The sequence below is a fragment of the Carassius auratus genome, unplaced genomic scaffold (assembly GCF_003368295.1).
Source record: "Carassius auratus strain Wakin unplaced genomic scaffold, ASM336829v1 scaf_tig00002576, whole genome shotgun sequence".
Classification (NCBI taxonomy): domain Eukaryota; kingdom Metazoa; phylum Chordata; class Actinopteri; order Cypriniformes; family Cyprinidae; genus Carassius; species Carassius auratus.
In genome coordinates, this window is record NW_020523459.1 from 1,503,415 (window position 1) to 1,758,427 (window position 255,013).

Consider the following 255,013-nt stretch of genomic DNA (forward strand, 5'->3'; position numbering starts at 1 on the left):
GGGAAGGCGACAGACGGATGGTTGTTCACCTTCTGTGAGACTGTGATGGAATTTCTTACAGATCGAATCTGAAAGTATTGTTGCTTCCAAGGAATATTTGAAACTCTGGATGGAATTGTTTAACTTTGTTTATATATTGGAAAAGGCTTAACTGGCTTGTTAGTGTATGTATGTAGAAGAGAGAGTGGAAAGAAGAGCATTTATGTGCACATTTCATAACCTCAGAAGACACTGAACAATCACATCAAAGAGCTCGCACACAAAGGCTTCCCGTAATGCAACAGTGCCTTTCGTTTTAGATTAGAGATTATATATGTAATTGCGTGAGGATCTGTGGGGGACCCCTGCTATGGCTTCATCTGTTACTGGGGTCTCTCAATGTTACAGTCTGAATAGACTCAGTAAAGTCATCTATTCATGATGCAACTGTACAAAGAGCTCCATAATTACTACTGGTTAAAGATTGTGGTGGTTTAATATAGTGCGACATGGAAGTCTGGATTTGAACAAAAGAAATCATAATATTATGGAAATAACATCCAGGGCATCATTGTCAGGCAGAAGTTCATTCACTTTCACCGCAAATCAGCTTATCTTTGTCCAAGAGATGCTAGTGGCAACAGGAATCAAGAATTTCCCACAGGGACAGTGGTACTCCATACTGAAGCCGGTGTAAATCACATATTCTCCGACCATGTAATTATAGTGTTTTCAAGAGCACTTAATCTGACCAAAGCAGGCAAACATTTATTGTCACAAATTTGCCAGTCCCAATGTACTGACACACCGTTAGATAAAGTGTATCATCTTCTCTTTAAAATGTACTTGTGTTTGTGTGTGTGTGTGTGTGTGTGTGTGTGTGTGTGCGTGTGTGTGTGTGTGCGTGTGTGTGCATGAGACAGAAATGGGTGTGGGGTGGCCAGAGAGCTGCCTAAAAAAATACAGAGAGGCCTGTTTCCTGGCTGCAGCGTACTGTGTGGGGTTTTATGAGTGGTGAAATCTTAACCATGTTTATCTAGCATTTTTTCCAGTATTCTTAAAGAACATCAGTTACTTGACCTGGATTGCTTGTCAGATTTTGAAATGTTTTGGTATTGGTGTGTGTGTGTACTTGGTTTACAAGGAAGCCTAGTCTTTATTTATTATTACATTTTATTGTTATTATTATTATTATTATTATTATTAATCCAGGTAATTACTTACAGAACATCATCTTTTCTGCAAAGTTTTGTACCATGTAATAGAAGCAAGAATTCTTTGTTTTACAACGTTTTATTTAAAAGTGTATATGTATACAAATATAATTAAAATAAAACAAGAGTTATTATAATAATTAACATATTCACATATGTTAACATTTTTATCATATAAATTTTTTCGTAAAATATTTGAATTATTTGTGTAAAATATAATTTTGAAAACATGAAAGGGGTAAAAATTAACTTTCAGTTCCATCTATTACTTTTAAACGTTTCAAATGGTATTAAATTATCAAATCCATCTTTTTTGACATTTTACAAAATATTTTCTTTAGATATGCTGATATGAAGACATCTCTGAAGTCCTGCAAAACTAGATGTTTAGCTGATTGTTAGCTCTCTCATGTTGGCCTTTTTAAATGTTTGTGTAAATGCTGTGATTTGAGATTGTGCTGATTAATTTTGTCTCAGAAATCATAGATAAATCACAGCTGGCCAGCAGGAAAGATGGGAGAGAGAGATGTGGACTACTTCCCCAATCTGTCCAGTGGACTTAATCAATGCCATTTTTATAAAAATAAAAAAAACTCTCAGAAGTGCATACTGTCAAATTACATTGATTTCTTGTCTTGACCTGTCTTTGTGTATTTTGCACAAGAGATTATGTCCTTCATGAAGGAGCCTACTTCACTGGATAAATAAAAGACAAATTAATATATTGTCCAGCATTTTATGTCTTAAATAAATGACCGGAATGATAGACAAAGACAAATTCAGTGACCTAAAGCTCTACAGGGATGCTATAAGTGCAAGTAATTTTCTCAGGAGAGAAACAAAGAAGGTTGAAGTAAAAATGAAAAAATGATCTGCTTTTGGTTTCCATGACAGACTCTGCACTCCCTGACACCACAATTGTGCTACTTTCCTCTACAGTTTGTTTTCATCCAGTGCTGTCAGTAAACAGCACAATCAGATCCTTTTTTTTTTCTCGTTCTGATACATGTTTTCAATTTCAGCACACAAACAGTTGTTGCTCTCTGGCTCAGCAAAGAAGCAAAGAGAAGCTGTCAGTAGAGACATGATGAAACCAAGAAACATCCCACCCATCCATTCCTTCAACGATCCTACAACTCCTGTTCCCAATAAATGGCACCAAACCAGAAAAAAACAGTGAGTGTGAGTGTAGGCGCTTCCAGGAAAAGCTCAGCTCTCATTTTTTGCTTCTCCTGCTGATTCTGAGCATGTGTCTGAGCTTTTACTGTAATCTAAAGGAAGTGTAGGAAAAGGAAACACGCGTTATGCTGTTTTCATTTTGTGATTTGTTTATTATCCTGCCAGCAGCCGTGGCCTGATGTGCCACATGTTTGTGCAGATGCATTTCACGCACAATTTGTATGCAAGAAATTCTGCAAGTATGTGTATTTCTGTGTGAGACTTGAATGAATCATTCATGTTACTTTTCCTGGCACGAAGAATAGTGTTGAAATCATTATCATATTACGAATAAAATCATATTAATCAATTACTTTGATGATGAGGTGGTCATAAGAAGTGAAGAAATTAACTTGTATTAAATGTGCACGTGTAGTGTATAAATCTTATATAAAGAATATAAAAAATACATCCAAAAAATACATAGTTAAGCTAACTGAATTTAAAATAAATCTAAAGTATAATATATTTTCATTTTCATTTCATTACATTCATTTTTGCACTATGTTCTTTTAAATTGTATTATTTATATAATGCATACTTTTGTGGAACAAATTCTAAAGTGCACTTGTTTTTTTTCAAAGGGTTTGCATTTGAGAAGCTTCAGCTAGACTCAGTTACACAGGGCTGGACCCCCGAGTAAAGTCTGTAGGGGTTTGTTTTAAATGCGTGGGCAAAGGTGTAGGACTCTTGTTTGGCTAAAACACACACCACTCAACAGGAGGTTAAACACACAGCAAGGCCCATAAGCAGACAGGTCTCAGTCCAGCCAGATTTGTGTGGTATCAGAGGTGAGATGCTATTGTCTCTTAAGATAGCTGAGTCATGTCATATCTTAGATGCTGCGTGTGATAGCACTGTTTCCCTCAATTTGATTTAAATGAGATGAGTGCCTTATGCTCAGCCATAATAAAAACCAGTCATTCTGTGTGATGCAGTTCATAGAATTTCTATTTCTTCTGTCAAACACAAATTCCATACACACTGAGACATGTTATGAAACTTTTATTTGTTTCTGTTTTCTCCAGAGCCGATCAGAGCATCATAATGTTCTCTTATCATGATGTGTCGGGTCAAAGGCGTTTCAGTACTGCAATCTGACTCTCTTGTTCACTCTCTTGTTCAGAATGAGATCACAGCGTAAATAATAAATGTTTCCTTTTTTAAAGAATGAACAGAATTCTAAGAAAGTTTTTCTGAACTCTCCTGTTTAAAATTATTTGAGAGGATGAAGTTTATCCATATTACATTTTTATAATTCCCATAAAACTACAAGATAATTAAATGTAGCATGTTATTTAATTTTAAAACTCAAATAGTTTTAAAAGTGCATATGAAACACTTTGATCAAACTGTTTTATTTCCATAATTTGATGTATTTCCAAGTGAAAGAAGATATTCAATGAGAAAATGTAGTAAGGCACTTGATTATTTACATTATGAATTGATTGGCTTGTAAAAAAGTGGGCGTTATATTATGTTTCTCCAAATAAATAAATGGTTTCTTAAAATAAAAATATTTAATTGCTAAAATATATAAATGTGTGTGTATGTGTATGTGTGTGTGTGTGTGTGTGTGTATACAGTATATATACAGTATATACAGTATGTAATATAATGGTCCAGATTGTATTAATCTCTTGTTTGTTTGTTTTTTGATCAGATACCCAGTGCTTTATTGTTTCCACCTCTCATCTAGTCATCATATACTGCTTGGAGACACAACTTCTGTTTTGAAGATGCAGGACAGTAAATGAGCCACAGTGTAGGTAATTGGGGAAATAACCTCTTGATCTGCAACATAGTTTTTATTTTTATTTTTTATTATCAAGTGGAAACTTAATAAAATTCATAGCATGACCATATACCATCCAAAGAGGAGAAAACAAGGAGATGAAAAAATGCAATAAACCCTTCTTTCCTGTTTATCCTGGCTCAGTTTGATGGAAAGTGACACACTGATGAAGCAACAAACCAATGTTTGATGCAGAGTAAAAGGGTTTCTAATATCAGATGGACCCTCAGAAGTTGTAAATTAAAGTGGTGAAAACTGTTTTCTTGCACGAATGAAATGTGGTGTTAACTTAAAACAGCACTATAATTTGTTTGGGGACTTAGAGCTAAAAATCAGAGCACTTTAATCAACGTTTTGCTAAAAAACACAAAAGTTAATTTGTCTTGCGAAACTTGTGAAAAGTTGAAAGATTCCATCCATGCATACTCATGCAGTTAATATAAATGGATTAATTAGATCTAACTATGAGAAATCACAGAGGTTCCTGTTCTTTTCCAGTTGTGTTTGATGATCACCAAACAGCTATGAAAGCAAAAGAGCAGACCTGCTCTTCAATCAGTGCTCGGAGTCTGCTGAGGCTTTGTTCAGGGGATTTTGCACATGGTTAATTAGATTAGATTAGCACAGATTCCTCTGCTATTCACATTTATAAGCTGGTCTGTGTGGGTGTTTATAAATGTGTGTGTGTGTGTGTGTGAGAGAGAGAGAGAGAGAGAGAGAGAGAGAGGGGGACTCTCAGTGTTTTCCATGACAGGGGCCAGACAGACCCCCAGTCCCAAGTCTCTCCCGACAGAGCCTGTGATTTATGATCTAGTAAGCCCCTTGTTTCCAATCTACACACACAGACTGATCAATTATGTTCTCATGTGGTTAACCACTCTTCAAAGAGACAAATCTCTCAATAAAGTCTGAACTTCCTTACGTAGTGTGAAAGGCACTGTCCCTCTAAAAAATGCAGTTTGAGCAAAACCATAATTCCACTGCAAGCAGGAGAGTCATAAACCTATTTTTAATATTTCTTTTAAAGGGGTACCAGTGGAGGTTCAAGGATACTAGGTTAATTTAAAACAACTTTTAACAACTTTTAACAAGTTCTTTCTAGTATTATTCAACTGGGTTGTCTAATAGTGATTTGATAGAATTATTTAAAATATAAATATTTTGTAATATTATAAATGTCTTTACTGTCACTTTTAAGTAAGTGAATGCATCCTTACTGAATAAAAGTATCAATTTCCTTTCAATAAATAAATAAAATACTGTTCCCAAACTTTTAAATAGTAATAAAAAATCTGTTTTTGCACACATAAAAAAAAATCCTCAATCCATTTTGGCATCCAAGTACTTATTCGCATAGTTTTATTGTGTAATTTAGGTTGTTTTTAGCTTATATTCTATTTTTAATAAACCAAATAAAAAACACAGTTTGAAAGCTATTTATCTTATATTATGTATTTTTGCCTTTAAATGCCTGACTGTAAGAAGTTTTGACTTCAGGAAGCAAATTTACATTTGGAGACTATTATTTTACACAACAAACCATCAAATTTATAGTGCATGAGACTTTGGGGAATCAGGTCCTGTAGATGTCAACATTTGTTTTCCCATCAGCGCTTAGGCATGTATCACCCAAGAGAGCTCTCTTTCACAGCCTTCACACTTCCTCAGCTCTCTGGGGGTCAGCAGAGCGTGGAACTGACCACCCTCAGCAGCCTCTGAACGACACTAAATCAGGCCTTCATGAAGCTGGCGCTGCACTTTTCAGGAGGAGGAGTATCAGATGAGAGAAGAGATGAGAGAGGAGGATTTAGTGTGTGGGAGGATTGCGGTCTGAGGTTGATTTGAAGCTCTCCCAGGTTGCCTCCAGTCGCTGCTGTCTGCATAGTTACTTCTCAGTTTTTTTTTTTGCAGTTTTGTTTTTCCTTTCGAGTTCTGTTGGTGACTTACTACACAAATGAGTCACATTTCAGAAGGCCCACAATTGGTAAAGACATATATTTCTTTAAAGGGATAGTCCACTCAAACAAAAGAAAGTGTTTTGAAGAATGTCGTTAACCAAATAGTTATAGCTTGCAAAGTATTTTTGTTCATACAATGGAAGCCAATGTACATTCTTCAAAATACATTCTTTTGAAAAAATACATTCTGAGTCCCACAGAAAAGAAAAAAAAAGTGGCATGCAGTTTTAGATCGATATGATGGGTAAGTAAATGATGACAGAATTTTCCTTTTTAGGTGGGCTATCCCTTTAATAAAAAAGCATCAAATCTAAAATTATACACCTTCCAGACTTATCTTAAATTTAAAGTGTGTAAAACATTTTCTCCTGAGCATCCTGGAAATGTTGACTCTTCAAATCAATGGAGCACCTGTTTGAAAACAGTCATTATTTCTCATTACCAGCTGGTGTCACTCATGAGCTGAAATTACAGAAGCAAAAAAAGAGAATGCAACAAAACAACTGCATTCTCATTTAAACCATGAGTCCTTACTTCAGCGAAGGAATTAAAGGCCACAACTCAGAAGCTGAAGGAAAGAGAGCGTGAAACCACAGATCTAATGATAAAGAGAGAGAAAAAAGTCGCCTCAGCTAAGTTCTACAGGAAGTCCTCTGTACAGAGAAGCTAGTCATTAATCTGATGTGATACCTGCACTAGGTTGGCTGTGGGCCAAACCAAATACAGGTAAAGGCAGAGGAAATGCAGCCCTTTTCCTCCAGTTTTGAATGAGCTTGTCTAATTAATATATGCACTCTGTGTCACCAGGAAGCAATTAGCGGGTGTTGAAGTTGTCACTTCTTATCTTCATTTAAATACCACTCTTTAGAGGGCAGTTTCTTACACAGACAAGTGACTTAAACTTTGTGCACTGTAAAGCTTAGCTTAAACCTTTTAGCTAAAAACTTCATTAAATATTAAGTATTATTCATTATATTTTTGGAGATGGTTCTTCAGTATTTGCCATGGAAATGGAAAAAAAATAATTATTTTCCAGGTCACAAATTTTGTCAGGGGTCAATAATTCTCACCACATTTTTCCTGTATGAGAAGAAAATATATGTAATTTTTCATTATTCATTGTTTTATTTATATATTATGCTGTCATGTTATTTTATATTAGGTTTTTATACAGATTGTTTTGAATATATATGTATTAAAATAAAATAAAAAAGACTAAAAACAGCATTTGGTTTAATTTTAATTATTGTGTCTACACATTTTTTTAAATTCGGACCTTTTTTCCACCCATATAACACAAAATGTCAAAACTCTTTTGCATATTACAAAAATGTATAAACAAACATAACAGACAATTTCCTATCAGTTGCAATTTTACTGTTATTTATTTATGCATTATGTCAGACTCTTTTAAATAGTTCTAGAAACTAGAGAAAACATGGAATTATTTCTGGAGAATTTTCTAATGAATTCAAATAAAAAATATAAAAAGTAATTTTTTTTATTATTGCAGTCCGTCGCTGCCTTGCATATTTCTAAATTCAGTATTTCTATGGTTTCTCTGACATCTGACTTTGCACTGGCAGCCATCTGGATTGAATAAGAATAAATGTTACGACATGTCTCCATATTGGTGATGACAAATTAATCAATAAAACACTGCTTTGCTGACACTCCCACATTTCACGTTTTCTCCATACATAGATCGAGTTACATTTGACTTCATTGGTTTTATTAAGTATCACATACAGTCAATCATTTTGGCATCCAGCGAGCCACATTCATCTTTCCAGTCCTTTATATAAGGAGCCTGAGACAACTGAATGTGGTTTTGTTCGTGGGTTTACACACTCACTGACTTGACCGGCAGTGACATACTGGACACTTATTGGCTTCATTGTTTATTATGGGAATGGGGTCTCAGGGTTGCCAGATTGGGCAGTATTTATGGTGCTTTGTGACCCAGAACATGGCTTTGTGAATTGGTGGGGTGACAGAGTGGTCAAGGTCTGGTTCAGGTAAGGCTTTCAGAACAACTCTCCTTTATTTACCCACCAAATAGGATTCACGGGCCAATTCACCCACCATCCTCCGTCAGCAACACAGCTAAATGTCACCTGACTCCTGCTACGCCAACACTTACTGACAGGCCTTTTATTTCTGCCACTTTAATGAGGCTGAGCACTCCTGCTTCATTCCCTATGGCCTTAGAATTGCTAAACATTATTGCTCCCAATAATTCTCTCATATTATTGAAGCAAGCTGGATGATTATTGCTTTAAATAATAGCAAGAGGTTAATATTAAGTCATTTAAATTTTATATGCAAAATTGCCTGGGTTTTTTGTCTGATTTGGCTCTGCCAATGCAAATATTTCCCAAACTGTGCAGAGCAAGTGGTGTTTTGTTCCTAAATGAATTATATTTTGAACAAATAGGTTGAGTGAATGAATCAATTTATAAAAACATTAACTTGTTTCATTTCTGAATCAATCAGCATTTTTGAATGAATTGTTTGAAAAAATGATTTGATAGCATAAGGCACACTACACAACATTTGCCCAGATTTTTGCCCCAGTTTACAATCTGGAGAAGCTGACTCTAGTTGCCAAAAGTACATAATGTATGATGATTTAGCTTCAGACTACGAATCCTTCCATTTGGATAATATCAAACGTGTTTTATATTTTGAGCCAATTTTAGAACACATTGTTTTCACTTGTCATCTGTCTCCTAGCAACAAGACACACATTTCTGTGCAAGTCTGCTGTGATCTGAATGACTTTAAAGACAGGTAGTGTACGATCCTCAGTTGTTTAGTATTTGATTGTAAAGTGATTTGGGTGTACAGCAATACACAATAAAGCACTATTTAAATGCCTCATTCATTCATTCATGATATTTCCTCATGTAGTGCATTTCTGTATTCACTCACAAAGAAATCGAGACCTGTTCTGAGCTCTGTATATTTTCAATGAATCAGATTATCAAAACACATCAAATGAATTTTTGGTGAGTTTTGGTGAACGCTATAATAAATGCAAAAGTTTGAATTACATTTTTTAAAATTGGCTAAAATTAAAAACAAACTTTGTAAAACGTCTAATTAGTACAACTTAAAACTTTATGCATTTTAATGAAATTAATACAAAATCAGTATATATTTGAGGAAGGTGTTCTCATTGGGGATTGTTAAATTTGGGGATCCCTAGCATTAAAACAGTTTTTAAGGAGTGTTTCCTTGTATGTCAGTAATAGCATAATAGTATAGTCATAGTAAAAGCATTATGACAGAATTTGTCATTTATGGTTATCAAACATTAGATTAAGCCACTGCATTAAAATCTTAAATTCACCACATACTGTATGAGTGTTTTTGTCCACTCACTGTGGGAGGTTCTTGTGCTTCATGATTGTTATGGTGTGATAAACATCTTTGACCCATCCTCCCAGAAAGCAGCTGTCATGCATTCTTTGAAGATGAGAAGGCTCGTCCTTAACTTACTGCCAGACTGAACCCTGAGTAACAGTGCAGTGAACTGACAAGTCAAGGGATCTTGAGCAATGCCTCAGGCACACACCAAAATTTACCGGCTTCTGTAGAGATCATGTACATTCAAGCTAGAAAATGATGGTCAGTGTTACTCTAATCCTTTCTGAATGTTTACAGAAAATGTCTGCGTGATGTCACTGTTATGCATGGACTATGAAAACACATAGGGTATTAAGTTTATTAGGATCTTGAGTCTTCTTAGTCATTGAAACCTTAAAGAAATAACACATCAATAGCATTTACAAGACCCAGAATTTCCTCAAAGGACTGCGGATATATGTTTGTTTTGTTATGTTATGAGTGCAAAATGTAATTCATGTCATAATCTAATTGAATAAAAGACAGTGAATCCAGTGAATCCCTTCAATTTTATGAACATTTATTAGAGCATCTTCATTGAAGCGATGTGAAAATCATAATTAAATAATGACATGAAACAAGTTGCTATAGTTATTATAGTTATAGTTATTTATAACAATATTTTTGGTGTGCAGTTTACAGTTTTCTACATTTGGTTTGCATTCTCTAAAAAGTTTTTTTTCTCAAACAAAATTGAAAAAATGGTGTATGTATCACTCCTTCCTTCTAGCTTTTTCTTTCTAAAACATTGGTTCTCAATCAGGGAGCTGGGGCCAACTGGGGGGCCTCTGCAAACTTCCAGAGGGCCACAGAGTGGCTTAATATATATATATATATATAAATTACTAATATTTGAAAATAATCTTAAATGAAATCTGAAATGAAAAATATCATGATGTAAGATGAAGTCCCTAACTAATTTTTACACTTCTGGAATCATCTTACAGTACTTCTTTCAAACAAAGAGTTTCTCGTGACATACTGAACAGTACGGCTTCCCTCCCTGCTCCTTAAACACACCCTGACTCAGCTGACGAAGGCAGAACGCACACACAAAGTGATCAGGGTGAAACTTGCGGTCCATAGCAGCGATGCAGCGCCCCGAGATGGGCTCTCCACAGGTCCCACACAGAGTGCCCTGTCTAGAGTGGTAGTGCAGGGAACAGAGGGGCCGGCCATTCAACTCAAGGAAGCAACCGTCTGTAAAAGGCTTCAGACAGTCCTGGAGAGATGCAGAAACATTTAATGAAAAAGAATGTTCTGTGACAGGTTGAGCAGGTGAAGAATTCACCTTTGAAGCTCACCACAATGGTACAGACTGACTGACTCCATATTCCTTATTTATAAGGACTGAGTCACATGACTGTATTGCATTCAAGCCTTCAATGCCACTAATTCACTCACCGCACATACAAAGCAGTCAGGGTGCCAGGTTCCATTGGCTGCAGTCAGATAGTTCTCCTTCACTGGCTCTCCGCAGCCAGAGCATTTGGGTGCAAAGAGGCGGTAGAAATCCCTAGAGCAATATGGTTTACCATCTCTCTCCAGAAAACCTTGAAAAGACAGATTCATTCAGTACAAAACGTGATTTCTCAAATAATGATGGAATATGCGCTTGTCTCACCATCAGGTCCAAACAGATCTCCACAGTGGGAGCAGAAAAAATGTTCTGGGTGCCATGTTTGATCCATCGCTGTTAGAATGTTCTGTGGAAAACACAATAAACGACCACCTGCTTCATTGGCTTGAAAAATTCATTTGTTTGTGAAGTGAAAGATTTAAAATTATATTTATCTATTTGCTTGCTTTATTTTAAGTAATTTTATTGCGTTGTATTGCTATTTACTGAAGTTAGTTTACTAGATGGGTCTAGAGCGGTAGTTCTCAACTGTTGGGTTAAGACCCAAAAATAAGTCATATACCTGTACAGCAGTGAGAAAAATAAATATATATGTAGGGGAGAGCAGGGGCGAAAGTACCATTTTTCAGAAAAACATCATTTTAAAAGATAACGTTGTAGACAGAGATATATTTCTGCTGTGGCCAGTAGCTCAGAAGTGTGGTCTAACAATACCATGTGGTATTTTGTAGAAATGTAGAAAGACTTCAGTATAATTTCACTTTGAACATACGTTGCACATTGTTACTTTCGACCCCATCGGTTGGGACGAAAGTAACACACAGGTGGATCAAAAGTAACACAACAATATAAGCTAGATTGTTTTCTGTTACTCTCATTTTTCTTAAGTATACCTGATTGTGACCTTGTTAATAAGTAACTGCAAACATATTTTGTCCTTTATCTTTGCAAAAAAATTATTAAATTACATTTTCATATTTTCATTTTAAATTTAAGTTTCATCAGATGTCTCAAAACCTGACTGTATTTTTTTATTGTCAATTTCAATGTATTTTTATATAAAAAAAATTTAACAGAATGCACAATATAAAAATGTAATCACATTAGCATAATAAAAAAACTCTAAACATAATGTAACAGTAGGCGTATTTATGTTTCCATCCAGTTGTTTTCATGCATGAATTGAAAATGTGCATTAAAACATCTGGAAACACTGCAAATTCACAGTTGGAGGTGTAAAGGCTAAGATACGGCTAAAACCTAAATATAGATGTGATGTAGCAGCTGCCCAGAGAGAGATGTTCCTCTATGTCCAGAAACGCCCTCTCAAAAACATCTGGATAAAACCAGACCTCTGTCTGTCTTTCTGACCCTCACTAAGACATTTGGTATGATATGACATAAACATTTGAATAAATAATGCAAGACACAGAAATTTACAATATAGCATGCACTGGAACAAAATAAATACTTTTTGTGACTGTAGCGGGACAAAAGTAACAACTGTTACTTTCGTCCCTACAGGAACTCCTGACATTTAAACTCGATTTACTTTTATACTAAAAAACTTTGATAATGCAAACTTTAGGATGTGTTAAAGCACTAAATAACCTGTAGATTGATCATTACTGTGACACATGAAACAAGAAAAACAACACAACTAATTTGAAAAAATTACCGCTTCAATAATTTACTTTTTGTTGTCGAAAACAGTTTTATAGACCTAATTTCGGGAAACGATGAGGAAATCACATGATATTTCTCAGCTCCGTCAAGGATTGCATGCTGAACGTGATGTCATAGCTGGGAATGCAAATGCAGAAAGAGGCTCGGAGAAAATCACTTTGTTACTTTCGTCCCACGTTACTTTCGACCCCGCTCTCCCCTATATATTCAATAAAAACTATATTTTTGTTTTAAACTTGTAATTCTAATTTTCCCTTAACATGCCCAAGGAAATTCTAATAAGGAGCTTTCAGAGGGTAAATAGAGACATATGTGGTCACCAGAATAATAGGACCCTTGCAGTAAGCGCAGCGAGGGGAGAAGAGGTTCTGGTAGTCTTTCTCGCAGTACGGCTTGCCGTCTCTCTCAAAGAAACCACAAGTGCTGAGTTCTTCCCTGCATGCCGTACACACAAAGTGTTCTGGGTGCCACACCTGACCCAGAGCTGTGATCATCTGCAGTTTGGGAAATAGGATTACATTTATTTGTTCAATCAGAAAACTGACAGTAATTTGCATTTTGCCTGTACCTTTCCAGCTATACACTTGCCACAAGAAGCACAATGGCCTTTGGCAGCTGTGTGGACCCCCATTTTCTCCATGTCCGTGCTGAGAGAGCCCAGCAGGTCGTCTATAGCATCCACATTCTTGGATACTTTCACTGACAGAGGAGGATGCTGTGGTTTCTTAGTCTCTTTTTGGCTTCCACTACTTTCTTTAGTTTCCTCAGGTTTTTTGTCTTTTAATGACTTGCAAGCCAATGGAGGTGGGTTTGATGTGGGAACTGATTCTGAAACCTAGAAAATAAAGCATTTTTAGAACATTTTAATGACTTTTCTTTAAATAAATGACTTAAGGGGGGTATAAATGAGGAGCCTTAATATGCTTATACTGCCCTCTTCAGGTGATACTCATAATCTGCAATAGAGATTCAACTTGGCTGCTGCATGAACTGGTAAACTGATGTCCACCTCGTGTTTCTCTCACCTCCAGGCCTAGCCCTAGCAGCTCATTCATGATGGAGTCAAGCTCCCGTGTAGCTGTGCCGGGACTCATCACTCCTGCCTTCACAGGGACTGGAACCACACTAAAAAAAGATTCCTCTTATTGAACAGCTGGAACTCAAGAGGACACCATGCATGCCAAAACGTTTTTTAACAATACTTTATAAATATTATACATCATCGGATTTTTCTTCTACAAATTTTGGAAAGAGGTGGATATACGTACCTGTAGGGATTATGTTTATTTCCTGGACCAGCAACAAATCCAGAAGATTCAGTCTGTAACGGCAGGAAAAATACATTAGAATGGCTCCGTTTGGGCCTAAATATTGTAGACATTTAAATAGTTCAAAGTTTGGGGACAGTAATTTTTTTTTTTTTTTTCAAGAAATTCAAACTTTTATTCTGCAGGGATGTATTTGTCCAAAATGAAAGCAAAAATAATGTTAAACAAATATTTTATTCACATCATATGAATGAACTTTATATTCTTTAAAGAATACTGAAAAATATATCATGGTTTCCACAACAATGGAACACCTGTTTTCAACATTGATAATAGTAAGAATTGTTTAGTGAGCACCAAATCAGCATATTAGAGTGATTTCTAAAGGATCATGTGACACTCAAGACTTGAGTAATAATGCTGAAGATTCAGAATAACTTACACTTCAAAATATATTAAAATAGAAAACGCTTATATAAAATTGTAATAATATATGCATAAGAGACAAATATCACCAACTCCAAACAGCTTATGAAACCTTTTTCAAATTCTTGTTTAAATTCAATTTGAAAATGAAATGTAATTACTTGTTCAGGCTGTGTTGTTTTGTTACTTTTATCCAAGGCTCCCAGCTGGAGAGTTTTGGGTGGAATGAGTGCAGGAACATTTGAAGTCTGGGTGGAGCTCTGAGCCAACTCCTCCAAAAGCATGTCTGCAATATTATATTCACACATGTGAAACACCTTGACTGAAATGAGTGACACTGAACACACAAACTTTGACACATGCACTGACAAAAAAAGAAAAGAAAAAAAAGTGAGCATGGTTATGATTGAACTAAAGGTAAAGCCACTGTGCGTTATTTCCTGAGGAAGTGAAAAGGCACGTTGCTGTCATCACAACGGAAGCAGAACAGTAAATAACAAACAAATTAATTTGAAACCTTTGCCACTCTTTTACTGCTCCCTTTTTGCTGACATAGATAAATCACTTAATATAGAAACGGGTGATCTGACTCACTTCTGTCAAAATACCAAGTAAACTGGGAGTTTTACTTCACAAAAAAATAAATAAAAAAATAATAATAATTCCTTCACAAGCATGTCAATTCATTTTTAAGAGTGACAGGAGTCATTCCTTCTCACAGGGAAGAAAAATAAAAACTTAGAATACCAGTAAATAATATGCCAATATTTATATATTTCTTCCTCTTCCTCTTCTCCTACTTAATCTTCTTTTTTTATTTTTGGATTGCATTCTTTTAGAATGGCCTGGGTACACAAACGTGTTACATCTTCAGGGATTCTACACTGATGCTGCTGTCTGTTTTTTTTTTTGTTTTTTTTTAATGCTTCATGCTCTATTTTCAAAAGTATCACAGATTTTCACTTATAAAAATGCACATGGTCACCCTGAAATGCGTGACACACCAATGCATGTTTAAATGTAATCTGAGCAAACCAATGAAAATGTCCCAGAAAAAATTATCATACCACAAATACCTGCTTACATTTATAGGTCACAGCCTAAAATGAGACTAATATACATTAAACGTAGAATAAAAAATCATCACAGTCTTTGGATTATAAATCTGCTACATCTTTAGAGATTCTACACGGTTTAAGTCTTTAGTGTTAGAATGACATATAAAGCTCACCAAGTTCATCCATGGTGGTCTGGGGTGTGAGATGAGAGTTAAGCAGTGTGTGTTGTGTTGTGTGTTTCTAGTGAGCATGTGTGGTAGGGTGATCTGATACATGCAGCTGTGTGGGTTGAGCCCAATCTCACATGTGAAACTGATGTTGCTTCCTTTTTGTATTCTCAGTGTATCACTCCTTTGCAATGCAGTCTTTCAACCTGTTGCATTTTGCTACTGTTTGCTAACGGCACTTTGAATATGTTGAGTGGCTGTGTGGGCTCTATTATAGAAATCAGATGAGCTTCTGTACCCATTTAATCAAATACTTTCATTTTATTGCTATTAATTATTGTAGTATTAAAAAATAATAGTATTACAAAACCAAGTGTATGTAGTCTATGTGTCAGCACATTATTAAAAATGTTCTTACCAATATGATAAAAATATTATGGGAAATTTGTAAATTATAGTGTTTTAAAATCATGACACATAGTCATATATTTAAGATGTTTTGCTTATGAAATGTAAACAAAAATATGCATATTAATACATTCTGTTATTTTGTTTGCGCAGTTATACTTTCTAGAAATGACTTAGATCAAGTCTTTAACGCTAAAAACACTTGCCTGATGATGATATAAAATGATAATAAGGCGCAGATATTTGTTTTAGGACAACGTTTTCCATAAAGCCTAGCTGTGCCACGAAGGCTTCTGGGAGGCTAGACTGAGTTGATTGACTGAGCGGGTCTTCCTTAAAAGGGCAACAGTTTGAACTAGTGGCCTCCGCAAACACTGTCAGTGGTTTCCCGTATGTAGCCTACTTAATTTTTTTTGTTGTTTGTTTGTTTTTTTGTTTTAGACATATTATGTCTAACACACCTGTCAGTGTGATGTCATCCTCTAAAGACACTGCCCACAGTAGTAAGTCTCGTGTGCGTCTGGGCTCGTGTCTGCAGAGCTGGGGTGAGCACAAAGAAATAATAGGCTTCTCTATTCATTCAGAGCTCGCTCAGCATCTGCTTGAGAGGAACAAAATAGTCATCCTGTTCTGAAGAGAGATACAGTTACCCTTACACCCGCAAGATGACAGTTCGTTGGATGTGCACTCTAGAATTCCTGTTGAATAACATCTGCACTTATTGATTCTGGCTTCGAAGATGAGATACAATTTTTTTCCAGTTGTTCTGATCCAGTTCCAAATCATACAGGGAAAAGACAGGAATTATGAGTGGGCTTAAAAGAAAGTATAGGCAGAAAAGCAAAGATGAACTTGTGGGGTTCTAAACATATTTAGGTTTGGCTGACAGCCAGGTTTTTTTGGTGGTGCATAAAGCATTGCGGATAAAATGTGGTCTAACTGACAATGAAATTTGCTTTATGTTTTGCAGCTATGTTTAAAGAGTTTGTATCAAGGCTTCAGGTAAACCATATTCCTTCCTTAAAGGCATTTACAGACCAAATGAAAATTCAGACATAATTTACTCTTGATATATCTTAAGACATCTTTTGTATAGATATCTTAACCTCTATTCATATCTCTCAACATATTTTGTATTGTGAAACATGCAAAAAATTAAAAAAAAAAAAAAAGCATAAACCTGCTTAATTTTGATAACTTTTTTTTCAGAAAACAAGACTTGGTATCTTAAGTAATTTTGGTTCTCAAGTACTGAAAATATATCTTGATTTAAGATTGTTCCTTTTGTTCATTTTAGAAAGACAAAAATACTGAATAAAGACCTGATGACACCATAAATGATTACTATATAGATAACTATAATGATATATACATTAGTGTCCACACCAATGGTCAATGATGTTCTGTTTAACCATCTTCTTTGGGTGACGGGAAAGGAGAGACAAGCACTTTGTCAACTACAAAGGAATCTTTGCAGGAATTCATCCTGTTGGTCCACAACCATGGACAGATGTGCCCTTTTCCCCCGGTCCTGCATTCTGGGACCATCACATAAATAAGAGAACGAGGTCGGAGCGCACATGCAGCAGAGACAAGAGAAGTTGAAACTGACTCCAAAGCCTCACCTGAGGTGGACATGTGTCTGAAATGCACCTGTGAAAACGGACATCTTTTTCTGTGGTCTCCTATCAAGATCAAGGTGATAGAACTGCATTTAGCCCAAAGAGACTCAAACAACAAGGCAGGAGATAAAACAACAAGTAGTGCTGACTAGATTAAAAACCAGACAACAACAACAAGAAAATGCTGTTGTTATCGTAAATGACACAGAACTGATATATGAGACAAGGTCTGAAACGTTTGGGAAAAACAAAAATGCAGGTGACTTTGTTTTTAATGATTTATCTTAAAGAAATATGCTGTTTTGGTTATTCAAGGACTAACTTTGTGTTAAGGTGTTACAATGACACCTGAGACACAGCAAGGATATGATATGATGTGCCAGCTGTCCTTTTTCATTCAGAGCATGGGTATATATATTTGCATCTTTGGTTGATAAGCTTTATTTACAATATTTTGTTTCATTCTCATGTCTTTTCAATCTTTTTCTGATTGTCAGATCTCCAGCAGACAGTGAGATGACTTGAGACGGTCCAAAACCAAAGCCGCCCTGAAAAGTTCGTGCTCGTATTGATCTATACTGAAACACATAATGACTGAAAAAGACACAACACACAATGTCTTCTAGCAATGAGGAAGTTGCAGTTCTGAATTTACCCTACAGAGGGACCCAGAGTAGAGCAGATCCTCCAGAGTGTCCAGAGACACATAATGCTAGCATTTTTTTTCCACTCCACAGTTATTGAAAAATGACGTGTCCCAGATTGGTGGCAAGAGAAAAGGTTTGTTATTAATTATACAAAGATAAATATATTAGTTGTTTGTTAGTTAAATGATCTATATTTTTAGAAAAAAATTTATATATTGTTTTATATTTATACAGTTTTTTTATGTGTATTTATGTATGTTTTATATATAAGAACTGCCATTTATTTCTATAATTGTTTATATTTGCATGTTTTTTTTTAGAATGTCCTGTTTAACGTCATAATTATCTCTGTGTTTACAGAAAATCAGCATTGAAACTAATTTTGCCTTGCGAGTTTGAAGTCTGAGATAAGATTTTCTCCAGTCGGCAATATCTAAATCTGAGTGCTGAGTCAGTATTGACATGACACATTCATTAGTCATGCCTAAAGAGAAAATAACTTTTCCATTCACGGATCCATGAGAAATTAAGCTTTATTTAAACTGGAAATACGTTGACTAGAAGGTTTTATGGAAAAGCATGAACACTGTGCACAAGATGGCAAAGAATCTCTCAATCTGTTCTTCTCCACTGCATCATGTCAAGTACCAACATCTCCAGCAGAAGACCTTCATCTGCTCGCACACCACCTGCAGCAAGTCATTCAATTTTAAGAAGCATCTGAAGGAGCATGAAAAGTTGCATTGTAGTAGGTTTTTAGTCAATATGAATGATGTATGTGATAAATGTCATCCAGTGTACTTCTGGACAGGCACTATATGTATATGTATACTGTATACTCATACATGTATTCAAGTAAAAAAAATAATAATAATAATGTAGTTATATTCTTCTAATCCAGTGGTTGTCAGCTTGTGGGATGCAGGTCTGTTTTGCAGGTAGACAACAATGGGAAATGCAATACTAAATTAAAAAATAGGTTTATTAACATGTAAAAGGGAGAAAAAATTCTTCCAGTATCTTTTGTTGTTGATGGCTAGGTATTTAATCAAACTCTGCTGTATTATGACACAAAGTCATCTATATTTCAGATAATTTGGTAGAAGATTAAACTGCTATTGAAGTGAAATATGAGTAAGGTTAGGGACAGGTTTGGTGGTGTGGTTAGATTTAAGGGTTTGTTAAGTAGTTGTAGGGTCAACAGTGTACTTAGATGTAATTACAGAAATTAATTACAGATGTTATTAGCTTAAAGTATTTTTAAATGCAAGTCAAATATATAAACATCTATACATATATATTAAAAAAGTGCATTGTATCAAATGATTATTTTAAATGTTAGCACATTGTGGTTAAAGACACTTAATATACAAACACAAGTTGTTCCAAAAAATCTCCTTGAAAATGAACAAATATAGATAGTAAAAAAAATATAATAATGTAATGATATTTTTTATTTTAAATTTTGTTAATGTTAATTTTGTTGTCCAGTGTAAGATCTGTATCCAGAAGTAAAACCACTGGACAAGTATGTGCCTGGGCGTTCCGAACCAGCAGTAACCTGATCATCCACTGCAGGATACACATCGGAGAGAAACCGCTGCAGTATGAGTTTCACCACACACTTGCATTAGGCCCTGCATTTATACCAAAGCTTGCATAACTCCCAAACTAAGTTTTACAGCAACACTCCATCAATAATAAACACAACACCTATATTGCTCAAGGCTTTGCTACTAGTTTTCAGCTCCAGATCTAACCCACTCCATCTCTCTTTCTAAGGTGTGAGGTGTGTGGTTTTACCTGTTGACAGAAAGCCTCTTTAAATTGGCACATGCAACAGCTAAATGCTGAGAAAACCTACCAGTTCCCTTGTGAGATTTGCGGTCGCCGCTTTGAAAAGAGAGACAATGTCACGGCTCACTGTAGCAAGAGCCACCCAGACCATAATACACCCTCGAATACACCCGGAACTGACTCTTACCCTTCATACCTCTGACCCAGTCCCACATCCCTTCTGCTTCCAGCAATCACACTGCTGTAGAATAACTTCTGTTATGTAGTGTTTTAAATAAACATGTAAAAACTTGCATCCTTGACCTTGAGCAAACTGTACAGTGTGGCTTTTTGGTTTTAATAAAAAAAGCATAGAAATTGCCATGTGAAGTATCTTCTATGGTATTATCTTTTTTAGGTGGTTTTTAAAATATAAATACATTTGTTTTCATGCAGAAGCTGAATTTATATTAAATGACCAAATTCAGCATACTCAGGTCAGTGTATTAATTATTAATCATTTTGTTTATTATTTTAAAATGTGTCATATTTTGTAACTTATATCACACACTGTTCAATGGGACAACATTATGAGACTTCAGTAATATGGTCAATAGCATTAATTGGCAGTTCAATTGAATTGACAATTGAAACTGCTTTTTATTATTATTATTGTGTCATTTCATTTTTTTATCTGAACTTGAAATTTTGTAGTGGAATTCTGTGTTGCTATTATAAATTATCAACACAATATATTTTTTGCGCTTCTTGTAGTATTGTATTTTTTTTCTGTCAAAATGCTTAAATCGCAGTTGTTAGAAAGATTTGATGCGCCATATTTTGCATTTGCGCCGAGTACTTCTTTTTCTGGCCATTTGGACATCGGTCTGTCTTTTGAATTTTGGTAAAGAAATGAATTTGCATACATTACAATAATCGAACTCAAGGGTTCCCGCCTTTAGAACGGGATTACTTTGATTGACAAAGACTTTATCCAAAGACTCTTGTCCATGGGAGGTGGGCGTTGCCTCTTGAAATCGAACCATTACTCTATTGGCTAGGAGAAGCGGCACTGGAATCGCAGTTGCCATGCCTACACACTTTTGCTCCTTTGACGCTTGAGTGACGGGAAACTTGAACCAATAGAAGCACGGGTGGGCGGGGCTTTTTGAACACTGTCAACTGTTCGCTCAAACCTTCTTAACTCTCCGTAACACATTGAAGCGGCACGGTCAGAACAGCTGCCTGCGATGAAAATGAGCTATATTGTTTTTACTGAAACCACAAACAGGTAACATACTTTTATACGTTTCTATGCACAGTATGAAGTCATTGCTTATGCTGTTGAAACATTTTACCTGGAATGCAACATAATAGGCGTCCAACACTGGGCAGCTCCTCGTGTGTCACTGACAGTCAGGCTTTCCCCAGCGCAGCATCTCTGTTTCAGTGTGTCTGTGTAAGCATTGTGGAGCTAAAGTTTGATCATATGCAACAAGGTCAGTTTCAGTTTGGGCTGGCAAGCGCACAGCATGTGTATAAGTGCATTTCCTCTGTCTAGAACAAAGACTTTAGACACTGTGCTTTCTGGAAGTTGCTGCGACAGAATAATGTTGAGGAAAGGAGTGGATTTTTTTTGTCTCTTAAATGTAATTTAAATGTTGGATATATTAATTTGTTTGCTTATTATATGTATTTTAAAAATTGATGCTATATATTTTATATATTGCTTCAGGGCATTCGGTAACTGTACGTAATATGGCATGCCAACTAACAAACTATAAGAGCTGGGTAGATTACTTGAAAACTGTAATCCGTTACTGATTCCAAATTACATGATTTGCCTTGCCTTGCCTAATATAATCAGATTACTTTTAGATAACTTTTGACCTTACTCACTTATCACATAATACACATAATATATTTCATCCGTTGAAGTTAACAACGTAAAAAAATAAATAAATAAAATAAATAATTTTAAAATAACATCAAATAAAACACTTCCTAAAAAAAGTTGTTTAATTGTTTACCTGCATCCCATTTAAACATTTACCAATGTCAAAGAACCTTGAACATGCAAATGTGATACTTAGTTATTAAATATTTATCTTAAAATCTCAGGGCTACTTTAAGTAATTATAGTAGATGAAAGATGTTCAGATGACAAAAAAAAAAGGTTTGGGAATGTCTGCATTAAGAAATAATGTGAATTTGTGCATTTTAATATGTTTCTTCTTAAGACATTGAAATAGATGGTTAAATAACCTACTGAGTGATAATTCAGATATCAATGTGTTCATCAGTAGGCTACATGATGCAACATTGAAAGACTTGAAATGATTTTTGTAAATCCAGTGGTATAAAGCTGTGTAGCCACCAGACTAATGACTGGTCTTTGTGTGAATGTCCACAAAACTGGAAGATTTTCTGACTCTATATAAGCAGTAGAATATTTTAGAAAAGAACAGTTAAAGGATGTAAAGGAGGAATTAGGAGAATTTATAAATTATTAATAATTTATTTATATTGTATGAATAATATGTAATCATGTAATCCATAAAAAGTAACTTTAGACTGATTACAAGTATTTTAAGATTGTAATTTCATCTAATTACAAGTACTTCATTATTGGAATCTGATTACATAATCCAGATCACATGAAATCAGTTACTACCCATCTGCTAACTAGTAACTTAATTTGTTACTAATGCTTATTTTAAACTATCAGTAAATAATCCACTGACGACTTGTATGTTTTGAGTTTAAAGGTACAGTTTGTAGGACCTGCCACTAGAGGGCGAACTACCAAAACAATAACAATCGCGTGGTTTGATGATGCTAAGAAGGACCCAACTGCTGACGGCCATCAATCAGACGATATGAAAACGATTACCACTTGTTCAACAAATATATACACTCGTGTACATTCAAACACAATAATTGGGCATACATAGCAAACGCGAGTTCAACGATTTGCACGAGTAGATTACATACAAAGTCAATGCAAAGACGCGATCAGACTATGGAGCAGACATGTCCTCGCGTGGGTCTAGAGATGTGATGCCCTGCGTTTGCCGTGTATGCCCCAAAATACTAATCTTGTTGATCATTATAATAGCATACTTTTTCTGTAAACATACAAATCAAAACAACTCACCTGTCGAGTAAAACACAAGCGAGATCGGCATCTCTTTCTAGTTGAAGTTTGTCGCAAAGCTCTCTCCATCTAGAAAATGTAACACCGATATTGATCCTCGCTCTTTCTATCTTCTTGTCCCAAACTCTTCTTGGGTCGTTTGGTTGGCCCGTACACTCACGTTTACGGGAGCTGTCCTTGTTGACGGAACCAGCGGCAGATGGTAAACACAATCCACCATAAAACGTGCAAGAAGAAGTAAATAAGGAACTGCTTGAAGCAAGCCAGTGGTTTGCTGGACGCTAAACACTACTTCCGCATTTGTCTACGACACTGTTGTGATATGTGGTTTCTATGTCAGTAAAGGCGGTCACAAAGAGTAACTAACGTCATTGACAGGCGACTGCACTGCCCCGTGTCACTGTTTAGAATGGAAATTTTCTCATGATTTACAAGTAGTTGAAAACATTAGAGATATTGTTAGTAATCAGCTGGACAAAATAGATAACACTAGCCTAGTGGTTTTTGGATATTTTACTGCAAATATCTTACAAATTGTACCTTTAACTAGCAACTATAGATTTAGATGAATCTATTAATTGATTGAGTTTGAATTGATTCACTTATTCATTACATACAGGTACTTATTTCTTGGCTATTTTTCATTATCCATTTATTTTTCATTATTTGTTGAATACAACTATAGTAACAAATTGCATGAATTCTGTCTTTGGTTCACTTTTCATTTCCGATCAGTAGCTTTTCCAGTTGTTACTGGTACCTATTCTAATTTTACTAGTAACTATTCATTTGGCACTAATTTTTGCTATCTGTCCCAGATTTGTTTTCATTTATATTTTAGATTCTAGTACCCATTTATGAAACACTGCTGTCTGTTCCAGTTGAATCTCTAGAATATTTAGTAAACCTGGAATAGGAAACAGCAAATCATCAACAACAATTTGAAGTGAACAGATAATTTATGGACTAAAAATCTCCATTCAGGGACTGAATATGTTCAAATTGTAAATAGTAACAATAGAACAGTTAACCTACTTGTCATTGATGGGTTAGAGAATAGAAGAAATAAGAAATAGTCCTACTAGTTTGTAATAAATAAGTAGTGACTGAACTAATCACTAATAATAAGTTATTGTAAAATATTTTTACTGGTTAGTTTTAAGGAATACATTTTAGAAAAACTTTGCTTTAAATACGTTTAGATTTCACTAAGGTTCTAATTGCACCTCTATTTAGACAATTGTCAAATTTCATTAAAGATCGCATCGTTTGTTCTGCAAATTGTGTGAATGAATAATGTCCCTGTCATTCTAGAAGAAGTGGATCAGGAGAAATATCTCTAGAATTGGCCAATCACCTGTTTGGAAGTGTGGCAAGTTATTTCTAGAAACACTTGGTGCACAGTGTCACATCCTGAGCTAGTGCCATGTGATTGTAGATTTGTGGAGAATGGCTGCAGGTTAGTTTATATTCCCAAGTCAAATGAGTTTGCAAAGCTGAGTTGTTGTGCAACACAGGTCCTGAGGCCCATATACACTGTACTCCTGTAACTTTGCTGTGTGATCTCTTGCAGTGTGTTTTGTAAATGCATGGCATGGTATTCCCACTTCATGATAAGAGTCTTGTGATGCACATGCAGATTGTCCTTTGAGTGTGTCTTGACTTGCTCTCTTTTAGTCTACCCTTAGTCTACATAGATTCACAAAATTATAATCTATAATTACAGTACACAAACATAACATAAAATTGTTATGACAATTTTGAGATGCACCTGAGAGCATTGAGATGTGGCTAAGATGGGAAAGAATTTAACAAACCATTCAACCGTCTGATTCTAATACTGTAATGCAGATTCTTGTCAAATTGTGGTCCATGAAAAATTCCAAAAGGTTCTTGAGTTGAGTGGCTAGTTAAAAAAATAAAATAATAATAATTCTACAAATTGAAACATTGAATTAATAGACTGATTAACACACTATGAATTAAACTGATGGACTTAACACAATTTTTTGTGTTATGTTTAGTTATGTAACTTTAATTTTACACTATTTACTAGTGAATCCTCGCCTCATTTTAAGTTTATTATGAAAAGATAACAGTGTACTTACAGTACTTCAACCTTTTGAGAAATTGGCAAAAAAAAACAACAACAGAAGTTATGGATTGGTAAAAATTAGGTCACTTCAAATCAAACATATGACTTTTTTATGATCATCAGTGTAAAGACTTATTACTAGTCATATTGTATGTTTAGACTGTACTGATGAATGCTAATGATGTCTACCATCATAGTTTCCTTGATTTCCAAAATTGTTGGCTTTTAACACTTCTAGCATTGCACTTACCTCAAAATAAAAGCTAACAACTTTTAAAGCCTGTTAGAAATTCAAATATCAATATTTGGTTATCAGCGTTGACTTGACTCCATTGCAAGAGATAAAATGCATTTAAGAGAAGTAGATACAAAATTGATCTACCTTATAATCTGTAGTGTAGAGTCTGAATCTTGCAAACAGTTTATTTTTTAGGACTGAAAACTGACATTGCTGCATTTCCTCTGTGCTCGAGAGATATCATCCAGTGCTGCACGGCTCACCAATGTGAGCATGCATGCAGAATGCATTGTTTTTTGTTTTGTAGAGTAAGCTTTCTCTCTTAAAAGTTTCATGCCGCATTTTGGTTTTGGAAGCTATTTAAGGTTCTTATCCTGTCTCACTTCATATAAAAGACTGATTAGAGCTAAGTCTTTTATATGAATAAGGCATCTGGATAATTCTGTTTTACTCAAGTGAAGAGCTTTGAAAGGGCTGCACATCCTATCTCTAGCTTTCAGTTTCTTATACTTGAGGTCATGCAGAAGTTAACAGATACTTTGACCCCACACTGGGCCTGCTAAAATATAGTAAGTCTGGCATTTTTTAAGTCAAGTTAGATCCATTATCAGGTCTGAAAGAGTTGAGACACATGAAAGCCAGTGCAGTTTGGGATTAGAGGGATCATTCAGGAACACCCCTGACTCAGAGGACATGCAGAGAAGGAGGTGGGGGATGCACAGTACTTTGCATTTAAATTTGAATTGGCTTGAATTGGTCCTGTTGATTAGACTTCATGCTGCATTAGCATGGACTCCCTTATTAACAGTCGAGAAACATCGAATTACTTTAACAGAGTAAAAACCTGAAATCTGGTCCAATTCTCCTGTCATTTGTTTTATTATCCGCTCATAACTGATGGTCGATAGCATCAGCATTGAAAGATTTGTGGTTGTGTGTCAGTGCTGCTGGCTCACCTACATCCCTGCCAAGCAGGACAGCGCCTGTGAGCAAAGCTTGGCAGCTGGTGGCAGATGGAGGATTTCTGTCTGTTGGGCTGTCTGGAGGCACACAGAAGCCTGGAGAAGGGAACGTGGCTCCAAGCCTAGCCTGATTGTGGGTCATTGTTACACGAATTGGATGTTGGACTTTTCCATAAGTATCGATTTGTGTCATCTTGTTTATAATTAAATGTTTTAATAGAATAATTCACCCAAAAATGAAAATGTTGTCACTTAATCATTAGGGATGTAACAATTCACCCCGAGCCTGTTGAAAATCGATGCAAATATGCAATGATTCGAATCGGTTGAGATGGTAAATGAATCGCGATACAATTGTGGGTAGGAGTTTATAACATTCGGTGAATGGTGAATTATGGTCATATGCAAAGGCAGAGGATGCTGGGAAACAAAAAATAATAATAAAAAAAAACATTAAACTGCTTTGAGTATAAATAGTCAGTCGTCATTTTCAAGGTTTTAACAGTATTTCAGTGAAATCATCAGGAGAGTACAGAGTACAGACATCATGCTGTGTGGCATGATAATAAAACCTAGTTTATCTCATTGGCGTTTAATTGTGCCTTTCACATGCAACTGTCCCCGAATTCAAGGCCCTAATCAAATTTGCTATCTAGGTCATTTATGAGGTGCATGCTGACCCATAAAACTGGGAAAGCAACAGAAAGTAATGCCAGAGAATAGGATTATGTTTATCATTTGTGTTGCTTACCTCTGTCAGAGTCTTCTAAACGTGTTCTGTCATTTAAATATGCTGTTGGGCTGTACAAACATGGTTTAATGATCTGAATTAATTAATGCATTGTGTACAATTGTTGATTCTGTATGCAGCTGGGTGATGTACCCGGGTGGAGGTGAGCTCTGGCCTGCTGTCATAGACAGTGCTCGAGCGCTACTTCAAATTAAAATTTAATTAAAATTAAATTTATGCATTTAGCAGATGCTTTTATCCAAAGCGACTTACAGTGCATTCAGGCTATCAATTTTTAGCTATCATGTGTTCCCAGGGAATCGAACCCCCAACCTTGCGCTTGATAATGCACGCTCTACCAATTGAGCTACAGGAACACTACTTACAACAACAACAACAACAGCATTCAGCACAAAAGCCAGTAGAGACTGTAGATTCATTCTGCTCTCTCTGAACAGAGAAACAAGCTGAACTCTGTTGGTGTGGAAGGATACATTTCTGTTGTCCACATGGTGCCATTCGCCATACTGTTGAGAGATCAGTGACAATGTTGTCTTAATTGGTAATTAGTATACACAGCAGATAACTTATTATCTAAAGCAGCTGACACTTTAGAAAGAGGAAATCTGGGGTTTAAGACCTTGTTCGTATCACCTTGGTTTATTGGTCATCACCCCTTTGAGAATTTAAACCTTTAACCTTTAACCTTTAGCCCAGACATTTATTCATGATGCATTTTAAACTGGGAGTTAACAACTTCATTTTACAATAGTTATTTTTGGTCTTTAAAGTATTCCAACAGCAGTGGGACTTTTTTGACTGTTTGGATCAGTCTTCTTGTATGTGTTTGCCCATTTCAGTCAATTTGTGCATATTGTGTCTAAATGTAGGTTACTGAATATTAACCCCTTCAGTGAACTGTTCTACATAAGCAATATATTGCATAATATATCACAATTGTGCTGTTGTTAATAATAATGCTGCTATTTAGAGCAAAAGCACTCTTGCTCATATAATATTGCCTAATTGCCATTTTTCTTGGACATGTACAGTACCATGGTATTTCCATGGAATTTTAATACATTGGTAAATGAATATGGTAATAATTAAGAACATGATCTTGGGTTTTCTGTGTTAACTGAATACACATAACATTTTGTAAGGGCTTTTTGTTTTTGTGGAAACAGCAGACAGGGCTTCTACAGCATAAGCCTCAGAATTTCCAGTAAAAATAAATAAATAATAATAATTAAATAAAAAAACTCCCAAATGTATTCATAATCACACCAAATCAAGTTCTGGGCATCTTGCTGAAGCTCTAATGCCTTGGTGGTTGGGGGATTTGGCAAGCGCAGCTGAAGATGCTGCAAAAACCCCTCTGATAGGAAAAAAATTCTGCTCATTTACTTTGCCAGAGCAGGTGAGGAAGGACACAGAAACACTTTTTTGATTCACATTAACCCACACGGTAATAAGTATTAGAGGCTGAATTCACCAGATAGCCATGGCGCATCTTTTTCCTCAAAAGGGATGTTCATCTGAGATTTCGGTTTCAATCTAAGGACTGTAATTTCTTATAAACATCTTTTAGGCCATTGTTGGTTGGTTTGCTCCCTCAATTTCTTTTTTCTAATGCAGCCCTGAAATGATTATACACATTAAAAATCATTCTTCCTCATTTAGAGTTTCACTCCCCTTACACACACTCTGACTTTGACAGATGGGGCTCTATGGAGTGAGTTTTGGTTCTTTATTACATGCGAGAAAATAAAAGATCTGAGAGAAAAAAAAAGTTTGAGAGAAAAAGTTATCACACTGATAGCAAAAAAACATTTCATGAGAGAAAAAAGAATATTTGAGAGAAAAAGTTTTCATGCCAATAGCAAAAAATTATTATATTTGAGACTAAAAAAAGGTTTGAGAGAAAGTATTTTTTCATAAAACATAAAAAAATATACATTTGAAATTTTTTTTAATTATTTCTGAGAAAAAAAATCTCTCTCAAAATACTTTGAAAAAAACTCTCAAATATATATTTTTTGCTATCAGTGTGAAAATATTTTCTCTAAAAAAAAAAAGTGTTTCTCTCGAAACGCTTTTCTTTGCTCTTGATGCATTTTCTTGCTCTCGTGTCAGGATTTTGCTTTCACTGTGAGAATTGTGTCATGGGCGGGGCCACGTTCCTATTGGCCAGTCGGGTGAGCATCGTCTTGTCTTGGGAGTCGAACTGAATCATTACACCATTGTTCGGTTCACCTGCATAGATGCAACCTCTGCCTTATGGCTAGTTAAGTTGAGCAGTGAGCACGGACACTCCAATGTTTGGGTAAGATGATGACACACAGCTGGCTGAGCAAGTTCAGTATCACTGAAGATTAAACATTAAAAAATAGCACTCATATTCATGAATGAATGTGTATTATATTATTTGCTTGCTAATCGCTAGTAAAGCTAACCAGCCATCATGCTAGGTAAACTTGCAAACTCACCTGGTTTATACTATGTTTAAATCAAATGCCAAATTAATGTTTTGATTTAGATAGTTTCACGCCTTATTTAGTGAGTAGTGAGCAGTGATTGATATACCGTTTGAAAGTGTCCCACCTAGTTTTGTTAAAAATAGTCTTTGTATGGTTGTTGCACTACATGTTTAGCTACACTGCATGTATAGCTCACAAACTCAGCTACACGGGCTTATTCTAAATATTTTTTACCATCTAGCCGAGGTCTAGAGCTGACAAGGTAAATTGCAGGTCTAGGACTAACTCTTACATTAGCAACCCACAAATATGTTTGTGCCTGTACTTTCATGGTAATTATTTTTTTATTTTAAATCTTTCAAACGGTATATCAATCACTGTCTAACGTTAGCTAGTTGTAGGGTTGCCACCTTCCATGCATACTAACGTTAGTTGAAAGTTGTGCGGGAGGTTGTAAGAACAAGCAGTTACTCTTCAGGTGCTTTGAGGCTAGCAAGTGCAAAGGTAGAAACTAGCTCACTACTCACTAAATAAGGCGTGAAACTATCTAAATCAAAACATTAATTTGGCATTTGATTTAAACATAGTATAGACCAGGTGAGTTTGCAAGTTTACCTAGCATGATGGCTGGTTAGCTTTACTAGCGATTAGCAAGCAAATAATATAATACACATTCATTCATGAATATGAGTGCTATTTTTTAATGTTTAAATTTCAGTGATACTGAACTTGCTCAGCCAGCTGTGTGTCATCATCTTACCCAAACATTGGAGTGTCCGTGCTCACTGCTCAACTTAACTAGTCATAAGGCAGAGGCGGCCTCTATGCAGGTGAACCGAACAATGGTGTAATGATTCAGTTCGACTCCCAAGACAAGACGATGCTCACCCGACTGGCCAATAGGAACGTGGCCCCGCCCATGACACAATTCTCACAGTGAAAGCAAAATCCTGACAAGAGAGCAAGAAATTGCATCAAGAGCAAAGAAAAGCGTTTCGAGAGAAACACTTTTTTTTTAGAGAAAATATTTTCACACTGATAGCAAAAAATATATATTTGAGAGTTTTTTTCAAAGTATTTTGAGAGAGATTTTTTTTCTCAGAAATAATTTTAAAAATTTCAAATGTATATTTTTTTTATGTTCTATGAGAAAATACTTTCTCTCAAAACATTTTTTAATCTCAAATATTATTATTTTTTGCTATTGGCATGAAAACTTTTTCTCTCAAATATTCTTTTTTCTCTCATGAAATGTTTTTTTGCTATCAGTGTGATAACTTTTTCTCTCAAACTTTTTTTTTTCTCTCAGATCTTTTATTTTCTCGCATGTAATAAAGAACCAAAACTCACTCCATAGGGCTCTAGTAGTCAAGCAGACTGTCTAACTGTCGATTCTTGGCTCTGTAGCCATGCTTCACTCCTGTGAATGTGGTTGATACACTGCTTCTGTTTAGATACAGCTCCATGTGAAGCTTCAGCTTCAAAAGAGAGAGAAAGGAGATCAGCGTCTCCCCTTTGAGTTGCCTCTGCATCTGCATCTGCCAATAGTTATCTAACAATCCTCTCAGTCACAGCAAATTGAGAAAGAGGGAGAATGAAAGGATGAAAAGAGCTGAACGTTGCCAATTAAATTCTGCTTGAGAGGGGTGAGGGTCACTGCATGGCTGTGTGCTTTACTTTTGGTAAAATGTCATGCTATCAATCAGTATACTTGCTGTGAACATGCTTTTGTTATATTTATGCATATCTTTAAATTAATACATCATTTTTGGAATATGTGGTTTAAATTTCCTTGTCAGCTAAAATATTGTTTTTGTCACAAAAATCTTCAGTCGAACTGGATAAAATGAATGACTATGACATGACTACATTTTATTTAGTTTCAATATTAGAATTTTAACATAAATTAGAATTATTTTGAGATAATTACAAATATATATATTCAAATTTGTCCATATTTGTCTTGGGTTTCCTGTGCCGGTGCTAATGCTAATCGATTTTTTGGGGGTATTACATAGACCTTCCTGGTAAAGATGCCTCTAGAGAAATTGACTACCAACAATTTATTTTTATTTTTTTGGCAAGAAAACATAAATTTCCATTAACAGTACACTGGTCCTGACAGACTCGCTGAGCACCAGATGGATCCTCCAGGACTCACTCCACACCGACCACAGAATCAGCTCTAGGAGACTTTTAGTCTTCAATGGAAAATTGAGCTGCCAGGGTCACTGTGTTTTGGTGCCAAAAAGGGCAGGTTTGCCATGATCCCAAATGGCTGTAATCTGCTAGCTTGTTATTTAACTGAAACATTTTTTTTTTTTGCCTTTTATCATGCCATTGGTTTGATATTAACAAGCGCCTGTGTTAAATAAATATTTTAGCGATAATAAGATGTTATCGATTAAAATCGTATTAAACATCTTAAACTTAGTATTGCTATTGTCATGTCCACCGACAAATAACATGGTTGACATATAAACTGTGAAGCCAATATTAAAAAATTCCTTCTTGTCCCAGTTGGATTGTATTCCGTGTCCTCCACGTTACGCCCTGATGTCTGTTTGAAACACTCTGAACTGATGACTGAGTCTTATTTATGGAACAGGCCACACTGCCAAACTTGTGTCGTCCGTAGGGGTGTAAGGTTGGCCGGGTTGAGTTAATTAAAGGGGTGTGAAAGAAGGAGAGAGGGAGCAAGGCGTAAGCATGAGTATTTCCCTGTCCATGAGAGGTCATGCTGTGCACCGGCTGATGGCCGTCAATGGTGCCAGAGAAAAGCCCTGTGGTCAGCACTTCATGAGCTGTAGATCCTGCCAGCATCCAGCTCTCAGAATCATAACAGGAATCACACCTCCAACCGCTCTCTGCTGAGCCCACGCCTGGCTCCCACAAACACATCTACTCAAGGACAGCGCTGTTATTTTGGCAATTTCCTCAATGTTAATCTCCATAAACATCCATCATTTTTCTACAAATTGCGGTCTATTAGATTTTAAAATAACAGTTGTATAATGTATTCTTTTGATAGTAAAGCTGAAATAATTCTAATACATATAATAATATATATAATAGTAATATAGTTAAATAATGTCCTTCTTTATAAAAATGTCTTTATACATAATATATAGCTGGTTTTGCCTTTATATTTTAAGAAAAGGTGGTCCTTCCATTTAGTTTGTTTCTACTAATTTCGTTTCGATGTCTGTGGCATTATCCTAATATCAGTAAGTGTGTCAGAGCTGTGGCCCATTGTGTAATGCTCATCACACACACTTAAAGAACAGTTGTGCTCATGGAGAGGGGTTTCAGTCTGTATCCTGATCCCGTTCGCTTCTCCATCTACATTCCTGTCTACCTCCACTGTCCTGTCAGGCACAAAAGATGTTTCTGAAGGATTCTAAACTGGCTGATGTCAGGATCCTCATAATGAACCCTTGGTGTTGAGCTGTAACCGGCCAATAAACACTGAACTGAAAATACGGTCAACGGTCACTGCCAGGATGTGTTTACAAAAGAGAGCGAGGAAAGATGAGGAGAGAGTAGGAAAGAGGATGACTTTTTTATGTGTGTGTGTATTACAGAAGAAAGCTCTGTAGTGACTCAGCTCCTTGCACCTCTCCTCAGAGAGACATTTAGCCATCATATACGCAGCTGCAGAATAGACGCATTATGAAACATAACTGATCTGATATCGAAATTTTCAAAAGCATTTTCGTGTTTCATTTAGCCCCAGACCTTAAGAACAAATATTACTGAATAGACTCAACCAAAAAAAAGGAATTCAGTGGGCTGCTCATGCAGGCTGTTAGCTGAGGTGATGGTTATATATTTTTGAGTTGGCTGACATTTACTTTCACAAAGAGACACTTTCACAGTGTCATCTGCTCTGCCAGAACATTTAAACAAAGTGAGTATGTTTGTGTGTGCACTTTAGTGTGGGTTTGGTCTTATTAAAATTGAGTCCTTGGCACTAGCACCTGCATTAGCCTGCTTACATCAGCATTATATGTCAGTCTGCTCTCCTGGTTAACCTTGTTTTGATTGTGTTCCGTGTTTCTTCACTGTACGATGATATGAAATGCATCCAGGTTCAAAAAAGGTGTATCTAGTAGATTATGCACAGAGAAAGTCAGCCCATCTTGTTTTTAAAGATACTCAATTAATTATAATGATAGCTCATGATACAATAAGTTGATGTTAAATATGGATATTAGATATTTTAATTTATTGGTATTAAATGTTTTATTTGTCTTTCTGTCTCTGTTTGTTGATCTATCTATCTACAATATGTTTTTTTCATACTGTGCATTATAACATTGATGTTAATTTACTTAAAAACAATTTGTGTAAAATAAAATAAAGATTAGTTATAGTCTATGAACATCAAACATTTTACTATTTTAAAATGAATTTAATTACAATTCTTATGATATTTTCCTGGAAGAAGTTTGGTCAAAACAACTCTAAATATTATATCTGGGCCATAACCCTCTTTTTCTTTTTTTCAGAACCCTCTAGAAACCCTCTAAATGGAGATGCCATATTTCAAGAATAATTTTTGGGTAAGTCTGTCACATTTCTTATGCCATGGTTTGTTTTTTAATGTTTCAGCTTTGTAGCATTACAGTAAAAGCAAATGTTTACTCAGCGAATGTTTGGTACAGTTGCCTTGTAAGCAGTTTGGGATTCATATGCTGACTGTTTCAGTCTCATCATTGAAAGAATGAAGGAGGGATGGAGTGAGGATAGAACAAAGAGAGTTAAAAGTGAGAGAACAAAAGCAGGGGGCTGCTCTTTGTCAGCTTTCCCATGAGGACTACCCTGCTCTGCTCTTTCAGCAAACCTGGCAGGGCTATTTCAGGTGCGTTCTACTTTAATACCCAGCCTGCTGCTCTCAAAGAACGAGGGAGAAATCAATGAGGACCACTGTTACTGAATACAGGCCACATTATAACAGTACAGAAACCTTCCAACCAGACAAAGTCATCCCTATGTTAAAGGAATTTACAACATGTGCCATCAGATTAGTTAGTATTTTTTTATTTGATGGATGGAGGCAGGGGGCGTGAGTGCTGAATGGTTTAAACACTGGCCTGACTTGGTCATTCACTCATGCTGTTTGTGAAATCACGTCTCATAGAAAGTTGTCAATTGTCAATTGTACCTCACCTCAAGGATTATATTTTTTTTTACCCATGATGGACAGAGATTGAGATGGCGCCACTGATGTCATTCCAAACCTCTTACGACAGGCACATTGCCGGTTTGAGATCGTTTTATGAGATCGGCCTTTATAGAGACTGCCAATCAAACTTCCCAAAATTGATTATCAGCTAATAGCGATCGGTAGCTGATTAATCGGAGAACCCTGTTTAATCTGAACAGCCCTTCTTGTATTTGTAGGCTTGACTAAGGTTTTAGTTTTGACAGTAGTTCCTCTACTGTGTTCTTCTGTGTGGCTGCAGCCTTTGGTCTGCTGTCCGGTTTCAACAAGGTCATTTAGTTGTCTGCTTTTGTGCCGCAGGACTGTGGTAGACGCAGTACCTCCACTATTGTGTTCTTACACAAAGCTGGTGTAAACCCCCTGCCCTCCGCCACCCCACTCCCCCCCCCCAAAACATCCATGCAGAACTATGATTCACTCTGGTCCCCCTCATCGCTCATGCAGATGTATGCAGACGTTCTGGCCTTCACTCTTTTCTGTTACTCTGAAAGCAGTTTTTAAAATCAGTATGAAATCAAAGTGATTCAATTTACTTTAATATACGTTTTGGTACAAAAAATTCAGATAAAGAAATATTTCTAAATATTCCTTTTAAATGCCTTTAATCGTTCTTTTATATATATATATATATATATATATATATATATATATATATATATATATATATATATATAAAAGTTTATATATATGTGACCCACAGCCAGACACAGATAAGTTGATGCATTTTTAAATATAATTGTAATAATATTTTGAATAATAGTTTAATGCTAATATATATATATATAAATATATATTAGCATTAAATTAAATTAGCATTTTATATATATATATATATATATATATATATATATATATATATATATATATATTTTTTTTTTTTTTTTTTATTATTATTATTTTTTAATGATGTTTCTAGGTAGTTATTCTGGTGGGCTGTTAGGGTGATCATGAAGTTACAGAAATAAAATGCATTGAAAACACTAACTCATGTTGGCTGTAAAGAAATTAATTGTCATTCTAATATGTGTCTGTGTGTTTGCATATAATGTCATAATTGTGTGTGTTCGTCTGTTGTGTGTGTTCGTCCTTCTGACGGTTTCTACAGCAATGAATAAAAAACACCTGAGTGAAATGACTGAGACGACACATTTGGGTAATTACTGAAAATGCATGATTAATTAAGTCTCTGAGAGGGAATTCGCAATCGCAGTGATTAAGCACATTCCTTTTTTAGCTTGTGCGTCTTCATCCTTACAACTGTCTTCCATCTGTTTCCTCCTCAGATGGAAAACAGGGCATTCAGCAGGCCGTCAGATGTTTGTCGCACAACAGAGAGCTCATTTAACAGCCTAATCAGTTCATTTTGTTTCATTCTGTTTCAGTTTTGTGAGGTCGGATGTGGATTTTCTCAGTCTCACATTAAAGTGTTTGTGGCTTTGGAGCTTTGGAAGAAGAGAGATTGATCTAGAAAATTGTTTAAAGCATGACCATAGCTCAGGACTCTACAGAGCGTGTATTTTCTTACCTTTGCATGTGAAAATGACTTTGACCACCACACCAGTGTGAGTGAAATGTGCCGCCCAATCAGACCTCATGAACTTATATACTGTAGTACCATCAGCAATCAAACATTAGACACAAATTAAATTTCATACTGCGAAACTGTGTTCTGTTTGATATATATTTTTAAATATTCATTTATGCATTGCCCACATTTTTATAATTAGGGTTTGATGTAAAATCGATGTATAGTGTATGAATATTAATTGAGTCATTAATTTGGTCATCACATTGCTTAGTAACCTTCCAGGAGTGTTCAGTCAAGAAACTTAATAGAATTAAGTATTTGAAAATAAGGTTCAAGAATATTATTCAAAATTATTCATTATAAATATTCATGAGCCATTCTTTTACAATAGTATTCTAATAGAAGGATCTGTTACTTAATTAATACACACTTAACAGTGTCTTTCTTTCAAGCCTTTATTGCTACTGAATGATTTGTAATTTGTCCCCATTCATTTGTGTTTTAGGTCATGATCCATCAGTTTCCACGGTCATATTGTGACTGCTGGGGGGCTTTGCTTGTGCATGAAAGCTATCATCTATGTAGCAAGCATTAAATAATCTATTTTTCGGTCTCAGGAGAGAATTCCTCAAGTCAGTGTCTAGTCCTGTCTCCATCTCTATCTCCAATTCAAGAGAAACGTCACTGTTACAATATATCTGTATGTCCTATTGTCCCACTTATTTGATTTAATCAAGACTGGTCGAGATAAAGGTAGAAGAGAGGAGAATGATGTACTTTAAGTCATTCAATGATTTCCCTCTTTCTCACCTAGGAGCTAATGCAGTTATTCATCATCCGTGACAGGACTGGGCCGTGTGTGTGTGTGTGTGTGTGTGTGTTTAATGTGCAGTCAGCAGTAGAAGTATTTTAACACTACAGCACTTCTGCAAGGAGTTCTGGGAAATGAGCAAATAATCAAACATAATCAAGTAACATACTGAAATTCTTAAAATGATGCAAATGATGATGACAGAAAAGGAAAAAGTATTCACTGAGAATTAATTTGATTCAGTATTGAAAAGTTTGATTTGATTCAGTTCAGATTCATTTCATCATATTGCAGTTGTAATATATATATATTTTTTTTACATGTTCTTAGATAGAGAAAGAAATGTTCTCTCTGGTAATGTGTTAACTTCTACATGGCGGTATTTCAGACTGACCGCTTCAAACCTCTAATCAGTTTTAAATATTAATTCATTAAATATCCTGCTCTTAAGAGTAATTTGTGTCAGGAATTGGATGGAGAGTGCTGTACATACAAGTTTTCACACAGCCAAAATAGGCATGGAGTACTGTAAAAGAACAAGAACAATGTTTTAGGGCATTTAGTATTAAGTTAAACTTGATTGTGAGTACCGAACAAGACTGTCTGTGTTTCTTATAGTTTAAACTCAATTGAAAGATTCAGTTAAATTGGAACTGTAGTGACAGTAGTATGTGAAAAAGGTTTTTGGAGGGACTGCAGTGAAAATGGTGTTTAGTGGGTCTCACATGATTGCCTCACTTTACTGAGCAGCATGGCACTGGAACGCCCTGCAGTCATCCACTTACAGCTTCCATGAGACATGGCTCACTCATCAAACTCCACATTAGTGCTCCTTTCATGCTGCTAAAGTCATCATCCCTGCTTGTGTGTTTACTGCACGGGGTAATTCAAATCAAGTGAGACTGGTTATGTTTTACAGACTAACACATGTTGTCATTGTGAGGTGATTCTTAGAAGAAGCTACTGTTGGAAGTTCAGCCTCGTGCTCAGACTGACTTTTAACAGAGAAACCCATTGACAAGGCATCATGGGAAAGACAGAAGTTAAAATAATTGCTGGAAAAATAAAACTTTTTAGAATAGCCCTCGACATTTGGTGACATTTTGTGTCGTAACATTTTTATACATTTCACAATTAATTAAAAAGAAATGACAAGTAATACATTGAATTAAGCATGACATTTTTAAGCAGAACGACTGAAATATTATAATATTTTTTCCATAAAATGTATACCAATACTCTTTGTTTTATTTCCAACTTTGAAAAATAATTTTCATATTGCACATTTACCAGTAGATATTAGAGAAATCAACTTGCAAAATATTTAAATAGAAAGCTAAACAGTTTTACTGCTTTACATAGTTTTACTTTAGATTTTAGCTAGCAAATGACTTTTCTGAAATATTTTATGCATTCTTTTATTATTTATTAGTTGTAATTTCTAGATTTTGTTATGCATTTTATGTATGCTCATTTTGTCTTTTTTTTACCATTATAAACTGGGTTCCATCTTTAATCATGTAACATAAAAAAAAATTTCATGTGAAGAACTTTTTGTTTACCATAATGCTTTTTATTGTAAACTACTTAATTCTTGTCTAAAAGGAGTTATAAGAATAAAGTTTATTATTATTCTCCCATCTCCCATTATTAGACTCCCATCAAGTCACAGATTAGTTAATATGGTTTTTTTAATCATATCAATATTATTTTTTATGTAAATCAAATGTAGAATTTGAATGTTTGTGCACTTGCTGAAGAAAACGTAAGTTTTGCCAGGGGGGCTGGGTGGTGTTTTTGGGTTGATAGAGTTTTCTGGATGGTTGCTAATGTAATCTGGGGGGATCAGTTGTGATCAGATGATTATGTTACTGAGATGCTGAAAAAACAACACAGGACGAAACACAATAACCAAAGATATCCAGCTTTTCAGCCTTCACAAGTGCCACTTCCTTAGAGCAGAGGTCAAACTGAATTTTCTAACAACCTTGGGTCTTGTTTTAAACAAGAAGGAATACTTCAGCTCCGATGCACACAGACGCCTGTCACTTTATGGAATGAGTCGGCATGTGTCTCCCACTCTCTTCTGGTTACCAGGGGAACCCTGTCGCTCTAGCAACCGCTATCTTGGTAGTACACACGTTAATACCGAGTGTATTGGAGTTTCTCTTTAAACACCTGCAGCCCTGTTTAATGTCTTTGCATTCGTTCTGTTTCTCGCTCCTCGTCTGTCATGCTCTCTTCAAACACAAAGTGTCCTCTGTGGCAGCATCACATTAGATAAGGTCAATGGCAGATACTGTACTGCTGTATACTTTGCAAATGAACTTCAGGAGGGGAATGAAGCTATAAAGAACAGAAATACTCTGGGTTAGATGGCCTATCATTCCTTCTGCTTTCAGCACCGAATTCTGACTGAAGTGTCAGGGGAAAAGATTGTTGGTTTACTTGCCAGATACTGGTTTACCATCACATGCATATAAAAAGAGAGAGATGTGAGAGAAAGGAGTAGAGGAGAGCGAGAGAAGGAGAGAGACAGCTTTAAAAGTGGTGCTGTTGTACCTGTGCTGTGTGGGCAGAGCAGAGAGAATCATGGGAGATCAACTTTCCAAAGGGGTCAGGTTTCAACAAGCATACTGGCCACAACAAACATCAGCTGTTGTTTTTCTATTTTTTTTAAAGATTGTATTTACAGGTTGGATGCAACTGGTTCACTTAGTTTTTGTTGTTTTGTTAGCTCAGTTCTTCAAACAGAACATTTCTGTAATCGTGTACAAAATAAAGGACTGAAATTGAACACCAGAAGTGCTTATGGGTAAATGATATCTAGATCTGACTTTAGTGCCACAGGAACATTATAGAGTGCAGGATTGAACCCACTTTTTCAGTTGCCTGATTATCTTATGTATTTTCCTAATAGGGATTTTAAATAATTGTTTAATAAATTCTTAAACCAAACCATGCACAACACTGCAACATTTGATTCAAATCAAAAGTATTTGATTACTTGATTTGGTTCAGTTGTTTTTTGGTACTTCACCACACCATAGAATTGTAGCATCTCTGCCATTGGCTAAATTCGCTCCTGATAACCTCTACATTCCCCTGTGGAACACAGAAGCTTGACCTTTGACCTAGTTTTATGAATGATCTGAATTTTGTAATCTGAATATTTACAGCTAATTTCACCTCAGAACATAATAAAAATCTGCTGTTTAAAATATGAGTGATGAGTCAGTGACCAGTAACGTTATATGGATACGAGAACAGATATAGGCGATGTTATTTGGGTTACTAACAATAGAAATTAGGACAGATGTGTGTTGAACTAGATGTGACCATTAAGAATCATAACCAGCAAGTCAAATCAATTTTGTTTGACCAAATTGCAGATTTGAGTTAAAACGTCAGATGAAGTCAGATTTGAGTCTGGATGAAGGACCATCACCTTAAACTCAACCTTGCCAAGCCCTTGCTACGTGTACTGTGTTTAAACTAACTGAGACTTGTTATAGCACTTACATGTTATTGTTCTCTTGTTTTTTATTGCTTCCATTGTGCTTATTCGTAAGTCACTTTGGATGTTCTGGCTCTTCCAGTTTCTATCCTTGGATAGTAGGAATTTTGTCCATTTATCTTTTCTGTGGTGAGGAGGAATTTATGGACAGTGACTGCCCTGGTTCTGTCATCTCTTTCTGTCTCTTCTTTGTTGACATTTTTCTGTTTGCTCGAAGAAAGGGGGGTATTTTTATACTCGCTAACTTTTACCACAGGATGTGCTGTTGCTTTGTTTCAAAGGTTATCATCTGAGGATCTCCCTACTGGGCGTAACTGGCCTTTGAAGGAAATCTGTGTGTGTTGTGCTCCCTGCTCACGTGGCATGTCTTGCACACACTTCTGTGCTATTGTTTTGTAGTTATTTTCACTATACTGCACTGTGATTTTGAAACATCTTCAAGGAGAAGTGAAGGTAGCGATGTTACAAAGAATTAGTGTGAAAATGATAACGTTTGAATCATGACAAATGCTGATATTCTGTACAGGCACATACTGTTCTGTATGTTTTTGCCTGCTGTAGTCAACGGCCCACAGTCATCAGTCCAATCTTGCTATTTTCATTTGAACACTTATTTGTTTCTGATGATGATTCATTTTTACACACACTGCAGGAATGTACAGTATTGTTCAAAATAATAGCAGTACAATGTGAATAACCAGAATAATCAAGGTTTTTCGTATATTTTTTTATTGCTACGTGGCAAACAAGTTACCAGTAGGTTCAGTAGATTCTCAGAAAACAAATGAGACCCAGCATTCATGATATGCACGCTCTTAAGGCTGTGCAATTGGGCAATTAGTTGAATTAGTTGAAAGGGGTGTGTTCAAAAAAATAGCAGTGTGGCATTCAATCACTGAGGTCATCAATTTTGTGAAGAAACAGGTGTGAATCAGGTGGCCCCTATTTAAGGATGAAGCCAACACTTGTTGAACATGCATTTGAAAGCTGAGGAAAATGGGTCGTTCAAGACATTGTTCAGAAGAACAGCGTACTTTGATTAAAAAGTTGATTAGAGAGGGGAAAACCTATAAAGAGGTGCAAAAAATGATAGGCTGTTCAGCTAAAATGATCTCCAATGCCTTAAAATGGAGAGCAAAACCAGAGAGACGTGGAAGAAAACGGAAGACAACCATCAAAATGGATAGAAGAATAACCAGAATGGCAAAGGCTCAGCCAATGATCACCTCCAGGATGATCAAAGACAGTCTGGAGTTACCTGTAAGTACTGTGACAGTTAGAAGACGTCTGTGTGAAGCTAATCTATTTTCAAGAATCCCCCGCAAAGTCCCTCTGTTAAAAAAAAGGCATGTGCAGAAGAGGTTACAATTTGCCAAAGAACACATCAACTGGCCTAAAGAGAAATGGAGGAACATTTTGTGGACTGATGAGAGTAAAATTGTTCTTTTTGGGTCCAAGGGCCACAGGCAGTTTGTGAGACGACCCCCAAACTCTGAATTCAAGCCACAGTACACAGTGAAGACAGTGAAGCATGGAGGTGCAAGCATCATGATATGGGCATGTTTCTCCTACTATGGTGTTGGGCCTATTTATCGCATACCAGGGATCATGGATCAGTTTGCATATGTTAAAATACTTGAAGAGGTCATGTTGCCCTATGCTGAAGAGGACATGCCCTTGAAATGGTTGTTTCAACAAGACAATGACCCAAAACACACTAGTAAACGGGCAAAGTCTTGGTTCCAAACCAACAAAATTAATGTTATGGAGTGGCCAGCCCAATCTCCAGACCTTAATCCAATTGAGAACTTGTGGGGTGATATCAAAAATGCTGTTTCTGAAGCAAAACCAAGAAATGTGAATGAATTGTGGAATGTTGTTAAAGAATCATGGAGTGGAATAACAGCTGAGAGGTGCCACAAGTTGGTTGACTCCATGCCACACAGATGTCAAGCAGTTTTAAAAAACTGTGGTCATACAACTAAATATTAGTTTAGTGATTCACAGGATTGCTAAATCCCAGAAAAAAAAATGTTTGTACAAAATAGTTTTGAGTTTGTACAGTCAAAGGTAGACACTGCTATTTTTTTGAACACACCCCTTTCAACTAATTGCCCAATTGCACAGCCTTAAGAGCGTGCATATCATGAATGCTGGGTCTTGTTTGTTTTCTGACAATCTACTGAACCTACTGGTAACTTGTTTGCCACGTAGCAATAAAAAATATACTAAAAACCTTGATTATTCTGGTTAGTCACATTGTACTGCTATTATTTTGAACAAGACTGTATCTTATGTTGGTGTTTTTGTTTGTTCACAGGGAGAGAAGAATGCAGGTTTCGACATTCTCTACCACAACATGAAGCATGGACAGATCGCCACCAAAGAGTTGGCAGAGTTTGTGCGTGAGAGGTGAGGTGTTGTTTTGGGAGGAATCATGGGGTGAGATGGTGTTACTGGTACTGTCAGGAATGTGACGTAAAAAAAAAACCATTCTGCTCCTTTTCTACTCTTCACTTCTTGTGTTTCTAACTCAGCAGTAGCAGTTGTGTTTTTAAAGTGAAATGTTCGTGAATGTTCGTCTTTTGATGTTTCAATAATGTTATGCTGCATTACACTGTACCTTGTTATTGTAGCGTTAAAGCTGTAGTAGGTAACTTTTGACGCTCTAGCGGTTAATAAACAGAACTGCTTGCGTCTTGCGGAAGAACATCGTAGCCAGAACTACTTCTCTCTGTTTATGTCTATGAAGAATCACAAAGGGACTGGGTTACTCCGCCGCGGTACCCCCGAAGCAATCTAAAATAGTCCGAATATAAACACTTATTATAGGTGTACCCTAGTGATTCAGGACAAGCTAAAAACACGGTTTGGAAAATGGATTCATGGTGTACTCATGATCTTCATCTTATCGTTAATGTTTCATGACATTCTGTACTTTGTTGTTACTATAATATGTCTTATCAACGTTATTATTATCATACATTACGGTTTTGTGATGTTTTGTCTTATTTAATCTTACTATATGATGTAATATTTATTTTCCTAAAGTGCCTACAGTACGTTGTAAGTGTAATGTTTTTTCGTATTATATTATTGTGAGGTTTTTTCTTATTTGCTTATATCTTATTTTTTTAATTGCTCTTATTGCATTGTATCATATTATTTTATAGTACCAACGAAACATTGCATAGTGTAATGCAATGTGATATCTTAACTGATATCATTGATTCTTATCGTATAGCATATCTTTTTTTTTTATCAGATTTTTGATAAATTTCTCCACACCACAGTTCGGTTTTTCAGCACACAGCACTGAAGTGTCAAAACACACAAACCTAAGAGCAGCAGAGCGGTCAACAAAGTGTTCACTGTCCACTCATGCACATCGTCTACAAATGCAAGGCAGCTCAGCAGTCAGAAAATACAACCAGATGAAGATAGCTTGATCTTCATTTCACCGTTCCAGTCAAAGCATATGTGGGATGTGTGAGCACTCCTTTTGCTCTGTAGTAGACATTTGATTTGGAGCTAATTGCAATAATTATAATGAAATCTCCAAAATGATTATCTTGTTCTGCAGAGAGAACACAGACTATTTAGAGCTCTGCCAAGCCTCCTGCCAACTTACATAGTCTCTTCAATCCGTTATAATAGAGCTGGATGCAGGCACTCTCAGTCATGGACTGGAGGATTACATTTTCTATTTTTTTTTTATGTAAGAAATCTGTTCAGGAAAGCTGAGAAATTGACAGAGACTTATAAGTCCCTTATAAAAGCATGTCTTGTGCATTAAATTACATAAATCATTTTTCATCCACTCAGGACATTGTGTCTTAAAGTGGCTTTGCTCTTTGAAGATTCGGAGTTAACTTTCCATTGCACTGTCCCAGCATAAAGTAAAATTTCACTTATAAGAATCAAATAAGATGTTTTCTAAGAGATAAGGCCAACAATATAGTTTGTATTATAGAAACAATATAGAAATATTTGGTCTTTTCAGCTTCGGTCGTTACACTTTGGAAAACTACTGTGTGTTTTCTCACTCTTTTTGAGGGTTTTTCATCCTGATAGTTGCTTTTAAAGTCACTCATGGCTTCCCTTACAAAAACACACCATGTTTGAAACCATATGTGTGCATCATTACAAATATATACACCTAGCAACTTTCATCAAAGAACTGTTTGTGACCTTTAAGACATTAACGTTGGTGCTAAATCACTTTAATGTGAAAGTATATTTGCTTTTGTGTTTGTAAGCGAATCTATTACCTGCTGGCTCTCTCTGTGTGTGTTTGTGTGTGTGTGTGTGTGTGTGTGTGTGTGTGTGTGTTTGCATATAAGGGCGGCCATCGAGGAGACATACTCGAAATCCATGAGCAAGCTGGCCAAGATTGCTAGCAATGGAAGCCCTCTCGGGTGAGTAACATTATTCCTGTAATTATGAGATTAGGATTTAGAAATTTTACATGCACTATTTACCAGAGTAGGTAACAGTATTGGACTTTAAGGTCTCATGTGTAGAAAATCACTATTACCATCTGTTTTAGTCATCTGGAGAGGAACAGAACATTAAAAAGTTCGCTCTTTAAACGTTTGCACTACTGCAGCCATACAGATACTCATCAGCGAGGAGATTCATGGGGGATGCATGTGTGTATTTTTGTGCACGAGTGTGTGCGGTTGTGTGTAATTAGTCAAAAAGTCGTTGCTATGGTTAGCTCTTTCCTCTGCTCTCTTCACCTCACTTCCTGTCTGCACGAGCATGTGCAAGTTCTCACCCAACAATCACACAGTGGTTTAACACTGTAAAAACAGACTTTGAAGTGATACAAAGTGGGTACAGAGCCAAACTGGATAAAGAATTAAAAGCACAAATACAAAGCTAATAGAAATGTAATTTTCTTTTTGATACAAACTTTGTTTTTTGGTGTCGTGGGGAGACAGGAGAAGTAGTCTTACAAGGGCGAGGAAGCCTGTTGTTTTTCTAATACTGCTGTGCTTTAAGAGATCCGATCGGCTTACGCACTTCCATACATCAGCTTCAAAACCATCTGCTTTGCTCCCCAGCACGTTCGCCCCGATGTGGGACGTGTTTCGCGTGTCCTCGGACAAACTGGCCCTCTGCCACCTGGAGCTCATGAGGAAGATGAATGACCTTATCCGTGACATCAACAAGTACAACGAGGAGCAGGTCAAGATTCACCGCAGGGTAAATGAAGGGCTTTTAGCCTGATGGAATTTCTGTTTATGTCTCTGATCATTTCCAATCCCCTACAGTATTTCGGAAGGAGTGCATAGGGTTCTAAATGTGTGCTTAATATGGGTTGTTTCATATATATATTGTGTCTTATATAGACGAAAGAGGAAGTGATCGGGACTTTGGAGTCAGTGCAGTCTCTTCAGGTGCAGAACACCCACCTGCAGAAGGCCAGAGAAAGCTATCACAGCAAGTGTGTAGAGCTGGAGAGACTGCGCAAAGAAGGAGTGCCTCAGAAAGAGCTGGAAAAGGTGTTTGTGTTTGAGAGAGAAGACATTAAAGGCCAAAAATGGCGATTCTGTCATCATTTACATACCCTCATGTCATTGTAAACCTCAAAAAAGACACAAAAGCACCATAGAATAACGTGATAACATTAGCAGTTTGAGTCTGATGTGTGAATCACATCAACTGATTCATTCAAACTGATTCAAATGAGCAGTTTGTTAACGAAGCAGCTGTCACTTCCTTTCTCTTGAATGCACCATAGACGTAGGCCGATGTTTTTTCGGAATAATGATTCTCAAAAGCATAGAAAAAGTGACCAGCACAGTTCTTCAATAAGTATTCTTTTATGTTCCACTATGGAAAGAAAGTCATATTGGAATAACATGAGGGCAGCTTTTTTGGTTGAATTACAGTTATCCTCGTTCATCCTGTTTTTGTGAACTTAAAAAAATAAATGCTTAATTTTTATATATTTATACACACACACACACACACACATATTGATCTGTCTCTTTCTCTTTTCTCAGGCTGAGCTGAAATCTAAGAAGGCAGCTGAGTCTTTTGCAGGGTCTATTGAGAAGTTTAACCGAGCCGGAAGGGACTTTGAACAGAAAATGAGTGAATCAGCACAGGTTTGGGATTTTTCTGAGCAAATTTTACAGTATTTCAGTGAGCTCAATTAAGGAATGTAAAGTTACCATGGCTACGAGGGCCATTAAAGCAGTCTGTCTGACAAAATGATTACATGCCTAGTCTATTTCTGCCTGGTGTCGACCTGCATGTATGAATAATTTGAGAGCAAAGAAAGGATGAATCAGTAAAATGTAAGAGTCCTGACATCACTCTGAGAGCAACGGAGTCGTGGTATCCCTCAATTAGGGCTTCAGCAATAATCTGTAAATTATAGAGGCTGACCACTATTAAATACTGGGGCCAGTTCTATTTAAACTCAGCAAGTTTAAATATAAGGTCCTGATTTACAGAGAAACCAAATAAAAGTTGCAAATATGCTTGTGTAGCCTAATAAAATACTTTTCAGCCCCATCTGTTGAAATGCCATCAATGTTAGACAAAAAAAAATCTTTATTTTGCATATTCCCACATGTACTCTTTTAGATACATACTGTAAGACATATTTATGTATATCTTTTTATTTCTTGAAAGCAATAAGAAGGTTGAGGTCATGCCATATTTTAAATATTCACATTATACACTACTGTTCAAATGTTAAAAGAAAATTATACTTTTATTAAGCAAGAATGCAATCAAATTGAGGGAAAAAATAAATACTTTTACATTGTTACCAAAAATGTTTGGTAAATATGTATATACATTTTTTTTTTATTATTATTAAAATTATTTTACTGGGTTTTTTTATTAAACAAATGCATCCTTGGTGAGCGTAAGAAAAAAAAAACATTTTAAATGTCTTCCCAACACCAAACTTTTAAACAGAAGTGTAAGTCAGCAGAGGTCAGTAGCTTCTCTTTACATTTGTCCTTCTACATCTGCAGAAATTTCAGGACATTGAGGAGGCTCATTTACGTCAGATGAAACTGCTGATCAAAGCGTTTTCACACTCAATTGAAGACACACACGTACAGGTTGGACAGGTACGGTTCACTCTGGAGATTTTACCTACTCTTATATTCTGTTTGCATAGTTGTGCTTAAAATTGTTCAGATGAATTACTCCTGTGGTTCAGGGTTGTTCTGGTCAGTGTGGTCTCGATTAGATGTGCTTGATAAAAACCTTTGTTCGGTCTCCTTCAGGTCCATGAGGAATTTAAGCAGAACGTGGAGAACATTGGCATTGAGAACCTCATTCAGAAGTTTACAGACCAGAAGGGAACAGGGAAGGAGAGACCCGGTGAGTCACAGAAAGATAAAACAATTTCCACAGAAATTGCATTTCTGTTTTATTGGATAGCAATGCATTGAAAAGCATTCTTCTGCAGAATACAGGTTTTATAATATGTCATGTAGTGAATTACATATGTATTGCTCATCTCCAAACTTTCCTTAAACTACCGTGTGTGTGTTTGTGTGTGGATAAGGTCCAGTAGGGTTTGAGGAATATCTGTCCCCTCTTGTATCTGAGAACAGTAAAAAAAGTCGTGCTAAAGCCTTCAGGATCCCTGGACTGGGAAAGAAAGACAAGGAACCGGATTCAATGTGAGTCACGCATTCATATGAAACACAACACATTTAATGTTCTAGATCAGGCCTGTAATAGACTTTGAGAGCAATCATAGTTCATTTTTCAGTGACCAATTCTTTTTATTTGCTGTGTGGCTTTTCATACTTCTTCTGTTTTTGTCCTCTAGAGATTCAGCTGTGGCAGATGCGCTTGTGAGTTCCCATAACACACACACTTTGCTGAATTGTTTTACATAGAGAACAGGTGATTGTGTGTGTGTGTGTGTGTGTGTGTGTGTGTGTGTGTGTGTGTGGTTACTGGTCTTGTATCATCAGCTGTTCTTTTTTAGAGTCTCATCTCAAACCAGTTGTTAGTTTACTAACACACACATATATACATAGACCATAGATGCTATATTAGTGACAACATCTCAAAGACAGATGTATCCCAAAATTACATGTTTTCTTATGAACTATTTGAAGACATTTGAAGAAAGTTTCAGCAATTCAGTGAGTGATCCAGATGTTGACCAATTGCTCTGATTCAGTAATTGATTCAGTGAAGGATTCATTAGACCTGTAACCCCTAAACCTGTGAGTCTTTTTGAATGATTCATTGACAGAACTGGCTTTTTAAGAAAACCATCAGAACTTCTGGGGACAAATTTATCCTTTAAAATAGCTAAGTAAACCCTAGAGAGAGTGTCATGTTTATCGAGGTCTGGTTACCTCATTAAGCTATATTCAACCTTGGCAGTAATCGGGGTGTTTAATGAATGTCTGATAGCTCACTGACTGCCAAAATCCTTTATAAACACACACGTGTTACGGGCTGTTATGTAAGACGTCAGACCGCTACTAACTATCCTGAAACATCGGCACTGTTTTCATATGAGCTTTGGCAACAGCATTAGCCTGTTTATGAGTGAAAGACAGACCACATCCATGTTACAGACCTCTAAAGATTCATCACTCTGTCAGCTTATGTCCTGTGCCTTTAAATGTTGTTTCTTATTGTGAGCTTGTGCTGTCTGTTTGTGCTTGTGTGTAGAACTCACCCCTCGAAGTGGACGACGAGGGCTTTATAATACGTGCAGATGTCAACCAGAATGATATCCTTCAGAATAAACCATCAGGAGTGGATGTAGATAGAGTATACAGTGTGTGTGTGTGTGTGTGTGTGTGTGTGTGCGTGTACAACTCTAATGGGGCTCATAAGTCTGATATTACTAGTAAACATGCTTCAGTTCATTTCATAACAGTTTGACTTCTGCTGACAGAAGAAATCATGTGATCATGCTGGGTCACATGATTTGAGAATCATCCAAAAGCATCTGTACAAAAGTCACTTGTCTACTTATTTGGTTAATGACCTAGAAATCTAATCTTGAATATTTTTCATTTATGCCATAACATTTTATTTTAAACAAAAAGTTAAAAAGCTTTCTGTACTCCTGAAGTTTAATTTCAGGTTTAAATTAGATAGTGGTCAACTTGGCCTCAGGCTTTTGGACCCTGTTGTAGGTATTTGAGGATTGGGAAGTATATCCTCAGTATTACAACATATCATTCTGCCACAACTTCTTTTCACTCTCAGACCTCATCCATGTGGTGTAAAACAGAGGGAGAGGAGAGGGATTTTGTTGCCTTCTTTGTTTGTTTGTTTGTTTGTTTTTTACTGTTATTTTCTGTGATACTGTCTTCACACACTATCAGAAGTAGTATATCAGAAGATAGAAAGGAAGTTATTGCAGGAAGTGTGGTTTGATAAGGCAGGATACACTTGTATTGTCTGATAATGGACAGTGATGGATTTGCCCAATAAAGGATTTGAAACTCAGGAGTGTCCCTAAATAGGATGGTTACTTTCACACCTCACCACAGTTTGTAGACTATTCAAAACAGCTGTGTTTGTGTGAGTGTGTGCACTGCCCTCATTTCTATTTGTGTCCGTGTGTGTTTTCTCTGTACCTGTGTGCGAGTACATATGCATCCTGCATCGTGTCTGGATTTGTTCCTTAACTGCATTGCTCTCTACGTTGTGCTGCTGAGGAGAAGGAGGGAAATTTTTACTCCAGCGACTCGGATTTCGATGATGATGAACCCAAGAAGTTTCACATCCAGATCCGACCGGTTGCCAGCAGTAACCGTAGCAACTCAGCAGCCAATGAACAGGAGTTGAAGGCCACAGTGGGGGCGCTGACCCTGCCCCCTAACAGAGCGGTAAGATTAAAAGCTCTTGAATCTTTAATAGCTTACCTTAAGACTGATGCAGGCGGTTTAAAGAAATTTATTTTACAGCTATATATATATGTGTGTATATATAAATCTGTTTTATTCTACAAGATGAGAGATCAAAAGACGAATCAAATAACAGGCCATAAGTCAGGTTGCACAGGATTTTACTAGTTCACGTGCAAACAAAGTCATGTTTACAAGGTACCAGACTGTTAAAATTAGCTAAACAAAAAAAACAGACAAAAGTTGTGGTATTTAGTGTAATCAAATCTTTGAAAAATCTTTGATTTTTGTCTAGTGTATCTATGTCTAGTTAATTCAGAAAATCCACACATAGTACATTAAAACAAAACGATTACTCAGTGGGCAAGAAAAATAAACTCCATGACTGCTGTCATATTGGTTACTTATGAAAAAGAAGATACAGCAAAACGTGTACATTTTACTCTCTCGTTTTAAAGATGTCATTTAAAAATATTGTGCACAACATTGATTACATTTGTACTTGTACCTCCTCTCATTCATCCCATTGTGAAGGTATCAGTAAAGAAGCAGCTCTCACGTAAGTTAACTTGTATTCCCCTCTATATCTGAGATTATATAGTATTTTTTAATGTGTGTAAGCGTGAATATTTTTCATGCGTCCCATTTCTCCGTTACAGGGAACTCCAGTTCAGCAGGTCGATCTGAAGGGGAAGGGGAAAGTGTTCCCCAGAGAGGTCTGTCACACTCCACACTTCTGTCCTCATTCAGATAGAGTTACATCATAGATCATTCATTTTTCAGTGCTCATGCATTGCACCTGCGACTAATTTCGACAAGCCCTCTCAAATGGCCACAGTCACACACACACAGAATGTCCCACCTCCTCCTCTGTCCACATTAATAGATGTCATTATAACACAAACACAGCTCCATTTGACACCTTAATCACAGCAATCTGCCATCTAGCTGACCTGGGATCAGTGTCATAACTGCACTGTCATTATTGCCTTATACTGACAGCCTGATCGCAGTCTCAGAATGAGCTCAGAATGAGTGGATTTTGACAATAATAGCAAAAGTGTCTTGCAAAAATTCCTTCCTCTCAGGCTCACTATTAATCAAACCTACTTAATTGCATTATTATATCAATTATATGTTATATGTTATGTATTATGGGTGTGTTATAATGGTTACACGTCTAGGCTGGTAACCATCACTGTCACTATTGTGGGCATGACAAATGGCATTTAACCTAATGTTTCTTCAGGGAGAATCTCTATAATAAGTGTACTGTAAGTTACTTTGGATAAAAGCACCTGCTAAATGACCCCTTATTTCATTATTGTATAGTATTGTCATAGTGCACAAGTAGAGTAATGTTTTGTTGTTTTACAGATGGAGAACAGGAGGTTCTGCGCAGATCCACATCCAGCCCAGATCACAGCAGGTACAAAAAGATTTTCCATACAGCATAATCACTTTATGGAAACAGTATAATTGCTTTATATAACGTATAAACACTTCAACATCCAAAAATGCAGAAAGTGTGTCATTTTTGTGGCACTAAATGCATAAATGCTGACTTTGGTCTTGCCCCAAACCCACACCATTGGTTGAGCCAGAAGTTAACATGTGACATGTGTTAACGTGCCAGAAGCTACACTGACTTCTTCACCCATTCAGTTTCCTTTCTCTCATCTGTGCAGGCTGAGTTCCACAGCATCCGGTTCGGACGCTCTGTTTGGACCTCCTCTGGAGTCGGCCTTTAAATCTCACAGCTTTGCTGGCAGAGAGCAGCTCCAGAAGGCCTTTGCTGCGTCTGAATGTAAATGTCCAGCAGCGCACCACCCCCAACTATATTACCGTGATAAATGAGAATCAACTAGATGAGTTATTCTCTTAGAGCATTTTAGAAAACTGAGAATTAAAAGCTTTAAACTAGCCAAATGTGTGCCAAAGTGTGCATTACCATATTTTAAGAATGAATTGACTCGCTTGATCAGAACTGCTTGTGTAGGCATTAAAGCATGAATCATTACGGACCAAAGTGGAAAATTAATTATATTTCTGCAGTCAGCCTTTTCCTCATCAATCTGTTGCTTTTTAAAGAAATTTCTATTCTGATCAGTAATAGACGACGACTTCTTCATGTTTAACAGATGCAGCGTTCTCTTCTGATTCATCCTCTCCTGAGAATGTGGAGGATTCCGGACTGGATTCGCCTTCCCATCAGCCCCTTGGGGCTTCCCCAGAGCCTACCGGTTGGGCAGCATGGCCATCCACTCAGTCTCAATCTAAAGACTCTGTAAACTTGAGCCGATCCTCTGACCCCTTCCTCGCTGCGTTCCGTGACCCCTCACCCGGTCGATCTCCTCTTCCACAGGATGACCCCACAAAAGCCTGGCCTTCCAATCTACGTTCTCCACATGCCCCACCTGGTATCGAGCCCACCACCTTCAGCTTCCCGGCCTTCTCCCACAGCCTGGCGTCTTCAGAGCTGGAGCCCTCTGTGTGGAGCTGTAAACACATTCCTCCAGAAGACCCCTTCCTGGATGCTTTTGAACGCTCTGCCCTCAAAGGCAACCTTCCTCCACCGGATGCCTGGGCCCCGCCTCCCCCTCGGCCCACCAGGGACAGCAGGGGCATGGAAGACCACACCGATCCCTTTTCTGTCTCTATGAATGACACTAAAAGCCTCCCTCACCCATCCTCCTCCCGCAAAGACCGAGACAGAAAGAGAGAACAAAAAAAAGAAAAAGTCCCACCTCCAGAGTCCCCAGATGATCCTTTCGCTATTACTATGATCGGTAGTCCAACTCACCAATCATCGCTGGCAGCGCAGACGGCTGCACAAGGCAGAGCCAGTAGTAATAAGCCGACGCCCAGTCCTAACCCCGCCTCTAGTTCTCAGCCGAAGAAAGAGCTGGTGCACTGGAACTCAGTGCATAACCCTTTTAGTGAGGGCACTACAAAAAACACTGTCACACAAGAGTCCACCAGAAAACAGAGATCTTTTCACGACGAGCCTCGCAGGAATGGACCACCACTCACACGGCATTCTGGGCCACAGGAGGATCTCTGCTTCTCTACAGACAAGGACCAGAATTTCCTGGATATTAACACACAACCAGGTATTACAGACTCGTGTATGACTAATAAGATGTTTTAATGGCCGATGCAGATACTGATATTTAGAGAGCAGAGTGCATGATATAATGCCAATACACAATGGACCAATTAACCCGCACTTAAAAAATGGCATTCACTGTAAAGAAATGCAGCAGTAGCACATCTTTCAAGCAAAACAATTTTCAAAAAGAAGCTTCAAGAAGGTAAATAATAAATATCTTACTCAAAATAGAGTAAACACATAATCTAGATCCATTTGATGCATGGACAAACCATTCAGAGCAATCGAATGATTTGTTTCCATCTCAGAAGTACAAGTATTTATAAATCAGACACTTCTGCTTTTCTCATAAATCAGGCAAATGTCAAGAATTTCAGAGCATTTTTAAAGTCTTGGAAAATAGTTTACAAGTCATATAGACCACTTTTTTGGTGCTCTTCCACATTTATTATATTGAAAAAATTGGCCAAAAATTGTTCAAATTGTTTTGTTCCATGGAATAAAGTCAAATGTGTTTGGAATGACATGAGGGTCAAGAAATGATGACAAAATGTTCACATTTGGGTTCTTTATTTTTCTTCTTGTCTCTCTCTCTCTCAGTATCCCAGCATGGATTCAGGCAGGACAGCACTGAGCGTCTGGCCCTGGCTCCCCCTCGGTCGGTTCGGCCCAAGCGCTCCTCAGGCAGACTCAGTGGCTGTGAGCGGGTAAATGTTCCACAGACCTTTATTACACCAACTATCTAACCAGCACACTTAAGCTTCTTTAAAACCATATAAACAAATCCCTTAATCGGGCTCAGCTGCAGCCTCTTTCATTCTTCTCCGGTTTTATGAGATGCAGTTTCTCTCATGTGGTCATTCAAATTCAGCTCTAAATGAACACCACTTAACACCAAAGATTCCACTTCAAGCTTTTAATTGCTTCATACTGTAAGGTAACTAATAATATTACAGGACAATGTTTGTTTTCAATCCACACACAGTAGAAAGGAGAAAATAATTTGAAAATAGAAAGTGAACAGATAACATGGACATTACCCCCCCCCCCCCAAATAAAATAACATCAATGTTGTATTAGTTTAAAATGTATGTATAAGGGAAAGTGTATAATTTTCATTTAAATATCTGGTCTTCATTTTTTTTCACCATCTGAGATTTTAGTATAACATTGTACACTGTAGCACACTGCAGAAAGTGCCGTAAATCCAGTTCAGAATTCGATTTTGGTCCTTTTTCTGTGGTGTGTCTCAGTCTAGGTCCCTGTGCTCGTCTCCGTTGCCTGAGCCCAGTCCTCCCCTCACCTCTTCATCCTCCTCCAGTCCCAGCGAATGGGGGGTGCAGAACCGTGTTCCCAGCCCAGCCCGAGGTGACCCCAGGCACCTCTATTTCCCTAAACACCCACATTACCACAGAACTTAATCATATATCACATTGAGAAACAGCCTCAGGAGCTTTGCTGCAATTGTATTATGCTAATCTAATATAGACATATGCACATATATGGAGGGGACTGTCAGGAAATGTATCAAATATAGAGGAAAGTGTTCAATTTCTGATTCATTTATATATCCACCAATCCCAAAACTGACAAGTTATGAAATTAAATATGTCACAAGTTCATTAAGCCACTTGAGTTTGCCTAAATCAGCAGTTTTATGTTCTGTTGAAAATCATTCTTTGAAATGTTTGTGGACATTTCTAAACATTATGTTGAATTGTGATCCTGCAGGTTTGTCTCGAGGGCCCAGTCCAATTTCTCTGAGCACTCAGGAGTCTTGGCCTGTAGCTGCAGCAATCACGGAGTACATCAACGCCTACTTTAAAGGAGGAGAGCACAACTGGTCCGTCTGAGCGTCTTTCACCCCATCTGGAGGACAAAACCTTTTATCACACTGTAGCTCCAACTTAAAGTGATTTGCTGTCCAACCTTTTGTGTGTTTTGGGTTTTCAGCTGTCTGGTTAAGATCACCGGTGACCTCACTATGTCCTTTCCTGCTGGCATCATCCGCATTTTCACCGCCAACCCCAACGCACCAGTATTAAGCTTCAGATTGGTGAAGATCTCTCGACTGGACCAATTGTTACCCAACAAGAAGTTACTCTACAGGTATGACGCCCTTAAACACTAAAACTGACCCGGACTGGGATTAATACAAGTTCTCTTTGCACCTGCAGCGACCCATCACAGAGTGACCCGGACACCAAGGATTTCTGGTTCAACATGCCGGCCTTGACGCTCCACCTGCAGAGAGAGGCAGAGCTCAACCCACAGGCCTCCTATTACAATGTGGCTCTGCTAAAATACCAGGTCAGTCAAAAAACAGAAAAACCTATGAGTGCTTCAACCTCTTGATTAATACCTAAAGGAATATTCCACATTCGGTCCAAGTTAAGCTTAATTGTCTTAGTTGCTGTGATTATTTAAACAGCTTTAAAGCTGAAATAATATAGATGTTTTAACAGAAAAATTAATGTACTCTGCCATTCCGAAGAGTGGGTTTAGATTAGTAAAAAGAAATTAATTCATGCTACGTAATAGATTAATACTAATAGTGACAAAGATTCATCCAAGAAACGTATCATGATTTCCACAAAAACATTAAGCAGTACAACAGTTTTCAAAATATTTCTTGAGCAGTGAATGGGCATATTAGAAAGATTTCTGAAGGATCATGTGACACTGAAGACTAGAGTAATGATGCTGAAAGTCCAGCTTTGACATCAAAAGAACATTTTAAAATATTTCAGTTTGGAAAGAAAATGAGAAAGTCAAATATTTTTGTGTTAATCAACTTTATGCAACAAATTCTGTCGACTGAACTTAACTTGCATGGAGCTCAGAATATTCCTTTTATGGCTGACATAGATATAAGAAAAAAGTTCTTCAACTATTTGAAGTGTTAATCTGAGCTTTTCTGAATGAACTCTGCCCTAGGCGTCCTCTCAGGATCCGGGCCGTGCACCCCTGCTGTTGTCCGCCGAGTGTCAGCGCAGTGGAACAGTGACCCGTGTGTCTCTGGACTACCACTGCTGTCCCGCTACCGCCCCTGCCACCCAGCTGACCTCTGTACAAGTGCTGCTGCCCCTCGATCACACGGCCACCGACCTGCAGTGCCAGCCGCCCGCATCCTGGTGAGAACCAGTGTGTCACCGACTTACATTAATAATACAGTATCGGGAGTTGCAGAGAAAAAAAAAAAAATGATGTTTAGGTGGTTGCTTATTAGAGATGGAAACAAAAGAGAAAATGAAATGAATATATTATAGACGAAGAGAAACTTTGTTTGTTTCACAGGAACGCAGAGGAAAGACGACTTCTGTGGAAATTGTCCAACCTTTCTCCGACAAATCACAGCAAAGGTCACTGCTGCCACCCACTGTTCATCCTCGCCTTTCTTTTTATCACTTATTTATGATTCATGTTTAAGGGAAGAAAATTGTGTTCCCACCCTCACTTCATTCCAATTATGAACTGCATGATTTTTCCACAAAAGGAGAATTTTCATGTAATTCTGTTAATAGTAACCAATCACTGCCAAGCTCTAAAGAGGACAAAAGAGTCATGCTCTATACAGCTTATGCACTGTAGACTAAGCATTCTGATGTATTATAATTGTGTATATACTCATATAGTATTTATTAATATTGATATAAGTTCAACATTTTATCTGCTTGTCATTTTTATAAGTCTTGTTTTTTAATATTTCTATATAGTTCATTTAAACCCACTCCGAAGAAAAATAATGAATGCACATCTATAAAAACAAACACCTTCTTCTTTTGTCATAAAGTCCAACCTGTGCCTTATTTAATTTCTTTTGCAGCATACAGAGTTGTAATCTGATTTTAGAGAAAATGATGACAGATTTTTCATTTTAAAAGTTTCATTTTAGAACTTTTCAAACAACTGATAGAAAATGGAAGAGCTAAAGAATATCTAACAAATATTGATTTTCTTGAGAGAGAGAGAAAAAAGCATTGCACTATATATAGTTTAGCGTTGGTACATCTGAGTTTAGATCACTGTAATGACACGATGTTTTCAGTGGAAGTGGGAGGAAGAGAGGCTGCTCGGAGCAAGAGGCCAAGAAACAAACTTATGAATACATGATCTGACAGAGCATCATGGGAGTGCTGTATACAGAAAATATGGGCACCATTAGGATCTTCTAAGATGCTCTTTTATCTCAGAAGGCTCTTGCACATATGTGAGGTGACCCGTGAGCTGCTGACTCTGAATGTGTGTGTGTTTCTGGGTCTCAGGGTCTGGCACATTGTGTGCCAGCTGGCAGTGCCTGGAGGTGCCCCGTGGTCCTCCGCCGAGCCTGGCTGTGCAGTTTGTGGGATCGGGGGCTTCTCTCGCAGGCCTGGACGTGGAGCTGGTGGGCAGCCGCTACCGCATGTCCCTGGTGAAGAAGAGGTTTGCCACAGGTGAATTCTTTATTCTGTCGGATATCTTGTTAACAGGTGGTTGCTAGGATGTCCTCCAGATGGTTGCTTGCTGGTCTAATTCAAAAAAAGTATCTTTGATTTTCTAGGAAATATATAGCTTCAGTCCTCCTGCACTTATAGGTTTGTTGTTTTGTTTGTCCATGTTAGTGTTATCATTGTGCAACCTCCATTCATCTTCGGAACACAGTTTAAGATATTTTAGATTTAGTCCGAGAGCTCTCAGTCCCTCTTACGGGTCTGGAACGACATGAGGGTGAGTTATTAATGACATAATTTAGATTTTTGGGTGAACTATTCCTTTAAACTAGTTAAATTAAAATAAGTAATGTTGCTACTAGATGAAATGTGTGTGTGCGTGTGTGTGTGTGTGTGTGTGTGTGTGGGACATCCCATAGGCGTAATGGTTTTTATACTGTACAAACTGTATATTCTGTGGCCCTACACCAACCCTACACCTTACCCTAACCCTCACAGGAAACTTTGTGCATTTTTACTTTCTCAAAAATACTCATTCTGTATGATTTATAAGCATTTTGAAAAATGGGAACATGGGTTATGTCCTCATAAGTCACCCTCTCCTTGTAATACCTGTGTCATACCCATGTCATTATACAGAGTTGTGTCCTGATATGTCACAAAAACATGCCCACACACACACACATTTCAGCTAGTATCAACATAATACATGTATTACATTTTAGCTTTTTAACATTTTATTTCAAACAACAATTTTTTTTATTTATTATTATTTTGGTTTTAGTCAACTATAATGACACTTCTTATCATAACCATCACTGCTAAATGATGATAAGTGAGTTTGATATGAATGGTATGATTTAAAAAATGTTCTATTTTTGCTGTTTTCTTGAAATAGCAACTCAACTCAAGACAGACATAATGATAACAGCATGATGTCACTCACAGATCTGATATCATCTGAATTGTTTTCCAGGAAAATACATGGCTGGCTGTTCTTTGTGAGCGGTGATGGTGACTGCTTCATTTCCACAGAGGCACAAAGTTTGCACTTTTTAACCCCCCTGGGCTGCTGGAACTTTTTCCTCATGTTGTATTTACAGTGTGATGTGTGGGAAACCACTAATACCCATGATGCATTACTCTAGGACAAGAATGCACTGGAATTAGGGACCCCAATCAGCCTCTACTTTTATCTCTATCAAGTTTGAAGAACTGGATGTATACTTCGTTTCATTTTTAGTGCATATTTGTGAATGTAGATGTACAATGGATATAAAGTTCTGATATTTACAGAATGTATGTATGTTGAATATTCAAGAAAGGTTTAATATGAAAAATATGTCTACTTGTGTCAATTATAACACAGCAAGCATCAGAGACCAAAGTGGTTTTCACAAATTTATTACACTTTTTACCAGTACAAAATACAGTCGAACTAAGCGGTTGAGGCTTTATTTAATAAAGATTTTTTTTAAAGACACAAAAATAAGGTTTCATATAGTGAGAAGAATTGCATTTACCTCCATAAAAATAATCCTTAGCCAGAAGCTTTAAAACAGCATAAAAAAAATAAAAATAAAAAATACACTGAGCAAATTCCCTTCCCAATAGCACACAACAGGCAAAGAACCATGACAGGCTTAAAGTACAGAGCCTGACACTCACAACCAACCACAGTGAGAAAACATCTGCCAATCACTTCTCAGAAACAAACACAGAGCTAGTAGAAATGAAGTTTATCTTTGTAAATAGCAGAGAGGGACATGTAGGGTGCTCATTACGGGCCGCTACCAGGCACCAGTAAAGATCCCAACCGGGTTCAGCACAACATCGTCCAAAACAATTACAGACATATCCTGAAAACGACATATCTCCTGAAAATATTTCCAGCTTTATGTCAGCCAAGTGGGCACACGGTTTCCATTACAAGCGTGAAAACTAAAACATCAGATGTACAGCACCAGGTGATGAGACGTATCTGTAAGAATCTGCATATTCTGTCATATATCTATTTTGGGTTTTCTACATCTTCTAAAAAAAGCTTTTAGCAATTACGTAGCTTTTAATTTTTTCTCTTTTTTTTTTGCAATTACATTTACACAATATCTACTTAAATATGTGTAGGAAGTTATTTTAATCAATAATTTTTTAAAAAGCTTGTATGTTTTTAATAAAACCGACAAAAACTATTCACATGACCTGTTGAGTGCACACTCAGTTCCAGTTACTTCAGAAGGCCTCACACACAGGTACGTTCAATATATCAACTAGGCTCTTTTTAACAACTAAGAATTCATCAAAGAACTACAAAACTAGACCAAAAAGTGTCACATACCAGGTTTCATAGGACCTGCTCTGTCTGGGTTCATCTAAAACAGAACAATATCCATCAACACAGTAGGTGTATGTACATCCCGAAGCTTTCGAACGAGAACGGGGCGCTTTCAGAGCAACCGATCAGACCAAACCAGGTCAAATAATCTCTTTATAGTGATTTTTATCAAATTTAATAAAAGTTAGACATTAATTCATAAGAACTAAAAACTGTTGAGGTATAGACTATAGACATCTCATATGGCCGGGGTTTATCTACAAAACGGTTCTCCCTCCATTTCGGCATTGATAAGGCTTTGCATGTGCGTCAGGTTCGGGTCGACTGACAAGCAGCTCTGGGGTCAGCAGGTTGCATCTACGCCTGAGGAACCGCGAAGGAACGGCCGAGGCAGAAAGTCTAAAAATGTGACCATCTTTAAAAGGTGCTTCAGACATCTGAGGTTCTGAGACGATACATTCATTCTGTGGTTAGAGGCACAGCAGAGAGAACGACAGAACGAGAGAAATCAAAGAGAAAGACAGTTCTGCTCTAGTGTTTCTTTTCTCATCTAAGGCACTGAAAGAAGACTATGGCACATGAAAAAAAAACATATCACAAAACCAGCACGTTCTTGTTTCACAGTCTCGGAAAACCTAAAGGCGCGCGAGAGAGAGAGAGAGAGAGACACACTGACCCTAAACAGACCTATGTACCCTCAAGATAAAGAACAACCTCACAGATGAGCTATCTGTGCCACGTCAGCCTTTGGAGGTGGGTCTGCGGTGGTCTGGGGTGAGGCTGATACTGCTCTTAGATCTCCTGCAGGGAGGGACTGATCTCGATTCGCTCTCTCTTCACCGCCGGTTCGCTCATGCTCCTCTCGCTCGTCCTCGACATGTCTCCATCACTGGCCAGATCGTCTGAGAACGAGGCATCTGGGAGAGGAAAAGAGAGGGAGGTTGGATACAGAGCAAAGGAACGTTCAAAATGAGACAGAAACGTAAGTTTGGGTTGGCATCAAAATCCTTACCTTTCTCCATAAGTGACGGCATCATGGAGCTGAGGTCACTGAACTGAAAATGTCAAGACGACATTAAAAATTTAAAACCAAACCTCATATTTGAACCTCATCATTTTAAATCAACATTTTTTTTTAATTATTATTCTTGTTTACACAAATCAAAAGTTTACCAAAAGTTAGTGTACCTCATAACCAGGAAGAAAAAAGTGTAAGGTAAATATCACTTTTTTTTTATTAATTATATAGCAATCATTAATATTAGTAATGCTTAATTATATAGAGTAACAGAATTATTAATATACGTGTGTGTGTGTGTGTGTGTGTGTGTGGTTATATATATATATATATATATATATATTACAATGTTAAATTATTAATATAATTATTAGGATGGGTGGATATAATAAAAATAATAATTATTATTATTTATGTTAGGTATTATTAATAATTATAATTGATTATGTATACTTATTAAGATTCATTGTAGAGACTGATGGATGGATAGATAGCCAATAATAAATAGAATTATTATTTTAAACACTGTATGTATATAGTGAAAATATATATTGTAAATATGTAATTCTTTGCATTTAGTATTATGTTAAATGCTAGCTGAGAAATTAGCCTCAGCAAAAGTATTTAGTCATTTTATCCCAAAAAAGTCTGAAATGTAACTTCGACACCATGCTATTAAACAATACATAATTTGGGCAGGTGATTTCAGAAAAACACTCTGCTGACACATGTATATATATGCTCTTGGATATTATTTAAATAAAGTCCCTGAGAACACACTTTTCAGGCCAGCAATATTTTATTTTCGAAACCCGAGCGTGAAGCGTCAGATTCATGTGTGAAGGTCTGAAACACAAAACTGTAAAAGCAGCCAGATCTCCTCACCTCCCCCATGACCGCGATGGGCGTTTCTCCGGTCGCCATGGCAACACGGTGCTCTACCAAATAGAACATGTATTCATCATAAAGCAGACGGATGAGGTGGAAGGAGCCGAAGCTGGCGGCCGAGCGCAGAGTCAGATCTCTGATCACCATGGAGCTGAAACCAGGGCAACAGAGAGTTTCATTACAAACCAGCACAACAAAACCACAACCACATTAACAGAAGACAGATCTCTTCAGAAGATCAGTGAAGAGGCCTAATCAAACTGAACGGAAATAAATGCACTGGAAATACCGCATTATTCTAAAGAGCCTTGTACCTGTAGAAGGACCACTTGAGCAGGAACTGGCGTGCGGCGCGGGGGAAGCTAGTACTGCCCTCATAGGGTTTCAGCACTTGGTTTACAACGTTATCCAGCCAGACGGCCCACTGATCCAGAGAGCTCTGCTGCTGGAGGGTCACCTTAAAGTCTTGCTCCAAACGCTGGACCACACTCTCGTCACACTGGCACACCCAGGACGCCTGCTCCTGTGACAAACACACACACGCGGAGTGAGCTGAGCAGCACACACAACTTACACCTAACATCCATGAACCTGAGACAGGAGGTCGAAGTAGAGAGAGAGAGAGACCTGCACGTTAGCAAAGTCCACTCTGTTGAGGTCGCTGAGCATCTGGTTGATCTGGGACGTGTTCTGCAGGACGGCCCGCGCTGCCTGGGCCAGGTGATTCAGGGATGTGTAGCGGCGCAGGGTCTGAGCGAACGCACTCACTACTGCAGCCTGAGCAGATGACAGATATTATGAGCATTAACACACAAACATATCTAATCCTCACAATCCTGTAGGGTAAGAGTCACCAAGGTTACACTTAAACATACACTTTCATATTGTTACAGGCATAATCCACAAGCATACATGTTAACCTAACAGCATATTTAATATACACTACCATTCAGAAGTTTGAAAGAAATTATTCGTTTTTATTTTTGCAAAGATGCATTTGATCAAAAGTGATAGTTAAGACATAGCGTAACAAGAGGTCTGTTAGAAAAAAAGCAGTGCTTTTGAATTTTCTATACATGAAAAAAATCCTAAAGAAAAAAAACAACAGCACAGCTTCCACAAAATATGAAATAGCACAATTGTTTTCAACATTTGTGCTCAAGTAACATTATTTATTATTATGAAATTAGCATGGTAGAATAATTTCTGAAGGATCATATGACTCGGAAGATTCAGCCTTGCAATAACAGGAATAAAGGTCATTTTAGATTTTTATTATTTAATATTTTAATAGATTTTAACAACAGTTTTAACCGTACTGCTTAATTCACATTTGAAAAAAAAAAAGCATGTATGGAATATAATTAAAATAGAATTTTGGAAATGCATTTAAAAATAGAATTTCTAATTTCTTTCACAAAAACAAGATATTCGAGAAAAATATACATTTTTCATTCTTTTCAATTTAAATTTTTGGGGGGTTTTAGAACTGCCGCTTTCTTAGAATTGTGTCTGTTGTGTTTGTTTATACACTTATTTATTTGCCAATTTGTAATGCTCTTTTTTTTTTTTTTGTCTGTGTGTTGTTGTTTCTGTGTACTGGAAGCTTATGTCACTACAAGCATACTTGCCAATAAAGCTCTTTCTGATTCTGATTCTGATTTGGAGAACGCTTTTCGGCAGATTGTATGCTCTCAGAAACGCACACATACCTTAGTGCGGACAATCTCCTGAGGGAAGTCACTCATGGCTGAGGTCAGCCACCCCTCCAGACTCTTTGCGAAGTTTCTGATAGCTTGAGTGAGGGTGCCTGCACGATCACATTTCCCATCAGTCATGGACGCAAACATTCTGCTTACAGTCCAGCAACAACACTGACCCAGGAACAGGTCACAGTAAGTGTGTGTATAAGAATAAATACTAACTGGGAACAGGCCGCAGTACATCAGGGATGAGGATCTCTACCAGTGCCTGATACAGGATGTGATCACAGCTCCTCATCCACTGCTTGATTGGTTCATATTTACACAGAGCGATCAGCTTCTCTCTGGGGAATGCTCTGATGTCCTCCACATCCTCTTCACTGCACAATACACAATCACATACATTTATTCAGACAGCAATCCAGAGAGATCGGAGTCTCAAATGTACATAAACAGCGACACTTACGTTATTTAATTACAAATAAAAATACATAAACGGGTCCAATTTTTCCAATCAATCTTTTAAAATAATAGGATTATCATTATTAAAGTATAGACATTTAAAATACATTTATAAGACATCTATAGACAAAGAATACATTTATAATGTTACAAAAGATTTCTATTTCAAAGATAGGCTCTTATTCTGAACTTTCTATTCATCAAAGAGTCCTAAATCAAATTGTTTAGGTTTCCAGAAAAATATTCAGCTGCATGACTGTTTTCAACTGTGATAAAAGAAAAAGTGTTACTTGACATCAGCATAACATTAGAATTAATTTTGAAGGATCATGTAACACTGGAGTAATAGCTGCTTAAAATAAATAAGGAATAAATTCCATTTTAAAATATATTATACAAAACAGCTATTATAAATTGTAACAATCTCACAATACTAATGTTTTACTGTTATATTGATCCAAGAAATGTATCATAAGAGAATTTCTCAACAACAACAAAAAAAAAACATTTAATCGAACTTTTGAACGATAGTGTAGCTTAGGAAATAATTCAGAGCAGATTAAAAAAAAAATGCTAATGTAACAGAGATATCTAAGGATTTTTAAAATTGTACTTATTTATATCCAGATATATATCCAGGCCTGAAAAATTACAAATATAAAACTTCTAAAAATGTTTAGGTTTTCCATGAACGTGAAGTATGAAGGCACCTGTTAGGAATTGTAGTGACTCCGTCACAAGATGGCGCTGTTGAATACCAAAACGTCTGCCACAGCTTCTCTATGAGATGGAACTGCAAGTTCATCACTACGTCCAGAGTAGCCTGACGGAAAGAAATCAGGTTTAAATACAACATTTGAACATACTTCCATGCATAAACACATTCAACCAGGAAAACAGATCCTCGAGATACTGCAAATGCATGTCTGACAAAACAAATAATGTCAGAACAAAAACACTGATGTGTGATGTCAGCTTCTCTGTCAGCTTCTTGTATGTTTTATAGTTTCTATCTTGAGAAGCTCCTATATAAGTTATGGGAACATTAGTGAGATGAGTGTGCTCCTTCATTCCGAGTGTCTTTCTAGATGATCTCAAGTACGGCCCACTCATGACATCACCGCCCCTCTCACAGTTTAAATGATGAAAACAGCCAGTACTTAATCAGAAGCACCCATCTTAAAGGCAATCCACATTCTTATATAAACAGTTTAATTGTTACACAACACAGTCCTCATGCATAAACTACATCTTATATTGGGTTTTATGTCCAAAAAAGGAAATTCAGTCTGCGTGGTGAGCAAGGTATTTTAGCAAACTGTGACACGCAAGAAACAAAAGTAGGTGCTGGAGCTTCATTGAAGAGCAGAAGTGAGAGTGTGGTGAGTTCAGATGGTGTTTGTCTCAGTGATTCACACTCGATGAGGACACACACTCTTGTATCCAGTTACACAGCCCCCCCCACTCATCCTCCACTCGCCGGTCACATGCTATGTTTTGGCTTTCTCAGCCAGGTCACCATGGCAACCTTGTTTACCGTTGCCCTGGCAACAGTTCAAACACAGCACTCCAAAACAAAAAGAGAAAACTCTCTTTCCCGGACAAACAAGCTTTCTTACCTTAGTCGAAAGAGGGGAAATCATTACAGTCCTGCTTCTAGAGGACAAGTCGATGATTTTTAAAGTGTATTGCATATGGGAACTTTGAATCATTAGCTAGCTCCACACTAGACAGCTGCTTTACAGAAGAAAATCAAGTTAGAATTCGAACTGAATGCGAGACTGACATTTTGAGACTGTTATTTTCTTGTTTAATACTGTAAAGCAGTGTGCTATAAATCAATCTATTGTATAAAGCGTTGTATAAATAAACGTGATGTGACTGGAAGAGCTGGTGCAAACTCATGCTCGTGCGCTATGATCAAATGCTTTCTTAATCGCTGTTTTCTCAACTCGGTCATTTTTGTTGTGCATTTATTTAGTTGTTGAGAGGAAAGCGCACAGCACATAATTACATATTAATTTAAACTAGAATTTAGAGAAAGCAGAATTACAGTCTCGCGTTGCATAATTACAGGCTATTACAGTAGGTCATGTGAGATCAAACAACTATTTAAAGCAAAAATATTTGAAGACAATTTTTTATTGCCGATAATGTCAACTAATCATTTCCGCCTTAACCATGAAATCTCATTGGTTCAAAATCTCACTGCACATACTGTAAATGTGTATTAAACATCAAATGTTTAATGTTTAAAAGAAATGAAGCATACAGAATGCAGAAACACTTGTATTTGAAAGATAACTTCATGAGTTCATGATTTGTGTGGCAGAAATAACACTCTTTCCTTATATGTTTTACCAGTAACAAATTAGCTTATTTGTCAGAAGCGAGGAACATACAAAAACCCACAGCCGGACGGTAAAGATCCTGCTGGATAAAAGGTTAATTGGGAAGACTGAAAACTTCTAGTCTGAGGGATGAAAGAAGCCAAGGAACAAAAAGGTGTGCAGTGGACGGGGAGAGACAGAAACAGAGATGGAGAAAGAAAATAAGAGCTCTAATATGGCAGAAATGACATTAAAAGTGAGAGCTATGAAATGAAGATGGGTTGAGTCCATGTGTCAAAACACCGAGAGCAGTGCTACAATCTGACTGTAATGAGACCAGCCGCATTCTAAAAGTAAAACTCAAGAACATGTCAAACTAGAAACTCCTTCAGCAAAAAGTAAGAGTGGGGGGTGGAATACTAAGAATGAGGCCATCAACAGCAGAGACAGGGATTTTTCTTTTTGCACAGTTCTTCATTGTCTGCAGCTGAACTGCTGCAAGCACAAATGAAGGGCCAATTATTCTTCCATTAAAACCCACTGAAACTGAAAGTAAAACTTAGAGAAAGAGGATGGTGCAATTGAAATTGTTTTATACAGGATTTAGTACTATGAATTGATTATAATATTTACTTTCCTTTCTGGAGTGTGATGAAACAAAATTTTTTTATTATGATAGATCACAGGGCAGAAATCTTATTTTACAACTCAAAATAACTATTATAAAATATATAATTCTATTTTTCTGTTTTACAATATTTAAAAATGTAATTTATTCCTGTCCCATGATCCTTCAGAAATCATTCAAATATGCAGATTTAGTACTCAATATACAATTGTTATTATCGTCAGTGTAAATAACATTTGTGCTTAACACTGTTTGTGGAAACCGTGATACAATTTTCCAGGACTGTTTAATAATTAGGAAGTTCAAATGAACAGCATTTATTTAAAATAAAAAATCTTTTGTAACCTTCTAAATGTCTTTACTGTCACTCTTGATCAATGAAATGCATCCTTGGTAAAGTATTAATTTCTTAAAAAAAAAAAAAAAAAATCCTACTCACCCTAAACTTTTTAACAAATAATAATACAATTTTGCAATTAAATTATAATTTTATAAAAATAGTATATACATAAATTACCTGTGTGTATTAAACACAGACAGTCCTGCTAACTTTCAGATTTAATTAGTTTTAATAAGGTGTTATAAATAAAATGCATCATTATTATTATTATTACTATTCTTCTAGCTGCCTGAAATAAAAAGGCTCACATTCATGGTGGAAAACATGATGTGACAAATTTTTGCAAGAAAACTGGCTTGGATAGATTAGTGTTAGTAGTGCTGTGGATATTTAATTCATTTTTGTACTTCTTTAACATTTTTATTATTCAGTAATCATACAGTATATTATTGTGTACTTGACACTGTGGATTCATTCATTTATACATTTACATCAATTTTATTTTTAATTCCATACTAATTTCAAATAATTATTATTTTCTAAAGGTAGCTGTTTAGGAGTTGCTACCTTTCCATGAAAACTGAAGATCTTCCTTCCATTGGGTGATCTGCATCATCACACTTCTTTTGTCTTTGACTTAAAAAAAAAAAAAAAAAAAATTCCACACCAGTGTGCAGTACCTCACAGTGAATCCTGTAGTTGCTCTGTAGTTTCTTCACATCGCTTATGCTGATTGGCTCAGGCAGAGGACAGGAGCCCAGATCAGGAGAAGGGAAGGGGGGCAGGACGTGAGACACATCTGCCAAAAACACACACACAGCAGGCACACTTAGAGTTGGTTGTGCATTTGATGTTTTTGTTGTGATATACATGTAAATTAAAAATCAAATCTATTAAATCTTTTGGAGAAAGTTTACCAATGTACTGCTGGTGATGCTGGCTCTGTGCCGCCACGCTCTGCTCAGGGGTGCTGGACGGATGCAGGGAGCCGCTGTTCAGACTGTCCCCCATCCCATCCATCTTGTGAAAGGGCTTAAACCTGGTTACAGGAAATAGCAACAGGAGGAATAAATGTAGAATTCACAACTGGGGATTGTAGAGCATATGACTAAGAGAGACTGAAAAAAGCATTTTCCATCAGGGTGCAGAGCCAGTGTCCAAGATGAAGCTGTTCTGTGCATTTCTAAATGCAAAAAAAATAAAATAAAAGTGGTTTTGACACTTAAATCTGAGGGCATCCCGGATGTGAACATGATGTTTGCAAAAGAACAACAACAACTCAGTATCTCTCTCTCTCTCTCTCTATCCATCTCTCTATCACTTTTAGTTTTGGTTATTTTAGTATATCACATTTAAATTAAAATGAGAAATGTTGATTTGGCAGTTAACTGAATTAAAATAAGTCTGAATTTTAAAAGTGACAAAGGTTTTTTTATTTTTATTTTTACTTGTTTTTATTATTATTAATAGTAGTATAGTTTTAATGAACTTTAAAGAACCCTAGTCTGAATGGAGAGAAAACTGGGCCCTCTATTCAGCCAGTGTGGCAATCAATTACATACTGATTTAATAAATCAAGAAAAAAACAAAGCAAAAACAGACTTCTAGCAGGGTCTTAACAACAGAGTGAGCCACAAACACACACACACACACACACACAAACATATGCAGATGGGGATGGCAAAGAAGAAGTGGCTGGGATACGAGATTAAAGATTGAATGCAAGTGAGAAGAGAGAGAGGGATGCTTATTTCACCTCTGTTTCTGATGGACAGGCTGTTGTCTCATTGCCATGTACTGCGTGTCCTCCTGCAAGCGGTTAAGAGGTGAATCCGGCTTCAGACGAATACCGTAATAATGATATTTTGAGTTCCCCCTGAGACAAACACATACACACAAAATAAGCCATCACATTTTTTTATTCCAGCAACAACACACCACAGTTCGAGACTGTACGTCATTTATTTCAGTCCATCAGTAAATCCACTCAATGTTCCTCTCTGTGCTGCTGTGGTTTTGAGACAGGATTGTGCTTTTCTTTTGAGAGTGGATCAGCTGTTAATGTAGTTTATAGATTAGCTATAATTTGGGGGCGCAGTCTGACCTGGTGCCAAGTCGGCGTGTGCGAAGGCCCATGAAGACAGATCGGATGAGTTTGCCAAAAGAGGCAGCATTAACCGGATCCAGTTTTTGCTCCTGACAGTGTCTCAGATAGTGGTTATACAGAGAGCTCCGCGGCAGACTCACACCCTCAGCCGTCTCATAATTATCCAGCAGCCACTGCAACTGTACACACACAGCCAATGAATAAAACCTATCTAATCAAGCAAGCTTCAGTTCTTCAGTTTCCCCCCACAAAATAAAACCAGAAACGAAACCACACAGAAATGAACACTTCTTCATACATACTGAATATTCATATTAATTTGATAACATCTTCATATGATCAAAATTTTAAGTGAATAAATAAAAGTTTATGTTCCTCAAACAAAGCTAATGTATTGTATACTGTTCAAAATTTCTCATTTTCTTTTCTACAGAAGAAAATGAGTCACAAAAGATAGGAAGTGATGTTTTAGCATTATATACATAAAATAGTATTTATTCATATTTTTTAATTTGCCTTTTAATTATTCTTATTATTCAAGTTTAAGTTTTTATTTAAGTGGAATTGTGTTTTTCTTTATTCTTATTTTTATAGTGTTTATGTTGTTTTTTTAAATACTTCTTTTATTCTTATTCTAGTTTTATGGTAATTTTACTAATAGTAATTGTCATTTCAGCAACATTTCTAATGTTCATTTAGAACATTCACAGAATATTAATAGAATGTCCGTAATATTTATATTTTATTTTAGCCTTATATCAATTAACAAAATCAATTTAGTTTCAGTTAAAACTAACATATAAATAACATATAAAATCTGTAGATATAAGTTTGAGTCTTTGATATTCAGGGGTAGATCTCACACAAATAAATAAACATGGTGATCCCTGGGATGTTGACTGAATCAGTGGTGTCATGTAAATGCAGGGGGGTCTGAGGAGACCCAAAATACACAGAGCGAGGGGCTGTTCTGGAAAAAGCATGCTCACAGCAGCATTGAAAAGCAAAGTGAAGAGGCAGGCAGGATGAACTAAGCCTTTTTTTTTCAGGATTTGTTCCAGTTTCAATAAAGTTTTTTTCCCAGTTTGACTTACATGGCTGTTGAGCAGGCTGCTTTTGTGAGGGGCAATCCCTTCTGACTTTTGGAGGTTTTCAATCGCCACTTCAAGCTGAGGAAAAGTAGGAGCATGCAAGACATAAAACGGGAAGAGAAGGGAAAAAACGGAGGGGGTGGAATGTTGGGGGGGGGGGGCAAGAGGGAGGGAAAAAAGACACAAAAAAAAGAAAAGGAAATCGGTCTGTTAGCTGAGGCCAGACTCTGAGCATTACCATTACAGTCTGTCAGTGTTTGCAGCCACATTCATTATGGGTGGACAAAAGCATGCAAATGTGAGGAACTCGGAGGGTTACAGCACTCTTCCTGTCTCGGCCTCATATATGCTAATGATCCGCACACACAGGGTGTGAGGTCAGGCGACTCAAACACATGAGACGAACTCTCTAGCCACTTCTGAAATCATACATTTAGCGGGGTTGTGCCCCCTGCAAACACACGCTCACATTTAACACGTGATGCTAAAAAAGCAGATTAAATTTGACTCTAATAAACATGTTTTTCTGCAGGTATTAGCTTGAAAGGAGGATATAAGTTTCTGCTGTTGCATTCATTAACCAGCATTGATATTTGTTCAATAGTGGGCAGGAAAAAAACAACACATTTCAAAAGTTAGAATAAAGAAGCCAGAAAAGAGATTGAGGGGAAAATGTTAAAGGAGAAGAGAAAGATAAAGAGGCAGAGGGAGAAAGTTTTGGCGGAGTGGGAAAACTTATTAAGAGAAAGAGGGAGACATTGAGAAAGAAAAAAACAACAGGCATCCTTCCAAGACTTTAAAATGCTCCCGAGGGCCCTTTGCCAAATGGTAATGAGCCCCAGGGTTCGCTTTGTTTCTGCGGCCACTCAAGATGCTTGAAAACTGCTGAAACAAGGCAGTCGCCTCCTTAAACCCTGTCCCTGCTTCCAGCCCACCTCATAAACTAGCAAACTAGAAAAAAAGCTGCACTCTGATGACAGTGTGTGTCATCTCTTCTCTCCTGAGTATTGGTAAGGGAAAAAATGTGTTTGCATGATAAATCTGTGACGTTACGGTTTGACAAATGCACATAATAGCAAAACACTTTGGTCTTAAGCAATGCACTGTAAGTTGAGCTCTGTCAACATCCTCTGTGACATGTTGCGGATTTCCACAGAAAGTCATTTTGACTCATCCTTCAGTTTGTAAAAGAAAGAAGCAATTCTAGAGGAGATCCAGAAATGTACTCTGCTGCAATGCAGTGCCCCAGACTTTCTTAGCTACTATAATTATTGTAAACACAATTTTGATTGGATTTTATAAACTGATGGATGGGTTAAATGTTTTTTTCTATGTTAAAAGACATGAAAAGTACATTCCTGTTACACATCATCTAAACAATAAAACAGTGTTATTAGTCTATGATTACATTTCCAAAACCACAGCTTTCTAAGTCTAAAAACGCCCCCCCATGTCATTAGTGGACCAGTCTTGAAGGATTTCAACACAGCGAACCATACCATTGCGGATGAAGAGCGTGAGGAGTGAGAGGTGTGATGGCGGCCGCTCTCCATCCCGCCATGGATCAAGTAGGCACTGCCGCTGGACATGATCTGACCGCTGCCCACGTCCATGGCGATTCCCACCATGCTGTGAGTGGGCACTCCGCCAGCAGAGGAGACGACAGTGGTGACCTGAGTACCACCGGCTTGAGAGTCGAAATAGGTGCTTCCACTGCCCTGTCCGTACAGCTGGGAGTCTGGGTTGTACGAGTATGCAGTACGACTGAAGGAAGAGATAAAGACAGTACGGTTTAGTTTCATGTCATTTTCATTTTCTTTTGATTTTCAACAGTCTTTAACAGAAGTTGGATTTGATCTGGACTAAACAGGCATCTTTCATGACCAGTTAAAGAGGCCATATTATTTACAATTTTGAAGCATTAATATTAGCTTATTTGTTAATATTTAATTAACTTTGACAACAGTGGGGCATCCTCAGCTGTCTGCACAAAGTGAACAACTGAAAACATGTTTGACAGATTGTTTTAACTGACTGACAGGTGCTTACATTGTGCCATTGGGGTAGACGGCCTCTCCCCCCTCCACGTACTGCACCTGGGACTGGTACACGTGCTGAACCTGTTGGACCTTCAAACACATATGAATCAGACTGGAGCTAAATAACCACCGCATGAGATCTGAGATGTACTAATGCAGATTCTGCAAGAGAAATGAGATGAACAGCTGTATGCAGGCTGCAGGCAGTAGGGGGCAGTGAGCACAAAGCTGCACCTCAACAATCAGAGGTGCCCTGTCAATCCAGGAAACTACTTATTAACGTATTAGTCTCAACAGCCCAAGTGTAACGTGCGTAAAAGTAAAGCATGTCTGCGTTTCTCGCTTCTGACAGTATGCTGGGAGAGAGAGCGTGATGGAAAGACAAACAGCGTCACGAGAGAGCGAAAGAGATATGTAGAGAAGCCAAAGATAAGACAGAGGGGTTATGGGTCCTCAGGATGTGCAGTGAGTGTGCACGGCTTGATTGACTGTCCTGTGTGTGTCTGTGTGTGTGTGTGTACCTGCTGAGGAACCTGTTGTACTCTAGGCACTGGCAACTGCTGCACCTGAGCTCCCTTCTGGGAAGAGCCGGTGGCCTGAACTAACACACGCTGCAGGTGAGGGACACACACACACACACAAATGTACAAATTTGGTCAGGTGTGTCATTTTTTCGATGTGAGAATACCATTATCTCAGTTTAAAATGGAAAGAGAACTGAAGTAAACGCTTTTTGTGGCAATTTCTGTCTAAAACCAAAGGTGTGAACTTGGGGTGGGACTACCTGTTTGTCCAAATAATGGAAGATGGGTGACAGGGTATTTCTTTGTTGCTTTAAAATTCACACAATTACACTCAAAAATGAAGAGAAACCGCTGCGAAAGATCTTAATATCTTGAGAAAGGTCACTGGAAAGTTTTGTTTCTAAAAGTGTCGTCTTTGATCCAAACTCGATTGTTACATACAAGGCGTCTATATTTCATTCTGTGCTGGTGTTTGTCAAATCCTCTACAGCTATCCAGGGAAATGTGATGCTCTCCTCAAAATATTAATTACATAAAGACCGGTTTCTTTGGATGTGTGGTTGATCCAAACCCAACATCTCCCTCAAGGAGCATCACGCAAAGTCACTGCTAATAATTTCAAGTGACTTTGACAGAAGAAGGGTGTGGGTGAGGAAAAAAGATGTCATCGCTTCAGATGGATCCAGTGCTTAATGATAAGCATCGTTAAAGAACAAATCACAGAAGAGCTAAAAGCAGCTCAGATTTGAATATTAAACAGATCATGTGGGAGGAGCTTCCTTAATTTTTATTATGCTACTTGTGTGCAGCAGAATTATGATAGATCATGCCGAGCCTGCTTACCTGTTGGGAGGCGGGAACGGGCTGAACCACTGGCGCCTGGGCTGAAGTGGACGTTCTCAGTGCCACAGTGGATGCCGTCTCTGAGCCGCCCTCTGACCGCTGCATGGTTTCTCCTGAGAGTGCGGGAGACACAGAGAGAGGAAGTGAAAAATATGAAAGGGAAAAAGAGTTGTTGCTTCCCAATTTGCGTACCATCTATACTAAACACTCTGCACGCGAGATTAGAATTAGCGTGTCAAAATCATTGTACCTAGCAAAAAGTATGCCAAAAGTTTTTCTTTTGCAGAGTGTGCATTTGTGCATGAATATTCTGGTAATGTTGACCATACAACTTTCTGTAACAAAAAAGTAGAGTGTGCCTGTGTTTCAGCTAATGCTAACAAAGGCTAATAACAGTTTCTTAAAATCAAAAGTATGAACCAAATAAAATTTTAAACAATGAATTTAGCTTGGTGCAAAGTATGCAAAATGGTTTATCAAGATGCAAGTTTATGACTTATAATGGTAGTTTTGCTGTTAGTTTACATAGTTTTAGTAAGCAGTTGTTAATTATTAGGCTACATTCACACTGTCATTTTTTGGGATTGACAACCACATTTACTTAACTGTTACAGGTGTGAGTCTTAAAATGTCCCGCTCACAAAGACAATTTACAGTAGCGTCTCGAATACTGTCTGAATGAATGTGCAGCGGGAGTCAAGACCATATTCCTTAGCAGTAACCATAGCAACAGTGGCCAAAGTAAAACCAAAGATGGCGACATCCACAAAACTTACAGTCTGATCACTTACTGACATGACAAGAGTTTAATCGAGCTGCAAGTTCATATCCCTGAACTAAGTACATTTCTGCAGCTGTTATTATGTTTAAATGAAAACAAAAGGCAGTGGTATTTGAAATATCGTATTTCGTTTTATTGTAAATATACAGTGAGGAAAATTGCAGTAGCTGGTCAGCTGACTGATGTTATCAAGTACACTGCTGTTTGCAGAATTACCGGGTTTGTGTCATCGAGGACATCACACTCCCGAGTCGAATGCGCAAAGTCTGAACTACCAAGGATGCAAGTCCAAAATCAGCGTACTTTGTATTGAGAAACGCACGCAGACCTACGTCACCAGACTATTTGTCTAATCTTCACGGTACTTTAGACCGCGGTGGAAACACAGAAAGCAACTGGTCTGGGGGGAAAAAATTCCTGGGGAAAAATGTTCCTGGTACAATTGTTCTGAGTAATTTCGGTGAAAACGTGGTAATAGAGACAAATAGAAACCAAACAGGCTCCAAAAAAAATTAAAATGTTCAATTAATAAATAAAAAGGTTTGGAGGTAAGTGCAGGGGAACTTTGGAAAGAGGAGTGGAAAAACAACATACCCCCAGTCATGAAAAGAAAAAGCAGGGGGAAAAACTAAAATAGTTCAGCAGTACACTGATGATCTCCAGCGGCTGTTAGGAACGAGAGTCCGTCTCTAGGAGCTCCAATAATACAGCTGATATGAGGAAATTCCACAATGCTTTGTAAACGTTTGTCTGTTGCTATGGTGAGGGATCCATGGCAACTATCCCTAACTCTACCACCCCTTCCCCTTGTGCTATTCTTTTTTAAGCTCACACACAGGAACTTTCAGAGTGCTAGAGAGACAGGAGAGACAGACGGGTTCAGAGACGGGGAACGATAGCTATGGGGGGGGGGGGGGGTTGGTCTACGTCGATCGCGGTACATCAAAAAAAAGCTCTTCACCAGTCTGACGGTGCTTTTACCAGCACCAGTGTGCTCAACAGGTCCAAGATCAGCATTTATGATGAATGTCTGCACTGATTGTGATTGACAAACAGCAGCACAGGCTGATCTGAGAGCTCAAGCGCTTCAAGAGACTGACAGTTTGTTGTTAAAGTTTAAAATAGAGCGAAAGACAAGCAACGCTTTACACGCATGATTTCATCTTCAGGAAAAAGGGATGCTTTTTACAGGCACTTAAAGTTTTCCTCTGGTAATAGAAGAATAAAGAATAAAAGCTAATTGTGTTTTCTGAGATTAGATATATTGATATATAGTGTGAAGCTCTATTCAATAGTAAATTAATTGGAGAAAAATCTAACTATGCCCATTTTCAGAAAATAAAACGATTGTAACTCAGTCCAGTAAAAGCATGAACTGAGATGCCCTCTGGGTATCTCTGGGGTCTTTTTTTTCAACACATTTGTGGTCTTCTTTTTACAAAAAGACTATACTATGAAATTCAATTTAAAAACGTTCATTTAAAATCCATTAAAAATCCATGATTTTAAACAAGCATTATGCAAATTAAAAATGGGGATTGTATAGCACTGGATATGTTCACACACCTTAAGTTTTCAAGATTTCCATTATATTTTCTTGTTGACTGTGAAGACATCGTAAGATTTTTGTAATTCTATAGAGAATTAAATGTTTTAGAGCACCATACAACTATAAAAAAATTTAACCGAATTTGAAAATATTCGTCCAAAAATGTATTTGAAATAGTGACATTTAACTAGCACTTCCTAATTAAGCTACATAAACATTACAATCCAATAATCACAATATGTGTTGTGCTCTTTAACCTTTGATATGAAAAAGTTATAGCTGTCAAATTTTGTACATTTTATTACGCAAATCAAATAATAAGCTTAAATGTTTATTTTTCAAGTAAACAAGTAGAAACATTAGGCTGTCTGTTGTTTATAAAATACATTTTATTAATTTATTAATTCAACAAATAAACTTTTTTAACTAATAGAAAACTATAATATAAATAATTTAAATACACACACACACACACACACACACACAAAGAACCTTTTTTCAGTATAAAAATCAGCTTGGTGCATTATTAATTTTCATGACTTTTCTATGACCATAGAGACCTTGTGCTTGTAGACATGGAGATTCAGTGTTTAAATCATCAGTAGTGCCAGATGGAATTGGCAGACACTTTTTCCATAAATTTTTTGATTGAAATTTTACTAAACAGATTTAAAAAAAACACTATGAAACTACGACAACTCTCAAATATTTTTGCTTATCTGATTACGCCTGTTAATGATACATCAACAAAAACTCAAAGGGTGGTGTCTGGTAGAATTTTATGAATGGCATGGATTCCAGTTCTGTGGAAATCTGTGGACTAGCGAGAACAGATTATGTGCGGGTCTAATCATCCAGTCATCACCAGGCTGGAAGTCTTCCAGTTTGTTTACACCAGTTAGAAGCATGTACATAGTTACAGTCATGCTTTCCAACTAGGCTTGTTGTATCATTCAACAGAAGTTATTTGGTTGAAATCCCACAGACTTTGTCCAACTCTCAGTCTCACCTAAATCAGACAGGTAAGGTAAAACGCAAGTTGTAATGTCAAAAAGCTTTATCAGAACTTTCAAGAGTAAATAGTATGAGTGTGCTTAGATCTTTTAAAAGATAGGATTTCACTTGAGGGATGTTGCATTGGTTATAAATATGTCGTGAGCTGGCCCAGCCACAGTTATCTTTGGAGCTGAATCTGCCTCCTGCTATTATTCCCAGAGAACGGAAGAGATCGCTCAATGTGTGCCTTCAGGTGTTCAGCGAGAAACCTACTTCAGTCTGGGTACTGAGCAGCACTTCCCAACTAGCTATGTTTCAAGACCCAAATTTTACATTGGCCATCAAGAGGTGACCCAACTAAGTTTGAAAAAAAACAGAACTGAAATGTATTATAGCACATCAACTGCATAAACCATCTACTAGGGATGCAACGGTTGACCGGCCATAAATTCGGAACTGGCCGGTTTTTACTTAAAATACGCAATAGGCTTTTTGGTTTTTATGGTCTTTTTTCGGCCGATATTTCCAGAAGTGTGTCTGCGTGCACAGACTACATTGTAATCATTTGCTATAACGTAATTTGTGTGGAAGTATTTCGAAATCTGTTCACAAGAAACGGGCAGCCGCTCAGCACTGGAAGTGCAGAGCTTCATGTCTGAGGCACAAATAAGAGCTTTTCCCTGCGCGAGCCTACCGTACGTGTCCGTGCCTATGTAATTCCATACGCGCCCTGCACAAGCAGAGACAGTGAAGGGATGTTAAGCTCAACTTCTCGACTAAACTATGACAAACTGAAATGCTTTTTTTTTTTTTTGTAAAGAATAACTTGCAAACACGTTTGAAAAGCAAGAAGTAAACATCAGTTCTGTGTAGGATTATTTTTCTTTTACCTTAAAAATACATTGACTTAATTTGATTTAAAAATCACCTGCTGTAGCACATTGAAAAAAAGTGTTTCATTCATCCAATGAAAAAATGTTAGGGTAATGATTCACATCTATATTTTTTAACTTAAGCAAATAGTTATTTACTTTTCATTGGCTCAAGTTAAAAAATATAGATGTGAATCATTACCCTATTTTTTTTAATTGAACGAATGAAACACTTCTTTATTCGCACCAACATTATTTGATTTTAACATTTTGTAATAATTTATTTATATAGCATACTTTTTATATTCTCACTAGTAAAGCTTTTTTTTTTTATTTAAAAACAAATTTAAAAACAAATACAAATACTCAATGCTGATTAAGAAACCTCTTCTTGAATGTGTGTTGTTTGGATTGTAAACTATGCAGTTGTTGCCTTTAATTTCACATGGTTACAGTTAATCTTTTAATTTAAGGCCAGTTCTATTTAGTTTCAAGACAATTCAAAAACAAAAGCTAAATGCTGATGTCTGTACCATCTATGTTTGTATTGAATGTAGGCTGCTTACTGTGCAGTTACTGCCGTTAATTTCAGTTACCATTATTGTTTTCAATAGTCAAAAGCCAGTTTGGCCTATTAAATACCAAATAAACATCTTGTTTATGCATACTTTCCTTCTTTCTTGTTTGTCGCTTAAAAAAAAATCGGAAATTGGTATCGGAATCATCCAGTTTGCTTGTAAAAAATCGGTATCGGAATCCGCCATGCAAAAATCATGATCATGCAACCCTACCATCTTCAACCTTGTTTATTGTTTAAGGACGAGAACCAGTCCATGCAGGCATCTGCTGAATTCGATCTTCTTCTTTGTTCAAAATCCCCAAAGTAGCCACGACCTTTGAGTCAATAAACAACATGGGAAGCATTTTCTCCTCCCTTTGAAAAGCTGATATTTATTTAGCTATCTTAAATAGGCATGGATATAGGGTTAGTTTTTTTTAGTTTTTTTAAGAATTTGTTTCTTTGTTGTCCATGACCCAGTCATTTTTGCATCACAACTTACCAGAACCTCTTATCTAGAAGAGCTTTTTTTTCAATAACATTGAGAAAGAGTAAAGTGGGCTAGTTAGTCGTGCACGTCAATCTCGTCTAAGCTCCGAGAGAAGGTTAAAAGCCACACAAATTCCCCACCAGCAGCTATGGGCCGCACAAAAGCAGAAAACAGCAGGAGCACCCCGGCACTTTGGTGTGAAGGGTGAGAGAGGCCTGTACTCAGTAGGTTTCTGGTTTATTACAGTAGAGCAGAGACTCCCTGCTAGACGATACAAACGCTCACCTCAGCCCAACTCAAATGAGCTATTAAAGACCACCACAACATCACAGCCTTTCCTTTCCTTCTGTTCTCATTAACCTGAGTGCAAAGAGACGGGAAACAAAATCCTCTCCTGGAAGTATGCTGGCAATAAACCAGGCCTAAATGACAAGGAAAACATAAAGTAATACCTGTGATTGAGGTTAGTGTTGAGAAGAGGGTTAAGACACATCTGTCACAGACAGATTGAACTTAAATCACGCTCGATCAGGGCAAAGCACATGCAGATGTTCAATTAAAAACAGGAGCCCACAGTCTTGGCTCTTGTTTGCACTGGCCCACATTGTTTGCAGAGCAACAACGGTTGCTAGTGGCAACACCGTCCACTCCCGTTTCTAGGAGCCTGTTGCTATGCAACCAACAGAATACTTCCCAAAGCAAACAATGCCATCCCCCAAGTGATCCTTCTATCTCACATTAACCAGAAACTTAAAACAATAAATACATGAGCTATTACTCTGACCCACTGGAGCGGAGGCAGGAAAAAAATAAAGAAGTGCTGTTATAGCGAAAAATCTACTGAAAGACATACTTTAGGACTTACAAGAACTTTGTCTGGTATGGCATGCTGACAGGGAATGTTAAAGCCATCAGAAAGACAAAAAAAGTTAAGAGAAGAAAAGAAAAGAAAAGAAAAGCCGCCACAAGTCATCCTTGCACTTACACACTCCAAATACAACAATCGCTTTGTAAACGAAGCCTCAAATTACTTTTCCCACTAAATAATCCAGACGTTTCTGACAGATTTGCGGCTTGGAAATACACTCGGATTGCTTTATTGATCCGCCGGAAGCTTCGAACAGCCATGCAATAAAGCAGAGACACTTGTTGCCATTAAAGGAGCGTCTATACTGGACATGTGTGTCCTACAAGCTGGGTTGATGTTCCACAGATACACAGCTTTCAAAACACACACATAATGCTCCTCCTACCACTTATGTTATAGATCATCCATCCAAACTAACTAAAAATCTAATGTTTGAACCTGGATGTTGTAAAGAAAGCATGGTGTATATGTACTGTATGTGACTAGATCCACTGAGGTTGAGGTTTGCAGATGACAAGGTTGGGCTGAGGAAGTGGACAGTGCAAGTGGTCAGCTGGGTCTTCATTTGAGCCCCTCAGAAACAAACAAAAAACCTACAGCTTTTATGCTTCTTAATTACCCCCCCCCCCCCCCCCAAAAAAAAAAAAAAACAGGCACATATGCCAAACCCTCAATCTTCAATTGCCATCACAACCCTAGTCCATCCGTCGCCAGCACACCAAAAGCAAAGAACTCTGCAGCCGGGGAGAATAGAGCATTGCCATGGAGACTGTTTGTTCACACTTACAACTCTACAACCCTCCTCCTCCTCCTCCTCCTCCTCCTCCTCCTCCTCCCCCGGTAACCCTTTCCAGATATCCGCACCACCCCCAACCCAGAGCTGAGGATGTTTCCAAAGTGGGGTGGGGGGGGGATGGCTGTGTTATAAAAGAGAAAGCTTACCTTTGAAACAAAGACTGTGAGAAGGTGAAGGAGAAGACTGTTAAATGTGTCTGGTTCCATAGTGATAATTGCCCTTTCTTTCTGTTTTTTATAATAGTGATGACAAAATTGTGTAATTCCATTTTTTTTGTCACACCACCTTGTTGCCCATAGCTATACAAAAACAGAGGATCGTGCTGCTAAAAGGAGCCTCTAACAGCAGGTGTCTGTTTGGGGTGCAGAAATATACATCCTGGTGACACCACCCAGTGACACATGCAGGAAAGCTGTTTGGGGATGAGTTTTTTCAGAAATGTAAGAGTAAAACAACATACTGCCATTTTCTCTTTGAAAAATCTCTTTGGAAGACAGTGACAGGAGGATTACCAAACTACCAATACTAAGTGCCAAATGGCATCAGGTCAACAGTAGACAATATATTTAAGAGGGAAGGAAGACAGAAACTTCCTAAAGTGATTCTGTCATACCACATTGCCTCCACATTACGTCTGCACCAAAACACTCAGATTTCAGAGTCATGAAGACTGAGGAATCATTCTTTTAATAATCTGCAAGAACAACATTGCCTTCCTGTGAATGGAGCGATGCATTTGTGTAAGAAAAATATTTATATCCATATTTACAAATGTATAAATCTTAATCTCTAGCTTCCACATACTGCTGTACACGCGTTCACGAGAGAGGCGTCCAGCTGATGACGTAGCCAACACAGTGACAAAGGTGGAAATGCAGAGGAGAGAGCAAAACAAAACAAATGTGACGAATAAGTAGTGCAAAACAAGGATTTGTAAAAAAAAAAATAATAATAATTTTTAGATATAAGCCAAGAGGACACAGGTCTTCCTTTGCTGTAAACAAATCTTGGAAACTAGCATATTCTTTCTGCGGCTTATGCTAGGCCTACGTTCTACATCATCCGCTGGATGTCACTCTTTGAACGTGTGTACGAGTTAGCGGAAGCTAGATATTAAGGTTTATAAAGTAGTAAATATGGATGTTATTCTTACACAAACGCATCACTTCAGAAGGCCTTTATTAACCCCCCAGAGACGCGTGGACTTATTTTATAATGGGTGCAATTTTTTGGACTTTAAATTTTGTGTTACCATCCACTTCCATAATAAAGCATGCATTAGCCTGGACTACTATTTAATGTAACTTCGATTGTATTCATCTGAGAGATGAATTATTCGAGGCCATTTCTGTTAAAAATTCACTTGCCAAAAAGGTCAATGCAAGTTGCGAATCTGAAACTGTGGAATGAAATCCACACACGGAACTCCTGATTGCGTGGATTTCTATTTAAATGACCCACGAAATTTCTGCATACATTGGTAAGTGTGACCGCACCTTTAAATCAGCAATTGATTCCTTAAAATCAGTCCAACAGATAATGTCAAAATTTTGTTTCAAATGTTCAGAAACATTACATTTTTATCATTGTTAATTTGTTCATTAACATAAATTTATATTACATAAAAAAAATGTTTTAACGTTTTATTATTGTAGTCTAATAATAACCTCATAAAATATGTAAATCAAGTATAAATTTTGGTCATCAGTTAATCTCTAATATGTTACATACTATTGCTTATCTACAATTTTATACACCCATTTTTAAGATTGATATCTGAGTGTTTACAAGCATCTATCTGATCTACACTGGGTCACGAAACAATGATAGGTGTGTTCTGTTTATGTAAAAGTGATAATCAAGTAAAAATTGATAGTCAAGATATCACATAATGGAGTCATCTGAATAATTCAGTCGTCCCACTACTGGTCAGATGATGGTTATAATAAACATTAGGAGAACAAAATAAATTCTGCTGCATGGAAAACTGTTTATTGTAGTCCTATAAACAATTGCTGCATGATTTGTCATTTACGAGAATCTTCGAATCGTTGGACGCGGTGTACATTTTTTAATTTTTTTTATTTCAAAGTGTTTTTATTGTTTTAAATGTACATAACACAAACCGACATATATTCTCTTATGTCCTACAAGGCATCCCCATCCACAAACCTCATACTTTATACATTATCTCACATATCCCCTTTCGTCGCAGATTGGCATCCAAGGTTTGCACAAATATTGAGAATGCACACAGAACACCCAAAAACAAAACAAAACAAACAAAAAGAAAATAAATAATAATAATAAAAAAATAAAAATAAATAATAAATAAATAAATAAAATAAAATAAAAAATAAAAAAATCAGGAGAGGGGAAAAGAGGAGATGACAACATACCTTTTTTTTTTTTTTAATCTAAAGAATTAGCATCAAATGCAGTTTCGTAATAATCGAAGAAAGGTTGCCATACATTCTGAAACCTTTCTGCTGAGTTTTGGACTATAGTTCTTAACTTTTCAAGCTGGAGGAAGGACATAGTTTCGCGCACCCAACGTGAGTGTTTTGGGGGTGAGGAAGATTTCCAATTTGTAAGAATTAGTCGACGAGCTAACAGTGTAGAAAATGCTATTAATTGAGATTGGTCTCTTGATACCCCAAATTTACCATGTACCACCCCAAATATTGCAATTATAGGATCTGGATCCATATTCTTTTTACAGATGTAGGTGAATGTATTAAATATCTCAGACCAGAATGTGCCTATGCTTGGGCATGACCAAAACATGTGAGCCAGAGAGGCAGGGGCTTGGTGACAGCGCGTACAGTTGGGATCCACATTAGTATATATTTTGGCCAATTTGGTCCTAGAGAGATGCAGGCGATTAAATACTTTGAATTGTATCAACCTGTGCCTAGTGTACATTTTTTAATAAACAAAAAGGAACAACCAGGTTCTGTTGGAGTTTATTCGATCCTCTACAAGAGACCCTGGCCTGGGCTGAGCGGTGGGGGTGGGGGGTGGGCGGTCTAGTGGGCAGAACGACTGTTTGACAAGTTCTGCATACAATAGACTGATAACACAGAGGGCAATGGAGGAGTCATACAGGGTTCAGCCCTCACAGAATCAACAAGCTCTTCCTCTGCATCTATTCAGGTGCATAGAGGGGCATGAATGGGTAAGCTGAAGTGCATATCCACACACAGGCATGGCTTGAGCAGTGCATGATAACTACAGAGATGTTAACCTTGGTGGAGGAAAAGTCCTGAAAAAATGAAGGTCTGACTTTACCAGCGTGAACTTCTACAGGATGAATGAGAAGATGAATGGAGTCTAACACTAAAGTGTGCCAAACCTCGCAGTGATGAATATTAAACAAAACAGAAGACGGAGTCCATTCTAAAGCAAGACTTTTTCTACTTTAAATAAATTAAATATTTAGTTTTAAGACGTTTTCCTAAATTATGGACACTGTGAAAAGAACGTCAAGGGCTAACAATAAGAAAACTGGAAAGTGGACAGGAAAACACCAGTCATATAATATGCAACAGTAAAAAGAGGGGACATTAGAGGGACTGTCCATGTCTCCAGACTATGAGAGAAGGCAAGAGAGAGGAGGCCATTGTGATGTAAATGTCATAGCCTAGTGTGCTGTTTGTGGCAGGAAATTTAATTAGCAGTCGTGGAGCTACGATACAAAGCAGGTGGAATGTGAAGAACGACGAGGAGCAGTTTGAGACGAATGGGTGGGGGGGTCGAATGCTGAAGGAGAGGCTCTTATGAGCAACACATTTTAGTCTCTGACAAGTCTCAGCCTGCTGCTCAGACATCTCACAGCCAATGTAACCCATCTCCTTTTCTTTTTTCCCCCCAAAGAAAACAAATGGGATCAGAGAACTACGATTGCCCTTACGTATCTGATCATCAAATGGAGTGGCTGGATGTAATAGTCCTAAGAGCTATGTGAACTATTCAAGTCAAATATAATTTTGAGTGGTGTTAAAGTCGCCACCACTGTTGTGAGTGGCTTCCAAATTGAGCCCCTTTCACACTGTACGTTGGACCCAGAAAATTGCCGGAACATTGCCGGGTCGCCTTCTGTTCGAACGCAAACATGTCCCGGGACTGAGTCCAGGATTGATCCCGGGTCGAGACCTAGTAACATTGCCGGGGTTCAGTCCCGTAACGAGCGCTGTGTGAACAAAAGCCAGAACTAATGCCATAAAGGGTATGTCGTAGTGCTGACGCACGTTATCACGCGACTCTTGTACCGGCTGTTTTGAAGACAGATCAGTGTTCGCGACGAAAGTAATATGTACAAACTGTAATTAAGCAGAGATCAGCTAGTTCCTCACTTTCTGCGCTGAAGCTGAGAGATCGATTGCCAACTTTAGTGAAAATTAACGTGTTTAGCTTTTTTCGACTCGTGCATTACACGTCACATCTTGATGTCACGTGTCTTTACGGGACCTTTAAGGGTTGTGTGTTACCCATATGTTTCCAAAGACAGTTTTTGAAACCAAAAGCTAGCGCCTAGCGCGACAGTGGTGACAGCAGCGGCATTCCACCTGTCACTCCAGTGGCCACGCCCTTAATTATGCAGAACTTTAAGGCTTAATATAATTTAAACGGATGAGTTAAAAAAAAAAAATCATCCCCCTCACAGTTGTCATGAAGGGCAAAATCAGCTATATAGACCAAAATAATTTTTTGCACCAGGCTGTAAACATGTTTTTTTTCTGCTGTAAAGTTGAGCTTTTTAACATGGGGAGTCTATGGGACTGACTCTTTTTTGCAGCCAGCCTCAAGCGCCCAGTTGAGGAATTAGTTTAAGTCGCTTCACGAGAGAGAGCAGGAGGTTGCTGCTGGGAACGCACACACATATTCTGGGTAATCACTGGCAGTGTGCAAAAGTGCAAAATCTAGCAACCCGGGAACAATTGCCGGGACACATTACCCGTGTATTTTCTGTGTGTTTACTAAGGTGTTCTGAGTGACTTTTAGCATGTTCCTAGGTGGTCAGGGCTTTCTGGATCATTACCTACTGGCCCGAATCAAAAGAGACTTTATGAATCTTTATGATATTGAGATTACTGTATTTCTGGATGCCAAATGCTGATATCTTAGAATGCTGGGTGGCTGATGGCCAATATAATGCCAATTTAAATGATATCAAACAACAATATAGGCTAATTGCACAGTTGAGCTGTGTGAGGTTTTGTGGAATTAAATGTCAAATAGACATTCAAAGACTTGTTTAAATTATTTAAATGTATATTTTCTTAATGTCAACAGTATATTAAAAAGAATGATAGAATTAGCCTTTTTTTGTTAGACAGAACTGTTAAAGGCAAGGCTCTTGTCAAAAAAAGTCCCATTTCTAACACTTTTTGGCTCTTGTCAAAATAATAGTCCCATTTCTAACACTTGTTAGCCAGTGCAGATATATATTTATATATATGTTTGTATGTATGTATGTACGTATGTATGTATAGCACAATTAGGCAGGTTCTATTTTACCTTATGAATTACCCACAGTTCAAGCCAGGGTTGCCAATAAAACAGCTTGTGTACAATGTTACTTAACACTGCATTTACAACAGGAAAGTTATCCAGTGCTCCTCTAGACAGAGAAAATTGAAAGTCTGATTGATTAAATAATTGCATGCATAGTAATAGAACAAATCTCCTCAACATGGGGCATGATTTGAGCCATCATTCATGTTTTTAGCACAAAGGATATGGCTTGAGTTGTGAATCAAAGTTTAATACTAAGAGTTACTAAGCTTGTTCAAATCCCTAAGCCGATTTATGGCAATAACAATAGAGCTAAAATAACTATTTGTACACAATTATCGAACTGAATCTTCTTGGCTCCATGTCAACCTGTCAGTTTTGTGTAGTTACAGGAGGAAGCTATTTCTGCTATGTTAAAGTGAGAGATAAGATGAAGAGGTAATTACAGCCATAAACACAATATCAAAACATGATAAAAAAATCTGAAGACGTGAAAGTTTTCAGTCATCAACAGTGCTGCTGATGTTGACAGGACGGAATAAATCTTGATTTCTAAATACACTTTTGACAGTGCCAAAACAGCTTGTGCACATTTCAACTCAGATAAACTTATTCAGCGCATTTTGTATAAATATATGATTGCTTTTGATCCAAGTGTTATGACTCCTTACAGCACAAGGGCAGCTGCTGGGTGGGTACATCAGCAAGCTGCTCCGGGCCAAGCTTCTTCCACATGGGCTAAATACAGCACAGCTTAATCATGTGCACATACACACACACAGAGGAGCTGTATCTGGTCATTTGCCACCCCTACAACACCCTTCCCCCCTTGGTGCATTGGTGCACACGCACAAATACCTTTCGCAGGGTACCACTGCAGCTGTCTGCTTGAGAGCTGCGCTCTTCTATAGTCCATTAAAAAGCTCAGTGTGGTTTAAGGTTACAGTAGATGCTGCTACAACAATCAGAAAGTCTCCATGATGGCAGATGACTGGAGGTGAACTCTGACCCGGGCACAGGACACAAACATGGGCACTGAAAGATGAACACGATTTGACGAGGTTATTCATCAGACATGCAATTCTGTGTGCACAGATAGAAGTACATAATATCACACATATCACTTCCTGGTGTGTTAAATGCAGCCACTGGGGTCCTGCATTTCTTGAATTATGTAAAATGACAGTTAACAATGTACATTTTGTCACCAATTATGTTGTTCTAAACCTATACAACTTTTGTTGTTTCTTTTGTGGAGGATATAAGACGATATTTTTAAGAATAGTTTAACTGTTTTTGTCTACTCTGTTTTGAGGGAAGTCGTTGGCTAGTGGTTAGAGAGTTTGACTCCTAACTCTAAGGTTGTAGGTGCATGATTAGGTGCCCTTGAGCAAGGCAATGAACCCCCAACTCCCTGGGTGCCACAGCATAAATGGCTGCCAACTGCCTGTGTGTGCACTTTGGATGGGTTAAATGCAGGGCACAAATTCTGAGTATGGGTCACCATACTTGGCTACATGTCACGTCACAATTAAAGTCAGTAGGTTTCACAATAGCATTGAACTTCACTGACTTCCACTGTATGGCCAAAAAATATTTTTCTGTGATCCACAGAATAGATTTCGATAGATTTGTCACCTGATTGAGTTGGGGTTCCTTGCTTACAACATTTTGACTAACTGGAGCTGAATAACAGCACTATTGTCTTCTATAGAGCTGCTTAAAGTTGATGATTTCAGAATTGATTCACTTTACAGTTATTGAACTGAATCAACACTGAAGTGACTTGAGCTGAAGTTTACAAACACCTGCCGGTACTGATGTTTCACCAGTAAGTGGAAGAGAAAATCAGAGTCATATCTTGAGTAAAACCATGGCGTTTTGGTGAGTCACTTGGCTAAAAGTACTGTCATACCTGCATTTCCTCTCTGATCTCCTTTGGCCCTTCACCTGCTTCGCAAGCTGAGACTGTGCACGTCCATCACCACAAACATGGATTGAAGGGAGCTGATTAAAAACCACAGACTTTTGAAAGAATAACACAGCACCCCCGGCCCAGCCCCTCTCTTTCCATAACCCAGGCTGTATTTGTGTATCAAGTTGCCATGTAAACATAACAGCTGCTTGGATCTGGGTTGCACGGAATTCCATTCCCATTCCTTTATTTTTCTTTGCGGTGGGTGTGTAAGCAAATTAAAAGCTTGATTTGGACTATGTTGCATTACAGGGCTTTGTCAAAACAAGTGAACAAATGGTTTTGAATTTGCCCACAGGTTTAGAGCTAATCTGTTCCTCACATGCGCATTACAAGACTAGCGATATATGATTACTTACACATCTGTGGTATAGTGAGGAACTGTTTTGTTGTGAAACTTTGCCAAATATTAATTTCAGCATAATATTTAGATTTTGTGAAGATAAGCCTCCTTGTGACCTGGAGCTAATGTTTGGCGCGTTAATATTAATTAGACCACCTGACTGAGAGCACACCGAAGATTAAGCAGCATCAAGATTAACTAATTAATATCCATGAGCTATTCTTTTTACATTTGTCTACCTGTTCAGCATGTAAACCCCAGTCACCATGATGAAAGAGCCGGCAAAAGGAACAACAAACTCACAAATAAAAAAAATGCCTTTTTTGTACTTGAAAGTACATTATATAGGCTACACACAGCAAGGATGCATTCAAACATAGCTCACTTCACTAAGGTTAAATGTATCATGCATTCACTCTACAACCATAGAAACAGTTAAGCAGTTAAATGTCACTCAGCACTATCAAAAGCCCTCTTCCTGCTCTTCTCAAAAGCAAATATCTTAAATAATAATTACAAAGAAGCCTTCTAACAGTCATTTGCATTAACCGAAGCTTTGATAAGGACAACTAACACTAAACTTTAAAAGTCTGTGTTGAGTACAAATTTTCAGTGATTTTGATAGAGGTCTCTTATGCTCACCAAAACTGAAATTATTTTTTTTTACACAATAAAATTGTCGAATATTATTACCATTTATTTATTATTAAAATATTTGATTACAATTAAAAAGATATATTTTAACATTTTAAAATGTAATGTGTTGTATTATCACTGTTCAAAACCGCTGTGATGCTTAATATCTTTGTCGAAGCTGTGATACGTTTTTTAGGATTCTTTGAAGAGAAAGTTGAAAAGAACAGTATTTATTTCAGACTGAAGTATTTAGGGTTATATTTTCATTACAGATGTCTTTAATGTGACTTTTGATCAATCTGAAATGTAATACATCCCTGCTGGAAATAAATTAATCTTAAGGCCTAGATATACTTCACTTTCCGCGTTCTGTTCCATCTCGCGCACAGCCGTATCCACTTTCAAAATATACTCAACCATGGATGATTGTGGACAGACGAGCTCGACACGTGCGCAGTACCACCTACTTGACTTGCGCTCTGTCTCAGCATTCACCTCGCGCAAGTGCTGCTGTACGTGCACCATCTGCAAGGTCTCAAAAAATTGCCTGCAAATGGACGGAGTGCACTGCTGTCCGCGAGACCTCCTGATGACGAAAATGACTCAATGCGGACGGTGCGCGGTCACGAACAGCCCAAGTATTCTTTGGCCTTTACTGACCCCAAACTTTTGTGTGTGGCTGAACCAATGGTGTTAGTTTGGGACAGGATTATCTACCCAAACAATAACAGATGGGCAGCAGAAGGAGTGTTTGGGAAACCTGTTTGGAAACATTCTTTTTGCATTCCATGTGAAGGCACAGAAAACTCCTGTTGCGGGGCCCTGGGTTGGATCAAAATTTACCAAATGGGTTAAAGTGGCAATTTATATTTAAACATAGAAATTCCTTTATTCTACTTTGTGGAGTCAGTCATGTCAAAAACAAGGTGTAGTCTACCATCCCACACTCAGATAAGGGCAGGTCTGGGCTATAGGAGCATAGAATGGAAACTGCAAACCAAACCCCACAAAAACAAGCTTACTGGACATCACACAGCCCAGGAAGCAGCGAATGGCCCCATCAATAATTGACTTCAATTACATGAATCATTCATTTCTCCTCCAGTCTGGACATGCACCTGTAACAACATATTTCATTACAGACTTGGATCTTAGAGCCTTGGAGATGTCGCATCGCGAAGATGTGTTTGGGGAAGATTTCAGAGCTCAGTGAAGCACCTGACAGACACGTCGGCAGCTGATGTGAGCTCTGCTGCTCAACCCCTTCAGCTGAGCTCAGAAGGGACCCGTAACACACAGCGACAAACACACTTCCACTCTGACAAGCGAAAACGCCTCATTTCAAATATCCTCGAACTCCTACTGCAGAAACAGAAAGGGTGTAAAAAATCTAAACCACACATGCATGATGTTAGCTTGTGAGGAATGGGCCAGCCGACATGATCAATGTGTTGCATCAGGATCTGCCTCTCTCTATGCCAATTACCCTCAGTGGCATGGACACTCTCGGCTAAAGAGAGATCAATAGAGAAGCACAGCCCAATGAGGGGCGACACCTGGACCGTATGCTATTGTCATAAAGAGAGCTCATTACCAAGCTCTCTGCTGAGCAGGTGTAACATTGCCACAGCAACACGATGCAACTCGAGAAAAATTACAGCAGCTTTGGATAAGCACAGTCAAGCTGTTAGCAAACAGCCATCCCAAAAATATGAGGGTAATGCCATCCTCTCAATATGAGAATAATGCAAATACATATCTCATTTGCTCACAATTAGCAGTACAGTGTTTCACATCACTTACACTCAGCTCTTTCTTACTTACAACATTGTTTAAAAAGGTGTAAAAAATACACACATGTATTTTTCATAAAAGTTTTCACAAAAAAGTTTTGGAACATTAATCCTGAATAATGGAGACAACAAAACAATCAAAACTTTAATGTTTCAGAGTAATTTAGATTATATCTGAAAATGGCATGTAAACAGTGACATTTTATATTTTTATATATAAATATCACAGTGTGGGATAATGAATCATAGGAAATATAATATAACCAAATATAAACTGTACTGAATATTTGTTTTCTGCTGTTTAATGATGCAATCTGCATTAATATGATCTGCAGATTGCTTTTTGGGGTCAATGACAAATAAGAATGCCCAAAATTATTAAAAGAAAAATGTAAAACTTAGTTGCATGTATTTTAGTTCTGCATGCATATTGGTAAAATAAATAAACTTAAAACTGCATTTTCTAAAAAAAAAAATATTTAAAATGCAATAAAATTACTTCATATTTTCAAAAAAAAATTATGGTAAAAATACACATTTTTAACATACATAAGGATACAAATACAATAAAAGGTCATGAATATTAAGAGGTTTTCAGAGGGCTACCGGACATACATGATATATTTATTTTATTAATACAAAATATTTATTTTTTTATGACTTACAAAGAGTTACAGAGATTAGGGTCTAAAGGGGTCCTCTCTGAATTATGGTTTTCTTGTCACATAACAACACAATGAAACGAAATGACTTCCTGCAGGTTGACAACCCTAACCACACCGACTTGATGTTCAAAAGTGGGTAGATTTAAAAAAAAAAAAAAAAAAAAATATATATATATATATATATATATATATATATATATATATATACACATACATACATACATATACATATATATATACATAATCACAGGTGACACACTTTTCCAAAATTGTCATCTTTTTCATAATTTTTTTCTCCAGGCAGAGACAGCATCTACTCTATCAAAATGACTTGTTCAATTTCGAAAGGTGTACTGAGGTCGGTTTTGTTTAAAATGGCATTTTATTGTATTTGTGAATTACTAAATAATAGATTGCGGACAAAAACGAGATCCACGTCATTGACCATTTCACAACAGCCTGCAAAACATGTTAGTGCAGATAAGAGAATCCGATTTGAACCGGATGACAAGAAGCTAAATTCAATTTCCTTCAAAATTGGGGAAATACACTTGCATCTAATAAGTTACACGAACGTCTAAATACTTTGTAAAGTCAGTACTGCCGATGTCGATCGTATAATCCGAAATGCATCACTTTTATCGGGGACCGCTCTTCAGACTGACTTCAGCAACCTGTTGATGCACCAACCCTGAAGCTTCCAGACCAAAAGCAACATGACTGGACTAACTTAAACACGACATTCATCACACATATTTCTATTACAATTAAACACATTTAAATGAGCTCGCCATTCAAACCGAACAGGCGGTTCACACCAGTATCTCTGAACAGCTCGCGCACTTACACGAGAATTAAAGTGATTCGTGAAGCAAAGCAACGGCGGAACAAAGCGGTTAAGTTAACGTTACTCCTAAACAACATCTCGCTCTTATTCAAACAGTTACAGCTTTTAAAGAAAGTTTACCTAGTTAAGGCAACTGGTTAGCTCGTAATTTAACCCGTTTTATAAACATATTCATCTTACAGACGCAATAACCAACATGTATGGCATTCAGTGTACATGACATGACAGCACTTGGATTTCTCCGCTGACGTTAATTAGTTTAACCGATGTCAAACAAACTGACTGAAGTTAGCGAACCAGATGAGCTAACGTTAACCAACTAGCGTGCAAGTGTGACGGAGAGCAGGGCGTGAGAGCACGTCAGGATGTACATTACTCAACCTCCGAGGCCCGTTAAATGTAGATTCAAATCATTTTGATCTCTCTAAGCAGTAAAAAGATATTCACCTCAGCCTTCTGCTTAGTTCTGCCCTGGCTTTACTGTTCTTTTCCCTCTCTCTCTCCTCCAGTTGCTGCTGCTGCTGTTGCTGAGTGTTGCTCCCGTTGGTAAGTAACTGTCTCCACGGCTACAGTCACTATGGCGAGCGGGGGTCTCGAGGCAACTGTTGCTACCGTCCTCTTCATACGTCAAGTGCTAAAAAGCGAAAGGGGAGGAGCAAGTGTCGAGCCCCTCCCAACGCGTTCTAAACTGAGCTCAATGGTGTTCGATTCCCGCGGGGAGAGGTGCACAAACGCGCCTCGATTCTGCTCTGCTCCGCCAAAACGTTGCAATTTTACCGCGCTAACTGCCAGATAAAGGTGGAAAAACGACCGAGAAGTTCTTTAGTTACATTTCCTTCCGCATGGCTTTCCAATTTAGAGAAGGACAAAAAAATAAAAAAAACACAGCTAGGCTAGACCAAGCATAGTAGACGTTATACATTTACAAAGTAATATTTGAACTACGTAACCATATAAATGGTAGTACAATATATTCACTTTCAAACATAAAGGCTTGCTAAGTTTATTCGTTAGAAACTGTCCATGATGTCATGGGTAGTTCCCAACAATGACCGCTTGGTGGCGGTATATGAACACACTTATGCTCATCAGGAGAGGATTGCTGTTTCAAAAGGAATACAAGCGTAGTGCATACAGTATATGGCCAACTATTTTAAAACTATTTATGCTATGTAGTTTAAACCTTATGGTGATAAACCTCAAATTTCTAACCGCACTATGTTGCACTGTTGTTATATCCTCCTGAAAACAAGGGGGGAAAATGTTTTGTAATTTTTTTTTGTCATTACAATGGTTGGAGGATCCGAAAAAAATTATAATTTTTTTTTTTTTTTGAGGAAGATATTTCATTCTATGTTCTTTGTAGAGGACGTCAGGACTAAGTTGTTCAAAAAATTTAAACCCCATACATTTTTTTTCTGAGATGTTTATTTATGACAAACAACTAGAAAATTACCCAGATTTAAATTCGAATCACAAAGCATTATCATATCTCCCTAATAAGAGTGCTAAATGTGATATCAGTCATATTTTGTGAAAACAATTCATGATCAAACATGCAATATCTCTAAAAAGCCCTAACTGTGTTTTGTACAGGACATCCAGACTTAAAACTGTAGAATGTATGCCCTCAGAGAAATTCACTAAAATACAATGTCCTCTACAGAAGACAAAAGTCTATGTCTTGGTCCCAGGAGGGTGTCACCTCACTACATACATGTATTTTTTAGTAAATGGTGTCCAGTTATCATCTTGGAATAAAAATAAATAAATACAAAATAAATACAAAGTTTTAAAAATCTAATTTAAAATGCCTCTTGGCATTCTACTGCAAATTGTTGGCAAAATTAAAATTCGGCAAAATATGCTTTTTTAAGTTTGAGTACTGTGTCAAGTTTTATTATTTAATTATTACAATGCCTTCGATTGTTCTGTACAGTATTTCGATTACGAATTTTTGCATGCTCAAAAATATAATGATCTAAACAAAGAGTAAAATGCAATATACTGTGTGAAACATTTCTCATTCTTGGCCATATTTACAATATAATGAGCAATTTCGCCCCTAATAAAGTTGTTTTAGTTAGTGTACCTGGTTACCACGGTGACACCAATGTCAGAGAAGAGCATGTTTGCGTTATTTTAGTTAGTGTACCTGGTTACCAAGGAGATACCACTGTCAGAGAAGAGCATGCTTGCGTTGTTTGGGAGCCTATAAGTGAACGGCAGGTGGCGCGTGAGAGCTTTGGGTAAGTGCTGGGTGGCGTGCGCGCGCGCTTTTATCATGAGCACGCGTGAGCCTCCTGTGGTCAACCGGTGTGGGTTTTTGTGTGCAGTCTCACGCAAACAGAAAGACACATCTGCGTGCGTTATCTCTCTCTCTCATCACAACTGACTTCAACTATATCTTTGAATCTGAAAACTGCAAAAAAATTGCAGTGACAACTTTAACACCTGGCCATCTAGATAATATAAACTAATAACGGTGAGTACAGCTTTATAGATCTCAATGAGAATGTATTTGTAACTTAGGTGTTATATTAGTGAAGCAGTTAAATGCGTGTGTGATTGCTTGTGTTTACATGAGCGACCGAACAAGACACTCCTGTTGCTCAAGTTCCAAAGTATGAAATGAAACTTGTGCACGTCTGTCATAGGCATTTCATATACTTTAGTCTTTTTCAAGTCAAAAATATATTTATATTTATTTTATTTTATTTTTCAGAAAAGAACGTTTTTTCAACCAAATAAGATATGGAACGAAAGGAAAAAGTAAAAGTTTCATCCAACTCTCCTTTTTTTTTCCCCTTTTTTCTTTTTGCCTGCTTACCCTTGCAGCACTATCCTCGCGATATTTGTAATATAGTCTGACACGAGCAAGCTTGTACTCCGTGCACTGATGATTAATGTCAGTGACCGCGCGTAACCTTCCTCCCGTGCTGCTCGCGCCGCGCCAGATGCTTCTCTGCCACGGCAGCAGCGCTCGAGGGTCAGATATTTGGTCAGAGGTCCCGTGATCGCATGGTTATCCAGAGCCAAGCCGTCATTGGCTGATATAAGGTCTGACTATGGTGGAGAGGAACATCATCATCATTACTGCAGAGCCATTTCAAATGACCGAGATTTATATCAGGAGATCAGTACTGACTGAACGCCAGGTAGTTTCCTTGAGGTTTGAGGGTCTGACTCAGACTCTCTCGGTTCAGTGCCCAGTAATGCTGGGGATTTTGATTGTTGCCATTGACAAAGCCGCTGAGCTGTGGAATCTCGTTTCCGCCACACAATAAATAAATAAAGTAATTGCAGCTTTCTGTTTCACAGTTATGACTCTTTCTTGCATTTTACATGTCCAAATTGTGAGAGAAACAGTTGGTTAACTTTTTTATTTATTTATTTTTATAATTTTGTAGTGGAAACAAAAGCAGAACTGCTAGATGTAAACTCTTCAAAAAAAAAAAAAAAAGGTGAGATGTAAAGAATTCTGGAGGGATAAAGTCAGAATTGTGAGATGTGAAAGGTGAATTTGTTAAGTAGATCCAACCAATAACATTGTTTTAGGTGAAAAAATATAAATGATTGAAAATGAAATAGAATGATGAATTGGTGTAAAAGATTTGTTTAAAAACACTGATTTAAAGCCCAGATATTTTCCAAGAATCCAGAATTCTACAAATGGAGGTTGTTAATGAGTCAACAGGTGTATTGTCATGTGTTCTGCATTAGTAAACACTGGATACTAAACCATATGGCGGGTAGTGTTATCAGTGTCTGACACCACACCTTTGGTAAATGTGTAAATAATACATTCAAACGGTGACAGCTGCTTCAGATTTAATGGCAAAATTTAAATAATCTTTAGTAAGCCAATTTCTTAGTGACCTTGAGGGAGGAAATATATATGTATATATATATATATATATATATATATATATATATATATATATATATATATATATATATATATATTGCATTAAATAATATTCAAGGCTACATTGTTTTATCAAAAAATACATTAAAAATTGTAGTTGATTGTGAGATTTTAGTACAATTTAAAATAACTGTCTTCTGGATTAATATATTTTAAAACTTAATTTATTCTTGTAATGGTAATCTGAGTCTTCAGCATCATTACTCCAGTCTTCAGTGTCACATGATCCCTCAGAAATCATTCTAATATGCTGATTCGGTGCTCAAGAAACATTTCTTTTTATAATATTCTCGATGTTGAAAACAGTTGTGCTACTTACATTTTGTGAAAGCCATGAAACTTCAAAGAACAACATTTATTTGAACAGAAATCTTTGCTGTGGCTTTCGATCAGTTTAATGCATCTTTGATGAAGAAGACTGTCAATTGCTTTTAGAAAACACAAACACAGGAAGCTTTTTACTGCTAGTACGACAAATGAAGAGCAAAGGATCTGCAATTTGCACAGCAGCGATACATTTTACTAAAGCAGATAATCTTTAAAATTACACCAAACGTTCCCCACAACAATAATTTCTTTGTGTATACGTCAAACCTGAAAAATGTCTTCCTTCCTAGAACCTCCCCCCATTAGCTTTGTGAAAGAAACAAACAAGAAATACAGGACCGAGCTGTCAGTCACATGCATTCTTCAAGTATTCAGTCATTTTTCAACTACGATTAGGCCATCCAAGGCAGTTTCAGGTGTATTCTGACCTAATTCTGTTCCTGTTTCAACCCCTACTAACCTTACACAGCATACTGTATACACATTCATGTAGTTCTTTAATATTTCCCTAACAGCTTATTTTAACAGACTTTTGTTTGCACATCTCTTTTCATATTTGGGGTTTGGTTTCTTTAAATGAGGTGAACTGCAGGTCACTTGTTGGAGCAGAAAGCTCAAGTAGATCCATGTATGTAAATGCAAGCAGCACAATATCAGCATTATTATGGCAGTGTTTAAATGGGACAGATGTGTGTGGTGGGTTATGTGTCTATAGACTGATGTCAGTGCAGCTGTGCTGTCTTCTGTAAGCCAATGTTTCACTTAAAGTTGCACTGTAGTAACCTCACAGCATCTGCTGCACTGGTTTGTATGTATGAGAGTGGCGCTGTTTTAAAGCTCCTCCCCCCCTCCTTGCCTTCAGATGACTCTTGTGGTGTGAGAGATTTCAGCCAATCAGAGCACTAGGGAGTGTTTTTGGGGGCGGGTAGGGTAGAGGATACTGTAGGGGTGCTGGTGCTGGTGGAGGGTGTGGTTACTGGTTACGGAGGAGGGGAAGCCCGGTGTTTGAAAATGAATGTGCTACATGCACATTTGTAGACAGAAAGCGGCCATCATTTTGGAGTCAGACATTAAGGAAACCGAAGAAACAGGGATTTCAGCTTCTGAAACGGAAGAGACAGATACAGAGCATCGTTTTCCAGCCTGTAGAGATGCACTGTAAGTCCATTTTTGTTTTTAATATGTTAAATCATGGTTTTATATGGAGTTGGTAAGGAGACTGAATGAATGAATCACAGCCATAAACACTTGGAGTTAGTTTCTTAAGCAACAGATCTGTGTTTGTGATGAATGCATGATTATTGGTATTTAATGTGTTTAGATCCGAACGGATGTGAATTGTGATATGAATTTAGAGGCGTGGCCTCTCATGCCGGGTGAGATGATCTTTGCATATGAGCGATTTGGTTTCATTGGAAATAAACATGCATATATTTGTCCAACACAAGTTATATAACTGAGAAAAGGCAATTGTTATTGCTATTTCGAGCAAGATCACAGTCTGTGTGTCGGCATACAGGTGGTAATTTTTTGGGTGGAAAATCCCTCCCTGTCCTGTCCTCCTGTTGAGTCCTGTATGTTAATGCCAGTCTGGACAGGCAGTAAATTGTAGGATGTTTGTGGTGTTCAAGGTGTGGCCGACGTGTTTTGGAAAGTCCTTGTATACACAAGTTGCTGCAGTCATATTCTTCCATCATTCTGCTGGGCAGATGCAACGTGTCATCATAACAGCTGTGACTGTGTCTGAAAGACCGGGGGGTGGCAATCTGGAAAATGTTAACCGAGCTTGTCAAATTGTGAGGTGTTTATGATTGGACAATAAATTTCATTATTATGAATTATTATAAATGTTCTTAAATAATCAATTTAAATCAAGAACTCCTCATCAAGCCATCATGCTTGAATGAGTCATTCACTGTTTTGCTGGTGAATCATATTATTTAAATGTCTAGTTCTTTGACAGAGGTCTTTTATGTTTATCAAGGCTGCATTTATTTCACAACTAACAGTAAAACAGTAATATTGTGAAATAATAAAACTGTTTTATTATTATTTTAGCAGTCATCAGTCATGTGATCTTTTATAAATCATTCTAATATATTTGTCACTCAGGAAACATTTACTATAATTATGTTGGCTTGGCAACAAGCCAACATACTGTTATGCTATTTAAACTTCTTCTTCTTCTTTTTCTTATTATTATTTTTCTGACAGAAATTCTGAACGCTACTCCTCCTAGGGCTTTAAAGCCACAAGCCCCAAACTCGGCAGACACCTGCGGGATAGAGCGGTGGTGTGTGCTATATCTTTTCAGACTGATCAGACTTAAAGTTTTTTTTTTATTAATTTTTAAATGTCAAAATTCATTACCCATAGACTTACATTGTCTGAGAAAAATTGCGCCCCTACAGTTGCAATGACATTTAGGGGAGGGGAGCAGTCAGACGAGAGAAGAATCACTGCTGCTCAGCTCAGGCTGTCTACACGGAGCCGACAACAAGCGAATTCATTCCTATTTAAGACATTTTAAAAACGCTATTGCACGCAATCCACACGTTAGAACACACCAAGAGCTAAATTGAGATGTTTCTGAACTGTTTAAAGTAATAACATGATAGATTCGCGGCAGCCAACTGCTCGCGAGCTGGCAATGTATTTCTCTGAACACTTGAAGTCCACAGAGAATTTACAGCCTTTCACATTAAAACACTGCAGCGAAACGGCACAAAACAATTAGAATAATATATTAAATGGTTTTAAAGTAGTTTTGGCCACTGTCACGCTGGTCTTAGCTGGTTTCTAACTGAATCATCAGGCTGAACATCACAGCGAGCTCGCGACGTATTCCTCTGAACACTTGAAGTACACATTTACAGCCTTTCACATTAAAACACTGCAGCGAAACGGCACAAAACAATTAGAATAATATATTAAATGGTTTTAAAGTAGTTTTGGCCACTGTCACGCTGGTCTTAGCTGGTTTCTAACTGAATCATCAGGCTGAACATCACAGCGAGCTCGCGACGTATTCCTCTGAACACTTGAAGTACACATTTACAGCCTTTCACATTAAAACACTGCAGCGAAACGGCACAAAACAATTTGAATAATATATTAAATGGTTTTAAAGCAGTTTTGGCCACTGTCACGCTGGTCTTAGCTGGTTTCTAACTGAATCATCAGGCGGAACGTCACAGTAAACTCGCGCTTCAGCCCCGCACTGCGGGAAACTGGACTGAGCAGCTGATGGCGCGTGTGCACGAGAGAGAGCCGCGCGTCAACACTGAACCGAGCTCTCGTTCAGGACGTTCACTTCCTCCTGGACCTGAACGAACAAATTCAAATCGCAGTTTAAATAAACAGAAAAAAGAGCGAAAAGCGAAAGATCTCAATTCAGCAGCGCGGTGTTGTTCAGGGCAAGCAGAGACGCGTCTCAAAGTCTTCTTGCTTTTGTACCGACAACAAATACATACAAAATATGTCGAAATACCCGTGTTGGAAAGTGTGTTCGAATAAGTATGTGGTTATGTCTTAAGTGAAAGTAAAGAGTTGCAAAAAAAAATCGGATGTGTATCATCATAATGGATGCGTTTGTCTCTTAAAGGGACCGCGCCTAATTTACTAGCTCTGCTGTCAGAGTCTTTAATGTATGAAAATGAAAGTAAATCACTCACTGCTCTTGACTGATTTACCTTGTAGTACAAGAATTTATCCAAAGTCAATCCAAAAATCAGATAGAATTGTTTTACTAGTGGGTGCAGGCCACTAGTTCATTTATGTAAGTGAGTATGGCAAAATAGTGATCTGTGAAATATTATACCCACAAATTCTTCATACAGTAGGCTACCAGTGAAATTGATTAAAAAAATAATAAGTAAGGACCTGCCCATGTTTTGCTTAAGTGTTTCTTTCTTTAATTGTTAATGCAACCTTTTCACACCACAGACTGAACCAAATTAAGCATTTCTTGCTTGGTAACTGTTCAACAAAGTATTGATAGTTGTGTAAATATTGTCATACTGACAGCTGTCTGAAGTTTTGGTTGATTCCATTACATATCTTTTTATCAAAGTTATCCGAAATTATCAATATGAATTTGTTCTGAGTTATTGTCATATATTATTACCAGTTTCTAAACTACAGCAAATAAACTGTGATTATGTGAGAAATGTTGAAGGTGTCTGAATACATTTTGGTTTGATTGTGTATTTTATCTTACAGTGAAGACTATGCAGTGCTATTTTAAATTAACATAAACAAACTTAAAAAAATGTAAACATTATGTAAATAGCACAAATAAATAAATAGAATGAACATACAGTACAAATTAAACAATTTTAAACAGTGTGTAACTGCATCATCTATACAAACCATTGTGCTTGGACCCCTTATGATCTCCTTGATTTAAAATGCATTGTTTCAGTTATCTTGTGTGTCGTTGCCCACAACGTGACGGTGGCAGGACTGTGAAATACATACACGAGAAAAATAGGCATGACTTATTTCACATCCAGCTAGACAACCCTGTCATAGCTGTTATCATAGCCCAGGCTTTTTATTAAAAAAAGAAAACAGCAAGGGAGCATGGAAAAAGACTGTTGCAGGTGTATTTTTTTTTATGGCATTATTATTTGTATTAATTTTGCAGCGGGGCAACTCAATGTTGGGCACACAAGTACTTTGGCTCTTTTGCTCCATGGCCAAGATGGCCAAGCCAACATCAAAGTTAGTTCACTAACTTTTAATTCTAGTTATTCTTATAATCATAATCAATAATATATATTTTTATTTATTTATTTTTTAATTTTATTTTACTTTTTTTTTGGAAACTGTGATATGTTTGTCAGGGTTTAAAAGAACAGCATTTGTTTGAAATCCAAATCTTTTGCATTATATTAAATGTCTTTAATATGACCGTTAATCAATTTAATGCATCCTTTCTGGAATAAATAATTAATTATTATACTCCAGGAGTGTTGTCAGAAAGTCCTTGAGTGGAAAATACAAGACTACAGGATCCCACAAGCACCAAAGATGTTATTGTTGGACACCACATGAGTCTTGTATGTGTATATAGATAGAGAGAGACGTTTTGAGATATGATGTTAAGTGAAGGATGACATTTCAGCCAGTTGAAAATCAGATTAAAACATCAGGATATACTGGAATGTAGATAAGTATTTCTAGATAATGAAATGCCTGGTAGTATTCAAGAATTTGGAGATACAGGTTTTTAACAAAAAGGTTGCTTGAGTTGTAAAAAGCCAGATAAATGTCAAACCAGCTTACAGTGTAACGTGGGAATCTTTTGAATGTTCCAAAATGCTGATCGCTTCCATCCTCACCCACCAGCTACAAGACACACAAGGGAACATCAGTCAAGTCAAGTCACCTTTATTTATATAGCGCTTTAAACAAAATAGATTGTGTCAAAGCAGCTGAACAACATAAATTAGGAAAACAGTGTTTCAATAACGCAAAATGACAGTTAAAAGCATGTTCATCATTGAATTCAGTGATTTGCAGTTCAGTTTAAATAGTATCTGTGCAATCATTTGCAGTCAAGTCAACGATATTGCTGTAAATGAAGTATCCCCAACTAAGCAAGCCAGAGGAACAGCGGCAAGGAACCAAAACTCCATCGATGATAGAATGGAGAAAATACCTTGGGAAAAACCAGGCTCAGTCAGGGGCCAGTTCTCCTCTGACCAGACGAAACCAGCAGTTCAGTCTTTGGGGGGAAGTCATGGCCTAGTGGTTAGAGAGTTTGACTCCTAACCCTAGGGTTGTGGATTTGAATCTTGGGCCGGCAATACCACGACTAAGGTGCCCTTGAGCAAGGCATCGAACCCCCAACTGCTCCTCGTGCACCGCAGCATGAATGGCTGCCCACTGCTCCGGGTGTGTTCACAGTGTGTGTGTGTGTTCACTGCTCTCTGTGTGTGCACTTTGGATGGGTTAAAAGCAGAGCACGAATTCTGAGTATGGGTCACCATACCTGGCTGAATGTCACGTCACTTTCACTTTCAGGACTGTAGAGGTCCTTTCTAGATGCTGATCCACTGTCTGGTCTGGATACGTAGTCAATCAATCAAACCAGCAACGAGATCCAAGGTCACATGGGTTCATAAATCTCAAATGAACCCCTCCAAATTGTACTACAGTGCCTTGAGTTTTCAACAAGGGAGTCTGTTTAAGAGGATGTTATCAGGTGAGCTGACGTCAGCCCAGACCAGGATTTGCATCTGGCTCATTGTTGAGTGCATGCTGAGAGTCGGTTGGGGCTGGAAGAGATTAGAATGTGTCTGTAAGGATCTCTTGCCGTGGCACCAGCTGAGGGCAGATGAAGATGGCTCTGCTGGGAGGAAAGTTGCCAAGGTGAATTGATTGAAAGAGAGGGAAGAGAAGAGGCTAAAGCATTCTATTAACAGAGTATAAGACAAACAGGCATTTTTCACTATCACTAACAATTTCTTTTTTGGACATGTTAATCCAGTGGTGTTCTTTAAAGAAACATGGAATGCCGTCTAAATGGGTTAAAGAGGAAAAGGGGGTTTCAAGCATCAAAACAACAGACATCCACTATAATGTCATTCAGTGTAACAATTGTTTATATGCCAGTCTTGTTTATAGTTTATAGATACAGTCTTGTCAGCACTACACAGTTACTCATAACTATAAGAAACCACCATATTCATCATTTCATCCATGAAAGCACCTAAAACTAAAACCTGAGAGAACATGAAGCACGAGGCTGATGAATAGCACCCGGTTTGTTTTTCATGCCCTGGGTTTATTTCAGACTCTCTTTCACTTTGGTCGGCCATTTCTGATTGTTCTCATCATGTGAGCCCTGCTGCCAGAGCTCATTACAGAAGGCCGGTAGCATCGCTGGCATGTGTTTTCATGGCTGCGGTGTGTAAAAACAACATGTCGTTCTTAAGGTCCCGAGGTCAGGCTTTTGAATGGAGAGGACAGACGATAATAAAAGGGTGGGCGTTTCCTTTTTTTCGGGAAATTATACACATATTTTGTGGAATAATATGGTCATCTGCCAGAGTAACTGACCTTTTTTATAGTTTACAATAAGACTATTTATTTGTAGGGGAGTAGGGGTGGTTAATATATAAAATGAAGTGAAGGGAGACTAATTTAATTTTGGACAACTTGTTCCCAAAGTTTTATATAATAGTGAATGATCTTTGATTGAAGGGGGGGGGGGGGGGGGGGTTTAGATTCTGTGTTCATTGGCATTAACTGGTGACAATGCTTACTTGAGAGCATGTATTTTCAAATTTCATGAATACATATTATGTAAACTAAACATTCATTTCATTATTTGTTTCATATATTTCTCACTCATTAAATTGTATATATTTAATAAAAGGCCACCCTTCTTTCTAGATATTGACATTAGGCATTGAAAAACAAAATCGGTTGAGTGCTACCTCTAACACTCTATGTCTGTTTGCATTAGTGACCGCGTGTGAACCTACGTCCATGTCCACTGCTGTAGTGACGGAGCATCCAGGGGATGCAAGCCTCCTTCAGTCCTGTGGAACAGCAGACAGTCTCGCCTCCCTGGAGGACGCCACCGCCGAGTCTACAGCAAAGTCAGTCCCTTTTCATTTCTTGTTTTATGTTCGAATACACTTTACATCAATGCATACTAGGTCAGGTCTGCAACAAAATTCCAATGGTTATTTATACATACAAGCTTGATTAGCCACTTTTGTGTTTGTAAACATGAGAATGAAGGCATGTGAGACGAGAGCATTGTCATTGGATTAAAAACTGGTTGTATTACCTCTGGATGTTTGTCTCATTAAAAATAAAGATACATTTTACATAATGAATAATATCAATGTCAAATTAAGATTCATTACATCACCACTTTTTATGTTGTTTACAGCTCTTTTGTGAAGGAAGTAAAATAAAACAGTATGAAGGAAAACTATTTTCTATTATACTATTTCAAAAAATAATCTATGCCTGTGATGGTAAAGCTGAATTTTAAACAGTCATTACTCCAGTCTTCAGTGTCATGTTATCCTTCAGAAATCATTATCAGTGCTGAAAACTGTTGTGCTGCTAAATATGTTTGTGGAAACTGTAATAAAGTTTTTATAATCCAGTATTTTAATATTGTCACATTTTGAATGTCTTTACTGTCACTTTCGAATAAAAAACAAAACAAATTCTTGTTAAATAAAAGAATCTTAAGACTTCATTTTAAAAGCTCTGACAACACTGACATTGAATTTCACATAGACAAAAAAAACTGTGTCTTTTGACTTCGTCTAAGGCTAAAATTCACTGCAAAGCTATTGTAATCAACCCTTACAAGCATAGAAGGCCACAAGTTTTGCACTACGGTGAAATATATTAACACTCACAGAACAATGAATGTAATGTAATGTGAAACTCATCGGTGTCTGAGAGAAAAATGAAACTATTTAAACTCCAGAATGCTGCTTGTCTGGAAGTTTCTTTAACTGACGTCCTTATTTCCTCACAGTGAGTCATCGGAGGAGGACTCGGCATGTGCCAGAGAAGAGCAATCCACTGCCAAAGTCGAACATAGCATACACCCAGAATCAGGTGAGCTCACACTCTCTCGCTGCTTTACAAACACTCGCAAATCACTTTAAACTCCCAAACACATGTTCTCACTATCTTGCATACAAACTTACTCACTTACTCTTGCTCATGCACACACATGTGACCATAACCGCCATTTTGAGCACAAGCCATATATGTCTTTATGAGGCCCCAAAACCGCCATGTGTGCATTCACTTCTGCATAACACAGCTATAGAGCAGAGCAATGGAAAGCTGGTCAGAGCACTAACCCACAACTTGCACTTCAATGCTCCTCAGTCTTTTCACCACGAAAACTCTTATGTAACTTTACCTCTACGAGAACTTGACACATCAGTAGGGCCTTTAAGTCCTCGGTAGAGGAAGTGTTTGAAAAGGAAGCTGCTGTCCCTATGCAAACTAACTTCCCTCTCCTTTAGACACACAGCAGGATCACAGTGTTTTTAGTAGCCTTTTACAGTCGCATATGACTTGTAAATAAAAGTTACACGGTTGTCAGAGCAGTTTAGAAACAACCCATGTGTGAATTTCCAGAATTTCCACCGCACTGCTGTGGTCTGTTGTGTTCACATAAGTTAACAGAGCTCTGAACGAGGTCATCAAGTCACATGAACTCGGGTTACAGGTTAAGCTGCTGTGATGGCTTTGCTTTTCCATTTCAAACAGTTTTGAAGAACTCAGCATTTAGTAAGGGGTTTATCAGGCTGATATCACACAGGACGTTGCTTGGGTTGGCTTTCTTCCCCTTTCATGCACGGCTGCAAAATCAGTCAAGAAAATTAGTAAAATTATTAAATGTTAATGTTATTAATATGAATCTGATTTAAATCCTGTTAATATTAACTGTTTTGATCATTTTTTTTAGGTGCAGTGTGTAATTTGGGCACAATTGGCCGCCTAAGAAGGAATTGTTTTCTAGCAAGTAGCCCGGTCGTAAACCCTTGCCATTGGTGCAATGAATAGATTTCATTTTAGTTTTGAAGTGGAAAAAAATGCAACACTGCACCTTGCACCAAATTTGAGCTGTTCACAAAAGAGTTTTGCAGTTATCATGAAAATGGGGTGTGACACTTTCTGAAAGACTTTGCATACTGATATGAGCTCTGCTATTGAAGCCTCGTCAGAAACTGTGTGCTAGTGTGTGGATGAGATACTAGTGATGAATGGGAGGAAAGTGTGTGTGAGGAAATGTCCTGATAGGGTGTCACTGAAACATTTGATTTAAAACAGCTGTTCCCTTTATAGGTGCCACCGCGCGTCCCAACTCCCTCTCTCTGCCCGTTAAGGGCACAGAGCTCTGGACTACAAAAAGGGATGGAGAGGTGAAGCTCAGGATGGGTGAGTCCGGCCCTGAGGCTAAACCCCCCTTGACAGTGAACCAGATGTTCACTTCTACGGTCCAACGCTTTGGCAACTACAATGCGCTGGGCTGGAAAGAGGGAGAGCAGTGGAAGACCATGACTTACAATGAATACTACAAGACTTGCCGCATTGCTGCCAAGAGCTTCCTCAAGGTGAGGACTGTTAAATCAAGATTTTAATACTACAACTACTATCTATGCTAATGCTACATTTTTTTGTTTTTAATATAACAACTATAAATTCATAACATTTTTGCTTTTCTAAAAAACTGAAAACATTATCTAAACAGCTTTTCTAAAGCTGCTTAACAAATTGTTGTAACCTGTTAGACTTGTATGTAAGTCAGTTCAAAACATCATACAAAACCAAATGTGACAGACTAGCCTGAAACTCTTTCACGCTGACTCCGGGCCATTAGGTAATATTATTCAGTCCCAATTGTTATACAGTCGGCCAAGATAAGGTGAGAAGCATTAACAGTCTTGAGTTTTGAGTCTAGCACCTAGGTTACACAACAGATTTGACCCATGGCTTTCTATTGTTTAGCAATCGAGTAACTAGTAATTTTCATGATATTCTTGCCATTCCTGTTGAGATTATTGCTGTTGAGCATTACAGTCTTATCTAAAATCACACTGTAATGTCCCTGATAAAAGGAATGGTTTTTGTGTCGAAGGTTCCTGATAACAAACACTTAAAGACGTATAAACACATTAAACTGATGTAACTGTTATTGATTTCATGGACCGACCTCATGCAATTACTGTTGTAAAGTAAAGCATTTGATCTCAGGTTACCTCAGGGAGAAAGTGACAGCCATCAGTGCTGTGTGATAAGGTGTCCGGGACGAGTCCTGCTCCTATTTCACCACAATTTCAAAAGACAAAATTGATTTGTGTGTTGAATTTTGCACAACCCAGTCAGAGACCGTCAGTTTTTCCACGCTCTAGTCTTGCGATGAGGTTTAACTCTGAACTGGTCACGTTCTCCCTGCCTGGTGAGCTGATTTCCATGGTTTTGTTTATGGTGAAAGTTACTAAAAGGAGTGTAACTTGTCAGACTCAAACCCTGTGGGAGCGATTCAGACTGAGTTGTGTATACCTTAGGCAGCATAAACTCAAAATAGAGGTGTTCGATGACAAGACATGCGTATTTTGCCTAAACATTAATTTAACTGCAAAAGGGAATATGTAAATTGCCATATGGGACTTCTGGGAAACCTTATGAGTGATGTCTCAAAGACAGGCTTCTTCATATTTTACATGTAAACAATACATTACGCTTCAAAATAAATGGGGCCTGCGAATTGAAATTTTGGTTTGAAATCTTAATGTACTTGTGCTAACTGTGTCTATCTGTTCTCAGCTCGGTCTGGAGAAGTACCACGGTGTTGGTATCCTCGGGTTTAACTCAGTCGAGTGGTTTATTGCTGACATCGGGGCTATTTTAGCTGGGTAAGTGTTTATTTTTAGGATGTTTAACACTTTATGAGTCTTCAAATCAATCATAAATATGCATTAATTCGGCTGTCATAACTCATCATGGCCCGTGTTTGTCTCAAACAAAACTTTAATCATTTCATTAGTTAAATAGTGGCTCTGCTGTGCCATAAACTGTCAAGCTGTCTTTATGACTTGAGTGAAAGGCACAGCCTGCACTTGTTAAAGAGCATCACCTGAACCTTGTCTGGGTCAGTAAACATATAGGTGGAGTCAGAATGGTGGGAATGTTGTTAATTAATGTTTCCTGTAGATCTGCTTGCCTTTTGGTTACAGCAATAACAGACTTGAGGATGTTTGTTGAGGGATTCTGTATGTCGTTGGCAGGGGGTTTGCTGTGGGCATCTACACCACCAACTCTCCCGAGGCATGCCAGTATGTGGCGGAGAACTGCCAGGCCAACATCCTTGTGGTGGAAAACCACAAACAGCTGCAGAAGATCTTGCAGGTAATGAGAGGGAAAGACCTATTTCCACATGAACCTATCGAGAACCTTTTCTAGATAAACTCAGATCAGAACTTTTCTCTACAGAAGTTTGGGGTCAGTAAGATTTTAGGCTGTAACATTATTTTTATGGCATTTAGAATCATAAGCTTTTTTGCCAAGTATGCTTGCACATACAAGGAATTTGTTTTAGTGACAAGCTTCCAGTACACTGAAACAACAACATCAAACAAACCAAAAAAAAAAAAAGATAAAAAAAGATTTACATAAATACATAAAATACCATATAATTCTTACATTGCATTAATGAAAATGATTTCATAAGTGTTAAATGCCCTGCCTTTAGGTGATGTCAGTATGATTTTATGAAGTATATAGATATTTATAAATACAAAAATGCAATACTAGTCAGTTAAGTGGCAATTCCTGGTGCAAGACTGATCCTCTGATTCTCTAGTTTAATCAGACATGTTGATTAAACGCATCCTGATGATCTTTTACTCTTCGTGTGTGTTATTAATTTCAGATCCAGGACAAATTACCGCACCTAAAAGCCATTATCCAGTACAAAGATGAGCTGAAAGAGAAAAAGCCCAATCTCTACACGGTACATTTGATTAGTCAAATATTTTCAATTCAGTTCTCAGACCTTAGTCTGTCTGTTTTAATGCCCCTCAAATTGAACAAACTGAAATCTGACATTTGCTATATAAATATCCATTACACACAGTGGGCAGAGTTTATGGACCTGGGCCGCGATGAGCCTGATGCTCAGCTGGATGATATCATCAGCTCCCAGAAACCCAATCAGTGCTGTACACTGATCTACACATCCGGAACCACGGGCCAACCAAAGGGAGTCATGCTTAGTCACGACAATGTGAGTTGAACGCAAAACCCACAACATCCACAATAAAGTGTTCCAAAACCTTTGAGCAAACTGTAACAAAAAACAACTCCGAAATGAGGGTTTACCCAGTCATTCAGTCATTCTCAGCACTAAAATGTTCTCTCTCCTCCTGTAGCTCACATGGACAGCGTTTGTGACTGGCCAAGATGTGAGCCTGACAGATGCGGATAAGCTACAGGAAGTGATCGTGAGCTACCTGCCACTCAGTCATATTGCTGCACAGATGATTGACATCTGGCTTCCCATGAAAGCAGGAGGAGTCACGTACTTTGCAGAACCTGATGCGCTAAAGGTATTCTTATATAACCCTTATATATTACTTACTCTCCTGAAAGAAAAATGCCCAATTTCCAGAAAAATATAACGCATCTTAGAATTGGTCATATTTAATTTTGTTTCTTGAGCACCAAAGCAACAATTTAGAATGATTTCTATACAACACTGAAGACTCGAGTAATGGCTGCTGAAAATTCAGCGTTGCCATCACAGAAAAAAAAACAGCATGTTTAAATATATTAAAATAGAAAACGTTTTCAATAATATTCCAAACTATTAGTATTTTTACTGTTTTTGATCAAATAATGAGCATAAGAGACTTCTTTCAAAAAACTTTTAAAAAATCTAGCGTGCATGTTAGTGAAGGCACTTCCTGTTTTCCTCCCCAATCACTGTGTTTTGTGTATGTAAATGAAGATCGTTCCAAAGACAATCTTGTTAGTTTAAACCAACTGATTTTAAAGAGATTTCTAATGATGAAACATAAGCCTTAGTCATGCAGCTCTCTCACACAGAAAGGCTTTTGTGATGTTCAGAAAACAAAGCTGTATGCAGATCTGCTGATATTTCATTAAAACGGGTGTATGATGTGTCTCCTGTGATCTGTGGAAGCTGAGCATGTGATACTGTAGTGCCTCAAACATCGGATATCAATGAAGCACCACAGTGTTGTTTTGGGTCATTGATTTAGGATCACAGGGGCAGAAATTGTCAAGGCATACCTGCACGTGTTACCTGACACAACCCTGGGTGTATCTGTAGCTGATGTTGGCATGTAGACTTGAACATGAACCCTATGGCAAACCATGCTGAGACTGCTTGGATGCGTTTTAATAGAAGTCACTGTATGTTCCAGGGTTCTTTGGCTAACACTCTACGTGAGATACGCCCTACCGCATTCATGGGTGTGCCACGGGTGTGGGAGAAGATGCAGGAGAAGATGAAGTCGATTGGTGCCAAATCGTCCACTGTGCGTCGGAAGGTGGCATCCTGGGCCAAAGACGTGGGCCTGCAGACCAACCTCAACAAACTGGAGCTGTATGTAAATACACACACACGCACACACACACACACACACACACACAAAACAAGGTAGAAACATTTAGACACAGACATGACTATCAGTCATTAACACATGACAACCATGTGTTATTGGATCCAGAAGTCTGAGACCTCGTTGGAAATCTGGAATTCAAAACCTATTTTAAACCTGTTTTTAGGAAACAGGAATGAGATAAAACATATATTTACTTATATTAAGAATTTTTGTGATGTCAGATTTCCTTATAATAATAATAATAAAAACATTTCAAATCACCTTTTCACCCAGACTGTTATTCTGCTAATATAATTGAATTAGAAACTATTTGTATTAAATTAGAAAAATTCAAATTAGTGGTGGTCTCCTTTTAAGTCAGCCAAGTCATCTTAAGTGGAAAAAATTAAATGCTATAAAAAGTCAAATATGGCTTCTTTATTGAAAATCTGGTTTTAGGAATTTAAAAAACATAAAAAAAAAAAAAATGATAAATTTAATTTTGTATTTTAATAAAACATTTAATTTAACATTATAGCACAATTAATACTCCTTAATAAATGTTTATTAAATATTAAGAATATTTGTGATGTCAGGTTTCTTTCCTAAATAATACAATATTAATAAATGAAATACATTTTCAACTTTTCAGTCAGTTAAATTATTCTTCTTATATTGATCTGAATTGAAAATGGTATTATATTAGAAAAAAGTGCTCTCAGCTACATAAGATGGCCTCTTTTACCAGTTTGGTTATGAATCTTGATACATCAGGGAATTTTTTTTTAACATGATATAATATTAGCATAAATTCTAGGCTATATATTAATGGAGAGGAATGGTCTTGTGTCCTCAGTAATGGCAACCTGTCCAGAAAGCCATTAAACTATCGATTGGCAAAGCGTCTGGTGTTCCGGAAGGTTCGGAAGGCGCTGGGACTGGATCGCTGTACGAGGTGCTACACCGGAGCAGCTCCCATAACCAAAGACACACTGGAGTTTTTCCTCAGTCTGGACATTCCTCTGTTTGAGCTCTATGGCATGAGCGAGAGCTCTGGACCGCACACCATCTCACTGCCAGACGCCTTCAGACTCGCCAGGTACTGAAACCTTCATTTGTGGAAAGCTAGTTTAATCATATCAGCTTTAACATTTTGTTTATTTCTCACCTGTATCTCTTTCTCAGCTGTGGAAAGGTAATTCCAGGCTGTAAGACGAAGATCTTCAGCTCTGACGATCATGGTATCGGAGAGATTTGTTTCTGGGGTCGTCATGTGTTCATGGGCTACTTGAACATGCCCGATAAAACCGAAGAGGCTCTGGATGCAGATGGCTGGCTGCACTCGGGTGACCTCGGCAAACACGACCAGGACGACTTCCTGTTCATCACCGGACGCATTAAAGGTAATGACCGTCAATCGAAAACAGATTAAGTGCTTCCTCTTACTCACACTGGAACTGAAACCACTGAGCAGTTGCATTCAGTACGATTTTTAATTCTAAAGTGGCCACAGTTTTAATGGGATTTAGTCTGTTACATGTAATGAAGTTTGTTTGCATCCCAGAACTGATCATCACAGCCGGAGGTGAAAATATTCCCCCGGTGCCCATTGAGGATGCTGTTAAAGAGGCCATTCCGCTCATCAGCAATGCCATGCTTATCGGAGACAAAAGAAAGTTCCTCTCCATGCTGCTCACCATTAAGGTATCAGTACAGGGCAGATGACTACGTGTTCCGTGCTTTTCTTGGGATCACTGCCCCATGGTGGCAACCAACAGTCCTAACAGACTTTTTCGTTTATAAATGGAAAATCTTTACTAATTAGAGGTGTTTGCTAATGAAACTTAGCACTTGTATTATAATATATACAATATTGTTGGTCACAGTAAACAATGAGTAATAAACTTAGGGGTGTAATTTGACTTGTCCCGCCCCATTGTGTTACTGATAAGAATAATGATTTAAAATCACGTAGTTTGTTAGGACATGTGTGATATTAGTTCTCAAAGACATTGGATTTACAGTTTTTACCTGGTGGACAATAAAAAACTACAATGGGGGGACAGCATCATTTCTAGAGACCAAATTAGAAAAAACCTAGCAACGGCATAGCAAGCATCTTTGTAAACGACATGATTAAAAGCCGTCGGAGCACATTAGTAACCACATATTTGGCCTCTGGCAACCACCAAAAACACTTAAGCATCATGCAGGAATGTTTTGCACACGCGAGCACAATTTAGTCTTAATTAACTAAATATTGATGGGTATACTTTTTTATAAAAGACATATTTAACCTAATATACATAACTTACTGGTAGAAAATGCTAATGTCTCCTCTTTTCTTTTTTCTTTTTTGCTCTCAGTGTCAGGTTAACACTGAAACGGGTGCTCCTGAAGACGAACTGACTCCTGAGGCGGTGGAGCTGTGTCGTAACCTCGGCAGCACCTCCACGCGAGTCAGCGAGATCTCCGGTGGCCGCGACCGTGTCGTACACGCAGCCATTCAAGAAGGCATCAACCGCGTCAATGAGAAAGCCACCTCAAACGCCCAGCGCATCCAGAAATGGACCGTTTTGGAGAAGGATTTTTCCATCCCTGGCGGAGAGCTGGGTAAGTTCCCTAGTCATGAACTTTCTGTCTGTTATTTATGGCTTTTGTGGATAATTATGTTGATTAAAGTCTATAAAGACTGTTTGTTTAGCTGTTTTATACTCTCTCTCCCAGGGCCCACAATGAAGCTCATAAGGCCAGTGGTCATGAAGGTGTACAAAGACCAGATTGAGAACTTTTACAAAGAAGTCTTGACCCCAACCACCCCAGACAACCCTCTGCCTTCTAAATAGGCGTCCAACAAAAGGCCTTGTCATCCACTTAAAAGGAGACAAATGGGCTGACATGGTCTAAAACACACACACACACAGGAACACCATTCATACCTTGTGACTAGCTTGTGTCCATTTTTGAGTTCATTTTTGTTGTGGGTTTTATTTTTATTTTATTTCATACTGTTTACATTTTTCTGTTTTATAGCAAGAAGGAAAACATGTTTATGAAACAAAAAGCCATTTGTGAATTTAAGTTTTTTTATGTGTGTGTGTATGTGGTGATTTACTATTTATTTTCTTGCCTAATTATAATGAAGTCTATTGAGCCATGTTCTTGATTTATATGTGAGTGTAGGTGATTGGAATGTCTGCGTTCAAAGATACGAATTAATTTATGGATAAATTTATCAACAAAGATTGAAAAATCTTAATAGCTAACAAGCAGACTTACGCCTCAGGCATGACTGAATTCTTTGAGAAAAGCATTTGATGGTTGTGCTTGTTTGTCAACGGCACTGCTGCGTACTACTGCAACCAAAACACACTGTTTAATGGAAACTAGATGTTTGCAGAGGAATATCCTCAAGACCTCGTTCTGTGAAGATCAATTAGCTAGAATCCTGTTCCATAAAAGCCATTAAATGTTTGTTGCTTTTGTAATCAAAATGCATTACATTTGTTTGCATGTTTGTTTCGCTTATGCAGATGGTTAATTTAGTCGTGAATGTTTTTTTTTTTTATTGGACCTGTTATATAGTGTAAATACGTTATTGCATTTGCTCTTCCTCTGTGGTCTTATTTGATGCTTTGCTGCATCACTCTGACAATCCTTAAAGTAGCAAGAGGTTGGATGTCATGCAGTCTAGTGTCAGCATGAGTGTTTTGAAAAAAAATATATATATATATTCTGGACAGCGGTTAATATTTATCTCATGAAAAAAGATAAAAGATCTATTTAGAGGTCAAAATTTGATCCACCAAGATATGTTGAGTTAATTGTTTTGCATGTGCAATAAGGACATTTTGACCAAAAATGTAACCGACTATATTTATATTGTATACTGCATAGTAAAATGATTCAAATGCAATTTGGAAAAACATATGGGTTGATCAAAGCGGTTAAATTATCAAACTTTGGAAAGTTTTTGAATTGGGAAGTGCTATTTAATCAGTGCATGAATATATATATATATGGAAATCACTTGCAAATGCAAATCCAAAGATATGATTTTTTCCTGTGTGAATAGATTAGTTTTGTCTCACTAAAGAGCTTTCCTTAAATACTGGACCTGTTACTCCAAAGTGTGTATACTCTCTGACTGCATGACCACAGCGAGGCCTTTTTGTAAATAGGAAGACTTCAAGTAATTTGTGATTGAAATGGGCAAATTGTTTACGCGATCAGAATTGGTGAGAATGAAGGTAGAACTTGTGGGTGATTTCCTTTCTTCTATCGGGGATTTCTATTATGGTTTCAACTAAATTACTCTTTATTCTTTTTCAAAATCCACTTGCATTTTGTTAAAAAAAGTTTCTTTTTAGAAAAAATACTGTGATGGTTTTAATGCATGTCTGATCTAGATCTTGACTAGCATGAAGGGCACTCAATTTGGAAATGTGCAAACATGAATTTGAGGTGAAGTCTCAGATTGTGAAAGGTTTGCCCAGTTTTATCTGACTCTGAAAACTCTTGAACTGGGTGAAAATTTGTTGTGTGTAGTGTGATGTTAAGGGTTTCTGAAACATGCATGTCATTGTTGAAACTGGACTACAGAACATAGATAATGTTGGGAGATGGAACTCCAGGTTTCTTCTGTATGTGTGAATTATCCCTTTACTGGACAATAAATGTGATATAACCATGATCAAGTCTTAAAAGTTCTTGTCCTTTGATTTGAATATTAATTGGTCACCAATATCAGAAATAGCTTTTAGGCATATGCTGTGTATAGTGCTGTTTCAATGTAATACAGCTAGGAAATACTTTGAATCGGTTTAAAAAGAAAACTAAATCAGATGATCAGCTTGTAATAAGAATTTCATCCCTGTCAACATGATATTAAGTTATAATTTGGAACCACAATGTTGAACAGGGCTTCGTATACGTTTTTTTTTTACAAATTAATATTATCAAACTAATTAAAAGTGACAACACATATTATAGATTTAGATTTCAGATAAATGTTTTTTTCTAACTCCTAACTAAATTTAATCTACAAAAAAAAAAATGTAAGAAGCCGATCGTAAATTGTTTTTCTTGAGCATAAAATCAGTAAATTAGAATGATTTCTGAAGGATCATGTGACGCTGAAGACTGAAGTAATGAAAATATATATATATATTTTAAAATGCAATGCGTCACGATATCACGGTTAAGTATTTTCATCAAATAAATAATTTTAAATATTCATCAAATAAAACGTAATAAATGTACCTGTAAAACAACGCTCAACCTGAGACTTCTAAAAATGGTTGAGCAGCTAAGATGGCCCCTAAAAATGAAATTAGTAATAAAAGCCGCTGTGAACAGTACTCAAATGACTTTATTCATAATATGATTTTGCAATAAAAACATAAAAAGTAACATCTTTTGCCCTTATTACAACTTGCATCAAATGACCACATGGTGGCATTGTGTCCCAAGTTTAACACGTCATACCAAAGTTTACTCTTCTGTTCAGATCTCGGAAGGTTTTCTACCACGTTATCAGAACATATGTAATAAACCCAGACCTCCCCAAACCCCACGGATAAATACAGCAAGTTCTTCCGCGCTCACAAACACAAATAAAAACACCACTGACTGACAAAAGACAGCTCTCTGAACCTGCAAGCGAAGTATGTGAAAATGATGCAGTATTAACCGTTGATTAATGTTTCCTCAGACTCCTGTAGAAAATGCTCCCGCTGTCTACTATACATGTGTCTCTATGTAATATGATTGAAATATTTGCCCCTCCATTAGTGTTATTTTGCTGCATCCCATGTACAAAACAGGTTCTCCACTTTCTTGCTGAAAAAAAAAAAAAAAACTTCAAGCTGGTTTAACCGAGTGACAAGTGGCCAAAACCACTCTATTACAAGCAAACAAGCTTTTCGGCATGGTTTAAATCAAATACATTAACAAATACTTGTTCGTTTCTCAAATCTGCAGTCCTCCCCTTGTAGTGGATAATAATGAGGCTACAACAAAAAAGATGCTAGACGCCAAGTTGTAGAAATTCAGCTCTGCTATACAAACACACCCTGCCATGAACTCATAAATTGGCCTGAAGTAACATTTTCAAGTTCTGATGGTCATGTTTACAGTCTATGAAGAAATAATGTACTGATACAGAGAGAGCGAGAAAAACAAAAGAAGAAAATAACTAAAATTCTTTAAAAACTGGCATTTCTTGACACAGAAATCGACAAATTAATATCATATTGCATGTAAATATTGTATAAAACTATTAAAAATACAATTTAGACAATTAAGTACTTGAGTCAACAAAGCCAAAAGTGCAGAGGTACATAAATAAAAAATAACTCCCTCAAATAAAGTAAAAAAAAAAAAAAAAAAAACAATAACAGGGTGTTTATTTTTTCAGAGCTGCCACTCAAGTTCACTGAAACTCCACCTCCTTTTGCCTCTTGCCCCACCCCTTTATGACAGTGTGACCTGAACTAGTATCCGGTCAAAGGTTAAAGTTCACACACCAAGTACTGGGAGTTTAAAGTTCACACACATAAAACTAAATCATTCTCTTGCTGAAAACACACACAAATATGCTAAATCAGAATGACGATATAAACGTTTTTTTGTTCTCTAAGATCCAGACGAATCAGTTGGAGATTTCAAAACCCGTGCAAACAACACTCCCAGACTCTCGCAGGGTGAAGTTAAGGGCATGTGGTCTGCAACTCAGGCCACGGAGCCTCTTAAAGCTATTAGCATAACAATGAGCACAGGGGTGAAGTCAGTGAAGTCGAGATATAGTCGCTCTGAGAGAGTCAGAGTCAGAAGCACAGTGAATCTACAGACTGCTGTTTCAGGGGTCACATGAGAGGAAAACAGCTCGTCTCGTCCTTTCCTTTTGTCTCTCCCGCTTAGTCTCATGAATAAACCATAAGTGATGACAAAAAACACAGATCAACACAGAGTTTCAAATACTTTTCACAAGCTGCACTAGCAATGCACGACATTTAAGTTCTAAGGCCCGTTTGGCGAACACATAAATGAGGATTGATGCATATTGGCATACAAATTTGGAATCTCCCTGGGACGATATCCAGGGATCCCACATATAGAGAAGGATTGACTAAAGTCGGAGTGAAAGATAACACTGCTGTAATTCCTAAGAGCACAAATGAGATGGTGTGAAAAAAGGCACTAAGACTAGCCCTAGAGGATAGAAAGGCGATACATTCACGGCGTGCGGGGCTTCCTTTTCCGACCACAATCAAAAATACCTTGAAAAAACATCGGTACAAAAATAAAATATAAAAGGTTGCAACCCTTGATGCATCAGTGCGTATGGCTACAGGGAGACATTTTTGTTTTCTTTCCGGTTATTTTGAATATGAGCTTCAAGCAATTCTGGCCCCATTAAGAAGAGAAGTTTCTGTCCAACAGGATACTGAGGAGGAGAGAAGAAGTGTTGTAGTGTTGGAACATAGCTGCACTTCCTCCTCAAAATACTGTATGTTTCACTCCTTTTCAAGATTTCCCCACGGTCTTCATTTCCTGTGAACACATTTTCACCTTTTGCAGCCCTCTCTCAGGACAAAAGAAGTGACAAAGGGCAGCCCTCCTCCCCTCCCCCAGTCTCGATGGACTTCCTGTCATGTGGCGGTGGCTTCCAGGTAGCTCTGTAGTTTACGGACAGTTGACTCATCCAATGAGAAAAGGTCAAAGTCAAAAGTTGTGTTGGTGACATTAAAGTGGCCGGTCTCCTCGATGAGGTTCACGATCTGGAGACAGGATACGGCTCAGTGGTATCGGTTCAAAGCTTATACACAAACGCAAGCTATTTTAATTCACACGCAAACACCCACCTGCTGCAGAACGTTACGCTCTCTTAACGCCATCAGCCTGCGATGAAGGTCTACCAGCTCTTCAGTGTACGCCTGAAAATAGGAAAAGATGATCAGAAGGTCAGTTTTAACTCTGAAAAGCCATATAAACACATACAAGCTTGTATTAGCACTAACAGTTTTTAAAAAGGCACCCATATTTACTTAAGTTAGTTGGAAAGAGCAGTTTTACAAACTACTTTTAGAATCTTTTAGAAGCTGGGTCGACTTGATCAAATAGAAGTAACTTATGGGAATGAGAAAAAAAAATTGATTTACCCTTCCTACCTTGTCGTATCCCTTCTTCAGGACCTTTTCTTGTCGTAAACAAGGGTCTGGACTCTTTCTGCCTGACACCTTTATGACAGAAAGACAAAAGGAAACAGAGAGGAAAGGAACAAGAAAGAATCATATGGATGGACTGAAACAGAGATTGAGTAATCAAGACATTGATCTATTTTCCAGTAAGAGTGCACCAGTGCCTGGAGCGCTGCTCTGAATCCCAGTGACCTGACTGGCAGCACCCAGTTAAGCAGCATTCCACAGTCATTGGATCAAAAGCTGTGTGTCGGCACACCTCATTTCAACACTGGGCGCAGCATAATCCAAGAACTAATGCGAATCGTCCATCATCCGACAGTCAACGAAACAGTGTGTGCTCCAAACTGAGCGATCGGCATGACTGAATGATTAAACACACCAACTGGATGACTGTCAGGGATTAACAAGAGGCCGCCACAGTCCTGAGTATCACTTCACCTTGTTGTTGGTGGTGCTGTGTTTCTGTGGCTGAGGTGGTGGGTCTCGACTGGGACGCTGCAGGCCGTCACTGCAGTCACTCTCGCTGTCTAAGCTCAGTCTGTGAAGGGAGAAAAGCAAACAGTTCAACTCTGTGAAAATGATTGACTTTTCCTGAAATAATAGTTTTTAATTGTGTTCCAGTCACTGTTTTCAATGCAATGAAGGGCGAGTGGAGCTTTCAAGCTTTGAGAAACACAAAAAGCTTGTTCTGAAGGCATACAAGAGACTTGTGTGAGGAACAGACTTAAATTCCAGTTGTTATTTACTGGGGATCCTCCAGTGAGCTGTTAACAGCTACAAATGGACCTGTGAATTGCTCAGCTTGAACTCGAGAACTGCATCTGTCAGATTTCTAAACGAATCATCTAGACCAGTTTTGCGAACTGGATCAACAGATTCATTGAAAAGATCAGACGCAAAATAATGATTATTGATTAATTCACTAATCAGATTTGACAAATTTTTTGATCTAAAGCTAGACGAATTATGTGATTTTCAATGAAAGATTTTCATTTTAAACAAATCTTTAACGGTTTCAGAAGACATGGAATATAATGCATGAGTCACATGGACCACTTTTACAGTGTTTTTACACCAGATCGTTCATTATATTAAAAACACACATACATATATATACATACATATACACACACACACACACACACATGTCAAAAGAAGAACAACAACTATTTTTTCTTTTCTTTTTTGGATAAGCGCCATAAAACTTGCAGCCTATTTTTCATTCAATCTGAATGAATACATTTCGTTTTAAAGAATAGTTCAAATAAACAATAAACACTGAAAGAAAATCCCATTCTACCATTAATCTCACACTTCTAGCCTCACGAAAATAAGTCTTTCAAAGCAGCTCAGCAACACTTGAGTGAGATGAAGAATAGAGAGAGGCGCATGAAGTCGAGTGTTTACTCTGAGCAAACAAATCCGTTCTCCGCCTCTGCTAACATTGATTACAGGGACTTAAAGCATTTGAAAGACCTGCTTAAACAGACATTGACAGGAAAGAGGGAGAATGACCTGGAGTCTCGACTGGGCAGGTTGTTCTTGACTGGCGTCTCTCCGTCTGAGCTGCTATCGTCATCATCGGACTCCTCCGACTGGAGGTTCGCCACCATAGAGCGCAGCGGGCCTACGGACCAAAATCCACAATGAGCTTCTGCAACATTTATGCTGGTTTGATTGAATTTTCAAGCTTGCCCTTTAAAAGGTGAAGTATGTCATTTCTGTGCCACTAGCTCGACCACATTGAATTGGAAAAATAATGATGGTTTTCAAACGGATTTCCTTACAACTCCTCCCACCCGCCATTGGTTAGACAAACAAAAGTCATTTTATTAGTTAAGCCTATGTTTTGTGTTGTACTGGATGTTACAAAATAAATGAGAAAGGAACAAGGATTTGTAACATCGACAATGACAAATTACACAAATCACCTTTTTAAAAAAAATTCTCATTATAAGGAAGTGCCTAGATCTGACACGTCCTTAACCCTCTCCACGGTAATCGATCAAAGCTGCAGACTGTTAACCTTGAGTTAAAGTGTAGTAGGGAAATCTATTTATGGATCTGACTGCTTCTTATCAGACACTCCCTGCAGTAAAAGAGCAGGTCCTACCTTGGCCTTGTTTCTGCTGTGGCTCAAAGTCTGAGTCGGAGCTGGACTCGGAGCTGGAGCTGGAATTAGACGGGCTGGAAGGTGCTGACTGCTGTGGGATGGAGTAGATAGGACACAAAATAAAGATTTTGTTTAACACAGACGTCACCTTTAGGTCTGGAGGTGTTAACCTTTTTTAAAATATTGTTCAAGTTGATTCATAGATTTTTCTACGAATTAGTTTGTCTTAATTTGCAGATGTATTTATTAATTAATATATTTAAAATAAAATAAAATAAAAGTAACTGTCATGCCCTGACATCAATTTAAATAAATAAATACTGTGAAAGAAATCAATAATTAAATTTAACACTTTTATAAAAAGGCTGAAAACCCTAACTTATTTAAAATAAAATTAATAAACTAATTTTATATAAAAAATAAAAAAAGAGAAAAAAATAAATAAATATAAATATATCAAACACTTTTAAAATATTTACCAACCCATACACACTGTGATTAAAAAAAAAAAAGTTTACATTTTTTTTTCCAACCTCTAACTTGTAAAAAAAAAAAAGAAAGAAAAAGAAAGAAAGAAAAAGTGGTTTAAAATCCTTGTAAACAAATCTTTTATCTCTTGATTCTAACCTCAGACTTAGACGAGGCCTCATCATCTGAATTGGAGTCATCGGATTCCGGAGGTTTCTTGGACTCCTTGACCTCTTGGCCCTCTGACTTGCCCTTGGCCCAGCGGCCCTTCTCTTTAGAGGCCTTCTTATCCACATATCCCGAGGAGGCCGTGGAGGAAGACGCTGTTCGGGGGGAGGTGCCGGTGAACCCCCCACTGCTGGAGACTTTTGACCCCTCTGAACCGCCCTTCTTTGGCTTCTTGACACTAGGTTTGGGTGACTCCGCATTGGAAGGTCGTTTGCTGGGTGCTTTTCCATCGGCCGCTCCCCCTCCCCCACCACCGCCTGCTGACCCCACTCCCCCTCCTTTAGGAGACATGCCTTCCATTTTGGACTCCTTCGACATGAGTTTTGGCTCCTTGAAAGCAGCTTTGGGCAGGACTTTATTCTCGTCTTTTGCTTTGATCTCGGTTTTCTTGGTTGATGACGATGAAGATGAGGAAGGGTCGCGGTTACTTTTGCTGCTGCCGTCCCTTTCAACTTCTCCTTTGGATGTGGCCTTGCTCTCAGAGTCTTTTCGTGGCCGCTCTCGATGCTCCTTGGCCATTTTATGGGATTTGGACACTTTGCTTCCTTCTTTACTAGGTTCCTACAGAAAAGACACAGTGTTAACAATTAAAAATATAATCTCTATCCACCAAGTTAAATTTGTCAGTTATCCAAAAAAAAAAAAAAACTGCTGCAAAACTACATATAAAGTACTGCATTCCTAATCACTCAGCTGCATCATAATTTCAAAAAAGAAAAAAAATATATACAATTCAGTTAAAAAAAATGTGGTTTTATTTACCAAGGATGCATCAAAGTGATCAAATGTGACAGAAAATATATTTACAATTGTTTATTTAAAATATATATATTAATTTAAAAAAAGTTCTGCTCTTTTGAACTTTCTATTCAAATCCTGAAACGTATCAAGCAGAACAATATTAGGCAGTTTTTTTTTTACATTGATAAGAAGAAATGTTTTTGAGCACCAAATCAGCATATTAGAATGATTTTTGAACGATCATGTGACACTAAAAAATAAATTTCTATTTTAAAATAATCATATAATAAATTGTAATTTTATAAAATTTGTAAAGTTGTAAAGTTATTTTAAATTGTAATATGACAGTATTACTGTTTTACTGTAGTGTTGAGTAAATAAATAAAGCTTACCACAGCCTTGGTAAGCTTCAGAAATTTCTTTCAAAAATATTTACAAAAATCTGACCAATTTCAAACTTTTCAAAGGTAGTGCACACTTACAAAAAAATTATAATACAAAAGAACTATATTTTAGTTCATGATACACACTGTTGTATTTATTTCATTCATGGAAGTATGGAAATGCATAATAATAATTATCCAAATAGTCATTTTAAATAACCCCAATATTAAAATAAGAAACATTCAGTACCATATTGCTATCGTCTGTCACCATTTACAATGGTTCACATTGTCAAATACAACCACACGACAGAACCCCTATTAGGATTAAGCATAGAGTTTGACACTTCTAATAATAAAAGAATCACAAAAGACCATTAAAGCATGTCTTAACTGTGATCATATAACTCGCCTGTGACCTTGACACAAAGGTCATGTGCTGTATTAATGAGGCTGCGCTGAGATTAGGACTGTTAAGGATAATGGGGATGCTGGAAGATGTCCAGCTGTGGATGATCACAGTAAATCAGCAGCGAGCGACTGACCCTCTTTACTGCACTAATGAAAGATGCCGCAGAGTGACCCAGACAAAGCACCAGCGCTCACATACGATAAAGCAAAGGTCATTTAATAGAGAGATGACACATGTCCTATATAATGGACTCTTAATTCTTACTGAAACGATCTAATCTGCTGCTTAGAAGGCAACAAAAGGAAGAATCGAGGAAGCTGTGATCCCTTAATATCTCTCTTTTATCTAATCTGTTATCAGATATTAATTTTTTATTACAAATGATTTTTCAGAATAACATGATTTGAGTGAAAGAAGTTTGGGGTTAGTAGGACAGAGCTATTCAAATCTTGCCCTGGAGGGCCAGTGCACTGCAGAGTTTAACTCCAACCCTGATTAAACCCACCTACCTGTGATTTTCTAATGATCACAAAGACATTGATTAACAGACTCAGTGTGTGTTTGATCAGGGTTGGAGCTAAACTCTGCAGTGCACTGGCCCTCCAGGGCAAGATTTGAATAACCCTGTTGTAGGATCTTTTCATGTTATTGAAGAAGTCCTTTATGCTCACCAAGGCTCCATTCATTTGTTTGAGAAATAAAATAAATAAATAATAATAATCTGAAATATTGTAACAAAAAAAAAAAAAGATTTTAAAATGTATTCCTGTGATGCCAAAGCTGAATTTTCAGCAGCCATTACTATAGCCTTCAATTTCACATAATCAAAATTTCATATTATTAATGTTAAAAACAATTAGCTTAATATTTTGCAAAATGCAAAATTTTTTAGGATTTATTGATGAATAGAAAGTTCAAAGGAACAATATTTTAATTTTTTTTAAACATTATAAATGTCTTTGCTCTCACTTTTGATCAAATTAATTCTTCCTTGCTAAACAGAAGTATTCATTTATTTCCAAAAAAGAACAAAAAATACTGACCCTGAATTATATCTTCTTCATTTTAAATCATAACTTTGTCTGTTTTCTCAGAGAAAAATAAAAAAATTAAATCCTAAAACAGCCCCCCCCCCCCCCACCCCACAGGTTTAAATGAAAAAAATACAGATTTTCTATGTGATCTCTGAATTTTGGGCCCCAATGTATAAAAAGGAAAGGAAACAGCACAGTCATTCAGCATGTCATATGGCAAATTTTAAAATGATTTTTCAGACCTTTGATCCTTGTGAGGTCTTGCTCTTCTTAGGGTCAGAAAAAGCAGAGAGAGGGATGGTTGGAAGCATGGGGTAATCTGGGCTGGGTTTCGGGACCACCTCTGCCCCCTCTGGGACCACCATGATCTGATATGTACAGAATTAATGAAAGACAAGAGCACATTCACCAAAATTGTACAATATTCCTGAATTAACTAAGCAACAAACAATTCAATTTCCCATAATGCAGCACTCACCCCTCCAGCCTTGACCAGCTTGCGGCGGAAGTCTCGAGTGGGGTTATTAAAGGTTAGTTTCTCACAGCGCAGGTGATTGACAGGTGGGTTTCCCTCCAGGTTAAGAAAGAGGTCATAATTGAAGCACACCTTCTTTGGCTCCTCCTGTATTAAAATAACATTATTAAGTGATTCCATTAAATCATCTCATATTACAGAGCAGCATCTGCAGTGATTCTAGGACTACTTTCATGGGCGGCACAGCCAGAGGATCATTCAAGATTTAAGGGCAAAACACCCCCAAAGATCAGACTTCCAAATCAAACCCCCAGATGCACATTCTCCACCTCTATATCTTTTTATCTCTGTCTCTCAGCATGCTGAAATCTGTGATATACTGAAAACAACTCGGGAAAACGAGACTCACTGAAGGCTGGAGATGTTTTTCAGACCAGAAATGACAGATACAGATACATATCACAAGCCTGTGAGTCAGTGGGTGAGTTTGAAGAAGAGAACGTAATGGTTTCGCATTATACTAATCTGATCACAATGCAAATCATTCTCCTCTGCATACTGTACTCTCATTGCCTGTTTAATGTCAATGGGGGGAGGTTCACGGATGACAAGACAGAGGAAGAGAAGCCGATACTCAGATGAGTCACAGAGGAAAAAAAAAAGGGGGGGGGGGTGGAGGAGAATGAAAATGTGAAAAATTGAAACTATTACAGAACAAGAGAGAACAGTAACAGAAGACAGAAGAGCTGCAGGAACAGGCTTGGAGACTTCACCTTGTTTTTGAAGTAGACCTCTATGGGCATCAGAAAACCAGCGTATCCCGACTCCTCAACCTTGTATGGTGGCTCCTTACACACTGCAAATAAAATAAAAGATTAATTATTTCACTAAAAATGTTGGCATGCAACAATAAAATGCAAAAATATTTGAATGTAATCATTTATACTTGTTTACACTAATCCAAAAGTTTGGGATTGGTAAGATGTTTCATGTTTTTGAAAGAAGGCTCTTATTCTCACCCAAGATGCATTCATTTGATAAGAAAAAAAAACTGTAAACAGCAATATGTGAAATATTTTAGATGAATGTTTTTTTAATATATTTAAAAATGCAATTTATTTCTGCGATGGTCAGTTTTCAGCGGACCGTGATCCTTCAGAAATCATCTTAATATGCTGATTTGGTATTCATATAACATTTCTTATTACTATCAGTGTTGAACAAAAAGTTGCTGCTTAACATTTTTGTGAAACAAAAGATTCTTTGATAAATAGAAAGTTCAAAAAGAAGAGTGTTTATTTAAAATAGAACTTTTTTGTAACATTAACAAATGTATTTAACATCACTTTTGATCAATTCGATGTTGAATAAAAGCAATCTTTTCTTTCCAACAGAATATTACTCACCCCTGAACTTTTGAACAGTATGTTTTCATATATAGATCATTAAGTATTATTTCATGTTTCATAATGTTATTAATAAGAGTGATTTCACATTTTCATTAGAGCTTTCATTTACAAACAAGAAAATGAAGGCTTTGCTCATGAATATTAATTATGTTTACTCAGTAGGCTTAACTGATTGGTTGAAAGGCACATGCGGTTAGGTTTGCACTGATCAGCTGCCAATTCGAGAATATGACTATGGTGAAGACACGGTTCATGAATTTTTATTAAAATTACTTGACTGGACATTTCTGCATGACCCAATTGATATTCACAAACTATAAATTGATTTTGCAAACAAATCTTGGAATCAGCGTTTTGAACTGATTCACTGAAACACAGTGTGAAAGAACGGATTGTATATTGCCAACAAAATAATATAAAATATATTGCACGTATTCAAAATATCCCTCCATCCATGTCATCATAAAGGAATGTGAATAAAAAACGCGAACTTCGTTCTAAGACTAGCACTGTTAATTCAAGACAAGTGAAATGGGTTGATGTTTAATCTGCTGACAGTAGTTTCATTTCACCAGTCATTTGAGGCTCTTTATCTGTAGCCTAAAGTATTGATTGGGTATCGATGCCAAAGTACTAGAAGCTAGTGTGCTACCAAAGCCAAAAACTTTGATAGTAAGCCAACCCTAACTATAAATATTAAAAGAAAGCAGCAAGCTGCTCTTTATGATATGCAACATGCCGTGTGGATCTCACACATGTTGCTTTTTGAAGACTGAACTGTCAGTGGTGCAATTTCTCAATTGTGAAGGTGTGAAATTTACCCCTCTTGGGTTTAGGAAAGCTCTCGTGCAGCCGGAAGACGACTTTATCTACAAAGTGCTGAATGTCGCTGTTCTCAGGGCCTCGCACAAACACCATCCAGTCATGGGTGAAGCCCTCTGACGTCACCTTCTTCCTCAGCTGGGCCCTGTGACCCAGCTCAAGCTTTACCTGAACCGTGCACTGCAAACAGAGAAACACATCTTAATCAAACGCGGAGCTGAAGTTCAGGAGAGGAGACCAGTGGACACTTTCCATCACATGTAATTCATGATCAGAGACTACTACAATCATTCAGTGTAAAGTAGGATTTAAAAAAATTAAAATTACATATATAATAAAAGATTTTCAGAAAAATTATGGTTTTGTTATAAAATTTTACAAAAGATTTCTGTTTAAAAATGCTTTGAACTTTTTACTCAAAGAATCCTGAAATCCTAAAAATATTAAGCAGCTGTCACAGTTATTAATCGCAGTAAGTGATAAAAATGTGTTTTGAGCATGAGGTATTTTTATATTTGAAAGATCGCTGAATAAACGTGACATTGAAGACTAGAGTAATGTCTGCTGAAAATTCAGCTTTACCATCACAGGAACAAACTACATTAAATTACAACAAAATGCATATGATAAAATAGAAACCAGTTTTAAATTTTAATAATATTTTATTCTTTAATATTATGTCAATGTTATTACTGTATTTTCATGAAAAAAAACTGCCTTTGTGAATATAAGAATATAATTAGATTTTTTTTTTTTTTTTTTTTTGTCTACCTGACCCCAAATTTATTTATTACACTATGGTAACGGTTAAAAAAAGAAAAACGAAAGAAAAAAAAAATTATATTAATATTTGTAATCATTTTATATACCATATGTTTTTACTTTAAAATATGTATTGCTAACTATTTATATGTAACGTAGCTTTTTAGGAATTAGATTTTTTGTGCACTCCTAAAACAAAAGACAAATAAAATGACCTTGAGGATTAGATCACATTGGTAAATCATCAAGCAATCATCAAAATTGAGTGAATTCATATAGCTGAAAACTGTTATTGATGTAGCAGGGAAGATAGAGCTGCACAATTATTCAAAATCAAATCACGATTAAGCAGAAGCAATGATTGTCAGTGTGTATCTTTCAGTGAAGCACGATTCTGTGATCAGCAGTAAATCTCCATTCAAAAGCCAGAGGGCGCTCTCGCGCTGAAAATCCAAATATGCCCCGAAGATGAAATCCAGGAAATCCCTATTGTTGCAGCTGAATAAACAGAAGATTTAACTGCTTTCATTAATTCAAAGTGACTAATACACACACACCTAAGGCAATATATGTTCTTCTTATTATAATTTTGATCATAATAAGTATATCTATTAGGGATGGCACGGTTCAACTTTTTCACGGTTCGGTTTGTTTCACGGTTTTAGAGTCACGGTTTCAGTACAGTTCGGTATGTGCTATGTTTATGGAAAAACAATACTTTTTAAGAAAAGGTGCCACACCCTAATATCTATAATGAAATGTTAATCGACATAGCCTTTATCACTGCTTAGAATACAATGAAATATTGTGTGCCCTAATTATTCTGTTTAAGAAGCCACATCATCTCACAGAAGGATTTATTTCAAACACTCGACTGACATTATGAAAAAACATCTCATTAAATGTGGTATTTTAACATGCTTTCAGATGGAGCAGCATTTACTACACAGAGCCGTGGTTCACTGAGAAGATACGCAAACAGCTGCCATTACCGCAAACGATACAGTCGATTAAATAACCCTACGATTATATCGTCGGCGATTATGAATGCAATTTTGCATAGCTTGTCCAGAGAACTACGGATCTGTGTAGTAAATAAAACCAAGTGATGGAAGATTTACTGCTAATCACAGAACCAGCTTTACGGACTAAATGTGCATGACAATCGTGCAGCCCTAAGAGAAGAGTTACTAAAAAAAGGGCCTCTAGTCACCAAAATCTGAATAGGAATACCTTTCATACACATGCTCAAGCTAATCATCTGTATCATTGACTGGTTCTGCCAAATGGCCAGAAAAAGCCATCAAGGGAATTCCTTGAAAAGCAGCCAGGAAAACTGAACAGTGCCCACATAGGGTGGAGACGGGCCAGACTGGGTTCAGGTGCCCAGAGATGCTCAGCTGCTGTTGACTCGAGTCCTTGAACTAGTGGACACTGAAGAAGCAGAATAAAGAACAAGACTGAGATGTGCTTTTTTTTTTTTACTTTTCTGAAAGACTGTAAGCAGAAGAACGAGTGGAAGGAAAATCTTATTGGCTGGCCGTCCAGTCACCATAATACACTTTAATTCGCTGCGTTGGCCGACACTTCCACTTCTCTAATGCCAAACCTGCCAGCCAGACCCCGACGCTGCCAGGCATCAGAATAACCCCCAAGTCCATCTTTCATTCACTCACCCACAAGCCCCAGCCGAGTCACATATAGACAGACAGTGAGACAAATCTGGCTACCCTCAACAGCGAGAACAGCACAGCTTTAATCCACTCTTTTTCCAGAATTTGCCATTTGTAATTTGTCACAGCAACAGCAGCTTGCCTTGAGGTAACTAACTATTACAAGCGCTACAGACATAAAGCTGTTCCACTCCGTCTGAGAGGAACATGACCACCCGAATATGAAGACGACATGGGACAGACAGGAGACGTGCACAATAAGAGGTTCAACACATGACCACATTAATCCCGGTGAAGGGGGGTAAAAAGATCAAAAGGCCTTTTTGAAAAGGAGTAGATTAAACCGAAGGACAGGCGAACTCTACTGGCTCCTGGTCTCACAAGACACACTCGGGTCACATCACGTTTTGTTAGAAAACTCAAAAGTGGCAGACTGGATTTCTCTCAGGTCACTTCTATGAATCAGATTATCAGTCAAGCATGGTAAAAATACAAGCAGGTCACGTGGAAGCCAACAGGGAAACGACAAAACAACAAGTCTCTGAAGAGCTGCTGCAATGCTGTTGTCAAAGATCCAGCTTGGAAAACATGGATGAATGAAACAAACACATCAACTAAATTGCTATAAAATCTGTAATTACTTGAGAAGTGGAAGGATGAAACAGAATTTTACAACTTCCCTTTCTAAAATCACATTAAATAAAAAGGTTTATAATAAAATATATATTATTTTATTTTTAGATTTGCTGTCATGCATAACTATCTTGCTAAATTACTAGTCTAAAGCCGGATCAAGCAAGTTAAAAGGACAAAACAATACAAAAGGACCAGTAAAAGGAAGTAATAGTTAGATAAACAGCTCATTAAAATTAAGCAGTAAAAACTTTTTTTAAACATTGGGCTAGTTCGTTTTATAAATGTTAAGACAAACAAAACAGTAAACGTGATAAAATACATCCACATTGGCAGCCATATTTCATGTCAAAATACCACTGCAATTTTATTGCTGTTGCATTAAAACTGCTAAACACCAAATACATTTTATGAAGAAAGACTCCATATTTTATGAATATTTTAAACTTTGTAACTGTGGATACCATGTAGATTAAATTTGGAAATGGTCCCATAATATTGTTTAATAATTTTCACAGTATTGCAAATAACAGTAGTGGACAAAAAAAATTCCTAATTTAGGGATATTTTTGCAATGGGACACATTCCGTAATAATAACAATACAAATAATATTTTTTATAATAATAAAGGTTTACTAATGAAACATTTTATTCAGTAGCAGAAAATGCAATTATCCTACTGCAGACCACAGACAAGGCAGAATGTGTAAAAATAGCCAGCATGTTAATGCAATGCTATTCGTCTACAGCATATGATCACTACTGCTGCTCATAAATCATATTGCATAAAAGGGCAATTAATTAGCCTTTGAAGAAGACAGATTCCCGCTTCAGGAGCCCATCAGGAACCCCCCACCCTCAGAGCAGACCTGTGCAATGCCCTCAGCCTTCAGTCTGCATGCTCTGTCAGGAACACTAGTGCATGAAAATGCATGTTCCTCATTTCCTCTAATAAAAGCCGCAGACTGTAGTGACTCCCGGGCCAGAGAATCACAGGACAAAAACACTCTCCTTTGTGTTTCTGCTGGTGCACGCACGACTTGCCTACAGCAAAAGCTGGCGCACGCATCCAGCCCTTTAGGCTGAGCTGATGTCGCCAAATACCGATGTAGCTTTAATATGTGTGGCCAGCTCGAGTCAGATAGCTGAGAGGAGGGAGGAGGGAGGGGGTTTATATGGGTCCGATCCGCTGGTTTCACGAGCCCTAAGTGTCCACATTCAGTTGCAATGGTGGATTTCTCTAAGCGCGCGCTTAAAAAAGTTGACTTCACTCCATGCAACAGCAAAAGCGTTTCATACTCTACCTGATTCTCCATAGTTCGCCGGCCTGATGAAGGTCCTGTTAATTTACAGAAGGCTTTTGAGCGGCTGCTCCCGACTCCTCATTGTGTGTCAATTCCAGCCCAAAACCGGAAACTAGACGGTTCCCCTCCCCTCTCCGGACCGCTGGCATGCGCCCAAAACAGAAAGCGCTTGTGACCAATCAGATGCCGCCTATGATGCGCTTTGCGCCGGCCAGCCAATCGCGTAATGCGGTGGGCGGGACTTCCCACGGGCTGCCTGTACTGGTAGGTAATAATTAGAGATTAGACGAACCTATCGGATGTTTTTGTTTTTGCAGTCTAGTAGCGCTACTTAGGATTGTTATTTTTTTATCTGAATCATATTCAATTTCGTATTTGAAAACAAAGCATGTTGCTCACAGCTGTGTTGTGATTGGTTGGTTGAGGGCATGCCTCTGTTTTCTGTTTAATTAGTGGGATTAGATTACAATAAATAATTAATAATAGTAAATGATTTTAATTGATATTAGAAGGGACTAACTTAATGCATGGCAGACTGGGGCTAGTTGTCACACTTTTTAACTACAGTATATAGAGCCTTAATTTCTGTAAAGGTACTGATAATGTCTAGGCTAAAATAAAGTTAGCCTATTCACATTCCCACTGTTATTACTAGGGAAAACAGAGATGATTTAACACGTTAAACCAATAACGGGGCATGTTGTCACACTATATGGGGTAAGTTGTCACAATGGAGTCTGTCTTTGAATAGCCTATTAGAGGCTTTTTAGCAAAATATACACAGTAAAACAAGTTATAGTAAACCTTTCTTATTGTAAACCTTTCTTGAGAAAGAAACAATAGGTCAAATTGTTGTCAAGAAAGGCTTTTTTTGTAGTTATCCTACATCGCTTACACTAATATACCACGAAAACTAAAATTATTATTATTATTGGTTTAAATCATATGTCTAACCACTTGTCAAATGTCAAATATCAAATGAAAGCAGCTCAACAGCATCCACTACACTTGTATGTACACTTGAAGTTGTATCAATAACCTGGAGTTGGACAAGTTTTCTTTGTTTTCTACATAAACATTTCATCTTTTTATAGTTTTTATAGTTTTATTTTGGTGTGTATCTCATGGTGTATATAAATATATGTAATTTTTAATGTCAACATTTCAAACCCTTAAATAAATAACACCAAATAAATATCCCAGAAATCATAATTTATATAAAAATAACACAAATCATCATTAACAGTACACCATTATCAATAAACATAATTTCATACACTGTGGTGAAGCTTAGAAGTTAAAACACCATTAATGGTTTGCACCATTTGATGTGAGAAAATCATTTCAGAAAGTGACATCTCACATCGAACAAGCAGCATGATTTTCTTCATTGGAACAGACCATTAATCTAACATTTTTACATTTACATATTCGAGTTCACCCCTGAATCAAGTAGTTGCTTATGACAATTTTCATTCAATTGTCATAAAAAGCCTCCGATTCGTATTAAGTAAATCAAGTAAAATGGAGAATTCTTGCTTTGTACATACATTCAATCTTGTCACAACAGTGCAAATATTAATTTTTACATAACAACAGCATGTTGTTTGTAAAGATGAGAGATTGAACAGTCACTTGCATAGAAACATTCACTCACACACACACACACACACACACTTCAGTTTCAGGTTCTGTGAGAAATGTGGAGAAAGTTCCAGAAACTGCAACAATTTCAGCACAACATTTGGTTCATCTAACAAGTTTCTCTTCAGTGTTCACATAACATACAGTGGCTCAGAAGACTGATCTAGGAGCAGCTCCTTCCTGTCCATATCAATATATTCACCATTTCGGAAATATAAAGGCTTGCCCTAAATCAGTGTTAAATTAAGGTTTAATATTTTTATCAAATTAATTTTGGTTTGTTCATCTTGTTTCTGTTCATCTTGTTGTGCCTGCTAGCATCTCTTCCGTGTCTTTGTTGTGTCTTTGAGGACAATGTAAGGAAGCCTGATGGACCATTTATTCCGTGGCCAGTACTACAGGTCAGGTAGGGAATAAGGGATCTCCAGACTGGCGTCCAGGTAAGCGATCAAAGTGCTATCATAAGCGGTGGCCACCACAATCAGAATGTGCCTGAACAGAGGAAAAACAGTATCTGGATAAACATGACAGTCCAAAAGTCTGAACAATGTGGTTTAACCATGTAAAATCTGATATAAAAATAACAATCCATATAAAATAATAGTCAGAATAAAGTTGTTCAATTAAATTTTTTAATGAACCTTTAAACGAAACACACACACACACACAAATCTAAACATGTTTGCATATGTGTTTTTTATGACTCATTTAGTATGATACAGAGAATATAGAGCTCAACATAAGCAAAGGAGAAAAAAAACCTCAGTTTTCTTCCGAGGTCCAAAAATATGCAATTTGGTGCAATTGCTAAGATTTACGTGGCCAAAAATTATTATTACATCTTTATAAATATATAACAGACTAAGCCTACTTAAATGCATTTAAATATCAGTTGACACTCCAAATCTCCCAATAATATGTCTTAGTAAGATATTTAAATGCTTAGTTGTATGATAAGCTCTGCCGTTTTTATTGTGGGGGCAAAACATAATGCAATGCAATGCTGACTGAGAGTTAAGGCCTGTGGTATAATATGATACATTTTAACATGATTTTATATACTCTATGTATGTATGTGTGTGTGTGTGTGTGTATAGATACAGTAGATAGGTAGATAGGTAGGTAAATATAATTATACTAAAAGGCCTTTTAATTGCTAAAAACGTATAAACTATCAATCAGCCAACAGAGGGCATATAGGACATTAAGTACAACAGTTTTTCAGCAAAGTAATGATCATGCAGATAATTTAGAGGTCTTAGAACTTTGCTCATCACAAATGATTTTGTAGGCTTCAGGGTGCTCAGCATACAGTACAGTGGGATATCATGGCTCACTCACCAGATACCGTGCAGATAACAGAAGTCCAGTTTCTGCCAGAAGATCACTAATCCAGCAGGAGATAGCCAGAACCCACTGGCCAATGGACGCCCAGGCCAGACACAGCACACTCTCATCTGTGCAACTGATGAGAAATAGCTCAGTATTGAATGAGAGTGAAAACAAGAAAAACAGCTAAATGAAATACAAACAGATCTTGTATAGTAGCATTAATAGCTTTAAAGTGGATAAGTAGTGACTAAAACAACATCTGAAAAAGCCTGAAGCGACAAATATAGATCCTTTACCTCCTTAATTCCACAAACAGACAGTAGAGGATATGGATGGCGAAGCAGTTGAGAGCGTAGGCATTGGCTGTAGGTTTGACAAAAGAGGACAGAGTGCTTATAACAGTGATGATCAGGACCATATGAGAGGACATTCTCCTGAAAAAGAACAAAACAGAGGAAGAGAGACCATACTTTAGACTGGGGACAGTCTAGAAAATGAATCCTTCTTCATTGACAGCCATTAAAATGCTCACCAAGACTGCATTTATTTAATCAAAAGCAAGTAATTATTGTGAAATATTATTACAATTTAAAATTTTAAAATATTAATATAAGGCTGGTTGGACCCCACTGAGAAAGCTGTGGAAATCAATCATCTCTCCCACAGTGAGATCAGAATATCATGCTGCAAGTTAAACAGGGCTGCTGTTAAACTAAAGACTGTAAATGGATCCTTTATTTGCTCCTATTTTTAGAACTGAAGACACAGCGTTTTAGAGGAGGAAGACAAGTTCATGCCATCACACTGAAACTGAAACTGAAAATGGTATGAAAAATATGAATTTGTTACCTGTCCTTAATATAAAAGGGAAAGTGTCTGCGTGGGAACCACAGAGAGTAGCCAATAGCCAAAACCCATACGGGTGTAGCAGGTAAAGCATTATGGGTGAGATCACAAAGAATATGAATCTGCTCATCTGAAATGAGGAAAAATGCATGTTGGTGAATCAGACACACTCAAACTCAAATAAATTCACATGATGCCTCTAAACAGGGGTTTTGTAGAAGTCACAGTACTAGCGTAGGACCATAAATAAAAACTGAATGGGCTGTACTGTGTTGCATTCGAACTCTGTTGAGCACATGGATAGGTGTAACATTGTGCCTGAGACTGTTTTATAAATCACTGTACTGACACATCAAAAATTCTGTGGCTTACATCTGTGTTAAAGAACTAAACACTTACATTGTAAGTCTTTACATTGGGAAAGAATGGAGCTACGGAACAAAAGGTAGATCTCTGCCTTTCTGGAGGCTCTAGAAGATTGATTTGTAGCATGCAAATTTTATTAAAGGGGACATATCAAGAAAATCAGATTAGCTATAATCAGGTCCCTGTGCATCGAACTTTGTTTTGGTAAGCCTTTCTCTGCAAGCATGTGAAAAACGAGCTGCTCAGATTTCGCTCGCCTATGATGTAGGAAAGGGATCATATTATAATAAACCTCACGTTTCCACCTACAGTGCAGTTGTTACTTAATATACAGATCTAATATAAACATTTATTTCCCAGCTGTTTACCTTCACAGACATAACAGACTGCGTTTTTGTAACTTATGTGTGTTTTTAACATAAACCTGTGTGTATTTGACAGTTTAAGTGCAATAAGACATGAAATAGAACTTAGTTTTATACTCACATGCTGTGTGACAGGCGCTTCCTGTGCGCGTGCTTCAGATGCGGGCGCTCAGAAAACCATGTATCAGAAGTTCAAACTGATATGGCTTTAAACGCATGATTTTAGTGCATGATAATCAAAACCAAACAGTTTTTGGCAGAGTATTTGAGGTATGAGCTGTAAATCCACAGCCCTATTCTGGAAGAGGGGGCGGGAAGCAGAAACTCATTTGCATTTAAAGATACAGACAAGAAAACAGCTGTTTCTGCTTCCACTCAAAATAGTCATTTTCAAAATGATATAATGCATTATCTGTTGGGTATTTTGAGCTGAAACGTAACACATTCTGAGGACACCTGAGACATAAATTACATTTTGTAGAAAGAGGCATATTAAGCGGCATTAAAAGGATGAGGGAACATTTATTTTTATTTTTTTTAATTTTGCCATAAGTCTCAAGTTCTATAATGCAAAAATTTAGAGTGAACTGGTCCTATGTTGAACTGTTGAACTGGGTCGAAACTGTTTTTAATGATTCAATGACTTGTTCATATCATAGAAAAAATGAATATTTTAGTGAACAGATCAAAAGATTCGATTCAGTGGGATAATTCAAAATCTGTGCCATTCTAAAATAAACTGAAAATGACAGGTTTCTCTTGCATAAGTGTTGCAAAATTATTTCCTGTGACACTATACAAACCACAGTTATTGTTGCCATTTTAAACAACAGGTGACCTTTTCTGAGCTCACAAGGTTTTCATCATTTAACCAATATGTCATACTGTATACTATAGTCATTTATTATCATACAACCACATTTCACCACTGTGCTGCAGCTCGCGAGGTCTTGTACGTATCATTATTACCTCACAGAGCACGGATCATTCACCCGGGAAAAGTCAATTCTCTGGAGATTAAATGATTTGGCAGGGGAGTGCAGCGCATAATTACAGAGAAAGCAAACAAAAACTACAATAACCGAAACGCTTATGATTAGACTAACATGCGTATCTTATATTAACTATATGAAGTAGGCCTACCAAACAATCTTAGAACTAAAAAAAAAAGAAGAAGAAGACGTAATAAATGGCCTATCGCTTACAGCGCACCCACAGTCGCGCGCTCCATGTGTCAGGTAGAAGGGGTGAGATGTCCCAGATCCTGTTACTCGGGTCTCGCGTTGTGACATTACCTGGATACTTCAGGTGAAACCGAAGGAACAGTAGCATTCCTCACTGTGCCATTGTACACTGAAGCTGTCAGCTCGCTACGCGGAAAGAACTGAAACGCACCGTTTTCCACTAAAGAACGGCATCCACGCGCCGCGCACGAGCTGCAGCACAAGTTTAACGAACTGAGGTCAAGTTAACCTGCACCTCACCTGTCGAATATTTGACGCCCATTCAACTCATTCACCTCACAAATATTTACAGTTTCAATATTGAATGCCTTCACAAAAATGTAACTTCTTTAAAAAGAAAAAGGTGGCCTCATACCGCACCCCCCTTAGAGAACCTTACCATGGTCTAACCGTGGTTTACGGAACATTTGCTCTCAGGTTACCCTCCTTGTTACTTAATTTATTTATTTGCTTTCGTGCAAATTTGAAGTATTGTGTTTAAGTACCCTTATTTCGCCTTTTTAGAGGTATTTTTTTTGTACTCTTTTTTTTTTTCCACGTTTTTTTTTTCTCCACACTTCACCCCACCATGTGGCAATATATACATATTCAGCTCTATAAAAGTTGGATTACACTGTCTATTGGCAATTGTGTGTTAATAAATATAACTATAGTTTTGTAAGTATTATAGTTAAACACGTGCCAACCAGGGCTATACAAATTAATTAAATTAAATCAAATCAAACTGACAACAAGATTTGATAATGTGATTAAAAACAAGCATACAAATGTTATTTTTTCTACTGTCATCTGATGTTAAAAAATAAAAGAAACAACATGACTTGTGTAGGCCCAAGCTGTTCAAGTAGATTCATTATCCATATTTTAAAGCAGTATTAGGTATTACTTACTAATACTGGTTACTATAGTAAAATATGTTGTCATCTACTTGTACAAATTTCCTAAAAGAAACTATAGGTACATTTACAGTAGATGAAACTGCTGCAGTTAGCCCTCATAAACATTTGCAAGACACTTGCAAATGTGCAGGCTTAAATCTGTATTTGTTTTCACTCTCAGCAACATGCTGATTTTTGCATAAATGTTTAGCATGGAAAATGAGGCCTGAGTTTCTTATCCTTCTTGTTGTAACATCCCTTTGCACCTGTGAAGGAGAGGACTTTAAATCTGAATTCACCTGCTCAACCACTCTTCCCATCCATCCAAAGAACAAGTTTTTTTTTCTGTCATTCACCTTTCTGTCAGACACCTTTTGTGCCAGGGGCTTATACTCTCTATTCAATTGCAAATCCAATCCAAATATCACATCAAATGCAGTTACCACATAAATTAGACAAGAGGGAAAGGAAAGAAGGAAAAACAAGTTTCAATGGTGAAGTTATTTAGGCTTGGCTCTAATTTTCTGGAACATGTTTACTGGCCAAGACAAGTTAAGTTTTAAGTTTTTAAGTAATAATTAGCCTACTTCCAGATGCAAACTTTATCAGATTCTCCATTCAACAAAGCTTGATCAGAGTGAACCGAACCAGAGAGGAAATCTTTTCATCATAATCATCACATTGTAATGGACATATTCCTTATTTTTTGAGAGTATAATCACATTTGTGGCTAAAACATTAGGACATATTAGGAATATAAATATAAATATTTCTTAGATTTTTCATTTAAAATTTAATATAGTGCAGCACTGAACATGTAAAACAAAGCTTTCTTTAATACTGCTAATATCAGACATCAATTTATACTTTCTATAAAGATTTGAATGGAGATTTTACACAGATGACGAGAAATAAAATGGAATAAAAAAAATGATCCATAGAAAATATTTTTACATATTACAGAAAATTTCAGGAAATCGGACATAAAAATTGAGGAAAAGGCTTTGATTGTTGTTCTTCCCTTTGAAAAAAAGAAACCATTCTCAAAAATCTTTCAAACTGCACAACAGCACAGCCAAGTGGTCATTTGTGGACAGTGCAGAGTCTTTGTAAACAAAAGAAAAAACAAAAAAAAACAAGTCATAAAATTCTGCAAAAAATCCTACTGATCTTGTCACTGGCTTGAGTCCAAATTCCCAGAGCCTAAAGGATTCCATGATCTAGAGGAGGTTAGACGTCAAAGGTCAGGGTGCAGGTGCATCAGTGTGACCTCGCTAACATGCAGAGGTCAGATCTTCTCCACATAGTTTCCAGGAAAGAGACCCTCCTTCCCATGAATCCGCCCTCGCCACCACCCCGATGGATCTGCAGGAAACCCAGAGGAGCATTAGACACAAAGCCTGAATCGAATTCACAACATTCTTATTTCCAGGTCTCACCTTCACTGAGAAGGTCTATGACGTCATTGACATCAAAACTAATTTCATCCACATCTTGGCCAAAATACTGGTAAAGCGCTCTGCAACGAGGGCCCTGTGGTCGGGGCTGAGGTTTGGGACGGCTAGAGGGGGCCGGTGGAGGGCGTTGACTGATGCTCCTTTTCCGCTGCATTCTGGGAAGTTTTAGACTGTTTAGTACTTACAAAAACTGGTTTTGAGATGCTTTTGTAGGGGCATGTGCATCTGTGTTCTCTTACCCTGACATGCCCTGATCAGGCACATTGAGGAAGTCGAGGTTCGTGGACTGATTCTGGGCTGGCCTGGAGCCTCTTCGATTCTTCTGCGATCCCAGTTTAGGAAGAGCATTGCTAGGTGGAGGGTTCCTCACTGGCATGGAGTACGTCGCTTCCTTCTGTGAAGGATGCTGCTGTTGTGCACCACCCCGGGCAAACTGTGCAGCCCCGTTCTGATGGCCCCCTGTCAAAAATCACATCATATAGAGGGCGTCAATAAATATAGAGGGAATAGAAATGTATCCACATGGTTCAGCATAGCAGTTTAAGCTCAGAATTTGAACTTAATTACATCCATTAGGAATTTTACCTCTGTGCCGTGGCTGGTTTCTCCCTCCTTGACTCTGTGGCATGCCTTTCCTTGTTGGCTCTGGAAAAAAAAAAAAAAAAAACATGCAGTAAAGCGCAATGTTTTTTTGTGCCACTGTTGACACACTTCATCCATCCATTTATCTCACGTACTGGATGTCTTTGGTAGTCCATCTCCTATAGTGATAGTAAGGGTCTTTCCTCCAGGTTTGATGACGGCTACATCGGTCTGTCCCCTCTGGAAAACCACAACACGTGAGCTGCCTCCTCCCCAGCCCTCCTTCTTCACACGGAACTCCAGCCTGCACAAAATATTAGTTTATGTACCGCTCTGGAATGAGTCCAATGCAATAGAGAGTAAAAGATAGAGAGTTATGAGCACCTGTCGTTGAAGGACAGTGTGAGTTTGCTTTGGGTCTGCTCCTCATAACGTTTGCACAGCAGACTGAGGAACTCCGTCTTAAATGTGGACTCCAGCAGACTGTCATACTCACTCTCGTGAAGGATGAAGAAGTCATCTTGCCTTGTGCTGGAGGGAAATAAAAGAAGACTCATTTTTTACATTTCCTGAAGAAAATATGGTGCTTGTCCAAACAAAATTCAGAAGTTTTCAATATAAGTTTCCCAGTATTAACCCAGTGTTTTTGTTCTTGTTTCATTTATTTTTTATTTCTTTGGAAAAGTTTTTTGAGCTTTCTTTTGAACTTTCCATTTCCTTGTTCTATTTATTTTTATTAGTCTATTCAAGAAACCTAAAAATGTATTATGGTTTCAACAAAAATATTCATAGGCACAACTGTTTTCAACATTGTCAAATATAAGAAATCAGCAGATCATGTGACGCTGAGGAATGGACTAATGGCTGGATGGAAATTACATTTTAGAATATATTCAAATATAAATTTTTATTTTTATTTTTTTGTAATAGTTCTGTAGACTGTTTTGTAAAACTGTATGAGATTTTTTCAAAAACATAAAAAAAACATCCCCTATAGCTCCATCTTTAAGTCTTAATCAATACCAGAATAGAATTGTGTTACTTTTAACATTTTATTTTTTATAAACCATTCACTATTAGCATTTTAAAATTATGATATGATTAGAAAAAGATACGAACAGTTCTGGGTGTGATTATGAAGATACCAAGTCAAGGAAGACCTAACAGTAAATTCATTTAAATAAAATCCAACAAATGACATTTTCTCATCAGTCATTCAAAACTCAAACAGCTCAAATGGTGCCTGACAATTAATACAATGAAAAGATTTAGAGCAATTAAGGAAAAAATAGAGGAGGGCATGAGAGAGGGCATCAAAGCACAGTAATAGTAAGTGACTAATGTGTAATTGATTTTTACATTATCTTCACATGTCTCTGATATATCATCATTAAACATCATCTTAACAAGTAGACGATCACCATCCCTCTCTCTCTTGTTCAAAACCGCTTTCATTCTCACTCAGACTTGCCATATAAGGCAGAAAAAAGAGCTGAGCTGCCATAAATATTAACTCATTTCCTGTTTGTTAATTTCCTTTTAGCACTTTTGCAAATAGTTTGACCCAGCAGAACTTCCGCGTACGCTCTTCTGCTGTAGCAGCAGTGGTGGTCTGGCAGCTGGTTTGTGTCACATAGAAATAAATCAGCATGTAAGCACTATTGTGTATGAAGCAGACACAGAATAAATGCTCAGGCTCAGAGCTTAAATAACAGACAATGATTTTAAAAGCAGGTGTATATCTGTATAAATGTGTAATGCCATTTTGGATTTGCAATTGCAATATTTTGTTGAATAAATGTGAATATTTACACATCTAGTTGTTCCTTGTTAAATGAGCAAAGTGCAATTGCAACAAAAATGCCACTATATTTCTAGACTAAGAAAAAAAAAATAAATAAAAAAAAAAAAATATATATATATATATATATATATATATATATATATATATATATATATATATATATATATATATATATAAATATATATATAAATATATATGTGTGTGTGTGTGTGCATATTATACACGTGTGTGTGTATATGTATATATATATATATATATATATATATATATATATATATTTATTTTGCACTAGCATAGACTAAACGGGCAGTATAAGGCAGCTACTCACCTCAAAGAGATCGAATGGACACTTTTAATGTCAAGCTTTCTTTTCAGAACTTCCTTTATCAAGCCTTTCTCTGGTCCTTTCTTTACCTTTTCCCGACCAATTAGGTAGATGGATTTCGGTGTTAGTATCAGATCCCTCTTTATAGACTAAAGAAAACAACGAGAAATAATCCTGAACCCAAGAATCCTGAATCGTATCACAGTTTCCACTAAAATATTAAGCAGCACAACTGTTGTCAACACTGATAATGAGAAGAAATGTTGTTTTTTTTGGACCCTAAATCATCATTTTAAATTGAATAAAATTTACATTAAAAAATTTAAGAGACTTTAGAGACTTTAGCATTTTAGAGACTTGTTTCAAAAACATTAATAATCTTAATGTTTGAAAGGAACACTACACATCATTTTTGCTTATTGGTTTCTCACCTTGAACCTACGGTCAAACTTGTTGACTGAGTCTGCAAAGTCAACTCGCTCTCTCTTGAGCATGAACTGCCGGAGTTCAGGCCTCTCTTCCATTCCCAGGTAATCGCCAACAAAGTTCCTGTTTATACTATTCTTACGTCGTTCTTTAAAGTTATACAGTATATCAGAGGCTGAAATTTAGACAGAGAGAGAAAGACAGTGTACAACCTCATATATAAAATTTGTTATTACAGTGCTTAACATATGCAATGTAAACATTACAAAACAGAAAAGGGGATTATAAATAAATGTAATTAATTTAATCCTAAATCACCTAGAAGTTTCATTTTAAAAAGTTGTTTATAATTACAAATAGATTATTGTACCCAAAATTTGTTTATGCAGTGTATTATTTATGTTTATTAGAGGATCCTGCCATTAGCTTAGCATAATGCTAACAGCAAAGTCTTGTGAAATGAATGGAAACACTGTTTGTGTGGCACACGGTAGACCGCTTCGATCAGTCACTTATGAAGTTCTGCGACTGTTAGGATGCTGTTAGGCTCTATGGAAGAAGTCTCCAGGTTTTATAAACTTGTACTCACCCTCCTCCCGCATCTGTTCATATTTCTTCCTGGCGATGAATTTCCTCCACGCCTTCTGGATGGTCCTGGCAAATGTGTCGAACTTCCTCTCTCGCATCTCCTCCAGCAAAAATAGCTGCAGTTAAAAGAAATGGGAGTTGAAACGGGATTTAAGGGAAAGTTCAGATTCGACCCACAGTTTATTTATGCCCTTCTTTTTAGGCCTTATTATAGGTGTTCTATGTCTTTTTAATTCATTTTGTGACTTTTTTTGGCTAATTCCTGAGCCTCACCGACTCTGGATTCTTGACGAAGACTTTGGTGCGTCCCATTTGGTACTGATCTGTGTCCATGTTTACAGAACGCAAGAGGTGCAAAACGCCCTGCTGTTCCGGACCACGCCAATTAGGCCACGTCTCTGCTGTTAGAATGGCGTACCTAGCAAAACACAAGTGCTTTTCTTTAACTGCAGAGATGAACACACCTGGGAAATCACCTGTGAAATTAGCACTCCTGAGAGGTCAAGATGAACACACCAGCGATATTTCCGCAGAGATTAACACCCGAGACTAATTTATTTGAGCTCTCTCACCTGAGGTTCATTTTCTTAACTAGAAAATCCCAGAGCTAATTCAAGTTATGCTTTGCAATGCTACTAAAATATCCATATGAAACGTATTTTAAAATATATTTTGTCCAACATATTTTTTCAGGCTTACTCTTACCTCTGTAAAAACTTCTGGAAGATTCTACGATAAGCAAAGCCGGCTCGTCGTACCCTAATATTTTCCCTCAAGCCAAGATATTCCACCTGATGTTTCACTCTGAGAAGATAAAAGTGAAATTTATGAATAGCACATGTTGTAGTTCATTTACACCATCTTTGTGAAATATCTGGAGTCTTATTTGTATGAGCTCACCTGCTCTCCTCCCAGTCTTTGGGCCTCTTGGTCTCGTTGGGTTTGATGCAGCGGATGTAGTGCGGTGTGCACTTCATCAGTGTGCTAACCAGCTCATTGGCCTGTCTCTGTGGACCAGATAGTCAATGAGTGACTCCAGATAAAGGAAATGTGGCAGGTGTGCCATATGAGTTTATTATAAACATTGGTCTTACTTTGATCTTCGAGCTAGCGGTGGTTGGTCTACCTTTCTTATCCGTGTTGAGGTTTTCTGGGAAGAGGCTCTGGATGAAGTCACTGCAATGTCAAGGGAGATCAATATTTTGTGGATGTTTGGAACACGTTGACTGAGATTACGGGGGAAAAAATGGTTATGTCCACTTGCAAGAAAACAAGTTGCAGGGAAAATTGATTACTCTCATCTGTCTTTGTTCTGTTGTTTCCTTGGCTTTCTGTTACATGAAGTTCTCTACCTTTTTACCAAACCTAAAACAACCTTAAACAGTTCTTATGACACGAGAGAAAAAGAGAGAATTAGTGGATAGCTCTTACTATTGGCTGCTTTGCATCAATTCTATGAGATCAGGAAAAAGCACATCTCTGTTTCGCTCACAGAATCCGCTGATGTCATACGACACCTGAATCAAAGAAGCAGGAATGAGAAGCAATTCGGGAGTGCTACACTACTGTTCAAAATTGTTTTTGGTTGGTAAGCACTAAAGATCAAAAGTCGTAACACACCTTGCCAGCATAGTGGTGAATGACGAAACCAGAGTTCCAGTTGTTGAAGTGTTCGTGCGTCCCCACCGCAGCCTGTAGCTTCTGAAGCAGAGTCATATCAGCTCCATCTCCTTTGGCGTGCATGGTGGCGCAAACATCATCCAGCACGCTCATGATGCCGGGAGGATTCTGGGATTGAGGAGGGAACGGGGTTACAGCTGACAAAGCTAATCAAAATGATTATTAATAATGAATATAGCACAGCCTCTCTACGGGCTTACCAGTTTATTTTCTATTAAGTCACACACAACTTTGTTGTTAAAGTATTCTATAGGTGTCCATTTAATGCCCTCCTGTACATACTCTTCCTGCAGGAAGTAAAGAACAATAAAGTCTGTCAGGCTGCGACTTTACACACATCAAGAAGGATATAGTGAAAGAATAATGAAAGAGCTGTTTGTTGTACCTGTTCTGCTTTCAGTGTCAGCTCAATAAAGATCTGCTGCAGCTTTTCATTCACAAAGTTGATACAGAACTGCTCAAAACCATTCCTCTAGAGAAAAATTGTTATTAACAATAGAATTAAATTAAAATGTACTCATTTTTTTTTCACAGTATGTCACTTAAGGACATTAACACTTGAAAATAATAATAAAACACGCACACATACACAAAATATGTCTTCCATTCAAATGTTTGGGGTCGATTTTTATAATGTTACTGAAATAAGTGTCTTATTTTCACCAAGGCTGCATTTATTTGTTCACTTATAGAGTAAAAAGATTAATACTGTGAAATTTGATTACAATTCTAAAATATCATTAAAATGATCTATTTAATATATTTTAATTAATAATATTTAATAATTATTATTATCAATGTTGAAAACAGCTGTGCTGCTTAATGATGAAAAATAAGGTTCTATATTTTAAGTGTTCTTTGATTAATAAAAAGCTCAAAGAGCAGCATTAATTTGCAAAACAAATATTTTGTAACATCATAAATAATTACTGTCACTTGAGGCTTTATTTCTAAATAAAAGTATTAATTTAATTCTTTTTTTTATTACTCTTACTGAACCCAGACTTTTGAATGGCAATGCATATTTAGAGTCAATTAAAATTACAAATATGACTAACTGACTGATTAATGATTAGAAGTTTAAAATTCCCTCATTATAATATTCAATAAAAATCAATAAAAGGAGACGATATTCACCTGGAAAATTTCAAATCCATAAATATCCAGAACACCAATACTGAGCTCCTCAATGGGTTTCTGCATGGCTTTATTTATTGCCTGCTCAAACAGAGAAAAGCAAAAAAAAAAAAAAATATATATATATATATATATATATATATATATATATATATATATATAATTTTTATTTATTTTTTCATCTCAACCAAAAGTTATTGGGTGTCCATGCACTGTTTGCTAACCTCAACAAGGTAGTCAAACAGACGGGCGTAAAGTGCTTTGGAGAGAGCGTCACGTGTGTAGCATGCTTGTTCTCTGTTCAGAGTCACATCAATGGATTCAGATTTACCACCCCACTTGGAGTCCATTTTCCTGCTGGTGAGTTTCTCCTGTAGACGGTTTTGGTCGATGCCCAGCAAGTACGCAGGGAACGCCAGTACTGTGTTGAAAGCAGTGTAAAAGATGTCAACGCAAAGTCTAACAGAACATTTACAAAGCTCAAAATAATCAGTTACTATTATGACAGTCAGTGGTTTCAGAATTATACTGAGTGATCTCAGAACAGCAAATAGACACAATTCATCCACATATCACTCACAGTCCGTGCTCTCCACCTGCGCGTAGTTTCCCGCCTCAATGAAATTGACGGCGCCCAGATGTAAGATGCCAGCTACAATCTGCAGCGCCTGCCTCTGAAACATCTCTGGTATGCCAATCACCTGCATGGCTTCCTGTAGACATCAAAAACAGCAAAGGTCTTAGTAGCAGAAACTGGACTGTTCTCAATGTGTCTGAGATGAGATACACATAATCTGGCAGGATGATATAAATGAAAATATGCACCATGGTTTCTTGGAAGTCCTTGCTGTCATTAGTTCCATCCACCTTGTATGTTCCAGACTGATTCAGGTAGAAGTAGTAATCTGGAGTCATAATTCCCAATTCTTCCCTCTGCTGAGGCGTGCAACCATCTATTAGCTAAAAAAAAAAAGGTAGAAAATAGATTGAGCGAGAGAGAGAAAGAGATGTGGTTAATTCAATAGCCTTTCATGTGGCCCATCAGTAATTAGAAAATTTAATGTAATCAGCAACATGAATTTAACTTTTAATTCTATGAATTTTGAAAATGACATATGATACATATGATGCCACAAATATTGGCACCCCCAGAAAGTTTTAGGAGTGAAGTATCTCTGAAGTATATTCCCATTCATATTTAACTTTTTTTTTTTTTGCACACCAGGCAAAAAAAGACTAGGAGTATGAAATTAACCAGTCATGACTTTTTCTTCCACAGGATTATAAATCGAAGGACACAAAGGCCAAATTCCCTTAATCATCCATTACAAAGAGTAAAACCAGAAAATATAGTTCTGATGTGCAGAACAATATTGTTGAGCTTCACAAAATAGAAAGTGGCTGTAAGAAAAGAGCTAAAGCATTTCAAATCCCAATTTCCACCATCAGGGCAATAATTAAGAAGTTACAATCAACTAAAGATATTATAAATCTGCCTGGAAGAGGACGCGTGTCTATATCGTCCTAATGCACAGAAGTAGAGAGAAGAAGAGTTTGAGTGGCCAAAGACTGTTCGAGGATCACAGCTGGGGAATCGAAGAGATTAGATGAGTCTTTGAGTCAGAAAGCCTAAAAAAAAAATTGTCCCACTTTATATTAAGTGACCTTAACTACTATGCACTTACATTTAAATTAATAATTTGGTATAATGCACTTATTGTGTACATACATGTTTATAGATTGGACTTAGATCTGTAATTACATGTATAATTGCAATGTTGACCCATCCCTTACACCTTAACCCACCCTTAAACCTACCCATTAGGTAATGATGGCATTATTAATTTCTTTGATTTTATTTAAATTATGTAATTTATATAATATATCTTATTTTAATACTATTGCATATATTAAATTTAGTCTTGATGGTGACTTATTTTCGGTTTCTAAACTCTATTAAATGAGATCTCTGTGATTTATATAAAACATTTTATATTTAAGACACTGTTTAAAAAATATGGATCTATAATTATAACATTTTCCTACCTGGTAAAAGATGTGAAAGTTCCTTTCACTTTCATTCTGGCTCACGACTCTTGATTTTTCCAGCAAGAAGTTGGAGATCTTCCCTCCGTCTGGCTCTCCTCCTCGACTAAACTGGATCTCAAAGTATTTGCCCTGTCAATTGAGCTATGTTACTCATAGTAATGGGACACAGGTTTGCGTGTTGTAAATTCATCAGACTGAGCTGCATATACGTGAGTGTGAAACGTACAAAGCGACTTGAATTGTTGTTGCGGACTGTCTTCGCATTGCCAAAGGCTTCCAGCAGAGGGTTCGACTGCAGGATAATTTCCTTCACATGCTGAACAACAAAAAACAACACAGCACAAGCTTTATAACTGCCATTTGCCGCATGCTAAAAAGTTCAGAGATATTTAACTTGTTACCTGTACTTTAGCTCCTCCTCCTGATACTTTAGAGATGTAGCCCATAATGTATTTAGCAGCAACGGTTTTTCCTGCTCCACTTTCTCCACTGAACACAAACACACAGAAGACAGGAACACAACTCCCTGATTATGTTAAGTCACCCCGATTCAACATAATTCATCACTTGTATATCAGTGCTATTTCAATTTACATTCTCTCTCTCTCTCTCTCTCACACACACACACACACACACACACTCACACAAGCATGCTTTTAAAAAGTGGTGTCACTTAAACAGGAAGTTGTGGTTAGTGGCTTTTAATTAAACCCAGTTTTAATTCTTTCTCTCTCTTTTTTTTTTAAAGAAATTATAGCACTCGTAAGCTGAATAAAATGGTATGCCTACATATGGTAATTCTCATCCTCATTGGCCAAGACCCAAAAAATGGAAGTAGGAAGGCATCAGGACACATCTTGTGACACTAAAATGTCCCTATTTGGTCAATCAGATAACATACTGCAGTGCCTACAATATCCTGGTTGTAAAATATCAGTGGTTGGTTAAAATGATTGAATTAATGGCTAAATTAATTCAACTTATTTATTCTGTTCTACTGGGAAATAGTTATTCTTAGTTATTAAATATTTGTTTGGTTATGTCTAAAGCTCACTAGATTTGTTCTAGTTCATTAGATGTGATGGTCTGTAAGGTACAGTACCTAAAGAGGAACTTTCATACAAACTTACATTCAGCTGGACAGTAAAGCAGCAAAGAAAGCTATTAAGAAACAACATTTGCAAGCTCCTCTCCACTGCCTGTGTAAATCAGGAAGGAAACTTTACTAAGAATGGTGACCACTGCTGCAAAGGCTTCTGTGGGTGTGACAAATAAGGGAAGGAACGGTCCAACAGTGAGAATGGGACCAAAAAGAGTAAAACGTTGATATTGGTGACACTAATACTGAAATGTTTATCTCTGCCAAACGGCTGAGATAGCAAATTTTGCCTCGAGTTGTTAGACAGTGAAAGGTCGCAGACAGCTTACTCAGAACTGGAAATGCATACAAAAAAATGATTTCTTTAAACGTTGAACCAGAAGCGAGTCATGTAAATTCCCTGATAATTCTTCGCTTGTGGTTTAATTTAGAGGTGTGGCCTGCATGTGAAAACGGCCTGGGGTTTGAATGTGGCAAGTCACAGGAAGAACATCAAATCCGCATTGAAAGAAGCGGCTTGTATCATGCGAACATCACAAACCTGATAATGACACACTGATTCTCACTGTCAATCATCATGTTCCTGTACATGTTGTCTGTCAAAGCATAAATGTGCGGTGGGTTCTCATATTGGGCCTAAAGAAAAAAGAGATGGCTATGAATATGGCATGTTAAATACAAGATAAATCTGCTACATGACTGACTAAGGGTTCATTGTATTTGACCTACAGCTCCCTGGTAGAGCTCAATCTCACGGTCAGTGAAGTACGGCATCTGTTTGAAGGGATTCACCGATATCAAGACAGACCCTATATAGGTCTTAAAATCACAGTTAAGGACATATGAACAATCCAGTTAAATGAAATCCAATTCAGTTTTTTCAAAAATCATAAAGTTTCATATTATCAATGTTTTCAGCCGTTTTTGTGGTGATTCTGTGATGATTAGTCGAAATTTATTTGACAAAGAAATCTAGAAATAAAACAAGTATTTATCTTACTGAGAAATCGTATTTGTTCCCATGCAATTAAAGAGTGGCTGCTAAGTGTCACATAAAATCAGGAAGCAAGTGTGTGCGAACTGTTACATGTAAACAAAAGAGGAAGACAAAACTTGTGATCGAAGTCTTAAAAACAGCAACAACACCAACAGTGCTAACCGATCAGCTGAGAGGAGTGTGTTGTTCCACCCTCGAGTTATCTGATCGCTTTCATATCAAGGATACAAAGATGTAGTCGTCCATAAATCTCTTTTTGAGATTTTCCACGATGGCATCTTCAGTGATCTTGGAGAGAAGCACCATGTCATCAACACCACTCTGCTTGACATTCTGGCTCTGCCAGTGATACTTACTGCCCTGAAGGACAGATGATAGATAGAAAGAGAGAGAGAGAGAGAGAATAGAGTCCATTTACAGGAATTTTACAACAAAGATTTGAGTTCATGTACTTTAAGAAAAAGACATTATGCTATTGTAGACCCTATTTAGCAACTGACTTGTTTTAATCATAATAAATCTTGAGGGAACCCATGCTTTCTTGTCCCAACATAATTGTAAAGCACTTTAGGTGTACAGCAATACACAATAAAGCGCTATATAAATGCATCATTCATTGATTCATACTAGAAACTGAACAAGTCTACGAGAAGTCAGAAGATATTACAGTATATGGTACTTTGATGCTGAGATCAAAGAAATGTAAATACAATATGGAAAAACATCCGGAATCCTTTTTACTTACATAAACACTGGATAAAAACTGGATTATATTGATCAAGAATTGACTAAAATGTTAAAAGTGAAATAAAGCCAGACTGACTTTTGAAGAGGCTTAGGGTAAATTTTAGGCAGAGCATTTCAATGTATCTCAATGGAAACAAAACTCCATTGATGGCATTGAATTACTGTAAATCCAAAAGGAAAAAAAAAACCCAGCTTATTTAAAAATTGTACGTGTTTCTTACATATGCAGTATGTCACCCTTTTACTTATATCCCATACAAAGAGCAAAGGAACACATTGTTTAATTCACATATACTGCACTGATATTCAAGCCAGTGAAAGACACAGCCTTTGGAAAACTTACAGCTGTGTTTCAATCAGACTTACAGCATCCAGTTCCTCTTTCAATCTTCCCTGTTTTAAAGTATTTACCACTATTTCTAACCACTGGCGATTGCAGTCAGAGAATGGGAGAAGCTAAAAGCTGAACCGAGATGTGCATCTCTGTTCACATAAATGTAGGCTCCTTGTTTAAAAAGGAAACACAATCTTCATAAATACAAAGTCAAAAACATGTTTCTAAAAAATGTTGCAATGTTGTGTGCAAACACACACACACAAAAGATAATGTGTTCAGCTTTAGAATTTAAAATGGTTACTTTCATAATTATTTCATAGCTACATCCTTTACAAGATGACATTTGAAGAGGGATTTCCTCCTACGTAAGTTAATATAAAGAACCACTGCAAATACATAGTATACCTCTATTTAAAGTATAAGGACTCGACTGAGGTGATGGTAAGGGTAAGCTAAATAAGTCAATATAGGTTGGTTGCAATGTATGTTCTCTAATAATTACCATACAACGGAATTTTCCCAGTCTAAATAACTAGGTGATTGAACTAAGGTGGTTATCTGTGATAACTATAACAGGAAACCACAAATTGTTTCCAAGCAACAGGCAGCAGATGTAAGGAAGTTATAGACCAGTTGTATGTACGTTTCACGTTCTGATGCATTACATCCTCCATAACATTAAAGGTTGTGGCTTTCTTAGCAAAATGACCTGTAACACGTAGCATAATGACAATGTAGTCTGCTTATATTTAGATTTAACTGACCCTAGGTGAAAAGTTCAACATATTTTTATAAAAAGACTTACTTTTTACACAGAAAGCACTGTAACGTTACAGTCGGAGAGGTCAAAGTTAACCCAAGCATGTCAAGGCCTAACATTGATTTTTAACATTGATTGAGGTAAACCAGATGTTTTTGTATACAAGCTCCTTAAGGCTTCTTTTCTTTTGATGTGTTGCACTGTTAGGAAGCTGTGAACCCTTCATTGGGTTTGTGGTCTGAATTCCTAGACTATGTTTCAACCACAGCTCAAACACCACACATGGAGGATGGTCATGGTACTTACACAGTATCTGAGCTACAGCAGAGGTATAAGATTATGAACTAATTAACTGTTTTTGATTGACACTGGATTTTCTGAAGATATATTTCTCTTTCACTCAAAGAGGTTCTGAGAGAGTACAGGCTGTACATAATGTTCGTAGTGTGACTCAAAGCATGACCTAAGATGTTTAAATCTCGATGTAGCACCCGCTCTACAGAATAAAGTCATATTTGTAAGTCACTGTACATGTTCCTCTTTGCTAGTAGAGCTAGGTGATAATACCCCCAAAAATATAAAATGCCTTGTCTACTGATCTTCATATTCCATAAATGGCTAATGAAAGCATATTTAAATCACTCAGAAATGAAAGATACTGAATAGCTGAAATGTTTGGATGAAATAAAGAAACGGGAAATAAGAACATACAATTCACAATCTGACAAGCAAGACAGACAATGAATCAGCCATAATGACTTGCTGACATCTCTGTGTTGAGGTACAGGTCTGAATAATGATAGATTTGGAGGGCACTGATTGCAAATAAAATGAGTATTATTTCCAAACTCACAGTACCTGTAAACCAGCAGGTGAAAAGTATTCTGAAGGAGAGATTCTGAAATGGACATTTTTTTTTAATCCCAAGAGGCCTTTGTTTGCTGAGTGTAGGTTTCTCATCAAAGCCCGATGCCGTCAAACTGGTGAAATGTTCATGTTTCACGATGTCAGGGGCAAGGGAGCTAGGTAGCTGAGAGCATTTTGGGGCTGGGGTGGTGCTTCTGAACAATCCCATGAGGCCATGGGAGAACATTTGTGAATGGCAATGAACCAACACAACTGATGCTGGTAGATCACATGACAATGAGAACGTTACGAATGTAGTATGTTCAGATTGCATTCATGCAATACACATTCATACTATATAGTACATACTTGTTTAAGGGCCATGAAGTAAATAAACAAGAAATACCAAACACAGCTAACAATACTTTGGCTAAGCCTTTCGTTGCTTGCAAACAACTCTTGAGCTTAAAAAACCTCTTCCTCTCTGATGGTTCTCAATAGGGATACGTTTGATGAGGACAAACCTTACTTAAAGTGATTGTCCAAGCCTGTGTGTCTTTCTTTGGAACACTAATTTTGAAAAATGTCTCAGTGGTTCGTTTTTATCCATACAATGAAAGACAGTAGGATTTGAGGTTGTTTTGGAGCCTAATGACTTTCATTTCAAAGTCAAGAACAGTTTAAACATTCTTTTAAATACCTATTTTGGAATGACATCACTAATGTTCCTCTTAGATATTAATAGTCATAGTAATAGTGAAAAATGCTTGACCAGTGAAAAACGCCTACCAATTCCTCATATTCCAAAAATGGTTAATGCACAGCATTGTGTGTCATTCCGAAATGAAAGATTTTGAGATAGCATATGTGATTTATTTAATTAATGGGATGGTGGTTGAATTTCCTTTCCCTTTCCAATATTTATTTATTTAAAAAAAAATTTTTTTTTTTTTTTTGCTAAACTATTCCTAAAATAATGTGGTTCCTGTCAACTTTGCATGCATCGTCTGACCCATGTAAGTTGCAGGCCAGTTGTGCTGGATCATTTTAGTACAGGCTGAGAAAGACACAAGCTTCAGAAAGCTGTACAAGCGGTGAGGAAGTACTGACAAGAACCGCAAGTCCCCTCTGACATACTTCCCCACTACCCCTGCACCCGGTTGCTGTTGCGAAAATTCCTCTGTTAAACCTCTCGCCACACAAAGTCAAACGCACACTTCCTACATAAGCACCACCACAGCCTCAAACTCCTCTCAGCTACAAAGCTACCTTGCCCCTGACATCACGAAAGCCCTCAGTAGCAAGGAAACGTGCGAACATTACACCGGTTTGACAGCATCAGACCTTGATGGTTAACAAGTGCACTCAAAAAAAAGAGAGAATTAAAAGTCACGAATGCTTGTGGTGAATTAAACATTGGCTAATGACAGAGGCCAGTCCGTTTCCATTTAAGGAGTTGTTTCAGTCCTATTTCTTTTGTGTGATGCTGTTCTTTGGGCTACTTTTTTTTTTTTTAGATAGTTTCACACATCCTCTATGAGCCCCTTTAAGCATTTTGATTTTATAGAGGAGGAAACTTTCCAAAATTATTAACTAGATTCATGTATAATGAGGATTATATAACCCTATATACACTTATTCAAAGGCACATAAAGGAATAAAATGACAAATATGAGCAACAAATATGTAAATAATTTAAAGTCTGTCATAAAAGTTAGAACGCATTAAATATCTACTTTACCATTATGCCGGTACTGTTGGTTTCTCCTCGTTTGTAGTTCTTCTTTTGATGAGAGTGACAGTCCAAATGTTTCTCAGCACCCTGCCATGACCAGCAAACTATAGAGCACACGAGCAAAAGTTTAGTGAAGGGAAGCAGTCTGTGACAAGCACTGAGCACAGATCACTTCCTCAAACTCCCACAACCCTTAGGTGAGACAAGAAGAAGTTGCATGCTCTCTCGCCATAGGCTGTACACACACACACACACATAAGCCAACAAACACAGAGGACACATAATTGGTCTAACTCACCTTCCTCATGATCACACAAAACCTATGTCTCACAGGTTCAAAGTCAGCCGTTACTCTGAGGTGTGACAGGATGCAGCCCCTCCTGTTGATTGGATGGCAACAAACTGCACGAAATGCAGAAATGATACAGTCATCCTGCAAAGCACCAAAACTGAACACACCCTAACCACGTTTGAACTTCTTCATGGAGTTCCGAATTCAAAAACAGATTTGGTTTGAGTGTTTCAGGGGCCTCCCAAGGCTAAAATCACATCCTAAAAATTACAATCTAAAAATGACAAACAAAGCTAACCATTACGGTCTCTGGGAGTATACAATGTCAGCTGATCAGCAGGGCCCTGGGCCCCTCAGCACATACACACAGAGCCCATGAATATAATGTTAGTTGTAGCCTACCAATACGTGCAATTTCTAATTGTTTTTCCTTTGTCGTCCTCTACAGATGTGTCCACATAGTCCTGCAGCAGAAATTATACATGTTAATTAGTAAATGACTGTTTAAAAAAATAAAAAAAAAATTAATGAATGCAAATGTAATATGCACATACAAAGAGTTGCTATTAGCACTAAATCTGACCCTCTTTAATATCAGTATGCAGGAAGTTTATTTTTATATTCTATTAAGTAAAAAAGTACAGTGCAGATGGACATACAGTGAAAACACACACATATGACAAGCCAACAAGTCTGAGGTTTATATGTGACAGAAGACTGTGGTAAAAACTGTAATATCTTACCAAGTCTTTGTAAAACAAAATAATAAAATAGGAAATGGATATAAACGGTATACAGCTGATATAACAATACATTGGATATTATTTCTACACAATGCATCTTTTTATTCTGTATTTCAAATTAATTTCAACTGGTCTACGTAAAATTCAGAGGAAATAATCATCACAAGCACATGACAGCACAGTATGTGAAAATCACTATTAAAGTCCAAATAAACAAGTGTGACTGCATTTACAAAATTAATCTACAGTTATTGCAAATGTAGGAACACACTGCAAAATTTAAAGATAAAAGCTTACCATCAAAAAGCAAAACAGCATATTCATCTTTCACATAATAATTGTACCAAATAAATGATTTAAAGCTAGTGTCTCTGCAAAGATACTTGAACAATACTTTTAGTTTTCATAGAATCTTGCTTTTTTTTCCATTAGCAAATGTATTACCAAAACAATCAAAGATTATGGCAAATAAAGACATAGCACCATACTGTAGCACCACGGATTAGCCACCAGTCCGTGAACAGAGGACACCTCTTCAAGATTTGCCCTTCAAATCAAACATTCGATGAATGCTGCCAAAACCCAGGACAGGGGAAAGGTCTGTTATCGCTCTCTTACGATGACTGTCCCTAATAATTTGGCAAATTTATGCTAAAGGCTGATATTTGGGTTAAAAAAGGTTAAATGGAAATTGTAGGTTCTGAAAGGGAATCAAATCAATATGTTAAGAAAACACTGAGTTCATCAAAAAATGGCTCCTTTAATCACTATTATGCTAGTTCCAAACATGTTTTATTTTTTTGTGCGACACAGACCCGCAAAAAAATATTACTTCCACCCTAATTCTTCCCTTTACACTTAAAATGCATATTCAAATGCCATTGCTTCTGCATTATTACAATGACTTACATTCTGGTATTTTACCCATGTACACCTATTGAATGACTTTAGAGGAATTTGAATAAAATTGTAGTACTTTTTAATAAAAATAGCATAAGGTCATGTAGGTTATTGGCATTTTACTTTTTCCCTCCCCCCAAAATATTACTTAAAGGTCTCAAAGGGGAGAGTATGAATTTTTGTCCCACATCTGATAAAATGAAGCAGAAGCTGTCCAGTAACTAAGGTTACATGCGTCACAATTCTGCAATGCCACCAACATTGCTGCATGTTGACTTGTGGTGCATTAGAAGTACATTACATTATCTAAGTGTCAGCGAACAACAATATGACCACCACATGGGTTTAACAACAGCTTCCATTGACCTCTAACTACTATTACATTGTGCACAGAAGCTAAACTGACCCTACCACTTATTTCCCTTTGTTTGCTAAATAGCTCATTGTTCATCCAGGTTTGACTGATGCACGGTATCTTAATATAATGTAAGCATTATTGTACTTGATGGCAAGAAAATTGCACAGCACCAAAACTGCAAATAGCCACATGGCTGTCAGATTAAAAGATACAGTATCTAAGCAACAACCACACTGAATGAGAGATTAAGATATCTGAGTGATCTGGAGTTTCTCTAAAGAGCAGTTCACATGGACAATGATTCAATTGTTCAATGCCAACAAGTCACTGCTAGTCAGTGTTCCTCTCAACTGCAGCAATCATCTGTACCATGAAGCATTTCGGTACAGTAACATTAGTGAACTTTCGGCAAATGTTTCTTTGCAAAAGGTCCATTGTATAGCGCAGTGTTGTAATTTACAGTGCACTGCTTACATAGAAGTCACTTTCAAAACAAACAGCTTTCTGGTGCTCAACGCAGCGATTTTGCAACTTGCGAAATTCTTTGCCAAATCTGTGTAGGGAAAATTATTATTCGATTAGTACTTAGAAATTATTAGATTTCACTGTGAAAATTCTTAGGACCAGTGGTAAAACCGCATCTTCGCTCATGTCGTTTAAATCACCGATTCTTATAAAAATAGTTAACTGTTGGTTGCTTTGCAAATTGCTAGAAGTGAAAAAGGCTCTTAAGGGGATAGTTCACCCAAATATGCATTATTTACTCACTCTCATGTTGTTCTAAACAATTATGAAACAAAAATAGACATTTTATTGTATGGACAAAGATTTCTTCTTTGATGTTCTTGAGAATCTTTGATGTTCTTGAGAATAAAGAAAAAGTCATACAGCTTTTTAACACATAAGGTGAGCAAATAATAACAGAATGTAATTTTTTTGGTGAATTATCCCTTTAAAGATGCACTCAATAATGTTTATCCAAAGTCCAAAACCAACCAGCGCTACAACAAAAAATTACTGAGTGAACTTTTGAGACCTATAATAAAGATGACTGGTTTATGAATGTCACATTACAATAACAGACAAACTATTATTCACTGAGGTTTAGATTTTGCTGAGATTGGCAGTTTCCCAACTCTTCTCTCTCTATTTTCAAGTCTCTCTCTCGCTCTCATTTTCATCCCATGCTTTCTCTCACAATGATGTCAGTCTTCCAGTGGTTAACAGCACTCCTCCAGCGGAATGCTGAGTATGGGCGTTTCTGGCCATGCAAGATGACGGGAGGGTGGAGAGGGAAGAAAATCAGGGCAAGAGAGAGAGTCATAGAGAATGAGAGAGAGAGAGAGAGAGAGAGTGAAAGAGAGTGAGAGGGAGGTCATTGTCCTTGGCAGGTTTTGCAGCACATCTGTCTGAAGTATGCACGGTTGCAAAATTTGAACCTGAGCACCAGGGGGCAGTATGCCACTGTGTTCACATCTTTACACTCTAAGGGGCACAGAAAAAGTGCAGTCAGTCACAGAGAAATTAAATTAGCATCATAAAAACACACAATGTTTTCAGATTTTCCAGTGACTTCAAGCATGTAATACATTTCGACATTTGCCTTGCAATTGAAAAATTCCTATCAGTTTTTTGTCAAGGGAACCAATGTAATGCTAACTTTCAGGTTGGCCTACAAAAAGTACTCACGTGCTTAAAGTACAGTGTAGTGCAGTCATGATGCAATCACTGCAGCACTCTATACTTTATGTATTTGAGTTCTGCAACATAATACTGTCATTAAAGCTGCAGTCTGAACATTTTTTTGGTTAAAAATTGGTCCCGGGTAGGCCACTAGGCTTTTTTCCTCAGCTGGTCAGAACAAACGTAGCAGATTTGTTACTTGTTCAGATAAAATATATGGAAAAAAATTATTTTGTTCATATATTCCAAGACGTAGGTTAGAATCTATGATTACTAAGTATAGGATTCACACAGGTGCGGTGACTGACTGCCACACATAGTCCTCAAAACATTCAATTAATCCGTGCTGGAGACATGCCAGAGTACAACCCACGCAAGGAAGATAATTCAGCAAGTAACTGCAATTCCAGGTTTTCAAACAGAGATGGTGACAAAGAAGCTAAAATGTATGGACTGCAGCTTTAAATTGCATCAGTACAGTTGCTAAAGCTAAAAGAGCAATCCACTGGGGGCAATATTTGCCAAAAATACTTCAGTATTCTTTCCAACATACTATGATTTGGAAATACTAATTATAATAGTATATATGACCAGTGGTCAGCTAATTGGGATGCAAAGTGCATCTGCTTGTCCTTTAACTTCTAACCTTCAGGGTTCTCTGTAGGGCCATTATCATCACACTTGCTCTTGCACTGCTGCATGGAGGTGGGACGAAGTGTCTCAGGGCACTCGTTAGATGGCTGGCCAGTGTATGACAGACACTGTACGGAACGAATCTCTTGACCCATACCGCACATAGCCGAACACTGGAACACACACAAAAACACACCCAAACAGGACAGGAACATGTAAAAAACAACAAAACGTTTTTTCGAACCTCACATATCTGGACTCAACCATTTTCATTTTGAATTCCTGTACTTTTTTATATGTCTGACATCACAGTTCAGCACATCCATTTTGGAAATAATGAGAACATTAGGTGTATTCAATTAAAAGGAGAACATTCTTGCCATTCACAGCGATTCAAGGCATAATCTAATTTTGCTTACACATTAAACACCTACATCAGATGATATAAGTGCTTGTGATGAAATCACTAAGTGACAATCTCAAAGCTTTAAATGATCTCTCACCTCTCCCCAGGGTCCTGTAACCCACCGAGGTGGTGGACAACGGTTTATGTTGCAGCGCACCCTGGTGGTCGGGCGGCTTTGTTTCAAGCACTCTGACTCTGGCAACGTTTCACCGTTCTCTCCACTTCTGCACAAAATCTCTCTGTACCTGAAACCTGGACCACAGATAGGAGTACACTGCAAAAGATACATGATAACAAAGAGACAATACCAAATTACACCAAAGGTTGAAGTAAGATTTTCTAATTGAACCTGAAAAATAAGACACCCTGGCTGAATGCTAGTTGGTCAGACTAGTTCTTAAGACACAGTCTTAACATAGAGTCTAAGTTTATGCAACTGGACCCAGATGTTTCTCTACCTCAGACCAGTCCAGGGCATGCCATTCTGGTGGGCAGGTGTGGTTGTTGCATGATTCAGTGATGGAAGGCTGTGGCGGGGTGCAGACCACGTCATCCAGGACTTTCTCCTCTGTTACCGAGCTCTTTCTTTTACACAGCACTTCCCGCGTCCGCACTCCTCCGTTACAGCTCCGACTGCAATCTGACCAGTCTCCTGTCAACCACCTGACAGATACACAGATACCAGAATATCAGGCATTGATGGCATGTTGCATTACATTGGTCAGGAACACCAAAGACATTATGTGAAGTCTTGTGCATGTACAGTACACCAGGAAATAAACAAATTTGAAAAAAGTTTACCATTTAAACAATTTAAAAACAAAAAATATAAAATATAAAAATATAAATAATGGAAAATGATGTGCTATTAAAATGAAAAAACATACAAATATGCTTATGAATATTTATTAGCATATGTGAATGCGGAAGAGTGATTTGCATATTATAGTTAATTGCACTGACTGGCTAATCGGTGGTCCTTCAATGATGTCTGGAAAGCAGCAGGAAACATTAGCATTTTCTATAAATCTGATGTGGCCATATGCATCCAAGACCATTTTTGAATGTGGATTGCATGATCAAATCACCACAAGTTTCCATAGGCATCCCATTTGCACCTATATTTAGCATGGAGCATATATGATCAGGATGGATAATGCCACACACACAAAATCATACAGAACACCCACGTTGGAGGGCAGGGCTCCAAGTTGCAGGGTCTTTTCTTGTCTTTAGGCTTGTTTTTCTTGTCGCAGAAGTGGTTGTACACCACAGAGAGATCGGCTTGTTTCTTGCACACTACCTGCTGGACTTGCACCCCTGTGACAAAGAGAAGAGTCTTTGTTGTATAAATCACAGTAGATTACCATAAACTCTAATCATACAAACATGAAGCTTTGATGTCAGTGCTGTTTCATTTTTGTTATGTGTAAATACACAATCACTGTGAAGTTATTATGGTATGATGGTTGTGCCAGTTTTGTTGAACACTATGGCTCTGTTCAAAAATCTAGTGAACAGCCTTGTTGCTTACCACCTAAATAGACAGCTGCCCTCTAAAGCAGCATTCTAAATGAAATGGAACCTTAGAAGGTCACTGAATTGGTGACCAATATCAGAATTATGGCCCAATACAAATTATTTTATTTCAGATTTTTTACAGGCAAAAAAAAAAAAAAAAAAAAATATTGGCTGGTGTTTTTTATTATATCCTTTTTTTTATACACTACCATTTAAAAGTTTTGGGGTCAGTAAAATTTTTCTAAATCTTTTATTCTACCTTTTATTATATTTAAGTGATAATGACCGGAGTTATGGCTGTCATCATAACAATAAAATGCATTTTAAAATATCTAAAATTAAAAAACATTTACTTAAAACTTGAATAATATTTCACAAAATTTTACTATATTTTTTAACAAGTACAGTAAATGCAGTCTTGGTGAACTTCTATCAAAAACAAATCACTTAAAAAGAAAGATAAGTAAAAAGTTTTTAATTGCTACAAGTGAAATTAGGCATTACAAAAATATTACTACAGCATAGTAAATAATTTGAGATCTGCTCAAAAAAAATTACATTTAGTAGTGTTATGAAATTAGTGTTTTTGAAAATGAACTTTTGAGTGTTACATGAAGGCAAAGATAATCTAAATGTAAAAATAGATAAAATGGCCATGCATAATTAATTTTTTCATTGTTTGTTGACTTATATCCAATATGGACCAATAGGTACCAAAATATTGTATAACATATGGTACCAATATACTGTGTATTACTGTGTCATTTTGGATTTATTTTAATGCATTATGTCTTCTCCATTATGATTGTTAACTAAAAACCTTCATGATGCCTTAGAATTCTCCCTACAAGGCAGCTCACTAGAGTCTATGTTTTCGACAGGAAATTAGTTCTGAGTCATAGCTATTAGTTTCTTATCAGGAAGTCAAATACGGGTCACTAACTCACAAAGCATAAATGCAAGAAAAATAGGGAAAGAGTTTGAGGATAGGAAGGGACATCAAAGCGGGGATTCTTGGTGTATACAGTCGATGTAATAGTTTTTTTCATAGGCTTTCAAACGGTTCACACATATCCTAATGGCAGACATGGGAAACTGACATTGTTTGTTTGAACAGTGTTGGAGAGCTTGACTTTCTTATGCATTTAGTAGTCACTGTGAATGTGTACACAATTCAGTTTCTTTGAGGAAAACCTTGCAATGCCACTTCCAAGTGTGACTGATTTCATAATGTGTGTCAGTAAACAGAAAACAGTCACCTCCTGCACACAGCGCAGAGCAGCGGGACCAGGATGTATAATGCCAGGCGTAACTGCTCAGGGGATCTCTGTTGACAGGTGGGTTAAAACGGTAATGTATCCCAGGATTTTCCTCACGGACCAACACCTGCAACACACCACACAACAGTAGACTGAACTGACTTATCCAGGCAGAAAACACTATGATTTCAAGCATTTAGCATTTTCATGAATTTGGATTTTTAATGAAATCAAATAAATGTTTTTTTTTTTTTTTTTTGCAGATTTTACAAAAACTACCCATCTTCTATTGCTAGGTCAAGTGGATAGTCTAAACTCACAACAATGCTGTTATGTCGGTTGATCAAGATGCTCAAAAAACTAAAACAAAAGAAATGCATTGTTTACACTTTTTGGGGAAATTTACCTGCAAATAGCTAACTGACTGATCTCTAAGCATATTAAACTGGGATAGGAGAAATGTATTTATGAAAAATATAGAAAAAATGACACACTTCAGCTTTGAATAACAATTCAACACTTGTCTAAATTCTGGGATATCTGTACCAAACCCAGCAATGCATAAGTATCATGCTTGAACAAATGACCCAGCATCTCTGAGTTACCATGACGATCAGGGTCATGTTGGTGGGTCCAAGTGCTTCCAGGGTCTCCGGTTCATTGGCAGGTCGGCGGTAGTGGAAGGTGGTTCCCGCAATTTCAAAGCGTCTTGGCGTGTCGATGGTCAGCTTGCTGTTGATGAAGTACTGATCCCCTTTGCTCTTCAACACTATGGTATGGAAAATGTTCATGATTAATGGGCCTCAAAACACAAGACTCGATATGGACACTGAACACTGTGCCAAAAGAGGTTTTACACTTGTAAAAGGAAGTTGGAACTACTATGGTGCCAAGAGTATAAAATGTTTTATTTATTTATTTATTTTTTATTGACAACAAGCAACCAATAAATAAAGTTAGGGAGCCCCTAAGAGCACTGGCAAAATAGGGAAAATATGAGATAGGAGGAAATGTATAGTGCTTTTCCAGAGAAACTCTGCTTCGCTTGCAAAAGCCCTGAAATTTAGTTTTTTCTCCAATCTTAAAGTATTCCCATCAACAGTTTTGTGTTCGCTCTTCAAACTTCAGCATTCATTCTCATAACTTTTGCTTTCGCTCTCTCTAAACTTCAGCATTCGTTCTCAAAACTTTTACTTTCGCTCTCTAAACTTCAGCATTTGTTCTCAAAACTTCAGCATTCGCTCTCAAAAATTTTGCTTTCGCTCTCTAAACTTCAGCATTCGCTCTCAAAACTTTTGCTTTTGCTCTCTAAACTTCAGCATTCATTCTCAAAACTTCAGCATTCGCTCTCAAAACGTTTGCTTTCGCTCTTTAAACTCCAGTATTCGTTCTCAAAACTTCAGCATTCACTCTCAAAACGTTTGCTTTCGCTCTTTAAACTTCAGCATTCGCTCTCAAAACTTCAGCATTCGCTCTCAAAACGTTTGCTTTCGCTCTCTAAACTTCAGCATTCGCTCTCAAAACTTTTGCTTTCGCTCTCTAAACGTTTGCTTTCGCTCTTTAACCCTTTAGGCGCCAGAGGTTTTTTCCTAAAACGTTCGATTTTGACATCTTAATTTCAAAAGGCTATATCTTAAAATTTATAAAAGATAGAGACTTTCTGTCAATTATAAAAATATTAAGGATGACCCAATGTTTATGTAGGGATTTTATTTCCCCATCTAATTTGCATACTATGACGTCATATGGGGTGGTCATCTTGAATTATAGAATTTTCATGAAAAGTCACATGTTTAAATGAAAAAATGGAGCACTTCTTTCCCCAAAAAATGTCCCTCACCTTCTGTGTGCTATATTGCACAATACTGAATGCTCAGGTAAATAGTAAGCAGTAAACAAACTGTGCAAATCATTACTAATAAATGGTAGAAACAAACCGAATGCATGTAGCGGTTGGGATTTTCAATTTACTACATGCAGCAGGCACTCTGATTCCATGTATGGGGCACATATATATTATTCATATGACACACAAACACAAGTAGACAAGACCTGATTAGTTCAAAAGCTATGCCCCGTGTCACATCGCCTCTGCATCTGCTATGAGCAGCGCGGCCCGATCTGCCTCGCTCACGCGCCGAGTGTGCACAGCTCGGACTACTGTCAGTGTCATTGCGACTCCCACCTTGCCTCCTAACTGTCCTATGAATACTTCGACCTCGTCTAACATACCCAGTGGCATTAGACAAAGTCTCCACTACAATACTGTCGCCGCGATTGCGGAGAGGTGCGGTCAGAAGACAAATATACATGTCTAGCGTGGTAAAAATCTCCCGCCTCGTCCCCGCAACAAAAACTTGCCTGCTAATTTCGCGATGAACACTCCGACCCTGGCAAACATTGTTCACACCTCTGACATTTGGCAAATGACCATTTATTTACATTGGGCAAAGGATTCACCGTTTGTGCTTGGTGTAGGGCTATCTACTTTCACTTTCAGTATGACCGTCATCTTCTGAATGCAGATATTCCCCTTCAGATCAGTGTCCGCGAATAAAAGTTCCAACACCTCATTGCGGCTTTATTGAAGCTTTATTGATGCCACTAGATAATAATAATAATGAAAATAATAATAATCTAATGCCAATACACGCTGACGTTGACAATATTGTTCAGATAAAATGGCCCTCACAAGCTCCGCTTTTTTTCGCACTGATTCAATGCACTCTATCTCGAAGATTTTGTATAGGAGCATGACGTTTTTTTCAGTCAGAGATTAATTATTACATGTCTGCTATCTAGTGCAAGGGAGGTTGCATTAAATTTGACACCCTATTTGACAAAATCGGCCGTTTTATTCAGTGCCGCATCTTGTCGAGAAAACTCGACCGTGGCGCCAAGAGGGTTAAACTTCAGCATTCGCTCTCAAAACTTTTGCTTTCGCTCTCTAAACTTCAGCATTCGCTCTCAAAACTTTTGCTTTCGCTCTCTAAACTTCAGCATTCGTCCTCAAAACTTCAGCATTCGCTCTCAAAACTTTTGCTTACGCTCTCTAAACTTCAGCATTAGCTCTCAAAACTTCAGCATTAGCTCTCAAAACTTCAGCATTCGTTCTCAAAACTTCAGCATTCGCTCTCAAAACTTTTGCTTACACTCTCTAAACTTCAGCATTCGCTCTCAAAACTTTTGCTTACGCTCTCTAAACTTCAGCATTAGCTCTCAAAACTTTTGCTTTCGCTCTTTAAACTTCAGCATTCACTCTCAAAACTTTTGCTTACGCTCTCTAAACTTCAGCATTCCCTCTCAAAACTTTTGCTTTCGCTCTCTAAACTTCAGCATTCACTCTCAAAACTTTTGCTTTCGCTCTCTAAACTTCAGCATTCATTCTCAAAACTTTTGCTTTCGCTCTTTAAACTTCAGCATTCGTTCTCAAAACTTTTGCTTTCGCTCTTTAAACTTCAGCATTCATTCTCAAAACTTTTGCTTTCGCTCTCTAAACTTCAGCATTCACTCTCAAAACTTTTGCTTTCGCTCTCTAAACTTCAGCATTCGCTCTCAAAACTTTTGCTTTCGCTCTTTAAACTTCAGCATTCGCTCTCAAAACTTTTGCTTTCGCTCTCTAAACTTCAGCATTCGTTCTCAAAACTTCAGCATTCGCTCTCAAAACTTTTACTTACGCTCTTTAAACTTCAGCATTCGTTCTCAAAACTTTTGCTTTCGCTCTCTAAACTTCAGCATTCGCTCTCAAAACTTTTGCTTTCGCTCTCTAAACTTCAGCATTTGCTCTCAAAACTTTTGCTTTCGCTCTTTAAACTTCAGCATTCCCTCTCAAAACTTTTGCTTTCGCTCTTTAAACTTCAGCATTCGCTCTCAAACTTTTGCTTTCGCTCTCTAAACTTCAGCATTCGTTCTCAAAACTTTTGCTTTCGCTCTCTAAACTTCAGCATTCCCTCTCAAAACTTTTGCTTTCGCTCTTTAAACTTCAGCATTCGCTCTCAAAACTTTTTCTTTCGCTCTTTAAACTTCAGCATTCGCTCTCAAAACTTTTTCTTTCGCTCTCTAAACTTCAGCATTCCCTCTCAAAACTTTTGCTTTCGCTCTTTAAACTTCAGCATTCGCTCTCAAAACTTTTGCTTTCGCTCTTTAAACTTCAGCATTCGCTCTCAAAACTTTTGCTTTCGCTCTTTAAACTTCAGCATTCGCTCTCAAAACTTTTGCTTTCGCTCTTTAAACTTCAGCATTCGCTCTCTAAACTTTTGCTTTCGCTCTTTAAACTTCAGCATTCCCTCTAAAAACTTTTGCTTTCTAAACTTCAGCATTCCCTCTCAAAACTTTTGCTTTCTAAACTTCAGCATTCTCTCTCAAAACTTTTGCTTTTGCTCTCTAAACTTCAGCATTCGCTCTCTAAACTTTTGCTTTCGCTCTTTAAACTTCAGCATTCCCTCTAAAAACTTTTGCTTTCTAAACTTCAGCATTCCCTCTCAAAACTTTTGCTTTAACTTCAGCATTCTCTCAAACTTTGCTTCTAAACTTCAGCATTCTCTCTCAAAACTTTTGCTTTCGCTCTCTAAACTTCAGCATTCGCTCTCAAAACTTTTGCTTTCTCTCTTTAAACTTCAGCATTCGCTCTCAAAACTTTTGCTTTCTAAACCTCAGCATTCCCTCTCAAAACTTTTGCTTTTGCTCTCTAAACTTCTGCATTAGCTCTCAAAACTTTTGCTTTCGCTCTTTATACTTCAGCATTCGCTCTCAAAACTTTTGCTTTTGCTCTCTAAACTTCAGCATTCCCTCTCAAAACTTTTGCTTTCTAAACTTCAGCATTCGCTCTCAAAAATTTTGCTTTTGCTCTCTAAACTTCTGCATTACCTCTCAAAACTTTTGCTTTCGCTCTTTATACTTCAGCATTCGCTCTCAAAACTTTTGCTTTCGCTCTCTAAACTACAGCATTCATTCTCAAAACTTTTGCTTTCGCTCTCTAAACTTCAGCATTCCCTCTCAAAACTTTTGCTTTTGCTCTCTAAACTTCAGCATTCGCTCTCAAAACTTTTGCTTTTGCTCTCTAAACTTCTGCATTAGCTCTCAAAACTTTTGCTTTCGCTCTTTATACTTCAGCATTCGCTCTCAAAACTTTTGCTTTCGCTCTCTAAACTTCAGCATTCATTCTCAAAACTTTTGCTTTCCATCTCTAAACTTCAGCATTCACTCTCAAAACTTTTGCTTACGCTCTGTAAACTTCACCATTCATTCTCAAAACTTGCGTTTGGTTTTTAAACTTCAGCATTTGCTCTCAAATGCTTGTGTTCTGCTGAGAAATTAAAGCTCTAGCATAAGTTCTGCCGGGAAGAGTCAATTGTTAGCGTCACATATTACCTTCTCAATTTTCTTATGAGCAAACAGAAAACTAATGATGTAAATAATATGAGATGGCAGGAAACCACATTTATGTTCTTCCGAAAGCAAGTGCAATATTTATCTGGGTAATGCAACACGTTTGTAAGCAAATGCAAAACCTGTAATAAAAAATAATGAGATGAGAGGAAAAACTATATTTCTACAATTCTGCAAGCAATCTAAAACTTTCTTGGAGGAATGCATAAGTTCTGTGTGCAAACACAAAAGCACCAACATTTTATTTTTAAAGATATTTACTCTCTCTTGCTTTCAACATTCTGTTCATTGTGATCTGTCTTTTTTTAGAATCTTTTTTTTTTTTTTTTTTTTTTTTACATTGCTTTGCATTTTGCTGCAGTCAGTGCTATATTGTATGGCCATTTTGGTGTGCATTCATTGATTGATTAATTGATAATTTGTCCTCCCATCTCATATTCTTTCCCCAAATCATATTATGCACATTGTACAGTCACAAAACACTTCACTTTGACTGACATTAACTGCCAATATTTTCACAAAATGGCATGCAGTTATTAAATCAGGTAGTGTATTTATTGTGTATAACCAAATTATCTCATAAATCACATTTTAAACGAGGTTTTACAAATGCATATTGTACAATTTTGAAACCTGACTATCTAGGTTTAATTACTAATCAGGGTGAAATATGAACAATATAACCTAGGATATATCCAATATAACCAAGATAACCTGGGATAAATGGCCATGGATTAACAATTTAAAAATGTGAAAAGGTTGTTTCACAGTGTTTTAGTTCTGCTTCCCAGAAGAGGCTCACATTTGAGTCAAACCATGAAAAATTGTGTCTCACCCAAGTAATTTTGAGAGACATTGAGCTCTTGGATGTGTATGAATACAGATCCTTTGGGGATCCTGACCACCTCCTCATAACCTAAGAGAGAACACAGACACAGAAACAAATACATTCATTCACAGCAAAAGAACAATGCTGTTAGTGGTGCTTCACTGAGAGTGACTGTGATGGGATATGCAGAGGTTTGAGATTACAACTGAATTCCTGGGCAAAGTTCCTCAGTTCTGCTGCCCAACACACAATGTGTTTAAGGCCAGATTCCACCACAGGCCTGCAAACAACTCCAGCTTCTGACCAAAGAGCAAAAAAAAAAAAATTTTCACTAATTTTTCAACCCACTGCCACTGACATAGATTTTGTTGTGAACAGTCAGGAGATGATGAGTGTAGAAATCTATTGATTCTGGTTCTGAATACTCTTAACAATTTGGTTAAGTCCATGTGAACTGGAAGTTGCAAACGACAGCTATTCAAAATGGTATTTTATTTTTTCTGTGCATCTATGTACTTCACTCTAAGTTTGAAGATTTAAACTTCTGCCAACTCTAATTTGTAAACACAATTTTAAAAGGTGCTGTAAAAATAACGTTTTACTTGTCTGTAACTGTAATTCCTGTACCCTTAAACTGCTTTTGGCTTCCATCTCCATCTTTCCTTTTCTTCTATGGTGAGCTGATTTTCATTTTGTTCTTGACAACATGACTCAATGACTTCTCGTGCCTGTTCAGCGTCAAAACATACCGCAAAGCAATTTGATTATTTTTTTAGAGAGGGTGGAGGGTTTTAAATATTAAAAAACAACTTGCAACACATTTGTATTTTTATTTTATTATTTTTTTTACAGTGAAATGCACTAAATTACTTATAGAAGAAGAAACCCTTTCCACATTTTCACCCGAATTAACTACAGTCTCAAAATGCATTAAATTGACTTTAATGTTTTCCAGTTCATGACTTCAACAGCTAACTAGGAAGCGTGTTTAATAACAACTTTCTGGAAACAGGGTAAGAAAGTGCTAACTGGAGAACAGGAAAGCTGAATTATCAGGGGCTTCAAAGAGGTTGGTGTGTGCCACTGAAGGAAGGAGAAACAGTCTCTCTCAAGTTCACTTGGACTTCTGGGTTAGATCCAGGCCTCAAAATACTCCCCAGACACCAGAGGAACTTGCCAAGGCTGCTCCTAGTACCTCAATGCATGTCACACACACACACACACACACACACACACACATTTCTGAGGTTTGGGGGGTGGAGGTACAGTTAACAAGAGAAACATGTGCATTTGCAGTCTTCACTTAACTATTAACAGAAAAAAATACACTATCCATCTTCTCAAGAACCGTAAGGGGAAATTCACAAATAAATTTGTGCCTCATGATAGCGTTGTGTTTTTAACACATGCTGTCTGTATCGTTTTAACCCCTGAAAATCAAGTAATGTCACTATCGCTACTGCAAAATAAGTCCTTTTTACAATTTGCATTGTCTCGTGCTTAAAAATACACCCAGGCTATAGAAAACAAACCATTAGGTGACAATAACATTTAAATGACTTCTGCTACCATGATCTCTAGAAAATGGTCACAACAATCCCTTTTAAACAACCCTTTCTACGGGCGGTAATAGTGATACTTTAAAGTTAACATGAATTCCTGTACACAACAATAATGTGACAAATTTCTGACTGAGACATCATAATTAATGGAAAATCAAAAATATAGGCTGGAACCTGTTTTTATCAATTCCTGACAGAAATAAAAAAGTAGTAGGAGTCAGGCCTGCATGAGTCATGGTGTGACTAAAACAATGGCTGAATATCTTTTGACTTGATTAATGCAATCTTAAATGAAGTCAACAAACAAGCAAAAATGACTCTGAGTAAAAGCAAGTTTTTATTTCTGATGATTTACAGTGGATTAGATTCCCTATTAGATTCCCTAATGTTAACCTAAACATCAATGAGTGAACTGTGCTTTAATCTGTACAATGGCACAGAAATAAAATACTTTAGCTCTACTTAAAGCTGAGAGGAATAATAATTTAGCACCCAACTCCGTGTTGAACTGAGCTTTAGTTCAGCATTAGGGGATCATATTTTAACACAAACTGTAAATCCACACTCCACCTCTGTCAAGAGACAAACTCTTTTACTGAATCTATTCTATCACTATAAAACATTATTTCACAAGACTGTTCTTCTGAAATGGAATTGTCTGTGGAAACTTTTCAACGCCCAGGTCCTCAGTGAGATAAACGGTATTTCAGTAATGTTTCTTTTGCACATATTGTTACAAATGGTTCCAGTTGAAACTGAAGTGCACACTTAGTACCTCCTTCAGACAGGGAGTCATTGAAGACCCCCTCGATGACCTGGCAGCTGCTCCCATCTCCTCCACAAATGCGACAGCGATCTTCCCGAACATCCGAGCCAAGGATCCGGTCACAGCCCACATGCTGCAAATGCACACACATATTTAGAGAGGTCAGAGATCAAGGCAAAGGTCACAAGATTTACCGGCAAAAAGGAATGTAAAATGTGCAGATATTACACTAAATACATACATATATTTGCTTCATTGTCTGTGCAAATATTTAAATTATAATCTTTATATTATACTTTAATTTACCTGAAGTTATTATCAATCATATCTTTCTAGCAACATTTTGAATGTAGAACAAATACTCTGCTTACAAAAGATGTCTTTTTTCAATTATGTATATGGAGTAATTAGGCATACTGTATCACTATACAAATGAACACTTGTATGGAGCTATTTTTCACGCTCTATTTAATCAATTATGCTTAATATGAAAATGATCAACTTCACATCATTCACAGTCAAATATTGCATTGCCATGTGCTCTGCAAAAAATATTTAATACTTGAACTGAAAATGGCAGAACCATAAGACAGCTGTGTATTGAATAATTTATTCATTCAAAAACACACAAACAAAAATTATTCTAATATTTTAGTCAACAGTATGTATTATGCATTAAGACTTCATGAACAAGGATAAAGCATATGTTCAGATTTTCACACAATAAGTGATTTTATTGTGCTTTTGCATTCTTTTTGAAGCTTGAAAGCTTGAGTTTCTAATCACTGTGATTGCATGGAGAGAGAAAAATCAGTAATTCTTCAAAATTCACTCCTATTCATTTCTATTTATTCATATTATTATCCATAATACTTTAAAATGTTCATAATCAGTAAAAATGTCTACTCCGACTTAACCGGCCTTTATTCTTTTTCATATTTTATTATTTAATTTTATTATGATGTGTTATTGTATCTATGTGTGCACTAGAAGCTTCATTACCAAGCAAGCAGTTGGCAATAAAGATCTTTCTGATTCTGATTCTACTATGTATCTTTTTTCTATTCCACAGAGGAAAGTAAGTCAAGGGCTCAAATGGTGTTAAAACATTTAACTAATCACATGTATTAACATGTTACTTTTTGACAGCCCTAATAGAAATATCAAGGTTTGACGTATGATCTCAAGCGTAATCCCATAATTCAAAAGATAACAATTCATTTTCACTGACAAGTTTCCTCAAAGTGGCCAAATCTGCACACAATCCAGACCATTCAAGAAGAAACTGAGGAGTCTCTGCTGTCAGTATGTAAAAGGTAACACACAAAATGAACTCTAGCAACCGGCAGACCTGCAAACTGCTTGACACTTTCCAAATCCAGGCCTGCGTAACTTCCCAAAAATCCCACGAAAGTGCCAAAGACTTTTGTTGACCTGGCCTAGATTCCATAACCTGCAAATGTGTGACCTATTTTCTCACAACAACAATGGTTATTCAATGGCTGCTTGAAGGGGGTTGGACATGTCCTCTGCTGGACCAAATAGAGCCGAGCTGTGGGACAGGTTATTATATTGGTTATACAGGCTGTTTTTAATGTCTTGTTATTCAAAGCTCTTGCTTTCATAATCAAACCCTTATTGTATGGAAGCTACGCCATCATGAGTTTGCAAACACTACTTTTATTTCTCACCATGCTGTTCTTTGATTTTTTATATGCACCATAAATAAGAAAGCAGAGTAACGAGTGAGGGAAGGAGACAGAGAAAGAGGAAGAGAGCAGGGAAGGAAAGAAATGGAGAAAGAGTGAGAGCTGACGGCAGGGAGGGAGAAGTTTCTGTGATCATGTTCAGCTGTGTGTACTGAAGACAGATGGATCTGGGGGGTCACAGAGTTCTTGCGGCATTCAGAGCAGAGCAGAACGGGGCTGGATTGAACTGAACTGTTGATAAAAACAACCACTGGTCTAGACAACAGTGCAAAGATAAACCAGCCCAACTCATTCCAAAGGCGCACATGCAGCATGTCCTGTGCAGTAAATCAAAACAAAACCGAAAATAAAGTACACTACAGTTTGCATTGTGAAACATGCTAATAAACAACATATTTTAAGCCACTTTCACACTTTGTTTGATTGTTTGCTCCAAACCAGAGTTCAGTTCCAGCTGGATGTACAGTCGCATTGTACTGTTGGGTTAGAAGAGACCATCATCAAAGAAAACAACACCTTGAGTTTACCATAGTAACTAGCTAATGGTTCCAATGAGTACATGCCAACTTTAATGTTTTTTCATGTTGTTGTTGCTTTAAATTGTCCATCATACAGAACAGCACTTGCATTAAAGCCCAGTGGATGTTTTAGCAAAGATCATTTATTTTAGGTGCCACTACATGTGTTTATTGTAGAGCCCTGAAGCTATAGCAAATCACTTTCACACCAGCCAAACGATACTGAAACGCAGATGTCTATAAAGCTTTAGCATTAAAGCATCCTTAACAGTTAGTAAAAAATGGGGCGAGATGCAATGGAGTCTGGACAGCTCAGATCTCTAATTAAATCCAGGATGCTCCACATTACTATGATAATGTGTTGAGAGATTGGTGAATCTTTGTATCAAGAGGGACTTTTTTGCTCTTCTGTTCTGTCTCTTGCTTTGGCAGAAGTTCAAAGCCACAAACAACAACTGGAAAAGCATATTGTATCAAAATAGATAGAGATACGTATACATGAAGAAAAGAGTGTATGAATGTCTCACCTTACACTCGCCATTAACACAAACGTCCAGAGAGTCATCCCTGCAAGGTGTGCCATCCACCACAGCTGGAGCGCGCTCAGTGTAGAAGTTATAGCCCTCTGCCAGGCAGTTCAGAGAACATGACTTCACTCCACCTGCAGCCAAAACATGCAAAACATCATACCTCAACAATCATGAGCCATTTAGTCAGAAACATACTTTTTACATACTTTAAAAAAAGGGTTGGCAGATACTCAGTAATACATGGAGTTTCTCAAAAATGTTGTGCAAAATAAATGTGCAACAATTTATATATACCATAGAATATACAAATGAAGCTAGTCTAATCTGACTGAGATATCCTCAGGAGCATCACAGGGCATCATAAAATCTACAAAGAAATGTAATATGACACACTGTAAGTAATGCCAATGCCATTAAGCATGCATTCACAGAACTGACTCCTCACGTGTTATGCATTGTTAACTTTACAACATAACACAACGTCAAAACAAACCTGAAAACAAACTGCTGGCAAATTTGGTCTGTGGTTTAATGCGCCTCCAACAATGGAGACATGTGAATGGCATGTGATATTTAATGGAGCCAAACAGAGCTTTAGAACTATACTAACTCTGCGGGATGTCCACCAGCAATCTTTAGAGTTTCATGGCTGCATATGGTATTTTAATGAGCTTGTGAGGTTTATGTTAGTTAGTTTCTTCTTTCACTGATTTTACATACTTGAGAAGAACATTTTGGGAACATTTCAGATGACTTGCTTATAGATAAAGCAGCTGAAACGCTTTCTACACACACTTTGTTCCCCTGTCTTCTCTGTAAAAGCCCTATAAATTTGAGAACACGATGGAGAGAAAAACAGCCTCTCCCAGCATATTCGCTAAAACACAAAGAAGAAATCATGCAACTCACCAGATGGGTGAGGAAAGGAGAGTAAGAGGAGACTGATGGCCTTTGAGGCCTGTATGAAAAAATTGCAAATCAAAAGTCTGGGGTCTTCTTGTAAGAATCTCTTAAACCCAGGCTGTATTTACTTAATCAAAAATGCAGTAAAAACAGTAATATTTTTTTCCTTCTAAATGTAGTGTTTTACTGTGAATTTTCCCATTCTTACAGACATCCCTGGAAAGTTTGTAGTTCGGTTGGATTTTCCAAAAGCAAGTAGTAAAACAATACACAAGTTACTAAAGTTACTTGACTTTTGTTTCATGATCTTGATTGCTGTTTACTCCATTAGAACATGCACCATTTGGATTAATACTGAATTGTAAATATAAAACAAAGAAAAATTATAGGGCCATTCACTATAAACAACATTTAGTTTAAAGGAAAGCATACAATTTAAAGTGAAAGTAAAACCAGCAGCCTGTGTGAAATGTCTGTCTCTCATACTGAACCAATACAAATGAGTGTGTGCATTGGGCTTGATTTGCTTGCTTGATATTAACTGCATTATATAAGTCACTTTAGAATATATGTTGCAGCACATTTCAAATGATAAAAAAACATGACTTATATTTCAGAAAAAATGTTCATCGCTGTTACCAAATTTACTGAGCCACTGCAGTGGAGCAGCTCTCATGTGCACTATTAAATTAAACATGATATAGCAATAAACACAGCAATAAAATGTACAATGAAAGTTACAAAAGCTTGTGCAATACATTTTAACGGCCATGATTAAGTGTGAAAATAACTGACGGATAAATCTATTTGCTAAATGTAGCCAGTTAACATGATTCATATTCTTTTGGTTTCTGTATCCAATATTTTTTTTGAATAACAAATGCAGTGAACGTACATTGGTAAGTACCCAAAATAAAAGTACTGGTGTCGGACTTGTTCTAAAAAAAACGGTATAAGAGAATCCCTAATTTGCATGATTTAAAAAAAAACCTTTAAAATGTTGCTTTTTTAGGACATGGCATCTAATACTTCAAATGCTCCATTCTCTTTCATTCCGTCATGTTCTGTACAGTTGTTTTTGAAAGCAAGAATGCATTTTATATAAATGCTCCCTAAGAAATTATTAGATTAGTTTAACTAAGTTATCCATTCATTAAAGAAAAATACAGTTTTGCAGGTATTTAAAGTACAAGATGAAAAAAGACATGAAAGGTGGTAAAGAGGGAGCAAAAGAACAAAGAGGAACATGCTGTACTCACACACTATATTCTTCATTGGTAGTGTGACAGAACAAGGAATTAAATGACTCCTAATCCCACTCTGACTGGAACCAGTACGTCATTTTGTCCCTACTCTACACCTCCTTTATATTATGCTTGACAGGATGGTGGGCCTGAACCTGTTCCCCATGTCTGTGCCTGGCAGCAGTGGTGTTGAATCTCACTTTGGCTACCTAAGAGCCGTTTGCCTTATCAGTAGGATCACATCTACTGGTCTTCACGTTAAATAATAACTCTTCCACTAAATGTGTTTTAGAAACCTATGGAGGGTGTTTTTTTGAGCTGATGGCCAATTTTCTGTTAGTGTTGGACTAATCTGATAAGGTCCTGGGTGACTGTGAAAACATATACTGAAGCAGGCTTACGATGGAAACTGCACATCCCATGAGACTTTGCTCTGGAAGGGCATAGGTATATTTTTGAGGTGGCTAGAAGAGGGCTTCACTGGAGTGTAAGTCATTTCAGGATGTACTGGTGAGAGACAGTGTACAGCCAAGGCATGATTAATTAAATAATGTATCTCAAAATGTAATGCGCTTGACCTACAAGTGCAGGTACAGGCTACATTTACAAGCACCCACCATGCAATTAAGGCAGTACTGCAATTAAGATGGAGCTCATGCAAACATAACCCTTTGATTATGATAGTGTGATTATTAAACTACAAATCACTTAAATCACTTCTTTCTTACCAACCTCAATTTTTTTGAACAATAGTGGTCATGCAAACATATCAATTTTTTTACACAAAATTTTATAAAAAATGCTAAACACTCCGAATTAAACATCATGCAAGGCCATATGACCACAATGTAGCATACTACTGTTTGCACTGCATAGTGCTAGTTACACATATTACTAAAAATATAGTAAATAAACACAAACTGACTAACAACAAAAAGCAGAAGATAGAAAGAAATTATTCACGATAGAGAGAGACAAATCAAGTCAACTAATAATTAAATGTGCAACAGATGTTAGTCAGTTTGTTTTTATTTACTATATTTTTTGTAATACGCAGTGCAAACAATAGTATGCTACATTCTACTAAGTGAAATGTTTACTGCATATAGTTATTAAAATATAGCAGGCAATTTACAGTATAAAAACAACATGAAAGGCCCACATAGACAGACAAAACAAAGAAATCAATGCTAGAAGTGAAAAGAAAATCACAAGGAAGATGACAGTGTGAACACAGAGAGAGTACAGATCTAAGGCCTATATGCTACCTGACCCTGCAGCAGAGTAAAACATCAGTCTGGCACTTATTTTAACAGCTGGAAGGGATTTCCATTGTAAAATCAGCTGACTTGATGAAAGCAGTGCTTGTAGCCTGCAGTGGGCTTCTCTCTGTAAGCCATTATGTTATTGGAGGGGCAGATTAAAGGCAGTTATGTCCTTGACGGCCAGCTTTACACTCATCAAAAGCAGAAACTTAAACTGGGGATTCTGGGAAGTTGGCAGTCCGGGGGCCCGGCATATGGATGCCAGACTGTTATCTGCAGTTTCTTTCTCTCTCTAATTATCTCTCTCTCACATCTGTGCTGGAATCGAGCCAGTGCAGTGATTGGTTTTTTGGAGCATGGTGGTCCAGTCCTAATATCTAAACCACCATCCAAAGCCCTAAACAGTCTTAAACAACAACAACTGAGAACTTAAACATCCCCAAGAGATCACGTGCTTCTGTTCAGTTCTCAGTACAGACATTTGTATTAGTTCAAGGGATGCACCAATATGACATCATAACTATTTATATTTTGAATCTAACTTTAGATATCAATCTATATTTTGTAAGAATGAAAAAATAAGACTCCCCTTAATAGTCCACGGCTGTAGACCACAAATTATTCAAAATTATGAGGGAGCTCACATCCCCAAAAACCACATCACCAAAAATATAATAATAATAATATTAGCGAATTTTCAAATAGACATTATCTTTATTAACAAACTGCATATCTAAAGTTAAAACAACTACATTCTCACCTGAAAAATTATAAAAACTATATTCTGTAGCACATATACAGCATTATTATTTTTTTAATGATATTGGATTTGTGTGTCCGCCATGCCATTCACTGTGAGAAATACTCACTACTACTACTCTCAAGTATTAATCTTAGTATGAAATTATATTAAAAATGTATGAAATTTTATTAAAATCTAAAGTTGTATCGGTTAATGGTAAATGGACTGCATTTATATAGCGCTTTCAACAGACCCATGGCCATCAAAAGTGCTTTACAAGTTGCCTCACATTCACCCATACACTGACGGCGGTGTGTATCAGCCATGCAAGGAACCATCCAGCTCGTCGGGAGCAGCTGGGGTTAGGTGTCTTGCTCAAGGACACCTCGACACTTTGTCAGGTGGAGACAGGGTTTGAACCACCAACCTTCCGGTTTGTAGACAACCTACATGAACCACTGATCCTCTGCCACCGCCGAATATTATTTAATTAATGCATTAATTAACATTAACTAATGGGACTGTATTGTGAAGTATTTTAAAAATCATAAAGGCTTAGTGTAAACATTTACTGTAATTCTATTGTGTTTAACAAAAGTTATGCCAACTAGAAATAATGTAGGGTCCCATGAATATAATTTGTATTTAATTTACTGACCTATTTTACATATCAGTAAAATAGGTCACATTTATAGGACAATACCAATTTTGTAAGACTTAAAGTGCATTTACCGTAGAACTGTAGCAGTTAAAAACAGGCTAATCGAAGTGACATAAATCAAAGCAGCACAACCAGTATGTCTCGGAATAGGTGCTATAAAGGGCTGTGTACTTACCGCCCCTGTATGGCTTCCAGGTGTAGAATTTCCCCCGGAAGGGAACACTGTCAAAATCCGAGCACTGAATCTGTCGAAAATCCTGAGATCCGGATGGGCACTCCTAATCCACACACAATTCAGTCAGTCCGTGAATATAGTGGAGCATGGCATCTGAGAATCCTTTTTATCTAATAATGAGTAAGTCTACACATTCAGTTGTTTAATATTTTGCCCAATGCACCAGTCTTCAGTGGTCAACTAATGTAGAGTAGCACAATTCATCCACAAACAAACCAAAGTTCTAGTAATTATTTGAAGAAAACGTCAGACAGATGAAGTCAGTAAGTGATGTTCAGGTATCAAACTCACATCAATGTTGCAGGATCTGAAACGCTTCCTCTCTCCCAGACAATATTTTCCTCCAACTGTTGGCCTGCATCCATACAAAGACAGGCATAAGATACATCTGAGTGTAATTTCAATGTAGCTCTCAATTACAAAATCATTCTGCTCAAGTTCATTTCAGCCAGACATCTTCTGACTTTCTGTTAGTTTTTCCAATTTTCCATGGCATGTTGACAGACTAGGTTCACTGAGTACAACAGGCTGAGAGTAAGAACATTATGAATCATACAAATCACTCATATACACTTTTATTCAATGTTACAATAAAGTTTGAGGTGGGTACGTTTTTTTATGATTTTAAAAGATGTATCTTATGCTCAACAAGGCTTCACTGAAACAAAAACACAGAAAAACTGTAATATTGTGAAGCATTATTACAATTTAAAAATAAAGTTTAAAATGTAATTTATTTATATTTGAAATATGTCTTAACTGTCACCTTTAAACAGTGTACTGTGTCCTTGCTGGGTAAAAGTATTAATTTCTTATTTAAAAAAAAAAAACTTCTGAACAGAATTTTATACTGTATACATAAAATACTTGGAAGTCCAACTACACTGCACATAATAATGTATCCCATAATGCAACACGATAGATTGGCCTTCAATTTCCAACGTGATAGATGAACCATAAGTAATGTCAACTCATTTTGACCAATTATTAGATTTTTTACGATGCTGTAACTGGATGCCCCACATACATTATAATGAGCTAATATGACAATGTAGGAAAATCAAATAATGCCTATTTTTTCCATTTACTATTTTAAAAAAATCTTTGAACATTGTCCTTCACACAGTGTAGCATATGACCATTGTCATTGAATAATGCAACTAATGATCTGTCCAAAAAAAACAGTGTTAATCAATCATATGAGCCTGACTGACCTGGGGCTGTCACAATGGCGAATAGAGGATGCGACTCCGCCCCCACAGGTGCGACTACACTCCTCCCATGGCGACCAGTGGCCCCACCCACCATCTACCCCCTCCGGACGTGTTCCATATGGCACACACACTCTTTTGTAGCACCACTAATGAGAAAATAGTAAGAAAACAGTATAAAACAGTATATATGGCAGTGTTCTGCTATTCCTGGCATGCAGGGGTGCTGTTAAGGGGGCTGCAGAATGTGCCAGGCATATGGACCCAGGAAACTAGGGGGCCAAAATAAAAATAAAAATATTTTGTCCTCTTTTTTTTTTTTTTTCTTTAACAGAAAAATACATTTAGCCAATTTGACGTACCGTAGGCTGTTATTTAGACAGCCACATCTCTGACATCTATAGAGCTCTGCATTTCTGCCAGAGCCTGACAAGCCCCTGTTTATTTACACCCCTTTAGGGCTGGGCTTCAGGAAAAATTTTACATCATAGCTCAGATGCAGGTGGTCTGTTTTATGCTTCTCCTTATTTTATTTGATTTTCTTTTATTTTAGACATTTATGTCAATTATGCTGGTGGATACAACATGAGACCATGCTACCACGACTGTCAAAACCGGCTTGCACTGTGTTTATTTTTCCCTCCAGCAGCAGCAGCGAGTGTGCCTTTGGCGCAGCTGGAAGAGTTAGGGTATAGAAAAAATGGAGGACTGGCTTTAAATTACGGCCGCCCCTGACCAGAGATGAATTACTTAAATTTTAAACCATAATAAGCTTTTAATATTTAGACTAGCCTATTTTGCATTTAAGTGCACATAATAGGCTAAAGCTTCCCGCAAAGCCCCAGCAAAAGTACTTACCATGAATGTGTCTGATGGAAATGGCAAGGAGATATTTGAATTATACTTTTTAACAATCTAGTGTTTTCTGAATTTCTTTTTGCTTCAAAGATGAAGCTGACAGTCATGATTCACCATCTCCTCAATGGAAGTTACTTTAGAGAGAAATGCATCTTTATGGATTACATAATGAAAGAGATTTTGTTTTCACTTTGAATTATTTCGTATTAAAGTAGTAATTGAAAGCTTTCTATAGATATATTTATCATGTCTGTGAGGCAAGTTTTTGTTTCATTTTTGTGAAGCACTCCTGTTCAAGCCCGAGATGGAAAAAAAGCGAATCCTGTTTGTTTTCTTCATTTTACAAAAGTACAACGTTTTGTTGATATTATGATTGCACACAAATAAAAGTAAGTCCTTTACATGGTGTATTACACTTTACTTTATGAGCAAAAATGACAACATTAAGTTGCTTCTACTGTTATTAGGAAAAAAATGCAAGTGATAGTGCAGAATGGAGCATAAAATGTACTGCAAAGCACGCTTTAGCTTCCATTCTTCGCATAAATTTTTGGATCAAGGCCCTAATCATGTCTTGAACATTGGGGCGGACCAAAATTTGGGGATCAGTAAGTTTCTTACCAAAAATAACTCTGTGAAATATTATTACAATTTAAAATAAAAGTTTTATGTTTCAGAAATCATTCTTATGCTGATTTATAATTAATGTTGAAAACAGTTATGCTGCTTAATTTTTTTGTGGGGGGGGGGCTGTGATTTCAGCATTTATTGATAAATAACGAGTTCAAAAGAACAGTGTTTATTCAAAATAGAAGTGTTGTGTTGCAATATGCACTACTATTCAAAAGTGTGTGGTCTTTCTCATGTATTTCTTTATGATTTTTTAAACAATTTTAAAGCTGATACTACTTTGTTTATTAAAAGGTAACAAAGCAAAGCGTACGTTTTTTACGAGGTGGCTGATAGTTTGTATGACCTCACTCGCACGATTTTATATGATTTGTCTAAACGAGTGTGGTCGTATAAATTAGCCACCTCCTAAAATATGCACGAATTGCCGTGAGATCTGGTTGCAAGGGGTCAGAGAATGCGGGACTCTGGGTGCGGGACTGTAGATGCAGCAGGCTCCGAGTCTGCAGCTTCATACTACTCTGCGGAGCTTGCCCAGGTTCGGGCTCAGAGTCAGCAGAAGTGCGGACCGAGGGCGCACGGCCGCAAGGGGAGCGCTCATTTTTTTAGGTTAAACATTGATATATGTTTGAAGTGTTTTATATCATAGATTTTATTTTAGAAAAGTCGTGTTATTTGAGAAGACTAATAATCAAACTGAATTAAATCAAACGTGATTAACTGCCGATGTCTGTTATTAATTAATAAAACAATAGAAAATTGAATTGAACAAACAAGAAATGTTCCAAACGTATTTCTCAATGAATTTAATAAAGAAACGAAAAAATATATAACCAATTTGACATAAAAAAAGAAAAAAAACTATTTTACTGGCTGCAACAGCAGCTTGTGCAATGTGGAAGCGAGAGAGGGAAAAAGACACGGGCTCCAGTCGGACCCTGGCCAAGAATTTAGTTAATCTGTCGGACAATTTATTTATAGTTTCTTTTTTTTTTCTTATTGAGCGTCAAACAAAAACACTTTCATCTGAAGAGAAAACCTAAATTTCGGTTTCCATACCTCCCTTAAAACTAAAGCTAGCATGTTCTCAGAAATCCTTGTGCTTACCCCTTTTTCGATGGTGCTGGTCTGACAGATGGTGCCCTCGGCTGCTGGGATACTACTGGTGATGCAGCGATTCCCTTTACTCATGCACCAAAGCTCACTGCACACTTCCTGAGCACACACACACAACCCACTAAACAAAACTAAAGATAATGCGGACAACACTAGGGTGGCCATACGCGCCATTTTTACGGGACACGTCCTGCCCAGGATTTTGCTTTGTTTCCTGTTTTTTACTGACTGGGGTAATGATGGAAAGTTAGCTTGACCAATAACTTACAGACATTGTACATAATCGACCGATCATGGCGATTGTGAAGGTGGGATCTGCAGAGAGCGGTACAGATTACAGTAGATGTGTTCGTTCGTTAGACTTGAAGCAGCGCTGCGCAGATCGATCGGTGCTTTACATCAAAGTACCGTGAGAGCGATTCGAAAGAATAAAGAGCGTCTGCTCTATGATGTCATACACCAATCAGTCTGTGCAGCGCCTACAGGCAAAACTTGGATATTTTAGGCAATATAGAAATCCTGTCCAGGACATGTCCTGTAAAAATAGCACGTATGGTCACCCTAGGAAAAAACAGACCTTGAGAAACAGTCATGAGACTGAAGAAATGTATGGAATGAGCAGAAATTGTAAATTTCTTCAACAAACAACGTCTTCTGATGTGGATGCTAATGTGTTCTGAGCATTTTAAGCATGTTGTAGCTATACAATGGTACTCTTTTTGTTTCGGATGTAGATCAGATGTCCCCACAAATGTAAGGAACACACTACACTTCATACCTAATAACTTTTCCTGCACCGGTATCCAATAAAGCAGTCGATACCTAAAGCTTTACTCAACGAGAGCAGACATAGCACACTATACAGACTGAGCTCTGAGCTCCATTGTAGGTTTGTGGAGGTGTAAGGTTCAAGCTTGGCTGGCAGAAAATAGAGCCGCAAACCAAAGAGAAGCAAACTTTTGACCAAAAGTGGTTTTGGACAAAAGTGGCAGAATGCCAGTGTCTGAAGTCTTAAGGGGAGCAAAAAGATGGATTATTACAGCCAGCGAAAGGTAGAACGACCATCTGGTGAAGATTTACAGAGAGACAGAGACAGAGATAAAGAGTGCGCTAAATGATTTACAGTGGGGATAAATGCAACCTGGATAGGACCATAACCCATAATTCATCTGTGCAAAGACTCTACTTGAGCATAGATGTCTTACTGTAGGACGGTTATATACTTCTAAATGAGATGTTTTAAAAAGTAAAATATAATTTTACAGAAAAAATAAATAAATTATATATATATATATATATATATATATATATATATATAGTATAGACCAAAAGTTTGGACACACCTTCTCATTCAAAGAGTTTTCTTTATTTTCATGACTATGAAAATTGTAGAGTCACACTGAAGGCATCAAGGGCTATTTGACGAAGAAGGAGAGTGATGGGGTGCTGCGCCTCCACAGTCACTGGACCTGAACCCAATCGAGATGGTTTAGGGGTGAGCTGGACCACAGACAGAAGGCAAAAAGGCCAACAAGTGCTAAGTATCTCTCGGGGAACTCCTTCAAGACTGTTGGAAGACCATTTCAGGTGACGACCTCTTGAAGCTCATCAAGAGAATGCCAAGAGTGTGCAAAGCAGTAATCAAAGCAAAAGGTGGCTACTTTGGAGAACCTAGAATATGACATATTTTCAGTTGTTTCACACTTTTTTGTTATGTATATAATCCACATGTGTTAATTCATAGTTTTGATGCCTTCAGTGTGAATCTACAATTTTCATAGTCATGAAAATAAAGAAGACTCTTTGAATGAGAAGGTGACCCCAAACATTTGAAAGATTGATCAGAAAAAAACATGGTATTTTCATGGTACCATTGTCAAAAATCATGCTCATCTGCATTTTTAATAGATGATGATGATGACAGAATTTTCTTTCTTGGTTGAAGAACTGTTGTCGATTACACTGAATGATGCAAGTACCCCGTATTTACACTGACGAGACTTCACTCCATACTGAAAGCGGCACTGCTCATCTGCATCATAGGCTTGACCAGGGGCTGTGGTGGGGTAAACAAAATCCTGCTTGGGGGGAACATTGTTCAGACAGGAACCCATGCCAGAGCTAAGAAACAATCAGAAAGAAAACATAACGGGTGTGTGAGAAATGATGGAAGTGTATGCTGCCCTGATGCCAACAAACACTCAATTCTAACATTTTTTTTTCTTTTTTTTTTTTGGATCAGTGTGTTGTGAAATGGCCTTAATGGTTTTAATCACATAGTAAGAAATGTACGTAAAAAAAGTGCCACAGACTAATTTGATAATATTATAATATAGTTCAAAGTTTTATTTATTCCTGTGATAGCAAAGATGAATTTTCAGCAGCCATTACTCCAGTCTTCAGTGTGACACGATCCTTCAGAAACAATGCTAATATGCTGATTTGGCGCTCAAGAAACATATTATTATTATTAGTTAAATCATAATATAATAATTAGTAAAATATAAACAGTAATAATAAATAATAATTAGTTAAATATTAACAGTTAAATATTAATGTTTATCAAAATAAAACCACACATATTTGAAATAGATTTTTTTTGTAACAACACAAAAAGTCTTTACTGTAGTATTTGAGAATAAACAATATTTAAAATGAAAAGAAATACAATTTCATTAAAATGTACAATAAATATTCATTAAAGTATTTTAAAACAAAAAATGGCAAACTAGCTGTCAGAAGATTTCAGTTATAGTTTAAAATGGCCAAATATTAATTAGCCTGCCTATTGGTCTATCATTATTAACCACCTAATGTAACAAATTCCTCCTAAACACAAACTCAGATGATCATGTTGTATGAGTTTAAACATACATTCACAATAATCATTTTTATGATCCAATCCTTTGGAAATTTATATTACTAAAATTCATTAATGTTATGGTCAACATTTTATGGTCAATGAAAATACAGATTCTCAGACTGAGGCAGCAGACGCACTCAAGGAAGCTGGTGATGTAATCGCGGCTGCAGGCAGACCAGACGAAGGGGTTAGTCTTCATGGTGATGTGGGCAGCCATGAGTTTAGCAGTCTCCTGACTGCGCACCCCACATGCATTGCCAACACCATCATGATTCATCCCAAACCTGAAAGAGAGAGATTAATGATTTTATGGAATTATAAAATGGAATCCCATGGTCCTGGTTACAGAATGCCAAACCAATCAGCACCTCTCACAAACCTATGCAATCCTATACACAGTTAAACATAGGCCCCCTTGTCTAGACAACCCCAGTGTGCAGCGTCATATGGCCATCAGTTCAAAGGTACCTGGATGAACCTTGAGGACCAGACCACTAATGACTTCACCACCTATGAAAACAGCTCCGAGGCCCATGAGCATAGCCAAGGCAGCAATGTGCTGAATGACCCATCACAAACAGCGCTCAGATCTGTACCATGATGAGGGAAAAATGCTTTTCAACTACCAAATCAACAGAAATTACAACACAACTGCCTTTTAGGGAAGTATTCTAAAGTGTGATATCAACCAGGCATGCCCATAAATTCAGATTAAAGTGAAAGTGACGTGTAGCCAAGTATGGTTTCCCATACTCAGAATTTGTGCTCTGCATTTATCCCATCCAAGTGTACACACACACATACTGTAAACACACACCTGGAGCAGTGGGCAAGATATAATTTTCACAAGACTGACAGAAAATATTAGTGTAGTTGTTGATAATGAGCATTATTTGTATTTAAATGGCTCCAGAGACTTTAGGGTTCATCCTTGAATTTAACCCAAGTTTGTTTTGGTAGGCCACTCAGAGTAGAGGTCAGATGTCAAGGGTCAGAGTTGAGATGATGATTACTCAAGTAGGCAAAACTGGAATTTCAGAGAGCTGATGTAATGCTGGCTTATAGTAGAGCTTCAAAAGGTTTTGGAATATGAACATTTTGGAATATACTATATAATTACATAATTTTGTCAGAGTTTAGGTACATCAGGGTTTCCTAAACTTTTTTTGTCAGCCGAACCCCTTTGAACTAAAAATACTTAATGCCTTCTGAGATTTTAAGTTAATATTTCAATAATTCAACAACACATTTGCATGTTCACAATTCTCTTACTTTGTTTACTGGTCACGTTAAATGCAGGTAAAAAACTAAATATTGAATCTTTTTTAGTAAGCATTTCATTTTATTTTACATTTTTATATTTATTTTCATTTTACATGGTTATCATTTAATGAATTAGCTTTTAATTAATTCACAACCCCCCTGCAGTTCCCTCTTGACTAGTGGTCGACCAATATAGTTTTTTTGACAGCTGATATTGATATATTGGAAAGCAAGGGGGCCGATATAATAATTATTACCGTATTTTATTAATATTTTAGAAATTTGAAATAATTTGAAAATGGATTAAAAAATAAATGTGTAAAATAAACATACTTATACTTAACTCATACATATACTGTAGATGACAAAGTATTTTTCACAAATACATAAATATTTATTACAAATATAATTAAAAAGAAAGTAAACATTGTAACCAACAGGGCACTCAGTATTCTGGGAAGTTTGTGTGCATTAGGAATCATATTTTTCAAATTAAGCCAGGGTAACACTCATTTTAAATACAGAATACAGTGAAAGTTACATGAATATGACAGTCGGCAAATGCATAAAGTACAGCATAATTTGAAATTACTAGTTTAAAGTTTAAAACATTCAATTCACATCCATTCAATGATCGAGTGTCACACAGAGAACACGTGATAAAAATGCACACTTAACAAGATCTCACAGCTGGATTTGACTAAATTGCAAGGTTTCTGAAACTAAATGTTCATTAGCCATTCAGAGATTTGTTTAAATTATATAAATGTGTATTTGCTTAATGCTGACGGCAAATGAGAAAGTATTATAATCTTTGCCTTTCTATTACTGATAATATACCGTAGAAGCACTTGATATAATACTTTTTGTAAACATGAATTCCTTTGTGTAACCATTCTATCTAATTATTAGACATAATTTTTAACAACGATAGGTAAACGAGGGAAAGATTGACAACTGTGTGCGCTCAGACAACGGAGTGTGGATCAGACGAGAGGTTCACAGAATTCACCCTATTCCCTCCTTCTCCCCCAAGCATAAAAATCCACAAACTTCAACCTTATCCTTACATATTATTAATATAATAATAATAATAATAATAGGTGCTGCCACTCTCAGCGTCATCAACATAAAAGTCTGGTGTACCGTCAAAATAAAACACATTAACATCGGCCAAGCAGAAAAGCCTATTAACTAATGCTGATATATGAAAAACAGCAAATATCGGCCGATAAACCGGCCTTGGCGATATATCGGTCGACCACTACTCTTGACCCAAAGTAAACAATATCAATCATCAAAATGCAGGCCAAAAGACAGGCAGGAACAAAGGAACATAATATGTAAGGAAGTTGAGGAATTGGAAGAGACTCACGTGTGTCCTATTTCATGTGCAATGGTGAAAGCAGTGGCCAGACCAATGTCTTCATTGATGCTACAGCTTCTCTCTGGCTCACACATACCACCAACAGGTGCCAATCCTGATACGGACAGGTGTGCACAAGAGCACAGTGACATGGACACAAACACAGACATATATGCCACAATACTATCCACCATATTTTTTATGTAAAAGAGTGGCCCAGGTCTTTTTAACTTGGCTTACTCTGTCATCCGCTTTCAGTTATTTAATCTCTACAAAAAGAGTGAATTTTATGTTGATTGATATTGCAAACTTGTATTTGTTATCATATTATCATATTTTTAAACCAATTACAAACATATTTTATTGCACAAATTGTTTTACAATTTCCTGTACTGTTTATTCTTATAGTTGTTTGCCTGTAGCGGCTAATTGATTGGAAGTTCCACATATTCACAGGAAATAGCTTCCATCCACATTGAAAAATAAGGTGGTTATGCAAATATACATATATGCAAATCCGACTGCAGTACAGCTGATTAGTTAATTAATTAATTAGTCTCTACAAACGAATCAAAATTAGAATTGAATACAGTACCAATAAACGTTCGATTAGCTTTGTTATGAACAGAGAAGAAATGAGATTTCATCAATGAAAAGAAAATACTTAATATATGCAGACAGATAAGGCAATTAATTATGGATGATTTAATGGATTGGTAGGATGGATGGACAGGATGGATGGATGGATTGGATAGACTGGTAGAATTGATGGATTTGTAGAACTAATGGATTGATTGGTAGGATGGACAGATTGGATAGATTGGTAGAATGGATGAAATGATAGGATGGATGGATTGGACAACTGAATGGATTGGTTAAATGGATAGATGGATAGATTGGAAACTAAATGGATTGGTTAAATGGAATGATTGATGTCTTACCAAGTGTTCCACATGGTTTGTTCTTGTAGATGCAGATATCATACCTGAAAACACACCAGAGAAATATTTATGATGTTTATTTTTTTGTTTTGTTTTTGGATGAATAAACTGCTTGGGTTTCCACAGAACACATACACACAGATACTTGAACTGTGAGACACTGTCATGATAAAATAGGGAAGACAATGTAAGCAAATGCTTGATGCATTCAGCAGACATACCCTCTGATGCAAGCCTCCAATATAAAGACTCAAGACTTCCCACAATTTCTCTTTCATTCTCACTCTCTATTTCTCTCTCATACTTCATGTTATCTCTCTCAGTCAATTCTAAAGCACATAAATTCAACCTAACTCCTCACTGTGTAGATTAAAGCAATAGCATGATTTACCATAAATCGCTTGTTCTTCCAAGCACACACTTCAAATACATTAGAGCCATTTTAAAATTATGACCTGTTGCCTTGTAGAACCAATAGAGTGCTAAAAAATATTAGACAGATGTGTGTGTGTTGAAAAAGTTTTAAAAGCATATACTAAAATATGCTGACCTGGTGATGAGGACTGCTGTGTCATGGTGAGCGATTCCATTGTCAGGGATGGCATTCCCATGTCCGTTCCGGTGGAGGATGGACTTTTGCCACTTGCAGAAACTGTCTAAAGACTTCCCTGCATGATGGTTTACCTCTAGTGTGGGCTGGCAAGAGAGGAAAGGAAACATTTGGATCAGATAAACTTGGATCAGATTTATTGCATATACATCGTACTCTTTGTGTATAATTTGATTAGATAAATGTATATACATGCTCATATGTATTTGTAGTACAGTAAGGCCCTAAAAATTGTTTCCCTACTAGGCTGATACTGGACTTCTATTTAACAGCTGACAATATGCTGGTTCTTTCAAGCTGAAATATTTCAATTAGTGCAAAACAAAACTGCATAAGTAATGATTGTTTTCAAAAAGTTTATACAGAACACTTCCATTTGCCATTGGTACAGTAATCATATGGCTCACATATAGTGTCTACACCTTAAGGTGAAATGAGAATGAAAATTTGCAAGGAGAGACGGTCCAAATGTTGTGTATCAATACATGAATCAAGCAGCTTTATAACAGTAAATGCAGCACATTTAGTATTAAACGTTCAACAAACATGAACATGATGTGAAATTTGCATTGGAATTTCTCCTCTCAAGACATTCACCAGGAGGACGTTTTTCATATGAAAGTAAAAACGGCAGTCTGTACAGATAGCATTTTACGCAGCTTGCTTACATATGCGTTGTGATTCGGGCATCCTGAGTCTGAGTACCTGCAGTCCAATGTGATTATATAACAAAGAATTTTTTATATATATATATATATATATATATATATATATATATATATTTATATATATATATATATATATATATATATTCTAAAATATACAATTTTAGGCAGCATATTCATTGTTTTCAAGAGAAAACTTTAGACATCTTTGAAAATAAAATTTTGCTTAAAAACAAGAGATATTTGCAGTAGAATATTTTGGGCTCTTTGAGAAGGAGTCCATAGAGATGCATTGTTTTAGATGCAAGTTACCCACAATAAGTCTAACTTATCTTATAGCTTTTTAGTTTTAAACATTCACATCTCTGAGCCATTTCTCTGCTTTATTAATGATTTTACAGTTGATGAGGGCTTGTATGGTAATACAGACACTGCTAGAATGTACAAACAGACAGACAGTTTTTCCCTACCACTATGCATGGCTCCCATGACTCAAGATTGCCACAGATTTGTAAGCTAATGCACACACTGGCATAGTCTATAATTGTAATGGTCCGCCTACTGTGGTGGAAACAAATAGATGAAGGAACGGAGAGACAAAGAGGATTAACAAGAAAATGTATTTTATTTGACAGAAACTCACACTTAGGACAGGGGGTGGCATTCAATTCTAGACAAAGACAGACTTCACAGATCCAAACTGAAATACACAGGGAAACTAGGATAATGACTAGACACACCTGGAACACACTGGAAACAATTAAGACAGGAACAGGAATGATCACATAGGGAAAACAGGAACATACACGTGACAATAATAGTATCATCCCACAATCCAGTGCTCAGAATCCTAAATTTCCAGGTTTCCTCTACTTTAGGGGGTGACGGGGTGTTCTCATCTGGAAACGAACCATGTTTGGTTCCAAGAAACCTCAGCATACCACGCGGTAGTTATCTCAACACGGCTAAAACTGCTCCTAATGACCGGTCTCCCATCATTTGTCAAATGACATTATGCGGAACAAATTACAGAGGATTTATTTTTAGCTGTCTGCGATTCGAGATCATTAATGTGTCACTAAATACACCGCAAAACCCCACTACTGTCCTTTCCCTGCCCTGCGTCATCTGTAGAAGCCTGTTTTAGGTCAGTATATTCCAGAGATCCCACGGAGAAGTATATTTAAATTAGAACTCTTGTCTAACAATCTAAAAGTCTTTACTGTCATTTTTGTTCAATTTAACACATCTTGCTGAATAATAATAATAATAAAACATACTGACACCAAACTTTTTAACAATTGTGTATTTCTATCCTAAATCCTTCAGTCAAAACTTGAAAATAATATATTTGTATATTTTATATTAAAAGGGGTGGTTGATCAGCATTTTTCGAAGGCTTGATTGTGTTTATGGGGTGCAGTGTAACAAGTGCTTATGCATCGGTTTAAAAAACACATTATTTTCACATATTTTACCTTCATTCTACTACACCGCTGTTTCCATTCTTGTCAAAACAGTCTGTTGAGTTCCTGGTTCCATGAAGCCCCTCCACAATGGGCTCTTATTGGTTAGCTGGCCCAGTGTGTTGTGATTATTACTACCATTACGGGTAGTTGCATGTTTCCGTAGGCAGAGTTTATGTAAGCATAGGGTTAGTAATATCACAAACCCACAAAGAAGCTTGTTGTAGTCCCTACAAGCTTTTTTTGTAGTCCTTAAACAGCAATATCTTTGAAAGAAAATATATCCCTTTGCATTGAACTTTGAGCGTTGTAAAAAGTAAAAAAATCGTAATCAACCATCACTTTAAAATAAAGTGGAGCCAGAGTGCTGAATTCACAATGCATCTTAAACCATTGTTTATCATTTTCCCAAATGATGAATGCACACCAGAAGTGTTTATATCTCACATAACCCACTGCTGCACCAGAAACATGCTATCGTATTTCTATGTTCACATAAAATGTCCCTATTTGAATGTAATATGTGATTGGAATTTAAAGCGCACAAATAATGTGATCAGGCAAATGTAATATAAATGTTATATATGTTACAGACCCCTAGGCTATTGTACTTCAGTAATAGTACCTGGTCTTCCATCAGTAGAATAAGCCTCGTCACAACGATGTTCACTGCATTCCCCAGGCTAGAATCCTGGAACAGTTTGGCAACCTGACCTCCAGGGAAACAAGAAAAAACCAGTCTTAAAAATGAGCCAGTTGTCTGTTTTTAGACTTTTCTAATCCTGCTGTTTACTGTAAAGATGGACAGTTTACAGTCTACTATAAAACCAGTGCTAACTGCTGCAGTGGGGCCGCGAGGTGAGGTAATCCCTTCATTAAACACATTCCACAGGTGTAACAATGCCACAAATCGCCCATGGAGATAATAAATTGGAGAGAGAAATATGGATCTTCAGGGTGACAGAAGACAGTTACTTGGTTTTCATTAAATCATTATTCTCTGAGACAATACAAATGACCTGAATGGGTCAAACATCCTCTAAAGGTTCACTCAGTCTGTGAGACATTGCAGACTGTTCATCTTAGGTATTTGTAAGGCTCTCAAGTTTAGCACAATGTCCAAACAGCTTTCTTCCATAAAAAAGACAGCAACTGGAAACCAGGGGCAGTCAAATCCCAAATAAGCACCAAAAACATAATTTAACTTACATGCTGAATGCATATGATAGCTTTAAGGAACAGATCAAAATCTAAAATGTTGTGAAAATTTTCTTGAATCTTTCACATTCATTGTATGGAAAAGAGCTGCTTGGACATTCTGCTAAAAATATCTCTATATGTAAAGAAAGTGATATAAGTTTCCAAAAGACATGAGAAGTGACAAGATTTTCATTTTTGTGTGAGCTATTCCTTTAAGCAACAAGGAGAGTTGAAGCTTACAATATTCATGACAGCCAGAATGTACTGCTCGATATCGCGACGGCCGTGATAGCTGACCATCATCTTGTCGGCCACCACCAGGGTTTCAACGTAGCGTTCTTGGCTGACAGAACGCTTCAGTGGTAACTGGCCCCGTCCCATCTGGTTGGGTGAGGGCTTTATTGTTCTCTGCCACCATCCATAGCTCTTACCAGGCTTCTCATCTAAAGAAAACATCCACAATGCCACAGTTTTTATTAAAATCTTGTGATGAAAATAGTTTGGCAATCTCCCAAATAAGATAGATCTAGTTAGAGAGTCAGGATGAAATGTAAATTCACTCTGTCATTTTTTCTACATGAATTCCTTGAGCTTCAGATGAAACAGCGACTTCTCCAATCATTAAGTGTGCTTAAACCCCAGCCCTTTCTTACAATCAACTACAGCTCGCCATTAAAATCTACCTCCACTGATGGACAGAACCAAATTCCAAGTTTCACTCAGATGTATGTCAATATGTGTGAAAATATCCATTGTCACGAGAGGTGCACGATATATTGACCGATTATTAATGCGCATCTCGTCAGTAAAGCCGGTTTTCTAATCAGCGGTAAATTCCATCAGGTGCATGATTTTACATAGAGCAGCTGTTAATACACAGAGCCGTTGTTAACTGACAAGCTACGCAAATCCACATTCATTATCAGCTTGGATTTGCGTAGCTTGGCATTGAAATCACTCACCTGACGGCATTTACCGCTGATTAGAGAACCGGCTTTACTGACGAAATGTGCATTAATCATCGCCCAATATATATCGTGTTTCCCTAATTGCTACTTCCATTTTTTATGTGAATTTAATGTAACAATTAAAACGGGATACCATACATAATGAAAGACCCCATGAAATGGGTTGGAGTACACAATTTTATCTTGTGAGTTGATGCTTAAAAGGTTTAAAAAACATGCTCATGGTCTTTTTAGTTCTTACCAATTACTCCACAGGACTGGTCCATGTTTTGGTATCTTAGAGATGACCGTTTGTACACCACATGGGGGTGCCCTTCTCTGCCATCCTCACTGGTGAAGTTTTTAACAGAAACCAAGGGTTCGATAATGTACTCCTCACCTCCAGCCACAATGACCCCTTGCTGAAAAAACAAAACAAGCAACCATAGATTCAGATTAGAATGAAGGGTCTGGCATTGAAATATATGACAAGCTTTTGCTTGCACGTGAAAAAAACTAAACGGTTGGCCTCCCCGGGCAATCTGATTTTACATACTATATATACAACGAACTCCCTGACAACATCAAATCATCCCATCATTAGTCTCCCCTCTAAAATAATGAGCTTGTGGATGCATAACTCTGATCAAAAGTTACAGTAAACACAATTGTAATGCTATGTTACAATTATTTAAAAACAAATAAACGGAGTACTTTTGATCAGTGAATCCTGAAAAAACAGTACCAGGGTCTCCAAAAAAATGTTCACCTGTTTTCAAAATTGATAATAACAAGAAAAGTTACTTGAATACCAAATCAGCATATTAGATGAATTTGAAGCATCATGTGATATTGAATACTGCAGTACCAGCTACTGAAAAATCAGCTTTGCCATCACAGTAAAATAATGATTAAAAACAGCTTTTACAGTTCAAATCATATAAAATTTTGATTAAGACTCAATTTAAGTATTTTAATAAAATTATAAACTTCACATTTCTGCTGTATTCATCAACAATATGCCATAAATGCCATTGATTTAGCCTACTTTTATTGAACCTGGAATATTCCTTTAGGTTATTTATTAATAGGTGTATCCCATTTTGTGGACTTCTACATTTGATGTTATAGACAGTGTATGCCTAGGTTAAGTGCATAGTAATGAGCACATCATTTGAGACACATCACCGTTTGCTTCAAAATTCGAGAGATGCTCACCAGGCCATTACAGTTGCTAACAGCCACAGAACTAGAGTGAGGCTGGTGCTGCAGGTGACCCACATAGTGGCAACTGGGCAAGTATGGGTGACTCCAAGCCAAGCGCCCCCTCTTCCAGTATTCCACACGGAACTGTCGCGAGAGCAGTCCTCCCTGCAGTGTGAGGTTGAGCAAAAGGTCAGTGCTCGATGTGGAGAGTTGATAGTACAGCTGTGGTTCTGGAACGCTCTGCGTTTCCGTGCTACGCCGGTGTCGGCCATTCCTGTGAGAGATCTCCTCTTCTGATAGCGTTTCCCCATGTGGCCCCACACGCACTGGGATGGCGATCTCATACTGGTCCAAGCTGGACAGAAACTCAGCTGTGGAAACACATGAAATATCCTTTAGATTGATGGATGGAAGTTGAGTTAAGTTTCAAACAATTAATAATTAAATGCACTGAAATCGTTCTTTTAACAATAATAATAACTGTCATACATTGTCATTCAAAAGTTTTAAGAGTTGAATGGTAATGGATATAATGAAATGAAAATATCCTATAAAATTGTAAAATATTATTTCCATATATATATATATATATATATATATATATATATATATATATATATATATATATATATATATATATATATATATATAATATAAAAAAATTTTGGAATATAAATGCATATTTACATGGAAAAAAGACTAATCAAAATCTGGCCTCTGGTTACTTACAAGGCTTTTATTCAGTTGCAGTTATGTACTCTGACCGTGTCTATTGGCAAACAAAAGAGTTCACAGTGAAACCATGAAAAAGTTAGTAGCCACAGAAAAGAAGCAAGTTAGTTGCCCAAAGACCAAGGCTGTTTGTTGCTATGGAAATCCTGAAATTGTATACTTCCTGTTCTCAACAGTGGGCCTAGAGATTATAACTGTTTAAATTCGGCATTTGAAAAACTGCACCCAAGGGACGGAGAATGCCAAAGAGGCAAACATCCTGAAACCAAACCAAACCCTTTCATACGTTCAGATGTGAAAAAATACACCAGGATCAGTGTCCTTAACGTGAAACAAGGTTTGTTCCATTGGTTAGTTTACTCCATCCTGCCAGTTCAAACACTGTGAGCAGGGTGACAGCAATGTCTCTTTTGTTTGGGTCCAGAGGCATGAAGATGAGACTTGTGCGTGACCTTGATTCAGCTTGTCGCAGAACCTGATTTTACCAAGTGAGACATGTTCCTGGGACAACATCTTTGTTGTCCCTGGAACAACATTGTGATTAACCAATCAGATTTGAAGAACCAGTTTATAGATTTTGTGAAGTTTACACTTAAAATCACTGTTTGTTGCTTGTACATCATGTGTCATTCATCTATCATTTCCTCTGATTTTAGGGATTACTCATGGTTAAGGTTAGGTTTAGGTGTAGGGAAATGGTCAAGAATATATTTTTGGAGTAAAATGTTGTTCCAGGGTCAACAAAATATGTTGACCTAGGAACACATCTAACTCAGCAAAATCAGGACGTGCCAGCTTGTCTTACTACTTTCCGTAATCTCTCAAAGCTGCAGACGCACCATATGACTTACATTAAATGTGGCATTGTATACAATGTCAAGAGAAGGACAAGTAACCTTAGAGAATACAGTCAATTTCATTAAAGCTTCCAAAAGGAGGGAATGAAGGTTCAAACCAAGAAATGAATCTTTCCCTCCTCACAGCAGTTACTCAGACTGGGCCACTTAATAAGACTGTCTAATTACTGAATGAGCTGCTGCTTCTGAGGATAATTTTAGGATTGAACATACAAAATGACATACTTTTTTACTTTTTACACCATAAGACATGAAAAGACAACTGAAATCCTTCTCACAATTAGTCAATTATAGTTACGGAGGCATGCATTATGTGTGACAATGGGTCTACATGTAAGCGGCATGAAGTGACAAAACTAGATTGCTTCTATTATAAACAACGAAGATGTTTAAACTGCAAGCAGGACACATGTATTCAGGTGTAAAAGCAATAGTAAAACATACCACTCTGAATAACAGCCTAATAACAACAAAAAAAAAGAAAGGAAAAGAAAAATAAACGAATAAAACACTTGCAACGCATAAAGAGAGAGCCTAAGCCAAATAACAACGTCATTTTTAATATTACTATAATTTTCATTATTATTAATCATAAAACAACGATGTAACACATCACATGCTAGGATAAATCTGACATTAGAATTAATTTTTAATGCACATTTTAAACAAATTATCTCAGTGTTTTCATTCAGAATTTGCATGTGATCTTCCAAAATTCACATAAGCACACTATTACATTAGTGATAGAAATTTAGCTAGTTTGAACGATTTTAAGTTGCTCTAGAGGGGCCATCCGTGTACTAAAACTGTACTATAAGTCACTCTGTATAAAAGTGTCTGTGAATCAGCCAAGCATAAAGGTAATCTAGCCTCTCTCTATAACTTGAATCCAGACAGTCTCAATAACAGGAGTCAGGAGCACAGCTGGGTCTTACGTCAAAACATGAAAGCGGAGCTCAAACTGTACCAAACTCTCAGCCCTCTGACCGCCATCAACCAGCACTATCTTAAATAAACATAAGGCCCACAATTGATGGAAGGTTACTCCCTGCCCTTAAACCTACAGGGTGCACTGATCCTCCAGAGCCTTTGATGGGTCTTTAATCTCAACAAGGAACCCGAAGGAGAAGGATGCCTGTGTTACATCCCCATAAACTCCCTCAACGTGGACAGAGCCCCATTAAAAGAATAAAGACTCTTTACTGTTGATTCAAATAAACCACAGTCAGGAGCCGCCCAGGGTTTGAAAGTTTATTTTAGAAGGTTAAGGAGAAAAGGGAACAACCTTTAATTAGGGCCGTGCAGGAAACTAAAGTCACCCCCCCCCCCCACACACACACTTTTTAAAACAATTTTCCTGTAGAAACCAGGCTGGAGAAAGAGAGAGAGAAGTCCACCTTTCCCAGATCATGTGCAACAGCTGTATCAAGTCAACGAGTGCACCCAGACTTGCAGAGAAGAAAACTCTTCCCTATGCCAGGCTGAGAAGTCGGTCTTTCTTGAACGGAGGCCCTGTCAGCGACTCAAAACCCATCCATATCCTGTCTGTGTACCATCTGTCACACTGCTATTTAGACTACAAGAATTAATTATATGCCTGTGGTGACTGCTCACTGCATGTGGTGAGATTATACATAAACTCAGTGCTCTGCTTTAATAACTGTACACTACATGATTTAACAAAATGTGTTATTAAGCTATTATTAAGCTATTCATAGGTCAAAAAATGTCATTTTTATAGCAACTACGGCTGGTCTGCAAATTTGTCCCATCCGCCTTTTGAATAAACACACAGAAACTCAGCCAGACACGCTCACACGCTCATCCTGAACTGGACCAGACGATGAAATCACATCAAATCTGCATGCTTGAACATGTTCTTATTATGTAACATTTGTATCTCTTTAACAGAACTTGATTTTCTATATACGAGATGAAAGACAATAAAGCATGTTTCAATATGTTGAGCAAAAACAAACAAAATTTCTCTCTGAGTCAGTTACAAACAAACATTTATATCTCTTTAAAACTTTTATATTTGAAATGACTACAGGATTAGTATAATTTGCAGGAATGTAGATTTTGATGTGGGATGTCTAAAAGGTGCCTCATGTCTCGTCAGAGAGATAACTGGGTCACTAATTGTGTGAAAAGAGACAGTGGTCGGTTTCATGGAAGAAGGGTCATCAGGTCTGGCTGGCTCTTGTGAAAGAAAAGAAAACTTATTCTTCACACCATTTACTTAAACTTAATCACAATAAAACAATCAGGAAACTCACCTTGAGACTGAGCAAACTCCTCAGGACTCCAACTCTCTGGCACTCCACTGGCAACCATGGCGATGATACCAACGAAGGCCAGACTCCTCCACACCGTTTCCATGGTTACTACAGCAAGCTTCAATGCGGTGCCCAGCCCTCTGTCCCAACATGTCTTCTGCCCTCTAACAGCCCCACGCTCACCAAAGTGACTCACAGGATTCTGGAGCCATCGGGGCTTCACTTCTACGTCGAACCTGACACTTCACCTCTCAGGGTTGGAGGTAGCCTTGCGCAGTTCCAAGATGTGTACAACCGGGGATCATAAATATGAAGAGCCTCCCTATATTGAAAAACAAACATGTTAGATAGATGCAACAGAAAAGGAAGAAAAGTGAATTTCTTGGCTAAATGGTTCCTCTCTGACCGGTCAAACATATTGCCTTGGGAGGCTGTTGTTTGCATCCTGTTGCTAGAGCTAATCAATCATTCCTCCTTTCACATTCAAGAGGAAAAGGGGAAAAAACGCTTTCTAAACTGCTGGCTGCTGTTTCTCTTCACTCTGTCCTTCACAGGAAGAGTGCAAAAGAAAAATAAAAGTCTGGGGCCGGCTATAAAACAAAATGTTTGAGAAATACTACAAGAGGTGCTTGTGTGGCACCACTGTTTTAATGGGACACAATCAGAGAGAGGAAGCCATATTCGGCTATGTAATGCACACTGTTGTACATACTGTATAATGCCTACTATATTTGATCATAGTATGTGAATGCACACACAACATGGTTGTCATGCTACATTTATACACACACACAAAGCTTTTAGTTTGGTTACATTTATTTATTTAGCAAATGATTTTACCCAAAATTATTTTTTGGAATAATCTCAGGAGACTGCAATTCACTGTAGAAATTAATGTAATAATCACATGTAAAGTAAATTAAATACACTATTGCAAAAACTGTGGTTGATATTGCCTCTGCTGCACTGGAAAAGGAAAGTTCATTCAAGCAATCGCTGTTGAAATTATCTGCAATTCATTCATCACATTGAAAAAAAGTTAAGTGCATTGCATTGTGGGATAACATGAGTAGTATGTTTTTATACTATTTCAAACATGGCAATGCACAGGTTTCAGACATTTTTACATTTTCTTTATCAGCAATATGATCATCATCAACAAAAGCTATTCAACCTCCTTTACACACTCCTTTTTTCCATTATCTATGGATCCCTCACTCCATGCTTTCTGGGAAGAGGTAGAAAGAAATGCCATGCAAGCTCTGATGGGTGTACAGAAACAATGCAGACAAAGGTAATCAAGAACAGCTGAGAAATGATTTGGCAACATAAGGTTACAAGTTGCCTCCTGAAGAAAAAAGGAGAAAGAAGAGAAAGAGAGAAGAGAAACTTAAGAAAGAAAAGGGGAAAAGGTTTATAGGGGTTAAAGGAGGAGGAAAGGTAGAACATTTGTGAAAGGGTGGGAGAAATAATATAGATTCCATCAAGGATAACTATTCCCGACTTGTACCACAAAAAAAGACAATGGCCAAAGAAGTGTGTGTGTGCGGGAACTCTGTCTAATTTTTACGGAAAAGCTATTTGAAACCACTGTGTGAAACACATCCAAGATTTTTTGTTGCCACAAAATAAGCCATGTTAAACTGGCTGACAATATTCTACATTCTCCTCCATTAAAAATCAATCACTCTCCGTCTCCATTGAAAACAATAGCAGCAACAAATAGGTCAGGACCCAAATGTGGCCTCAGAGGCTGATGCTGGTTTTAAGTTCCCCTCATTTCCTATGGGCTGCTTTGAAACAGCTTAAGTACAGCAAGTAATCTTAAAACACTAAGAGGTCTCTGTCCCCTACAAATAGTGATGGTATACATGCCTCTGCTCTCCACACCCTTTCAACCCTCCAGGATTTTACTGTTATTTCCTGCTTGGCAAAGCCTCTTTAGATTTACATTTAGTCATTTAGCAGACACTTTTATCCAAAGCGACTTACAAATGAGGACAATGGAAGCAAACAAAATCAACAAAATAGTTATGAAACACAAGTGCTATAAAAAGTCTCAGTCTTCTTAATGCAGTACACTTTTTTTAGGCTTTTTAAATAGTATAATAAACAAAAAGTAATCATATAAAATAAATAATAATAATTCCTTACATTTAAATATTGTTTTCTTAGCATTTAAAGCACTTTACATAACACATAATAGAAAAAGAATAGAGCAAGCTAGTGTTAGAGGTCTTTTTTGCTTTTGTTAATTGCATAATAAATGAAAAGAAAGAAGATAGAATACAAAACGAATAGAAAGCTAGTTTTTTTTTATAAGAAAACAAGCAGCAAATGAATAGAGTGCAAGTTGTTTTTATAGTGTTTTTTTTAAAGAATAGAATTAGAATAGACAGTGCTAGAGTTAGAGGGTCAAATAAAGATCTATTTTTGCAGATTCTTGAGGACTGAGTTGGGCAGGTCCACTAGGAGGGAACATTATATTAAAAAAGTCAGTAAAAATGGCTTTGTTCTTCTTTGGGATGGCACAATCAAGCGACGTTCACTTGCAGAACGCAAGTTTCTAGAGGGCACATAAGTCTGAAGTAACGAATTTAGCTAAAGGAGTGCAGAGCCAGTGGTAGTTTTGTAGGCAAATATCAATGCCTTGGAATTTTATGCGAGCAGCTATTGGTAGCCGATGCAAACTGATAAAAAGAGGTGTGACGTGCATTCTTTTCGGCTCATTAAAAATTTATCTTGCTGCCGTGTTCTGGATTAATTGTAAAGGTGTGATAAAACTGGCTGGAATACCTGCCAAGAGGGCAGGTCTTTACTTGCATTACCTCTGTTTAGAGTCTTGTTGTATTGTGAAGTTACAAGACTGAGATCGGTGGTTTTCTTCAAAATCTTGTCTTATCTAAATCTTGCCAAAGAAGGTCATGAATCAGAATCATTCAGTTCCCATCCCCATTATATAAAACAATAATACAGAAATTGTGTAAATAAGAGGAAATAATAAACTTTTCCAGTGACTGATTCACTTGTCCATCTGCAGTTTGTTTTGTGATAAAAAAAAAAACACCAGCCTACAAAACAGGACAAGGAGCTCAAGCCACAGAGGCCACAGGAAGACATGACCTCTAGAGAAAAATCAGCTGTGGCCTTGAAGGAGTTAAACTTCATAATTGGCTACTCTTGGGGGCAAATCAAGAATGAGAAGCATCTGCAAGCTACAGATGGCGTCTCAACATACACTAAATGTGACATGGAATTTCAGGAAGGGCCTGTTAGTGTAGACATGAGGTACGAGAATATGTGTGATCTGAGATGGCAAGAAGCATTTTGTGCTTTCAGACTACTCTTGAGACGGGGAGCCATCAGGCACGAGTGAAACTCTGATAATTAAACCCATATGACAGACTGAATGTAAAGCCCTCTCTGCAGTGGAGAAATCTTGGGACTCAATCCATTCTGGAAACTAGTCTCTCTTCATCAAAATTTGGATGATATATGCTGAGCAGAAAGCCTCCTCGCTTAAGCTTGACACTGCACTGTAACAGTACGAAAGAGCCACAGACCACTGGCCTTCACAAACACTGTCTTACCCACTCACAAACACTTGACTTACACAAACCAGAGGATTCAAACTGGGAAAAGACCCCAAAAGCAAAAAGTTAGTGCATCACACATCTCAGTCAATTTTCTTCTCGCTCTTTTAAATAAACAAAGCACAAACAAGAGAATTAAGATAATGGTCACCAATGCACTGTCTGCAGAAGTGACTTATGGAACAGCCAGTAATGAACTCTTAATCCATCAACAGAGACCATAATGTGAGAGCTATTCATGACCGGCTGTGGACCATGAACATTTTAGTCAGCTTGCAAACCTCACACCACTGAACCAGATTGATTTTTATACACCAACCCTACAAACCCACTTTGTTTTCCCTTGACAAAACAGTACATTGTTTATTTAAAGACCTAAAATGTATTACGTGTTCATGTTGTTCACCAGCAGAGGGAGGTAGTCTAGTGCAGGGGTTCTCAATCTTTTAGATGTCACAGACCCCCAAATATGATCATCCTTGTGTGAGAGACACTCATAATAAAGTTCAAAAGGCAGCTATATTTTCATGTATAGATGAATAGAATATTGTGTATATTACAAATACAAGTATAATTTCTATCATTTAATAATTTTTTTTACTCACTATAGTATGTATTAATTGTTTATTTAAATCTTTTTGGTTATTTGGTTATTTAATTTTAACTTTCATTTCTTTCTTTATTTATTTTTTTAGTTTGAAAACCCCTGGTTTAATGGATCAATACTGATAACCCAAAGATTTAACACAAAGCATTTGGCAGCTCCTGGAAGAACAGCAGATTTCCAACACTATTAGACAAATGAGTTTCCATTATTATTCAAGATATCATTTCCATTCCAATTTCAAGTACTGGAAATTTAATTTATTGATTTATTTATTTTTAACCTAATTATTTTCCATACGCATGGGAGCCATGGACCAGTTCTTGTTAACTCAGATAAAAAAATTATCTGCAAATCAAGACGCTCTGCGAGAACAAACATAAGGCTATGTCTGATCAGAGTCTAAATATAGTGTAAATAAAGTGTTCCTGTAGCTCAAGTGGTAGAGAATTGCATTAGCAAGAGCAAGGTTGAGGGTTTGAATACCAGGGAACACATGTTAGGAGAAAATTGTTGGCTTGAATGAAATGTAAGTTGCTTTGGATAAAATTGCTGCTAAATGCATAAATTTAATTTAATATAAGACTTGTAGTTTCCAGCAGCTATCCCAAGTTGCTCTCCATCACAGTTATGCACACAGACAGGCATGGAGTTGCTCCAGGAGAAGTGCTCGCTCTACCTCAGCGGTTCCCAAACCTATTCTTGGAGGCCCCCCCAAAAGCATACACTTTGGATGTCGCATCTGACACACCCATTTCAATTCTTAGAGCCTCCACTAACAAACTGATGAGTTGAATCAGGTGCGTTTTATTAGGGAGACATCTAAAATGTGTGTTATTGGGGCGCCTCCAGGAACAAAGTGGGGAAGCACTGCTCTACCTCACGGGGAACAGGTCTCCTGGGCATCCTCGTTGCCAACTTGTGCATTCAAACTAAATAATTTATCCAGCTTTCAAACGGTCGTGTCTCGAAAAACCAAATGGTGGAGTATTATGCTTGTATAATAACTACATATTTCATGGGGGAGACTGTTGCTCTATAATTCTTATTTTTTTGTCTACCAGTCATTCCATTTGATAGCAGCTGTAATCAGGCATTACTGGAAATATTACAAGAGCAGATCATTTATGAAGTAGCCCAGGGAACTGGACGCGTTCCTCAAAACTCTTGCCAAACTCTTCTACTCTGAACCCCACAGACAGAAGAGGGATATTTCTGCTCTCTGCTAGAGTGATCATCAGCTGGTCTGACAGCGCTGCTGTCTTCATCATTTTAGTTTCATGTAACTGCATGTAACAAACTGACAGCAGAAAATACATGCATATGTATTCCTAAAAGGTTTGTGTTAAAATGATGATAATGCACGGTGGCAATGCATTAATTTGCATTCTCCTATAACATAGGTATAAAGAAACTGTCGTTTGACAACGACCTTACCGTTGAATATGTCCAGGAACGGGCAATTTGGCGACCCTGAGCTTTTTCGACCTCCGTCTGTTTTGTCGTCTTCCTTCAGCACCACGTAGTTCTCTGCCACATACTGAGATGAGCCGGTGGACGGTGCTCTCTCTGGTGCTACGTGGTTTCTCTGATTCCTTCAGTCTCGCCGCTGGAGAGAGGGACTGCGCTTTAGTGATGTCCTATTCGTGGCCGAGTCGTTCTTTTGAACAGGTTCTTTTTAGGGATTCAATTGAGCCGATTCACGCGGGTTAAGTTAGACGTGTCTCACACTGTTGATTGATTAAGAGATCAAATTTACTTCAACATAATTAGGCTATTATTCTTCATTATTCCCAACCCACTTGATTTTGAACAGTTTAAATAAAAGCGACAAAATCAGGACAAACGTTAACTGTAACCAGTTGGAAATAATTGGCTATATTTAAAGAGCAGCAAGCATTTTATGGAAAAATGAGCAGAAATAAGTAAATACAAATAATAATAAAAATATAACGGGAATAGCCTAACTATCTTGAGATAGTACTATCTGTGACAGTCGTAGGCTATGTAGCAGTAAAATGTTAAAAATTTAATATCGGTAAAACTTTTCATCGTTGGAGAGAATTTGAGTTAAGAACTTTAAAGCACATGAAACATGTCGAGCTGACATTGTTTTTTAACGGCTCTGGTAATGACAGTGTATAAATCCAATTAAAGAAGAAAACCTGCTGATTTGTTTAATACCAGTTCCAGGAATATGTATTAGCATATTAATTCATATTAATTATTTATTTAATATTCATTAGTATAAATTATGATCCAATAATGAACAGGGTGCCTGAGAATGTTTTTGTCCTATAAATTATTTATATTTTAAACAAATGAGGTATACCTTTTTTACTCTCATGGCTCAGGAGGAACGTCAGGAGAAATCTAATTTCTCTGTGTGGCTCAGTTGTAAACTAATACTGTTACAACACTAATCGCTCTCAATTAAAAAAAAAACACAGCATTTGACGCAAATCTTTTAGAATATCGCTACAACTTTCGAACACAACCGAGATTTTCCGAATAAACGTAAAAAGCTAACGACTGGAACAGTTCGAATCTTTTTTGAAAGCTTAATTTAAAACGAACCGTCCGAGCGAATCGATTCTGCAAAATGAATCGGACGCCCCCATGCTGTAGCGCTTTCTGCACAGCGCTCATTTTGCAGGAAGACAAACTCTGAACGCAGGGAGGAGTCACCGCGAAGAACAATCGCGCTCTGTGCGTCGCACCGTTACATTAGCTTTGATCAGCTCGCGCTCAGAGGCCGCCTCGATCACCTGTTGGATATCGGATAGACCCCCCCCCCCCCCCACTCAACAGAGCCGGATGCGCTGTCGTCAACAGTTATGAACCCTCAGAGGAAAACGTGACTCCTTTACCTTCAAATAGAAATGAAGAACAGGCGTGAAATAAAAAGTTCTTGTCGGGTTTGGGTCTAAGAGAGGCTCTTTTTATGTAAAAAAAAAAAAAAAAAAAAAAAAACATTGAAGTTGAACGTTGAACTTCATGACTTTTCTTAATCTTTTGAGAACTTATTATAAACACAATTTTAACTTGTTAAATTTTTTTAAATGGTTCTGTTTTAGGTCTCCAAGACTCCAAGTAAAAACATCAATAAATGCAAAGTATATCAACATAGCCTAGGACATACTCCATATATTCCAATAATATTTGTTTTATTTACAACTTAGAAAAACATGTTTTACATTGTATATTACACAACAGTAACATTTCTTTAAAAAAGAAAAAGAAAAAGTTTGTCTACTTAAAAAAAAAGAATTAAAACCTCATCATTTAAAATCAGTCAAATGTTCTTATTAGGTCCAATTAGAGAAAATAATCATTATTAATATTATTGTTATTATTAATTATTATACACTTAAGACATTAGGGGTCTTCGGGGACCCAAACATAAATACATTAAAACAAACTCAACAGAGCATGAGGTAAATTAAGTTCTGACCCTGGCTTTGATGTTTTCCAATTTCAAGATTTTGTGCGATGATAAAACCATTTAATGATATTTGTTCAAGAGAGTTTTCACTGTGCACTGCTCCAAATATATCTCTCAAATGCTTTAACGGGTCCCTAAAGCAATTGAATGCAAAATGTATGAACCAATTTCTTCTAACTGTTTTAAGCATTAGTCACAGCTTTTCAAAGCACTCAGCAGTTACATCCCAAGACATGGGTGAGAAAGTAAGTTACAGTTTCTGTAGAAGAAGCCACGAAGGGAATGCAAATATGAGTGATTTGAGCAGCCCACACAGTTCACCTGTTTGCATAGAAACACACGAGACCCATATTCACACATAAGTGCACGCGTTTTCTTTTAAGCTCACACACACACACACACACACACACACAAACTTGGCAAGCATAAAGCCATCTAGCGTACAAGCCAGATCAGAGAGCATCATCACTTCAGCAAACTAAATACATTTGTTATAACTCCTTCACCAGAACATCCGTGTCTCCACTCTTTTTTTTCACTCTCTCTCTCTCTTTCTTTCTATCTCTCTCTTCCTGGATTTCAGCTACAGGCCACGGTGAGTTTTTAATTAGATTATTCTGGCTTTTTTTGACTCTGGCTGCCAAGAACCATCTGTTCTTATCTTGTACCGGGGCAAATTCACAACTTTTCATGGTCGATCAAAATATCAGGCATGTAACGTGCAATGGAGGAGAGATATGTTCAGGGGTCAAATACCATACAGACACATAACCATTACATTAAATTGAGATTGTAGATATCAAGCTAATTTGAAACATCTTGTTGGCATATATGTATGCATGTTAAGCAACACTTTTGAAGGCTGTCTGAGCAGATGTTGCATGTTGTTAAGAAAGTTCATAACACGGAAAGTCAAGGGTGCAATTTTCAATCTTATCTTGTTGCGTAGTCTACATTTATTTAAATAAATGTTAACGATAAAGCACTGCTAATGCTGGTATCTTTTTCCCAGGGTGAATTATAATCATAAATGATTGTTTAAAGGGATTTTCATTGCCTTTATGGCTGCAAGCTTGTAATTTATGCATAAATAAATTATGCATTTGGACAGTTTATACTTTTTACGTTCGTTTTATTTTGCAAATGTGTATGAAAAGTATATAGTATATGCAATCGGAAAGTTAATGTGTCTCTGCAAATATAAAATAGCATCACTAGGACCGCAGAGTAGCACAAAATTCATCTGTGGCTTCAGAGACGAAGATAAAATATGTATTGAACTGTAGAACAGGTGCAGAAGATCTGAAAAGTTTCAGATGCTGTTAACTGGTTTGAACTAAATATGCAATTATAATTTTTAATTACAGCACACAATTTTAATTTCAAATTAGTAGGTAAAGAATTTTTAAAGATCAACAGTTAAAAACACATTGTGAGTCCCATTACTTAAATCATTTTGCTCAACTTATCTCATAAAACAGGTGACACTTCTATTAATTCTGCTTCTTTGAAATGAATGTGTACCAGAATTCATTATTTTGTGGTACACTGAATCACAAGTAACTCAAAGGTTTCGGTTCAAGAATCCAGACAGTTTCACTGCTCAAATGCCCGTGAAATTTCAGTGGTCCTTTGAGACCATCTAAATATGGGCACAAAATCATGAAAAGTTGGACAAGAAAAAGAGCGATAGAAAAAAACTAAGTGAGTAGTCACGAAAAGGGCAGGGGTCAAATAGCCTTTTATGTATGGGAAAAAGAAGGTATTTGTTTCCGTCGTAGGCTACTTTGCCTGTTTGAACAGAGCTAGTTTCCATTCAAGACAGCTGAGTTTGGATCTATGGACATAAACACTATGAATAGTTTAGGTATCATTAAGTAGCATAGAACAGATTCTTGAGTTGAGAAAATCTGTACAAAAAAAAAAAAAAAAAATTATGAAACCACTATTGGGGCATTTTAGTGAACTCATACAAATGAGCTGTACCAACTCAGATTTCTTAGCTTGAAATTCATCTCCAAAATGTCCATATACTTCTAAACAACCTTAAAAATGAGCGTATGCCTCAAGGCCTTGATCTTATTTATGTCTTGAATAGTTTTCAAAGATGCTCAATTTCAAAGCTCCTTTTATAGATTAAATAGACAGTGAACCCCCATCTCAGATGGTTGCTTGCTTCTGAACGCATGAGACATTTTGCTCACAATGATAAAATTACCCCTAATACGGAAGAGAAGATGTTTCGATGAGGCTCGGCCGCAATTTCGTCACCCATCTTTCACACCGGAAAATAATGTTTAGACAAACAAATTATTAAATACCATTTCACTTTTCGCATAACATTGATAAATCTATCTTGAAGACACATCTTTGACCACTGAAAATACAAATTTGAACTAGTTGACATAAGTACTGCCTCTACTTCCCCAAAATTAAGTTATAATATATGTATATATATATATATATATATATATATATTTAAATAATATCCATCTATCCATTCTCAGAACTGGTTATACTCCCTAGGGGAGAAGACTGAAGCTGAATATAAATGTTATATATACACATATATAAGTACATACACACACACACACACACACACACACACACACATATAAATTATTTTACAATATCTATATATATGCTAAATTGCAGCAATTTGCATTATTTTAATTATGTAAATTGCTTACATTTCTATGCTAAATTGGGTTATATATATGAAGTGTTCAGATGCAAAAAAAAGCCTCTAATTGCCATCTGAAATTTGGTTCTCCTATATTTATGTTATTTCACTTTAATGGCATAGAAAAGGATCTATACTTTGCCAATTAAGTAAAAAGTGAAACGACTGAACCTAAACATAAGACCCTGATAAAAATAAAAAATTTTGAAAAAAAATTCAGACAGCACATGAACTCTTCATACACACACACACACACACACACACTCATATGACTATAAATTTATGTGTGTGTGTGTTAATGTGCTATTTATATTATTAAAAAAAGTACAATCAAAGCATCAGTTTTCTAATAACTTATCATTTATTAAATTATTTCTTGATAAATCCTTCGTGTTGTGCTATATTCAGGGGTAACAAATAATAATAGTAAAAAAAAGTGCAACATCACACTTACATTAAGTTCCAAATGTAAAATGGAAAGGATCAAATTGCCTCATGAGTCTCACGTTTCCCCTCAGATAATGCACTGTCCCCCAGACCTTTGCTGTGGCCTGTGGTGGTTTAAGACAAGGTTGTGTATATGTGTGGCTGTGGGTCTTTCTCTGTGTTTTCAACCGTTGTCATCCCTGTTAGTGTGGGCAGCTCTGTGTCCAGGAAGCTGTGGTTTAAATCACAGCTGCCTGTGTCTTCCATTGGTTCTCAGTCCATGTGTTGCCACCTCAGGACATGTGCCATTCTGTCTAGAAGTCACCGTCGGATCATTTGCATAAAACAATGGAATCTGAAGTGTGAGGCATTTTGAGGTGTTTTACGTGCAGTTTTTGCTTTCTGGTGAAAACATGCTTATGTTTCATTATTGACCTCATACTCTCCTACACAGCATTAGCATTCAGTCACTGGAAAATGGTCATAACTACATAAGGAAGTCCCTTACAGATGTTTTTTTTTTTTCATCTTTGCCTTATTGGCATCTACAAGATTACAGAATTTTTATTCATCTTCTTCATTTTCTTCTAGTCCCAGAGATGCATTTCAGCAAAGCATGTGTCTGTTGATGAGCTTAGGAACATTCTTGAAGCATCGGCACCTGCGCAGGGTGGAGGGTTGTCATTTAAGAGGTGGCGGGGGAGGGGAAGGATATGGCTGAATTTCCTGTTGTGGTGAATCGATCCGAGTGCGAGACTTTGCCGGCTGCACAGCACTAAAGCTCCAACCACACCAGCTTTACATGTTGTCTTTTTAACACTATATACCTCTACATACCATTTTTTTTATTAAATAGGGCCATTAAAAACAAAAAATGTCTTTGTTGAGGATACAAAAAAAGAGGAAAACTAAGAAAAAGTGGGAGAGATGCTTTCAGATGTGAAAAAAAATACTCCCACATCCCACATCAGCAGAAACACATGCTCACTACAGTTTGCCACATTTAGTTAAAAGTTATCAGTCACTTCAATCTCTCTCACTCTCTCTGTTTTTCTCTCAAACATCATTTTCTAGATCTAGAGAGACTCTTCAACCCCCTTGTTGCCTCCATCATGGCAGACCCTGCCGCAGACCTCCCGTTCTTCTATGGCAGCATCAGCCGCTCGGAGGCCGAGGATAACCTGAAGCTGGCCGGCATGGGAGACGGCCTCTTCCTCCTGCGCCAATGCCTCCGCAGCTTGGGGGGCTACGTCCTGTCTTTGGTTTGGAACCTGGAGTTCTACCATTACTCGGTTGAAAAACAACTTAATGGCACATTCTGCATCGCAGGTGGGAAGCCTCACTGCGGACCTGCTGAGCTCTGTGAGTACTACAGCAAAGACCCCGACGGGCTCGTGTGCACCTTGAGAAAACCCTGCCTGCGAACGGCTGACACACCAATCAAGACGGGCGTCTTTGACAGCCTGAGGGAAAATATGCTCAGGGAATATGTGCGTCACACTTGGAACCTGGAGGTAAGAGGTTCAAAACAGGGTTTGATTCTGATTGACAAGCAAGGTGTTGATTAATATTAGGTAACTGCATGGCTATGAAATAATTGTAGGTTTGATGACCATGCTACGGTTCCATATCACTTTTTGCCAACCTAATAACTGCAGTTTTGCCTGTTTTAAGCAAAATAAAACCATTTGGATAAAAGCATCTGCTAAAAGACTAAATGTAAATGAAAAAAACATTTTATAGTGATCTAAACCTGAAAAATGTTCTGATCTATGCAAATTATATAGTTTTATATGTGCATTAAAGGGATAGGACATCCAAAAATTAGAACCATTTACTATTATTTACCATACTAATACCATAATAATTTTGGTTAACATTGACTTCCAATTTATGGACCAAAAAGACATTTCTGAAAATATAATATGATGAATAAAGAAGAACTCCTGATTTTGAGTAGATTATGACTTTTTTTTCTTTTTTAGGTGGGCTATCCATATAGTTATAGTTTAAATGGAAATATTTAAATTCTTGAACTTTAACAATGAAAAGTGTAACAAACATTCTTTCATTTACAAGTCATTTTTTAGAATACATGCTTTTAATTTTTAACTAATTTTTTAATTTTTAATTTTAATTAAAAATTGTCTTACGTACACATTAAAGTCTTTTTCCTGTAAATGATCTCGTCATGGCCTATTCCTCTTATTTAAATGTATTTAACATATTTTATGCATTAATTATGAAAAAAAAAAATATATGAAAATAAAAAAAATTTTTATTGTCAGTCTTCAATGGTAAGGAAATGTTTGATAATTTTTCATGAGAGACCCCGAAAATAGGATATTATGTTCTTTTTTTAGGGGGAGGCCATGGAACAAGCCGTCATTAGCCAGGCCCCACAGCTAGAGAAACTGATTGCCACCACAGCGCATGAGAAAATGCCCTGGTTCCATGGCAAGATCCCTCGCCAGGAGAGTGAGAGACGACTGTATTCAGGATCTCAGCCGGATGGAAAGTTCCTGTGAGTGAAGAGCTTGAGAAATCATCAGTCTAAATTTTTCCTGCAGCGTTAGGGTGGAAAGTCACGATGATACTTGGGCTGCTTTTAGAGGCAAATCTTATTAACATATTGTTTGTATCAGAGATAAAATTGGGTCTTGTGTGATGTAATGAGTAAAATAAATGCAAATCGGATGATTACAAAAAATTATGTTAGCTGTAGATGCGATATTTGCTCACCTACATTCCCTCAGTAGCTTTGTCTGCATCATAAAAATAATATGCAATTCAAAAAGACACACAGCATGATTGGTCAATATTACATACAGTACTTGTTACTTCAATAACTCAGAAAGCACATGAACAAATATCTGACCTGTTTTGTTTTCCAGAGTCCGAGAGAGAGAAGAATTTGGAACATTCGCGCTGTCAGTGACATACGGAAAAACAGTATACCATTATCAGATTTTACACGACAAATCAGGGAAATACGCAATGCCAGAGGGAACTAAATTTGACACCGTGTGGCAGGTATGCTTTACCTGTCATCTTATATTCTTGAAAATGCTTTATGTAAGACTAAAAAAAGACTGAAGGATAAAAATACCCCTCTCACAGAATGTCGCTAGAATGTAATAGCTTTTGCAATATGAAATTTAACATTTATGTATTTTAATTCATTATATTTAGTTCCATAAAGAGTATGACAAGAAAAGAGTATGCCTATGATATAGATATTTAGGATTTATGTTTTGTGAAGGTTATATAATATAATTATTTTATTTGTGCATACTGTGGAGTTTGGCACCACAAAAAGTAAATCAATATATAATTTAAATCATTTAAAGTATTGCACAATAAATGTGCATATTAAGTTGTTTCAAAATATTGAAAATGTGTTTTAGTATAACAGCTTGCAGAGCAAACAAAAACATCCAATAGATAATACAACAGTAATATCAGAAATTATGTCTGCATATATAAAGACTTTTTTATTTTTGTAGTTGTCATTGATGTTTTTTTGTAATAATGATATTCCTCTGGAGGGCAGCTGGTTGAATATTTAAAGATGAAGCCTGATGGTCTTGTGACTGTACTGAGAGAACAGTGTATCAACCAAAGTAATGCAGTTTCAGGTATAAACTTTAATGTTAAAAACATTTTATGTAAAAGTTATATATCTTCACCAAAACCACACATTTCTGTATACAAATATGAACAATCAGACTTGGGGATTTACATGGTATGAATACATTAAAATTAATATTTGTGAGTGAAAATGTCTTAAGATCATATTTTTCTTCTCGTTTCTTTTCTTCAATTTTAGCTCTTACGACTGGTCCGGTAAGTCTGGATGACAGAACACATCTATTTTTTAAAGACATTTAATAATATTATGTGTGTGGTTAATCGTAGGGCTCTCTATTTGTGTTTCAGAGGAAGCCTGGAAATAATGGATACACACCGCCGCCTATGGGTAAGTTTATATCGGTACAACATTATAAAGTTGAAACCATCTAACAGCAGTGAGAAAATAAAATAAAAATAAGCCTAGAATTGTATGTGTGCTTGAAATATGTTTTTTTTTTTTAAACAGTCCACGCCTCAGTCTCTGTGCTGTTTACGTTATAAATGCATCAAGTTTTGGCTATTACTAAACTCTGAGTATTGAGAAACCACTGGTTTTGCACAAAGAACAACAAAAATTAATGGCTTGGCTTTACCATAGAGCCGTGCAGTTTGTAGTCCTGAAGAAGAGAATTTGCATTAACCACTTGTTTCTGCTGGAATTTCTATTTCTAACTTTCTATGAGTAAAATAAGCCTGTGGTTAGCATTAGCTATGTTGCTAACACGTTGCTACATACGCACTACAGCAACAACAAAAAAATGTGTTACTTGTTAGCAATAAAAAAACTGAATGTTTTAAATATTTTACAAAAGTTTTCACTTTCAAAAGTTGATCAGCACACTAAAAACATGTATCTAACATCTGCTGTGATGTTCCCCAGTGCCCAAGTGTGCACGTCCATCTTTGCCTATGGATCATGATGCATTCATCAGTCCTTACGATGATCCAAATGAATGCAAGAAGAAGTCACTATTCATCAAAAGAGACAAGCTCATGATCGACGAGGTGGAGCTTGGTTCGGGCAACTTTGGCTGTGTGAAGAAAGGTGTATTCAAAATGGAAAGGTGACTGCAAAGAGTGGAAGAATTTGTGTTGTAACATTTTCCTTAAATGAAATACTTCTACATCTTAAGCACGTGTTTCTTTCTCTTGTGTAGCAAACAGATTGATGTGGCAATTAAAGTTTTGAAGGAAGGTAATGAAAAATCAATAAAGGATGAAATGATGCGAGAGGCCCATATTATGCATCAGCTGAGTGATCCGTTCATTGTGCGCATGATTGGACTCTGTGAAGCTGAAGCGCTCATGTTGGTGATGGAAATGGCCTCCGCTGGCCCACTCAACAAGTTTCTCTCTGGCAAGAAGTGAGCATATCAGAATAAAAATATTTAGAACTTAATCTTTTATTTGTGTTATCAATAATATATAAATGTGTTTCTACATTTGGTCTATATTGTATACTAGAATATGTTTAACAGTCTATATATACTCTATAAAATATATTTTTTGTGACACTTTAGCTGTGATAATAGTGATTTAATAGTGATTTCTGTTCCAACTTGTGTTAAAGTCAGTGTGAAATCTATCATTTCTAAGCAAATTTTAAATAGATTCATCATTTAAAACATTGTTCTGACTAAATTAGAAAATTCCCAAGTTGATCAGTATTGCTCCTTTCAGGGACGAGGTCACTATGGACAACATTGTGACGTTAATGCATCAGGTCTCACTGGGGATGAAGTACTTAGAAGGAAAGAACTTTGTGCACAGAGACCTGGCAGCCCGTAATGTACTATTAGTCAACCAGCAATATGCCAAGATCAGTGACTTCGGCCTCTCCAAGGCACTGGGTGCAGACAACAACTATTACAAGGTGGGCTGCTCTCAGGTGTACTGTGAGAGAAACACACTTTTACCACAATTACATTCTAATTAATATAATTTATTGCATTGTGCATCTGTGTAATTTAATGGTAAACACTGCATTGTGGTTTTGTATGTGTTTAGGCCCGTACAGGAGGTAGATGGCCTCTGAAGTGGTACGCACCAGAGTGCATTCAATTTCATAAGTTCTCCAGCAAAAGTGATGTTTGGAGCTTTGGTGTTACGATGTGGGAGGCCTTCTCCTACGGAGGAAAGCCTTATAAGGTAAATATTTACGCTGTAACAGTACTTAAAACCAACTTCAATAAGTTGCTTGTGTGACTTTTCATCCGTTTGTTTTCCTCATGCAGAAAATGAAAGGTCCAGAGGTAATGAGTTTTATTGAAAGTGGCAATCGTATGGATTGCCCAGCTGGATGTCCTGAGACCATGTATGAACTGATGAAGGAGTGCTGGACATACAAGTAAATCTAATGCCATTACGTTTCTTACATTGACATTATAAACTCATAATACTTGTCTGTTTGCTTGTATGTGGATTGAGGGGCTCAAGGTAATATACATAACCTCTGATTGACATCTGACTCCTGTCTTCTTCAGGCATGAAGAACGGCCAGGTTTTGTCAAAGTAGAGGAGAAGATGAGAAACTTCTATTACTCCATTTCCAAGAAGATTCCAGACTACATGAAAACAGAGAATGGAAAGCCCCCTAAGTGATCATGGGGCAAATCTATCATGTATTTAGAATTTTTGCATTGCATTGCATTTTGTTGTGTTCCAGGGTTAAAGGAAATGTCTGCAAACTTAATGGATAATGTGCTGGCAGAAAATCCGGAATCTTTAGCATTATGTCTATCAAACTATTGACCGAGCAATACAAGTCACCTTTTTTTTAATTATTGGCCTGCTATTATCAGTGTTCATAATACTATTTGTGTTCAGTGTCTATTTACTATTTAAATATACCAGGAAGTGCTTTTCTTCCTGCAAGTGTTTCAGTTATTGACATCGGATGTATTTTCTCTATCACCCATTAACACTTTCAATATGAGAGGAATTACTTAAACCTCATGGTCTTGTTTTCTGTTAAATAATTTGATTGTAAGTTTCCTGCAATTTTCAGTATTCCTTTTAACAATATATGTTCGCAAATATTTGAATGAAAATATATTTTGTGACACATTCTGAAGGTTTTTTTTTTTACTTGCAATAACCTGTACATGGAATAAAACAATTAATGTTAAACAGATGCACGGGTCTGTCGTATGCATAAACTTTCCACTTGAACATAAAAAGAGTAACATAATTATATATGTTTAATAATTATACAAATATATAGAGAAGACCACAGCCAAAGCCACACTGAAACACATTTAACACAGGTTAAACTGTTCTCAGAATAGGTTTATTTTTATAAATGTCAGACTGAGACAAGATGTCACAATTGTTTTCAGTGTCAAATTTATTATAAATTACTATATCAGCCAAAACAATTATTTTATTTATATTACATTTTACATTTTTGTTATTTATGTTATAATTCAGCTGACAAGCCTATAAATTCTGCATGATGATAGATTGCGTAAACTTACTTCATAAACAGCATTTTTCTGGTAAATGGCAGTTTATTTTTATTTATTTTTTATTTTCTGTTCTTTAAGTTTTAAGTTCAAGGCATGTGTCTATAAACTTCCTTTCAAAAATAAACCTGTGTAAAAAGTCTGCCAGCCAACCCTCATAATTTTTTTTTCACAGCCCCCAATAAATTGATCTCCGATGCATAAAATGTTTTGATGTTAGCGTGTAACCATAGTGCATACAAATGCACTTCCTTCTTGTTCACTCTTCTCCTCTATTGGACTGGAGAGGCTCCACTGATGTTTCAATAGAGGAAGTGTACTTTGTTCAGCAGGGAGGGGCTTGTGGTTTCCTTAGAAAGTGTGGACTTAATAATTGTTACAATACGAAGGCGATGTTCCTTTTAACTCTATAACAATTGCAAATACAATGTAATTATAATAAACAAGCACCATCTTGAATACCGAACAAAATAGAGGACGGTGTAAAAAGGCGGTTCACATCAAAGCGGAACAAGAAAGGCGCTCGCTCGGTAAGTTTGCTTCAACTTCACTGTAAACATTTGCTTAAAAACATCGTCATTTTGTACGTTCTGGGTATACAGTTGTCGATTTTACAGAGGTTATTTTTTTTGTCGCACCTGTGTGTTTTCATGAAAGTTAATTTCGTGTGAATATTCGTGTCCTCGTCACGCCATTAAAAAGACATCGTCATACGGAATTACTGTGTAGACAGAAGAGCGCAACATATTTCACTTTTGATGTATGCTACTGGCATTCATTTATTTACAAACATGTACAGATTTACATGTTTACAATATAGAAATATGTGAATTAAAAAATATATATAACTTAAAAATAAGTATTACAATTATTTAAAAGTTCTAATTTTAAATGCATAGGCCTACTGTTGAAAAAGATGTTGTAAATATGTTATAAATAAACATACTTTAACTATTATAGAAGTTAGTGGAATCCCCCTGCCCTGGCCATTAAATGCCACCCATGATGTCCAACAGGAAATTACTCAGTAATTCCCCTAATATTCTAAATATGCTAAGTCTGTATACAACCTGTTCAGTGGCCGACTTTTCTTTAAAGTGCAGATATGATATATTGTTTGTTCAGTTGGTTAAACTGAGAAAGTCTTAAAAATTAAAATACTCAAAATGCTGTTTCTTGCTACTTGTGCCATTCTGTCACTTAATCTTGAGGCACAGCCGATTGGAATTAATCCTTGAGTTTGAGAAAATCCTTGTGCAATAATAAAAATGTGGGTCCCAAAATATGAAGTTATTTGAGTGTCACAGCGAGAAGAAAATCTGACACTCTCAAGCACTCTTTTAATGTTTTGTCTACTAGGGTTCCCATCTGTAAACCTGGAAATATTAGAGAAAGTCCGGGAGAAGTCATGGAAATGAATAAAATCTTCTTTTAGTTTAGTCTTGCTCAGCACTAAATAATATAAACATAAAATATTTGCTAGAAACTGCTCTTAATGTGTGTGCTATTTTGTAAAATGATGTTCTGGTCTTATGTAATCAAACCCTTATTCAAAAGGACTTGGAACCCTGGAGGAGACTAAGTTTGTCCTAGTTTTATTTTCTTTCCCTTTTTCTCATTCAGCATCCGTCCTTCCTCCATCGGTGATACTGAAAAGCCTCCACACAATATTGTCCTTGTTTATCCGTCCTTTAATTTCTCATTTCAGGCATCCTTGCTATCAAAAGGCTCATTCTAGACACATTACACAACAACCCTGTCCCCCAGCAACCATGTCCACAGCCCTAAAACAAGTCTTCAACAAGGACAGGACATTCCGGCCCAAGCGCAAGTTTGAGCCTGGAACGCAGCGCTTTGAGCTGCACAAGAAAGCACAGGCGTCCCTGAATGCCGGCCTGGACCTGAAGCAGGCGGTGCAGCTGCCGCATGGTGAAGACCTCAATGATTGGGTGGCCGTTCACGTGGTGGACTTCTTTAACCGCATCAACCTCATCTACGGCACCATCAGCGACTCCTGCACAGACCAGACCTGCCCCGTTATGTCAGGCGGGCCTAAGTACGAGTACCGCTGGCAGGATGAACAAAAGTATAAGAAGCCCACCGCTGTCTCAGCACCCAAATACATGAGCCTGCTAATGGACTGGATTGAGGTCCAGATCAACAATGAGCACATCTTCCCCACTAATGTTGGTAAGGACCAAATGACCCGAACAAAACATTATGTTTTGCACCAAAATTTCCTTAAATTGTTGGATATGTAAAGTTGTTTTAAACCCAATTTCTTTTCATACAAGACTATTGACAGTTTCCTTCAAGTTTACTGTAAATTACAGTTTACTTCACTGTAGATGTAGGGTTTAAGTTTGTTTGCTTTCAGAAAGGTTCTTTGGTAAAAACCAAAATGGTTATTCTATTACATTGCCTCAACAGCCCCAACTTCATTTTTAAGACTGTAGTAAGGAGTATAATAAAAGAAATTAGCAGTGACTTAAAATAAATTAATTATATTGGTCAGACAGCAAAATACCAGTTTTATCCAAGATTTTTTTCTCATAACTAACTTTTTGGAGTTATTTGAGCACTTTTAACCAATTGATTCAAAGGAGTTTAGTGAACATACAGTATAAAATCAGTCTTTTTTTTAGTATGTCGATTGTTTTATCATTTAAAACCTAACAAACTGGCATATAATTCTTTAAAATGAATGCTACTTCATTGCATCTTTTCCAATGCAGTGACATTCAGACATTCAAAGGTAATCAAAAGTGTGGCTTAAATGTCCAAATACTGGACCTTTTGTTCTCTATTTAGTCCATCAAACTTAAACCTCTGTAGGTCATCAGAATGTGCTATGCAGACATTTAAAGAAATCATATAGGTCACCATATAAAAAGTAATTGGTTGACTAGGGTGACCAAATGTGCCATTTTCCCAGGACACGTCCAGGCCAGGATTTCTATATTGTCTAAAATATCCACGCTTTGGCTTTGTTTCCACTGCTCAGACCAATTGTTGTATGACGCAGTACCTGATGGTATGCTCAGTGCTGCTTCGAGTTAAACACGTTGATATGTACACGTATTTGCATCGCTTTGACCGTGCTCTGTGGATCCCACCTTCTAATGCACCACGATTGGTCGGCTACGTACAATGTATGCATTGTATTGATCAAACGATCATTAGCTTCATTAAGTATGAAAACAGGAACCCAAAGCCAAATCCTGGATATTTTAGACATTATAGAAATCCTGGCCAGGACGTGAAAATGCCACGTTTGGTTACCCTACTGTTGACCATTTGCAGCATCATTTAAGATTAACTATGAATCAAGATAGAGATAATAAATTATGCAGACAACTTTGGGGTGGTCAAGTGTAGTTTTTGACTTCCCAGGCTGTATCTCATTATCCTCAACCTGTCATTGGACATCTGTGCTGCATATCAATTTGGTACATACAATTTACATTGGGATACAAATAGACCAAGTCTGCAAACGGAACAGTTCTTAGAATGCAATCAGACAGTCTCAGAATATGCCATGTATAAGGACATGGTTGTCTGTATCCAGGCCAGATCATGGGACTCTATTAATAATCCGCACTGAGGAAATATGATTCTGCGATGTATAATCCATCACATCGCAGCACGTGTCTGAGATGAGCAACTTGTGATGTGAGGACATGTGGATGAGAAAAGAGATACCATCGTTTACACTACTCCGGTGTCTTCCACGTTCGAAAATGGAGACTTTTGAAAATGCTGTTGACCCCATTTTAGTTTGAAAACTCCTGGGTTGCATTTTAGTGTAAACGGACCAAAACAGAGACTTTCCAAAACTTTGGTGTGGCGACCCACGTGAACTCTGCATATCATTGACTACCGTGTTACCGTATCGTGAATAGCAATCATGCTCTTTTTTGAACCTGCCAGTGACTAGCAACCGACCTCTGATTTACACTTTTAAGCGCCTGCCCAGTGTGCATGAATGGTCATGTGAAATGCGTTTTCAGTTATGTAGTGTAGACAGAGATCATTTCTGAAACGCCATTGATAACGCAGATCATTTTAACTCTAAAACGCTGTTTTAAAACGAAAACGCACTAGTGTAAACAAATGGGGCCTGAGAATATCCAATGTATAAGGACACGGTTGTCTGCATCCAGGCCAGATCACGGGTCTCTATTAATAAACCGCACTGAGGAAATATGATTCTGCGATGTATATTGTAGCATGTGCCTCAGATGAGCAACTTATAAAGTGAGGACATGCGAATGAGAAAAGACATAGGCCTAACGTTACCATCCAGAGATAGGAGGCATTTGTTTACTATGGTGAAATCAGCAGGCTCAGCTTGTCATCTCAGTTCTACCTTTAATCTACAAATAACTAGTTTGATGTTCTTTCAAATGTTAGGACCTGATATGGATGTAAAATCACAATGAGAAATTATAGCTGCAAGCAGTACTGAAAGTCCCTCACAGCAGGGGCCACTTCCACCCAGTGGCTTTAGGAAAACAGCAAACAGTGGACAATATTCATTTAAAGTGGTGAATATAGGAGGAATATGTCAAAGTCATTTTTATAAAACGAAGAGTTCCAGTCCTTGATTCTGATTGGTTGAGGCGCATTCGAAGCTGTTGTAAATTACACTATGAACATACACCTTTGTTTACTTCTGTGTGTTGCTCGGCAACCACTTTGTTGAAACCACAACTGTTTCAGAGGAACTACATTGTTTGGTGGAAGAATACAGTTTTTATTTATATCATTACACTTTATTTGCTCGGTTTTATTCTGTGAAACCTTACTATGTATATGGACCAACCACTAGCGACCACTAGATTTTTATTGTAGGTGGGCCTCCAGAAAACTCAAAAGCTTTCCTCGGACTGCTTATTGGATGAACCGCTAGAATGAAAATCACTCACTGGCAATGGGCCAAAAGTTAAGTTTGTGTAAAACAAGTCATTTCCTTTTGCGTGGAAAAGCATCAGACTTTAACAGGCCATCACGAACACACCCTTTAACAAAAAATTAGCATGGCAAAAGCCTTATGATTCCACTATCCAAATCTGAAGATGATCCGATTAAAACTGTAGGAGGAGTTTGTTAAAATACGAGGCCTGAAAATAGAAAAAACTACACAAAATAATAGCGGAAACAATGGCTGCGTGCATGTGCCTGCATATGATTAAAACAAAATTGTTTTTGTTCTCACTCTTTTGACTGGTTTCGCATTGAAACTTGCAGGTTATTCATTTTTTTATATGGTGTTTCTTTCTTAGGTACGCCCTTCCCTAAGACCTTCATGCAGGTTGCAAAGAAGATCTTGTCTCGTTTGTTCCGAGTCTTTGTCCATGTGTACATCCACCATTTCGACCGCGTGAGCCAGATGGGAGCAGAGGCCCACGTGAACACCTGTTACAAACATTTCTATAACTTTGTTACTGAATTCAACCTCATAGACCACAAAGAGCTGGAACCTCTGGTAAGTGTATGTGTTAAATATAGCAATAGGCAAAAAAAAAAATTACATATGTGCAGTAAAAGCTACGGAAAACATTGTTATTATTTTATAACTATAGTATTTATATGTGCATGTGTCTCTATGTGTGTGTGTGGATTTAGAAACATATCAAGAGTGATTTTCCATAACCTAATGAAGGCAGATAGCGAGAAACAAAGAGCGACTGATACAGAAACAAGCGCTAATGCGTCATGTCATGATCGGTATTTAACAAGGCCATTTTATAATGGCTTTGCTAATTGGTAGGGTCACACTAGGACAGGATGAGTCAGCGGGTTTGATATTCCAGCCTCTTTATCATTTTCTCACAGGCTCTTAATGAGCGTCTGAGCTCCTAGTGCAGAAAAACCCTTCATCTATAGTTCATTATCTCAGTAGTCACAGTTGAATTGGTTCCGTGGCATCAGATGTCACCCCAGGTCCTGTTACTGACATCAGGAGCTTGTGGCTGTTTGCATAGTGTTTCCAAAAGTTTTGCATCTGTAAAGTGTATATATAAATACAGGGAATAGGATCAGCATTTATTTCACATTTTATATCATTAATATTTCCTTTCATAAATGAAAAAGAAAATAAATGATTATCATTTTAGAGGCAGCCAAGTTGTTTTTATTCAAAACAAAGTAATGGTTTATGTCATACTGATGCAGTGTTTATTTCTCTTAACAGAAAGAGATGACATCACGGATGTGCCACTGAAAAAGAGAGCGGACCTTTACATTTCAGACAGATCAGAACCATGCAAATTTACAATTTCAAAGCAGATGAAACAGAAACCAAACTTTATTTTTTATACACTTTAATGTACTGTAATATTCTGTGTAGAGGGAGAGACATGTACATCTCTCCGTATTCTCATGTGTAGGCATATGCAGAGTATTTTTTATTAGAAATCAGTATTATCAGTTATTTTTGTTTCAAAATTGTTCTGAATAATTTCTTTTGTTCTGTTGAGCTGTTATAATCTTTAATTTACAGATTATATTTGACTATTTATGTCTGTGGTTGAGATATTAAACCCACTTCCTCATGTCTGTATGTCATCAGTTCTGTTCTCAGTTACTGGTTGTGTTTGCATCATCACTAATTCTCACTAAAAACTTGATGAAGCGGTAGGACTTAATGTCTGACTACTATAAAAGTTTAAGATATCATTCAGTACATCATCCCTGGAATTTTATTTAATAACCTCATAGTCATGTAGTTTTTTCTGCTTTTGTTTTAATCTTTTCTGTTTCTAAAATGAAAGACAATCCTGTTTCTCCAGCTCTTCTGGTTTTGTCTCAGTCTTATTTTCTCAGCCTTCTCACGATTTTCACAATTAAATTAGATTGCAGGGCCGACACAAGCCAGCTGTTTCATAAACACTTTTGTTTCTGTCCACTAGATGGCGATAAAGGCATTTCCAGCACACACCTGTATAATAAAATGTTGCATTACCTTAAGTCCTGATCACTAATTTTATTTTACTAATTTTCAACTATGTCTACGGTTTGGTTATTCAATGGGTTTTCTTTTTGGACAAGGCTCTTTTATAATTGTTCTTTCTTTAGCGTTTCAACTACGACTAATCGGCCAGACTGTAATTAGTTTATAGTTATCTTATTGCTCTGTTGTCTACTATCCTGCATGCTGAATAAGTGCTGAGTTGCACATTTAGAGGAAATAATTATTCAGCCCCAGTTTGTCTGGATGATGAAGTCGTTAACTGTGAATCGCGCTCTGCCCTTGATTTCAACACCACCTCTTCAGACTGCCCCCAATTCCAGATTTTTCCAGTAGTCTCTGCATCATAATGAGAGGGCGTGTTTGCAACACTGACGTTGAACGCTGTAACAAGGTTATGCTAGTTTATGTGCTCAAATAAATGTGCTCGTTAAAGCGCATTTATAAACCTAGTTGAGATTCATGCCAATTAAAAAGTTTATATTCACTTCAAGTGTTTTCATGCAAAAATGTAACAAATACTCTTAATGAAACTATGCTTACAACTGCTCTAAAAAATAAGTTCAACTAAAATATATTGTTTCAACGAATGTATTAATACTACATGCTTATGCATCGTTTAATAAATATTAATATATAATAATAATAATGTAATTTAATATAGCCTACTTAATTTTTATTAGGGAAAAACACACCCAACAGAAGATACACTGAAAAATTATTTGGCCAGTTGCCTTTGCATGTGTACATCTTAATTTTTTTTGGGGAAAGCACAGTTTTGCCTGCATATTGGTTCAGTGCAGTGATTATATCAAATGGCAATATATGCACTATTTTATATATATATATATATATATATATATATATATATATATATATATATATATATGTCTTATATATATCATCTACTGCCATCACACTGTATGTACCATAGGTTACATTAATTAATGTCCATAGAGGAATCAATGCGCGAGTGTGATTGCCTGATTCAAAGAACCGACTCAGTATTCAAGTATTCTGTTTATTGTTCTGTAAACCAGCTTCGCTACATGAACACATAGAAGGGCTACATAAAAAGTGTTAACATAATATATGCTTCCAACTGCAAATGTTGTATATGCGCATTCATACACACAATAAATGTATTAATCTCAAAATATAGTTGTTGGAAAGGGTTACAAAGTAGTGAGTTGCATCAGATCTAGCTTTTCTGCTCCGTCACATTCCCTCGCCACTGATCAACAACTCCGCGCCATAACAGGCGTTTTCTTTCACTTTCAGCAACAAAACGCCTGGCCGACCGTCTGTTACGTGTTATTATCTGGATATTGTCGTGTTCTTTAGGAATGTACCAGAACTGGAATGAAGCAGAAACTGCACGTCAGTGGGCGGAGCTTTGGCCTCACGCTCCAGCAGTGGTGGGGAGGGTACGTGCAGGACGAGGTGGTGAAAAACGCGCTCGCGCTGTAATGTTAATCAAGCGTTGGTGCCGTCAGGCTGATTCAATGCGGCTAAATGTTGCATAAGGCTGTCTATCTTGGGATTCGAATATGCAATTTTATTATGTTAACTAGACTACTGATACCCAGGGACTCTAAAACACTTTGAAACTAAAATAAATAGTTCAACAAATGCATTCAGTTTAATAATATTGCGAGGAAGGAACGAACAAACGAGTTTTATGATATGAATATCCTTAGAAAAGTGTACACATCATATTTAGACATATCTTAGGACATTTCGTACATACCTAGAGATGTATATAAACATATCTAATTATTTCAGTTTGTGATCCTGTGCTTAACTTTTTTTTTGCTCGTGCATTTACGTCGCTGTTTTGTTCTTTTGTAAACTCCGACTATTCAGACTCCCACAGGCATGCAAATATTTTTCCATTTGTTCCACTAGTATTTACATTTTCGGGGTTTATTGTTTGGGGCTTGGAGGATTTCCAGTTTCTAAACTGATAAAAGCAAGCTTACGCAATAGAGGCCCAGGACACATTGCTTAATCAGAAAAATATTTCAGGGGTCGACAAAATTCTTCGTTTAAGAGGAAAGAAGAAGTGCATGCTTCCCTCCACAGTTGCTGTTTTTCTACAAAACCTTTCAACTTTATTAGTTTCATAGATAATTTTTTTATAGCGAGACCTTATGTATACATAGTCTGTGCACCCAAGCAATAAATGTAATCCACAATCTCAGGTTGAGCGGGTAGATAGGATCACATTCAGGTGTATTCTGCTGTCAGTGCCTGATGTGTCTGATGACAGTCTCCTCATAAGTTGCTCATGCTTTCCTGCCACATGGATTTTGAATCCAGGAAAGGTTTTGGCGCCACAGCAGAAGTGTAAATAAATCTTTGTCATGTGTGTATGTACTAGCTGACTCCTCAGAAACCTACACGCCCTTGATGTAACAGAAGAGGACTACAGAATTCCCAAAGAGATCAGTCCAAGCACACATACACACTTGTCTGTCTTTTTCTCCCTCTCCAAATACACACACACTCTCACACTCCACTTTCATCACACACTCACCTAACACCAGACACCTCGCTTTCTCATTTTTCATTTTCTCCACTTTCCTCACTTTTCCTCCTCCCAAACAATTCACACATATCTGACCTCATAACCCTGGACCACAAAACCAGTTTTGAGATTTATACGTCATCTAAAGGCTGAATAAAAAAGCTTTGGTTTTGTGGTCCAGGGACAGGGTCACATATTTTCTTGCACATACAAATACAGATTAGTTCTCTTAAACAGAACAACCAGACATTACTCTTCCTAACACACCAGAACCTCACCAATCAGATCTCATCCTCTTTGGGATGTACATGTGCACACTGCTGTTTTTGACTCTGTTATGCATGTACCCAATGGAGAGTTAGAATACTATTTGGACCCTTTTGCGAAGGCCCCACTCTGTCAACCTAGAGTACGCACTGCTCCTCCTCCATCACGTGGCTTGTTTTCAACATAACTTGGCATTTCATCATGTGCTTCTTTCCTCCAAGCCTCACTCTGAACCTTGCGTAATCTTTACGGCTGTTTTCATGGCTGAATATATAAGCCAAAACACACTGGGAGACCAACCAGAAAGAGAGACAGGTGGACAAGGTGGACAAATGACTTTAAGTGGCATTTAATTATTTGACCACCCGAGAAAATAAAGACACTGAAAAACATATATAACTACTGACAAAACCTTATGAGTTAAGGGTAAGAAAGTTTCACTTTGTTTCTAAGAGAGTGTACAGGAAGCTGAAATAACTCAGGTATCAAAACTGCCATGTCTAGGACTAAAATAGATATTTCACTTGGCTCATTCAAGGGATCGAAATCATCAAAGCTTTCATTAACACCAGTGTGAGGATACACACCTGACCCGTCTATCTCAGACTCAGCATGGCTGTAAAACGTGCCTGTGTCACGATCATGTGTGCCAGTGAATGCTAACATTCCCATCCATTCAATTAAGGGCATGGAATGTTGAAGTTACAGTTCAGATGAGACAGTTGTGTTTTATAGAGTAACAAATGTCGTTTTCTAGTGGTGGATAATGCCCATGCATTGTTCCTATATAATCTACAAGAAAATATTGCTCTTCATCAAAGGGTTTCCCAAACATTGGTGAAATGTTAATAATGAATTCAATCATGAAATGTAAATAAATGATTCTAAAGTTATATATATAGGCCTATATGTTTTTTTTAACCTGACGTGACCAACCACTGAAACTGTAAACTGTGAATGTGTTAGGTTACTGAAAAATGTACATTAAATCTCAGGGAGTACAAATAAATATTTTAGGTCAAACACACACACACACACACACACTCACACACAGTGAGATCCCAACCTCATACATTATAATGAAACTGTAAATTAGCACATAATTGTAATATGTCAAAGAAACATTCAATTCGCTGTGTTTCTGACGTTTCTTTGTAATTATTTGTGAAATTTACTAATAATTTGTGAGTTTTCTGCCACCCAATATATATATATATATATATATATATATCTATATATCTATATATATCTATATATATATATATATATATATATATATATATATATATAGATATATATCTATATATATATATATATATCTATAGATATCTATCTCTCTCTCTCTCTCTCTCTCTCTCTCTCTCTCTCTCTCTCTCTCTCTCTATATATATATATATATATATATATATATATATATATATATATATATATTGCATTGGTATTTAATGAAGACCAGTTCTTACCAGCTGTTTAAAACCTCAGCTTAGTCATTTGGGGTTTCTGACAGTTAATTTGTCTGTTGCAGAATATTGCATCAGGCTAAATGAAAGCTAGTTCGAATAGTGTTTACACACGACGTACGATTTGGATTATGAACATTAGAGTCTTAATCATTCTTTTGAGTGGATTCTTATTACGGTATCAGTAACAGTTTAAAAATATTTTACATTTTTAGTGATAAAAAATCAGCAGACTAAAGCCCATCAGCGCCTCTATTCACCTCAGGCTTAAATCCTAACGTTCGTCACCAGCCCACGTGACTCTCGTTCTCTCTCAGTTTGTGCGGAGTGTGTGTGGTACGTGTTTACAGAGACTAGGGGGCTGGTCTAACTGAAGGAGGTGGGTACAAAGAGGCTTGAGATTATAAAACCAAGGATCGCTGTGTGTCTTTTTTGTACCTTCCACGCATTTAGTCCCTACCGCCCACGGCCACCATCTGCTGCTCCCGAAGCAGAGGCTCATACAACGGCGTCAAGCCTGGAGCTTTTAAGACAGTAACGGGGGTAAGGACGAGCTTTACATTCAGCCGATAGATCGGGATTGACAGAAGAGCAAACTTTGATTTTAAAGGATGCGACGCAACGGTTGGATTTGGTTCACTGTTGGCAGATCTTTGGAAATGGAAATGTCTCGAAATTACAATTTCATATAAGTTATTGCTGTCATTTGTCTTTGGGAGGATTTCGTTGCTTTACATTGAATTTAAGATGCTGGTGGACTCATTACTCGTCAATATTGCGTTGCAAACTGTTTTTGAATCATTCATTGTATTCATTCAATGTGTTGATTCGTTGAACATCACGAGTGCATGTGATTAACTTTAGTCTCATAAGGAGAGTAATGTATGTCGTTGAGTCAATAACGGGCGGAAATGGCGAGCTTTTTCCACCGGAGTTATTCTTGGCACAAGTCTCACGGGCATGTAAATGCAAGTGTCTTTGTGACGTGACTTGCTTGTACTGCGCCTGTAACTTTAACCTTATATTATCTGTTTGAGGTGTCGATTTAAAGGGCCAGTTCATTCAGAAATAAGAATTGTCATTTTTATTTAAAACTCATATCGTTACAAACCCCTACCACTTAATTGTTTTTCGGAAACCCAATGGAGACATTTTGCAAAAGAAAAAAAATAAGTCTTTGTATTCATTGACGTTAATGAATGGTGGTATCCGAGATCGTTAATCCAGGTTGATCTACAACTCCAGTGAGCTAACAACTTATTATTGGTCTATCCTTACAAAATGCTATAAGTCGATTTAAAGTTTTTATATATATATATATATATATATATATATATATATATATATATATATATATATATATATATATATATATATATATATATATATATAGCGCACAAGTCGTTTGGACTGCTATTATGGTGATTCTGAATCTTTTTTACAAATGTATAATTATAATTCATAATGTCAAGGGTAATAATAAACAAATTATTCCCCACAGGAATCCGTTTAAAGCACCACGGTTCCTAAGACATTGGATTAGCTGAGTGAAATTTAGCACTAAAGCTAAAACCACCGTTGTCGACATCCACCAGTCCCACAAATCAGAACAAAATGGTGCAGAACAAGATCACTGAAGTTACCGGATTCCATCGCTCTTTTAAGGTGAGAGTGCAATCTCACTCGCCTCCACTGCTGTTGCATGAACAAATGAATTGTTTTGGCATTAGGCAATGGATCATGTCACATGATAGGCACAGATGCTCATTTATTTATACTTCGATCAGGCTGATTACATTGCATAGGATATCAGAGATCAACCATTAATTAAACATTAAAGCGAATGCCAGGAAGCTCTTAGTTGTTCATTAGAAGCCTAGTAATAAGTGACTGTTGAACTGTTTAAGTCTTGAATAATATATTCTTTTATCTCCAGGGCCAAAATCCCTTTGAATCTGAGGAATTTTCCAAAACCGGATCCCATCTCCTTGAATCTTCCTTTGATTTTGATTGTTCCACCCGACCTGGTAAGTTGATGTTTTATCTACTGTTATGGAAACACCAATAGGAAGACCTGTCCTGTTGGCAGAAACAGTGTTAACATATTATCTTTAAAGATTAGGGATGAATACTTTCTGGTTATAATCAAGTTGCTTTCAGTGCATGTTTATATCACAGCTTATCAGGTTTTCAAATTAGAGTTTTCTTTCTGTTGTGATGTGCAGACATGCTATCCAGCCAGCCCATCGACATCCCAGATGCCAAAAAGAGAAACAAAAGAAAAAGAGATGCAGGGCAACAGACAGCTTCTCAGGGCGATTTGAGGGTAAGTGCATATTGCATGGGGTTTTCTATTTTTGCAAGGCGTTTACATTTCTCCAGGGAAATTATTCAAGCATGCTTTTACAGTTTGACAGGTCCAAATAGGTTCAGTTGTGTAATAATAACACTTTTGTTTTGATGTCAGATGTATATAAACTGCAAGATGAGGTGCTGGGAGAAGGGGCCTATGCCAGAGTCCAGACCTGCATCAACCAAATCACCCACAAAGAATATGCTGTGAAGGTAAGATGCTTTGCAGGTTAGACGTTGACTGTGACTGGCATTGTTGCATGTGATTGGAGAAGGCATGCTAGATATCTGCAAGCTGTGGATGGGTATGTCATGTTCAGGCCATGCTTATTAAAAGCATACTTGGGTTTGAAAATGTTAAGATTACTAAATTCATTCACAACTTTTTAAATCCGTAGACCGCAAACTGAAGTTTTTGCAACTGTCTGTGTAGTTTATCTAAGCCGCTTTCTCTTAACCATGTGATGTTGTTGTTCCCTGACACGGATGGTTGAACAAACAGCGCTTGTAGTTTAACAAGTTCTAGAGCAGGCTTAACGGAAAGACTTCATTGTTTTTGTTAGACCGGATAGAAAGCCAACCAATCAGAAATGTGGAACAGTTACATGCTCTTACTGTTCAGCGCTCTCATTGGCTTGTAGGTTGTACTGTAGCAAGAACATAATGTACTGGAAAGTCTGATAAAACATAAACCTCAAAAGTAGGAGGGGCTAGAGTGGAGTTAAATCCTTGAAGGGTTTACCTACTTTACAAAAAAATTTTTTATTGCAGAATCTAGAACAAAAACATGTTAGGAAACGTACATTGTGTGCCAGAAATATGTCTTCTTTTTACTTGACTGATTTGAGGAAGTTGTGATTGTTGTGACATTTTGCATGTTTTGTTTTGTGTCCTGATGTATCATTTAAAAACTTTTTTTTTTTAAACCCTATATTTTGTTAATTTTCTTATTTTTATCAGAATTTTAAATTGTCTTCCTTTTTAAAATTTAAACCCAAAAGAGGAACAATATAGTATGTTTTATTTTAATATAAGGTCCTCTTATAATCCAGCCAAACAAAGACAATTTAATGATTTAGGGATGAGTTTCAATCCCTGAGGGGGATGGATCGTTACAAGCATTAGATCAGTTTATGCTGGGATGGGTTTCAGACAACTCTCACCAGATGTCCTGCCATCCCCCTCCTCCTTTTAGCGTAGTTTTGGTGTCCTGGTCTGAACTAAAGTTAAGCCTGAATGAAAACAACTCCAGTAGCAGCCTCAGCCGGGCCTGAGTAGTGTTTACAGGCATGGTTTGATTTACAGACAGCGGTCAGACTCTATAGGGCGCCTTTCTAATTTATGGGCGCTCTCACTTGCATCGTATAGCAAAACGTGTTTGCCAGCATATTGTGAAAGCTTTTCTGTGCAGCAAATAACATGTTTAGACTTCAACTAGGTGAAATCTGTCACCACATCCCTCAGGTTGCCTTAAGCATTTATAATACCCTGTAATTGTTTTTGCTGCTTTTGAGTAGAGATTGCTGACTCAGCCGTGTGGCAGCAGTGCTAGGGTTTTGGGAATGCGCTGGCCTGCAGGCCTCATTCTTAACCCTGATACGCATTGTGTGCTCGCCTGCACGCTCTCAATAGCTAATCCAGGGAGCCGGAAGAGCCACACAGAGTCAGGAAAACACAGAGGCCTCGCATGGGGGAGGATGTGATTCAAAATAAATAGTAACTTCTGCTTATGTATTTGGTCATTGGTCTTGGAGGGATTAAATTAATGGTGTGGGCCCCTCGTTTTCAGTTTCTAAGAACTTTTTAATGTTAGTTTTTTTGGAGGGATAGTTTACCCTAGAATAAAAACAATCTGTGCAAAACAAAAGTATTTTTTTCTCCATACAGGGCATACAGGTCCAAATCAACATTAAGATATCCCATTTGCTTTATTCAGTTTTAAAATGTACATATCCACTTGTATGCAACACGCATATAAAACAAAAACAACACTTGATCGTTCACTTTTTTTGGTTAGCTATAACTTTGAAATGGATTAAACGGCAGTCTATATTTCCTTTGGAAGTTGATTTGTAATCAGATTGTCACTTAGATTAAGGAGCAGTTGTCATTTTAGGATGTTGTTTCTCACTTGGCTTTGATCCTAACCTTACATTTTTTTAATTTATTTTTTTACTCTTAGATCATTGAGAAAAGGCCAGGACACAGCAGGAGTCGTGTTTTCAGAGAGGTGGAAATGCTGTACCAGTGTCAGGGCCACAGGTAACCCATTGTCAAACTTTTTGTTTCGTGTTTTAATAACCTGCCACTGTCGACAAGGTGGTTTTGACCCCGATCTTTTGTCCACCCAACAGAAATATTCTGGAGCTGGTGGAGTTCTTTGAGGAGGAGGACAAGTTTTACCTTGTGTTTGAGAAGCTGAGAGGAGGTAGGTGTGCTTCTGTGGTGTTATGTAACTTTTGAGAAACAATTACCCAGTCTTCCCTGGGCTCAAAGACCAACCATGAGTGATTAAATTGAGACCCTCTCCATTGGAATGTATGGATTGCATGCCCTGGTGTTAATTTGTAACAATGTGTTTTTTTAGGTTCAGTCTTGGCCCACATTCACAGGAGGAGATACTTCAGCGAGCAGGAAGCTAGCATTGTGGTGCAGGACATTGCGAGTGCACTGGACTTCCTTCACAATAAAGGTATGCGAACAGACTGGGAGGAGTGTTTTAGGCCTGGAAAGGGGAGATAAGAAATAGCTGGGGAAGGGGAGGTTATGGGGGCTGTCTGAAATTGAATCAAGTTGTAACTTGATCATAGTTCATAGACTAGCTTGAGGGATGCACACTGGACTTCTAGGTGAAGTTGTGGGTTTATGTTTTATTCCTGTCAGTACTGTTGGGTGAGGGGTTGCTAAGCTAATTTTAGTAGCACTTAGCAACAAGCGGTTTTGGAAACATCCGCCTATCTTTGCCCTGTCTAATATCTTCACTTAGCCTGAATACCACACAACTAACTCATGACTTGTGTGTGTGCTTTTGTAGGAATGGCCCACAGAGACCTGAAGCCTGAAAACATCTTGTGTGAGCACGGGGACAGGGTGAGTCTTTTACGACAGCATGATTGCCAAGTCAAAGATTCAGATTATACTTTGCATTTTTGATCAGATTAGTCGAGGTTTCCAAGCAGACTGTAAACACTCAGTGGTGGTCAGTTTTGGCTATAGTCATTTCTGAGCAAAGGTTTTTGATCAGATTTTCTGTTGATGTGTTTCTTCCAGATTTCGCCTGTGAAGATTTGTGATTTTGATCTGGGCAGCGGAATTAAACTCAATAGTGACCGTTCGCCCATCTCCACTCCAGAGCTCCTTACTCCAGTGAGTGTCTTTGTGACCCTGTGAACACCGATTCACCCAAACTAGGAATTGCATTTGACTGAAAAAAACAAACATGATAAGCTGTTAACGGCCGCCTCACTGTTGTTTTGAAATTTATGGATAAGATGTGCACATTGTCAATGTCGTTACTTATCAGGAGGACCTGCTTTAATGCGATTGATGGATGTAGAGTAGTGTCAGTAGAGTAGCTTATTCTCATTGGCTAATGTAATCATTCTAGAGACAGTGAGGAGGTCAAGGGCTGGTTTATTACCACAGTGGAACTTTTAAGAGTCTAATCTCTGTTTTCAGATAGTGGAGCGCCAGTACTGAGCCCATCCATGTAGTTATCAACTTCACAGACTTGTGGATAACATTTGGCTTACAATCTTAAAAATGATCCCAGTTCCTGTTTCTTTCTAAATATTTGAAATTGGGTTTATTATTTTAAGCTTAAGAGTTTATCTCTGCTGTGTGCTTGTGTGGGTGTTAGCACAAGATCTGTCTTCACCTTGATGGTTTTGAATGATTTGGGCAAGACAGGCAAGAACAGGTGATTTGTTGGGGGTGGACAGTGAGAAATCCTCTGCAAGGGGCTTTCAGGGTAACCGGAGTTGGCTCCAACAGCTTGTTGAAAAGACTATTTGTGGACTGAATGGTTAAAGGGTGAAAGGTTTTAGTGTATCTAGTCAGTAAACCAATGTGGGGGTTGTCTTTATGTGCTTGCTTTATGGGCATCTCATGTGAATCTGCAGTAGAGGAGAGGGTTTGATTTAATGCATTGCATGTATTTAAAGAGATCTAAAATTTTGTCATTTTCCCAAATCCTTGTCATTTCCAACTCGTAGAACTTTATTCTGCAAAACAGTTAACACGGTTAAAACTGTTAAATCATTCTTCAAAATATATCTTCAAAATAGTACTTTTGTGTAGGTGAAAAGAAGTCCTATAGGTTTTGAACAACATGAAGTATTTAATATTTTGGGTGAATTATCTCTTTAAAAATTCAGACTTAGTTGTGCAGTGAGAAACACCTTGAAGTAGGAAGCTTCCAGATTTGTAAGAATGTTTTGTTCTTGGCTGCTTCCGTTTTTTTCCAAGAAACATGTCCTCAATCAGAAATGTATTTATTATTATTTTTTTTTTACTTTGAGCCAATGTTTATATAGTTCCAATTTTTCAATTGTCATTTTCCCACTTCTGGACAGCATGAGGAGAATTTTGTCTTTGTGCTTCAATTTCCTGCTGTACCTTCTCCCTTAAGCACAGTTTAGATTCCATTTCTCATTTGTTTTTGTCTCTGTGGATTTCCTCAAGCCTGTCTGGGCATAAGTCTTTCAGTCAGTCTTACCACCCCACACCTAGCAACTGTTCTGTGATTGGTTTGGTGAGAGGGCGGATGAAAGGGGGAGGAGCATTTAATGCACTCTGGTCATACACTCAACATGTTTTTCTTTGGCAGGATCCCAAGGATCTTATCAGTGTTTTTCTCACCGCTAGCTTGATGTTAACTCTGTTTATAACTTGATTGCTTTGCTTCTTGTAAGATTTTCCCTTTTTAAAATAATTATCTTTTTACAGTTACCGCAGGCTTTTTGCGTGTGCGTGTACTAGTCTGATCATATCACAAATGCTTAAAAAAAAAAAAAAAGTCTGTTTCTGAGAAGTGCTTGTACTTTACTTCCTGAACTGAGTAGAAAAGCGCTTTCTTTTGATGATCTTGCACTGCATGTACTCTTATACTGCGTGTTGACCAATAACCGCAGTGGAAATTCATGCATGTATAGATGACTCGCTCGATCAGCTGATGCATGCCTTACCGCCAACGACAAAAACACACGAACTGACTGCGCGACTACTAAAGCCAGTTAGTCCTTCCTTGGAAAGCCCCATATGTACTCATGTGATAGATGCTTGTAGCAAGTGACTGATGCAATGCTGAGCTAGTCTTACAGCTGAAGTGTGTCATGAAACTGAAAATCTGTTGCACCCTTATCATTCGAGACCCAGACACAGATCACAGAGATAGGCTCACAAGCGAGTCAGAGGAATATATTTAGGTTTTATGAAACGCGTGGAAACTGCTGCAAAACATGAGCCCTTATTTGCCAATTACAGGTTGCTCTGTTTTCCTGGTTTCTAGAAATTGGGTACACAGCTGACTGCTTACATGCTGTAGCAATGTATATGTAGCTTTGGATTGGTCGTTCTTTCTGAAAGTCTTTTGTTCAGGAGTGGGGGTGGTTGTGAAGTGAGGGTATTGAGAGGCAGAGCCAAAACAGCGGTGTGGATGGGGGTTGGGTGCAACAGTGGACGCTTTTGTCTGCACTCGGATTCCTGCACTGCGAAATAGCATTACATAAGTGCAAGAAGGCGGAGCAACAACGGCAGCTGGGTTGAGGACGACAAAAGAAACAAGTAGAGCAGACCGACCGCTTCCTTTAACCTCAGAGACACAAACCAAAACATGACCATGTTGCAAACACCTGTGAAAATATACAGATTGGTCATACCAATCACTGGATTTGCAGCATTATTGATTTATTCCAAATTGTGAACTTCAACTTTGTATGATAATAAGTTATTATATGGGCAAATTATTTATGTCATGTAGGGTTCAGATGTTGGCATGGATGCGTCAGAACTGAAGTAGACAAATTCGGGGAAGTTCTGGGATCTTTGATTTCTTGGAATTTTTTTTATTGCAAGTTATTTTGTAACACTGACCTCAGTCTGAGTCGCCGCATAATTATAGGGTCTTAATGCAGCAAGATGGCCCAGCCTGTCGAGGAAAACTAAAAGAAACCCAGTTCTGCAGATTCTTCCAGAAGGGTTTTTTGTCCTGCTGAACTACTGAACTGTTATTACAGAGAGGTTTTATCGAAGATTTTTCGGTCCGTGTGGCGATGTTGTTGCAAACTGAGTGTGTGTTGCGGTTATGTAATGAAGCATGGTATTTGGGTTTTCTGGGACGCACAATTTTTTAAAAAAATTTTTTTCTGTCCCAATGCGCAACCTAGTTTTAGGCAGATGCTGTCGGAGCCCGAACCAACAAAGCAGTGTGCACTTGCAGCTGAGCCCTCAAAACACTCACTCCCCCGCCTCCATCTGTGACATAACAGACGTTACCCTGGTTACCTCAATTAAGGATCTGTACGCCACCGTCACATTTTCTATATAGACTGCGGCAGAAATGTGTTTCATAAGCAAGAACCAGGGATGAATACTTTAGCATTCAAATAGATAATCTGTCGTTATCCACACTTTCCCCCCCTCCACTCCAACTAAGCGCGTGGCGCGATCTGCTGTTTACCATGTGATTCTCACACTGTTGGTTTCAGACAGGCTTAGGGCTCTCGCATTAACACATGACATTTGTCAGCTAGATGCATGAATGTGAACAAGGTCATCCACAGTTAGGAGAAAAAAATTTAGAAAGTACATAACACACTTTTAAAAAAAAAAAAAAAAAGTCTTAGCTCTGTGTATGCTCGCCACATTGCATAGCCGATGTGACTGCCATTTCAGTGTTTTTGCGTTTTGACTGAAAAGACCCATGTGCTAACGATTACTTTCTTCTTATCTCTTCTTGCTCCCACTTTAGTGTGGATCTGCTGAATACATGGCGCCGGAAGTTGTGGAAGCCTTCAATGAGGAGGCGACCATCTACGATAAGCGCTGTGACCTGTGGAGCCTGGGTGTCATCCTCTACATCATGCTGAGCGGTTACCCTCCCTTCGTTGGCCACTGTGGAAGTGACTGTGGATGGGAGAATGGAGACCCTTGTCATGCATGTCAGGTAAATCACACTACCTAGTCTATTCAACCACTGTGTGAACGGTTATAAACCAACATCAAAACTATCATACATATCAATGAATACATAATCATATCTTGCTTCTTTGATTCCCCCCAGAACACTTTGTTTGAAAGCATCCAAGAGGGCAAGTATGAGTTTCCAGAGAAAGAGTGGGCTCACATTTCCTCAAGTGCCAAAGACCTCATTTCCAAATTGCTTGTGCGGGACGCCAAGAAGCGTCTTAGCGCTGCTCAGGTTCTCCAGCACCCCTGGGTACGAGGGGTAAGTTACTGATTATTCAACAAAACTTCTGAGTGTCATTTTAGCAACCTTAGACTGTATCTTCATGATTTTCTACTGTCTTCTTTCTCCAGGGTGCCTTTGACTGTCTCCCTTCTTCTATCCTGCTTCCAAGGTGAGTTGAGTTGGTACCAGCTTTTCTGCTAATACATGCAGCTTGTAGCATCCTCATCAGACTAACCTCGTCCTTCCTTCCATGCTCACAGGAACAGCAGCACTAAGGACCTGACATTCTTTGCGGGCAAGGCTGTTGCCATGAACCGGCAACTAGCTGAGCAAGACGACCTGGAAGAACAGCAGCTGCAGGACTCCCCTCAGGTCGTCACCGCCAGTTCCACCTCCATGCGCCTCTCCCCTCCCTCCAACTCTAAACTGGCCAAGCGCAGACAGAGGAGTAGCCTGCTGAAAGGAGCACCTGTGTCTGCCTCCGAGCTCAGGCAGCTCCTGGCACCGCTGGTCATTGTGGGAGACTGTGTTTGATCAGCTGAGCTGGGCTCCCCGTGAACAATTTTCCAATTTCAAATGTATCTGCTACCTTTTGTGCAAATTCCTCTCCATTTCGTCTGCCCACTTGAATGGGACCCAGCCCTTTCCTAAATGATGGTTCAGTTTGTGCCTGTTGCAAATCCAGTTTGCTCCAGCAAGAGCTCCTCCAGCACTTTGATCAACTCGCCAGCATGGCAATTACCTTGCGAGCTCAAGGCGAATGAACTGGACTCCGTTTAGGATAGAGATTGGGTTACACAAGCCATTCAGAAATTAAAGGTAGAGCGTAAAATACCAGCTCCGACACCAAAGGTCTAATACCTCCCACCTCCTTCCCAAACCTCTTTTTGTGCTGCTTCCACGTTACAACTGGATCCACTGTGAATTTTCTCTATGAGAGATACAACTGCATTTGTTTCCAGGAATGTTCTTCCTGTATTTGTGTGTGCATATATCCCCCTCCCCTTCAGCAGATACTGAAGATACTGGTATATGCTTATGCAACCCTGATGAAGGCTATTATGACTTGCATTACTTTAGCAGAGATCTTGTATAAGTGGAGCGAAGCTCTGATAATAGTGCCTCGCCTAATTTAATGCATCGATGTCCTTCCCCCACAGCCTTTTAATTGCGACTAGAAAATCCCCTGACTGACCTTTAGGAATAGCTAGTTTTTTCTTTGTTATTCAAGCACTTCCAGACTGTGTCCTTAAAGATAGACTATCCCAGCAGTCTGCTTTCCCCTAGTTGAGGAACCGGTAAATGCATTTGATTTAGGGTGTATAGAAGGTTTTTGCCTTGCAAGACTCAAATTGGAATTGCAGCATCTGGTGCATCCAAACCGATATCTAGGAAACTCTTAAAGTTTCCTGTAAATTTCACCAAAACCGAATCAATAACCGTTAAGAGTGACTATAAACCTTTACGTATCAGAGAGTTCAGGCTTCGAGCTTGTACCCCACTTTGTTTATAGAAATATTGAACTGTCAGATTGTGGATGCCACCAAAAAGCAAACTATATAAATATTAAGAGGGGAGGGAGAGATTATTTTCAAGTAACATAAAAAAAAAAAAAAGCATTTTCCAGGAAAAAAAATATACGTATTAAAAAAAAAACTAAACAAAAAAAGTCTTCCAAGAAAATGTAGCTGTGTAATTGAAATGGTCTAAGAAAGTTTACTTGTTTTTCTTTTTTTTTATATATACGTTAATGGTTGACTCCAGTGCAGAGTGTGCCACACTGATGTTTCAAATGTTGAGCTTTCTTTAACTTTTTATTGAAAGAATATTATTTTTATGCAGGTGCTGTTCAAGCGGAACGTTTTCCTTTTTTATAGTTTTGTTACTTTATTCATGTTGATTTATATGCTGTAAAGATGAGAGTGAATGTGAGTAGAGTCGGGGAGAAAGGAAGGAAAAAAGAGAGGGCGTCATCTAGTCTTGTACAGATCTGATGTTTTACTGTTTTCGTTCATGATTTGGAAATGGCTTCAGGGTTGTTTTAACTCCCCTTTTCTCTCCGAAATGATTGGTGGCTTGATCGTTTTAGTAAGATGCATCAGTTATAGCCAAAGTGCACTCGTTTCTAAAATCGAATGCACTGAGGTATCTGGTAGTGCTGATCTTGAATCAGTTTTAGCCAGTTCAGAAGACACCGCATACTTGGTTGAGCTGAGCACAGACCGTCATTCCCTCTCTGAGGTGCATAAAGCATTTGAGTCCAGACTTCTGGATTCAGATTAAGTCTATAAATTCTGCAAGCATTAATGTCACCAGTGGGAGTTCAAATCACCCAAGCATATATTGAATGTTTTCAGAGAGTCACCTCTTCTGTCGTGTTGCTCTGAGATGCTTTGAGAAACCTAATGGCAGTCCTTGATTTTGAAGGGCCCATTGTGCTGATTATTATGACACTGATTGTAAGCTTTTGTTTTTTTTTTCTTTCTTTAAGAATCTTTTTACAGATGCAACTTTGTGGGTTTTTTATGTCTTACAGTAAGACTTGAATTGTATGTGCTAAAGTTTCCTCATGTTTTGTTCAGGAAACTTCTTTTGCCATAATATACAAATGGCAAACGAAAATGTCCATAAGCTGAGATTTAAAGCAGTTTTTTTTCTGGAAAGTACCATTTCCACCACTTCTGTTCAGTATTTTATCTTTCTCCTTGGCTTTGGTATATTGCAGAAATCCCAAGTGTTTGGGTTTGTATTTTCTGAAGAGTCTGTGGCGCTTGGCTGGTCCTCTATAAGTCCCTGTGCCTCTGACAAAAGATTCACCACTCTTTTACCCATATTATAGTAATGGGTCGCCTTGAATTAACAGATCTGACTTGGATTTTCAAAAATGGGGGATGTAGAAAGTTCTCATTCAATGTTCCTGTTTTACACAGCCCAATATTAGCCATTACAAACAAGTGTAAAATTCCATAATATGAAGTTTCTTGGTTTTCTTTTTCCCCAATTCAAAGTTTATTGGGATAATAGTATTCAGACGCACAATTGTTTATATATCTATATCTAATGTGACCCTCTAGTTCGAAGGCTATTGTTTTGGGGGTGTTGTCAGCAACACTTATTAAGAGCACTGTTTTTCCATTTCCAAATTCAAAACTGTGTCAAATAATAACTGGGGGGAAAATCTAAAATGGGGTCACATTTAGGGGCAACAGGTATTGATTTAAAAAGCACTTTACTGTACAACGTGGCTGACTGCAGTTCACACGAAGCTAAATTTATGACTGTTGTAACAGAATTTTGTATCGTTTTGTACAAAACAAACCAACAAAAACGCAATAAAATGCTTTGAACAGTGTTCTTGTTTTGTCTTCAGTGTTTCTGTAAAGTTGAACTTTATCAATCTCAACCTCTGCCTGTGTTCACACAGAATCACGAGCCTCATATCACATGCTGCTAGTGCAAACATTGACACTTCTAATAAAGATCAACCTCTTCGAACAGGTTCTGAAAGTGACTGATCCTGTTGACATAATCACAGGTCGCTATCACCTGAGCGTGACTCCCATGATGCATTACCTTACTAAGTCAACATGAGTAGAGCTGCTCTAGAGAAGTGCTGATTTTCAGGGCCGACTACATAACAGCGTCTGGTGTAAACACTGTAAAAGTTAGCTAGCCCACGGTTGTCATAAAGATCTAAGAGCAGTTTAGCAGCTCACTGTAAAAGTGTGGGTTGGACATGAACTCTCGGAGGAAGGAAGTCAACAAACTGTTTTGATCACACTGCTATGTGTCCTCCACAAGTGTGAACGTACATAAATTGAGGGCCATTATACTTTTGCGTGTATATATTAACATTATTGATATTAGCAGAACCTATAGAATATTTATAAAAGTACTAGAATGGATTTTTTTAAACTAAAATAAAATATTTTTCTATATCAGGATTTTAGGTTAAATATTTGATCTGGAATTATTATTATTATAAAAAAATAACCAAAATCCAGGCTCTCGTGTTTTGCACTGTGATAACGGTCATACCTCTTCATACTTTGTGCTTATGCTATGCCTCCCTCTAGTGTTAGATGAGCACTTTCTTTCTCTGATGACCAATGCTCTCTCATTGGATCCTGGAGACTGTTTAGTGCTAATTACCCTGTTAAGATGTGTTTTTTTTTAAAAACGTGTGTAATTTGCCAATGATAAATCAGGATTTCAATTGATTTCAAATTACACCCAGTTTTTAATAGGCTAAGATGTCCTGTCAGTTAATAGTTGAGATTGTATTCAGGTGTGCGCACCTTTATAAAAGTCGGATCAAAAGCATTGTAAAGGGGTTTAGAGTTTCATTCTGTATTATGCAACTTTCTGAATGAGGGCTGTTTGTGGTTTATATTCACCTTGGACAAGTTGTTTTTGTCACTGGGCTCACTTGCACATGTGTAGGCTATTTGTATGTATAAGGTGAGTATTGTTTCATTTAAATTGCTAACAATTGTAACTTATAAACTATTACACAAACTCCCCACCCCCCCTTTATTACCCTGCTGAAGAAAAAAAACAATTTTTTTCTCCTTGTTTCCTCTTCCCCAGCTTGCTGCAGCCAGAAGAAGCTCCATCGGGGATGAATAATTTGAACGCAATTTTTGACTTCTAAAATAAAGCCTTTTGTGCGTGTGTCAGTTATGAACACTTCTCAATGTGTGCACTCCTTTACACTCCCTTGACCTATATTCATCTTAAATCACGAGAACCACAAATTATTCGATTAAAACGAGATGCCAAAGGCTTGAATATAAAGCCTAAAGCCGAGGCATTAACATGTTTCAAGATAAACTGCTTTCAAATAAAGCAGCTTCTCGATTGCAGAAGCGCGGTGTAGATAGCGTGCTAAATTCTGACAGGCGGATGATTCGGTTAACTGTATTACGTAGAGAGCGCGACATGCGCTGGGGGCCTTGCGCTCTTCTGTCGCTCATAAAATATGGTGTCGTATGAAGTCTGTTGTTCGAAAGAAAGTGGTAACATACGGATATGCAAATAACCACGCACGTAGTGGCAAAAACATACCAGTTAAAAGGCAGACAAAGTCACACTGGTTATGAAACGCGATGTTGAGGTCTACGGGTTTTTTCCGTGGGATTGACTGCCCGTTTTATTGTGAGAATGCTAATGGGAAAGCCGGTGCAGATGGGTGCAGCAGACCCTACTGTCACTTCAGACACAGCAAACAAAGACGAGCCTCCTCTGGGATATACGACATCAATAAGACTAAAGCGCGTTCTGCGAGTCCAAACGGTGATTAAAATGTGTTTGTGGTGTCATGTTTTCTCTTTGTTCAAATAGTCTTCGGGTTCATGTACATTTAAATGGACAAAAGCTTTCTGCTGCGGAACAGAGACTAAAACAACCCCACAATAGTGCTGTCATGTCAGACAGTCCAATTTATTTATTAAAAATAACCAGTTTCTATAGCTTTTACTGTTGGCAGAACAACTTTGATGCCTCGAAAAGGAAGTAACTGGGAAATGTTTTTTTTGTGTCTTTTTTGCAATTAATTGCATTTGTATGTACAAATACAATGCACTATATATTGTTTTGATCCTGTGGTTGATTTTTATTTTTATTTTTGTGTGTGACTTGTTTACAGATCAAGGTTGATTTTTGTAACTTGTTTACAGATCAGGGATATGATCCATTCAGCCCAGAGGTTGTAAGACCAGGTGAACATTATAATGGGGAGCCACCGTCGAGCCTGTTGGTGGGACAGGATGTGGACCTGGGTACTGTGGAGCTGGAATTGGTCAATCAGGCCATTGAGGCTGTTCGCAATGAGATGGAAAGGGACAAGAAGAAGCTTTCTCGGATTGGCGATCAGGAATATGAGCCGACCACAAACTCTGTTAAGAGACTGAAACCCAATGTATCATCCCACCAGGGCTACGATCCTGGGAGCCATCAAATGGGCCAAGCGAGTGAATACACCCCATCTCCTTGCTCCAGCAAATACACGTTAGACTCAGACAACAGCATTGCCAATGCACTGGAATATGTGCCCACCTCTGTCTCCAAAAAAAGCATTAAAAAGGTGTTACCTCCCCCGTCCCGTACAAAGTGTAAATACACTCTGGATAACTCCAAACCAACCTCGGACATGGAGTATGACCCTCTCTTGAACTATTCGGCTAAGCTGGCTGTAAAAGAACAAAAGACTTTGTGTTCAGAGGGAAAGGCGAGAAAGAGGTTTTACCCTGGAATACAAGGGGAAGATGAGGAATATGTTCCAACGGCAAAGAAACCAATGTCGATGTCTCCTAAAGCATCTGTCCCAAAGTACACTGCGAGTTTCTCTGAATCCGATGAGGAAAGTTCTGGGACAGAGTATCGTCCAACATCCATAAGCCGAATGCAGCGCAAAGGGATCAACATCAGCCTGAAAAAGGAACGAGAGTCAGGTACGATGGGACAGCAAGGAAATCGAGTGTCTAATACTGATGAGGTTTTCTCACAAAACGAATCAGATTATTTGGAGTCCCAGGATGTGGACAGGACAAACAAAAAGATAGACAAAAAGACGCCTTTGAGTCAGTGGAAAAATATAAAATCTGATAAACTGAAAAAAGAGAAGGAATCCAATAAGAAGAGTCAAAAAGAAAGGTGGGAAAGTTCTACTTCAAAGAATTCAAGTAAAATAGACAAGAACCAAAGTAAGCATGAGGACAGAATCAGTAAGTCTAAGGAAAAGGTGCGGAAAGATGGTTCAGAGTCAAAAAGTACTGATGAAAAGAACAAGATAGTTAAGATAAAGAGTGAACATTGCCACAAGGAAAAAGATAGAGGAAGTGCCAACATCAAGAAGCCCAAAATGGACAAGGTGGTAAAAACCAATAAGGTGCCACCCAAATTCAAAGACCCGAAGAACGGAAAACTTGAGAGCAGCACAAAGGAGAAGGGCAAAAACAAAAGCAGCCATGGTTGCAGCAGCACTAAAGACAAAAGCAAAAAAAGCAGCTTAGTCCTTGATTACAAAGAGGCAAGTGAGACCAAACAGAGGAATCTGAACCACATAGACTTGTTCGGTGCTGAGAGTGCTGAAGAAGATGATGAGGAAGATGAGAGGATAGTGAGGAAGACGGCCTCTGCTTTTAAACTGGGAAGCATCATGAATCAAAAAAGGAAAATGTCTGAAGATACATCATCGGAAGATGATTCTGAAGTGGATGATGATGATGATGATGGTGGTGGTGGTGAAGCAGTGGACTACTCCTGTCTGCAGGATGAGATGGAGTATGATTCGGACCCGATGGACGAGTGTCTGCGGATATTTAATGAATCCAAAGAGGTGAAGATGGAAGACAAAGGGAGACAAGCTAAGCAGGTACCACACAGAGTTTTTATTAATTTCTCTACTTCCATTTCAGTCATTTTGGTTACTCTAAAATGGGGTTTTGAGGTTGTTATGCAAAGTTTTTGCCATTGTACAGTATGTTCTGGGTTTCTTAGTTTCAACTGAAATTTCAGTTTTACTCTCATGTGTGTTTTTAGCCTTCAAAGGAACTGGAGGAGGGGGATGAGGAAGAAACAGAAAGCACTTTAACTACTCTCTTTCCTGGCCAGAAGAAGAGGGTGTCACATTTTAAAGCTCAAGGAAAGGTTTGTGTGAGAATGCTTGTTCGTACATATCTCTCTGTTATTGGTTCCCTGCACTTCATATTTGCATATTAGCTGTATTTGGTGTGCAACAGTTAATGACCATAAGCAAGTCAAGACAGAATCTGTAGCAATTTATACACTGACAAATATATTATACTGTTCAAAAGTTTGGTGTCAAAAGAAATTAATACTTTTATTCAGCAAGGGCTCATTAAATTGGCCACAGAGACAGTAAAGATATCTATAATGTTAAGTAGCACAAATTTTTTTTTAACTTGAATTGTAATATGAAATGTTTCTTAAGCACCAAATCAGCAAATTAGAATGATTTCCTAAGGGTCATGTGAGACTGAAGACTGGAGTAATAATGCTAAAAATACAGCTTTTTAAAAAATAAATGACATTTTAAAATATATTAAAAATTTTTTATTGTATTAATATTTAACAATATTACTTTTGATCAGTTTATTACATTTTTGTATTTTGGAGTGCAAGTATTTTGCTTACTAACTTCACATATTAATACCAGTATTAATATGATGTAAAAAAAGCATTACGATTTCAATAAGAATAAAAAGTAAGGAGGAAAAAGTTCACCTAAATAAGGTTCATAACCTATACTATACTAATAACTGATGAATCGGTACATGTGTTCAGAAATTGCAGGAGAACAACCGTTAATTATTTGCTTGAATAATTCTCTATATTCAGTCAGGGACATCGCTGAACGCTGTGCCGATGCCGCAGCGGAGGATGACAGCGCAGGAGATCTGTTACCAACGCATGCAGAAGGCCCAGCAACAGGCGGCACAGCTGGCTGCTGCAGTAAAAGCTGCATCTGCATCAACCAACCCAAAACAGGGGATCTCTGGAGAGAAACGACGGGTGGCGCACCGGCCAAATGCCTCCTTGCCCTCCTTAAAGCCTGGTATGAGGGGTCCAGCAGGATTAAGTATTAGGAGTTAAAAACACGTTTATGTTTGAGTTTTTTGTTTTTTTGTTTTTTTAGGACTAGCTGATGCCAGCAGTCGGATGTTATCACCCAACAGAGTGGCGACAGATCAGCTTTCAGTCAAAGCTCATACATCGGTGGGCATCCTGTCAAAGACCACTTCCACTGCGGTGCAGAAAAGAGTGGCTCACACCCCCACCATGAAGGTGACGTTACCCTCTAACAGCCCTTCATCAGTCTATTTGCATGTCCTCAGTTAACATTCTGTCTTTGTTGCCCATCACAGAGCTCTGCCATGAAGCGTCCTGTCATTCCTGCAGAATTTGGGGCCAAGGTGCCCACTAATGTCCGCCAGCGTTACCTAAACATCTTCATTGATGAGTGCCTGAAGTTTTGTTCCTCTGAACAGGAAGCTTTTCAGATGGTATGTCATCAAACCTCCATAATTCCAGTTTAGTTAAAGATATAGTTTATCAAAAAAAAAATTATGTCATCAGTTTCACACATTCATGCTGTTCTGAACGTGTATGAGTTTCTTTCGTTTGTTGAACACAAAAGAAGATATTTTGAAGAATGTTAATGACTATACAGTCCACAGTATTTTTTTCATACTATGGAAGTCAATGCTATAGTATGAAACATTCTTTTTCCATTTATAGGTGAGCAACCCTTCTAATGGCAACTCCTTTATTGTTGATGTGTATATTGTGTCTTCTTCGCTCTCAGGCTCTGGAAGAAGAGAAGGTGGTGTGTGACAGGAGCAGCAGTAAGAACATCTACCTGAACGTCGCTGTAAACACACTGAAGAAACTTCGTAGCAAGAACACACCTTCATCCCCTGCCAACAGTGCGTCTAACACACACAAGCACATTAATACTCCCGTTATACTCTCCTTTCTTCTTTGGATTTATTTGTTAACTAGCAGATGTTCATCTAAAGTGATGTAATGTAATTTCTGTTGTTTAACTGTACAAAATATGTATTTTTCTCACCATGACTGGTGCTGTTTATTTCTCAAGAGAGCCCGGCTGTATCAGTGAATACAAAGTGTCAGTCTCATGAAGGAGTTCTTGGTGGACGGCTTGCTGCTAAAACCAGCTACACAATCAACCGCTCCGGCAAACAGCAGGATGTAGACCTTAAAGGTACCTCACTACCACTTCAGTGTTATTCTAGTATCATTTATATAGTATTTATTAATAATTTCATCACATTTTATTTTTGGTTATCTGTATTTTATTTCTTGTTTAGTTATAATTAGAGTACTTATTTTGTTTCGGTTAGTTTCCAAAACAACATTATTTAAAAAAAATATATATTTCTTTATTTAAATTGATAGTTTTAGGTAACAATGACAACACTAACCGCTTTCTGTTCTGATCTCACTCACCCATGTCCAGATTATTTCTTTAGCATTAAACCAGTCTGGATGATATTATTGGGGTATTTCCAAAGGCTCACCAGGTGTTTTTGCATCATCCTGGTTTTCAGGAGCCATTCTCTACAAAAAACTGAAAAAGTATGCAATGGCTGAAGAACAGCTGCTGGAGCATGGCTACCCCGGACCTCACCCTGAGGTGTCGGGTCATGCTGTCGTCCATAACCTCCCAGAGAAGAAAAACAATGACCGTAAGTTCTATTTTTATGGTCTTACACCAATTTCCTGATGCTGATTCTTTGCCTCAATCTTTTAATAAAAGGCCATTCCACTAGGTGGCACTACGCTCAAACGTTTATCACCCAGTCAGCCAGTACAGTTTTGTTTTTCATGTACTCATTGAACACGAGTTACATTACTTGAAACATTTGTGATAGATGATATTGTATTAAATTTGAACATATCTCCCTTACCATAACTTTTGTACTTTTGATTAAGTGTCCTATATATCTTCCTCAGCTTTTCCAAAATCTGTTGTCGTTGTGGCGCCGAGTACAAGATAAATGCTAACGGAAGCTGTGTGCGTAAAGAGGAGTGCAGTCACCACTGGGGAAGATTGCGCAGAAACAGAGGTGGGTATGTGTATGTGTGAGACCGGATGAGACCGTACAACTGCTTCATCTATTTCATGCTCCACTGACATGTTTTTGTGTCTTACATAGTTCCAGGAGGTTGGGAGACACTTTACAACTGCTGCTCTGGTGCAGTTGGTTCTCCTGGATGTGAAGTTTCTAAAGTAGGTATCATCATGCATCTGCAAATATTGGATCTCCCACAATCACTTCCTAAATCTGAAATAAGATATCAGATGTTCCCTTTTCCTTCAGCAACACGTACAAGATGGGCGTAAAGAGTCCTTGGATGGTTTTGTGAAGACTTTTAACAAGCCATTGCCAGTAGATGGAAATGGAGGCGTCTACGCCTTGGACTGTGAGATGGTGAGAATAACGGTTATTCAAATACTCCCACTCTTATTTTTAGGTGGATGTAAAAAACCTCGTGAAGTAAACAGGATGTGGTCTAAATAGTTTCTGTGAAGGTGATATTAACGATTCTACAAGCAGCTTTAATCCTTTATTAATCTCCATTTCATCTCAATACTTGATTTATAGTGCTACACAAAACAAGGTTTGGAGCTGACCAGAGTGACCGTCATTAACTCTGACCTCAAGGTTATTTATGACACTTTTGTCAAGCCTGGCAGCAAAGTGGTGGATTATAACACACGGTAGGAATTGTGTCAAGAGATCTGCCATTCATTTGCCTCTCAGTTGTCTTCAGTTTCAGTTACACCCGTTTCCCTTCTGGCCAGGTTTTCAGGTGTGACGCAGGATGATCTGGAGAACACCACCATCACCCTGAGAGATGTGCAGGCGGTGCTACTGAGCATGTTCAGTGCAGAGTCCATCCTGATCGGACACAGTCTTGAGAGTGACCTGTTTGCGCTCAAGGTTCACACAAACACTATTTCTACTGTCTTCATAATAATAATCCAAAACACAGTGTGTTGCCTGCCTAGATAGTATTTTTAGATATTTTACGTGTGTTTGTGAAACAAAGGGCCATTAAACAGCATAATAAATAAAGGTACATAATAAAATACCTAAATATTCCAAGCTTGCAGAAGTGTGTGCAGTAAAGTAGCATTGATATCTTTTTGTCCTTTAATCCGTATTTATTAATGCAATGATTCTATCTGTTCTGTGTTTACTAGCTTATTCACTGCTTGGTTGTGGACACCGCTATTGTGTTTCCTCACCGCCTGGGTTTGCCCTACAAGCGTGCCCTGCGCAACCTTATGGCCGACTACCTCAAACGCATCATACAAGACAACGGTGAGGATACTATTAATCTGCACGCATTTGCATCATCTGCATGAATCCCAGCAAAATGTACAGGGTGTTATTCACTCTGTTATTCAACTCTTTTTTGCATAAAGAAAATGAATCTTACTTTTAAGGACCATTAAAATTAAGTTTTACATTGTGTTATTATTGTCATCAATAACTGAATATAGTGTCATTAGTATTTACTTTGCCTGGACACAATAAATTCCAGTCAGTACAAATACTACCATGTTACTATAATATATAAATACTTCACAATTTAAAAAGAATATTGGCATGTATAATAAATATTTGTATTTGTTTGGTGGTTAAATCTAGCCTCTATGAGCTTCACCTTCTTATCTAGCCGTTGAAGGAATATTTTATAATAGTAGTGTATTATCAAACCCATATAATAACATGTGACACATAAAGGCTGTTAGTACCATGCTCTGGACTGTTTTTGTGTTTCATGTCTCTTTACAGTTGGAGGGCATGACTCCAGTGAAGATGCCCGAGCCTGCATGGAACTCATGATCTGGAAAATCAAAGAGGATGCCAAGGTGAAGCGATGACCTCTGACCCTGCCAGTTCTTTCACACGATGTTATGACCTTGAAGGATTTTCGATGAACAGAGCGTCATAGAGGAAGAGTCACTGAAGCTCTTCATAATGGGCTGTGCGTCACTTGGGTCGGATAAACTGCTTCAGAGTAAACTCTGCAGTTTGAATGAGAGGGAAAGAAAGAGATGGACTGACAGGAGGGATAATGTGATAGATTGCAATGCCTAGAACACCATGGCTCCTAGCAACCAGAGCTATCAAACAAGCAATCTTAATTCCCATCATGCTAAAACTGATCTAGTTTTGGGCATTATTTTCACAAGTGGACATAGATTGAGGAGAGGTTAATTGACCTTGAGTTGAGTTAAAGTATTCTCTGTTTTTTTCAGCAGTACATTTGTTTTCAAAGACCCTAGTCCCACACATCATCAATTGTGAGGGTGTTTTAATGTTCACTCTAGGTGATGTGGATCTGGGAAGGTCTGTGTGTTGCACTCTTAAGTTACTTGAAATCATGTTTTTCACCACTGATTCGATGTCACTTCCTCTAGTAATAATGTATAGCAAACCACACAATCAACTATGCTGTCTTGTCTAGCTCCAAATGAGTAAAACTAGAGCATTCTGATATTTTCATGACCCCAATGCCTTGTTAATCAGACTCAGTATTATTATCTGTACTCCAATTAGTACAGTTTGTTTACACATTCAAATTTGTTGGGGATTTGTTCACACAAATCAAGAACTGACAGGACATTTAGAAAAATAATAATAAACTGTTTAACTTTTATTTACTTTTTAATTTACTTTTGTATTAAGTTATTAAATGCAGTTTATTGTAAACTGACACTCTAAACGTCACATCATTCATGTAGGCCTGCCACTTTAAACACATTATTACTACTAAAAACACACAACTTTTGATATTTGTCAAAAAAAAAAAGATCAAGATGGATGTACATTGATTTGTAATGTTATTAAATGACATTAATGCCATGAGCTGTAAATAAGTTGTATTTGAACTGTTTTTGTAGTTATTTAGTTTTTCTAAAAAAAAAAAAGCTATGAATGACACAACTCAAAAATTTTATACCCACCTTAGCATTCATATATATTTATTTTTATTATATATAGAATATTGTGTATGTATACATCTTGAGTATAAACATATAAACTACTGTGTAAACATTCAGTCAGTATAACGTTTTTTTAAAGATTTATTTCTTTAATTTAGCAAGGATGCTTCAAATTGAACAGAACTGAAGACTTTTATATATTAAGTTCTATTTCGGTTTCAAAAATTATGTTAATAAATGCTTTTGAACTTTCTTTTCATGTTGATAATCATGAAAGTTTCTTCTAAAGTTTCTTGAGCAGTAAATCAGCATATTAGAATGATTACCAAAGGACTAAAGACTGGAGTGATTGCTGCTGAAAACATAAGAGACCTTTTTTGCACAAACATGTAAGAAAATTAATAAACATATCTTACAGACCCCAAACCTTTGAACACACACACACACACACACACATATATATATATATATATATGGGCATGTTTTTGTGACCTATCAGGACACAACTTTTTACAATGACATGGGTATGACACAGGTATTACAAGGAGAGGGTGACTTATGAGGACATAACCCATGTCCCCGTTTTTCAAAACGCTTATAAATCATACAGAATGAGTTTTTTTGAGAAAGTAAAAATGCACAAAGTTTCATGTGAGGGTTAGGGTTAGGTGTAGGGTTGGTGTAGGGCCACAGAATATACATTTTCTACAGTATAAAAACCATAACGCCTATGGGATGAACCCACTTTTCACCAAAACAAACGTGTGTGTGTGTATGTGTGTGTGTCAGCATGTGTATTTCAGCAGCAAATGGACAGGTGAACATGTCCAGCTAAATTCTAAACATTCTAAACGCACATGGATGTCAAATCTTTCTTTGTGATTGTTCTCTGATATTTTATCCTAACTCGTCTGTTCCACTTCACCATCATCCTCCAGTTATTTTGTGTGTCTATATATGAGACCTTTTCTAGCAGGTGCCTGACTAAGAACTCTTTCTTCAGCAGCTGATTTTTCAGACAACAAAATGACACAAAGAGCCTGTGGAGGCATAGAGGGAAGGCCTATTGTACCCCGCTCACCCTAAGCCCACGTGTTTACCCTGGGCTCCAGCCATCTCATGTCAAAGTCCAGGACCCCAGGTTTTAAAAACTGCGGCAGGATCAATATCTCACACAATGTCTGGTGGCTGGGAAGGGGGACGACTCTTACTGTGTTTATTGAGTGATTTAAAGATTTTAGCATGTGCAGCTTAAAATCCTGTTCATTATCAAGTTCAATCAGTCACTCTTCTGATCACCTTTGACTGCTGGGGTCATGACAGAGAGGAGTGCTGCTCATGGCCAGATGGTAGTGTTTTGCGATTTGGCCTGATACTTAGTCATCTGATGCACTGACATTAATATTTTTATATGATTAGGTTTATGTTACGTTTAATATGTGTTTTGTGTGCAACACTAAGCACCAAGTGAACTGGTCAACACCCCCAACACCAGAAAATGATATATTCCAACTGCATATCATATGTCATTAGACCATTGCACAATCTTGTCACCTAATTAAGTGACTGATCCTCAAATTATTTCCAATATTGATCCGTTAGGCTTAAGATAAGCCAGACTCGTGCCATGGTCTGGTATAAAAGGTTTTGTTTAGGTTTGGGTCCACAGAGATCGAAAAAGTGTTTGCTTGCTTATAATATGTGTGTGTGTGTGTCTATGTATAAATGTCAATTTTTGTATTTTTTGGTGATTACTCAGTTATTAGGAAAACTGGAGCAACCTTTTTTTGCTCCCGTTTTCCTAATAATTGGGTCATCATCAAAAAAAAAAAAAGACATTTCTTATTTACAGTATGTATCCAACACTACATTGACATTAAAAACTGCAAAAACTTTGCTATATTTCAAGAGGGCATAGCTTGGACCTTATTTAACACTCCTTCATACATGTTTATTTATTTATTTATTTTTATTATGGAATTTCAACAGGTGTTCATGGGTTAACATGTAGATAAACAGTTAAACAGTTGGGATCAGTCCACTATCGGAGTAAACATCTGGTGCACGTTTTACTCCTGCAGTGCGTTTAGTTTTTTTCTTGGAGTTTGATAGCTTTTGTTTGCGTGTTTCAAATGCTCTTTTGAGAATATCTCTGGGTGCCTCTTATTGGAGCTTAAACTGTGCTGCTGACCTCACGCTTCTGGACCCTCACTGCGCAGGGTCAGAGGCCAAGCTCGCCACATCGATTTCCCCCTATGAAGAAGTCTTTAGTCCAACAGCCCTTCTCCCGAGGCCCCCCTCACACACTCCTGTCCACACAGAGCTGCCCAGAGAGCCAATTGTGCCTCGCTGGGATCGATCCGGCGAGTGTTCAAGGGGCCTCTTTGGTTAAGCGGCTCTCTCAGATAACTGACAACTACAAAGCTCTCCTCTTGACAGGCGCTTGTCAATACAAATTTCCACTATTGATAAGTAATTAAAGAAAGGCAGAGCATTCTGCTCCTCACTCCAACATCTGTTAAACAGGACCTGTAAATAAAACCTCTCAAAAGGCTAAATGAACCCCCTCTGTCCTTCTCTAGAGCCCCCCTGTAGTTTTAAACCAATCCGAATCATATTAAAACTCTTTCAGTTAGCTGCAGCTTTAGAAACTTCATTGAGATAAAAGGTACAATTCTGCTAATAAAAGCCATTCTATAGTACAAAAGCGCAAAAGTTTCCTCGTACTCAAAGCTGAACTCTACTAGCACTCCAAACACTCAATAAAATTGAAAGATATCTTATGTGGATTATATTTTTGGAGTTGTTACTGGAGTTATATTATAGGCATATCACACTGTACATGTGTAAATCCCAGGTTTGTGGTTTTATGAGCATA

At 37.4% G+C, this 255,013-nt stretch overlaps 11 protein-coding genes and 2 pseudogenes across 22 annotated transcripts; 7 read left to right on the forward strand and 6 right to left on the reverse strand.

Annotated features, from left to right (window-relative positions):
- Positions 1 to 10,074: 10,074 nt before the first annotated feature.
- On the reverse strand, positions 10,075 to 15,660 carry LOC113069910 (leupaxin-like). The gene is made up of 9 exons (XM_026243021.1): positions 15,547 to 15,660; positions 14,477 to 14,601; positions 13,890 to 13,942; positions 13,647 to 13,746; positions 13,190 to 13,456; positions 12,942 to 13,115; positions 11,200 to 11,281; positions 10,980 to 11,128; positions 10,075 to 10,797 (listed from the first exon to the last, which is right to left on the reverse strand). The coding sequence occupies exons 1-9, from the start codon at positions 15,557 to 15,559 to the stop codon at positions 10,531 to 10,533; spliced, it is 1,230 nt and encodes a 409-aa protein (XP_026098806.1). The 5' UTR covers positions 15,560 to 15,660; the 3' UTR covers positions 10,075 to 10,530.
- A 736-nt stretch (positions 15,661 to 16,396) lies between these two features.
- LOC113069834 (zinc finger protein 692-like) lies at positions 16,397 to 20,216 on the forward strand (annotated as a pseudogene).
- Positions 20,217 to 21,154: 938 nt separating this feature from the next.
- LOC113069911 (F-BAR domain only protein 1-like) lies at positions 21,155 to 60,294 on the forward strand. 4 transcript variants are annotated; one of them, XM_026243022.1, is made up of 27 exons: positions 21,155 to 21,284; positions 34,167 to 34,220; positions 43,059 to 43,150; positions 45,082 to 45,156; positions 45,808 to 45,949; positions 46,096 to 46,248; positions 46,753 to 46,857; positions 47,740 to 47,838; positions 47,998 to 48,094; positions 48,282 to 48,399; positions 48,552 to 48,576; positions 49,415 to 49,475; positions 50,402 to 50,586; positions 51,139 to 51,163; positions 51,264 to 51,320; positions 51,982 to 52,033; positions 52,293 to 52,411; positions 52,746 to 53,717; positions 54,317 to 54,423; positions 54,970 to 55,084; positions 55,448 to 55,559; positions 55,670 to 55,825; positions 55,894 to 56,026; positions 56,654 to 56,850; positions 57,014 to 57,078; positions 57,982 to 58,149; positions 59,123 to 60,294. In XM_026243022.1, exons 2-27 carry the CDS (start codon positions 34,188 to 34,190, stop codon positions 59,149 to 59,151), a joined length of 3,492 nt encoding a protein of 1,163 aa, XP_026098807.1. In that variant the 5' UTR covers positions 21,155 to 21,284; positions 34,167 to 34,187; the 3' UTR covers positions 59,152 to 60,294. The 4 variants fall into 4 exon arrangements, with proteins under 4 accessions (XP_026098807.1, XP_026098810.1, XP_026098808.1 ...); XM_026243025.1 differs by lacking the exon at positions 49,415 to 49,475 and having other exon boundaries at positions 50,422 to 50,586; XM_026243023.1 differs by lacking the exons at positions 21,155 to 21,284; positions 34,167 to 34,220 and adding an exon at positions 34,250 to 34,519.
- Positions 59,535 to 93,757, reverse strand: rfx2 (regulatory factor X, 2 (influences HLA class II expression)). 6 transcript variants are annotated; one of them, XM_026243026.1, is made up of 19 exons: positions 93,589 to 93,757; positions 87,741 to 87,917; positions 74,455 to 74,567; positions 73,609 to 73,698; positions 73,098 to 73,177; positions 72,548 to 72,812; positions 71,052 to 71,126; positions 69,955 to 70,136; positions 69,607 to 69,726; positions 68,768 to 68,889; positions 68,531 to 68,649; positions 65,263 to 65,375; positions 64,313 to 64,470; positions 64,100 to 64,197; positions 63,015 to 63,164; positions 62,702 to 62,910; positions 62,385 to 62,538; positions 61,494 to 61,536; positions 59,535 to 61,398 (listed from the first exon to the last, which is right to left on the reverse strand). In XM_026243026.1, exons 2-19 carry the CDS (start codon positions 87,796 to 87,798, stop codon positions 61,274 to 61,276), a joined length of 2,274 nt encoding a protein of 757 aa, XP_026098811.1. In that variant the 5' UTR covers positions 87,799 to 87,917; positions 93,589 to 93,757; the 3' UTR covers positions 59,535 to 61,273. The 6 variants fall into 6 exon arrangements, with proteins under 6 accessions (XP_026098811.1, XP_026098814.1, XP_026098812.1 ...); XM_026243029.1 differs by lacking the exon at positions 71,052 to 71,126 and having other exon boundaries at positions 61,257 to 61,398; XM_026243027.1 differs by lacking the exon at positions 87,741 to 87,917 and having other exon boundaries at positions 61,274 to 61,398.
- Positions 93,758 to 98,355: 4,598 nt separating this feature from the next.
- On the forward strand, positions 98,356 to 116,218 carry LOC113069913 (long-chain-fatty-acid--CoA ligase ACSBG2-like). The gene is made up of 15 exons (XM_026243032.1): positions 98,356 to 98,554; positions 104,874 to 105,009; positions 105,915 to 105,997; positions 107,243 to 107,511; positions 108,725 to 108,813; positions 109,186 to 109,306; positions 109,830 to 109,910; positions 110,034 to 110,183; positions 110,329 to 110,505; positions 111,346 to 111,527; positions 112,382 to 112,624; positions 112,711 to 112,928; positions 113,090 to 113,229; positions 113,892 to 114,138; positions 114,253 to 116,218. The coding sequence occupies exons 1-15, from the start codon at positions 98,548 to 98,550 to the stop codon at positions 114,369 to 114,371; spliced, it is 2,262 nt and encodes a 753-aa protein (XP_026098817.1). The 5' UTR covers positions 98,356 to 98,547; the 3' UTR covers positions 114,372 to 116,218.
- Positions 116,219 to 116,878: 660 nt separating this feature from the next.
- LOC113069914 (protein ENL-like) lies at positions 116,879 to 132,313 on the reverse strand. Of its 2 annotated transcripts, none has more exons than XM_026243034.1 (12): positions 132,187 to 132,313; positions 127,814 to 127,994; positions 126,357 to 126,439; positions 125,587 to 125,730; positions 125,351 to 125,476; positions 122,470 to 123,099; positions 121,843 to 121,933; positions 121,245 to 121,356; positions 120,168 to 120,267; positions 119,697 to 119,765; positions 119,391 to 119,462; positions 116,879 to 119,306 (listed from the first exon to the last, which is right to left on the reverse strand). In XM_026243034.1, exons 1-12 carry the CDS (start codon positions 132,196 to 132,198, stop codon positions 119,178 to 119,180), a joined length of 1,749 nt encoding a protein of 582 aa, XP_026098819.1. In that variant the 5' UTR covers positions 132,199 to 132,313; the 3' UTR covers positions 116,879 to 119,177. The 2 variants fall into 2 exon arrangements, with proteins under 2 accessions (XP_026098819.1, XP_026098818.1); XM_026243033.1 differs by having other exon boundaries at positions 119,688 to 119,765.
- Positions 132,314 to 133,308: 995 nt separating this feature from the next.
- Positions 133,309 to 136,286, reverse strand: LOC113069835 (alkaline ceramidase 1-like; annotated as a pseudogene).
- A 2,722-nt stretch (positions 136,287 to 139,008) lies between these two features.
- On the reverse strand, positions 139,009 to 156,180 carry LOC113069917 (unconventional myosin-If-like). The gene is made up of 29 exons (XM_026243036.1): positions 155,729 to 156,180; positions 155,437 to 155,534; positions 151,234 to 151,365; positions 150,738 to 150,827; positions 150,550 to 150,644; positions 149,311 to 149,398; positions 149,136 to 149,225; positions 148,907 to 149,038; positions 147,686 to 147,820; positions 147,441 to 147,573; positions 147,085 to 147,281; positions 146,861 to 146,941; positions 146,109 to 146,195; positions 145,924 to 146,010; positions 145,664 to 145,831; positions 145,475 to 145,560; positions 145,138 to 145,219; positions 144,944 to 145,050; positions 144,749 to 144,847; positions 144,317 to 144,461; positions 144,045 to 144,159; positions 143,461 to 143,630; positions 143,033 to 143,178; positions 141,285 to 141,431; positions 141,056 to 141,204; positions 140,904 to 140,963; positions 140,558 to 140,777; positions 140,301 to 140,473; positions 139,009 to 140,226 (listed from the first exon to the last, which is right to left on the reverse strand). The coding sequence occupies exons 2-29, from the start codon at positions 155,437 to 155,439 to the stop codon at positions 140,150 to 140,152; spliced, it is 3,294 nt and encodes a 1,097-aa protein (XP_026098821.1). The 5' UTR covers positions 155,440 to 155,534; positions 155,729 to 156,180; the 3' UTR covers positions 139,009 to 140,149.
- A 134-nt stretch (positions 156,181 to 156,314) lies between these two features.
- Positions 156,315 to 205,634, reverse strand: LOC113069916 (A disintegrin and metalloproteinase with thrombospondin motifs 10-like). The gene is made up of 25 exons (XM_026243035.1): positions 205,422 to 205,634; positions 199,788 to 200,109; positions 195,932 to 196,290; positions 194,976 to 195,135; positions 194,007 to 194,209; positions 193,192 to 193,275; positions 190,376 to 190,521; positions 189,826 to 189,869; positions 188,894 to 188,999; positions 186,393 to 186,539; positions 185,372 to 185,513; positions 183,384 to 183,491; positions 180,792 to 180,937; positions 179,869 to 179,932; positions 179,518 to 179,620; positions 174,525 to 174,658; positions 171,780 to 171,903; positions 169,449 to 169,529; positions 163,831 to 163,994; positions 163,226 to 163,352; positions 161,636 to 161,765; positions 160,904 to 161,108; positions 160,543 to 160,719; positions 160,053 to 160,212; positions 156,315 to 159,208 (listed from the first exon to the last, which is right to left on the reverse strand). Exons 2-25 carry the CDS (start codon positions 199,888 to 199,890, stop codon positions 159,099 to 159,101), a joined length of 3,327 nt encoding a protein of 1,108 aa, XP_026098820.1. The 5' UTR covers positions 199,891 to 200,109; positions 205,422 to 205,634; the 3' UTR covers positions 156,315 to 159,098.
- Positions 205,635 to 207,799: 2,165 nt separating this feature from the next.
- On the forward strand, positions 207,800 to 217,292 carry LOC113069918 (tyrosine-protein kinase ZAP-70). Its single transcript, XM_026243037.1, has 13 exons — positions 207,800 to 208,024; positions 211,613 to 212,052; positions 212,902 to 213,062; positions 213,433 to 213,571; positions 214,092 to 214,176; positions 214,368 to 214,384; positions 214,478 to 214,517; positions 215,052 to 215,235; positions 215,329 to 215,535; positions 215,852 to 216,044; positions 216,179 to 216,319; positions 216,406 to 216,518; positions 216,655 to 217,292. Exons 2-13 carry the CDS (start codon positions 211,651 to 211,653, stop codon positions 216,770 to 216,772), a joined length of 1,800 nt encoding a protein of 599 aa, XP_026098822.1. The 5' UTR covers positions 207,800 to 208,024; positions 211,613 to 211,650; the 3' UTR covers positions 216,773 to 217,292.
- A 646-nt stretch (positions 217,293 to 217,938) lies between these two features.
- Positions 217,939 to 224,428, forward strand: LOC113069919 (MOB kinase activator 3A). Of its 2 annotated transcripts, none has more exons than XM_026243040.1 (4): positions 217,939 to 218,165; positions 219,259 to 219,825; positions 222,921 to 223,123; positions 223,832 to 224,428. In XM_026243040.1, the coding sequence occupies exons 2-4, from the start codon at positions 219,408 to 219,410 to the stop codon at positions 223,859 to 223,861; spliced, it is 651 nt and encodes a 216-aa protein (XP_026098825.1). In that variant the 5' UTR covers positions 217,939 to 218,165; positions 219,259 to 219,407; the 3' UTR covers positions 223,862 to 224,428. The 2 variants fall into 2 exon arrangements, with proteins under 2 accessions (XP_026098825.1, XP_026098824.1); XM_026243039.1 differs by having other exon boundaries at positions 219,344 to 219,825.
- A 4,849-nt stretch (positions 224,429 to 229,277) lies between these two features.
- On the forward strand, positions 229,278 to 241,979 carry LOC113069921 (MAP kinase-interacting serine/threonine-protein kinase 2-like). Its single transcript, XM_026243042.1, is given in 15 exon segments — positions 229,278 to 229,408; positions 230,367 to 230,530; positions 230,802 to 230,892; positions 231,091 to 231,135; positions 231,138 to 231,191; positions 231,333 to 231,430; positions 233,400 to 233,479; positions 233,572 to 233,645; positions 233,805 to 233,909; positions 234,252 to 234,307; positions 234,488 to 234,583; positions 238,188 to 238,382; positions 238,500 to 238,664; positions 238,757 to 238,797; positions 238,889 to 241,979. Coding segments are annotated over 14 exon segments (1,425 nt in total). The 5' UTR covers positions 229,278 to 229,408; positions 230,367 to 230,479; the 3' UTR covers positions 239,163 to 241,979.
- A 942-nt stretch (positions 241,980 to 242,921) lies between these two features.
- On the forward strand, positions 242,922 to 252,087 carry LOC113069920 (RNA exonuclease 1 homolog). Of its 2 annotated transcripts, XM_026243041.1 has the most exons (17): positions 242,922 to 243,089; positions 243,219 to 243,923; positions 244,307 to 246,003; positions 246,171 to 246,278; positions 246,990 to 247,206; positions 247,288 to 247,436; positions 247,517 to 247,654; positions 247,957 to 248,077; positions 248,251 to 248,376; positions 248,723 to 248,864; positions 249,129 to 249,241; positions 249,332 to 249,405; positions 249,497 to 249,607; positions 249,782 to 249,897; positions 249,982 to 250,120; positions 250,384 to 250,504; positions 250,982 to 252,087. In XM_026243041.1, exons 2-17 carry the CDS (start codon positions 243,737 to 243,739, stop codon positions 251,068 to 251,070), a joined length of 3,648 nt encoding a protein of 1,215 aa, XP_026098826.1. In that variant the 5' UTR covers positions 242,922 to 243,089; positions 243,219 to 243,736; the 3' UTR covers positions 251,071 to 252,087. The 2 variants fall into 2 exon arrangements, 1 of the variants encoding a protein (XP_026098826.1); XR_003279827.1 differs by lacking the exons at positions 249,497 to 249,607; positions 249,782 to 249,897; positions 249,982 to 250,120; positions 250,384 to 250,504; positions 250,982 to 252,087 and having other exon boundaries at positions 248,723 to 248,860.
- The last annotated feature ends 2,926 nt before the right edge of the window (positions 252,088 to 255,013 follow it).

Excerpts from the sequence above, each read along its gene's own strand:
- LOC113069910 (XM_026243021.1), bottom strand. Across the intron at positions 13,943-14,476 it reads AAACAACACAGCCTGAACAA|ACTGAATCTTCTGGATTTGT; the intron begins GTAATTACATTT and ends CTGCCGTTACAG. Across the intron at positions 11,129-11,199 it reads AGATCTGTTTGGACCTGATG|GTTTTCTGGAGAGAGATGGT; the intron begins GTGAGACAAGCG and ends TGTCTTTTCAAG.
- LOC113069911 (XM_026243022.1), top strand. The coding sequence starts at position 34,188 with ATGGAGATGCCATATTTCAAGAATAATTTTTGG. Across the intron at positions 45,157-45,807 it reads AGCAATGGAAGCCCTCTCGG|CACGTTCGCCCCGATGTGGG; the intron begins GTGAGTAACATT and ends TTTGCTCCCCAG. Across the intron at positions 55,560-55,669 it reads AAAGGAGGAGAGCACAACTG|CTGTCTGGTTAAGATCACCG; the intron begins GTCCGTCTGAGC and ends TTGGGTTTTCAG.
- rfx2 (XM_026243026.1), bottom strand. The coding sequence starts at position 87,798 with ATGGACTATAGAAGAGCGCAGCTCTCAAGCAGACAGCTGCAGTGGTAC. Across the intron at positions 71,127-72,547 it reads CACGCTCTTCATCCGCAATG|CTTGAAGTGGCGATTGAAAA; the intron begins GTATGGTTCGCT and ends ACTTTTCCTCAG. Across the intron at positions 62,911-63,014 it reads TGGACTTTGCTAACGTGCAG|GAGCAGGCGTCCTGGGTGTG; the intron begins GTCTCTCTCTCT and ends TGTTTGTCACAG.
- LOC113069913 (XM_026243032.1), top strand. Across the intron at positions 108,814-109,185 it reads ATCGGGGCTATTTTAGCTGG|GGGGTTTGCTGTGGGCATCT; the intron begins GTAAGTGTTTAT and ends TGTCGTTGGCAG. Across the intron at positions 109,911-110,033 it reads AAAAGCCCAATCTCTACACG|TGGGCAGAGTTTATGGACCT; the intron begins GTACATTTGATT and ends CATTACACACAG.
- LOC113069914 (XM_026243033.1), bottom strand. Across the intron at positions 123,100-125,350 it reads AGACCTCACAAGGATCAAAG|GAACCTAGTAAAGAAGGAAG; the intron begins GTCTGAAAAATC and ends TCTTTTCTGTAG. Across the intron at positions 121,357-121,842 it reads ACAGCAGAAACAAGGCCAAG|GCCCGCTGCGCTCTATGGTG; the intron begins GTAGGACCTGCT and ends TTTGGTCCGTAG.
- LOC113069917 (XM_026243036.1), bottom strand. Across the intron at positions 149,226-149,310 it reads GAGGAGGAGCTAAAGTACAG|CATGTGAAGGAAATTATCCT; the intron begins GTAACAAGTTAA and ends TTTGTTGTTCAG. Across the intron at positions 149,039-149,135 it reads ACAACAATTCAAGTCGCTTT|GGCAAATACTTTGAGATCCA; the intron begins GTACGTTTCACA and ends CTCAATTGACAG.
- LOC113069916 (XM_026243035.1), bottom strand. The coding sequence starts at position 199,890 with ATGGAAACGGTGTGGAGGAGTCTGGCCTTCGTTGGTATCATCGCCATG. Across the intron at positions 163,353-163,830 it reads ACATGACCCTGATCGTCATG|GTGTTGGTCCGTGAGGAAAA; the intron begins GTAACTCAGAGA and ends GGTGTGTTGCAG. Across the intron at positions 160,213-160,542 it reads TTACAGGACCCTGGGGAGAG|TGTTCGGCTATGTGCGGTAT; the intron begins GTGAGAGATCAT and ends TGTGTGTTCCAG.
- LOC113069918 (XM_026243037.1), top strand. The coding sequence starts at position 211,651 with ATGGCAGACCCTGCCGCAGACCTCCCGTTCTTCTATGGCAGCATCAGC. Across the intron at positions 212,053-212,901 it reads GTCACACTTGGAACCTGGAG|GGGGAGGCCATGGAACAAGC; the intron begins GTAAGAGGTTCA and ends TTCTTTTTTTAG. Across the intron at positions 213,063-213,432 it reads CAGCCGGATGGAAAGTTCCT|AGTCCGAGAGAGAGAAGAAT; the intron begins GTGAGTGAAGAG and ends TTTGTTTTCCAG.
- LOC113069919 (XM_026243040.1), top strand. The coding sequence starts at position 219,408 with ATGTCCACAGCCCTAAAACAAGTCTTCAACAAGGACAGGACATTCCGG. Across the intron at positions 219,826-222,920 it reads CATCTTCCCCACTAATGTTG|GTACGCCCTTCCCTAAGACC; the intron begins GTAAGGACCAAA and ends TTTCTTTCTTAG. Across the intron at positions 223,124-223,831 it reads ACAAAGAGCTGGAACCTCTG|AAAGAGATGACATCACGGAT; the intron begins GTAAGTGTATGT and ends TTCTCTTAACAG.
- LOC113069920 (XM_026243041.1), top strand. The coding sequence starts at position 243,737 with ATGTTGAGGTCTACGGGTTTTTTCCGTGGGATTGACTGCCCGTTTTAT. Across the intron at positions 247,437-247,516 it reads CTCACACCCCCACCATGAAG|AGCTCTGCCATGAAGCGTCC; the intron begins GTGACGTTACCC and ends TGCCCATCACAG. Across the intron at positions 248,377-248,722 it reads GCAGGATGTAGACCTTAAAG|GAGCCATTCTCTACAAAAAA; the intron begins GTACCTCACTAC and ends CCTGGTTTTCAG.